The sequence below is a fragment of the Bubalus bubalis genome, chromosome 19 (genome assembly GCF_019923935.1).
Source record: "Bubalus bubalis isolate 160015118507 breed Murrah chromosome 19, NDDB_SH_1, whole genome shotgun sequence".
Lineage (NCBI taxonomy): Eukaryota > Metazoa > Chordata > Mammalia > Artiodactyla > Bovidae > Bubalus > Bubalus bubalis.
Genome location: NC_059175.1, coordinates 48649665 through 48938022, shown reverse-complemented (window position 1 = coordinate 48938022; position 288358 = coordinate 48649665). Strand labels below are relative to the sequence as shown.

Here is a 288358-nt window from a genome sequence, read left to right as displayed (position 1 = left end):
CATGAGTATGTGAAAAGGAAGGCAAGGATAAAATAACAACTAAGATTACAGGACAAATCTAAGCATCATATTTATCATTTTTGTGAATTGATAAAATCATCTTTCAATTAAAAGATTAAACACGAAATTTTAAAATGTCAAAATTCATCTATGTTTTATTTATTTTTTAAAGACCTGAAAAATTATGCAGCTAAGTTGCATTTGCAAAACTTTAATATAGAATTATTTTATAGGCTGATTTTGATACCAAGAAACCAAGTCAAAATATAAGCAAAACACTGAGTATTGGAATAACTAAATATAATACTTACATAAATAACTTTATAATCAACAAAGCTAACTGATTTTCTTTCCAGTTCAGAGAAACCATAAAGAAAATCTGATGATATATTAGGTCACAAAATAAAGGTCAACAAATTTCAAAATCCTTCTTCTTACAAATCATTCTCCCTAAAGACAATGCAATAAAAGCAGTCATCTACAAAAACCAATGCTAAATTATAAACATATCTTCTTATAATGACGAAATGAAAATGAAAGAATCACATCCAAAAAACAGAAAAGCTGTTTTGCCAAAAGATGTACAAAACTTAAAATACAGCAGTTAAGTTTTCTCCTCAGGAAGCTATTTCAAAAATGAAAAAAGTAAATTACCAAGAACTAAAGTATGAATTATATAATTGAAAAAATAGTGCAATTTTTTAAATCTAACATTCACAAAATTTAGGGCAATTAAAATCAAGAAAAATGTGTAGGCATACATTTTAAAAACATACATAATGGAATATAGCTAGATAAATTATAATTTCTTATCAATAAAATGACAAGATATAAGAATCTCCCCAAAACCGTATTGACAAATTTCTTGCAAAAATAAAAAATATGTGACTCACAGAAACCTATACAATAATTGGAGAAGGCAATGGCACCCCACTCCAGTACTCTTGCCTGGAAAATCCCATGAACGGAGGAGTCTGGTAGGCTGCAGACCATGGGGTCACGAAGAGTCGGACACAACTGAGCGACTTCACTTTCACTTTTCCCTTTCATGCATTGGAGAAGGAAATGGCAACCCACTCCAGCGTTCTTGCCTGGAGAATCCTAGGGAAGGGGGAGCCTGGTGGGCCGCCGTCTCTGGGGTCTCACAGAGTCGGACACGACGCTGTTACCACACCATCCCCCGTGCCCCACCCCACCCCCCATCAGGTATCCCATAGCCTTGCTAACGATGCCTGCATGCTTTTCCTGGCCTTTTGCTGGAACACGGCGGCTATATCAACAAGTTCAGTGGGAGTACATTTTCTCATCATAACCATTTCCTGAATTGGGAGTTGCCCCATTGACTGGGATAGTTGCTGCCGTGTCTTAGTTTTCTTTTGTACTGGGGATCAGACAGTATGGAATATTTTGTCCATTTCACTGTCAATCGTCACCATATATTCCTTCTTGCTTTTCTCACTTTCCAAAGAATCCCACCTCTCAGGGTCCCACAGGCTTTGCCACAGTGCCCAAACTTTAATCCAATGCAGATTGTACTCTCCATATGCTTCCCACTCCAGTAGTCTTGAGCTTCCCCAGTAGCTCAGATGGTAAAGAATCTGCCCGCAATTCTGGAGACCTGGGCTCAATCCTTGGCTTGGGAAGATCCACTGGAGGAAGGCATGGCAACCCACTCAAGGATTCTTGCCTGGAGAATCTCTGGACAGAGGAGCCTGGTAGGTTACAGTTTATGGGGTCACAAAGAGTAGGACATGACTGAGCGCCTAAGCACAGTCAAGCCTTGCAAAATGGCAAGCTGGGGTCTCAGACATAATATCCTACTCTGCCATCTTGTTTGCCAACCCCAAAGCTTGCAGAGTAATGGACCATCATACATTCCCCTCTAATCTTAGCTCTTCTTCCGACTTTCTAATTCAGGCTGCGAGCTCTATTTGAGGACCTGTGGCCAGCTGAGTAGCCTGTGGCAGAGGCCAGCCCCTTGCACAGGCCTTTATTTCTTCTCTTTTCCGCAGTGCACAGTTCCTCACACACGGGCATCAAATCAGCCAACATTTTTAGAGCATCCACATAGTCTACAGACATCTATCCTAGGGGCCACGACTCCCCATGTAGAGGTTCATGGACTATTTGGGCTTCCCAGGTGGCTTTAGTGGTAAAGAATCTGCCTGTGAATGCTCGAGACACAAGAGATCCAGGTTTGATCCCTGGGTTGGGAAGATCCCCTGGAGTAGAAAATGGCAACCCACTCCAGTATTCTTGACTGGACAATTCCATGGTCAGAGAAGCCTGGAGGGCTACAGTGCATAGGGCTGCAAAGAGTTGGACATGACTGAGTGACTGAACACCACCGTTGGGATTTCCCCTGTGGATGCCTTTTTCCTAAGACCCATTTCTTTAGTCTCCTGGCTTACTCCACTATTGCTGGTTTGGCACCTGGGTGAAATTCGAAACTAGTCCCTGTACAAGGAGGGCAAGAAGAGACCAAACAAAAAGGTAGAAGAGGCAGACCATTCTCGGTTAATAAGTGGCAGGTTTAATAAGCAAGGGAACTTTACACATGAGACTTGTCTTGGCAGCCACAAGACAAGTAGTTCTCAGCATCTTCCTATCAGAATCTGAAGTTTATACAGAGACCTTAATTGGGTTTGGTCACATATTCAGTCCAGATGGTCTCAACAACACTTCACTCTCTCAGAGCTGTGTCCTTTAAATAGCTCTTAGCATTGGAATGATGGGTGGGAACATACATTCTGGGGTGGGGAATAGGGGAAGAATCTCTGATTATCTAGATCCAGCTTGCAGGTCAACCAACAGTCAAGTCCTCTCCATGACCTTCTCCAACAAGAAGTTTTGGAAATGATGAATACACTGAGGGAATAAGAACTTCAGAAGATCAGATTTAAAGTGAACATGCGCTTGCTGCGTGCTAGGTCAATTAAGTTGTAGTCAACTCTTTGCAACCCTATCAACTGTAGCCCGCTAACCTCCTCTGTCCGATGGATTCTCCAGACAAGAGTAGTGCAGTGGGTCGCAATGCTCTTCTCCAAGGGGATCTTCCTGATCCAGGGATCAAATCCATGTCTCGTGTATCCTACATCAGCAGGCGGGTTCTTTACCACTGCTGCTGCTGCTAAGTCACTTTTGTCGTGTCCGACTCTGTGCGACCCCATAGATGGCAGCCCACCAGGCTCCCCTGTCCCTGGGATTCTAGCAGTACCTAATATGTGCAATTGGTGAGGAAATAAACCAAACACAAAGGAAACAGAATCTAGAGCCCCAAACCAGTATAATATTCGTTCATTAATTTTCTAACTTAAAATGTCAAACTTGTGTTCTTGTTCATAATATGTTATCATCAGTGTGCCAAAAATGGACAATTCCTTTCTTTTATTTTTTTCCACCCTATTCCTGAATCTCCACTGTTATTTCCCTAACTCCAGGAGCACTAAGTCAGTCTCTTCAGTCTTTGCAACCCTATGGACTGTAGCCTGCAAGTCTCCTTCATCCATGGGGATTTTCCAGGAAGAATATTGAAGTGGCCCACCATGTCCCTCTCCAAGGGATCTTCCCATTTAGAAGTTTTACTAAAAAAATGTTGTATGTCTATTTGTATAGGCATTTGAACACATATATTTAGTTGTGTGTTTTAGCCTGTATGTAACGTTTAATTTACATGCATATATTTTTCACTTCTTGATTTTTCTCATTCATCATTATGTATGCTAGTTCAACATATGCTGCTGTGTGTATCTATTTTGTTGTTGACTATATTCCATACTCTATGTCTGATATTTGAATAGGATGAAATCCTAGGTTATTGCTAAATGATCTTGAAACCCCCAAATACATTACAGTTACCAATGTGAAGTGTTTTGAAGTACTTTTGTAATAACTTCTCTTGGATGTATACAATGGAGATTAGACAGATAGATAGAAAATCTAGGTGAATCTTGTGGTATACAAATAACCACTTTCATTGCATACTCCCAGATGACTTTTCAAGGTCAAGCTTATACTCCCATTAGAGACACAAGATGCTTTTTCTTTTTTTAAAAATAATTGTATTTATTTATTTATTTTTGACTTTGAGGGCTTTTCTCTAGTTGCAGTGAGCAAGGCTGCTCTTTAGTTGGGTGTGCAGGCTTCTCACTGTGGTGGCTTCTCCTGTTGTGAAGCATGGACTCTAGGGTGTGCAGGCCTCAGTATTTGTGGCTCTTGGGCTCTAGAGCACAGGCTCAGTAGCTGCAGTTCATGTAGTTACTCCATGACATGTGGGATCCTCCTGGACCAGGTGTCAAATCCAAATCTCCTGCATTGGCAGGCAGGCAGTATCTTCAGCACTGAGATGCAAAGGAAGCCCACAGGATGCTTTCTGTGTTCCAAATCTTCATCAGACTTTTGTGTAACTTAACTTTTTTAGTATTTGGGTCAATGTCATGAGTGTAAAGTTTTCTCTTTTCTCAAATTTGCATTTCTCTGATTACTTCTGAGATTAAGGAGTTTTTATACTCTGTTCATAAATGATGAGACAGCAAACAATTTAAGATCCACTTCTCCATTAATTATGTACAGTTTAAAAATCTGTCAATTAAATCACATGAAACAATAAATGTAAGCTACATGCAAATTGCAGGGAAGATAGAAAGTGAAAACAATAATTGTGTATCCTTTAAGTTTGATATGCTTTACTTATTAATTATCTGGTTCCCCGTCTATGAATTGCCTAATTATATCTGTGGCAATTTTTCTATTTGTTGTCTTGTATTTACCTAATTGAATTTAAATATCCCTTTGGTGATCTAAATTATATGCCTTTGTTGGTAAAAGATGATAATATAAGTAATAAGACAAAATAATAGCTTATATTTTAATGCATATTAATAACTGTATTTGTTTAGATGTTTATATTCCATGCACTATTCTAATCTTATTCCATGCCTGAACTTGATTAATTTCCATAAAAGTACAGTGATCAAAATAACACTGGAACATCAAAAAAATCTGATTCACAAAGACGTTAAGAAATATGCCAATGACAAAAACAGCGACAACAACAAAAATCAGATATGTGCCAATATTTGAAAACAATGACCTATAGTCTGTGCCATTTTGCACTGCCAATTGCACATTCCAATTATTTTAGACATTGTAAAGACGCTTTACATATCATTTAAATTTTTTGACTATCTTGCTTTAATTAACATACTATAGAATTTTACATTGAGTACAGTCACTGGTTTTTATACACTCTGATCATTATATTTTCTTTTTATGAATTATCCTTTTTAGCTTTCTAAAGATCTATTTTCCTGACTCAAGATTGCAGTTATTTGTCAATTTATCATCTGGAATTTCGTATAATTAGCCCCACAATCTTAATTCTTTTTACATTTTTTTATAACAAAATATGGGCCATTTTTTTTCTTGCATTTGGTGTGCCAGATTGTTCTAAATCAAATCCTAAATATTCCACCCCTCCTTACTTATTTCAGGTACCATTATTGCCTTATCTTTCTGGGTACATCTGTTTCTGAGCTTTCTAGTGTGTTCCATCAGTCTTATTTTCCTGAATTTGGGGGAAAAAAAAGAAAAGAAAATGTTTTAAAATATGTGGTTCTGTAGTATATTTGTGTACCTGCTAAGTTGATTTCTGTTCTCATAAGAAATTAATTAGCAATGAACTTTTACTCTTTTAAAATTACAAATGTATAGCGTTTCAAATATACACAGTTAGATTTTTCTCTTGAACATAAACATGTTTACCTATTACTGGAAAAAGTGATTACAAACTTAACAATGCTAAAATTTGTTATTCATGAGCTGATTTATCTCTATTTTTATTTAGACTTTCTTTATGTTACTTATTGACAACTCTTCATAGTCTCTGTGACTTGTTTATGTATTAATTCTTAAAAATACTTTCTTGATTTTTAATTATATAAATATTGCTTTTGGTTTTTATACTAAGTAATATTCTAAATACAAATCATTAAATTTTATAAGTTGATATTATATTTAGCAATTGTGATGAAGTTTCATCAGTATTTAGTTTCAAATTCTGATGTATTTTTAAGACTTTTATAAAAGATAAGTTTTAAGCAAAATTGGGAGGAAGATAATGAAATTTCCCATATAATTTCTGCACCTACATACATATTCTCCTCAATTATCAACATCACTCACCTCAGTGCTAATTTTTACTAAGGATGAACCTACATTGATATATCATTATCATCCAAAAAACATTAGGGTTCACTCTTGGTGTTGTAAAATCTATCCTACATCAACATTCACTGCTTAGATAAATGTACAAGGACATATATCCATCATAATATGAGACAGAGTATTTTCACTGTATTAAATATCTTTTGTGCTCTACCAATTAATTTCCCCACTCCTCCAACCATACTAACCATTGGTCTTTTTAATATCTCCAAACTTTGCCCTTTCCAGTGTTGTACATTTGGTATCAAACCATATGTAGCTTTTTTAGGTATGCTTCTTTCACTAAGTAATATACACAAGATTTCTCCATATTGTTCCAAAACTTCATAGCTCATTTATTTTTAGTGCTGAATAATATTCCATTGTCTGGATATACCACAGTTTATACACTCAACTACTGATGGACATCTTGGTTGCTTCCAAGTTTTGAGAGTTAAAAATAAGGCTGATATGAATATCCAAGTTCATGTTTTTGTATAGACATAATTTGTAACTCCTTTGAATACATATGAAGGAGCTTGACTGCTCAATAGTATGACAAGAGTATGCTTAATTTGTTCAGATGTGTCTTCTGTAAATATTTTCTCAAGTCTTGACTTGTCTTTTGATATTGTCTTTTACAGGTTAGAAATTTTTAATTTTAATGAAGTAAATCTTATTATTTTTTTCGTGGATGGTGTCTTTGATTCTATATCTAAAAAAGAATCGTCAGAACTTCCCTGGTGAGAGCCCTTTAGACAGCAAGGAGATCAAACCAGTTAATCCTAAAGGAAATCACCCCTGAATATTCATTGGGAGGACAGATGCTGAAGCTGAAATTCCAATACTTTGGTCACCTGATTCCTAAAGCCAGTTCATTGGAAAAGACCCTGATATTGGGAAAGACTGAGGGCAGGAGGAGAAGGGGACCACAGAGGATATGATGCTTGGATGGCATCACTGACTCAATGGACATGAGTTTGAGCAAACTCTGGGTTAGAGCAAAGGACAGGGAAGCCTGGCAAAAAGTCGGATACACCTTAGCGACTGAACAATAAGCACCAGCAGTTAAGAATAACTTTCCTAGAGAGCTGGGATGGGAAGGGAGATGGGAGGGAGGTTCAAAAGGGAAGGGATATGGCTGATTCACGTTGAGGTTTGACAGAAAACAATGAAGTTTTATAAAGCAATTATCCTTCAATAAAAAAAATAATAATAAAAGAATACACTTTCCTGCTTGAATGCTCATTGCACTGAGGAGGTTTCCTCTGCTGACGTGCATTCTGCCCATGTCTCAGGGCTGTTCTGCTCTAAAAGAAATGTCCCTCCGCCCTCCTCGCAGCTTCCGCCCTGCGTCTCCCCTGGCAGTAGGCACACGCACCATGAAGAAGAGAGACAAGAAGTCCTTCAAGCGGAGCCTGGCCGAGTAGAAGCTCTTCATCTACAGCCAGACCACCGGAGAGTTCCTGGGGCCCACCGTCAAGAGCTGGGGTTTGATCTTGCTCTTCTATCCAGTCTTTTATGGGTTCCTGGCCTCACTCTTTTCATTCATGATGTGAGCCATGCTTCAGACTCTGAACGAAGATGGTTCCAAAATATCGTGACCAGATTCCTAGTCCAGGACTTGTGGTTTTTCCAAAACCAGTGCCAGCGTTGGATTTTTCATTCAGCCTGTCTGATTTGGAATCCTATCAAGGGTACTTTGATGACCTTAAGAAATTTCTAAAGCCTTATGGCTTAGAAGAACAGAAGAATCTCACAGATTGTACCAATAGAAACTATTTTGAGCAGAAGGGTCCAGAATACACAGCATGTCAGTTTCCTCTTGCCTTACTTGACCATACGGTGGTGTGGATGATCCCACATTTGGCTACCAATCAGGAAACCCTTGTGTTCTTGTGAAAATGAGCAGAATAATTGTATTAAAGCCTCAAGGAGAACCAAGGATAGACTGTATTGCAAAAAGTGAAAGCACAGCAGTTCTATCAACTTATCCTCCCAATGTAAAGATAGATTTAAAGTATTTCCATATTATGGAAAACAAAACAAAACTGCATGGGAGCTACGTGCAGCCACTAGTTGCTGTCCAGCTCAACTTTGGTAGTGATGGTGATGTAAAAAAAGTAATAGTTGAGGGCAAGATTGATGGATCACACGACCTAAAAACCCAGAATGACCATGACAAGCTTTTAGGACAAGTTGCATTCAAGATCACCATGCATGCATAGTAGAAGTTAGGATGTCTCCACAGAGTAAACGTTTTGTTGTCTGTCTTCATTTTGTATCAGCCAGACCTGCCATTCCAGAATTATGAGACCTCCTTGGAGAAAGGTGGAGTGGTACATGACACTGGGATAACATAGAGTGCTCTCAGATAACAGTGGCCCATGTCCTTTGAGGTAACTACCTGTTGCCTCTGCTGCCTTTTGAACCATGTACAGTCACCAGATACGGACTGTGAACACCTGATTCTGAACATGTAGGTTGGGGGTCTTGTCCAATTTTTATGTGGTTTAATTGCCAAGTGTCTAAAACTTAATGTCCCATGCTATGTAAATATTTTATAGATGTAACACTGGTTAACTGTCGTTAGTTTGATGCCAGCAAAGTTTTAGGGGATAAAATGGTGCCTGACCAACATCAAATGATTTTACAGATGCAAGAAATTCAGTATGTAGAAAAGTTCTGTATGTGAGGAGTAAAAGGAAAATAAAAGTGAATTTGGAAAAAAAAAAAAAAAATACACTTTCCAATGCAGGGAACACAGGTTAGATGCCTGGCTGGGGAAGTAAGATCCCACATCCTGTGGAGTAACTAAGCCCCTGCCACAACCAGAGAGAAGCCAGCATGATGCAATGAAAGGTAACAAAAGATCCCACATGTTGCAACTAAGACCTGACACAGCCAAATAAATTAATACTAAAAAAATAAATAAAATTAAAAAGGCATCCCCATACCTAAAATCATGTAGGCTTTCGTTATTATTTCTAGGAGTTTTACAGTTTTGCATTTTACATTTTGGTCTGTGCTCCCTTTTGAGTTAATTTGTGAAGGTTATAAGGTCTTTCTACATTCATTTTTGTCTCGTGTGAATGACCAGTTATTCCAGCACCATTTTTTGCAAAGATGAAAAGACTATCTTTGCTCCATTGCATTGACTTTCCTAGTTTACAAAAATCAGTTCACTATATTTATGTAGATCTACTTCTGGAGTCTCTACTTCGTGACACTTGTGACATATCTGCCTGTTCTTTCATCAGTACTGTACTTAGTCATTCAGTCACGTCTGACTCTTGGCGACCCCACGGACTGTAGCCCACCAGGCTCCTCTGTCCATGGGGATTCCCCAGGCAAGAATAATGGAATGAGTTGCCATGCCCTCCTCCAGGGGGTCTTCCCAATCCAGGGATTGAACCCACGTCTCCCACAGTAGAGGCGGATTCTTTACTGTCTGAGCCACCAGGTGAGCCCATCATGTTAATTACTATAGCTTTATAGTAGGACTTGAAGTATGGTTGCATCTGTCCTACAATTCCATTCTTTTCCTTTGATATAGTATTGGCTATTCAGGGTCTTTTACTTCTCCATGTAAAATTTAGAATCAGTTTATCAGTATCCATAAAATGACTTGCTGCACTTGATGGGTTTATAATGTGGCTGATAAAGTCTAAAAATAATAAAAAAAACTAATTCTCTTCTCTTTCTAACAGATATTATAGCATTCTCTTACACCATTTTTTTCTTGGTTTAAAATATGCATAGGGCTTAACTAGAAACAATAGCAGTAGTGGCAGACATGCTTTTATAATTTTTTTTCAAGTTTAAGAGAAATACATTTAGTAACTCCATGAATTTTGATGATTGTTTTCAGTATGTGTAATATAGGTATCTTAAGGAATTAATAGAATGTTCCTGTCCATTCCTTCTGATCGAATATATTTTTAAAGTCACGAATATGAAATGAAATTTATCGAGATATTTTCTTAATGTATTGAATTATTATCACTTCAATATTTCATGAATGTAACAAAATATATAATGGATTGCAAGTGGTAATAGAACAGTCCAAAATTTTAAAAGTGCACGGAAAGATTTTCCATTATCTATTATCTTCTTTTGTCAGCCCCTCAAACATGCACACTGTATCCTGGGATGACATTTTTTTCTTAAATGCCTTCTATTTCTAAAGAGCTTTCACACAGATTTTTGTGTCAGTTTTCAGATCCACATATTTCTCTGTCATCTCAAGCCTGAAGTATTCCCATTTTGGGGGGAAGCCAGCAACTCATACTGGTTATTTTTTTTTTTTTCCACTCACATGGAAATTTATTATATCATAAATTTGACATTTCATATCTGTGGGATCAGTTCAGTTCAGTTGTTCAGTTGTGTCCCACTCTTTGCGACCCCATGAATCACAGCACACCAGACCTCCCTGTCCATCACCAACTCCTGGAGTTCACTCAGACTCACATCCATCAAGTCAGTGATGCCATCCAGCCATCTCATCCTCTGTCGTCCCCTTCTCCTCCTACCCCCAATCCCTCCCAGCATCAGGGTCTTTTCCAATGAGTCAACTCTTCCCATGAGGTGGCCAAAGTACTGGAGTTTCAGTTTCATCATCAGTCCTTCCAATGAACACCCAGGACTGATCTCCTTTAGGATGGACTGGTTGGATCTCCTTGCAGTCCAAGGGACTCTCAAGAGTCTTCTCCAACATCACAGTTCAAAAGCATCAATTTTTGGTGCTCAGCTTTCTTCACAGTCCAACTCTCACATCCATACATGACCACTGGAAAACCCATAGCCTTGACTAGATGGACCTTTGTTGGCAAAGTAACGTCTCTGCTTTTGAATATGCTATCTAGGTTGGTCATAACTTTCCTTCCAAGGAGTAAGCGTCTTTTAATTTCATGGCTGCAGTCACCATCTGCAGTGATTTTGGAGCCCAAGAAAATAAAATCTCTCAGTGTTTCCATTGTTTCCCCATCTATTTCCCATGAAGTGAATGGGACCAGATGCCATGATCTTAGTTTTCTGAATGTTGAGCTTTACTCTGTGGGATAAATATTAGTCATTCAGAAATTCATGTTGTGTAATAGCTTCTGCATATAAGAAATGAAATTTAGATTTTGATTTTGAATACACAAAAGTTAATTGAAATTACAAAGCTAATAATCATAAATAGAAAAACTCAAAAAGTACTGGAAAATATGTTGAACACACCCAGATTTAACTATATCAATACAAAAAGCAACAGTATAGAACAAAGGACTTACATATTCAAAGGTTTAAAAATCTATATTGGAATAAATCATTTGCAACATATATACTACTGAGAAAGGATTATTATCTAGGCCAAAGGTGAAAAAAGGAAAATATATCATAAGTCATTTATTAGTAAATAAAATAAGTAACATAATTAAATTCCCAATACAGATTATAGAAGTATTTGATAGCCTTTTAAACAATAATGTTTAATCTATTTAAAACAAAGAAATTAACTAAACATACAAGAAAATCAAACATAGAAACCAAAAGAGAAAAGATCATTTTAAATTCATTTGTGATATATCTAAGCAAATTATACAGTAAAACTTATAAGCTTATTTCATTTAAATCAGTGGATTCAATTCAGATGAAAAAAAATAGAAAGACCTGAGACTGTGATACAATACAAGGAAAAATAGAAAAGAGACTATAATGAACTAGGGGATAGCCTAGCCAGTGTTATTGAAAGCAGCAGGAAATAGAAATCTGGAGAGAAGGCAAAGGAATAATTTGTTGAAAGAAATGACTTCTCAGATTCAAAAGGCACAAGAATTCAATAAGATAAATCTTCATGTGGGCATATCTTAGTGAAACTGCAGGTAACTGAATACAATTAGAAGTTTTTAAAAGCTGTTAGATCCTGGTATATCAATATGTAGGCTAGTTGTTGAAGCATTAACATAATCGTAGGGATTGGTGAGGAAAGAAATTGGTTATCTATTGTACTGTATCCAAATCTGTGCTGCCCTGGAGTAGATTATTTTAGGATTGCACACATCATTTTTAAAATTTGTTAGCTCTAGGACTCTGCTGTGTTCTGTTCAGTATGTGTGTGTTCAGCTCTCTGCAGTCCCATGGATTGTAGCCCATTGTCCTACAATCCATGGTTCCTCTCTCCATGAAATTTTCCAGACAAGAATACTGTAGTGGGTTGCCATTTTCTACTCCAAGGGATCTTCTCAATTCAGGGATCAAACCTGCATCAGGTGGATTCTTTACCTGCTGAGCCATTGGGAAAACAATTTCAAAATTAGACTTAAAAATAAAAAGAACAAGAGTGTATAAATTTTAAACCAGTATATGAATGGGTGGGAAACTAAAGAAACATCCAAATTCCAAAGATATCAGGGAGAAAAACGCATAAATGACAGAGTATAGGAAGACACAAATTATGATAGTAGAAATTAGTCCTTAATACACTGAAAAGTATAATCAGTAAAATGGTCTAAATTGCCCCATAGGAGGTAGAGGTATTTTTAAAATATTATACCAGTAAAATTCTAAGTAAAGGGCATTTGTCATTGTTATAATATTATTAGAAAAAAGCAGCTTTAAATTAAAAAAATCTATTAAAAGATAAACTGAAGCATATTAGAATTCCTATGATTTTATTTGGGCAAATATAATTCCAACCAGGCAAAGCAAACTGAAATTGGTTAGGAGACTTCCACAGACAGAAATGAAAGTCTTTTAAAAAGAAGACTAGAAGGCAAAACAAATATTAATAAATTATTTGAGTCACTATTGCTTAAGCAGTTGCCTTATTTAGGAAAGCCTAGTTGGCTGTCTGTACTAGTTGCTCTTAAGTTTTGTTCCCTGGGATTCAAGTGTATTGACTCTAGATTAGATTTTGTTTACATAAACTACCAGTGGATTGAAACCACTTCAGCCTAATGGCATCTTTGCTTAACTGTATTCCTACATATCAGTAATACACAATTAAAATGTGTACTGAAAAATTCCATTTCAAGCAATATTAAGAAATATTTCTAATGTGAACTGAGAAATATGTATGCAGTTCAAGAAGCAACAGTTAGAACAATACATGGAACAATGGACTGGCCCTAAATTGGAAAAGGAGTATGTCCAGGCTGCGTATTGCCATCTTGCTTATTTAACTTATATGCAGAGTACCTGATGTGAAATGCCGAGCTGGATGAAACACAAGCTAGAATCAAGATTGCTGGGAAAAATATCAATAACCTCAGATATGCAGATGACACCACCCTTATGGCAGAAAGCAAAGAGGAACAGAAGAGCCTCTTGAAAGTAAAAGAGGAGAGTGAAAAAGCTTAAAACTCAACATTCAAAAAAACTAAGATCATGGCATCTGGTCCCATCACTTCATGACAAATAGATGGGGAAACAATGGAAACATTGAGAGATTTTATTTTCTTGGGCTCCAAAATCACTGCAAATGGTGACTGCAGCCATAAAATTAAAAGATGCTTGATCCTTGGAAGAAAATCTATGACCAACCTATACAGCATATTAAAAAGCAGAGATATTACTTTGCCGACAAAGATCCATCTAGTCAAAGCTATGATTTTTCCAGTAGTCATGTACGGATGTGAGAGTTGGACCATAAAGTAAGCTGAACACTAAAGAATTGATGCTTTTGAACTGTGATGTTAGAGGTGACTCTTGAGAGTTCCTTGGACTTCAAGGAGATCAAAGCAGTCAATCATAATAGGAAATCAATCCTAAATATTCATTGGAATGACTAATGCTGAAGCTGAAGCTCTAATACTGTGGCCATCTGATGCAAAGCACTGACTCAGTGGAAAAGACCCTGATGCTGGGAAAGATTGAAGGCAGGAGGAGAAGGGGATGACAGAGGATGAGATGGTTGGTTGGCATCTCTGACTCAAAGGACATGAGTTTGAACAAGCTCTAGGAGTTGGTGATGGACAGGGAGTCCTGGCATGCTGCAGTCCATGGGGTTGCAGAGAGTCGGCCATGACTGAGTGACTGAACAGAACTAATGCAAACTTGTTGACAAAATAAGACAGGAACAGGGTGTTAACAATCTTCACAGAGAGAAGAACTATTTTATGTACATGCAGACACTGGCAATCTAGGAGAAGAGATAATATGCAACTAGAATTTACATGCACAGTGAGTCAATAAAATTTATTCCAAAAAAGAAAACTATATCAGTTTAGAAATTAGAAATTTAGATGAGTCAGGTAATGATTGGCTTGTTACATCAAGTTACCAGAAATGGACCTTATTTTCTTTTCACTACTGAATGAAATGGAACTTCAGCAACTTGGAAGAATTATTTAATGCTTTCCAAGCTATGTTCTAGGAAGAAGAGAATTCTAGTAGATGGATTGAAGCAGGGCTAGCCTGATGACAGGGAGCCCTTTTAAGTATATCTTTCTTCTCTATCATTTTCAATTTATTAGACATTAAAATTATTTTCCAGTGAAATGACTTTTGTAATCTATAATCATTCAAGCTGTGTTACTCTTGGAATATGCATTATGACAGTGTTTTCCTTTAGCATATTTATTTCTTTTGTAGCCTATAAACTTCTTCATATATCTTCTTAAAATGGCAATCACCACTAAGAATATTCTTTCATACCTTATTAATATTGCAATAACCATTAAGACTAGGCAACATATATTTCAGTAATATAGCAATAACCCATTAGCTTTTTAATGCTAATAAAATGTATAAACATGTCACTGTAATATACACTGCTAAGCTCATACACATTCATTGGCTGATGACTCTAGTAGTATAGTGGAAAAGGAGATAAGTCAGAGAGAGAAAGGCGTGACCTTTGGAGTCAGGCCCGAACTTAATTCCTGACTCTACAGTTCTGTAATTGAGAACTTTTTTTTTAACTTAGATTTATCGATTAATCTCTTTACCACTGTGGATGGTGATGCCAACCACTCAGTGTGTTGGGAGGACTAAATGAGATGACAGTTACAACATATCATAAGCTCCAAATAAAATGAGTTCCTTTCAAATTTCCCTTAACATTACAGAATATAGTGAGAGGCAATAGAAAGTATGATAGCAAAGCTTCTGCTTCTGTTCGTGTGTGTGTGTGTGTGTGTGTGTGTGTGTGTGTGTGTGTGATGTAGGGAGCAGAAAATTTCTTCAAGCTGGATAATGAAAAATATTAAAATGAGAACTAAAAAAATTAGTTATTCATGTCCAATATATTCAAATAATTGAAAGCATACCAATGATTGACTAAAGGTTTTAGCAGTTCTTATAAGTCTTCATTAATATCCTCATGGGTTAAATGAAGTTCCTGAAAATAAAGTCTGCAAAATGATACAAGTATTGAGAGAAGTTATCATTGTTCATGCCTATATTACTCACATGGTAATATACAATCAATAAAGTATATATCCACTTTCTTGTAACACCTGGTTTTATGGTAAATGTGGTATTTATGAAATCAAGATTGCATGGAGAAATATCAATAACTTCAGATATGCAGATGACACCACCTTTATGGCAGAAAGTGAAGAGGAACTAAAAAGCCTCTTGATAAAAATGAAAGTGGAGAGTGAAAAAGTTGACTTAAAGCTCAACATTCAGAAAACGAAGATCATGGCATCCAGTCCCATCACTTCATGGGAAATAGATGGGGAAACAGTGGAAACAGTGTCAGACTTTATTTTTCTGGGCTCCAAAATCACTGCAGATGGTGACTGCAGCCATGAAATTAAAAGACGCTTACTCCTTGGAAGGAAAGTTATGACCAACCTAGATAGCATATTCAAAAGCAGAGACGTTACTTTGCCAACAAAGGTCCGTCTAGTCAAGGCTATGGTTTTTCCTGTGGTCATGTATGGATGTGAGAGTTGGACTGTGAAGAAGGCTGAGTGCCAAAGAATTGATGCTTTTGAACTGTGGTGTTGGAGAAGACTCTTGAGAGTCCCTTGGACTGCAAGGAGATCCAACCAGTCCATTCTGAAGGAGATCAGCCCTGGGATTTCTTTGGAAGGAATGATGCTGAAGCTGAAATTCCAGTACTTTGGCCACCTCATGCGAAGAGTTGACTCATTGGAAAAGACTCTGATGCTGGGAGGGATCGGTGGCAGGAGGAGAAGGGGACGCCAGAGGATGAGATGGCTGGATGGCATCACTGACTCGAGGGATGTGAGTCTGAGTGAACTCCGGGAGTTGGTGATGGACAGGGAGGTTTGGCGTGCTGTGATTCATAGGGTCACAAAGAGTCAGACACGACTGAGCGACTGAACTGAACTGAACTGAGTCCCTCATCTCAGATGCCACAGTGTGTCGAATTATATGAGCATGGATCAGGCAATTGCTAAGCCCCTAAGTAGTCAACTATTGCAGGCTCGGCAAGTAGGATACACAAAATGTAAATTTGTAAGGATAACCCTTTGGCTTGTCAAGGTCAGACAGAGCCCAAAGCAGTCAGCTTGCAGAAAGTGGCTGGTTGGTCTCTCCTGTTTTAAAGAGGTACTGCTTTCATTTTTGGAGTTTTTATTTATTTCACAGTGATGGTATATACATATACTCTCATATAAACATTTTCCTCAATTAGTTTTAGCCTAATAAATTCAGCAGTGCTAAAAAATAACTTAGTAAAATGTTATTTGAGGTGTGTGTCCATATCAGCACTTCAAGATAAAGAGACTTCAAAAATAAAAGTGCAGTCTTTTGGAAATAAACCGCTTTTAAAGTGTTAGTCTTTCCTGTTTGTTTTTTTTTTTTTTTTTCTCAATATTTTATCTAAACCAAATTATCCATAACATTTTTTTTTTTTTTTTTTTGCACAAAATAGTCCCTGTTAGTGCTTGTTTAGAGAAGGAAATGGCAGCCCACTCCAGTGTTCTTGCCTGGAGAATCCCAGGGACAGGGGAGCCTGGTGGGTTGCCGTCTGTGGGGTCACACAGAGTCGGACACGACTAAAGTGACTTAGCAGCAGCAACAGCAGTGCTTATTTAGTAAAGAACTGTGATCTACAATATAAAATCATGCTGGGATCGTCATATTAAATCACTTTTAAGTATTGCATTTGCTTTCATTCTAAAGGCAACATCTCCAAATTCAAAAAGATAAAAAGGCATATTTAGAAAATTGAATATTATGGGTTTCAATTGAATATAAATGCTATCATATATTTTAGAGTACATATATAGATATTTTTTATGATTGTGTGACATTTATTTTTCAATACATTTATTAAATTATACAGAGTCTACAGAAAAAAAAAAAAAAAAAAACAGCAACATATCATCTTTTTTCCGGTTTCACAAAGTGAGCTCACCATTGTAAACAGAATTCAGACATAAAAACATTTCCAGTCTTCCAGGGACTCTTACTTCCTCATCATGGTCACCCCTTAGCTCAACAAATTCTGTCTTAAACAATATTGTTTAGTCTTGTATGGCTTTTCAACTTCATATAAATGAAATAGTGCATGATGTAGTCCTTTGTGGAGGTTATTTACTCAACATTATGCCTGCGAGATTTATCCAAGTCATTGTGTATAGTCATATGTTATTTATTTGCATCTCTGGTAGGTATTTAGTTATGTAAATAACTACAATTTACTTATCCATTCAGTAGTTATGGACATCTATTAACTTCCTGTTGGAGCAATTAAAAATAAGTTCCTGTGGCAATTAGGTTCAAGTTTTTAGTGAACACATATTTAAATTTGGGGATATAAACCGAGAATTCAGTTCAGTTCAGTCCAGTCACTCAGTCATGTCTGACTCTTTGCCACCCCATGAACCGTAGCACGCCAGGCCTCCCTGTCCATCAGCAACTCCCGGAGTCCACCCAAACCCATGTCCACAGAGTCGGTGATGCCATCCAACCATCTCTCTCGTCCCTTTCTCCTCCTGCCCCCAATCCCTCTCAGCATCAGGGTCTTTTCAAATGAGTCAGGTCATTGCATCAGGTGGCCAAAGTATTGGAGATGCAGCTTCAAAATCAGTCCTACCAATGAATACCCAGGACTGATCTCCTTTAAAATGGACTGGGTGGATCTCCTTGCAGTCCAAGGGACTCTCAAGAGTCTTTTCCAGCACCGCAGTTCAAAATCATCACTTCTTTGGCACTCAGCTTTCTTTATAGTCGAACTCTCACATCCATACATGACCACTGGAAAAACCATAGCCTTGACTAGACGGATCTTTGTGGACAAAATAATGGCTCTGCTTTTCAACATACTGTCTAGGTTGGTCATAACTTTCCTTCCAAGGAGTAAGCATCTTTTAATTTCATGGCTGCAATCATCATCTGCAGTAATTAGAATTACTGAATTGATATATTCAGCTTTATGAGATACTGCCAATGGAGATTTATGAGATTTATAACTATAAAGATTTATCAAGTATTTTTAAAACTCTTCAAAAGAAGTGATTTTTCTCCAGTATATGTTTTGATTTATTTAATGAGTTTTTAAATCTGTATTTCTTTTCACTGTCCTTGATTAGATTTATTTTTCTTCTACTACTTTTATGAGAATAGAATGTTAGCTCACTGATTTTTCATTTCCCCCTCTTTTAATATATGCATTTATAACAATAAGCTTCTAGTTAAGCACTAATTTACTTGCCTCTTCAAAATTTTTTGTGACGCCATGGACTGTAGCCCACCAGGCTCCCCTGTTCACAGAATTCTTCAATCAAGAACACTGGTGTGGGTTGCCATGCCCTCCTCCAGGGGATCTTTCTGACCCAGGGATCTAACCTGGGTCTCCTGCATTGTAGACAGATTCTCTACCACCTGAACCACAAGGGAACATCCAGACTGCTCTTTCACCCTACAATGTACTGTGTGTGTTTCTGCCGGAGCATTTGTTTTTACTGTTTCCTCTCTCTAGAATGCTAGCTGAATCCCATTCCTGCTCAAAATCCAGCCTCTATCAAAGGCCTGAAGGACACCAACTTTTCCCTTCCATAACTGATAATTCTCATCACACACTGCCATGTACTGTGTTTTTTTGTGTCCATTACTTACTCATGCAAGGTACGGGGAGGGAGGAGGGAGGAGGGTTTAGGATGGGGAACATGTGTATAACTGTGGCGGATTCATGTTGATATATGGCAAAACCAATACAATATTGTAAAGTTAAAAAATAAAATTAAATTAAAAAAAAGAATATTTTCTTCCATATATTATGAATAACACTGCATCCAGGAATCTACCATTCATAAAAACACTCAAAAATAAAATACTTTGTAAATGATTTAATTTTTACAAAGTAACAGAAAATGAATCTACATTCCCTTTCAGGCTGTTGTAGGTACACTGACTAAATGTTAAAAAGCAGTATTAACAGGACAGGTGATCTGAGAATGACTTCTCTGCATTTTACTGATGAAAACACTGGCTGGCTGGAATAAAAGGAGCAGTTCTCTGCAAGTGAACTAAAGCTGCCCCACCCAATCCTGGCAGGTGTTTATGGTTCCACCCTAACTCCTAAATTGGGAAGAGAGACTTTTAAACTGGCCTCTTCAGAGCTCAAGAAGCCAGGCCCTGGACTGGAGACCAGAGAGCCCTCTCTCAGAGAGGACGGGTTCTCTACCTGTCCTTCCCAGGACACAAGGCAGAACTACTCCTAGACTTGAACGTGCGTGGGGTCCCTGGATTCTCAGCCTCCCCTCCTCCAACCACCAGTGTATCCTTATCTTGTTACCTTCAGGGTAAGAAATATTGCTACCTTCAACGAAGACATCAGAGCCAGGAGCAGGTTTAAAGATTAGTTGGTAATAGATCATGTTTGGAAATAGATCAACATGTAACATAATGGTAAATGCCACCTTGCTTGGAATTGATTTACAGAAAGATTTAGTGACATATGTTCACACTTAATTCAATCATATAGAACAATTTTTTAAAGGTTGAAACTTTATGAGAGAACTCTCCAAATTTGAAAGTAATTAGTATTTGGTTTGCTGTAATGAATATTAAGCTAATCCAATTTTTAATAAAATAATAGATGATAATAATTATATTCTCTAAGCACAAGCATATTCTATAGTCTTTTTAGACTACTGAGCATTTTTTTTAAAATACCAGAGTACTGGAATTTATTGAGAAAAACATACTAGCAATTTTTAAAAATAACCCACTTTGCTTACTTCTAGTTTGAATCAGAATCTATAATTATCTCACAGACCACTGAGAGTGTTATATGATGGATGTTTTTGTGTATGGGAAGGAATTTGACAAGTTTAAATTCCATACAGTTACCATTCACAAAATGCTTTCAGATTGCTGTGATGGTACTAATCCACAATATTGTTGAGGTGAATATGATCTTTGACATTCATATTTAGGTTTCACATGTTGAAATTGATTTATTAGTCTAAGAGAATTTGGGATTTTTTGTTTTGTTCAATCTCCCTGTCTTGTATTTTTTAAAAATATGGATAAACATTAAATGTATAGTTTATACTGGGTCAGCTCTGGTTGACAAATAGCAAATGTGATTAGTGGACAAGGGAAAACATTTTAATACTTAAAGGAATAAACTCTGCTCAAACGACATCTTTTCTTCAGTAGTATGTATTAACTTTCATTCAAATGTATAACAAATACTCAGTGTTTCATTATTCGTTTCCCAAGTCTTCAATTTTTGACACTTGACTATAATTTTTTCATCCAATTTTGTAAGAGAATGGCAAATAAGTTAGGTTAATACAGTGATTCAAGACAAATGCGAAGTGTGTGTCTTATGAAACTTATATTCTACATGGAGAGACTCACAGAAGCTTCAAGCATGGTGATATATGTGAGTGTGGCACCAAAGTTCTACAGATGGATTCAGATATATAGAGTTAGGCACTTAAAGCAATTGCTTTCAGTCATCTCACTGATAAGCAGTCACAGATGAGATGTGTGCATTTGAGATGAAAGAGCTGGGTGTAAATTTAAATCAAATCCAAGGCCTGACATTTACCTCATTTTGGTTGGAGAGGAAAGGAATATATTTAGGGCTGAGAAACAAATTTAAATACTCAAGATGAGTTGAACAGAGTTAAAAATTCTGTGAGAGAATTTTCACTTAGATTCACTATAGAAAAATAGTTGATGACTGCCTCATATATTTGTAGTTAGTTAAATAAAAGACTTCTTTGATTATGGACTGATGGAAGATTAACATGTGAAGATAAAAGGCAGTTGTTTGATTGCTTAATTATGAAAGACAATCAAGAAGGGGGTCCATGATCATAAAGAACTATGCATAGTGTTATAGGTCTAGTCAATATAAATCACACAACACATAGAGTAGATAGAACACTGTGATAATTAAAAAGAAAAAAAACCTACTGAATCCTACTGAACATAATCTATAGCAAAATATAAGCTTTTGCTTATCATAAACCACTGCAAATTTAGACTTTGCAAAAAAAATGTATTTTTAAATTATGAATGTTCTCCTTTTATATAAAATATCACCACTATCCTTTAATAGGTATGTCAGGAAAAAGCAGACCAATGAAACAAGAAATAATCAGACATACTGATGTAACATTTTAGTTGGCTATTGAGAATCTTGATGGATTTCCCCAAACCCAAAAGTGTGCATTATAAAGTATTACTCCATATTAGTTTCTAAAAATAATTTTAAACAATAAAAAAAATAGGTGGGGTGGAATTCTTTCTTTTTAATCATGCACAACACCTAAGGAAGGACTTACAGGTAATATCCAATTAACTTCTTTCACAGGACAGAAGGCTTTCACGGTCTGGACATTGACCTTAGCGATAAATGTGGCTAAGAGACATAGGAAATGATAATGACCAATACTCAGCACTAGTTTTGACTGTGGACTCTTCCTCAGTTGTTTGTTTGAAATGGAAAATTGGGGAGAATTTTTTATTTAAGATATTAACTGAAACAGTGGAGTCTGCAACAATTCTTGAAAATGATCAGCTTAATTTTAGCTAAGGTTTCCTATAGTAAAGAACACCCCTCACCTAATTAGAAAAATATAGGTTTATCATCTCTGGCCATTGAAAAATACTTTCCCATCAAAAGCAGATACTTTTGAAAAAAAAAAAAAAAATTCTCGTTGACCCAAAATACCTCTTATTTAGAAACAAGGACTTTTCTTACTCAAAGAAGATATTTTTAAAATATTTAATGTAACATTCTTCTAGTCACACACAAAAGGCTATTACTTCTGCTTTCTGTCATCAGGTTTGCAGATCATAAACTCATCCTATATGTGTTCTAATTTTGTCATTCCTCAAAATGAATAATCACAAAAAGAATTTGTCATTATAGATGTAAAGAACTGTGAAGTGAATCTGCCACAGTTTCCCAGATTCTAGCAGGGAACAGGTAATTCCTGGGCCACAAATAAGGGAGTTAATTATTCCCTGAACAATAGGCAGCCTGATTTTATATTTACACTGGCTTCTACTTGCCTCCCAAATCCCATTACAGCAACCTGGAAGTAGGCCCAGTTATACACTGCACTTAGAGTGGATAAGTGGATTTGTACCCAAGCTGAGGAACTCCAAGGTTAAGAAAATCCCCATTTTATGAGAAGGTCCCTAGGGAAGTTGCCCAAACTTTGCCACAGATAGAGCCATTATCTTTATCAGACTCATCAGTAAACACATCTGCATTCTATCCACAAAGGATATTTCTATCTATTTCTATCTTTCAAGGCTCTTTGCTGTACAAACATCCTTGAAAGTAGAGCTGACAATCAAAGCTATCACAGGCCATGTAAACACACCATTGAGAATTGCCTTTGAAATAAGCAAAAATCAAAATATTTGAAAATTAACTAAGAAATAAAGCAGTAGAGAGGACTTCCCGGATAAAAATGTGAAATCAGGTAGAAGAAGAAAGCTAATCCCTCTTCAACACTGCATGTGCCAGTCAACACTGAGTGGTAGTCATTATCTAACTTCTCAGTAGCAGCTTCCTTCCTATGGCTTTTTAAAGTTCTCTTATTTCTGCATTGCCAGAATATGCGAGGGAGTCTTCTGCTCTGTTGATCTTTTATTTAATTCATTAGTCATACTAAAAGTATCAACAGATTCCATTTATCACCATTGAAGTATTTTGTGACTAATACTTGCACACTAAATGGTGTAGATGTTGTAAACCAAAGTAATTCAAGTCGCAATCATTTTTCAAAGGACCCAAATGGCAACTCACTTCAGTATTCTTGCCTGGAGAATTCCATGGACACAGGAGTCTGGTGGTCTACAGTCCATGCGGTTGCAAAAGAGTCAGACAAGACTGAATGACTAACATTTATTTTCCTTAAAAAAAAAAAATCTAATATTTGTGTCTATCTTCCTGTAGAAGATAGACAGAAATATTAGAGAATATACACTGAATAAAAAGAATTCAGATAAAATAGAAGCCATAGAAAATAAGTTCTCATTAAGTCATAAATTATTGCTTTTTGCTTTTTTTTTTTCAGAGAATTTGTCTTTTACAATAATCCAAAATAAGGTTTTTTGTTTCAACTGGAGACATTACCTGTTTCTCTTGGCTTGAGCTTGCTATAGATTTGTAGCCCCAACTAAAATATATGGTCTATTTAACCTTCATCAGCCTTATTGCAACTTTTCCCCATGGTGCCCCAGAATAGATTTTCTAAAATTTACAGCCACTCTGTTCTTGGTGTATTGAAACTGGCACAGTGTACAATATCTCAAACAGTAATTCCTTTTACCTAACAGTACAGACCTAAAGTGAAACAAATCCATTGTCCCAGTCGAGCATGACCTCTTAGGCAGCTCATGACTAATTGAAAGTTCCTGTGGCTTTGTGTTTCTCCCACCATGGCCAGCGATTTGTGACAATATTCTTCTCAGTTTCATTTGTAACTGACTTTATAATAAACAAAAGAAAAATATTTGCTTTTTATGTCTTCAGAGGTTCTGATGGAGATTTTATAATATTTCATTTATATTAACATTTACCACAAGTATAATTTGACCTTAAATAGCCAGCTATCACATTCAGTAAATTCTATGCACCACTCTTGTTTCTCTAAGTGTGTTTGTTTGTTTCCCCTTTGTAGTTAATTGATCTTTATGTTTTCTTGCTCTTTGGTCTCTTGACTCATCAGGAATGTTGAATAGCTAAGTATTTTGTGTTTCAATTTCTGAAAATAAATATTGATATAATTTTTGGTGGATTGATATCTACATTGCTAAAGTAGCTATATTATCTACATAGTATGAATTCACAAAGTAGTAGATCTTGCTTTCTGTTGTCTCAATCTGATTTTAAGGGACTTTACTAATAACCCCTGAAAACCTCTTACAGATATATCAAATGTCTACATCTACACTGTTTTAGATTAAAGACAAAATAGAAAAATAAAGGAACCCAACTTATTAGTCAGTAATTCTACTTGAAAACAATGTCAACAATATAGATGTTTTCCTTTTTGTCTTATTCCCTGTTTTCTGCCTACTTCATTTTGTTTGATTTGTGCATTCTTCCTCAATGATTTCAAAATATCGATTGATTACTTCCAGTACATTAGACAATGTGATACATAGTGAGCATATGATCTGGGCAATAAAGACATGATCCTTTCCTTCTTCTAGCTTACACTACAGTGGAGGGGAAAAAATGACAAAATAAACAAATACAATGCAGGAAAGCATGTTCTAGAGGTTCTATAGCAGTGTACACTAGTTTTCATAAGGTCAGGAAAAAGAAATCTAGACAAAGACCTGAAGACTGAAAAATTCAGTGTCCCGCTCACCTCTCTTTCTCCTTTATCATCACATAATCCTCCTTTTTAATACTATTACCATTGACATAAGGCTATATTTGAGTCTCTACAATGCAATTATGAGTGACAGATTTTATTTTCTTGGGCTCCAAAATCACTGTGGACAGTGACTACAGACATGAAAATTAAAAAAAAAAAAAAAAAGGCTTGCTTCTTGGAAAGTAACCTATGGCAAATCTAGACAGCATATTCAAAACAGAAACTTTGTACTTTGCCTACAAAGATCCATATAGTCAAAGCTATGGCTTTTCCAGTAGTCATGTACAGGTCTGGGAGTTGGACTATAAAGAAACCTGAGTGATGGTTTTGAATTGTAGTGCTGGAGAAGAGTCTTGAGAATCCCTTGGACTGCAGGAGATCAAACCATCAATCCTAGGGAAATCAACCCTAAATATTCATTGTAAAGACTGATGCTGAAGTTCTGATATCTTGATCACCTGATGTGAAGATCTGACTAACTGGAAAAAATCCTAACACTGAGAAAGATTGAGGGTGAAAGGAGAAGGGGGCAACAGAATATGAGATGGTTAGATAGCATCACTGACTCAATGGACGTAAATTTGGGCAAACTCCAGGAGATAGTGAAGGACACGGAAGGCTGATGTGCTATATAGTCCATGGGGTTGCAAAGAATTGGATATGACTTAGTGACTGAACAACAGTGATCATTATTTTATTATTGTTGTTGTTCAGTCACCAAGCCATATTTTAATGCTCACAACCCCATGGACTGCAGCACAATAGACTTCCCTGTCCCTCACCATCCCTCAGAGTTTGCCCAAGTTCATGTGCAATTAATCAGCGATGCCATCTAACCATCTCATCCTCTGTTGCCCTTTTCTCCTTCTGTCTTCAATCTTCCCCAGCATCAGGATCTTTTGGCATGCATCAACTGGTTGCATCAGGTGGCCAAAGTGTTGGAGCCTCAGCTTCAGCATCAGTCCTTCCAAAGAGTATTCAGGGTTTATTTCTTTTAAAATTAACTGATTTGATCTTACTTTCTGAGGGACTCTCAAGAGTCTTCTCCAGCACCACTGTTCGAAAGCATAAATTCTTCAGAGGTCTACCTTGTTTATTGTTCAGCTCTCACATCCATACATGACTATATGAACTTTTGTCAGCAAAGTGATGTCTTCGCTTTTGAAGACACTGTGTAGGTTTGTCATAACTTTCCTGCCAAGAAGCAATCATCTACTAATTTCATGGCTGTGCTGACCATCTGCAGCAATTTTAGAGCCAAAGAAGAGGAAATCTGTCAGTGCTTCCACCTTTTTCTCTTCTATTTACCATGAAGTGATGGGACTGGATAGCATGATCTTAGTTTTCTTTAATATTGAGTTTTAAACTGGCTTTTTCACTTTGCTCCTTCACCCTCATCAAGAGGCTTTCACGTTTCTCTTCATTTTCTGCCATTAGAGTGATATCATCTGCATATCTGAAGTTCTTGATATTTCTCCCAGAAATCTTGATTCCAGCTTGTAATTCATCCAGCCCAGCATTTTGCATGATGTGCTTTGCATATAAGTTAAATAAACAGGGTGAAAATAAACAGCCTTGCCGTACTCATTTCTCAATCCTGAACAAGTCAGTTGTTCCATATAGGGTTGTAACTGTTGCTTCTTGACCTGCATACACGTTTTTCAGTAGGCAGGTAAGATGGTCTGGTATTCCCATTTATTTAAGAGTTTTCCAGTTTGTTATGGTCCACATGGTCAAAGGCTTTAACATAGTCAATGAAACTATGGTAGATTTTTTTTCTGGAATTCTCTTGCTTTCGCTATGATCAAGAAAATGTTGGCAATTTGATCTCTGGTTCCTCTGCCCTTTTTAAACACAGCTTGAACATCTGGAAGTTCTCCATTCATGGAATGTTGAAGCCTAGCTTGGAGGATTTTGAGCATAACCTTACTAGTATGGAAGATGGGTGCAATTGTCTGGTGATTTGAACAATCTTTATTAGTGCTTTTTTTAAGAATTGGAATGAGGGTTGACCTTTTCCAGTCCTATGGCCACTGCTGGGTTTTCCAAATTTCCTGACATACTGAGTGCAGCACTTTAATAGTATCATCTTTCAGGATTTTAAATAACTCTGCTTGAATGCTAGTACCTTCTCTAGCTTTATTGGCAACAGTGTTTCCTAAGGCCCACTACACTTCACATTCTAGGATGTCTGGCTCTAGGTGAGTGATCACACCACGGTGGTTATCTGGGTCATTAAGATATTTTTTTGTACAATTCTGTATATTCTTTCCATCTCCTCTTGATCTCTTCTGCTTCTATACAGACTTTATCATTTTTGTCCTTTATTGTGTCCATCTTTGGATGAAATGTTCCTTTGATATTTCCACTTTTCTTGATGATATCTTTAGTCTTACCCTTTCTGTTGTTTTCCTCTATTAGTTTGCTTTTTTCATTGAAGAAGGCCTTCTTGTCTCTCCCTGCTGTTCTCTGGAATTCTGCGTTTAGTTGTGTGTACCTTTTCCTTTCTCCCTCTAACAACACCTCCCTGGTTTTAGAAAAGGCAGAGGAACCAGAGATCAAATTGCCAACATCCTCTGGATCATCAAAAAAGCAAGAGAGTTCCAGAAAAACATCTATTTCTGCTTTATTGACTATGCCAAAGCCTTTGACTGCGTGGATCACAATCAACTGTGGAAAATTCTGAAAGAGATGGGAATACCAGACCACCTGATCTGCCTCTTGAGATATCTGTATGCAAGTCAGGAAGCAACAGTTAGAACTGGACATGGAGCAACAGATTGGTTCCAAATAGGAAAAGGAGTACGTCAAGGCTGTATATTGTCACCCTGCTTGTTTAACTTATATGCAGAGTACATCATGAGAAACGCTGGACTGGAAGAAACACAAGCTGGAATCAAGATTGCCGGGAGAAAAATCAGTAACCTCAGATATGCAGATGACACCACCCTTATGGCAGAAAGTGAAGAGGACCTGAAAAGCCTCTTGAAGAAACTGAAAATGGAGAGTTAAAAAGTTGGCTTAAAGCTCAACATTCAGAAAACGAAGATCATGGCATCCGCTCCCAACGCTTAACGGGAAATAGATGGGAAAACAGTGGAAAACCGTGTCAGACTTTATTTTTCTGGGCTCCAAAATCAGTTCAGATGGTGATTGCAGCCATGAAATTAAAAGACGCTTACTCCTTGGAAGGAAAGTTATGACCAACCTAGATAGCATATTCAAAACCAGAGACATTACTTTGCCAACAAAGGTCCTTCTAGTCAAGGCTATGGTTTTTCCAGTGGTCATGTATGGATGTGAGAGTTGGACTGTGAAGAAGGCTGAGCACCAAAGAATTGATGCTTTTGAACTGTGGTGTTGGAGAAGACTCTTGAGAGTCCCCTGGACTGCAAGGAGATCCAACCCGTCCATTCTAAAGAAGATCAGCCCTGGGATTTCTTTGGAAGAAATGATGCTGAAGCTGAAACTCCAGTACTTTGGCCACCTCATGCGAAGAGTTGACTCATTGGAAAAGACTCTGATGCTGGGAGGGATTGGGGGCAGGAGGAGAAGGGGACACCAGAGGATGAGATGGCTGGATGGCATCACTGACTCAGTGGACTTGAGTCTGAGTGAACTCCAGAACTTTGTGATGGACAGGGAGGCCTGGCCAGCTGTGATTCATGGGGTCGCAAAGAGTCAGACACGACTGAGCAACTGAACTGAACTGAACTGAACTTTCTCCCTCTCTTTTCATTTCTCTTCTTTCTTCAGTTATTTGTAAAGCCTGCTTAGACAACCAGTTCACCTTCTTGCATTTGTTTTTCTTTGGGAAACAAAAACCATTGTTTTTTTTATTTAGAAATATTTAGTCATGTCTCATTTCATAATCACTGAACTCCTGAGACTTTCAGCAAAACTCAAAGTATACAATTCTTAATCTGTGACTAGTTTTAAAATAGTAATAGAAATTACCTAAATTTTTCTTTTAGAGCATTTTTCAGGGTGGATACTGCAAATATTTAATTCATGTATGCTAATTGGATACAAATACATACAAGCAATTTATAATGTTTCAACTTTAGGGTATTAAAGGAATTCTTTGCCATAAATGTCAATGGAAACTGGCTTTCCATTTGATAACATACTTCATAGTCATGTAATACCTCTCTCTGTATAACCTTATTTATAAGAATAACTTTTCTATTAGGCAAGCACTAGTGACTGAACTGAACTGAACTGAGATGCTTATCATAAAAGTTTTGAAGCTAGAGTTTGAAATAAATTACAAAAAATATCCTTTCCAGAAAAAAAACTATTGATAGTTTGATATTTTACAGTTGTAGTTAGTTTATAATGGATATATATATGCTTATATATGTAAATTTGTGTGTATAGATGAGTATATATATATATATATATATATATATGCCTTCCTAGGTGGCACTACTGGTAAAGAACCCACCTGTCAATTCAGGAGACATAAGAGACACAGGTTCAATCCCCAGGTTGGGAAGATCCTCTGGAAGAGGGCATAGCAACACACTCCATGGAGAAATCAATGGACAGAGGACCCTGGTATACAGTCCATAGGGTCACAGAGAGTCAGACACAACTGAAGCAACTTAGCATGCACAAATATATATGTGTATATATACACACATATAATTTATATATGACATTTATGCAACTTTTCCATAATAAACTTAATAGATGTATAGTATTTCACTTGAGGAATTTTTCTATAAAATTAGTAAATAATTTTGTACACTGCAAAGATTTTATTTCTAACAATTCTCTTTATAAATGTTACTGCATTAAATGTTTTTACATGACTCTTTCATTTTGTTATGATACATTCTTCAGATTGGTTAATGAGATAAAGGAGAAAACTTAAACTATATGATATATCCAAAGGTCTCAGTTTTAAACATTTTATTTTTAATCCTATTTTGCTAACTTTCACTTTCTCTAATCAAATATTTAAACCAATGCAAAGAATTTTGACCAACCTAGATAGCATATTGAAAAGCAGAGCATTACTTTGCTAACAAAGGTTCATCTAGTCAAGGCTATGGTTTTTCCAGTGGTCATGTACGGATGTGAGAGTTGGACTGTGAAGAAAGCCGAGGGCCGAAGAACTGATGCTTTTGAACTGAGGTGTTGGAGAAAACTCTTGAGAGACCATTGGACTGCAAGGAGATCCAACCAGTCCATTCTGAAGGAGATTAGCCCTGGGTGTTCTTTGGAAGGACAGATGCTAAAGCTGAAACTCCAGTACTTTGGCCACTCCATGTGAAGAGTTGACTCATTCGAAAAGGCTCTGATGGTGGGAGGGATTGGGGGCAGGAGGAGAAGGGGACGACAGAGGATGAGATGGTTGGATGGCATCACTGACTCAATGGACATGAGTCTGAGTGAACTCCTGGAGATGGTGATGGACAGGGAGGCATGGCATGCTGCGATGATGGGGTCACAAAGAGTTGGACACGACTGAGCGACTGAACTGAACTGTACTGAACTGAAAGAATTTTTATTTCTGATGAGTTAAAATTGTAGTTGAATTAATCAATCAAGAGTGACACCACCACTTCTTATACAATGTGCTTAGTCACTCAGTCATGTCCAACCCTTTGTGACCCCATAAGCTGTAACCCGTGAGGCTCCTCTATCCATGGGGATTCTCTAGGCAAGAATACTGTAGTGGGTTTCATGCCCTCCTCCAGGGGACCTTCCCAAGCCAGGCATCAAACCCAGGTCTCCCACATTGCAGTTGGATTCTTTACCATCTGATCCACTAGGGAAGCTCAAGAATTCTGGAGTGGGTAGCCTATCCCTTCTTCAGGGGATCTTTCTGACCCAGGAACCAAACTGGTGTCTCCTGCATTGAAGGTGAGTTCTTTACCAGCTAAGCTACCAGGGAAGCCCTTCTTATACAATAAGCTGAAGGAGAAGAGACATCTAATGAGATAATATCTGGTTATGAGATATCTGGTCAGAAATATTAGTCTAAATACTCTGAAACCTACATCCAGTCTAGGACTACATCACTGGATATTTTATCTTAGTTTGGGCTGCCATTACAAAATACCAAAGATTGGATGGATTGCACAACTGAAATTTATTTCTCACAGTTATGGAGTGTGGAAGTCCAAGATCAGGGTACCAGCATGGTTGGGTTCTGATGAGGGCTCTCCTCCTGGCTTGAAGATGCCCACATTCTCCCTGTGTTCTCACATGGCAGAAAAAAAGAAAAAGAGAGAGAGAGATTGAAAACAGCTTTCTGGTCTCTCCTTATTAGGACACAAATCCCATCATGTCTATGCCGCCCTCATGACTGCTCTAAACCTAATTACATGTCCAAATTCCTATCTCCAAAAGCTATCACTTTGGGAATCAGGGCTTCAACATAGGAATTTGGGGAAGGAAGGACACAATTTAGGCCATAGCATCATGCTTCTTCAGATCATCCAGCTGAAAATCAAGTTCCCATCCACCCAGATGCCTCTAGTGGGTAGCTCAAAGGCAGTGACCCTGTGTACACTGCCAACTGCCAACACATATCATGAGCCACCTGCATACCAAGTTGGAAGATTTGACTGTTAAGAATCAAATGTTCAAAGAAAAAGTGTGGAGAAATGGGCAGAGGATTACTTGAAGGTACTGCTCCTTTCTTCATTTTCTCATTTTCCATTTTAAGAATCTGAATGAGAATACCAAGAAGTGTTCTTTTGCCTTTATTCTTCAGATTTATTCAACAATCATTGGAAATGCCAAACTCAATCCTGTATTTGTCTCTGAAGTTGGCAAGAAGACTTGAGTTGAGACATCACCTTTCTATAGCACAAATGACTTGCACTGTATCTGCATCTTATTACCGTATCAGAGTCCTTTAAAATGTATTTTTTAAATGATACAAATGAATGTATTTACAACATGGAAATAGACTCACAGACATAGAAAACAAATTTATGGCTACCAAAGGGGAAAGTGTTAGTCACTCAGTCGTGTCTGACTCTTTGCAACCCCATGGACCAGGCTCCTCTGTTCATGGGATTCTCCAGTTAAAAATAGTGGAATGGGTAGCCATTCCCTTCTCCAGAGGATCTTCCCAACCCAGGGATTGAACTCAAGTCTGCTGTAATGCAAGGAAGGTTCTTTATGGACTGAGCCATCGAAGGGGAAAAAAGGTATAAATTATCAGTTTGGGGGTAAAATATATTCACTCAGATCAGATCAGACCAGATCAGTCACTCAGTTGTGTCCGACTCTTTGCGACCCCATGAATCCCAGCACGCCTGTCCATCACCAACTTCCGGAGTTCACTCAGACTCATGTCCATCAAGTCAGTGATGCCATCCAGCCATCTCATCCTCTGTCATCCCCTACTACTCTTGCCCCCAATCCCTCCCAGCATCAGAGTCTTTTCCAATAAGTCAACTCTTTGCAAGAAGTGGCCAAAGTACTGGAGTTTCAGCTTTAGCATCATTCCTTCCAAAGAAATCCCAGGGCTGATCTCCTTCAGAGGGACTGCTTGGATCTCCTTGCAGTCCAAGGGACTCTCAAGAGTCTTCTCCAACACTACAGTTCAAAAGCATCAATTCTTCGGTGCTCAGCCTTCTTCACAGTCCAATTCTCACATCCATACATGACCACAGGAAAAACCATAGCCTTGACTAGACGAACCTTTGTTGGCAAAGTAATGTCTCTGTTTTTGAATATGTTATCTACGTTGGTCATAACTTTCCTTCCAAGGAGTAAGCGTCTTTTATTTTCATGACTGCAGTCACCATCTGCAGTGATTTTGGAGCCCAGAAAAACAAAGTCTGACACTGATTCCACTGTTTCCCCATCTATTTCCCATGAAGTGGTGGAACTGGAGGCCATGATCTTCGTTTTCTGAATGTTGAGCTTTAAGCCAACTTTTTCACTCTCCACTTTCACTTTCATCAAGAGGCTTTTTAGTTCCTCTTCACTTTCTGCCATAAGGGTGATGTCATCTGCATATCTGAGGTTATTGATATTTCTCCTGGCAATCTTGATTCCAGCTTGTGTTTCTTCCAGTCCAGCGTTTCTCATAATGTACTCTGCATATAAGTTAAATAAGCAGGGTGACAATATACTGCCTTGACGTACTCGTTTTCCTATTTGGAACCAATCTGTTGTTCCATGTCCAGTTCTAACTGTTGCTTCCTGACCTGCATACAGATATCTCAAGAGGCAGATCAGGTGGTCTGGTATTCCCATCTCTTTCAGAATTTTCCACAGCTTATTGTGATGCACACAGTAAAAGGCTTTGGCATACTCAATAAAGCAGAAATAGATGTTTTTCTGGAACTCTCTTGCTTTTTTGATGATCCAGAGGATGTTGGCAATTTGATCTCTGGTTCCTCTGCCTTTTCTAAAACCAGCTTGAACATCAGGAAGTTCACGGTTCACATATTGCTGAAGCCTGGCTTGGAGAATTTTGACCATTACTTTACTAGTGTGTGAGATGAGTGCAATTGTGCTGTAGTTTGAGCATTCTTTGGCATGGCCTTTCTTTGGGATTGGAATGAAAACTGACCTTTTCCAGTCCTGTGGCCACTGCTGAGTTTTCCAAATTTGCTGGCATATTGAGTGCAGCACTTTCACAGCATCATCTTTCAGGATTTGTAATAGCTCAACTGGAATTCTATCACCTCCACTAGCTTTGTTCGTAGTGATGCTTTCTAAGGCCCACTTGACTTCACATTCCAGGATGTCTGGCTATAGATGAGTGATTACACCATCATGATTATCTGGGTCGTGAAGATCTTTTTTGTGCAGTTCTTCTGTGTATTCTTGCCGTCTCTTCTTAATATCTTCTGCTTCTGTTAGGTCCATACCATTACTGTCCTTTATCGAGCCCATCTTTGCATGAAATGTTCCCTTGGTATCTCTGATTTTCTTGAAGAGATCTCTAGTCTTTCCCATTCTGTTGTTTTCCTCTATTTCTTTGCATTGATTGCTGAAGAAGGCTTTCTTATCTCTTCTTGCTATTCTTGGGAACTCTACATTCAGATGTTTATATCTTTCCTTTTCTCCTTTGCTTTTCACTTCTCTTCTTTTCACAGCTATTTGTAAGGCCTCCCCAGATAGCCATTTTGCTTTTCTGCATTTCTTTTCCATGGGGATGGCCTTGATCCCTGTCTCCTGTACAATGTCACGAACCTCATTCCACAGTTCATCAGGCAATCTATCTATGAGATCTAGGCCCTTAAATCTATTTCTCACTTCCACTGTATAATCATAAGGGATTTGATTTAGGTCATACCTGCATGGTCTAGTGGTTTTCCGTACTTTCTTCAATTTAAGTCTGAATTTGGCAATAAGGAATTCATGATATGAGCCACAGTCAGCTCCTGGGCTTGTTTTTGCTGACTGTATAGAGCTTCTCCATCTTTGGCTGCAAAGAATATAGTCAATCTGATTTCAGTGTTGACCATCTGGTGATGTCCATGTATAGAGTCTTCTCTTGTGTTGTTGGAAGAGGGTGTTTGCTATGACTAGTGCATTTTCTTGGGAAAACTCTCTTAGTCTTTGCCCTGCTTCATTCCGTATTCCAAGGCCAAATTTGCCTGTTACTCCAGGTGTTTCTTGACTTCCTACTTTTGCATTCCAGTCCCCTATAATGAAAAGGACATCTTTTTTGGATGTTAGTTCTAAAAGGTCTTGTAGGTCTTCATAGAACCGTTCAACTTCAGCTTCTTCAGCGTTACTGGTTGGGGCATAGACTTGGATTACTGTGATGTTGAATGGTTTGCCTTGGAAATGAACAGAGATCATTCTGTCATTTTTGAGATTGCATCCAAGTACTGCATTTCGGACTCTTTTGTTGACCATGATGGCTACTCCATTTCTTCTGAGGGATTCCTGCCCGCAGTAGTAGATATAATGGTCATCTGAGTTAAATTCACCCATTCCAGTCCATTTTAGTTCACTGCCTAGAATGTCGACATTCACTCTTGCCATCTCTTGTTTGACCACTTCCAATTTGCCTTGATTCATGGACCGGACATTCCAGGTTCCTGTGCAGTATTGCTCTTTACAGCATCGGACTTTACTTCTATCACCAGTCACATCCACAGCTGGGTATTGTTTTTGCTTTGGCTCCATCCCTTCATTCTTTCTGGAGTTATTTCTCCACTGATCTCCAGTAGCATATTGGCACCTACTGATCTGGGGAGTTCCTCTTTCAGTATCCTATCACTTTGCCTTTTCATACTGTTCATGGGGTTCTCAAGGCAAGAATACTGAAGTGGTTTGCCATTCCTGTCTCCAGTGGACCACATTCTGTCGGATCTCTCCACCATGACCTGCCCGTCTTAGGTTGCCCCACGGGCATGGCTTAGTTTCATTGAGTTAGACAAGGCTGTGGTCCTAGTGTGATTAGATTGACTGGTTTTCTGTGAGTATGGTTTCAGTGTGTCTGCCCTCTGATGCCCTCTTGCAACACCCACTGTCTTACTTGGGTTTCTCTTACCATGGGCGTGGGGTATCTCTTCACGGCTACTCCAGCAAAGCGCAGCCACTGCTCCTTACTTTGGACGAGGGGTATCTCCTCACCACTGCCCTTCCTGACCTTCAAGGTGGGATAGCTCCTCTAGGCCCTCCTGCACCCTATATTCACTACTATATATAAATAGAGGCTTCCCAGGTAGCACTAATGGTAAAGAACCCATCTGCCAATGCAGGAGACATAAGAGATGAGGGTTCAATCCCTGGGTTAGAAAGATCCCCTGGATGAAGGCATGACAACCGACTCCAATATTCTTGCTTGGAGAATTGCATGGACAGGGGAGCCTGGCAGGTTATAGTCTATAGGGTCACAAAGAGTCAGACATGATTAGAGCAACTTAGTACAGCACAGCATATATACATAGATAAGCAACAAGGACCTATTGTAGAGTACAAGGAACTATACTCAACATCTTATAATAACTTATAATGAAAAAGAATATAAAAAAAGGAATATATATATATATATTCAAACTGAATCACTTTCCTGTTATACCTGAAACTAACACAACATTGTAAATCAACTATATTTCAATAACAGTTTATTTAAAAATGCATTGCTTCAGCCTTCTACAGGGACTTTTAATATTTGGATTAAGTCAGCTAATCTGAAGAATTTATGGCTTGTTCTCCTCCCTCAAAGAAGTATTTCCTCCAAGCACATTTGTCACACTACCATTCTTAAAGTCTAGCATAGCATATACTTCTAAGCCCAAGTTAAAACACACATACACAGTTGCCAGGGAAATTCAATATTTGTTCTTTTTTTAAAAAATCTATATTGGAGTACAGTTGATTTACAATGCTGTGTTTCACATGTACAGGAAAGTAAATCAGTTATACATCTACATATATCCACTCTTTTTTAAGATCCTTTCATCTTATAGACCATTACAGATAATTGGGTACAGTTCCCTATGCTATACAAAAAATTTTTTAAATTATTTTTTTACCCATTATAGTTCACTTTTTGGTGGTTATATCACTGGTATAATATCTTCCTTTTTTAAACAAAAGTTATAAAAGTAACATGATTAAGAGCATTAGCAATATAAATGTAGTATTTTACTGTTTTCAAACACTTTCATAGGGAATAATATTTTTTGACATTGATATCAGCTCAGTGAGATTTGAAAATAATTGTTCTTATCCTCGTATTATGAATTAAAAAATAGAAGCATATTAAGGACATAGTGTGTCTTTAAGCCCATAAATATTAAAAGAAAAGGTCAGAAATTGAATTAGAGATATTTAAATAAAAGCTTAGAAAAATGATACTCTTGACAGTACTCCATAGGGCTTTCCTTCATTATCAGCAGTTTCATGCATTTATATTTTCACTAATTTATTGAAATTAAAAGAAAATTAGAAATATATTTTCCTGGAGAATCTGAAATAACTCTACACAATCAAACCCCCAAAATGTCTGCATTTCTTTTATAATAGCCATGGAGTCCTTGTATTTTCACAAACCCATTTCCATTTTTTGGAATAACTAGACTTATATAGGCATCTGGTCCCATCACTTCATGGGAAATAGATGGGAAAACAGTGGAAACAGTGTCAGACTTTATTTTTTGGGGCTCCAAAATCACTGCAGATGGTGATTGCAGCCATGAAATTAAAAGATGCTTACTCCTTGGAAGGAAAGTTATGACCAACCTAGATAACATATTCAAAAGCAGAGACATTACTTTGCCAACAAAGGTCCGTGTAGTCAAGGCTATTGTTTTTCCAGTGGTCATGTGTGGATATGAGAGTTGGACTGTGAAGAAAGCTCAGCACCAAAGAATTGATGCTTTTGAACTGTGGTGTTGGAGAAGACGCTTGAGAGTCCCTTGGACTGCAAGGAGATCTAACCAGTCCATTCTGAAGGAGATCAGCCCTGGGATTTCTTTGGAAGGAATGATGCTAAAGCTGAAACTCCAGTACTTTGGCCACGTCATGCGAAGAGTTGACTCATTGGAAAAGACTCTGATGCTGGGAGGGATTGGGGGCAGGAGGAGAAGGGGACGCCAGAGGATGAGATGGCTGGATGGCATCACCAACTCGATGGAGATGATTTTGAGTGAACTCCGGGAGTTGGTGATGGACAGGGAGCCCTGGCGTGCTGTAATTCATGGGGTCGCAAAGAGTCAGACACGGCTGAGAGACTGAAATGAACTGAACTGAGGCTTATATAAAGTAGTTCATTAGTATCTGATTTTTATGCTTATATAATATAATTGCCTCACTGTAATTAGCAGGATGCTTATTTTTGCTTAAAGTTAGACATTTCATTTTTCTTCCTTTTTGACTCTAGGGTCAGAGATACAAAATTAAGAAGAAATTTATATAATTATTCTGTGTGTTTCAAAAGTTCTATAATGTCTAATCAATTTAAGTCATGAAATAGTTTTTTCTCTTTCTTCAAAATCTGTAAATTCAGGAAAATATAAAGCCCTTTCAACATAATTCAATCAGAAAATCATCTTTCATTTCACTCCGCCTAACCTAGTTCTTATTATCAACATTCTTAGCCTATAGTAAAAAATTAATTAAAATTTTATTTTAATTGCCATATTGCTGGCATTTTAAAAAGCAAGATCTATTTTAAACAGTTTTACAACTTTTGTTCCCAACCTCACTTCATTCTTACATTCATTTATCAAATATGCATTCTATTCTACTATATAATTGAATAGGAAGATAAATAGGGCATATCCTTGTTTTGCCTTTCTATATTACAGATTCTAAATGAGCAGGAAAAATAGCCACAGTAGAATATAATAAATGCCATAATAGAGGGGTGTATGTGGTACTTCCATAACACAGAGGATGAAGAGGACACACTCCATCTTCAGATGGATTGGTTGTCAGGGGAGTTTTCCCAGAGAAGGTTGCTTTCAATCAGAATTCTATAGTGTTTGAAACAGTTTGCCAGATGTACCAGACAGGAAATAGGGAAACGGCACAAAAAATCAGATATTTTAAAATGCAAGGATTTTTCATGCAGAGTGAGTAAAACATTATTTAAAGAAAAGGAAAGTAAAGGTTATGGGCCAGGTGGCTTAGCTGGAGAAGAACTTTTAAATGTTAAATATGAAAGGGACATTGAGGTATAGAGGAATTGTGGGCAATGGAGTAGGGCAGAACTTGGCTTGAATCCTGCTTCTAGCCTGTAATAACTGTTTCACCTTGGACAAATTACTTGACAGCTCAAAGACTTGGTTTCCATACTGAAATATGGGCTTAAACTAATATATTCATATACCTTTATGGCTTTTTCAGGTTTAAGTAAAATAATAAAATTTATGTGATAAACACAGTGCCTAATTGTACTCAGTTTTCAATGCTATTGTTACTTGTTTTGCTTTAATATTATTAGGCTTTTTCCATCTTTCCAGCAGCTGTGTAGAGGACTTGCTGGGACAGGAAGATGCTGCAGGCTGTGGAATCTCTTCATAGAATCTCTTCCTATAGTACAGTCATCCACTGTATAGAACAAAGTTAGCAAAATAACAATATTTATAACAAAAAGAGAAACTATCTGAATTGATTTAGTGCCTCATAGCAGGACTTAAATAAATTCAGATAATATTGACTGAGTGGCTGAGCATGCACACACACACACACACACACACACACATATGAAGAGATAGAGCCAGAGAAACATAAAAGCAGAGAAAGACAGACAGAAAGGGACAAACAGAGGACAGAGACAGACAGAGAGGGAGGGAAAGACAGATTTATTTTAAGGAACTGGCTGTCTTGATTGTGGGGGCTAGAAAGTCTGCAATCTGTAGGGTAGCAAGCAGGCTTGAAATGCAGGAAGAATTTCTGTTACAGTTTCTGGCAGAATTCCTTCTCCTTCAGAAAGCCTGTTTTGGCTCCCAAGGCCTTTAACTGATTGGCCTTCACATTATGCAAGATTCTGCTTTATTCAATATCCACTGATTAGAAATGTTGATCACATCTAAAAACATGACTTCACAGCAACATCCAGACTGGTGTTTGACCAAACAACTGGACAGCATAATCTACTCAAGTTGACATGTAAAATTAACCATCACAATAGGGCTGATGAAACCAAAATTATTATGTTTAATTTATAATGTGTGATGCCCAGTCCTGGTGAGACCTGGTGCTGGGAAAGACTGAAAGGCAGGAGGAGAAGAGGGATAGCAGAGGATGAGATGGTTCGATGGCGTTAATGGCTAGATGGACATGAGTCTGAGCAAGCTCCAGGAGTTGGTGATGGACAGGGAAGCCTGGCATGCAAAAGGCCATGGGGTCACAAAGAGCCAAACACTATTAAACGACTGAAATCAACTGAATGATAATATGTGAAATAGCCAAGAGTTTGTGGAAACTTGAATTTGACATTCAAGCCCCAGGATATCTGATTCCATACTCAGCATGAGTTACCCATATGTGGTACCATCTCCTAACAGAAGAAGATATGAAGGAGAGAAAACATGTGTGAGCCATGTCTATATGTGGAAAATGAGGAAGAAGAGGAAACAATGGGAAACAATTGTTTTCTATACTTTATTTTAAATCATTAAGTGGTTGGTAGAGAGAATCTGTTAAGAAATGATTGTGGAGGATGAGGAAATGGTCTATTTTAAGTCAGGTAAGTTTTAGTCTTACAGGACCTTAAGATCAACATGGTACTTCTCTAAGTAAAAATTTTCCATGAAAAAAAAAAATCACCATTGTTCCTTGCCTCCTTCCTTTTCAAATGTCATCCATGCTGCATGAAATGTCTTTCCACATTTATCCACACAACTCCAAATTTTAGATGGGCTAGAGTCTTCTTTGTGAAGCCTTCTGTGAATTTCCGGGCACACATAGTCATGGTTCCCTGTGCTTTTATAGGACATATCTCTGTTAATGCTGGCACTCTCTACAGTGACCTTGAGGTGAGGACCCTTGTCTGATCCAGCTTCAAATACCCAGAAACTAACAAAATACTAGAACTCCATCACCAGGCCATGAATCACTGCTGAATGATTATAGATTAGTCTTCTCATTTTATTTATATCAATATGCCTATGGTTGTTCTGGAGTACAAGATACTATGACAGCTTTATAAATCCTCTTAAATATCCAGCTTTAAATATGAACTAACAGGCGGACTGTCCTGTAAAGTACAATTGACTGTGTAAAATGTTGTTCCTGGACTCAATCATATCTCTCTCTGTTTGGCTAGTCTCAGCATTGACTCCAAATTATGTATCATTCTTATGCTTATATATTTATGTGATTAGATGTGATAGAAAAAAATACCACTGATACATGTCAGTGTTGATTATGGTGTAACTTGAACTAAACCTAAAAACACTTAAAGGGCTAAAAGAAACAGTATGTACCACCTTACTATATCAGCATTTAAAAAGGTTTCAATTTCTCTCATATTGAAACAGGCAAGCAAATTAGCCTTATGTACAATATTTTTGTTTTTCTGGCTTGTAGCCCATGTGCTCCTTCATTGTATTTTGTTTCTTATTTTTGAGTGGGGTGGAGGGGGTCAAGTTATTTCATTGAGGGGTTACAAAATTTCATTATCATATAATTGATGCCAATTCTAATCATTGCAATTTAGTTAATGACGGCAACTTTAGAAGTATATCCTTCTTCCCCTGATGGCTCAAACAGACAGGAAGGTTCTTGAAATTCAGGAGACCCAGGTTCAATTCCTGGGTTGAGAAGAAACCCAGAAAAAGGGGATGGTAATCCACTCCAGTATTCTTGCCTGGAGAATTCCATTAACAGAGGAGCCTGGTAGGCTATAGTTCATGGGATCACAAAGAGTCAGACATGACTGAGCCGCTAACACTTTCTTTTCACTTTAGAAGTCTATACTCTGTTCAAACTATAATGAACCAGAATCTGTTTTGAAGGAAGAGCAAGTCCATATGAAAGCTGATTTTTACATTCACTTCTGAGGCTCTGAAATTCAATCTGCCTGTGCAGCATTGGGCCCCATCACAAGTAGGTCAGACTCTTTCAAGGCACATAGATGTTTAGTAAAATCGTGCCTGGCAGGTTGCATACTTGGCACACACATCAATGACTGAACACAGGTCTCTTCTCTCAGCTAAAGCCAACTTCTTATTCGTGTTTGCATCTGTATATGCTTTGGGGCCAAAAATAAATAGATAAGCATAGACTTTGATTAATGAAGACACATTGGGTGTATAGATAGGATTATGTTTTATATTATCTTAAATTTGACTAATGTCAGCATATAAAATCCAAGAAAGAGAAATAAAATATTCACTAACTTTCATTAAAGAATCAATTCATTTTAAATAAAAATGCACAGATATGTTCATTTATGACAACTTAATTTTTAAAAGTATAAAGAAAAACCTTTTTAGATAGAAGAATGCTTTTGATTTAAAATAGTGGGCAGAGTATTCTAAGGTGATTGAATTAGTTACATTTGACTTAAACTGATGTAGGTGAAATATTTGTGTCTGTATCCTTTTATTCTTTCACTGTTTCCTTGTGTAACATGTGTGGTTGATTTTAAGCCTCTAAATAAACTGAATTGCTAACTTAATAACAATCTGTGAAATAGTAATACAAAATATTTTCTATTCAGATCAAAACCTCATATTTTCTCTGTTATGTTAAATCATTCAATTATGTGGATAAATTACAAATTATAATTAGGTTATTATATCCACTTCTTAAAATGAATGTGCATATTTGGATTAGGAGGTCTTGTTCTTAATCTCCTTTTAGTTTTAACGAGTCAAGACATTTGTATTAACCTCTAGGAGGATGCTCTTAAAGAGTGCCTTCTGGAAGCTTCTAAGAAGCCAGCCCCTTCTCTCTTCTCAGCTGTACCCTTAGGCATTTTATGGTGCTTTACATCCTCTGCTGATACTGGCCTCATTTCTTTCTCTCCTGTATTTTCACAGCATAATTTAACAAGCATTTAGTGAGTGTCCACTAGGTGTCAGACAATCTCCTAATCATTGCAAGAAACTATCTTCACATTTGTGAAAAGAATGAGACAAGGAAGAAGATAGTATGAGAATGAGCTGATTTCTGCTATTTTTTTCTTTGAAAATGTTCAAGTAGCCTACTTCATAAACACTTCCCAACTGGAGCTGACTTCACAATTGATTTAATTATAACACTATTTCTTTAAAAAGTGGTTTTGAGTAACAAAGTAATGCACAACGTAATGATTCTCTTAAAGACTCATTTGTAGACGATGTCACATTGTTCACACAGAAGAAAATATAAAGAAGTTTGTAAATAATCTTGTTTTATTCATTCATAAAACATTGTTGGCATATCCACATAAAGGGAGATTATGGGCACAATTTCTGTGAAAAAAAGGCAAATAAAAATATGATTCCTATCCTCAAGGAATTTATACTGAGGGAAAGTAAATTAACATCACAATCACATTCAGAAATACAAATTGAAATGTGAACTCTACATACTCAATCACGAAAGCCAGAACTTAGGTGACAGTATGCTGCTGCTGCTGCTGCTGCTGCTAAGTCACTTCAGTCGTGTCCGACTCTGTGCGACTCCATAGACGGCAGCCCACCAGACTCCCCTGTCCCCGGGATTCTCCAGGCAAGAACACTGGAGTGGGTTGCCATTTCCTTCTCCAATGCATGAAAGTGAAAAGTGAAAGTGAAGTCGCTCAGTCGTGTCCGACTCCTAGTTACCCCATGGACTGTAGCCCACCAGGCTCCTCCATCCATGAGATTTTCCAGGCAAGAGTACCAGAGTTGGGTGTCATTGCCTTCTCCAGGTGGCAGTATAAAGTTTGATAATCCATTTCTACACTTTTGGAAAATTTTCACATAAAAAAGATAAATAGCATGGACTATAAGATTATGTTTATTTAACTAAGCATATGCAATCTTAAGGAGATCCAACCAGTCCATCCTAAAGGAGATCAGTCCTGGGTGTTCATTGGAAGGACTGATGCTGAGGCTGAAACTCCAATACTTTGGCCAACTCATGCGAAGAGTTGACTCATTGGAAAATACCCTGATTCTGGGAGGGATTGGGGGCAGGAGGAGAAGGGGACGACAGAGAATGAGATGGCTGGATGGCATCACCGACTCGATGGACATGAGTTTGGGTGAACTCTGGGAGTTGGTGATGGACAGAGAGGCCTGGCATGCTGTGATTCATGAGGTTGCAAAGAGTCGGACACGACTGAGTGACTGAACTGAACTGAACTGATGCAATCTTAAAACAAAAATTCAGATTAAAAAAATACTGTTGGGTGTCTTGACAATGTATTATGAAGGAGTTCTATTTTTCTTTCTGCTATGCAATACTGTTTTGAAAATACTTTGGCATGCTCCTAACTGAAAATAAACTGTAAGGTAAAAACAATTACTTTTTAAAATAATTTATAAATTCTATACAGTCCATGAAATTCTCCAGGCCAGAATACTGGAGTGAGTAGCCATTCCCTTCTCCAGGGGATCTTCCCAACCCAAGGATTGAATCCAGGTCTCCTGCATTGCAGGGGGATTCTTTACCAGCTGAGCCACCTGGAAAACCCAATTTATAAATGTTGTCCATTAAAAGAAGGTGAATATTTTTAACTGATACAAAATCCTACACATACGGGAATTTATATTATTTTGAAAAGAAAAATTGAATCTCCAACTTCATATCCAAAGACATCTCTCTGAAGATTTTTGTTATTATATTCGTCCTAAAATCTCCAATTTCCTATCTCCATTCTGTTTAATTCTATTAGTTTACCTTGTTTCTTTAGTCTCATTGTGAAAGTTGTTCCCCATATTCGCTGACTCATTTAATATATTTTATTATTATTATCAGTACTGACTATTTGGAAATCCTACTTCTGTTTTGATTTGCTGTGATTGTCCCGAGGTGCCATATAAAATGGACATTATGTACTGCTACTACTGAGAGGATATGCCCGGGTCATTTCTTTTGGATATGAGCCTTTACCTATCTCCTGGGTGTAATGAGCTCCCAAGAAAGTTTCTCTGTCTCTTAATTCTCAGGGCTGACACTCATTACTCCAGCTCAAGATCAAGGGCCACTACTGCTAGTTCTGAGCAGAAACGGGAGGGACTTAAACAGTCTAGTTCTTCCAAATCTAGTTTTACCATTAGTCACCTTGACAACAAATGTTTCCAAGTCCATTTCTGCATCTTGCATGCATTGACTCAGCTTGGCACACTGATGCTTCTCCTACTACTTTTGAAGCAATTGTCTGTTGTACAAGTTCTGGGAAGTGGAAGTATTGTACACATTTCTTCAGGCTTGAGATCTGAGTCTATTTTCTTAATTCTATTGTTCCCGTCAGTATTTTTGTCAAGAGATATCAATTTTCTTATTGTGCTGAATTTCTATAGATTTATTCTCTTTTTGTGAAATAATCTTTTTGGTCCATACATGAGATGGTAAATGAAAGACAGAGTGTATTTTTTCTCACTTCATTTTTTTGCCCCAATATTTTAACAATCTCTACTTTGCTATTGTCTGTATGTAGGTTTATATTTTTTCAAAACCTTAAATATTGTACTTTTTTATATGATTTTTAACTTTAATACAGAGACTTTATTTGAAAATGTGCTGCTTTCCTTGATTCTTTCTTTCTTTTTCTTAGGAAATGACAGCAACATTCCCCCATTCCTTACACCAAACTGCAAAGTCTTTGTTTTCTCTTTGAAACCTATTCTTTCCATGTTAACTAACCACTGAGATTTTCTCTTTTTAAAGAAAAAAAAAGTATTTATTTATTCATTTGGTCCACTGGGTCTTAGTTTCAGCACATGGGATCTTCCACCGTACGTGGGATCTTTAGTTGCAGCACAAGAGATCTAGTTTCAGGGCCAGAGATTAAACCCAGGTCCCCTGCCTTGGGAGCACAGAGTCTTAGCCACTGAATCACCAGGGAAGTCCACACCTGAGATTCATAATCTGTGTAACTGTTCTTTTCTTCCTGATATGGGTGTGTGAGTGCTCAGTTACTTCAGTCCTATCTGACTTTTTGTGCCCCCATGGACTGTAGCCCACCAGGCTGCTCTGTCCTTGGGATTCTCCAGGTAAGAATACTGGAGTGGATTGCCATTTCCTCCTCCAGAGGATCTTCCTGACCCAGGGAGCAAAACTGTCTCCTGTGTCTCCTGCATTTGCAGGCAGATTCTTTACTGCTGAGCCACAAGGGAAGTCCCTTTTTTCCTGATATTTTTATGTGAAATATTTTCAAATTTTCCCTCTTTATTCCCACTTTCACTTTTGGTTCCACATCCATCATTTCTTGACTGGTCTACTGCATTCACCTTAATGGCCATTGCCTTTTTTAACATGCCAAACTAATCAGCTTATTTCACAGCAAATAAAATTACTTCTAAAGTATAAATCAGATGTTTTCCCAGAAATCCCCAATGGATCTGGAGGATGACCTGTCATCACAGATGGAGCAAAAGATTCTTCATGATTTTCTGCTCATCTCTCTGATTTTTGGAATCCATTAAATTTGGAGTCTTTTTTTTTTTTTTTTTCCCCTCCTCTGGTTCTCGATGCTCTTTCTTGTATCCTGACTGTCTCAATTGAGAAATCTTGTAAAAGAATACCTCTTCTGAAAGATATTTCTAAATATTTTTTGAATACATATTGAATACAGAAACCAAATGCTGAACCAATGGATTCTTGATTCCATTATCTAAAATTTCCCCCTGTTTTTGTTTTTTCAAGTATTTAGCTTCTGGCCTCAGTCTTCCATATGCTTCTCATTAAGCAAAACCAAAAACAAAACCAAAAGACTTCCTCAGCAAAATGTAAGTAGTACACTGGGCTCACCCTTCTTTGAAGCTTTATATTGACCATCAACCTAGAAAAATCACCTTGGTGTTTCATCCCCTTATATAAATACAAATTAACATTAACTTGATGATGTTAGATTGATCCTTGCAAAATTAAAAGCTTAAAACTTTTTTCTTGGTCAGAAAATCAGAGATGGGCAACTGTATGTGATTTAACCTACTATGTACAGTATTATATAATAAATCACATATATGATTATATAAATTACATAAAGTTTCCCAAATCTGACTTTTTTGACCAAGAAAAAATTTTAAACTTCTTATTTTATATGGCTTAATCTAATATCAGCAAGTTAATGTTGGTAAAGAATCCACCTACAATACAGGAGATTCCGGTTCTATTCCTCAGTCGGGAAGATCTACTGAAGGGATAGACTATCCCCTCCAGTATTCTTGGGCTACCTGGTGATTTCAGACAGTAAAGAATTTGCCTGAAATGTGGGAGACCTGGGTTCAATCCCTAGGTTGGAAAGATCCCTTGGAGAAGGCAATGGCTACCTAGTATTCTGGCCTGGAGAATTCCACGGACTGTATAATCCATGAGGTTGCAAAGAGTCAGACATGACTGATTTTCACTTCACATTGTAACATACAGAATAATTTCACTGTCCTAAAGATGGTATGTGCTCTACCTATTCACCTCTCCCTCCCTTATCCCAAGCCCTGGCAATTTTTTATTTTTTTTTACTATCTCAATAGCTTTTGCCTTTTGTCATATATTTAGAATCATATAGTATATAGCCTTTCCAGATTGGCTTCTTTCAATTATAATAAGCATTTCAGGCTTCTCTATGTCTTTATCATGACTTGATAGCTCCTTTCTTTTTAATGCTTCTTAATATTCCATTGTTCAGATGTACCACAATTTCTTTATTCATTTACCTGCTGAAAGACATCTTTGTTGCTTTCAAGCTTTGGCAATTATAAATAAAGCTGTTTTTAAGTTGCATGTGCAGGTTTTTGTATACACTTAAATTTTCAAATCACTTGGATAAATATCAAGAGCATGATTGTAGAATCATATGGTAGTAGTATCACATTTAGTTTTATACGAAAATACCAAACTGTCTTCCAAAGTGGTGGTGCCATTTTGCATTCCCACCAGGCTTTACCACTTCTGATTCCTGAGAGGACTCTTGTCTACCATTCAGATAGAAGGCAGCTCTCATTTATTTAAGAACCCCTCATCATCGCCTTTAAAATTAGAAATTTTGTTCTCCACTTCACCATAAGTCTTGATGTTTTAAAGCATATGTTAAGTAGACCCTTTGCTGTGCTGTGCTTAGTCATTCAGTCATGTCCAACTCTTTACGACCTCATGGACATGGATGTAGCTTGCCAGGCTCCTCTGCCCATGGGGAATCTCCAGGCAAGAATACTGGAAAGGGTTGCCATACCCTCCTCCAGGGAATTTCCCTAACCCAGGGATCAAACCCAGGTCTCCTGCATGGTGGATCTTTACCATCTGAGCCACCAGGGAAGCGCAAGAATACTGAAGTGAATAGCGTATCTCTTCTCCTGGGGTACTTCCCAAGCCAGGAGTTGAACCTAGGTCTCCTGCCTTCAAGGTGGATTCTTTACTAGCTGAGCTACCAGGGAAGTCCTAAGTAGACCCTGTGCTGTGCTAAGTTGCTTCAGTCATGTCCGACTTTTTGCCACCCCAGGGACTGTAGCCCATCAGGCTCCTCTGTCCGTGAGAGTCTCCAGGCAAGAATACTGGAGTGGGTTGCCATTCCCTTCTCCAGGGTAAGTATACCCTAAAAGGGGCCAAATCTAGGAAAGGAAGATGCCCTTCCAAGGGTCACTTTTAAAAAGGTTATAGTATGTGATGGTGACTCACATCAAACGCCAGAGCTGAGTAATTGAGAATGACATGTTTTAGGGCAGAAAAAATGTGATATGGCTGTTGTCTTTTTAGACCCTGCCACATAAGTCTATGGTTACATGAAATGAGCTTAATTACAGATTGCTTAGCGCTTCTACTGTGGGAACCTCGATGTACTTTGGACTGAAGCTCCTGTCTGAGCACCACACTGGGAAAAGAGACTTCCTCCTTTTGACACTGAAGCAGGATTTGGCAGGTTAGGACAGCAGAATGTTCTAACACATGGTGTTTCCTGTCAGACTGGACACAGAGCTGACATAATCAGCAGGGTGGTAAAGATTTTGAGGGAGGAAGGGACCCCTCATCTCAATTTTATCCTTTTAAGACCTATGAACAAAATTCTTCAGGAAATTTGAGAACTTAGTGATGTCCAGAAATTAGCTGATTTATACATAATTCTTAAGGGTTAAGAATTGACAAAAATTACTTAGGAAAGGTAATCGATAGGGGAATAAACACCTCAAAATCAGCAGAAAGCAAATGCCATTGAAATGTGACTAGTAAATATGAAACAGGATCTACCAGTTATAGAAACACTTGTTGTTGTAGTTGTTTAGCCACTAAGTATTGTTCAACCCTGTGGATTGTAGCCCACCAGGCTCCTCTACCCATGGGATTTCCCAGGCAAGAGTACTGGAGTGGGTTGTCATTTCCTTCTTCAGAGGATCTTCCCATCCCAGGGATCAAACTCACATCTCCTGCATTGACAGGTGGATCCTTTACCACTGAGTTACCAGGAAAGCCCCATAGGAATTATTAAAGATCAAATAAAATAATGCATATTATTATACTTTGGAATAACATGTTATATAAGGCAAAATATTATTTATCATAGAAATAAGTATCTTTTAGCTCTTTTGTGAAAAAATTTAAATAACTGCATTCTAATTCTGTTAATATTCTTTATTGGGTAAGGTTGATATGAGAAAAATCCTCAAAATTATTTTATTTAGTATGAAAATACAAATGTACTAATTTCAATTTCGTATTTTCTGTAATATTCTGGTGTTTTTATGCAGAAGGACTTTGTTGGCAAACTAAAGAAGTCAATGAAAGCCATCAAGAGGGCTGAGCTGTTATAATTTTAACTTTTCATGTTGAAAAAATGTTTACCACCAGCTTTTAAAACTGTAGTCACATGTTTAAATGCTTGCCAAACATGTATTGTTTTTCTCATCATTAAACCAAGTGAAGCTGACAGGAATGAGGGTTTCTGCCAAGACGAGACATTTGTGTTTTCTTCCTTAAGATCTAGGTAATAGAGATTAGACACCTTAATTCCATAAACACTATAATTTCTAGGAGATTTTACAAAGAATTGTGACCTTTAGTACATTTTTGTATCATCTGACAGTGTTCAAAATGCTTATATTGCTTTATTTGTAATATAGATTTGTATCATTTATATTTGCTATAAGAGTATTAAGTGATTTTATTCATGTTGCTGATGAGAAAAGACTATCATTAAATATAGGAGTGGCTAAGAACATTGACTCAGGTATTAAACTTTCAGTGTCAAATCTTATTTTGACAAATTTTATCTTAGCGACCTTGGGTAAATTAATAAGAGCTCTCTCACTGAAATATTCTAATGATTTAAAGAGTTGACATCTGTAAATGACTTAGAGTGATACATTTGACATTCAAAATCAATCAATGTAATTAACAGCATTAACAGAATAAAAAATAAGATCAATATTATCTTTAGAAATGCACAGAAATCATCTGACAAAATTCAATACCCAATTGTGAGAAATAGTTTCAGTGACTTAGGTATCAAAGGGAACATCTTTAATATAATAAAAGATGTCCATGAAAACCAGTACCTAACCTAATACTTAGTGTATGGACCACACATTTCCTATGATGGGAACAAGTCAAGGACACCTGCTCTCAGTATTATTCAACATTTTGTTGGAGTTCTTAGCCAATGCAAACAGAAAACAAATAAATTTGTTTAGTAAATATTGAAAGAAGAAATTATTTTGTTTTCAGAAAATTCAATTGCTTTTTGTATAAAAGACTAATCAGGAAAAAATAAGACTAACACATAAATTTAACAACATTGTAAGACCCAAATCAACATGAAAGAATTAATTGTATTTTACTACACTAGAAACAAACTATTGAAAATTAAAGCCATTTTAAAAATAATACTATTCACAGCAACTTCAAATAAAAAATACTTGGAAAAAATATGGCAAGCCTACTACAATGAAAGCTATAAAATAGAACAGAGAGAAATGAAAGATTTGAATAAATGGAGGCATAGATCATGTCATAAATTTAAAGAATTTAAACATATTATGTAAATCCTTCCAAAAATAATATGCAAATTCAAAGTCAACCGTGGAGTAATCCAACAGGTTTTCTTAATAGAAACTGTTAAGTTTATTCTAAAATGAACATAAGAATACAGAAGGGACACAGATAGAATGTGTAAACTACTTGATTTTAATACCACAATTACTATACAGTGTCAGTTTCTCGGTTGTATCCCACTCTTTGCAACCCCATGGACTATGGCCTCCCAGGCACCTCTGTCCATGGGATTCTCTAGGCAAGAATACTAGAGCGGGTGGCCATTCCTTTCTCCAGGGGATCTTCCCAACCCGGGGATCAAACCCGGGTTCCTGCATTGCAGGCAGATTCTTTGCTGTCCAAACTACCAAGGAAGCCCCACGATTACTAGAAATCTATTAAATTAGGAGAATGTAGGGTACATGAAAGATCAATGGGACAGAATAAAGAGTCTAGGAGTAGACATAACCATATATGAGCAATTAAATCTTGATTAAACATTAAGGTAATTAACCAGGGAAAGGCTTTTCCTTTCAAGAAATGTTCTAAAACACCTTGGTGTTTGTACAAGGGAAAATGAGGATTAATATTCTTACCTCAAATGATTCACAAACGTTAAATTGAAATGGATAATCAAATTGAGCATAAATATTCAAACAACAATGTCTTAGAAGAAGATTTAGGATTTTATCTTTGTGACCTCAAGGTCAAGATTTCTTATAAAGGCACTAAAATCATTAAATGTAGAAAGAAATGGATAAATTAGACTTTATCAAATTATACATTTCAACTCCTCAAAATAAATATTGAGAAAATGATAGGGCAAGTCACAATTTTGCAGAAAAGATTCAATAACTGTAAAGCTGTCTAAAAGACAAACAATGTTCAAACTGCAGCACAATTGTGCTCATCTCACACACTAGTAAAGTAATGCTCAAAATTTTCCAAGCCAGGTATCAGCAGTACCTAAACAGTGAACTTCCAGATGTTCAAGCTGGATTTAGAAAAGGCAGAGGAACCAGAGATCAAAGTGTCAACATCCGCTGGATCATCGAAAAACCAAGAGAGTTCCAGAAAAACATCTATTTCTGCCCTATCAACTATGCCAAAGCCTTTGACTGTGTGAATCACAACAAACTGCAGAAAATTCTGAAAGAGATGGGAATACCAGATCACCCAACCAGCTTCTTGAGAAATCTGTATGCAGTTCAGGAAGCAACAGTTAGAACTGGACATGGAACAATAGACAAGTTCCAAATAGGGAAAGGAGTATGTCAAGGCTGTATATTGTCACCCTGCTTATTTAACTCACATGCAGAGTACATCATGAGAAATGCTGGGCTGGATGAAGCACAAACTGGAATCAAGATTGCTGGGAGAAATATCAATTACCTCAGATATGCAGATGACACCACCCATATGGCAGAAAGTGAAGAACTAAAGAGCCTCTTGATGAAAGTGCAAGAGGAGAGTGAAAAAGTTGGCTTAAATCTCAACATTCAGAAAACTAAGACCGTGGCATCTAGTCCTATCACTTCATGGCAAATAGAAGGGGAAATGAAACAGTGAGAGACTTTATTTTCTTCGGCTCCAAAATCACTGCAGATGGTGATTGCAGCCATGAAATTAAAAGACACTTGCTCCTTGGAAGAAAAGCTATGACCAACATAGACAGCATATTAAAAAGTAGAGACATTACTTGGCCAACAAAGGTCTGTCTAGTTAAAGCTATGGTTTTTCCAGTAGTCTTGTACAGATGTGAGAGCTGGTCTATAAAGAAACCTGAGCATCGAAGAATTGATGCTTTTGAACTGTGATGCTGGAGAAGATTCTTGACAGTCCCTTGCACTGCAAGGAATTCCAACTAGTTCATCCTAAAGGAAATCAGTCCTGACTATTCATTGGAAGGACTGATTCTGAAGTTGAAACTCCAATACTTTGGCCACCTGATGTGAAGAACTGACTCATTGGAAAAGACCCTGATGCTGGGAAAGATTGAAGATGGGAGGAGAAGGGGACAACAGAGGATGAGATGGTTGGATGGCATCACTGACTCAATGGACATGAGTTTGAGTAAATTCTGGGAGTTGGTGATGGACAAGGAGGCCTGGTGTGCTGCAGACCATGGGGTCACAAAGAGTCAGACATGATTCAGTGACTGAACTGAACTGAACTGAAAGCTGTCTAAAGAATTGTATTCAGAATATTTATGTATGTGTCTTTATGTTTGTAAGCATATCTAATAATTGAATCATAATAATATTAATTATAAAATTTGCAAACTACTTCTGAATTGGATGAACTAATGCTTTACATACTAGTCTTCAGGGAAATATAAATTAAAGCCACAACAATATGTTATTTCATATTAATTTTATTTACTAAAATTAAATGCTGATAGTATTAAAAGTTAGTATGTGTAGCAAGTCCTCTGGGGTATATGCTGCTACAATCATTTCAGAGCAATTTGGCAGGTTTTTTGTTTGTTTTATTAAAGAAGACCTACACTATGAGCCATCTATCCAAACTTATAGATACATGGCACAACGATTATTCTCAGAATAGTCACCAAAATTTTTCATAGTAGTCAGAAGAGGAAAATTACACTAATATTCATTAATGCTTTAAATCCATTAATAGATACAGAAATTATGGCATTTACTCACTTCATATCCAACAAAACAAGGGACAAACAACTGATGCGTGCAATGACACAGATGAGTTTCAAAATTTTGTGGTAAGTTAAGGAACCTAGTTATAATATAATACACATTGTGTAATTTCATCCATATTAAGTTTTAGACTGGCAGAACTAATTGATGGTGATAGAAATCAGAAAACTGTTTTGCCCTGGAGGACTTGGGAGTATAGATTTACTAAAACAGGATGAGAAACCTAGAGCAATGATGAAAATATTCTATAGGTTAATTGAGGTGAGGATTATACTGTACACATATATGGCAAAACCCTAAAACCTTGATACATAAATTATACATTAAAAAAATAACATACCTCAAAGCAAAATAATGGATTTAATCTATGAATACTGATCTACAACAAAAACTGCTACAAAGAAGTATTATGTGTAAAAATACATACATAATTATCTGTGTAATTATATAGATATATAAAATTACATGTGTGTATATAACAATTTTATAGTATACATATAATGGCATTAAATATCTGTTTAAAACTCTTTAACTGTATCTAAATGTGTGTACATATATAAAGGTGTGTGTGTAACATATATATTTGTTAAGATACACCAATAAACTATAAAAAGATTTCTAAGAATAAGAAAATTCAATACATATTTAAATATATTGTAAAGTCTGGATATTCTCTAATATTTCAATCATATGTTAATTTGAATATCAGTATATTCAACTACATCTTAAAAAGCATGATGTTTACATACTTAAATATTGTAGTCATTATTCTTCCACAGCTAGGTCAGCCCTATCTAATTATATAATTTAAAGCATATTTTTAATATCTTGGTAATTTTGTTTATGCAGATAAGATAGATTGGGTTTTACTTTTAATTTAATATTTTTTAAGAAGTAGTTTATTTATTTATTTATTGCTTTGTATCGTAATAACAGAATGATAGTTTTTTCCTCACTTAAAGGACAATCCTAAAATATTCTTGGTAATTATGGTCTTCAGTTCAGTCGCTCAGTCGTGTCTGACTCTTTGCAACCCCATGAATCGCAGCATGCCAGGCCTCCCTGTCCATCACCAACTCCTGGAGTTCACTCAGACTCACGTCCACTGAGTCAGTGATGCCATCCAGCCATCTCATCCTCTGTTGTCCTCTTCTCCTCCTGCCTTCAATATTTCCCAGCATCAGGGTCTTTTCCAATGAGTCAACTGTTCGCATGAGGTGGCCAAAGAACTGGAGTTTCAGCTTTAGCATCATTCCCTCCAAAGAAATCCCAGGGCTGATCTCCTTCAGAATGGACTGGTTGGATCTCCTTGCAGTCCAAGAGACTCTCAAGAGTCTTCTCCAACACCACAGTTCAAAAGCATCAATTCTTCAGCGCTCAGCCTTCTTTACAGTCCAACTGTCACATCCATACATGACCACAGGAAAAACCATAGCCTTGACTAGCCAGACCTTAGTTGGCAAAGTAATGTCTCTGCTTTTGAATATGCTATTATGGTCTTAAATGTACTTAAAAACTTAGTGGGTAAATATGCCATTGCTTCTTGTTTCTCTTCTTTTGCAAAAATAATCAATGATTGACTAATATTTCCTTTAATCTTCCTATTTTTCTATACTTTTAAAATATTAGACTACCATCTTCTTTTTTTAAGTCTTTATTGAATGTGTTACAATATTTCTTCTGTTCTGTTTGTCTTTTTTTTTTTTTTTTTGGCTTTGAGATGTGGGATCTTAGCTGCCAGACATGGGATCAAACCCACACCCCCTACATTGGAAAGTGAAGTCTTAACCACTGGACTGCCAGGGAAATCCCTTCCCTATAACTTAAATCCAATTTTCTCAAATCATTAAAGTTAGAGTCATGAAATACTTAAGCTAGCATTGACGATTTTGACCAAATGAAAAACAAGCATCTGCTCCCAAGCTCTGTCCTGAACCCATGAGAAGGAGGATTGAAGGATCTGTTCACAATTACAGCTGGACTCTTAAAACTCTGTGGGAATATATGGTGACTTATTTGGAACCCAGCACTGGAGAAATCACTGCCCTGATGAGGGACAGGACAAGAGGCTCACATTAAGATTATAGCAGGTTGGAGAAATACTTGTTTGCAGAAAACCAGCTTAGTGGGCCACAATGAACGTGTGTAAATGAAATGAAAGTGAATTGAAACACAGGTGTATCACATGAGTGGCACTAAGTTTTTAAATGTAAGTTAAACTTTTCAAATTTGTGTGTGTGTTGTTGCTGTTTAGTCACTACGTTGTGTTCGACTGTCTGTGACCCCATGAACTGCAGCACGCCAGGCTCCTCTGTCCTCCACAATCTCCTGGAGTTGGCTCAGATTCATGTCCATTGAGTCAGTGACACTATCTATTTTATCCTCTGCTGTTCCCTTCTCCTTTTGCCTTCAATCTTTCCCAGCATCAGGGTCTTTCTCAGTGAGCCGGCTCTGACCAACAAGCAGCCAAAGCATTGGAGTTTCAACTTCAGTATCAGTCCTTCCAATGAATATTCAGGGTGGATTTTCTTTAGGGACTGATTTGAGCTCCTTGTGTGTGTATCTGTATCTATTTCTAGCTGTATATCTATATGTGGCTCTCTGTGTGTATATAGTTACCATATATTTATTTTCTTGTCTAATGTTAGCTCCCTGAAGACATACCTATTAGTCTGTTTTATTCAGTCCTGACACCTAGAGTCAGATTGTACTTGTGCACAATACAATGTATTATTATTATTCAGTGTTTATTGAATACCTGATATTCAGTAGACATTTAATAAATATTTTAATAAATACAAGTATATGTCACTTTATTAAATACACTATGAAAAATATATTTCCATGATTGTTTGCAATAAAACAAAAGTTTGAAATAATATGTTATAATTTTAACTAAAAGAGAACAAGACAAAGCTTAGAAACTAATCCTTCCATTGGCCCCAGTTGGCTATAATTAGCTGGAATAAAGCAAAACTCCATGAGCATTCAAAATAAAAACATGACATATGAGAAAGACAACCACAGTTAAACACCATGATGAATATAAATCACCATTAAAGATAATCAGAGTTAATGTGTGGGTATATGTGTTAATATGGAAAAGAAAAAGGAAAAAGAACATATTGAAGACATGAAGTAGGAATAAAAAGCAATTTTAGTAATAGAAAGCAAACAGAGCTATTAGGTATAAAGCTATAATTATTGAAATAGAAATCATCTAGTTCAAATTCCTTTTATTCAAAGATAATTTTGGACTAGAAACTGAGATAGGAATTAATTGTTTCATATCTCTGCATGATTTTTTGATTAATATATGAACATTTGAATTTGCATATGACATATTTTGTTTTGCCTTTTTGATGTTTCTGAGATATTCTAGGAATAGCAATTTTATTTAGTTCTAAAGAAACATATTTTTGCTTTACTAAATGATTTCAATTTTAGCCAGTCTTATGTCTCAACAGGTTACAGAAAAAAAAAAAAAAAGAAAAAAAGATGGCATAGAGGGATTTGCCACTTAGAAAAACATTAAAATCCCTGTTAAAAGCTTTATCTTTACTAGTATATTTTAGTTTTAAGCAAAGAAATTCATCTTCATCAGAAAGAATATCAGCTCTTTAGCTGTAAAGAATAAATATACAAGAAAACTTGGACTCTAAAAGATAATAATGTTTGCTTGAATCACATTTTCTCTATGTATTCTCCCCACCAAAATCTTAAGACCAATGAGTGGTAAAGCACACATATGCACACATCTGCCACACCTTCAGATTTACTAAGAAACAGACCATATGATAAAATTTTCATTACTTGTGAGTAGAGACATAAACACTAACATTTCACAGTGCTGCAGCCTGCAGGTAAAGAGAGCAAAGGTAGTTATGCAAGAGAGGAAATCTAAGAGGTTTCTTGAGAAAGCACAAGGGAAAGAGGAAAATTTCAACAAATCATAAACTAAATTACCTTCAGTTAAAGAAATTCCAGTACTAACAGCCAAAATACTGAACACATATCTGGGATTTGATAGTTTTCACAACACCAGTTATAGGAAGGTTGCTTGAAAGAGAAAAGGACCAGAAGTGAGAGAAATGTGGAAACATTTCTCTAGAGAAGATAATAGATCAAGAAGAGGAAAAAGGGAATAAGGGGTGGAGGATTAAGGATTCTAAGAAATTAGGTAAAAACAAAACTCACCAACTGTTTACCTTCCCCTGCTTACATCCAACACTGAAGAGGTCATCACTTGACTAATATAAACTAAACTGGCTTCCCAGATGGCTCAGTGGTAAGGAATCCATTTGCCAAAGCAGGAGACACTGGAGACATGGGTTTAAAACCTGGATGGGGAAGATCTCCTGGGGGAGGAAACGACAGCCCACTCCAGTATTCTTGTCTGAAAAATTACACAGACAAAGAAGCGTGGTGGGCTACAATCGTTGTGGATGCAAAGAGTTGGACACAATTGCACAACTGAGCATGCATACACACATACAAAGTGACAGAAGTGGATGTTTTTGAACTTCAGACCTGTGTAGGGGACTTCCCTGGTGGCTCAATGGTAAAGAAAGCACCTGCCAATGCAGAAGACTTGGATTTGATACCAGATCTGGTAGGACCCCACATGTTGCAGAGCAATGTAAACTAGTGTGCCACAACAATTGAGCCTGTGTTCTAGAGCCTGGGAGCCACAACTTACTGAACCCACCTCATGTGCTGCAACTACCGAGCCCACCTTAAGGCTGTGTGCCCTAGAACCCCTGCTCAGTAATAAGAAAGGCCCCTGCAAGGTGAAGATCATGTACCTCAACTGGAGAGCGGCCATACCTCACTTGAGTAAAGACCTCAAACCAACAAAGAACCAACAAAGACAAAAAAAAAAAAAAAAAAAAAAAAAAAAATTGTAGAATAATGGCTTCCTTAAGGTAAAAACATCTTAATCTTGCATGTTTCTTTACTGGACAAGAAGTTCAGGATGCAAATGGAAATGTGGTTACAAATCAGCTGATCTTCAAATAAGAAGTTATCCCAGATTTTCTAGTTGAGCTCAATGTGATAATCAATTCAGGTCAGTTCAGTCCTCAGTCGGGTCCAACTCTTTGCGACCCCATGAATCACAGCACACCAGGCCTCCCTGTCTATCACAAACTCCCAAAGATCACCCAGACTCACGTCCATCGAGTCAGTGATGCCATCCACATATCTCATCCTCTGTCGTCCCCTTCTCCTCTTGCCCCCAATCCCTCCCAGCATCAGAGTCTTTTCCAATGAGTCAGCTCTTTGCATGAGGTGGCCAAAGTACTGGAGTTTCAGCTTCAGCATCATTCCATCCAAACAAATCCCAGGGCTGATCTCCTTTAGAATGGACTGGCTGGATCTCCTTGAAGTCCAAGGGACTCTCATGAGTTTTCTCCAACACCACAGTTGAAAAGCATCAATTCTTCGGCGCTCAGCCTTCTTTACAGTCCAACTCTCACATCCATACATGACCACAGGAAAAACCATAGCCTTTACTAGACGGAACTTTGTTGGCAAAGTAATGTCTCTGCTTTTGAATATGCTATCTAGGTTGGTCATAACTTTCCTTCCAAGGAGTAAGCATCTTTTAATTTCATGGCTGCAGTCACCATCTGCAGTGATTTTGGAGCCCAAAAAAATAAAGTCTGACACTGTTTCCACTGTTTCCCCATCTATTTCCCATGAAGTGATGGGACTGGATGCCATGATCTTCGTTTTCTGAATGTTGAGCTTTAAGCCAACATTTTCACTCTCCACTTTCACTTTCATCAAGAGGCTTTTTAGTTCCTCTTCACTTTCTGCCATAAGGGTGGTGTCATCTGCATATCTGAGGTTCTTGATATTTCTCCTGGCAATCTTGATTCCACCTTGTGCTTCTTCCAGTCCAGTGTTTCTCATGATGTACTCTGCATATAAGTTAAATAAGCAGGGTGACAATATACAGCCTTGACGTACTCCTTTTCCTATTTGGAACCAGTCTGTTGCTCCATGTCCAGTTCTAACTATTGCTTCCTGACCTGCATACAGATTTCTCAAGAGGCAGATCAGGTGTTCTGGTATTCCCATCTCTTTCAGAATTTTCCACACTTTATTGTGATCCACACAGTCAAAGGCTTTGGCATAGTCAATAAAGCAGAAATAGATGTTTTTTCTGGAACTCTCTTGCTTTTTCGATGATCCAGCAGATGTTGGCAATTTGATCTCTGGTTCCTCTGCCTTTTCTAAAACCAGCTTGAACATCAGGAAGTTCACGGTTCACATATTGCTGAAGCCTGGCTTGGGGAATTTTGAGCATTACTTTACTAGTGTGTGAGATGAGTACAATTGTGCGGTAGTTTGAGCATTCTTTGGCACTGCCTTTCTTTGGGATTGGAATGAAAACTGACCTTTTCCAGTCCTGTGGCCACTGCTGAGTTTTCCAAATTTGCTGGCATATTGAGTGCAGCACTTTCACAGCATCATCTTTCAGGATTTGGAATAGCTCAACTGGAATTGCATCACCTCCACTAGCTTTGTTCGTAGTGATGCTTTCTAAGGCCCACTTGACTTCACATTCCAGGGTGTCTGGCTCTAGGTCAGTGATCATGCCATCGTGATTATCTGGGTTGTGAAGATCTTTTTTGTGCAGTTCTTCTGTGTATTCTTGCCATCTCTTCTTAATATCTTCTGCTTCTGTTAGGTCCATACCATTTCTGTCCTTTATCGAGCCCATCTTTGCATAAAATGTTCCCTTAGTATCTCTAATTTTCTTGAAGAAATTTATATAGTCAGCTTTCTTTATAGTCCAACTCTCACTTCCATACATGACCACTGGAAAAACCATAGCCTTGACTAGACAGACCTTTGTTGGCAAAGTAACGTCTCTGCTTTTTAATGTGCTGTCTAGGTTGGTCATAAATTTCCTACCAAGGAGTAAGTGTCTTTTAATTTCATGGCTGCAGTCACCATCTGCAGTGATTTTGGAGCCCAGAAAAATAAAGTCAGCCACTGTTTCCCCATCTACTTGCCGTGAAGTGATGGGACCAGATGCCATGATCTTAGTTTTCTGAATGTTGAGCTTTCCAGTTGGAGCTAATCCAACTTTTTCACCCTCCTTTCACTTTCATCAAGAGGCTCTTTAGTTCTTCTTCACTGTCTGCCATAAGGGTGGTGTCATCTGCAAATCTGAGGTTATTGATGTTTCTCTCGGCAATCTTGATTCCAGCTTGTACTTCATCCAGCCCAGCATTTCTCATGATGTACTCTGCATGCTAAGTCATTTCAGTCATGTCCGACTCTGTGCGACCCCATAGACGGCAGCCCACCAAGCTCCGCCATCGCTGGGATTCTCCAGGCAAGAACACTGGAGTGGGTTGCCATTTCTTTCTCCAATGCATGAAAGTGAAAAGTGAAAGTGAAGCCGCTCAGTCGTATCCGACTCTTAGCGACCCCATGGACTGCAGCCTACCAGGCTCCTTCCATGGGATTTTCCAGGGAAGAGTACTGGAGTGGGGTGCCACGGGGTGACAACATACAGGTTTGACGTAATCCTTTTCTATTTGGAACCAGTCTGTTGTCCATGTCCAGTTCTAACTGTTGCTTCCTGACTTGCATACAGGTTTTTCAAGAGGCAGGTAAGGTGGTCTGGTATTCCCATCTCTTTCAGAATTTTCCACAGTTTATTGTGATCCACACAGTCAGAGGCTTTGGCATAATCAGTAAAGCAGAAATAGATATTTTTCTGGAACTCTCTTGCTTTTTCAATGATCCAGCAAATGTTAGCAATGGATAATAGAAGAAGGGAAAATCAGAGTAAAATCATGTAATATCAGTAAAATCATGTAATAGAAGAAGGGAAAGTTTCAAAGTAAAATCATGTAATGTCAATAAAATCATGTAATAAAAAGTCAATAAAATCATGTAATGCAAAGACTCAGCCCATCACTGGGGGATTTTAAGATAGAGAAAAGGAACCATAACTAAGGACTGCAAGTGACTTCAGAAGTTTAAAAGGTCAAAGAAATAGATTCTTTCCTGCTGCTGCTGCTAAGTCGCTTCAGTCGTGTCCGACTCTGTGCGACCCTATGGACGGCAGCCCACCAGGCTTCCCCGTCCCTGGGATTCTCCAGGCAAGAACACTGGAGTGGGTTGCCATTTCCTTCTCCAATGCATGAAAGTGAAAAGTGAAAGTGACGTCGCTCAGTTGTGTCTGACTCTTCGCGACCCCATGGACTGCAGCCTACCAGGCTCCTCCGTCCATGGGATTTTCTAGCAAAAGTACTGGAGTGAATGGAGAGAAAGCCATTGCTTTCTCCAGATTCTCCCCTACAGATGGCATTAAGGAACTGAACCTGATGGACACCTTGATTTTAACTTTTTAAGACCAGTATGGATGTAAGAGTTGGACTATAAAGAAGGCTGAGTGAGGAAGAATTGATATTTTAGAATTACATTGCTGGAGAAGACTCTTGAGAGTCCCTTGGACTGCAAGGAGATCAAACCAGTCCATCCTAAAGAAAATCAACCGTGAATATTCATTGGAAGGATTGATGCTGAAACTGAAGCTCCAATACTTTGGTTGCCTGATGGGAAGAGCTGACTCATTGGAAAAGACTCTGATACTGGGAAAGAAATGAGGGCAAGAGGAGAAAGGGGCAACAGAGGATAAGATGTTTGGATGGCATCAGTAACTCAATGGACATGAGTTTCAGCAAACTCTGGGAGATAATGAAAGACAATGAAGGCTGGTTTGTTGCAGTCCATGAAGCTGCAAATAGTCAGACATGACTTTGCCACTGAACAACAACCATCAGATCACTGAAGTACTGAAGTTCTGAACTGCAAGTTAATAAATATTTGCAGTTTTTATGGCACTAAATTTGTGATAATTTGTAACAGTAGCATATCAAAACCCTGTTCCTTATAGTTTGAATTGTCCAACACTTCCTTAGCCTAGGAACCAAGCACTCCACTTGTGACCCTAATAAAATCATGGGCCCATTTCCTGCCCTACTCTCTCTACTTGTTACCTGCGTTGAGCTTCATGTTTCCTCTCAGGGCAGACTCTGTACTTTTTTCCAGGACTTATGAGTAATGGATTTCTCTATTTCACTTCCCATGTTGAACCTAGGCTCACAACCCAACACCTTAGGACTTTACGTTACAAATGTTACCTCAGAACAATTGGTTTTATGAGTAGAGTGGATCCAATCAAGCTTGCTATTACCATGAGGAATGCTCTTTAGCTACACATGCCTTACTGAGGGGCTCTCCCGAGTGGGTAACTCTATCTAGAAAAGGTCCACTTTTACTGGCCTACCTGTGCTATTTTTCACTGCATTGTACTGACTCTACTGAGTTTTATCTCAGATTCCCATTCCAAAATGCAGAAATGCAAACTCTGAAAAAAACAACCAGAATCCTCCTGAACCTCAGAGCACTGATAACTGGAGCTGATTTCAGGTGCTACAGATGTGTTTTCCACCTACAGGAAAGGGAGTAATGTTCCTCCGCAGGTGTTAGACTTTAGGTGTGTTTCCCAAAGGTACACAAGAACCCAACTACCAACTCTTAGGACAATTGGCTAAGTTTTCACAAGGTCCAATGATGTTAGTTAGTGGTCAAGAGAGGAAAGTGGCAACTTCCTCCCTCCTAAGTGTGGGATACTGTATAAATGTGCCAGGCAGTGACCCTAGAAGGAGGAGGGGGAGGTTCTCTTTCCCTTGCTGTTGTGTTTTCAGGCTGTACCAGAACACTGAGCTCTAAATCCTGCCAGGCTCCTCTGTCTATGGAATTCTCCAGGTAAGAATATTGAAATGGGTAACCATTCCCTTCTCCAGGGGATCTTCTCAACCCAAGGATCAAACCCAGATCTCCTATATTGCACACACATTCTTTACTGTCTGAGCTACCAGGAAAGCCCATCAAACTCCTAACCAAATGGGAAATGCCCATAAAAGCAGCCTGGGCACTGCTCAGCACCCAGGCATACCCACATCCCAAAACCCTAATTCTTCACTCTCCAGGTCTAGGTCTGAATGATCCTGATTCCATCACTCTAGGGAAGGCTGACCACATCTCTGTGAGATCTATTGAAACATCCTGGAGAGGGAAGTGACTACCTATTCCCCCACCAGGGGATGTCCACTGCAGATCTTTTCAGGGAGCATCTGTCTTCAGATGCAAAATATTTTAAAAGACCTGGTACAGTAGGAGAGGGGACGGTGGGTAGCTAGGGGGCTGATTGACAGTTGGTAGGATAGTGTTTAATACTAACTCTGAACTGTTACTCACTTCCCCCAAAATGAGGCAATTGTCTGGTTTTCCAAGGACCCCAAAATGTGCTGTGCTGTGCTCAGTCGCTTCAGTCATATTTCTTTGCAACCCTATGGACTGTAACCCACTAGGCTTCTCTGTCCATGGGATTTTCCAGGTAAGAATACCGGAACACATTGCTATGCCCTCTTTCAGGAGGTCTTCCAGACCCAGGGATTGAACCAGTGTCTCCTGAGTCTGCACTGCAAGCAGATTCTTTACTGCTGAGCCACGAGGGAAGCTGACCCCAATATACATAACCTTCTAAAAGACTCCCAGAGCCTGAGGGCCAAATTCTTGAGTGATACTGATGATCTTCAATCCACCCACTCATAAAGGGCCACCCCAAGACCAGGTCAATGAGAATTAAAGCCAAGGGAGCTGCCACCAAGAATCCCAATGTCATCACCAAGTCTTCAAATGAGGAGGGAGAGTCCAAACCAAAGGCACAAGCCCTATAAGAGAGAAAAAAAATCCCTTCCCCTGCTTACTAGGATTTTTATGACTTGCAGGAAGCTCACCCTATCTATTACAGTTATTATATCAAAGGCTCAAAGCTCAAGGAAGAGATTGGATGAAGCGCAACTCTCCTTAGGTTGGTAAGGTCCAGAGTATCTTTTACTCTTTTTGAGAGAGCGACCCAGATGAACCAGATTTCATCTCCAATGATGAGGAGGCCCCAGTCAACTCTGAATCCAAAGAATTCTTATAGAGTTTGTGCCCTTCCCCTTTGTGGGGACTTCCTATGTCATTCTGGAGGCCACGGAGAGAATAGACATGGTACCCTCTGCTGGAGCTAATAGGTGTGCAACCATCATCACTGGATCCTTGCACTAGGCTTTGCTGATCAATTTCCCTCAAAATGCTCCATCTCATCACAAGATCTCCTCAGCCAGGTATGTGCTCATCCCCGTGGGGCCACCGGAATCATAGATTCAAATCAAGGTCTCATTTCTTCTCCCACAGTGCAGTCACTGGGCTCTAGACCACGGACACTTGTGGAACTGCCATCTAACTTACCAAACTTATAGAGAAGCACAGTGCTTTATTCAAATATATGCTCTCCAAGCTTTTAAACCATAAGTGCCCCCCCACAAGTGGATATATTTACCCTAAGCTCTGTTGCTGTTGTTGTTCAGTCGCCCAGTCATCTTTGACTCTTTGCAACCCCATGGACTACAGCAGGCCAAGCCTCTCTCTCCCTCATTATCTCCCGAAGTTTGCCCAAGTTGAAGTTCATTTCATCCTTGATGTGTCTAACCATCTTATCCTCAAATGTCATCTTCTCCCTCTGCCCTCAATCTTTCCCAGCATCAGGGACTTTTCCAATGAGTCAGCTGTTTGCATCAGATGACCGAAATACTGGAATTTCAACTTCAGCATCAGTCCTTCCAACAAGTACTCAGGGTTGATTTCCCTGCTCCAGTATTGCTTAATTTCTCGCCCTGGGGTCTCCACCCCTCAACACACACACTAGTCTTCTCTAAGGACTCCTTTGCTCATGCTTACAGGAAACTCCCACCCCCTTAACATTAAAAAGGACATCATTCATGTCCACTTACCAGAGAAATACTCTATTTACTATTTCAATTTTTCAATGGTCTCTCCACACACTTGTGGCCCAGTTGAGGAATAGATTATAGAATATGACCCTCCTATGTTAGAGAACCCAGGGGGAAAAAACCCAACTAAACTGAGAGTTCAGAATTACAGAAATTTTACTGGCCTAGATGATAGCCCAGTCCCAACCATGAAGCTAAAGCCAATTGTGTGTTTTAAATGCAACAACCTATTGTTTAATTAAAAAGTTCATTTTCTATAAACAACACTTGATAGAAATCTCCTCATTATCATTACTACTCTGAGATATAAAGATTCTATTATTTTATCCTTACCAAGAATAAAAGCTTGGGTTAAAGAGCACCAACCTTAGAACTGAGCCAATTGTGTTTCCCAGCTCCACTGTATAAAAAGAGTAGAAACCTGGACAATTTTATTTAATCCTCACTTGTATTTCCTCATACATAAAATGGAGATGAGAGTAGTACTTACCTTACAGAGACACTGTGACACGTAAAGGTATATGTAAGACTTTGAGCAAACTCTGGAATATTAGGCACACAAATGTTACTTAAAATTATCCTTATCATCATCATCTCTATCATATTAATCATTTCATGTGGGCTAAGTTGACTCAGTCATGTCAGATTCTTGGTGACCCCATGGACTGTAGCCCACCAGGCTCCTTTGTCCATGGGATTCCCCAGGTAAGAAAACTGGATTGGCCTGTCATTTCTTGCTCCAGGGGATCTTCCTGATGCATTGGCAGGCAGGTTCATTACTATTATCATAAATTATACATAACCTTAATATTCTATGTATAAGAACACACATTAAAGATATTCTTAATCATTGATATTTTAGGTCCTTATGTTTACTACTTAAGAGATGCATCACTATATTTTAAATGATTTGGAGAACAACTCTGGCATTTGTCTTTATTTTTCTTACTTTTCAATAAAATTGAAAAAAATACATCAATGATAGCATCAAGGCACAAAAATTAATTGTGTTCAATGTTTTATATTAATAAGGCATTGAGATAAACTTCACAAAGGAATGGAAACCTATTATGATTATCTTTAAATAAATTACTAATTTCAACAAGAATAAACCAGAAATGGAACTTTACTTATTCTATTCTTATCTCAAAGCTTATAAAAGTGTGCATCAAGTTTGCATTTCCTCCCATCATCTAAATGCTGTCTGCTCAGACTATCGCTTTTGGAAGATGATGTAAAAAAGTTTCGATATATAGCTGGCATAATTGTGCATAGCTGCTGTCAAGAATTCCTAGGCAGAGACTGTCATCTTAAAAGGTTACTGTGACATTTCTAGAATATGCTTTTTCAAATATGAATGAAACATGTTGCCTTTTTGGTTGAGGGTAGAGAAGGCATGGAACCTGACATTTTCCACAGTGCCAAAATTAGAAAACAAAAGATTAGAATGCCAAGATTAATCAATCACTCAACAAGTATTAATGTAATACCTATTTAGGTGTCCAATGCATTGGTTGGAACTAGCATTTTATCAGGTTAAAGTGTTTAACCAAATGCAACCTAAAAATTAAGGAGTTGCTTTAATCTAAATTAGAAAGGTCTAGCATAGAGTGTTCCAAATGTTGGCACTACTAAAGTGCCTACTCCCTTTTGAAAAACTATTTTCTTTGCTCAGAGTCATTATGAAGGCAGAGATAAATTCTACCTGTAAAAAGGTTTAACTCTTTGAATAAACAAATATGAAGGTTATGTAGTTAAGATGTATACATATATCATCATTATGTTGTACACTTAAGCTTACACAATGTTATGTATCAATTATATCTCAATAAAGATGGGAAAAGGTAAATAATAATTTCAAATAAATAACTTTGTAGTGCTAAAGTGCTGCTCTTCTAAAAGAAAAGTAGAATATGCCAGAAGTACAATCAATCACTGTTTCACCGTTTTTCACAACGTTTCATTGACATTGACAAAATCATTTAGCAAAGATTTATTATAAGCTATATTAATAGTGGGGATAATGGAAATAAATGTAAACTGTAACACAGTGGCATAGATTTTACATATTGATTAAAAACTCATTTAAAATCCTCTTGATTGTAAAAGGAGAGAGGCAAAGATCATGGCAAGAGTCTTAGGAAAGCTTCTAAATATTTCACATTGTGTAGGAGGTTTGTTCAGATAAATTTGGGAACGAAGTTGCTGTGCCATTCTTCCTGTGGAGTTGTAAATGTCATGTTCCAAACTCAGGATAGTTCCACAGCTGGAAAAGAACTTTGATGGGTTTTCTACCAAAACTCTTTTATTTATTATTAATTCTTTCCTATGAAAATAATTTAATAAAAAAGTCTACTGCACTACTAATTTATGCATATTCTAAAAGAATCCCATCTATAATGGGAAAGAAATAGAAAGTAAGGTTAAACCAAGTAATTTTATTTGCCTTTTTTTGTTTGTTTTTGCTCTTACTAATTTGAGTTGTGAAATGAGCCTTTTCTCCTCTTCTTTTGCTTAGCTTGTTTCCACATCTGAAAATGACTTAGCTAGTTCAGCATGGAAGTAAATACAATATTTGTAATCTTAAAGAAATAAAAATTATTGTGGAAAGTGGATGAAGAGAGTATAATATGTATAAAAAAATGTTTGAGTGGATGAAAAATTATAGAGTTTTGATGGCTTGTTTTATTTGTTTTGAGTTCCTATGTGTTTTTATTTTTGTCTTTAACCATCAGTGTACCTTTAACTCCAAGTATCTTTGTTCATTCACATTAATTCCCTCGGATCATTTTCTTTTTTGTGTGTGAGTTCTTTATTCAAGGTTGTCTCCTGAGTTTGTGCTTGCACGCTCAGTATCTTCAGTCATATCCCACTCTTTGGGGCCCTATTGTAGCCCATCAGGCTCCTCAGTCCATGGGATTCTCCAGGCAAGAATACTGGAGTGGGTTACCATGCCCTCCTCCAGGGGATCTTCCTGACCCAGGGATTGAACCAGCATCTCCTGCATCTCCTGCATTGCAGGCGGATTCTTTACCGATGAGCCATGGAGGAAGCATCCATGCCTAGGTCAGTTTACAGGCTGTTCTCTTTGCATATCAGTAGCTTGGTATATTTTGGCAGTTTCAACAAGTGAGACATTTAAAAGAAATCAAGAAAATACAAATGGAACTCTATGTTAGTAATCACAGCCAGTAGGAAACAAACAAGAAAAGAATATAAGCAGCAGATCAATTCAAACATTGAACGCCAGTGCCTTTTGGCAAAGAAGCAGGATAATGTTCCTCAGGGCTCTGGTCTTCTGTTCTCTGTCATTATAATTTTTCTCAAAACCTTCCCTGATCAACTGTCCCTTTACTTGAGTTTTTTGCAGTCTTAATTTCCTGAAAGTCATGTCCCAGACTCCAGCCACATCAGAACAGAACCTGAAAAGTTAGTCAGTTTCTTCCTCTAGCCCTTAATTTATTTTATGTCAATTCCCACTATTATGGTTTTCAGCACTTTGTAAATATTCCAAACACATTTACCATATAACTTCATTTAAAACATTGTTTTGACTTTCTCAGATTTGTGTGTCCTTCTCTGCTTCTGTCTTTAATTTAATGTGATATTTTGTTTTGGTTGATATAATGAATATCTGGCCTCACCCAGATAAGTAATTGGAAAAGACAGAAGTATCTTAAAAGTCTTTTCAGATAATTGTGAAAAGTCTTCTTTGCTATAATACTATACAAAAAATCAGTAAGAGGTAATTTCTTAAAGGTTAGCTACAATGTTGAATCTGAAATCATATCAAAAGTAAATATATGACATAAAATTTTCATATTAAAATTAAAAAAAAATGAACCTCTAGTTTCCTAGGACAATTAGCCAAGATCATCATGGCTAATCAACATTTATCCTAAAACAATACTCAAGTACTAAGTACTGTGTCAGTCTTGAAGTAAAATGGTTCTTGGTAAATGAACTAAGAGACACCTCCTATAACCTTGAGTAGTTCACTATCTAAAAAGGAGACAGAAATATAATAAGCATAATATGTATACATATACATTTAAAATTTTAATATAATAATGTGTGATAAACAGCACAATATTTATGAATTCTTCCAAATGTTTATTGAATACCTAAACAGACAGATATATTCTGTTTATCGGACAGCACGATGAACAAAGCACAAAATCCATGCTGTCTTGAATTTCACATTCTATTTGAGAGAGACAGAAAATAATCAGAGTAACAAATCAGTCATATAACACATTTAAATGGTGGTAGTGTTAGGGAGAAAACCGTTGCAGTATAAGAGCAATGGGTCAGCCTAGGGAAATTCTATAACTCTAAGTAAGGGTCACAAAGAGTCGGACACGACTGAGCGACTTTGGGCTTCACTTATAGCTCAGGGCTTCACTGATAGCTCAGTGAGTAAATAATCCACCTGCATTGTGGGAGACCTGGGTTCAGTCCCTGAGTTGGGGATCTTCCCAACTGGAATCTTCCCCTGGAGAAGGGAAAGGCTACCCACTCCAGTATCTGGCCTGAAGATTTCCATGGACTGTGGGATCGCAAGGAGTCCCACATGACTGAGGGACTTTCCATTAAGTAAGGTGGACAGGGCAGATCTGAATTAAGATAGCATTTCATAAAGAACCTGAGGAAAGTAAGGACACAGTGGGGGATAGAAGGAATGGTCACACACATGAAGTCAGAGGGGAAGAGCAAAGAGTGAGAGTAAATAACTGGGAGCTGGAGTAAATAAATGGGAGATGAGGTCAATGGTTCTGGTGAGGACTTTAGGACATTATAAGGAGCTTGCCTCTACTCTTGAATAAAATGAGGAAGGAGAGAGTTTAGAACCAGGGAACAATCAAATGGGAAATTCATTTTTAAAAATATTTCTTTGATCTCAGTGCTGATGGTGGAGTGTGAGTGGGAAAAGGTGACAGGAGAGAGAACAGTTAGGCAAGTTAAGTGCTGCTAATAATCAAGAAAGTAGATGTAGATGGTTCAGGTTAGCAATGGAAATGGTGAAAAATGGTGGGATTTTGTGAATGCTTTGAAGATGAAAGGTATCCAACTTCTTGGATGGGGAATTTGCTCAAAAGGTATGGTCCACAACAACTAAAAGTCTTGTTGTTGAATGAAGCATTGGAGTGAAGAAGGAAAGACTCAGCTGTCTCCAGCAGCTAAGCAAAATTAACTAGATGCTACTATCTTAACATTATTTTAAACCTACAGGATGTCGAAGCTTGAGCGCCCTCTCTCTAGGCCAGTCCAGAACTCTTACAGAGCAATAGGAAGGGCTGACAGCCAGGTGAAAAAGGATACCAAGGGCCTATTTTACCTCAAGCTCAGGAACAGAGGGCATTTGTAGTAGGTCTGGAGGGGCAACATGTGAGTCAGGGAGGTTCCCTTCACTGCCACCAGCAACTGCAGCTTGCCTAGTTCTTCAGAGCCACCCAGTGGTGCCCACCCAGGAGCAAGGCCACTGGGTAGGGAGGTACAATACAGGGTAAGCCAGTGCCCACAGGGAGGGCTGTAGCTGGTGAAGGCATGGTGAAGTCATTATTTATAGATTCCTAGAAGATGTGTTGATAAATGAACCTGAATATGTAGACATCCCTAATTCTCAATTCTTAATATTATTTATTTTAGACCATCCTAAACATCTAATTTACTACTAAACACTAATTTCCTATTACAGAGAAACTAAAGAGATTTGGGACTATAAATGAATAATGTTTGGTGCCATCCTAAAATGTTCTAAGAAAGCAAAGGTTTTAGAAATTATCACTGGTATTTATGCTTACCAATCTATAAAATGCTAATATAAAGTTAGTTCTTGGTTGCTAAAGGAAAGTAGGAAGTGTGTTTTCAGTAAAAAAAAAAAAAAAAGCTATGAAAAATACTAAAAAGTTATGCATGATCAGGATTTTCTAAAATTAGATTACAATTAGTTAGATAAATTGATTTTGTTAGGAATGACACAGCCATAAGAAAACTGGTTAGAGCCAATTAGGTCCAAGATGGCGGAGCTAACTTTCACTAGACTTTGAGCCTTGGTATTTATGGCTCAGACGGTAAAGCGTCTGTCTACGATGCGGGAGACCTGGGTTCAATCCCTGGGTTGGGAAGATCCCTTGGAGAAGGAAATGGCAATCCACTCTAGTACTATTGCCTGGAAAATCCCATGGACAGAGGAGCCTGGTAGGCTACAGTCCATGGGGTTACAAAGAGTCGGACACGACTGAGCAACTTCATGTTCAAACATCTAATTGTGCTGTGCTTAGTCACTCAGTCATGTCCGACTCTGCAAGCCCATGGACAGAGGAGCCTGGTGGGCTACAGTCCATTGGGCTTCTCCAGGCAGGAATACTGGAGTGGGCTGCCATGCCCTCCTCCAGGGGATCTTCTCAACCCAGGAATCAAGCCCATGTCTCCCACATTGCAAGCAGATTCTTCACCATCTGAGCCACCAGGGAAGCCCAAACATCTAATTACTCACGGTTTATACGTTTGAGTCTACCAAAAAGTGTCTGGAACTCTTGCAGTTGTGTGACAATATCTACTTATGCAGAGAAAAACTCAGACTAATAGCATGACTTTATCGTTACATAAATTTTCTTAAGATATTTTGTTGAAAATAGAAAAAGGGGAACTGATTAACTTAATCACCATTTCTAATGACCAAAGGTTTGTAAACCATTTTATTTCTGTTATCTGAATATTTAAAACATGAAAAAGGACAACAAAATAATTACTTTTCATCGTGCTTTAAAAAGTTAGTAATAGGTATTTTGTTACAAATTCTGTTTGGGTAACTATTTTACCCCCCCTTCCATTTGCATTAGTAGAGGAATTACATGCATATATAAAAATTACATATGATTGTTAATATTACATCTCTAGTATCTAGAATATTCTGATTTTTATAATAAGTGATCAAAATAATAGATGAATGAAGGAATAGGTGCATAGTTGTCTCAGAAAATCAGCATGTCACTGAGAGACATTTTTCCCCACTGCGCATATAAAAGAAATTGTGGATATAGAATAATCTATATATTGGGCATGCCTTTGGGAGAGCATAGTGTAAGAGAAACTTACAGTCTGAGCCCATCATTATAGGTATACATTTTAGTTTCAGAGTCTCCAAGAAATTATTTATATAACACATCACCTTCATTATCAAAAAATATTAGAGTATCTGATACCAAGGACTGTCTCAATACTTTTGAAAATGCTTTCTGTGCAACACAGATTTTATATTGCCAAAGAAGCCTGTTAATCAATCTTTTTGAAAAAGAATTTTTGTAAGCCTGGTTTGAATGATAGCTCACTGATTCTTAAAATATATAAAAATTGGATGACAAAGTAAATGGCAGAGCAAGTTAATGTCTGAAATTATCTGAATGAGCATAATTATAAATATTCAAATTCTAATTACTGACATCTAATAGTAATAAAAATAACTAATGCTGGAACTCTTTAAACTAATTTTCAATCAGATGAACACTATAGTTTGAACATAAACTAATGCAAAATGCTCATGAGATATACTTTCTTTTATCTTTTCTATTTTTTGCTGATTTTATTTGAATATAGCATTTTCTCTTTAGTTCAGCATATATGATCAAATGTTCTATTTCCCTTAAATTTTGTCTTTCTGACAGTCAACTTTCTGAGTGTGAGAATGAGTTCTTGGAATATAGGAAGCTGACCAACTTAGGCTTTACTATGGTCTGATGTGTCACTTAGCTTTCTAATGTGACTGTAATTTTAATTAAAACACATGGGTTGTTTTTCTTTCATGATTATATTACTATGAAAACTAAAACCTCTGTGGTCAGAGGGATGTACGTCTTTTAGTCTGGAAGCTGGGGGAAAAATATCATTCAAGAAGATTGAAAAAATTAATTCTGCATTAAGGATATGTCAATATTGCCCTCTGACTCACTCCAAAAGCATACCATTTTCACTAATTGGAAAGCACAGAGATCTTTGGTATTGTTTACAATAAACTCGGCAGGGAATGTGACTTCCTAGTGTAGACCCAACAAAGTGCTCCATTTATGAATAAATCATGTTTGGATCTTGAGAAAAGAGACATCAGTTAATGGTAGTTGGCTTCCCTGAATCTCAGAAACTCTGGATAATTAACAGTCAGTACTTCTTTTCCTTTCTATTCAATCATTCATTGACAGAAAAACAGACTTTGTTACAAATATGTAATATGTAATGGATTTCTGGAAACTTTACATAATTACATTGCTGTATCTTAATGGCATACTCAGCATTAGTACTGTCATTACTAGCATTTCAAAGTCACTGTGGGAGGTAAGCATATTTTCCATTAAAAGATTATTTCAGTATGAAATCTGTCTGAACTATTATTGCCCATAAACCTGAATAGCACAAATGTCATACAAAAATAAGAAAACGTTTCATTCTTTCAGATATTATTTTAGTGAGTTAAAAACAAAATGAAATGACTGCATTGCTGGTGTTTGGGGATATTTAGCAGCAAGATGGTCATGTTTTAAATTTTCTTACATGGTAAATGTTTAGGTGATCTGTAAATGACGATCATTTTTAATGTGAAGGGTTTTTCACATATCACAAAATAGCAAGACTGATTGGAAAAATAATTCTTATGTAAATCATATGGATTTGGTTACTCAATAGTGATTATAACGACTTTGTGTTCTTACCTGCATTCAGTGTAATTCTGTACCAAAATATTTAGTCCCTGGAGAATGCTTTCTTCCTAGGGGGGGAAAAAAGAAGCTAGAGACAAGGTAGTTGTAAAAACTGGTTTATTTTTTAAAAATAAATACAAAAATATAAATATAAAACATTAGCAGATAGAATTTGATGAAATGAAATTGCACAAACGTTTGTATACCAGGTTGCATATCACATCTACTAACACCACATGTACATGTTTCTGTTTTTGTTTTTTAATTTAATATACAGAACAGGATATACTTTAAAATTTTTCTTCACCTTTTTAAAAGTTTCATTTGCAAGGGCAGGGCATGTACCTAACAGAAGCGGCTTGTCTGTGAGGTTGTTTAAGGGACGACTATCCTGTTCATGATTCTGAAATTATCTTTTATTTCCTAAGATGAACGACACTAAATTTCCATAGCTTTGGCTCTTGGAAGTGATTAAATAAAATGTCGTATATATTCCATGAGACATCCTACAGGGAAGAATTAATGTAATTACTGAACAAATTAAAAAGGAAATGGGGAAAGAAAATTGTGCTGAGTGGCAGGAAAATTCTCCTGGAATATCAAACATTGTGAAGTGGAGACGGTGTGGGTCAAGTTAACTTCCTCTTGCCGGAGCAGAACAGACATCCTTGGTTAAGCGTCTTTGTCGCTTTCCCCGCCGCCGTACATCTCCGCCAGCTTGTTAAACCGAGGGCCCCATTCTCGGAGGTAATCGTAGTTTTGGTCTCCATCAGTGGTACCTGATTCCAAGGAACTCAGAGACTCGGCGATGGAGTCGTTCCCTTCGTAGGCGTAGGTAGCGAGCGAGTCGTAGGGAGGCGCCGTGGGATCCAGGTCGTGTTCCTTGAGCCTTTCATTGATGAAATCCCGGACGTCCGCGTTATCCGGGGCCGTCGGAGTCCTCCGGGGGATAAATAAGGTTTCTGGAATAATATCTCGCCGCAGCTTTTTTTCCTCAATAGCGGCCGGATTCCTCAAGGTGCCGATATCAAAGGCCTGAGTGTCCTCCTCTCCGCCACCTTCATCATTATAGCTCACGATGTTGTCTCTGATGTCTTCTTTAGATAAGATCAGAGGCTCTTTTTTCCGCTGTCTCTTCAGAGCTGCGAACAGTACTACTATAACTTCAGAAAAGAAAAAAGAAAAAAAAAAAAGATGCGTTAGACATCAGTCTGAAACACTCTATAAATAACAAGGGGAGGTACTATACACCAGTTTAAGTTATTTAGGCTTTTCTGAACAGGTTAGAATTTAGGATTAATTTTGCACTTCCTTAATTTTTGTTGCAGGGTTGGAGGGGGTGATGGTGAGAGGAGAGGGGAATGTTGAAGGATTTACTAGGATGGTTAAAGTTTAAGAACCGTGATTCTGAATTATTTTTAAAGCAATGTGTAAGAGTTTTTGAAATATTGTGACTTGCCTATTTTTCTGAGAACTGTTTAAAGATAGTTCCTGATGGTAGATATCATTTATATTTTGCATTAAATAGTGACATAAGATATTGTATAAAAAAGACCCAAATCAAATTCAGTTTCAAATAAAACAACTGAGAAGGGCAAACATACGCCCATAGTTTTACATTTGTATGCAATATTAAAAAGGCAGCTTCCTTCACAAGATATAAAGTATTCATATCTGTTAAATAGCTTTGATGATGGATTTACATACTTTTTTTTTTCTTTTGCTGTTCCTGGAGCACCTTAAGTACTGGAGGGGGAAAGACCACATTATTTAGACATTATTGGCTTAGAAATTTACCAGATTTTCCATGGAAATATATATGACTCATGAGATTAAAGGAAATGCTGGGTCACATGATGGCAAAGAGTGAATTCAAATTACTACACTGAATTAATTACAAAAATAACATATGAATCTCAACTCACCTGCTTGCTCAGTCTCTCAGTCCTGTCCAAACTTTTCGGCCCCAAGGACTGCAGCACCCCAGGCCTCCCTTTCCATCACCAACTCCCAGAGTTAACTCAAATTCATGTCCATTGAGTTGGTGATGCCATCCTACCATCTCATCCTCTGTCATCCCCTTCTCCTTCTGCCTTCAGTCTTTCCCAGCATCAGGGTCTTTTCAAATGAGTCAGCTCTTCGCATCAGGTGGCCAAAGTATTGGAGTTTCAACTTCAGAATCAGTCCTTCCAATGAATAGTCAGGACTGATTTCCTTTAGGATGGACTAGTTGGAATTCCTTGCAGTGCAAGGGACTGTCAAGAATCTTCTCCAGCACCACAGTTCAAAAGCATCAATTCTTCGATGCTCAGGTTTCTTTATAGACCAGCTCTCACATCTGTACAAGACTACTGGAAAAACCATAACCTTGACCTTTGTTGGCAAAGTAATATCTCTGCTTTTTAATATGCTGTCTAGGTTGGTCACAACGTTTCTTGCAAGGAGCAAGCGTCTTTTAATTTCATGGCTTGCAGTCACCATCTGCAGTGATTTTGGAGCCCCCCCAAATAAAATCTCTCACTGTTTCCATTGCTTCCCCATCTATTTGCCATGAAGTGATGGGACCAGATGCCATGATCTTAGTTTTCTGAATGTTGAGCTTCAATCTAACTTTTTCCACTCTCCTCTTTCACTTTCATCAAGAGGCTCTTTAGTTCTTCTTCACTTTCTGCCATAAGGGTGGTGTCATCTGCATATGTGAGGTTATCAATATTTCTCCTGGCAATCTTAATTCAAGCTTGTACTTCATCCAGCCCAGAGTTTCTCATGATGTACTCTGCATATAAGATAATCAGGGTGACAATATACAGCTTTGACATACTCCTTTCCCGATTTGGAAACAGTCCATTGTTCCATGTCCAGTTTTAACTGTTGCTTCCTGACTTGCATACAGATTTCTCAGGAGGCAGGTCAGGTGGTCTGGTATTCCCATCTCTTTCAGAATTTTCCAGTTTGTTGTGATCCACACAGTCAAAGGCTTTGGCATAGCCAATAAAGTAGAAGTAGATGTTTTCTTGGAACTCTCTTGCTTTTTTGATCCAACGTATGTTGGCAATTTGATCTCTGGTTCCTCTGACTTTTCTAAATCCAGCTTCAAAATCTGGAAGTTCATGGTTCATGTTCTATTGAAGCCTGGCTTGGAGAATTTTGAGCAATAGTTTGCTAGAGTGTGAGATGAATGCAATTGTGTGGTAGTTTGAGCATTCTCTAGCATTGCCTTTCTTTCAGATTGGAATAAAAACTGACCTTTTCCAGTCCTGTGGCCACTGCTGAGTTTTCCAAATTTGCTGGCATATTGAGTGCAGCACTTTCACAGCATCATCTTTCAGGATTTGAAATAGCTCAACTGGAATTCCATCACCTCCACTAGCTTTGTTTTAGTGATGTTTCCTAAGGCCTACTTGATTTCACATTCCAGGATGTCTGGCTCTAGGTGAGTGACCACACCACTGTGATTATCTGGATTGTGAAGATCTTTTTTCCATAGTTTTTCTGTGTATTCTTGCCACCTTTTCTTAATATCTTCTTCTTCTGTTAGGTCCATACCATTTCTGTCCTTTATTGTGCCCATCTTCACATGAAATGTTCCCTTGGTATCTCTAGTTTTCTTGAAGAGATCTCTAGTCTTTCCCATTCTATTGTTTCCTCTATTTCTTTGCATTGATCACCTAAAAAGGCTTTCTTATTTCTCTTTCCTGTTCTTTGGACCTCTGCATTCAAATGGGTATATCTTTCCTTTTCTCCCTTGCCTTTTGCTTGGAGGTCTCAGACAAACCTTGTGCGCACCATGACCCAGAGACCCAGAGACCTCACAAAGACTGAGACAGACCTGTGTTTGAGTGTCTCCCGAGGAGGTATGGGTCAGCAGTGGACTGCTGCAGGGGCAGGGGCTTTAGTTGCAGCATAACTGGCTATGGCATAAGCCCTCTTGAAGGAGGTCACCATTAACCCCACCATAGAGCCACCAGAACTTATACAGGACTTGGGAGACAGAGTCTTGGAGGGCACAAACAGAACCTTGTGCACACCAGGACACAGGACAAAGGAGCAGTGACCCCACAAGAGACTGACCCAGACTTGCCCTTGAGTGTCCAGGAGTCTCTGGCAGAGGTGTGGGTTGGTGGTGGCCTGCTGCAGGGTTGGGGGCACTGAATGTAGCAGTGTCTACATGGGACCCTTTGACGGAGGTCACCATTATCTTCATTACCTCCACCATAGTTTGGCTGGAGGTAAATAACAGGGAGGGAACACAGCTCCACCCATCAATAGAAAATGAATCTCAACTAGATATATCTTAATAATAAGTATAGATCCACAAGTAGAAATGTGTATCACTCACACAGGATATTTCCCTACTCCTGTGGGAAGGTATCAATAATAATATATTTATTACTTTAGTAATCATAATAATGGTAAGAGCATAAAAGGAGAAAGTTAAAATCAATTTCCTGCTGGTTGTGTTAGTTTCCCAACCTCATCAGTATTCCCAAACATTTTGATCATAATCCTTTAAAAATTATGATTTGGAGAAACAGATGTGAATTCAATTAAATGAAGAAAGGAAAGGAAAAGATCTTACCAGGTACATATATAAATATATATATATATATTCTTAACCTCATTAGAACAACATTAAAAGGATATTGGATTTATTACAGGTCTAGAAAGAATGCTCAAACTACCGCACATCTCATCTCATACTCTAGGAAAGAAATGTTCAAAATTCTCCAAGCCAGGCTTCAACAATACATGAACTGTGAACTTCCAGATGTTCAAGCTGATTTTAGAAAAGGCAGAGGAACCAGAGATCAAATTACCAACATCCGCTGGATCACGGAAAAAGCAAGAGAGTTCCAGAAAAACATCTATTTCTGCTTTATTGACTATGCCAAAGCCTTTGACTGTGTGGATCACAATAAACTGTGGAAAATTCTGAAAGAGATGGGAATACCAGACTACCTGACCTGTCTCTTGAGAAACCTATATGCAGGTCAGGAAGCAACAGTTAGAACTGGACATGGAACAACAGACTGGTTCCAAATAGGAAAAGGAGCACGTCAAGGCTGTATATTGTTACCCTGCTTATTTAACTTATATGCAGAGTACATCATGAGAAATGCTGGGCTGGAAGAAGCACAAGCTGGAATCAAGATTGCTGAGAGAAATATCAGTAATCTCAGATATGCAGATGATACCACCCTTACGGCAGACAGTGAAGAGGAACTCAAAAGCCTCTTGATGAAAGTGAAAGAGGAGAGTGAAAAAGTTGGCTTAAAGCTCAACATTCAGGAAATGAAGATCATGGCATCCAGTCCCATCACTTCATGGGAAATAGATGGGGAAACAGTGGAATCAGTGTCAGATTTGTTTTTTTGGGCTCCAAAATCACAGCAGATGGTGATTGCAGCCATGACATTAAAAGACGCTTACTCCTTGGAAGGAAAGTTATGACCAACCTAGATAGCATATTCAAAAGCAGGGACATTACTTTGCCAACAAAGGTCCGTCTAGTCAAGGCTATGGTTTTTCCAGTGGTCATGTATGGATGTGAGAGTTGGACTGTGAAGAAAGCTGAGCACCGAGGAATTGATGCTTTTGAACTGAGGTGTTGGAGAAGACTCTTGAGAGTCCCTTGGACTGCAGGGAGATCCAACCAGTCCATTCTGAAGGAGAGCAGCCCTGGGATTTCTTTGGAAGGAATGATGCTAAAGCTGAAACTCCAGTACTTTGGCCACCTCATGTGAAGAGTTGACTTATTGGAAAAGACTCTGATGCTTGGAGGGATTGGGGGCAGGAGGAGAAGGGGACGACAGAGGATGAAATGGCTAGATGGCATCACCGACTCAATGAACATGAGTTGGCTTGAACTCCGGGTGTTGGTGATGGACAGGGAGGCCTGGTGTGCTGCAATACATGTGTCGCAAAGAGTCAGACATGACTGAGTGACTGAATTGAACTGAACTGAACTGAGACTTAATGAAGTGAAGTGAAGTAAAAGTCGTTCAGTTATGTCCTACTCTTTGCAAATATACAGTCCATAGTATTCTCTAGGCCAGAATACTAGAGTGGGTAGACTTTCCTTTCTCCAGGGGATCTTCCCAACACAGGAATTGAAGCAGGATCTCCTGCATTGCAGGTGGATTCTTTACCAACTGAGCTATCAGGGACTTAATATGTCACCTACAAATTCATATCTTAAAGCCTAAATATATTCCCAATGTGATGGTACATAGAGGTGCAGTCTTTGGGAGGGAGGTAAGTCATGGAGGTAGAATACTCATGAGTGAGTGTGATTAGTGTTCTTATAAAAAGAGATACAAGGACTTCCCCGGTGGTTTAGTGAATGGGAATCTGCCTGCCAATGCAAGGGACATGAATTCAGTTCCTGGTCTGGGAGGATTCCACATACCATGGAGCAATTAGGCGTGTGTACCACAGCTAATGAACCTGGTCTCCCTAGAGCCTATGCTCTGCAACGAGAAGCCACCGCAATGCAAAGCCCAAACACCACAGCTAGAGAGCAGCCTCCACTTCTGCAACTAGAGAAAGTCTCCGTGCAGCAATGAGGGAAGACCCAGTACAATCAAAAATAAGATAAATAAATGAAGTAATTTTAAAAATAAATAAATGAAATTTTAAAACTTAAAAGAACAAATGAGGCACGAGAGAGATGGTTCTGTCTTCCACGTGAGGATATAAGATGAGACAGCCATTCATGAAAGAGGAAGCATGCCCTCACCAAACATAAAATCTTGGACTAGATCTTGAACTTCCCTGTCTCCAGACTGCGAAATTTCTGTGGTTCAAGCTACCAGTCTAAGGCATTCTGGTGTAGCAGCCTGAAGGAAGGCAATTATATTATTATGTAAAGTAGCATTAAGTTACATTTTTCTCTTTTATTAACTTAGAACTGTAAGACTTCTAGCCCTCAAGCTGGTCTACGAGAGCAAACAAGGGGCTTTTTTAAATGCAACAAAAAAGAAAGTTTTAATCCACTGACAACTGTTCTTGACCTTCAAAGTGATTAAAAAATAAATAGGCCACCACCAAGAGAAAGAAACTGTTTATTCTACAAGTTTTTGAGGAAATATGACCTTTTATTTTGGCTAAATTCATAATTTGTGCCCACATATATACTTGCGATCTAATGATTTAAAACCTCAGACAGCTTGTTATCAACTAAATGATCTTATGCAATAAAAAAGTTTCTAATAATGAGGATAATTAAACTTACTAAGACTGGCTTCAAAATCCCAGTTCATTTCACTGGTTCTTAAAATGTCAGGTACAATGTTTTGTGATTAGGGTTACAGGAATACTCACAATAGTTTTAAGATAATGCAATAGAGAGTAAGCAATCTGATTTTTAATTCAAAAGCAGTTATAAAGCAATTTGCTCTGGGTTATAGAATCAACTATTGTTGTTTTAGGGACAAGTGAACCAGATAAAGGGTTTTGTTAACATTAAACAGTAAAGAGGTGTCATAGTGAGGCCTTCATCCAGCTATAATGAGAAAAAAAGTAGAAATATACTTTACTGAAAAACTATGTACACAATGACAACAGTGAGTTGCCTGGCCTTGGCTTAGCCACTCAGAAATCTTGCAAAATGTTTTAAATATCTCCAACTTTCAGTTTCATTATTTAAGAAAGACAGGTCATGACTCTCTGATCAGATGTATTTTAATATAAACAACAGTCCTGGTTAATTGATATCTAACTTACGTTCACGGCGGGGGACGGGGCGGGGGGTGGCGGGGGGGGGGGGGGGGGGGGGGTGGACGGGGGTTTGTTTGGGGGGAAATATTTTAATAGACGGGCTTCCCTGGTGGCTCAGCAGCGAAGAATCTGCCTGCAGCGCGAGAGACAGGGGTTCGACCCCTGGTTTGGGAAGATCCCCTGGAGAAGGAAATGGCAGCCCACTTCAGTATTCTTGCATGGGAAATTCCATGGACAGAGGAGCCTGGCGGGCTACATTCCATAGGGTCACAAAGAGTCAGACACAACTGAGACCATACCACTTTTACTTTCTTCACTACAAAAGCTTTAGAGGTGTTCCATCTTGGTTATTTCCCCCAACCAAGGGGAACTTCAGTTCAGATCAGTCGCTCAGTCGTGTCCGACTCTTCGCGACCCCATGAATCGCAGCACGCCAGGCCTCCCCGTCCATCACCGGACTTAGCAACTAAACAACAACAGCAATTTTAATAGAAACATTTCTTACAGACACAGTGAAGTAAGCCATCTAGGAAATAAGCACACTTTCCCTACCCTTTCTTACCCAGCAGAATGATGATGCAGAGGAGAATGGCGATCAGAGCCCCTGTGCTGAGCCCGGCAGGCAGGAGCAGGGCCTCGGCGCTGCAGGACTGCATGTTGCCTTGGCTGTCGCAGGCACACACTCGGATGGTGAGTGTTCCCGTGCTGCTCTGAATCGGGTAATCGTTGTCCGAAATCACCACGGGCAAGAGATAAGTGCTTATTTCATGTCTATTGAAGCCATTTTTTCTGGTTAAAATTCTGGCAGTATTATCTAAAATAAATTTTAACGTATTAAAATTAGCTGGGGACAATGGATTTGTCTCATCCCGATCACCATGGTTTAACACATAAATATGATAAAAAGGTGTCTTTTTAAAACACAAAATTGTTATCAAATGTATACACGGCATTTGGATATAGATAAAATAAATAAGCTAGTTCGAGGAGTCAAGGCAATATACATAAAATAAATAAGATAGTTTGAGGAATCTAATAGCATGATTACTTATTAAACTTTTAACTAATTCTCACACGTGGTCAAAATGGTGGATTTTTATAAGCGGATTATTTATCAAGACTATAAAGATCGTAGCATATGATTTTTCAGAGTTTTCAAAAACATAACATATTATGCATACCAAAGAAAAAATCATAATAAGTGGTTTTTGTTTACAAATGTATGTGTCCACACACAAAGCACACATTAATCTTAATATTCATGAAGAAAAATATTAGGTAGTAGTACTTTTAGAATCAATATAAAACAGTCAAACACTTTCAAAAGTCCCAATATAAGAAGAACAGTGAGCTAATTACTTATTTTTTTAAACTTAGATTTCCACCCATTAAAATTAACTTAGTGCATAATTTAAATAGCTGGTGGAAGACACTAATGTAAGAGTACCTGACAGACATACTGAAAGAAGTAGGGACTTAATCTAGCCCCTACTACCTAGTACATTGCTACTGATATGTCCTATATCTGATAACTTATCCAGTATCCTCAAATCTGGGTTGTGAGTTAATAATATTTCTTTAGCTTTATATAAAAAATACTGAAAAATAAATATACATGGATGATAATTTCACACTTCGTCCAATGTGCTGGGTCTTGTTTAGCCACCCCACAGGGCTGTTTAAGATGCCAGTGTAGGTAAGGGAATGTTCGGCAATTGCTAAATCAAAGAAGCAGGTTAGCAAAACTGTAAAAGAAGAGGGGTGAAAATATTTTTCCAATATACTGGTTGAACATAAAGTAATCATTTCCAAAATTTTAGCAAGAAGTTAAATCTTACTACATCAGTAGATTACTACATAAGCTAGGAAAGTAGACTAGCAAAACTGATGGGCACAAGCAAATTTAATAAATCAACTGTAACCCTAAAAATTTTGCAATTTTGACTTCTCTTCCAATAGTGTTAGGATACAGCTCTTCCTTTCACAAACCTACACTAAAATAAATCATTTATATGCATGTGAGTATTTTTATAATCTTCTTGCTTAGACTTTTTTAACTTTTCAAAAATTTCAAAATCTTAATTTTACCTACAATAGCTTTGATATGTTAAAGAGTCAACAGAAGTTTTACAATCCACCTGCAATGAGGGAGACCTGGCTTTGATCCCTGGATTAGGAAGGTCCCCTGGAGAAGGCAAAGGCTACACACTCCAGTATCCTGGCCTGGAGAATTCCATGGACTGTACAGTCCATGGGCGTCACAAAGAGTCAAACACGACTGAGTGACTTCCAGTTTAACCATTCTATACAAATCATTTTATTAAGTATTCAGAAAAATCATCATATAATAAAGCCTTTGACCTGTAAATTAGTGGAAAGTGAGGGATTCTTAAGCATGGGATACCAAGTGTAGTATCACAGAGGCAGGAAATGTATTTTTAAAACGATGAAAAATTAAAAGATTTTTAAGATGAGGCTATAGATAAATGCAAGGGTATTTTTTCAAGAAGATCAACTTTAAGGTCATGTCTGTCATTGGAATTTCTTTCAAAATTCACCCATTAATAGAAAGTCGTGAATTTATGCAAGATTAGATCAAATATTCCATCAGACTTTACTGGTATTCTAGTTATGTTCAGGTTTGTATTCATATGGCTTCAGCCTTAGGATCAGGAACTATACCTAATATAGGAAAATGGTACTATTTATCCAAAATTAATTAAGATTAGCCTTAAATTGTTTCCCCAGTAACTGTGAAATGCCGTGATAAGACAGTACTATTTTAAGTCTCTATTCCTTTTTAAAATTGAGAAGTGGCTTGTTGAGATCCAGGGCTCAGTTTAACAAGAATATAATACAAGTTAAAATACAATTAGAAAGAGGTTCAATATTGTCAACTCAGTACAAAGAATGCCACGTCTAAATACTATGTATAAGTTACCAGATTCAGCAAATTAAAATTATGGGTGTTGTTTTTCTGATATTCAGATGTAATTGGGCATTTTGCATTTTATCTACCAATTCTATGTTAATTTTTCCAATCACAATTATTTTAGGAGTCCAAAGGAGTAGAATGGCTTCCCTGATGACTTAGGCAGTAAAGAATCTGGCTGCAATGCAGGAGACCCAGGTTCCCTTCCTGGGTCAGGAAGATCCCTTGGAGAAGGGAATAGGAACCGACTTCAGTATTCTTGCCTGGGGAATCCCATGGACAGAGGAGCCTGGCAGACAAAGTAGTCCATGGGGTCTCAAAGAGTCAAACACGACTGAGTGACTAACACACACAGAGGGATAGAAAACATAGACATTTCAAAAGCTCAGATTTAGTAAACAGATGTTACCAACTGATGCAATCCCTTCAACTGATTTGTGCAAAAATCCTATGATTTTAAAAATGAGTAGTTGCTCAGTGTAAAACTATCCATTATCCTAAACTGCTTTCAGACATTCTGAAAGCCAACCAGATGTACTATAGCAACCTCGCTCTGCCAGTATACATACATGGAAAGTATTGTACATATGCCAATGTAGTTATTAGATTTCTTGCAAGAATATATAATTATATCTATAGCAGGTCTAAAACAAGCATACCTGTTTTGTTTCTGCTTTTTTTTTAAAAAAAAGAATTTAATAAATATGTTTAGTATTTTTGATCACATATAAAATTCATATGTTACATAGGAAAATAGTGTATCTCGTCTTTGCCAACTGTTTTTGCTCTCAGTTCCCTCACAGGCTAATATGGCTGCTTTTTTCTTTTCTTTTCTTTGTCTCTTCTAGGCCTTTTGACTATGGTGAATCTGTTGTTGCTAAATCTCATTGAAGTTTCCACAAGAGTCTCACCAAGACATTCATTTCCCTGTGTGGCTTACTATTTTGTTATAGGAACTGATTATTTCTGGCCTTTCTGAAGTTTGCAAGATCCAATGTTTTCATTAATAACCATATACTGTCTTCTTTCATGTATTTTATTATTTAAAATTCAACAATGTAAACTCTGTTACGTAAGAAATTACCAAAATATCTTATTAAAAATCTAATGAAAACAAACCTTTGCAAACAGATCTATAAATTAATATATTATGTATATGTAGCTGTTAACTTGGAGAAAATTTCTTGTTAAGTCACCTTAAATCATAATGAACCATTACAAAATTTACCTTCGTTGTCTTGTACTGTGAAGTTTGGATTGACAGCAGCTAAACTGAAGAAAAATTTCTGTCCGCCTAAAGGATCATCTTTGTCTACTGCACTTATAGTCTGTATTAGCTGCAGAAGAGAAAAAAATGTACATTTATCAAGCTTCCACGGCTAGAATCTTCTTTATAATATTTAATTTTTAGTATCCAATTTGTCCAACATTTTTTAAAGACATTTTTCTTTAAAAACATTTTTCTTCCTTATAAGCATGCACCTTTATTTCAGTTATTCTATACTTTTATTACACAACAGCAACACTCTCACTCTCTCGATTTTGTTTCTGTCTCTTTTTTCTCACTGTCAATTTCTCCTAAATACTATCCATTTTTTAATTAAAATAATGAGCAATAACATAGTATTCTTTATAGTTTTAAGAATTTAGATATAACATTTGAGATAAATAGGTATTTCATATATGTTTAAACATTTATCTAGAGGAGTTATTTAATGTAGGAAAATTTAGAAAGTTATAATTATAGCTTCCTTCTTCATCAAAAATAAAGTGAAAACTATTCAAAGAATGTGGAAATTTTATAGAATCATTATGCATAACTCTATAAAGGAAAGAAAAACATTATATATTTTAGAGTAATCATTCATTTGCACTCTCAATAGAATTATATATTTTTTAATTCAACATATACATACTATGGAGAATGGTTATTTTATAAGGGTTAGCTCTGATTTATTTTAGGATAAGAGAATATCAGAGACTAGTAACAAAGAAAATATAACACCTTATACAATGATCATATCACTACTTTGAACATATTGTATAATAATTAATATTATACATATATAACAGCTATATATTGTTGCATATATATCAATTTTTCTTCAACTTATATGTATAATAACATTTTATGTGTTTTTGCATGTTTTTCAAGAAGGCTTCAAAGTTGTTAAATATGTCAATGCCTATATAAATGGTCAAATTTATTCTTAAAGGAATATACTTCTTACTGCATTAACTTAATTTAATATTACATGGATATTTGATGGAAATGTTTGTTACTGGTGTTTTGTTGATTAAAAAGGGACTCAATCTCTGGGAGTTGGTGGATGGACAGGAAAGCCTGGTGTGCTGCAGTCCATGGGGTCTCAAAGAGTCGGACATGACTGAGTGAACTGAAATGAAGTTTAAAACTGTAAAATAATTATAAAAATAAATTATTTTAACTATTCCATATTAAATTATTTTTTCTCTTATACTGTTCTATAAAAATAAAAATGGAAGTATTCCCTAATTATTTACTTCAAAGTGATGCAAGAAATATAACTGGACCAAACAAAGAGAAATATTTATCATTTAGAAATAAGTAGCAGAAAAATGGCAACCCACTCCAGTACTCTTGCCTGGAAAATCCCATGGACGGAGGGGCCTGGTGGGCTGCAGTCCATGGGGTTGCTGGAAGTCGGACACGACTGAGCGACTTCACTTTCACTTTTCACTTTCATGCATTGGAGAGGGAAATGGCAACCCACTCCAGTGTTCTTGCCTGGAGAATCCCAGGGATGGGGGAGCCTGGTGGGCTGCCGTCTATGGGGTTGCAGAGAGTCAGACACGACTGAAGCTACTTAGCAGCAGCAGCAGCAGAAAAATAAAACTTGAAATAATTCAAAATATTTCTTTAAAAATATAACATCATTTTATGATTTTTTAGTGGTAATTTAAGATTAAATAAAGCAAGAATTTATGGCTAATGACTTATCCATTTAATAAAAAACAAAAGATGGTACATATATAAAGCAGTTAATACAATCCTTCAGAGTTTGCTCAAACTAATGTTATTGAGTCAATGATATTAAATATTATTAAAATATATTTTATTTACTAAAAGAGTAAGGCATGCCTGAGAGAAAATGGAAGAAAGAGAAATAGCCAGTCCTCTCTTCTGCCCTTTCCCAAGGTCCTCTGACTGTGAAATGGAAAAATTAGGAGTCTGGTTGCCTCATTCAATAATTGTTGTTGTCCAGTCACTAAGTTGTGTCTGACTCTGCGAACTCATGCACTGCAGCACACCAGACCTCTCTGTCTCTCACTATCTCCTGGAGTTTGCCCAAGTTCATGGCCATTGAATCTGTGATGCTATCCAACCATCTCATCCTCTGCTGCCCTCTTCTCCTTTTGCCTTTAATTGTTCAAGCATAAGAAGGGACTATTCATACATGTAAATTACATCCTTTTTCCAGGGGGAAAGTCTTCTACCCTTTAGACGGAGAATAGACAAGAAAAGAGTGTGGTGCGTGCTAAATCACTTCTGTTGTGTCTGACTCTGTGCAGCCCTTTGTACTGTAGCCTGCCAGGTTCCTCTGCCCTTGGGATTCTTCAGGCAAGAATAATGAAGTGGGTTGCCATTTCTTTCTCCCAGGGAATCTTCCCTACCCAGAGATCAGGGACTGAACCCGTGTCTCTTATGTTTCCTTCATTGACAGGTTGGTTCTTTAGCACTAGCACCATCTGGGAAGCCCCAAGAAAGGAGGAGGGGTGGCACTTAGCTTTATTTCTGTTTCATTGGGGCGTCCCAGGTGACGCGGGTGATAAAGAATCCACTTGCCAATGCAAGAGATGTGGATTTGAACCCTGTTTAGGAAAGATCCCCTGGAGTAGGAAGTGGTAACCCACTCCAGTATTCTTACCTGGAAAATTCCATGAACAGAGGAGCCTGGAGGCTACAGTCCATGAGACCGCAAAGAGTCAGACATGACTGAGCAACTTAGCACACAAAACATACTCTCACTATGTCCACACCCCCAAATGAATGGAATTATGTTCCATATTGATTAAATGCTGCTCTTAAAGAGCACATAATTTAGAGAAGTTCTGGGTGGACTGAACTACTATATAAATAACTAAAGCAAATCCAGAAGTCCCCCAAAGCTCCTACTTCCCTGGAAGGAGGGAAGACAGACTTAACAAATTAATTTCAAGAAAGGTTCAGTAAGGAAAGACTTTATCAAATAACTATTTTGATTTTGCCTGCTAGGATGATGTAACCTAGAATTCCATCAGTGAGTTTAGTTCAAGCAAACATGTTTCTGCCTATGAGACCAAAATGACATCTAACAAGCTGGTTTTATTAAAAGTAACTAATATGGGAGGGGTTTGCACATGCAGCCAATTAGACAAAAATTAATAATCATATTCTTCCTGTCAAGTTTGTCAAAATATACGACTTTTTAAAATTAACATCATCTTTGATTTGATTATTTTCCCTCAATATACCAATTTGTTTTTAAAAGTTCAAAGAATATGAAATTACTGAGCTAGATATAGGTTCAAAAAAAGAAAAAAGGCATAAGGAAAATAAACAAACACAATCCCTTATTTTGTGTATTTTGAATACATTTGGGAATGAATATTTATAATGACTCAAATGCTCTGAAAAGATAGCTCTTGAAAATCAAATAGAATAACCATAGAGGGAGCAATGTATGCAGCAGTTTCAAAGTGGGTAATTCATCTCCTACAGAAAAGGCTTCAACTTATATCATGCTGAGCCTGCCAAGCACAGAACTATTTGGAATGGTATTTTTAGGGTGCACACTGTTTCATGAAGAAGTAGGTCGGAAGTAGCTAAGTCCTTTAAATATTCCAAATTAAACATTTCCATAACATTTTCAACTAAAAAAAAAGAATCCAATTGCAGCAATTTTACCATTTCAGACAATAGACAGGCTATTGAATTCCTGTTAGAATCTTCCGAAGGAAGAATTTATTTCACAATATAATTTGCATAAAAATGTAACAATGACATTGATGTTTATAAAGAGCATCAAACGAAGTCTAAACACAATACAGTTTCGTAATGGCTTCTTTTTCTTTAATAAAACACGTTTGATTTCCAATTATTATTTATAACATGCAGCTCCCTTCTGTGAAAACGGCACTCAAACCAATTAAGAGCATTTCTTTCAACCATACAGGCTGGCGCTTTTCAAACAACAGAATGAGCCCACTGAGGAAAAGATTTGAAGAGTTATAAACAAAGCTGGTATAGGAAGAATGTTCTAAAGGATGAAAACCAAGTCATTAAGGACTTTATGTGTTGCTGTAATGATGAAACACAAGTCTAAGCCTTAGGAGCGAGTTCTTTTGCCCTGCTCCAAAATTGTATTTGCATATGTTGGAATAGTGATGGAATGTTTTGATGATCTCAGGTATTTGTGTTTTCCCCAACTTTCATTTCCTGTCTTGCAAGCAGTTATAAATATTTATCTAATGACACATCAGCATTTCTTTCCCCTTTTGTTTATACATTTGTCTTTGTTTTTGAAAGTTAAAAAGTTATTTCCTCTTACACCTTAAGTTTTGCAGCTACTATTTCATATCTGCCTGCAATGCAGGAGACTCAGGTTCGATTCCTGGGTCAGGAAGATCCCCTGGAGACAGGAATGGCTATTCACTCCAGTATTCTTGCCTGGAGAATTCAATGGATAGATAAGCCTGGAGGGCTGCAGTCCATGGTGTCTCAAAGAGTAGGACACAACTGAGTGACTAATACTCACTAACTAACTTGGCTTTGCTATTTGTTTGTTCTAATTATATTTCTGGGACTTTCAATGAATGATTTTATCTCTGCTCATTCTTCTTTTTTTTTTTTTTTTTTTTTTGAAATTTTATTTTATTTTTAAACTTTACATAACTGTATTAGATTTGCCAAATATCAAAATGAATCCGCCACAGGTTTACTCATTCTTCTAAAGATTAGGAAAAGAAAAATATTTGAAGTGCCCGTTAAAAATCTTCCTATGCTTTTAAATCCTATGGGTGCTTACCTGTCCTGGTCTGGCATTTTCACAGACAAAAGTGTCATAGAACACAGCAAATTGTGGGGCATTGTCATTAACATCCAAAATTCTCACAAAAACAGCCACTCGAGTCATCTCTTTGGGATTGTCTGAAAAAGGAGAGGAAAAGTTTGTTTAGGAAGATACATTTGTACACCAGATTTATTTTATATAAGCATCTTGTAGATATTAAGTGCTCATGTTCAAATAAGCATCTACTTAATTCTATTATTGTAATGAACAAATGCAATAAAGAAAATTACTAGAGAGCCTAATTAAGTAGTCATGAATTCAGCTATTATTGGGCTCAAGAGTACTATTAATATTTTGAAAAATCTTTTTAAAAGCACGATCCAGTGTAATTGATTTCATGTAATATTTGTGTCTTCACTCTCCAAATGTACAATATAAGAACAAATATTTATTAAATCTTTATTATAGATCATTAGATTTCTTAATTTATACCTTTTTTTTTTTGGATAAAGAGTAGTATTAGATAAATCAGTAATTCGCCTGAGGTCATCTTCTATGTGGTAGTTGTTAATTACAACCTACCCTTCTGACTACATTTATCACTAAAATATATTTCAACAACTACAGTCAACTATCCTTTTGGAAATTTTACTATATACCTACTATCAAATTGAATGGAAATTTATAACAAAACACAAGATTTTAAATGTTTCATTAATAAAATTGTTAATTGTACCATTTCATCAATATAAGCTCAAATTTGTATAACAATATTAGTTCAATAGTTACATGTAGTATAATAATCCTTATTTTTTTTGCCAAAATCAAGATCATCAAAGTTTTCACATAAAAACATGCATTTTTTGTAAATTTTAAAATGTAATTTTAAAACATGTCTGTTTAGCTTATCCTTGGGTAACAAACTCATATTAATCATAACTGTATTTTCCCCTCTAAGGATTTTTCCAGGAACTTGCACTGATATCCTGAGTGTTTGGGCATCTTAAATTAAGATTATAGTCATCAGCCTTCATGATCTCAAAATCTGTCTCTGGATATAGTCCAAGTTCTTTGTGAACTCTGGCAAAATCAAACTCAAGATCAATATAAAATAAGAAAGGAGTAATTAGCTAAAAAATAAAGCAAAGCAAAAAAAAAGTAGATGAGCTGGGGGATAGTAACCATCTTATTAAATGGCCTCTATCTACATGGGTTATGAATAATGATTTTCCCTTTGTGAAATTTATTTGAATTTCTAATTTTATCTAAATAGTTTTCAGATACAAGGGTTAAAACAATCTTCTCAGGTACAAACACGGAGTACCTCACGACACAAAATAATTTATTTCTCCTTCCTTTTCTTCATATAATTATAATGTAACTAAAATAATGAAATCAGCAGTTTCAAAAAGTAACATCTCAAACTAATTGTTTGGCAGGGAGGCAGACAGTATTCTAAATCCATTTGAAATGGATTTACCTTTCTTTCCTCTTTTCAAGAGAAGATTTAAAACACTTCCCTTCTTTAACACTATTGTTCAGTCCTCCTTCAACCTTCTTAACCCCAAAATATTCAGCTCTCAGGTTCTAATTTCATATTTGCCCATCTACTGCTACATGTTTTCACTTCTTAGTATGTCAGGTGGTTATTAGAGTTTAGACTCTGGAGTCAGGCTTGATTCCCAGGTTCACCATTCATTCAGTGTTTAACTTTGTCCAGTTTACACTCTTTCTCTAATGCCTCAGTTTACTCAACATGAATCAAAATAGAACTTCTGATCTTATGAAGTTATTTGAATAACTAGGTGAGTGAATACAAGAAAATTTCTTATCAAAGTATCAGTTCGTTGGTAAACACTCAACACTAATACACGTTGTTATCAGGGGCTTCCTTGACAGCTCAGTTGGTAAAGAATCTGCCTGCTATGCAAGACACCCCGGGTTGATTCCGGGGTTGGGAAGATCCCCTAGAGAAGGGAACAGCTACAGATTCCAGTATTCTGGCCTGGAGAATTCCATGGATTGTATAGTCCATGGGGTTGCAAAGAGTTGGACACGACTGAGTGACTTTCACTCTCAATACACATTGACTAATGTTATTAAGATTGTCTTCATTATCACTGTCATATGCTCTTAATTTCCTTACATTGTTTAAAAGCTTAATCTATCTTTCTCCATACAAAGCATCTACACAATAAAAATACTTCAACTAGTTTTCTTACAGTTCCTGTGGGTCTCAGGAGGAGTACTTTTGGGGGAAAATGGAGAGAAGAGAAAAAAGAGAAAAATGCTATTTTTTCCACTATTTTTCTACCTCTCTTATTCCTAAACCATTTGCTAATACCCAGAGGCATAGTGATTCACCTATAAATGAATCCTCAACTACCCAGAGTTACTTGTTGCTATGGGGAAGAGTGGGGAGGTATGATTCATATTTTCTAGAATGTGCTCTTTAACCTACTTTTTATAGTTAGTGGACATAAGCAAAATGTTTTCTTTCAATACAAAGTCTTGACATAAAAATAACTCTTTTGTTGGTAGCAATTCACTTTCTAACTGTGCCACAGAAGCCAAGAAAGACAGAAAAGTTTCACATCTAAAAAAACTGCACTGTCAGTCCCTTCCCTAACACAATACAGATTCTCCAGCCTCTTTACACATAACTCAAGGCTCTTCAAATCAAAAGCTAAATCCACAGGGATAAACATGCTTTGTAAAGCATCAGGCCTGGAGTCATCTATTCAAAAAAAAAAAAAAAAAAAAAACAGTGCTTACACTAATCTTTTTACTGGCAGATGTGGCAGCTTATGTATAAATAAAAATATAAAGCCTTCCCAGGAAGCATCATACTGAATAGGAGCTGGCTTATTTTTACCACCTGAGCCTCTCGGCCGTCCGGCAAACTCTAGTGTAGCGAGAACTTGTGAGCAATCTAGGATCTTAAAATCTATGTCCTAAGGTAAAACCATGCCACATAGTCACAGGCTTTTCTATACCTCCAGGAAGAAGAAAATATAAATCGCCATCTAGAAATCCCAGGCTTTAGAAAGAAGTACCTTTTGTACCTCCTTAGGGCAAGAGTTTCCACTAATAAGGAAGCAGGTATGGAAAATGGAGCCCTTAGTCAGAAACTTTGCTCTGCTGTTCTCAGAATGTATTGCAATGCTTATAGTTTAATTCTCAGATATGGTTATAGGAACTCATTGATTTCTACAACCCTGTGTTTTACAATCCCTGATGGTGACCTTAGTTTTAGATTTTATATTCTCCACATGGCATTTAATTTTTTTCCCCAAGAAGAATAAATTACTCCATAGTATAATGCACTAAATGACTGCCTAGAATAGAACTTGCCATATGATATGATACACTGCTAAGGAATGTAGAATTAAACTGTTAGAGGCAGGATCTGGAAAAACATTGATAAGATGTACATTTTTAGGTCATTCTGCACTGTTCTGGATGAATGGCACACTTACCAGTGTTCAAAATCTAGCAAAAACCATGTCCTATATGCTGTTTTCCCTCTCACCCTCATTCCATTTAATAATCGGAACAGTGTGATGGGCCCCTCACTGTGTGTGGTTTGGCAGGTAGGCATTTCCAGCAGTTACTACATAGACTGGTTTTATTTAAGGGCAGAAAGTAGGTTTAGTTCTTAAAACGAAGAACATAATTGACTTAGCTTTTTACAGAATTGTAATTATTTCAACTAGCTTTAGAAGTTAAATTTCTCAAAGTATCTGAAACGGAAAATGCAATTCCTAGCTCATTAGGCTTGAATAAGGGGCTTGACTAGAGCAGAGAGCACAAACAATCGTGATTTTGGAATAATGAGACTGGATCCTGTCAGGCATATTTAACATTGTGATATGGATACAGATACAGAAATAAAATCTTTCCTTAAGAAAACCTCAAAAATTCTTCAGTTCACTCTGAGAGGTACAGCCATTTATATTTCATTATGGAAAAACTGGATCGTTTGGATGGTAGAATTCATCTATATTTCAGAGCCAGATGTAAGAAAAAAATTAAGTCTAGTACTTTCTCTTGCGGCATTAAGTTCATTGCTGAAAATCAGCCTAGCCCAGATCCATCCTTCTGGAGCTTGATATTTCAAATCCAGTGCCCTGCCTTCCAAATCTTGGGATGATTACTTCAAATAACTTGACCTTGATATGTATTTGTGGATTCAGCTTACTTTTTCAGATCTGAAATGTATGGTCTTTTTTTTTAAACCCCATGATTTAGTCCCTCATTAATGCTTCTATGTAAGACAGAGTTGCTGTATTCCATGCACATATCATAATACAGGAATCAGAAACCATGAACACGTTTGCATGTGTGGACAGGGCTTGCTTCAGGGGCAAGTGCAATGGAGCAGGGCCTCACATTCAGAAGGCCCCACTTTTATTTAATGCTCTGCTGTTGCCATCTTAAATTTCTTCATCATATTTTAACATGAGGCCTGAGATTTTCATTTTACAGTGAGCTCTAAAGATTAAGTATCCCAGTCCTGTATATGGGTAAGAACATTTGCAATTGGAGACAAATAAGACTTTGAATGGGCCTCCTAGGTGGTGCTAGAGTTAAGAACCTGTCTGCCAGTGCAAGGAACACAAGAGATGCACGGGCTCTGTTCCTGTGCTGTCAGGATCCCCTGGAGAAGAGCATAGCAACCCACTCCAGTATTCTTGCCTGGAGCGTCCCATGGACAGAGGAGCCTGGTGGGCAACAGTCCATAAGGTCACAGAGAGCTGGACACAGCTGCAGTGACTTAGCATGCACGCATGACTTTGAATGCTGGCTCTGTCTGATACTAGTTGGGTGAACTTTTATAAATTAAGTATAGAATTAAGTATTAGATCTAAAAACAGAATGACTAGTTGCAAATCCCAGTTTTATTACTTCTGGCATTGTGACTTTGGATAAGTTACTAAAATCCCTGGAGTCTTACTTCATACTTTGTTAAATAAGGTCAATACAAATATTAGGAAGAAAAAACTGATTTAAATTTCTTAGAATACCTGTTTAGAGTGCTTAATGTTAGCTATTATTATGGATACCTTTGTTTCTTCACCTGTTAAAAAGAAGTAATCATATCTATCTCTGTGTTTAATGTTAAAAAATGGACTTCCAGCATTTCAGCATAAATTTTAATTCATTGTGTCCATGTGATGAATTTAATGCATTTCCCTTTCTCCCAAAGAGAATATCTTTAGTTTCTAATTCTAGATCATTTTTATTAGTTAATACTAAATGTAGATCTGTGGATGCCCACAGTTATTTCTCAGTATATATAGAAACTATTAAAAAAAATTATAGGTGTTAAGGAGCCTTTCAAACCTTAGATTAAAATTACAATTCATTTGTGCAATGAGATGGAATTATTCTTAATATAAAATAAAACCTAAAATTATGCTAAATATGATACACATAAAATTCATCTTACTGATTTCAGCAGCTATAACAGTAAGATTGTGCCACTGAGATAGTTCACGGTCAAGTGGCTTTGATGTATAAAGGGATCCATTTCCAGAATGTATGTTAAAGATCCTGTCAAGGTCAGTGTGGCGATCCAAGGAAAATCTGAACATAGAAGGCAGAGAAAAATACATGGCAGTATTATTGATGGCTTGCAAGAGAAAATGGTGAAATGCAGAGACACACATATAGTGATATTTAATAATTTTAGGAAAGTGCAAAGTACTGATCCAGAATGCAGACTGTGTCATGGATTTATCATACACACATACATACATACACACACAGACACACATACATACACTTACACACATTGACCCTCTACAATCTCCCCAAAACCTCTTCCTAAGGCTGAATTGACTTTTACTGTGCATTTAAATGTTGGTGTTCTCAATGTTTTATGTTATTAAGTCATTATGTATTGCATATTTAACTGGCCCTGATGTATTTTTTCCACAAAGCTTAGAATGACAAGTTTTACCCTACCAATTGAATTTACCTAATGATTGTTAATCCTATTAGAGAATTATTACATGGGTCAAATACAAAAGATCATTCCCAGAAGCAAAGTTTTGGAGTAAGAATATTGGAGATGTTAGTTTCCTCAGAGTAGTAGGTCATCAATTTATGACAGTGTTCCAAAGTTTCAAAGTTTCAATATAACACCTGGTTTGCCTCAGTTTCTTACCTACATGTGTCACTATAAAATGTATACATTTTAACCAGAAATATTTTGAGTAAAAATATTTGGGATAGGAGATTCTAGATATTTTATCAAATAAAATCTTAGTGTATGTATTTAAAAGACAACTATTCTGCAAATTGATTAAAGGCATAGTGTTGAGTGTTATTCCAAAGCCTAACAACAGGTTTATCCATTAGGATGATGTAGTTGGTATAAATCCCATTATTTTGGAGATTGTCAATCAAGGTTTAAAAGAGTAACTCTCATTGGTGGTTCCTGCCACTTCACACTCCTCGTGGTTTATGAATATCTTGAAATTCTGGAGGTAGCAAGCATAATCCCCCAAGTTATCTTTAATGTTCCCTATTAAAACATTTTAAAAATAAAGCAAGATAGACATGACAAAACTAGGAGTAATATGTTATGGCACATATTTTCCTAAGCCACAATGGTCATTTATTTAATGAAAATGTATGAAATAGTATTTTAAATTACATTTTACAAGAAATAATACAAAATCATTTTGAAAGTGCCATAAACTCTTTTTATTCTTTTCCTGTTCCAAACGTGTATAATGTTTCCAAAAAGCAGTTGAAATATATGATCTTTATGCTGGATTTTGAATAAATTGCATTAGAAAAATAATTTAACATACCAATACAGTTAATGTGATTTTATGTTTGAAGATGGCTTATTTTAGATTTTTATTTTAAGTCTGTTCTAAGTGGAATAGTCTAGTAATTTACAAGTTTCCTTAATAAACCCCATCCGTTTCTAACAACATAACATGAATTTAGTTTTCTATTCAAACTACATGTTTTAGCCATTCACAAATAAAGAAAAATATTGTATCTAAAATAATTCATAAATTACATTTCAAGTTGACAAAATTTTTACACTACTGAAAAGTCCAACATAAATTTTACCTCCTCCTTGGAGTATTCCGTTATTACCTGAAGTAGAAGCTATCTGTCCCCTTCCATCCTAAAGCACCTTGCCATTTACCATATTGTATTAGGAGTTCATCTCACATCTCAAACAGGAAGTCAAACATGAAAACAGCAAGCATCATACTTAGTGTCTAGTACATACTCAATGAATATTACTTCTCACACTGAATCTACTTTCTTAACAAACTGAGAATTTCTTGAGAAACATATTAGTAACTGATATGGTCACCCACAAATATTTGTTGAATACAAGAAATAATGACTCCTTTGGCATTTTGGCAAGTAATAAATATCCTTATTTCTATAGAATTATGGCAGGAAATTGAAGCTTGTAAATCAAATCATATTCTTTGCCAAAGCCATTTTATATGTGTTTTGTATTTTTTTTTTTTTGGTAGTTCAGTTTAGAAAACAATGATAAATTTAAATGATTATGTGAAATTATCTGGAAGATACAGAGAAATCCTAGTTCTTTTCCACAGTTGACGTAATTATTGCTGACTCTTGCACAACATAGGTTTGAATTCTATGGGTCCATTTTTACTATAAATATAAATTAGAGTATGCATTTATTAAAATAAATAAATCTGAGGTTGACTCTTCAGATGCAGAGCCATAGATGCAGAGGGCCAGCTATGAAGTTATACTCAGATTTTTGACTTCACGGGGGCAGGGGATATCTACACCCCTAATTCCCAAGTTGATCAAGGGTCAACTGTATATTTTTAAATTCTCTATTGATAAATTCTATGTATTATCTAACATTTTCACTTTAGAAATCAGTTCCAGAAGACATATTTTAGGTAAATCCTTTTGATTATTGCATTAGCATCAATGATATATGATATGGACAGTGTATAATATGACCAGTATTATCCTATTGTGTGTGTGTGTGTGTGTGTGTGTGTGTGTGCGCGCGCGCGCACATTCAGTAGTGTCCGACTCTTTATGACCCCATAAACTGTAGCCCTTTGGCTCATCTGTCCATGAAATTTTCCAGGCAAGAATACTGGAGTGGGTTTCCGTTTCCTACTCCAGGGGATCTTCCCAACCCAGGGATCAAACCCGGGTCTCTTATGCCTCCTGTATTGGCAGGCAGGTTCTTTACCACTAGTGCCACCTTGGAAGCCCCATGCTGCTGCTGCTGCTGCTGCTGCTGCTGTTGCTAAGTTGCTTCAGTCGTGTCTGACTCTGTGTGATCCCATAGACAGCAGCCCACCAGGCTCTGCCGACCCTGGGATTCTCCAGACAAGAACACTGGAGTGGGTTGCCATTTCCTTCTCCAAGGCATGAAAGTGAAAAGTGAAAGTGAAGTTGCTCAGTCATGTCCGACTCTTAGGGACCCCCTGGACTGCAGCCTACCAGGCTCCTCTCCCCATGGGATTTTCCAGGCAAGAGTACTAGAGAGGGTTATCCATCTCTAAATGCATTGGTTTAGTAAAATTACTTTATTTCTTTGATTATATATACATATATATGTATATATAAATCTCCATGGTATATCAAGATTAACATCCAAAAAATTCAAAAGATTCATGTTCATTTTCTGCCTTGTTAGTATAAATTCAAATATATAACAAAGAACATGGCTAGACTCTGTCATTAACAAGCAATGAAGTCATTAATTCTGTTGCTTAGTAGATATAAATGGATTTTTTTCTCCTGGTCCATAGATTTGCATCCTGATGAAAAATTTAATTAAAAAAGAATCCACAGACATATTTTAACATATAATAACCATTAGTCTATAAGATGGGGCTTCCCAGATGGTGCTAGTGGCAAAAATCTCACCTCTTAATTCAGGAGATGTAACAGATGTGGGTTTGATCCCTGGGTTCGGAAGATACCTGGGAAAAGGAAATAGCAACCCATTCCAGTATTCTTGCTTGGAGAATCCCTTGGACAGAGGAACCTGGCAGGCTACAGTCCATGCAGTCAGAATCTATTTCATTAAGTGGAAATAGATCTTTATATCATCACTTTATAATGTCACTAGATGTAAACTGAACTTTTATTTTTTATTTATTTATTTATTTATTTTTTTTTTTTTTTAGGCAATGGCACCCCACTCCAGTACTCTTGCCTGGAAAATCCCATGGATGGAGGAGCCTGGTAGGCTGTAGTCCATGGGGTCGCTAAGAGTCAGACACGACTGAGCAACTTCCTTTTCACTTTTCACTTTCATGCATTGGAGAAGGAAATGGCAACCCACTCCAGTGTTCTTGCCTGGAGAATCCCAGGGGCGGGGGAGCCTGGTGGGCTTCTGTCTATGGGGTCGCACAGAGTCGGACACGACTGAAGCGACTTAGCAGCAACAGCAACAAACTGAACTTTTAAAAAATATTATTTTTTATTTTAAAAAGGCTCTTTGAAAACTAGAAGCACAGAACACAGGCTGTTAAAGTCAGTTAGGAGCTATGTCAAGGGAAAGCTTGTTATGTATTTAATAGGGAAAAAATAAAAGTGTATATTCAATAAATGTTTACCAAATAAATGACAAAAAATCTTGAAAAAAATCTAAGGAATGCAGCAATTTTAGTGAAGACAAATGTATGGGAGAAAAGACATTTATGAGAAAGTCATGCTGGCAGGTGGGAGCTATACTTGAGTACCATATGCAAGTTTTGGCTGCCAATATGTAACCTGTCATGCTGTATGTGACTATAAGAAAATGTTTAGGTAAAATTATATAAATTATATATATATTATATATATATATATATATATATATATATATATATATGAATGACTGCACTTAAGATATGACAAGACTTGGAGAATTTAAACTTTGAGCTAGAGTCACATGGCACATAAAATCAGATATTCCCAGAATTCTGTTACTGCATAGTTAGGAGTCAGAGAGGTATGTACTTGGAAACTGTACAACCATTTGAACTTCTTGACTGGCCCACATTATAAAAAGAGTAAGCAAAACCAGTCTTCTCAGGATTAAGGAAGCAAATGAAATCTAAAACAACTGATGAACTAACAGCTTAAAGTGAGTAGTCATTTTGATGCTGAATATTGTATATATAGGTACTTGGTACATTTTTAAAAATGAGAGAACAAATGTCAACGAAAACTTTGTCCTTCTCATTTGTATGTATTTATCACATCTTATATGTTTTTAGGGGCCATAAGAAAACAAAGCAAAAGAAAAATTTGAAATGACTCTGATCTTTCTAGAATGTTCTAAATTGTCTGATATAACCAAAAGAACAACGAAAAACTTTCCCCTTTCCCAGTAGGAATAAAGAAGAGTTTCTAAAATCATAGTGCCTTATGACATTGTTATGATTATATTCGTTTTAATTATTAAAACTTCTCTCAACCTCACATTTTATTTAAGAACCTGAAAATAAATAAATCGATTTGGTTACACTGCAAATTTGTAACACTGCAAATTTACAAATAAATCGATTTGGTTACACTGCAAATGCACAGCTGAAAAACATCTCCTTTACCTGAATCAGGCATCAGTCACAACAATAAATACCTTAAAGAGATAGGAAGATGATGCAAGCCAGTTTTCAGTAACTGGCATGATTAAAACTGAAGCAAACTGTGAACCTTATGCCTACCCTGCCCCAGAACATAAACAATTTATTTTAAATACGTGTACTCAGCAAATGTATGCACAATTTCAATGCATTTAGTGCTTTAAATAAAATTTCATCATCTCTCCATTTACTTCAATTCCCTTTCTTTTCATTGTAAGCATAAGCATACTTACCTAACAGGGCTAGAAGTAGAATCTGGGTCTCTTGCCATTACAGTACCAATGATTGTACCCACTTCAATATCTTCATGAACCTCAAACAGATAGGAGGATCTGCTGAAAACAGGGGGTTCATCCACATCTTCAATCGAGATTTTCACAATTGTTGTATCTTTAAAAGGTCCTAGGTAATAAAAACGTGGATCCACATGGGTATTTTCTGCTTCAACCTTCAGAGTATAAAGCCTTCGGCTCTCATAGTCAAGTGGCTGTATTAAGAATAAATAAGTAAATAAATCATCAAATTAGATAGAAGGCAATTGAATCATATGTCCTTTCCAAGTTACAGTATGACTGTTAAAGCCTAATTGAGTTCTGTCAAGTTGTTCGTTAACTGTAAATAATTAAAGTAATAAAAATATAAAATGAAACTACTTTTATATATTGGGTGGAATTCAGTTTTATTTTCATGTACTTGAAATGTAGCACATCAGAACATAGGAAAATGAGAATCTAAATCTTAGAAAAACTGAAATGGAGATTAATATCTATCTTATATGCTGGCAACCCATTATAAAACATGGGTTGGTGGATTGTGTGTGTGTTTGTGTGTATATGTGTGTGTGCTGAGTTGCTGGCTACAGCTAAATTTTTCAAAGCAAAAAATTCAGTAATCTTTTAAAGTATTTGCTGTGATATTTCCATTCTGTTTAACAGGCCCACGGTAGTACCTAAATTTGATGAAAGTTTGAAGACTAATACAAAACCTTTCAGCAGTTATGTGAAACACTGAAAATAACAACCTTAGGTAAAGAGAAAAATTCTGATAGTAATTGGTAATTAGGTTACATTACGAAACAAAAAGAAACTTAAGTATCAAGTTGGCCCCTCCTTTGCTGGTCATTGTCTTTGCCTACCTTGAACTTCGTAATAGAACCTGAGGAGAGTTTTGTGATTAACTAGTGGTTACTTTATGCAAATAGTATGCAGGACATTTTATTAGGACCTAAATTCTACTGGGCCTTACTTTTTCTTATAATGATGGTACTGATGCTGCAATAAAAAACTAGTTACCTTTAAATTGTATCACTGAGCATATGTGAGCAGAAAAGCTTAATTTATGTAGCAGAAGGGAAAATGTGAACAATGAAATTATCTTCCAATCCATGCTGTCTCTTTTCATTAGCAACTCTAATTATTGCTTCATACATCTGGATAGATGGCATGTTACTTTTTATGCCTCCAACTGTGATGATATATTGCTATTATTAGCTATTAGCTATTTTTAAGGAAACAATGTTAATAAGGGGCTTTAATTAATGTGACTCAGAAATACAATCACACATATATTACCTTGCCTTTTAAATTTTGTAAAATCTCAGGTTTCATGTTTTAATTAACAAAAGCACTGGGTCAGAACGTCCAAGGTGATCTTTGGCTTTATGTCCCTCATACTTATGCATTTACACTGGAACATGATAGGGATATTTCTTAATGGACAATGCTTGAGTGGATAACACATAGCAAAATATCTACTTTCTAAACAGATGATTATTTCCACGGCTGTTCTGCACCTTTTTCACAGTGATGATGCCCTCCTGTGTGTCCTTCTCAGTTATAATGTCAAACATATCAGTCCCATCACCATCAATAATTCGGTATTCTACTTCAGCATTTTTCCCAGTGTCAGCATCAGTCGCTTTTACGCTTCCAATGGCTGTGCCAACTGGGGAGGATTCAAGAACTCGAAGATGGATGGTGTCTGTACAGATTACAGAAAAGAAGAGAGAGAGTGAGATTTCCTCGATAGAATATTTAAAGGTAAAATGTGTATGAGAAAATATTATAAATCTTAAACTTTACATTAGATGTTTACTAATAAGTTGAATACATACAATATGTATAATATATAGTTTGGGGACAGAAAAAGTAGAAATATAGGGTGCTTGATCTGTGCTTACTAGTGAAACAACCTATACCAAGAATTCTGGTTTTAAAAAGAGTATGTTGTCTTCTTTTGCATTTGCATAAGTAACTAGAGATTAGCTTTGAGTACAAATATGTACCTGTATGTGTTTATACAATCACCGCAAATCACAGAATATACCACAAATATTTCTATATTGCAGTGAGTGAACATATTTTTAAATTGTTTTTCCTTTCTTGTTTTCAGTTATTTACTACTCAGTTTATTGCAGCTGCAGAGCAGAACATTACAAAATTCCATGCGATCAGCCGTAGTGGGGAGGAACCCCACTTCTGTTTGTGATGGGAGACACAAAGGATAGTCTGTGGGGAATACAAAGATGTGCTTCACAGTGTCAGTGTGAAAACACTAAATTCTGACAAACTCCCTTCCATTCAGAGCAAAACAAGAATTTATCTAAGCCCCTGACTCTAGTCGTGCTTCCAGCATGAACCAGCTCTCCTGCTAAATGAGATTTATGTTTTAGCACCTGATCATAAACTACATGCTTCTGATAGATTAATTGACCCAAAGCACACTTCTGATTAGAGCAGATTCTTGCTCATAAACCTTAAGTAATTCTCCTTCATATACATAATACAGTCCAGACCTCTTAGCTAGTCATACTCTGGCCTGACTATATCTTTCCTAATGTGTCTTTCCTTCTGTAACTTTCAGGAAAGCTTTGTACCAAACTGGACTTTTCAAAGTCTTTCTTGACAAAAATTAATTTCCTACTCTCTATATTTTCACATACTATTTCCCTCACATAAACTTCTTCCCCCATTGTCCTCAAATAATTATAACACAATTTACCAAATCTGAGAAAATGGCTCTCTTATGTGTTGAGTGTTTGAGGGGCTAAAGGCCCTTAAAATTCATATGTTGAACTCCTAAACCCTATTCAGGATCTCAGAATATGACTTTACTAGAATATAACATCTTTACAGAGGTAATTAAGGTTAAATGAGAAGGTTAGGTTGAGCCCTAATCTAACATGACAAGTGTTTAGACACCATCAGGCACAAGAGGAAAGCCCATGTGAAGCCTGGAAGAAGATGGCCATCTACAAGTCAGTGAGAAACTTCAGGAGAAACCACCTTGATCTTGGACTCCCAACTTTAAGAACTGTGAGAAGAGAAATGCCATACAGTCTGTGGTACCTTGCAGGGCAGCCCTAACAAACTAATACAGAGGCCAACAACTTCTCAGTTTGAAAAGTCCTTTCCTAGGAGACACCATTAGGACTCAGTTTCTACCACACCCTAGTTGGTCATTTAATGTGTATTTTTCAATTCTTTTTCTACATTTTTTTCTCTCCATTAATTTCTGGTTACACAACATTGACAGCAACTCTCAATTTAGTCCTTGGTTACTGTCTTGTTGGCTCTCTTTGCCTTTGCTATTTCTACTCCTAGAAACACCTATTCTTGGATAATAAGATGGTTCATCCTCTTTCTTCTTCAGGTGACTACTCAACTATGACCCCTCGGAAGCTTAATATTTTACTGGAAATGACCTTTTTGAGAAGGCATCACTCTTCCTATCACTTACCACTGCTAGGTATTATGTGATTTACTTGTTTATTTGTATGTACCATGAGGATATTAAACAAGACAGGGACGACTTTGCATTTTCTCACCACCATATTTCCATTGTATTTCTTTGAACGTAATAGCCACTGTGTACTTTTTCTTATATTGGATATCTGAGAAACTACCTAACTCATCTGTCAGGTCCTATAATTGGCCAAATCCAATTAAATCTTTTATACTCTGAGTGCACACTGCAGCCATATCACCCCTTTGAAAACAATAACTTGATCAATAGTTATTCAGAGCTTTGAAATTATTTGACAACTCACTTTGTACTTAAAACATAGATAGGCTGGCCCTCCATAGATTCTTATTTCCTGTCATTTTCACCCTTAATTAATAGTCTCCATACACTGGTCTTCTTTAGGTTTTTCAAATATGTTTTTCCTCTTCAATTTAATGCAGTTTTCTTCCTTATGAAAGATTTTCTACACAACTCTTTGCCTGGCAACCTCTGTCTCTTCCTTTGGATACACGTATGTATATGGCTGAGTCCCTTTGATGTCCACCTGAAGCTAGCACAACATTGTTAATCGGCTGACTTCAATATAAAATAAAAAAGCTTAAAAAAATCTAGGTGACTTCAAACAATAAAAATTTATTGTCTTACAGTTTTGAAAGCTAGAATTCTGAAACCAAGGTATCTGGCAGGGCCATTCTCTTCTCCACAGCTCTAGAGAAGATCCCTCTTTGGTTTTTCTAGCTTCTAGTGCTTGCCAGCAATCATTGGCATTCCTTGATTTGTCAATGCATCATTCCAACAACGTGGCCATCTTTTCCCTGTAATTTCACATTGTCTTCCCTCTGTGCATGTCCCTCTGTGTATTCTAATTGCCCCCTTTTTAAGGATACCAGTCATATTGGAAAAGGGCCCCAAACTTACATACCTCCTTTTAACTTGATCACCTCTATAAAGACCCTATTTTCACATAAGGACTTAAAGCTATATTTTTATGGAACATATTTCAACCCATAATAGGATACTCTGATGTGAAGTTAAATGTTATCAGTAATAAAATCCACCAATGTTCTGAGAAGAATAGCTGCAGAAATGCCATATGGAATTATTGTTTGTAAAGTTAAAAAAAAAAAAAAGAAGAAGAGAACCCAAATGTCAAACAGCCTGAAAATAGGTAAATAAACTGTTACATTATCACACATCCTAACATAATATAAAATTGAAAAATATGAGCTATAGTTACATCAAAAATATGGATGAATCTTAGTTGCATTATATTAAGTGGAAAAAGGCAAATTTCAGAAAATTATACACAGTGGGACATTATTTTTATAAAACGTTAACAAGACCTCAACACTATTCTGTTTGGAAAACCATAAATACTACATATGTGTTTTTATGTGTGTGAATAATCTCTCTCAAACACACACACACACAATTTGAGTATCTTGCATGTGAATGCAAGCTATTTTTAAAGTCCTTGTAATGCTTTAAAGTAGTGATACTTATGTTCTCTTATAGTTACTGCATGCTATATGAAAACATAAAACAAACAAGCAAACCCATATACACCATAAATAATTGTCAAATACAGCTTTGTTTAAAAGTGTTATTAGTCTTTACTGGCACTTGATGGAAATAAATATCTTCCATTTAAAATTCAGGGCTTCCCTGGTGGCTCAGTGGTTTTAGAATCCACCTGCAATACAGAAGATGTGGGTTCGATCCCACATACATAATAACACAGAAAGAATCACAAGCAGAGTCAGCAGGAAAAAAAAAACAACAGTGAAAAGCAACAATAACATAAAATTCAAAAGCAAAATCAAGACAAGTAAAACACTTTAGCTGGATCATATCAACAAAACAAATAACGTAGAGTCATCAGGTGGAGCATATTTTTAAAATATACTCATTATGTTTTAAGGAATGAAAGTTATAAGATTTTTACTAGAGAATGAAAAGTGGCTTCCTATACTGATATGAAGCTAGACACAATATCTAGTAGTAGTCAAGGTTGAAGCAGTTAAAAAATAATGGATGGGTTAAACAGAAAATTAAAATCACAAAGGACAGATCTGGTGAGCTAGAGGACAGTGGAAGGAAGTCCACATGATTAAAAATTAATATATAATTGTGAGGTTGGGAAAAATAAAAGACATGGATCAAAATGTCAGTGGACCTTTCAAGGTAACCTCTGATCCTAGAAAGATACTGAGCAATGTCATCAAAATTTGATGATAAAGTTATTTTGAACCTTGAATATTCACTATAGCCACAGTATTAATCAAGTATGATAGCCCAATAAAGATAGTTTTAGACTCAGCAAATTTCTTTCCCTTTGGCCCTTTTAAAATAACCTGATGTAGAATATATTCCAGGAAAACAAGAAGTTAAATCAAGAAACAGGAATACAGAAGATCTAGAGAGCTATGTATCTGAATTAAGAAAATGAAAAAGAACTGTCTGGGATAGCAGACTTTCCTGAACTCCAGAGATGAGCCAGCCCATGCTGAAGGGGGAATACTGATGGACCTAGGTTTATAACTCTGAATGTTGCTAGAATTAAGCTAAGTGCTATCAGGTTTTTTCACTAATAACTTTTGAATAGCACCTCTAAAGTGCAAATCTGTAACATCTCTGAAAATACAACTTTACTAAACAGGATCTTTGTCAATAGTGGAAATAATTCCATGGAAAATAAAATATCTGGCTTATTTTCTCCTAAGACTTTTAAGAGCTGGTGTATGCTTTGGTTTACAGTTTTGAACTAAATATTCAACTTTTACATGTTGAATGTAAAACATGTTTTACATGTTTAATACTTTGTATTACATTTAATAATTATGTTTACATGCATAATACTTTGAAAAGTGCATTTTAAAAATTATAAAGAATTTTTTTAAGACATGGTTAAAAATTTATTAGATATATTTACTGCTTCAGTGAAAATGCTATTGGGATAGAAAGGCAGAGAGGAAGGGTGAAAATGGTGGATATAAAAGAAATTTCATAACAATTAAACTTGGTGAGATAACCAATAGAGAAATTTTGAAATGTGTTATATTAAGGGGAGAATAGATTGAGACGCCACTGAGCTCCATTTTCGAGAATGATGAAAAGAAGTCAAAAGGAAATCTACAAAAATTTTTAAAATAACAAGAAAATATTACTTAATTACAGTTAACCTAGGTGAACTAAAAAGAGTAACAATTTATCGTTTTCTGTGATGATTAGAGCTATGGGGAGGAAGAACAGAATGGGTGGCTTATTTTCTATTTTAAAATTTTATCTATGAGTTTAATACTTTGGAGCAAGTTATTATTATTATGATTATTATAATTGGCAACACCATGTGGCCTGTGGGATTTTAGTTCCCTGCCCAGGGACTGACCCACAACCTTGGCAGTGAAAATGTAATCCTAACCAGTGGACTGCCAGAAAATTCCCTGAAGCAATTTTTTTTTTTTCCAAAAAATTAAATAGAAAATTGTCCTGATGAACTTGGAGATTATCAGGTTATGGTAGAAAGTTTCTGCATCATGGATCTTTTAGCAGGGAGATAGAAAAAAAGAAAAAAAAAGTGTTTTTGTTTGTTTGTTTGTTTCATTAATTTTACCATCTCATAGATTTCACTGGGAGTATTGTTTCTGGGAATTTGTTCTCCCACTTTTTATTTTTAGTTTGGACTTTTTTTGAGATTGCTGTAGTTTTAGGCACCGGCTTAGAGTCTGAAAATCTGTCTGCTTTGAACTTGTCATTAGTATAGTTCTGGTCAAGGATCCAAAACCTTTTATTTCTTTGTTTTATTCTTTCATAGGTGCAGAGACTGTTCCCATCAGGTTATTTCATTTTCATGAGAGTAAGCATTATCCATGTTAATTTTCAGTGCTTTCTGAGGTTTGGTAGGGAAGTGATCATTCTCCATTGATTCATATTATGTTGTTGTTCAGTTGCTTAGTAGAGTCCTACTCTTTGTGACCCCATAGACTGCAGCACGTCGGGCTTCCCTGTCATTTCCTAGCCCCTGAAGTTTGCTCAAACTCATGTCCATTGAGTCGATGATGTCATCCAACCATCTCGTCCTCTGTTGCCTTCTTCTCCTCCTGCCCTCAGTCTCTCCCAACATCAGGGACTCTTTGCAACCCTATGGACTGTATAGCCTGCCAGGCTCCTCTATACATGCACAAAAATATATTTATTTTTTTTGAAACACTAATCAAATTGTTTTCAAGGAGTTCTATTCTTTCCAGAAAAGCAAAGACTAAGATTGAGCTCATTCATTAAAAGACCATAGATTTAGTTCCTCTGTTAAATAATTCAGATAGTCATACAATAAAAAACATATATGTTGTATCCACATATAGAACATATACATTCATAATTGTTATGATTATATGGCTACTTCAGTAATTCATTTATTCAATAAATCTTTATTCAGTGCTCACGATGCATAGTTAGATAACACTTTCTCTGGAATTGTGTTTATGCTAAGAAACCTATTCAAGGATGAGATTTATTGCATCTACTTCAAAGTTTAAAAAGTGCATTTCTATATTTTAAAGGTATGAGAGAGCTATTCATTCATACTCTTAAATTTATTTCCATAACTCATCTGTTGAACACAGGTATGCTAGTTTGTCAAGCAAACTGAAATTGCTTTAATGAAGAGCTTGCAAAGGTGTCTACCATGTAAGGGGAGCAGCAGGAGAGGATCCAGAAAGGAGACAGACTGTACTGCACTCACTGTCAAAGGCAAAGTAGCACCTGCCATCCATCTTACATTTCATGTTTCCTTTAAGGCATCTATTTGCATGCTTCTTATTTTTTACCTTACAGTTGATGAAGCTTTAATTATGTGGTACGCTTTCCTATCAATTCCAATTTATGGTTGTTTCCAATTCATTCCCAGGTGTCAGATTGAATCATTTGCTCCTCTTTTAATGTTTAGGGCAGATAAATATTTCTTCCCGGTGAGTATGTTCTTAGTTTGGTTATTGACTTAAGCACAAAGGCATGAATGCAAGGAGGAGAAAGGCAATTACCATTTCCAAATTGCCTGTGCAAATTTGCATTTAGAAATAAAACCTAAATGGTGATATTGCAAAGAATACTTCTTAGGGACTGGCCAAAAGATAAGGCTACTTAAATAAGTGTATTCTGAGGCTATTATTGACACCCTCACACAACATCTAAATTTTCGTTTATTAATGATTTTAAAGAATTTTGATGCACTTTTTTTTTTAATTTTGATTCAGGACTAAATATTCCAGGTCACTTGTCCTACTAAAATTTAATCAGTAGGACCTCTGCACTTGAGTATGAAAAACACTGCAGATTTGTTTACTAGAATTAGAAATAACTGACAGCTCATATAAGAGACTTAGGAGGAAAGGCAGAAGATGGGCACAGTTATAGCTGTGACAGGGTGACCTCCTCAGGGGCAACAAATTAGATGCCAGAAAATGAATGGGAGAGCAAAGAGGGCAGACACAGGTTTTGAATCGTGGCAACAAATAGCTGCCGTTTGTTGATTAAAAAAAAAAAAAAGTTTCAAAGAGATATAATTTGACTCTTTCCTTTGTTTCCTGCCCTTATTTCTATTCACATTTACATTAAGAACCTCTCTACTTTTCCAGAGTTGTGAGAATAAAGCACCACACATGTGAATCAACAAAATAATTTAACATTAGTTTAATTTTTTTATTTGCTTTGCATATAATCTTGTTGTAACATCTCTACGCCGCATAATAATCTCAAACAATACTTGCTCTAAGAAAAATGACACAATTATGCACGTTTATAAACCATTCTGTTGTATAATGTTTAAAAGATGTTTTCTAATGAGCTTAACAGGAAGAAATTAAAAACAAGATAAAGCTCCTGAGAGGAAACTGCAGAGTAGTTAAGGAAATTATGCAATGCTAAATGGGCATTTAGGAAAAGCAGAGGAGAGCTCAAAGTCACACCAGAGACTGACAAGGGACTGAGGCTTTGGAACTGAAGACACTCAGCAGAGGAAAGGCAGAAACCTAAATCTGTGAACACTGGAGACATGATCACGAACTTAGCTTAAGGCATTTAAGTTAAATTAGAGCAAAACAAGATGCTGCAAAGTGTCTTAGTTTCCTGTTCATGTCATTGAAGAAAGCAATGGGACAAAGCTTTTAGAGACGCTGTCATTGATCCCCAGAGTCTAGGGAATCCATCTTGATTCATTTCTTTGAAATTGTCTCCAAGTTAATTGGCATCAATAGATACATACAACTGCAATGTGTAGGAACATAAAAAGTATATAGAATCGGGAAGGTTAAGATAACCTTAAATGAGTCATTCATAAACATATTGCATTGTACTAGGTATTCAGTCGCTTTGCAATGTGTCTCCCCTGAAATTATAGGCTTACTAAAAACTTTTAACAGCATTTGAGCCTAAACTAATTTGTACAGCTAGCTTTATTTCTATAGATCTTTATCTATACCTACCCAGGGGTATTTTCCAAGTGTGTTCTAGAGGACACCATAACACAGAGGGGCTTTGAATCCCATTTAACAAAATGCTAAATCATTTAGTCTAAGGTAACTTTCTACAGGATTCACTGGAGAGTTCCAGGTGGATTTTTGTATAATTTCCACACACTATGTTTTTCTAGAAAATTATATATTTCAACATATTTGGAAACTGTATATTTCCTCAGTTGTGTGAGTACCTGCTGTGTGCATGCTAAGACACTTCAGTCACGTTCAATCCTGTTTGTCTATGTACTGTAGCCAGGCTTCTCTGGCCATAGGATTCTCCAGGCAAGAACACTGGAGTGGGTTGCATGCCCTCCTCCAGGGGATCTTCCTGACCCAGGAATCTAACCTGCATTTCTTGCATCTCCTGCATTGGTAGGTGAGTTCTTTACCACTTGCGCCACCTCGGAAGCCCATTTCCTCAGTTATGTCACACTAAATGTTGAACTTAGCTGAGATGTCTATTCTCACGTATGTTTCACATGTGTATATAGTTCATGATCTACTAGATATTTAAAAACCCACAGTATATATTATTCACTACGTATTAGGTATTTAAAACCCACCATCTTTTTGCAGGCATCTTAATTTAAAATGTTCGAATCAGATTGAATCCCTGCCTCTCTCTTCACACAAGCTCTTCTGGTAGAAAATGAGACTGTATCTTTTGCTCTCTTTCTCCCTCAAACCTTTTGTCGACCTAATTACTAAATCCTATGGCTCACCCACTTAACTGTATCTCAAATCCCTCCTCTCCTCTGATTCAGTTCAGACACTCATCAACCCTTGCTCTTCCGATCCAAGCAATGTGCTCTGTTGCTGCCAGAATAATTAGACAAAATGAAGAACTGTATGTAGTTGGTGCTTTCTTAAAAAATGCTCCCTTAGATACTACAGGTAGCATTTTATTTTTGTATCAACCCTCTTCATGATGCTTACTTTGCTATATTTCCACTCTCATTTTGCACAGCCTCTGCTACAAATCCTGGGATCTGGCCATACCAAATCACACGCATTTTTCCAAATGTCACCTTTGTTCATTCTGTCCTCCCTAACAGAAATGCTCTCCCTCTCAATGCCTGTCTTCTTTCCTGGAAAATACTTAAATATTTTTCTCTTTTCTGGTCTCCTTACATCTGAAGAGTTGATCATTTTATTATTTGGGTGTTAAATATATTTATAGCATAAATGTTTTGTATCATTCTCCACTTATATTTCTGTAAATAAGCTTACACGCATATGTACCTATATGTGCATGTATATTATATTTATGTAACTTATGTATAACTTACATCTACAGACAAAAGCAAACAAAAGAGTGAGGGAGACAATGTGTGTGAGAGAATCTACAATGCAGTAAAATAAAACTGCATGTATATGTGTGTGAGAAAAAGTGTTATGACTTTATAATCTTTCAAAATGCAAATGATTTATTAATGTTTTGTTTATTTCTCACTATAATATTATTAGTTATTATTTTTTATCATACTTCCTTCCATGTAGTAGTAAGTGTTTAATAAATCAAAGAATGCTTTAATAGCATGACTTCTTTGTAATTCTTCCAAATTATAGGTACTAGGAGCATAGGGAAATCCTACAAATATATGTGGATATTTTTGTGATCACAGTAAAAATCAGAGCCATTATCTAACCTATATAAATAGTAGAACAGTGCTTTTGACTGTAATAATATCCATTTTTTATACATTAAAAAGGGGGGGAAAGAGACATTTTTAATTCCATTCCCTCCTTTCTCAGGCTAAAGCATCTTCCTTGGGACACACCTGACTATTGCTCTACTTGAAATGTGTTTGATAATTTTAAAATATGCAGATCAGCCTGGGGTCTACATTACCTTAGAATCCCCAGTAGAGGAGAAGCTGACTCTATTTACAAAGTGAAAATCCGCACTTATTAAATCACACCTCCCTGGTACCAGGCAGGGATTACGGTAGTCTCACAACTCATTGAAAGTACATGATTAAAATCTCTGTGTGTATCATATAGACATTTCCTTGAAAGACCTTGTCTCATGCAAACTTGTTTATTTACCCACCAAGCAGTAGAAGGATCCAATAAAGCATTCACTTGTGTTTGGTCCTTAGATATTGCAAAAACACCTCAGATATCAGATGATACCAACCTCATGGCAGAAAGCAAAGAGGAACTAAAGAGCCTCTTGATTAAGATGAAAGTTAAAAACCTGGCTTAAAACTCAACATTCAAAATACTAAGATCATGGCATCCAGTCTCATCACTTTATGACAAATAGATGGGAAAAATGGAAATAGCGGGAGATTTCATTTTCTTGGGCTCCAAAATAACTATAGATGGTGATTACAGCCATGAAATTAAAAGACGCTTGCTCCTTGGAAAAAAAGCTATCACCAACCTACACAGTGTATTAAAAAGCAGAGGTATCACTTTGCCAAAAAAGATCCATATAATCAAAGCTATGATTTTTCCAGTAGTCATGTAGAGATGTTAGAGTTGAATCACAAAGTAGGTTGAGCACCAAAAAAATTGACGGTTTCAACCTATGGTGCAGGAGAAGACTCTCAAGTGTCCCTTGTATAGTAAGGAAATCAAACCAATCAATCCTAAAGGAAATCAGTCCTGAATATTCACTGGAATGCTGAAGCTGAAGGTCCAACACTTTGGCCACCTGATGGGAAGAGTCAACTCACTGGAAAAGACCATGATACTGGGAAAGACTGAGAACAGGAGGAGAAGGGGGCAACCGAGGATAAGATGGTTGGATGGCATCATCGACTCAATGGACATGAGTTTGAGCAAACTCTGAGAGATAGGGAAGGACAGGGAAGCCTGCTGTGCTGCAGTCCATGGAGTCGTGAAGATTCAGACATGAGTTAGCAAATGAACAACTGACAAAGGTTTGATTTACCTGGGTTTGTATCAAAATGCATGGACATTTTATGAATTCATTATGTCCCATCTGAAGTTGTTCCCATTTACAGGCAACTAGTGAACCACTGAATTAACTAAAGGAAAGATTCATCAGGGAAGACAAAGAGAATCTTTGTTTTTATTTCTTTTTTTTTTTTTTTTTTTTTTTTTTTTTTTTTTTTTAAACAAAACAAAAATGGCTTGTTTTATTTACAATACTCAATGCATTTTACAAATAACATATTTGCATTCCCTAAGTCTGTTGGAAGGTAATTCCAGTTTGTGCAATGAGTTTATAGGAAAGTCTTAAGACATCTATTAGACATCTCAAGCCTAAATTCTAAAATTTGAAAGACATTTCACACTATATTAAGAGGACTGTTTTTAAGAAAAACTAAACTCTGTAGTTAAATATTGCCCTTCAGTATCTTTAACCCAAGTACAAACTGGATTAGTCTCTGAAATAATACCAATAGATTCAGATGACTTATTTCCACTTCCCATCCAATAAAATGCATGCACAAAGGAAACATGGTCAATTACATTAATGACATTTTATTTCAATACTTGTCTTTTGGACTCTAATATCATTCATTGTTCATCGCTCTCCACTTGTTCCATAAATGTTTATGACATGAAAGCAGTTTCTGGCATCTGAACCAGAGGAATTGTTTTCCAGCATCAACTCAAAAGACATTAAAATCCAGGGAGGAGGGGAAGAGAGGAGAACTGTTGTCCTTTGGAGGCTTGGATTAGACGTTCCCCCAGCCACTAGTAGGGACATAAGTGACCCCTTTAAAACTTTCATCAGGCCTGAAGGGGATCCTTGTTCTGATTAATAAAGCCTCCTAGAGAAACTATTTAAATAAAACTCACCTTCATCCTGACCTGTCTCCCCATACTTAGTGAAAATCCTTCCTGTCCTGGAGCAGGGAGTAATGGGTTAGGACTTCCCCAGACTGGAATCCTACCTCTCTGTACCCTACATTGAGCAAAGAGAATCTTTGATGTGGCGATTTCTTTTTGAATATAATGGTTAGAAGTACAGATTTTTGAGCCATCGAAACTGTTCTTTCTTTTCCAGCTGTAAAACTATGAGAAAGTGATTTAAGTTTCATGTTTTTTTTGAACTAATAAAAGGGGAGATAAATGTTATATTATTATAATTATACAGATATGAAGATTAAGTGAATTAATTTTACATTATCTTGTACAGTGTTTAATCCACATTATAACATTGTACCTATTACTATTATTTTCATACTGTTGCTGTATTTTATTTAAGTGTAGGCAAACCAGACAATCCATATTTATGTTATTTAATGAGCTAAATAAACATAGCCAATAAAGGTCATTCAGTTAAAACAAACAAACATAGCTGTGAAACCTCTTCCAGGCTCTGAGTGATTCTAGAATTGCATGCTATGGTATATGAATTGGCTGTATTTCTGTATAATCTTTAAATATAATTTTATTGAAAAGTGTTAGCATCAAAATACTCAGAAAACTAGTCTCATCAAGTTTATATGTACATCCAATGTCCCATCACCTTAAAAAAAAAAAAAAAACTTTCTTATAAGTGAAAATTCTCGGCTAGTTTTCAGAACCAACAACCAAATGATGAAAAACTGATTTTTGTTACAATTCTCAATGTCATAGCAAAAAAGAGTAAGTAGCAATAAATTTACTCTTTTGAGGGCACTTGGGATAGATCTGTAAGCTTGCATAATAAATATATCACATTGTCACAAATTTGATATTAATTATCTATGAAGAGTTGACTCATTGGAAAAGACCCTGATGCTGGGAGGAATTGGGGGCAGGAGGAGAAGAGGACGACAGAGGATGAGATGGCTGGATGGCATCACTCAATCATACACTTTTGGAGCTTATAAATTCTCTCTCTTCATAAATTCCCAGCTCAACTACTACATAAATGTACTTGATACTGATTCCTGATTTCTACTTGTCCATCTAAGATGTCTGCAAAGAGGTCTGTGTCTTAAATAGACCAGGGGCATAGTTCTAGGATAACTGGATTTCTCTGGAGGCCATATGCATTACTAACTAGAAGATAAAATAATCTCTTTTCTTTTCTCTGTGTTACAATGTGTGGAAAAGCAGTCACATATGAATAACAAGCTGTGGTCTTCTCAAACTATGTTCTAAAGTTTTTTTTTGCTGGATCTCAGTCAGATGTTTAGTTTCTTTTTTATTCTTGAGTGTGTGCTTGCTATATTCTTGAGTGTGTGCTTGCTAAGTCACTTCATTTGTGTCTGACTCTGTGTGACCCTGTGGTCTACAGCCTGCCACACTCCTCTGTCCATGGGATTCTCCAGGCAAGAATACTGGCGTGGGTTTTCTTTTTTTTTTTTTTTGTGGCTATATAGTATTTTTTTTTAATTTTATTTTATTTTTAAACTTTACATAACTGTATTAGTTTTGCCAAATATCAAAATGAATCCGCCACAGGTATACATGTGTTCCCCATCTGAACCCTCCTCCCTCCTCCCTCCCCATTCCATCCCTCTGGGTCGTCCCAGTGCACCAGCCCCAAGCATCCAGTATCGTGCATCGAACCTGGACTGCAACTCGTTTCATACATGATATTTTACATGTTTCAATGCCATTCTCCCAAATCTTCCCACCCTCTCCCTCTCCCACAGAGTCCATAAGACTGTTCTATACATCAGTGTCTCTTTTGCTGTCTCGTACACAGGGTTATTGTTACCATCTTTCTAAATTCCATATATATGCGTTAGTATACTGTATTGGTGTTTTTCTTTCTGGCTTACTTCACTCTGTATAATAGGCTCCAGTTTCATCCACCTCATTAGAACTGATTCAAATGTATTCTTTTTAATGGCTGAGTAATACTCCATTGTGTATATGTACCACAGCTTGCTTAATCCATTCATCTGCTGATGGACATCTAGGTTGCTTCCATGTCCTGGCTATTATAAACAGTGCTGCGATGAACATTGGGGTACACGTGTCTCTTTCCCTTCTGGTTTCCTCAGTGTGTATGCCCAGCAGTGGGATTGCTGGATCATAAGGCAGGTCTATTTCCAGTTTTTTAAGGAATCTCCACACTGTTCTCCATAGTGGCTGTACTAGTTTGCATTCCCACCAACAGTGGAAGAGGGTTCCCTTTTCTCCACACCCTCTCCAGCATTTATTACTTGTAGACTTTTGGATCGCAGCCATTCTGACTGGTGTGAAATGGTACCTCATAGTGGTTTTGATTTGCATTTCTCTGATAATGAGTGATGTTGAGCATCTTTTCATGTGTTTGTTAGCCATCTGTATGTCTTCTTTGGAGAAATGTCTATTTAGTTCTTTGGCCCATTTTTTGATTGGGTCATTTATTTTTCTGGAGTTGAGCTGTAGGAGTTGCTTCTATATTTTTGAGATTAGTTGTTTGTCAGTTGCTTCATTTGCTATTATCTTCTCCCATTCTGAAGGCTGTCTTTTCACCTTGCTAAGAGTTTCCTTTGATGTGCAGAAGCTTTTAAGGTTAATTAGGTCCCATTGGTTTATTTTTGCTTTTATTTCCAATATTCTGGGAGGTGGGTCATAGAGGATCCTGCTGTGATGTATGTCAGAGAGTGTTTTGCCTATGTTCTCCTCTAGGAGTTTTATAGTGGAGTGGGTTTTCATGCTGTCCTCCAGGGGATCTTTCCAACCCAAGGATCACACTCAGATCTCTTTCATCTCCTGCAATTGCAGTTGGGTTTTTTTGACCACTAGCATGACCTGGGAAGCCCCTCCTTGAGTTCTAGTGAAATACTGTCCTATCCAAGTACTAGAGCCAAATCTTCTAGACATCAGCTGGTTGACTAAAACCTTGATCATCCACATAACTGCTTTTGTAAACTCTTTTTCTCTAGGAGTGGACCTTCCTTTCTGATGTCTATTTTTTTGTCATTCTATTTCTATTTTTCTCTTTTTAGAATGTATTTGAGAGAGTCTTATCATACAATATCTTCTTCTGTATTAAGGCAATGAGACTAGCCTTGTCTCTGCAGATCATCTATTCCTTAATCACTGATTCTGATTCAAGAGGAAACAGTATCCTAGCATTTTTCCAGAGGTGCTTTTTAAAAAGACCATTTGGGCACAAATTCCACTGTCCTGGGTGTTTTTGCCAAGCCTACAATGATCAGGTTTCAGTACTTTAATCTCTTCATAGTCCTTTTCCACAAAGCCTATTTTGTTTTCTGATTTTTAGGGAAAGAAGGAAGTACGTGGGGTAAAAGAAACTAAAATACTCAATTGAAAATACCAGGTGGATAGAATACAGGTGATTGAATATAACGTCTGTCTATCCTAGCACAATGAAACATAGTAAAATTCAAGGACCATTGAACGTTTGACTGCCTGAAGAGCAGAAACATTTGCTCTGAAGTCCTCATCCATGGATGTTCTTTTATTCATATGAGATAAGTTCATTCATTTTGCTGAAGTTATAGGTACTTTAGAGGTAAGGCACTTTTATTTTCTTTATGGCCATCAGTGAGTAACAGCACAGCATCAGAGCACAAAACGCAAGATTAGAAACATTGTACATTCTCATGGAGAAGGAATAAGGAAGGGGAGGCAAATCATTATGTACGGAGAAGCAGGAGGCTTGAGACGTGGCTTTGATCCCTGGGTCGGGAAGATCCCCTGGAGGAGGGCATGCAACCCACTCCAGTATTCTTGCCTGGAGAATCACATGGACAGAGGAGCCTAGAGGGCTACAGTCTATGGGGTCCCAAAGAGTCAGACACAACTAAAGCAACTTAGCAGGCATGTACATGGGGAGAAACGATATGTTATGGTTACTACTGAAAACATTTAATATAAGTGACCTTATTTGTTAATTGCAGCATTCTAGGAACTAAAAAGCCTCTTGATGAAAGTGAAAGAGGAGAGTGAAAAAGTTGGCTTAAAGCTCAACATTCAGAAAACTATGATCATGGCATCTGGTCCCATCACTTCATGGGAAATAGATGGGGAAACAGTGCAAACAGTGTCAGACTTTATTTTTCTGGGCTCCAAAATCACTGCAGATGGTGACTGCAGCCATGAAATTAAAAGACGCTTACTCCTTGGAAGGAAAGTTATGACCAACCTAGATAGCATATTCAAAAGCAGAGACATTACTTTGCCAACAAAGGTCCGTCAAGGCTATGGATTTTCCAGTGGTCATGTATGGATGTGAAATCTGGACTGTGAAGAAAGCTGAGTGCCAAAGAATTGATGTTTTTGAACTGTGATGTTGGAGAAGACTCTTGAGAGTCCCTTGGCCTGCAAGGAGATCCAACCAGTTCATTCTAAAGGAGATCAGTCCTGGGTGTTCATTGGAAGGACTGATGCTAAAGCTGAAACTCCAGTACTTTGGCCACCTCGTGTGAAGAGTTGACTCATTGGAAAAGACTGAGGCTGGGAGGGACTGGGGGCAGAAGGAGAAGGCGATGACAGAGGATGAGATAGCTGGATGGCATCACCGATTCAATGGATATGAGTTTGAGTGAACTCCGGGAGTTGGTGATGGACAGGGAGGCCTGGCATGCTGCAGTTCATGGGGTCGCAAAGAGTCAGACATGACTGAGCGACTGAACTGAACTGAAGTACTGTATAAGCAGGAAATGACAATTAGAGAAGCAAAATTATCTAATTGTATGCATTTTCTATTTTCAAAATTATTCAGGCCTCCTTAGAGAGAGGCCTCTCCTATTCATGCTGAAAATAACTAGTCCTTTATTCTTCCTTCTGTTGTTCATGTACTTACCCCATGACCAGACATCATATTGTACTTTGATGTGATCATTTCTTAATTTTCTACACCTTCCACCAGTAGCTCATGTCCTTGGTTAACTGTAGTCCTAAGTCTTGCTTTGAGTATGGAGAAAGGATGCTCTCAAAAATTATCTACTGATTCACCCTTAATCTAGGATTTATTTTTAACTATTACAATATATTCCTTTTCTATTTTATTTTCTTGTTCACCTAAGCTTTTTAAAGTTCAGGCATTATTTCTTTGATCTTCTTTCTGACTCTCTTTTATTCCTCAGTTTACAATCCTACAGCTTCTTTAAATGATTTCTACTAAAAGCAGTTGGGGAAGATCATCCACAATTAACCCCATTATGTAAATTCCAATAGCTGCTACTCAAAACTCATTTTATCTGACTTTGAAGCAGTTGTCACTCTTGTTCTTTTCTATCATTTGTTATTCTGGTTTTCTTGTATCAAGTTATAAAAATAGATAGAAAATAGATAATACAGAAAAGTAAACATTAAAAGCATCACCATAGATAATTCTCACCACCACTTTGAAGCAATCTTTTACCATTTTCTTTTTCTACTTGCACAGAATATGTCCTTTGCTAATTCTGAAGGATATGCAAATACCAGACCACCTGATCTGCCTCTTGAGAAATTTGTATGCAGGTCAGGAAGCAACAGTTAGAACTGGACATGGAACAACAGACTGGTTCCAAATAGGAAAAGGAGTCCATCAAGGCTGTATATTGTCACCCTGTTTATTTAACTTATATGCAGAGTACATCATGAGATACGCTGGACTGGAAGAAACACAAGCTGGAATCAAGATTGCCAGGAGAAATATCAATAACCTCAGATATGCAGATGACATCACCCTTATGGCAGAAATTGAGGAGGAACTAAAAAGCCTCTTGATGATAGTGAAAGTGGAGAGTGAAAAAGTTGGCTTAAAGCTCAACATTCAGAAAACTACGATCATGGCATCCAGTCCCACCACTTAATGAGAAATAGATGGGGAAACAGTGGAAATAGTGTCAGACTTTATTTTTCTGGGCTCCAAAATCACTACAGATGGTGACTGCTACCATGAAATTAAAAGACGCTTTCTCCTTGGAAGGAAAGTTATGACCAACCTAGATAGCATATTCAAAAGCAGAGACATTACTTTGCCAACAAAGGTTTGTCTAGTCAAGGCTATGGTTTTTCCTGTGGTCATGTATGGATGTGAGTTGGACTGTGAAGAAGGCTGAGCACCGAAGAATTGATGCTTTTGAACTGTGGTGTTGGAGAAGACTCTTGAGAGTCCCTTGGACTGCAAGGAGATCCAACCAGTCCATTCTGAAGGAGATCAGCCCTGGGATTTCTTTGGAAGGAATGATGCTAAAGCTGAAACTCCAGTACTTTGGCCACCTCATGTGAAGAGTTGACTTATTGGAAAAGACTCTGATGCTGGGAGGGATTGAGGGCAGGAGGAGAACGGGATGACAGAGGATGAGATGGCTGGATGGCATCACTGACTCGATGGACATGAGTCTCAGTGAACTCCAGGTGTTGGTGATGGACAGGGAGGCCTGGCGTGCTGCGATTCATGGTGTCGCAGAGAGTCGGATATGACTGAGCGACTGATCTGATCTGATCTGATCTGAATACTCTACATTGCTAATTTTGCTAATTTCCAACTTCATAAACTCTCCTTCTTTCCCTGCCTTTATGGCTTGTAGTAGTTCGAAGAAAGGGTTTATATCAAAAGATAAATTCTCTCAAAAATATCTTCCATTGTAAAGGATGCACTCAGTTCTCCTCCCCTCTGTTTGGAAAAGTGCTGCTCCTTTTTTCGCTCATTAAATTCTGTCCCAAGTTCCCTTATCACATGTATCATTTCATATTGAAATATTCTCTCCCCTGTTAGACAGTAAGCCATTTGTAATCAGGATTCAAGATGTTAGAGAACAGTTAACATCCAAAAACACCGGCCTTGGCCAGGTACAATAATAACTGCTTGCACGAGCTGCCTCACAACGGGAGATCCCAATAAGAAATCAGAGTGCTGCTGTGGAAAACTGAGAGAATTTAGGAGGGGCCAAAAGGATGAAGAGACGCCAGCTCCTAAAATGTCTTGTCAACCCCCCAGAAACCCTGAAGCTAAAACTCATCTTTTCTGAGATGCATGCACCACCAGGGCCAAGCAAGATGACTGGCCAGAGACAACCTGGAAAGCTAACCCCATTATCGTAAAACCTGAGACTGTGCCATACAGCAGAGCGGTTCTGGTTCTCCTGGGTTCCTCTTCCCCTGCTGCTCTCCACCTGGGGTTCCTTCCCAATAGACTTTTGCTTCGTCAGTATGTTTGTCTCCTCAGACAATTCATTTCCAAGTGTTAGTCAAGAGCCCACTCTCAGGCCCTGAAAAAAGTCCTCTTTCTGGTAACAAAAACTTATTAACCCTCATATGCTTAATTGCAAGCACCATGCCTATCATCAGAAGGAAAGCAATATATTTTTTTGTCACTAATTGTTTTTAAAATCAAAGTCGCTTGAAACAACCTAGGATTCTGAAATAATTTCAACAGATACATTGTTTTGGTAGTGAAAATGCAATTTACTATCTGGAGAAAAACCCTAAAATCCTTTTGGAACTGTTTTTAGGTGCATCTCAACCTTCTAATCCATTGCTTCTCTTTTAGAACCATGCTAAGGTGCACATGTCTTACCAATGTTCACATGCTTATACCTCTAAAGTACAAGACCACAATGGTAACTTAGGTCACACATGTAGCTGTGTGTGTGTGTGTGTGTGTGTTTTAATTTCAATAATAATTTACTGTTGCCAATGTTTCTGTGAGTGCAGGGCTCGCTGATCTATTCCCCCAGCAACCTTGTTGTTTGGTATGATCCAATCACATTGGTCTTCATTTCTTGACCATCAACTTTCATTCAACATCATTCAACTTCCTAGTCAGAGTTTCCCATCTGCTGTTTCCTTTGCTTGAAAGACTTTCCCACCTGTGTGTGTGTGTGTGTTTGTGTGCTCACTCAGTCATGTCTGACTCTTTGTGACCCCATAGGCTGTAGCTCATCAGGGCTCTCTGTCCATGGGATCTCCTAGGCCAGAATACTGGAGCAGGTTGCTATTTCTTACTTCAGGGGATCCTCCTTACCCAGAGATTGAACCCATCTCTTGCATCTCCTGCATTGACAGGCAAATCCTTTACCACTGTGAACTATTACATTTTGCAGTGTTTGGATGAAATATCACCTCATGAGCAAGATCTTCCCTTATCGTCCCCCTTGGAACACTCATGTTTCTCTTTTTACCTAGAACTAAGTGAATACCTTGTCTGTATAATTGTTTTTGTTTTTTTTTTTTATGTATCATCTGCCTCTCCCATTTTAATGAACGATCATAGGGACAAAAAGCATATATACATATATATATATTTACAATAGTGTTTGGAAAAAGAGCTTCTCAATAAATATTTTTAAATGAAAGAATTTCTGGTTTCACTTGAGATCCTCAAATAATATCAAAGTTTCTCAACCTCACTACTGATGACATTTTGGGTCAGATAATTTTTTGTCAAGTGACCTGTAGGGATGGTTAGCAGCATTTCTAGCTTACATCCAACAGATACCAGTAGTAGTGACCAGTTGAGACAAACAAACATGTTTTAAGATATTGTTAAATATATTTTAGGGGACAAAACTGTCTGATTGAGAATGATTTTTACAGATCCACACAACAAATAAGATAAGCAATGAAGGACACATGGCCCTTCATCTGTTTCTGTTCCTTCCAAATGACTGTTTATCTCCTACAGATGTACCATTGTAGAAAATCTTGAACTTGGATTAACTTGCATGGAAGTTTAAGTTTTAACCCTACTTTTATAATATTAAATAATAATAAAAATAGAGCAGTACTTGTACACATTAACATAATAGAGCACATAAATACATTATTAGCCAGCCACTGAGTCAAGTACTTCATATACTTAAAATTATTTGGTCTTACCACTCCACGGGTTATGCACTGCCATCCAGTTTTACTGAATGGCACTGGAATGGCCCCTTCTATTAAGACGTCATTCAAATGGACCAACGTGAGAAAGCCCGCAAATGAAGAAGACAAAGTTGGGCTCATGAGAATGACTCCATAGTCTGTCCTAAACTGTCTCATATGGCAGACACCAGTTAAGTCACTAGCCCTCATGCAGTTACTGATTGCAAATGTCTGGCTTGAGCTTGATACAGCTGGAAAATACTTGATGAAAGAGGATATTTCAAAGATTCATGTGACAAAAGAATGTAAAACATCTGCATAAGTTTTATATTAATGATATGTTTAAAGGATAATATTGGGTTAAAATATATGATTAAAATTAATATGTTCTGCTTATTTTAATTTTTTAAGTATGGCTGATAGAAATTTTAAAATTACATTTGTGGCACACATTCTTGGTTTACATTCTATTTTTATTAAGCAGTACTAGTTTGTTCTCTTTATTATTTCCACTCTGAACCTCCTTTACTTCTTCTACATATTGGATATGATAATAATAGCAATGTGTGTATACAAGTAACTTGTGAGTGTCAATGATATGCTACATATGAGGGTCTTCATAACCTGTGGAACTCTCGCCAAACATTGGCTATTTAATGAAATGAGATGAGAAATTAAAAACTAGTTTTCTGCATGTTAAGTAACTTAGACTATCAAGTAACATTCTAATTGCCATGACTGAGTGTTCCCAATAGTAAGATATGGTTCCAAATATTCATAGGAGAAAAGATAATTGAGAAAATAAAAATCCATAAATTATATTTCCATTTATAATTTAAAAATAATGAGATAGGATACAGGATGCTCTAAAACTTCTTCTAACATATTATGGTGTACATCTGGAGTTGGGCATGGATTTCAAACCACCTCTGCCATTACTTGTAGTTCATCCTTAATGTCTATAGCATTCATTTTCTAATTTGTAGAATGGAGATACTAACCTCAATGGGTTATGACAAAATAAAGTAGTAACTTGATGTATGGTTAAATGGTGAAATGAAAACGCTATTCAGAAAATATGCTATGCTCTTTCTTTTCATTACTATTATTTTATTATTATTACTATTACTATTATATCCTGGTTTGTGTAATATGCCTACCAGATACCAACCACAAAATCTGACTTAACAAAAGAAAACAACATAACCAGTGAATGAATAAATAAAGGTATTGTAGTAGAAGAAAAATGATACAATGAATTTTACTGGATATTTTCATGTGTTCAAATGTCTATTTTTTCCATTTAATTAGAATCTATTAATTTGTTTATAAAATGCATAAATTTTAAATAGGCTGTGTATTTTTGACACATGTGCATATATGTTCTTGAGAATTGAAACTCTAATAATCCTGGAACTTCCCTGCTGGTCCAGTGTTTAAGAATCCACCTTCCAGTGCAGGTGACATGGGTTCAATCCTTGGTCAGGGGACTAAAATCCTGCATGACACAGGGAAACAAGCCCATGGGCCACAACTAGAGAGAAGCCTGCATGCCAAAACAAAATAGCCTATGTGCTGCAACTAAGACTCGATGCAGCCAAATAAATAATTAACATTAAGAATAAAATGTAAAAAAAAAAAAATGTAATAATCCTTTTAATGGTTGTCTTTTACTCAAAATACTTTTCTCACAAATACTTTTGCTCATTGTGGACTGTGCAGCTAGTTACAGTTTGTTTTTCCAGATTTGTATTCTATTCTCTTGGTAAGAGGCTCATGCTAAAAGGCAGTCAGAAATGTAAAATGTGAAAGTCAAGTTTTAGTGTATAGGCATGTCTTTACAGCTGTTCTGAAAGAACTATAAAGATTTATTCTTGATTTTCTTTTCCCTGCCAATACTAAAATTACCCTGAAGTTGAGGCCTGATAATTGGAAAACAGGATAAGCAGACCCTCTTCTCTCTGTGTTTTGGGTCAAATACCACAATAGCAATGGCTGAAGGACATGTAAATTAAATATCTAACAAAATATCATCAAAAATACATGAGTATAGGATTAGTCCACTCTAGATTATTCTATATGAATTTTATAATCTTTCAACACACACGATTTTAAACAATTTGATTAAAATCATGCACTATTAATAATCAAAGTTAGATAAAACTGGTACAAGAAGAAAGGTGAAATGCTTCTAAAGAGTCAAAACAACACAGTAATTCTTAGCCTATAATTCTTTCTGTATAATGGTCTTTAGTATAAACATATAAATATCACGTAAAGCTATTGCTTTTTACGTTTTAATATCTAAACACAAAGTTACATAAGGCAAAAAAAAAAAAAGCTAAAATTGGGAGATCAATTTAGAAATTTATATGCAGCAAATGTTAAAAATTAAAAACATAAGTCATCCCAAAGCCTCTGTTTTATACCACATTTCCTAACAATGTGAGAATCCACCTTGAAACAAAGGGTCTTTTAGATTAACAGGAAATTGACCAAGTCTTGGCAATGTCCTCTAAGACCCAATATCATCTGCTCTAGCTGCATGTTTTCTAAAAAATTTGTATAAAAGAAAATAAACAAATGTAATTATATGGTCAGATGCTAATGGTTCTTAACCTATTCCTGACCTGTTTTGAGCGTTTGAAGGATTCATTTTAAACCACAAAATAAATCTATAAATAGATCAGAAATACAAACTTTTTTTAATAAGATTGCTATTCCAAACACCTGCAAGCCTAGCATAGTGATAGTAAATGGAAGTTTGATTAGTTTGTAAGTTTCTACCTATGTAGTTCTTTTTGGCTAGGTCTTTTTTTTTTTTTTTTTTTTTTGGCTAAGTCTTTATAATATGAAAAATTAGATATTTTACTGAAAAATTTTATCCTCAAATTAGAATCCTCCTTATTAAATTCTAAGTAGAAATAAACACATTCATTGTGAAAGTATAACTTAGTTTTTTTTTTCTTTGCTAACTGATAGAAATAGTTCTTAGATGATAACCATGGACATAGAACATATAGGTACATATATATATATTTATATATGGAGAGAGTTTGTGATCATAGAGCCCTCTGTCTCTGAAAGAACTATGCTTGAAATGTTTAATTTTTATCTTTTAAAAACAATGAATTCTGAACCTGGGGAACACATATATACCTGTGGCGGATTCATTTTGATATTTGGCAAAACTAATACAATTATGTAAAGTTTAAAAATAAAATAAAATTAAAAAAAACAAAAAAAAACAATGAATTCATCAGAATATACATCTTTTTTCTTCATCCTTGTAGCACGTTTCAATCTGTTTTAAAGGAAATGAATGACAGTTGCTTTTTTTTTTTCTTTTTTCACTCTAAAGCTTTTGCCCTGCAGAAAGGCCGTTAAAGAAAGCTTACTTTGGGGGAAGCGTGGGGGATTGTCATTGACGTCTGTCAGCGTGATGTTGACCGTGGTGGTCCCTGATAAGCCTCCCATCTGGCCGCCCATGTCTTTGGCCTGGATTACCACCTGATATTGCTCCCTATTTTCTCTGTTCATGTTTGGTAAAGCAGTCCTTATGATACCTTGAAGAAAAAAAAAAAGAAAACTTTTATTACAGTCATTAAAATCTCAATTGTTATTTGATTAAGCTCACAAATTGCAAATCCAAAGTAGTGATTTTTGAAAGACAAAAATGTTTTCTTCATTGCTTTTTATTGTCTACAGATTGTAAAAATGATTCTTAGTAAAAATTTTCCAGTTTGTGACATTCTTCTGTTTTCTAAAGAATGTCATATATGCTACCTAGTGCCCTAAACCCGGATGGAAAAATATAAAAGCAGGTATATTCCCATTAGTTTGTGCAGTCATTCAACTTCGAGTTCTTATACCTTTAATTGTGGCATCATCACTCTTCTGTGAGTATAATGTTCAGGTGTTGTTCCTTTTTTTTAAACTTATAACGATAATAGAGATTATTAAATAAATAAACACTGATTCATGATTCCTGACCTGTTTCAGGCTCCACAGAGAAATATGGCTGCCCTTGAAGTATGCTGTAAATGACTCTGGCGCTGTTTCCATAGGAAGGGTCGTCGGCATCTGTAGCTGTGACTTGCACCACAGAAGTACCTGAAGTATCCAAATTCAGCTTAGTTCTGCACAGTACCAGAAGGAGGAGCAAAAGCACTGGTTTTCATGGACGACTTGAATGATTTTTGGCTTTAATAATGACCTCTTAAAGAAACATTTGTGTATAATTTAGATGAAAAAATATAGAGAGAGTTATTATAGGTAAACTTTGAATTCAACTAGGTATTTTATTTAGCCAACAGGTGTATTTCATTCATGTAATAGATAATGCTGACAGTGTATCAGATTATAGTAAAGGCAGACACTTTAGAAATGCTCCGGTTTGATATTTAAATTCACTTTCAGATAATAGATTTGTTTCGTGTAAAGGGCATATCTAAGCACAAAGGAGTAAGTAGGCTTTTCTTTCCCTCTCTCCACTAATTAACCATAAAAATAATTAACATCTGCTCCAGAATACAGTTTTATGAATAGATTAAATTCTAAATTTAGAAACAGTCCAAGATGATCCCAAGTCCCATGAACTATTAAAAGCTATTTAATAAAGTTCAAAATATATAAAAGGGCTTTATATTAAGGTGATTGCCAAAAGTCCTTGGGATTTAGTGAAGTAAATATTAAATAATAATCCCTGAACAATGCTTTTGAGAAAAGCAGTATGACATTTTCTATTATACTTGTTACAAGGAAAATATATCTGATTTACTTCATCAGTTAACTTCTCTTACATTTGAGAAATGAATATATTTTACTAAATCTGAATACGTATCTCTATAAATGTTATCATTGTTTCCTGCTATTTACTTTTCTGTGGTTCTTTATTTAACAAAAACATGAAATCAGTCTTAATTTTCTTTGCCTACCAACAACTTCTATTTATTTATTGAAAAGCAAATTCTATTTTCTTGAATGTTTTACTTCCAGTTTTTTCACACATTCTGTTTCACAGCTTTTGCAACTTAATTTTGTAATTGTGTATCCATTTGTCATTAGCTGTTAATTTTTAACTGGTTTATTTGAATAAGAGATTTATATCAGGAAAGTTTTATATATAATGGCTATAGTGAAATATTTTTAAAAATTTAATATGAAGTATAGTAGAAAATCTAATTAATTTCATTGTTCATGTCATTTAGGTAATACAAACTCTTTAGACAAATTACAATGAGAGTACACATATAAAGACTCCAGATTACATTTATGGTGTTCTAAGTGTACTTACAATATATTTGGAGTCAGAATTTTACACAACTATTCTCCAAATACATGTGACAAACATTTGTGTTTTCATAGTTTTCTACTGAAGTTCAATGGTATTTTCTTGCATTTTTGAGGGAAGTGTCTATTTATTATATTGTAGAAATTTACAAACCCATAGGAGGTGAAAAATGCATTAATCTTTTTTCTGACTCATTTTTTACTCATAAAATTAAGTATGTACTCTTAGGAAATCAAACATGAGTTCAGTTAATTGACCGCAATATTCTAAGAATTTCTTGATATCTATTTTTTATATTTTTTGAATGCTGCCATAAACATTGTAAATGAACTCACCTACAACCGACATTTCAGGAACACTCGCTGTATAAATTTCCTCTGGGAACGTTGGCTCATTGTCATTGATATCATGGATTTTGATCACAAACTCAGACTCTGGTTCTACTGGCCTTAAAGTTCTTCTGTTAATAGCTTGTGCACGTAGAGTATAAAAGGCCTTTTCTTCCCTATCAATTCTTCTTGTGGCATGAATGTCACCTGTTTTTTCATCAATAATAAAAAGAGTACCAGCTCCATCTCCAGATAAAATATATTTGAGGGATCCATCTCCTTTATCTTGGTCTGAATGAAGCTAGGGGAAATAAAAATGAGCATATCCATGATAATGTCTAAAGGTACATAATGCAGAAAGAATTCAAAGAAGGTCTCTCAAGCCCCATCTTTGAATAATGGGGTCAGTTATCTTAGTTCTTGAAATGAGAGCTGAATAAGTATGATCACACTCATCTATATACTTTAAACAATAGGACTAGCCATTTCCATATCGGTGTGATTTTTATTCCAAATGGAAAAAATAATAAAATAAACCAAACACAGCTCCTTTCTTTGCTTAGCTTGGTGTATAACCATTTCTGTAAGCAAATAACTCCTGACAAAGACATAAGTCATCAGTCTTGATATGCTGATGTAAACTCTGCTGCTCTCATCTCTTGCTGTGAATGGAAAATACTTTTACTCTCATATTACACAGAGCATTTATCTCCTGTAAACTTATTATTAATTACTGTATTTCTGTTGGGGAATTCACAATATCTTAAGGATTGTAGGACAGGCAAGTTGCATGACACAGCTCCTACATTAGGAAACTTACCCATTGTTCTTTGATTCATACAAAAAACAGCAGCTGCCCCAAGAAATATTTGTAGAGTTCAGAACAAGAGTATGAATAGATATCTATATAACACCAGTCTAAATATTTGAAAGATATAAATCAAGCTAATAAACAACTAAATAATATATGCTCTATCTAGCTTCCTACCCTGTCAAATCTATCTTCTTAACAAGCGTAAAAAAGTTTTATACAGAAACAATGCAATACAGAGCAACAGCACTAATCTTCCAGAATCTAGTCATCACATCAAAGAGCTTTACATGCATTCATTTGGATTCAGCCCTGTGCACATCCCATTCCAGTCCTAATATTGTCCAGGAGCCCATGTATCATTTGGCAATTGCCCTGGAGAAGGCAATGGCAACCCACTCCAGTACTCTTGCCTGGAAAATCCCATGGGCGGAGGAGCCTGGTAGGCTACAGTCCATGGGGTCGCTAAGAGTCAGACACGACTGAGCGACTTCACTTTCACTTTTCACTCTCATGCATTGGAGAAGGAAATGGCAACCCACTCCAGTGTTTTTGCCTGGAGAATCCCAGGGATGGGGGAGCCTGGTGGGCTGCTGTCTATGGGGTCGCACAGAGTCGGACACAACTGAAGTGACAGCAGCAGCAGCAGCAATTGCCCTGCAGTATCCATGGAGTATTGATTCCAGGATCCCAGTGGATGCCAAATTCTGAAGATTCTTGAATCCTGACATAAAATGGCACAGTGAAGTCCTGTGTGTATTAGTCACTCAGTCATGTCCATTTCTTTGTAACCCCATGGACTGTAGCCCATCATGCTTCCCTGTCCATGGAGTTCTCCAGGCAAGAATACTGCAGTGGGTTGCCATGCCCTCCTCCAGGGGATCTTCCTGACCCAGGGATTGAACCTGGGTCACATTCATTGAAGGCAGATTCTTTACCAACTGAGCCACCAGGGAAGCCCTCAGCCCTCAGTATCTATAGGTTGAGCATCTGTGGATTCTACCACCCATGGATTGTGCACCATTTTTACCACCTGCGATTGGTTGAATCTCCCTGGTGGTTCAGATGGTAAATAATCTGCCTGGAATGCAAGAGACCTGGGTTTCACCCCTGGATTGGGAAGGTCCCCGGGAAAAGGGAATGGCTACCCACTCCAGCAGTCTTGCCTGGAGAATTCTGTGGACAGAGAAATCTGGTAGGATACAGTCCATGAAGTCATAAAAAGTCAGAAATGATTGACACTTTCACTTTTCACAGACACTGAGCTCACAGTTGTGGAGGGGTGACTGTATATTGTTTTTAACAAATTCACACTAGACCGGCCTCAGAATTAAAGCTTCATATAATAATGGGTAAATCTGGCCTTTGGTAGCCTGACCTGGAGAAGGGACTCTTCAGGATCTAGAAGCAATTTAAGGATGTCTGGGGAGGGAATAATGAGTCCCAAGTACTTTGAGCATGGTCTGGAAATGGATGTGCCAGTTTCAGATACGAAAACTCCCTTTCTTGTCACAGAATTCTTTCCCTGAAGGTAGAGACTTAGCCATAAGATAAACAGAGCATGGCTCTGTAAAACACAAGGATTTTAAGTTTTTGTCTAACTGTATCACCCAACCAATAAACATTTTTTTAATGCTATGATCATGGTTTGATTATTTATAGTAAGAGATTACCATTTAAATTTTTTATTTTGCTTTTTATCTGGTAAGAAATAGAAAAACAATGTGTAGATTTTTGAAGTTTTGGTAAAGCATGTACTATTACTTAGACATCATCATGTCCATGTTGTCTTTTTTAAAATTGAAGTGTAGTTTTGGACTTCCCTGATAGCCTAGTTGGTAAAGAATCTGCCTGCAAGGCAGGAAACCCCAGTTCAATTCCTGGCTTGGGAAGATCTCTTGGAGGAGGGAGAGGCTACCCACTCCAGTATTCTTGGGCTTCCCTTGTGGCCCAGCTGGTAACGAATCCGTCTGCAATGTGTGAGACACAGGTTCTATCTCTGAGTTGAAAAAATCACCTGGAGAAGAGACAGGCTACCCACTCCAGTATTCTGGCCTGGAGAATTCCATGGACTGTATAGTCCATGGGGTCGCAAAGAGTCAGACACACTGAGTGACTTTCCCTTTCACTTTCATAGTTGATTTACAATATAGTTAGTTTCAGGTATACAGCAAATTAATTTGGTTATACATTATTTTTTATTGTTTTCTACTATAGGTTATTATGATATTGAATATAGTTTCCTGTATTAGACAGTAAGTCATTGTTGTTTATTTATATATAGTAGTATGTATCTATTAATCCCATATATGTAATTTATTTCTCTCCCTCCTTCATCTTTGGTTACAGTAAGTTTGTTTTTTTTTTCCTATGTCTGTGAGTCTGTTTCTGCTTTGTAAATAAGTTTATTGGTTACACTTTTTTTTTAATACTTGTATAAAATGTAGTCATTAATAAGAATAGGCATACTTACCTGTAGCCTAGAGAAATAAAAATTGGAGACAATATCCTTCAATTATGCAAAATATTATAGAATCAGATATTTACCTAAGTAGGTTTGATTTTTTTTCCTCTTTACTTAAACCAGCAACAATTTTTATCTAATTGCCTGTAGAAATATTATACTGATTATATTCTCTTTAAAGTAGAATATTTTCCCTTATTTGAAAGTTCATTTGCTTTATAGGTGCTTATGTCAAAGAACTTGCCTGTGAAAGTATTTTGAAGTGGACATCAAAATTGTTTAAATTAAACAAATATTTAATTCCTCCCCCCAACTATATTGCATTACTGGTTACTCTTTGGTTTATAAAAGCAGTTTATTTTTCAATTATTTGTAGTAATCATCATTTAGCCATTAAATTTGGATCAAACTTAATTTTCCTAATTTCTGGGTAAAAGCCTCATTATTACAGATAGAACATAAAAAAAGAAAATCTCAAATGGATAGGTACTTTGGAGAAGAAGTTCTAGAAGTCAGGTAACAATTTTTTACTGCATTTTTAGCTATTCATAAACAACAAAGTAAACTTGAGAAATAAGAAATATCTGTGTTTAACAAAACAGCTCTCAGAAGTAACATATGACTGTATTGTCCAGGGGAAAAAAAAGTCATGAGATTGAAGCATTTTAGTAATTGAAAATGCACATAGTTACTGGGAAACTTTCCAATTATATGAATGTGCAATACAGCTTCAATTTTCCAAATGACAGATATAAGCATTGCATATTTCTTGTTCTGTCTGGGAAACAAATAGTTCAAAACAAGATTATTGATATTATCAATCATTTCATCAGATAACTTTATGATGTCTTTTAGACATTTACAGTGTTTACTGTCTATTCATTCAACAATTTTAATTGAGAAATATTTAGCTAGTCTCATAAGAATCAAGTCTTTCTAAAAGGAAATCAACAGTTTCATCCTAGTGCTATGGGGGATTTAAACACAGTAATAGAAATTCACAGACAGTCCCTAAACTAGCTTATGGAAAAGAGTGGAGTTCCTTAAATATACATCACACAAGTCCCGTGGTAAAGAAGGAGTAGAGGTTTAAACCTGGGGATTTTTTTTTCTGCACTTTACAAATTTCATATCTCATAAAGAACACTGGATGAATATAGAACACAGATTCAGAGTGAAGATGGAAATAAGGCAAGATGGGAATCATTAAGACCAGTTCTGCTCTTCTAATCAGTTAGACATACAAAAAAGAAGTTGCTGGTATGGTGAGATTTTAATTTTTGAAAGCTCAGTATTGGAATATGAATCACAGCAGGATTCTTACCTTCACTTATACTACAGAGAGTGAAAATTAAATCTTGTAATTGGACCACATACTGGGGGAGTTTCCGTTGGATTAGAAAATTGAACATGATAGCTGGGAATCAAAGAGATGTCAGTTGGAAGCTGGACTGCTGGTTTCGTGATTCAGAAATGAAAAGACTTCTTCCCTCTCAAATGTAAGAGAAACAAATTAGATCTATGGATTTATAAGTGTTGGTTTTAAGAAACTAGACATAATATATTTCTCTTGAACTCTAAGAACTTGCATAAAAGTAAAGAAAAAAACGTTCTTTTCTCACAGAAGGAAACAATGGAACACTAACACTAGACTAAAAGGACAAAATGACCATATTTGGGGGCTTTGTGTTAGTCTATGTTTATTGAAATATTATTTAAATAGACACATGTGAGAATTGGACAAGTAAAGAGATAAAACAGATACATACTATAAGGCAGAAAGATGCATTTCTACATGTCCTGAGACTTGGCAAGTTGCTTTTTACTCTAGATAAACCTAACGGGAGATGAGAGTTAACTAGTAAAGGGTATGACGATGATGCTGATTTTCTAAAAGTTATAGAAAAGGACCAACGGACAAAGTTCTTTAATTATAGTCCTCGGCCTAAACTATTTTTTAGGCTTCTATTTTTTAAGCTTCTCTTTATTACCGTAATTATTTCTTTTTTGCATTCTCTTCTCTTCTTACCCTGCTGTTGTTTGTCTCCCTCATTTCTTGTGTGTGTGATAGAAATTTTATTTTACATTCCAATTCACTTATTATAATAAGCAAAGATCAGGGAAGATTTAATCTTTTATAATTGTAGTTTTCTCATTACTCTTACATTTTTTGGTTTAGATATTAGTTATCAGTACTTGGATTTATTAAACATTTAATTGAACAAAATCAGTTGTTTGTGTTATTGAGAAGAAAGATTATGGAAAAAGTGCCAAAGAACTTATACCATCTACCTGGAAATAAATTTTATATTGATTTGACCTTGTGCTATTTTAGTATGTGAGATATTAAAGTTTCTTTAAACATAAAAAAAAAATGTCAGATTATTGAAGCTTTAGTTCCTCGGTAACACCTGTTCTCCAGTGTGAAACATTTGTGCCACAAATCTTTAAGAAGAATTTTATGTTAATACTGACCTTTTCTTTCCTTTAGGAAAGCCTATTAAAAATTCACAACCTGCTGTGTTACTTGTAAATTCACAAGTAGATAAAGGACATGGCAAGATACATGACAATTAATGAAAATAGAACAACTGATACTGGGCTGCACATTTATAAGTCATTTTCCTATTATTAAACTTTCTAAATTTGGATGTGGTTATTATAACTCATTTGCTCATATTGATTAGTTTAATAATTAAAACTAAACAATCTATTGAATTTGAATAAATATTTTAGCAACAAATTATTTAATTAAAGGCTAGTAATTTTAAATGTGGCAGATTTCTGATAATTTTAAAACATTTCGTGTAAAGCTTCATGTTCGTTTTAAGGTACTTGTCTAAAACAAAGTTTGTATGCTAAAAGGGGTCTTGTGGTTTATATAGATTAAGACCACCTTTACATTAAGAGGAAGAAACTGAGATCCAATCAATTTTTGTCACATAGGAGTTAATTTAAGATTACACTTCAGGATGAGTACTTTATTGGTGGAAATTTTACTTCTTAATATCAGTCATTTTTATTTTTCAGTTTTTCACATAAATTTGGAAATATAAAAGCAGTCAAAGTATTGGTCTATGAAGTACCGGGAATTTAATTTGTCACCAAAAGGATACTAATAAAAAATTTTTCTCTTGTATTTTTCTCCTTGGCTAGAAGAAAAATTGACCAAGTTTTAAAATGTAAAAAATTGTATCTATCAATCTGCCAGTAAAAGTCTGAGGAATTTATATTGTTAGGTGGGATTCTTCCTCATTCAGAATATTGATACATTTTTGGATATTGGTTATCATTGGTATTTGGTTTGAGAAAATCAGAATTATACTTGCAGAATTATATTATGATTGTATTTATAATGGTTAGACTATTAATAGCTATTGAAGTGGCTTCTCAGGTGCCACAGTGGTAAAGAATCTGCCTGTCAGGAGATGCAAGAGATGAAGGTTAGATACCTGGGTTGGGTCCCTGGGGAAGGAAATGGCAGCCCACTCCAGTATTCTTGCATGGGAAATCCCATGGACAGAGGAACCTAGAAGGCTACAATCATGGGGTTGCAAAGAGTTGGACATGACTGAGCATACACAGATGGACTAGTTATTGAAGGACACATTTTGATAAATGAATCAAAAGGATTATAAGAAGCACTATCTGAATTTAACAATTTCTCCTTTGTGTGTATTCATTAACTTCAAAATATCAGAAACTGTTGAATAGATTTTCTAATATACAGTGATAATTTTATGCCTGCTGTTCTTTCAAACAGCCAATATATCCTATATTTGTTTTTTAAAAAATTCAGCATGTGGCAAATATGCTATGCTATTTTGGTACCATCATCATTAGCATTTTGCTCTAATTGCTCTAGCGACTAACATAATAAAACATTTGATATTATAATATCAAATGGAAGTTAAGGCACTGAATCAAGTAACTTTAAATTTGCATCCAATTAAAAAAGATAATGAAGATGGTCTCAGACCAGAATGCAGCTGAAAGCTTACTACAGCAAATGGGATCTGGCCAGAAATAAATAGGTAGTTACTCATTTTGTTGAAAGTAGGGGAAAAAAGGGTGAGAGAGGTTGCAAATCTTGAGTGTACAAAGTTTACAGAGTAAAATTGAATATTATTTTCCTATTAATGATAGAGAAAAATATACATAATTTTTTATGAATCCCAATGAAACAATTTTTCCTCCAAAAAATAGAAATGGGGATGAGAAATAAAGCTTATCAATGGAATGGATTGCAAAACCAAATACGATAGTTTAAAAATAGCCCACACAGATGACTCAGATTAATAAACACTTTTCTGAACAATTTCTCTCTGGGACCAGAAGCAAGTACAGAGGGTTAAGTGATTGATAGACAATGTTGTTTGAATAATTTAGGATCTGGAAAAAACTTAAGTGGTTGTTATCCAAATTTGACAGAGTCTCTAGAGAGCTCCTTCAAGTGTCCAAACTCCAGGGGTTGCCCACATTCAAAAACCAGAGATTCCTCTTCCCATTTGGTCTTTTGAGAGTTCAGCCTACTGAAAGTTGGCTTTGTGCTTTTGGGCCACCTTAACTGGTAAGTTCAGTTTAGGATTATCTTGCATTTTGGGGGTCTTTCTTAGAAGTTGTTGGGAATTACTCAAGACCCTGCAGCAGGTCGGACTTCTTTGCAGAGAGTCCTATTAAATTCTAGAAGACATCTCCTGCAAGGAATGCTGCCAATTCATGGTCACACAGTGTCTCAACTTATACATTTCTTTCCCAGTACTGTGAAGATACCAAGCTTTCATTGAAGGCATTTATTTAAGTTTTCTGTAAACATACTTTTCTAGGGCATTATCTGCTTCACAATCTTAAATGGTATGCATAACCCACAGTAGACATGTTATTTTCTAATTATGTATTAGTTTTCCTCTCCAAAGAGAGTTATTGGGGAAATACTTCAGAGAAAGTTTATATTCTTTCAGAAGCCTGGCATAGTCTGTCTTACTGTTTTGAAAATCACTAAATTATGCAAAGTATTCCCTTGTGGTGTGAAAATGACATTGAACATTTCACACCATATTTTTCTCCACAACTTGAAGTCTTCTTAAGCATCTTAGACTTGTAATAAAGGAATATATGTAAATAATGTCTAGCCAGGTGACACAAGTGGTAAAGAATCTGCCTACCAGTGCAGGGGACACAAGAGATGCGGGTTGGATCCCTGGGTCAAGAAGATCCACTGGAGTAGGAAATGGCAACTCACTCCAGAATTCTTTTTTTTTTTTTTTAATTTTATTTTATTTTTTAAACTTTACATAATTGTATTAGTTTTGCCAAATATCAAAATGAATCCGCCACAGGTATACATGTGTTCCCCATCCTGAACCCTCCTCCCTCCTCCCTCCCCACACCATCCCTCTGGGTCGTCCCAGTGCACCAGCCCCAAGCATCCCGTATCGTGCATCGAACCTGGACTGGCAACTCGTTTCATACATGATATTTTACATGTTTCAATGCCGTTCTCCCAAATCTTCCCACCCTCTCCCTCTCTCTCAGAGTCCATCAGAATTCTTAACTTGAAAATTTCATGGGCACAGGAGCCTGGAGGGTTACAGTCCATGGAGCCACAAAGAGTCAGATACAACTGAGCGACTGAGCACACACAGTGAGCACAAATACATGTCTAAAAAGATTCAGTTCAGTTCAGTCACTCAGTCGTGTCCAAATCTTTGCGACCCCATGAATCACAGCATGCCAGGCTTCCCTGTCCATCACCAACTCCCAGAGTTCACCCAGACTCACGTCCATTGAGTCAGTGATGCCATCCAGCCATCTCATCCTCTGTCATATGTGCAAAATACTTAAAACCAAGAGATCCATTTTTGATTAATAAGGTCTACAGAAATCAGAGAAGAAATAATGAAGAGTGATCATCTCTTCTTAATGAGTGACACAGGCAGCTGATAATCTTTCCTTCCTCCTCTTAATCAAGAAAGATACAATGATTTGAAGGGAAGGAGAGGGCTAGAGATACGTATTTACAGAAGGAGTTTATTTAAATAATTATTTCTTGAATTGGATTGAACTAAACTAAATTAAAGAGACTAATGAGAATTCTCTGTGTGCCATTTTAGGACTTATAAGTTTTGGAGACTTTGCAACAGAGGCAGTATTTGAAGCTGTTGTATTTGTAAGGCTTATAAAGCTGCTTTTATCTTGAAAATTATAGAGTGATAAGTACATAATTGGATGCCAAAAGGAGAAGGACCAGGCAACTGCCTGCTGTCTCTATGGGCTATGGGCAAGGAGGGGAAAATGAAAAGGGGTTTGGATCTTTACAGTCGTCGCATTTTTTAAAGTACTGACTGAAATGACTAAAATAGAAATCCGAAAAAGGGCTATGAATGCTATTGTAATCCCCCTCCCTCACAAATCCGTTTGTTCATGTCTGTGTGTGTGTGTGTGTGTGTGTGTACATAAAATAGAAAAGCAATGTGATGTGCAGAATCAGGAGTTATGAATATGGCCCTAGCCCACTAAATTAAAACCTTAAATTCTAGGTATTGAAATGTAAAGAAAAGAACAGATGAAAAATGGAAATTGAGAAAAGAATCAAAAAAAGAGCTTTCTAAACCAAAAATACAATATCTGACATTCATAAATCTATAGAGTTTTTATAGCAGATTGGGTTAGTAAAACATAAGATTAATGTTTTGGAAGGTAAAAAGAGATTGTCAGATTAGAGTTAGGTATATAGATAATGCAAACCTGAAATGAAGAAAGAAAAAATCATGAGAAAAAATTAGGATCCTTGGATGCTTGTGAAATAAACTCAAAATGTACAACACACATGAAATTGGATATCTAGGAAAAAAGAAAGGAGAATGAAATGAAATTATATTTGAAGCAAAAAACTGGGTAAGAATTTCTAAAAACTGGTGAAAGATACCAAGAAGCAGATTCAGTAAGATCTGAGAAACTCTAAAAGAGTAAATAAAAGTGTTAGTCGCTAAGTCATGTCTGAATCTTTGCGGCCCCATGGACTGTAGCTGCCAGATTCCTCTTCTGTAGAATTCTCCAGGCAAGAATACTGGAGTGGGTTGCTATTCCCTTCTCCAGGGGATCTTTCCAACCCAGGGACTGAACCCAGGTCTCCTGCATTGCAGGTAGATTCTTTACTGACTGAGCCACCAGGGAAGCTCAAATAAAAGTAAAACTACAAATAATCCCATTATAGTCACATTTTTGAAATTTGATAACATAAAGAAAACTAAAAGTTTTCAGGAGCAAGAAAGATACATTAACTTCAAAGCAGCAAGTATTAGTCTAATTGCCTGTTTCCGAAAAGATATGATGGAAGCCAAAACATGATGGAACAACATCTTACCGAAAATAACGAGCTACCTGATCTACACTGTGCAGAAATAGGCTTCTTAAAGAAAGGTGAAATAAATGTGTTTTTGGACAAAAGCTAAGGGTATTTACCCCAATAGGCATTCAGTTAAAGGAATGTTAAACTGAAGTTTCTACAGAAGAAAACAACATCAAATAAAACTTGTGAAGGGAATGATAACATCAGAACTGCAATTATGTGGTAAATATAAATAACTACTGAATATACAAAACAATCATACTATCTTTGGATACTGGAATAAAGTATATGATGGTAACGTAATAGAAATGAAGAGGGAATAAAAATTCAAAGAATTCTAAGTTTAAACTGGTTTGTGAAAATACATTGAAATGTGCAGTATTAATATACATATTTTCCTATGATTATTATTCCTCAGTTCAAAGTTAGCATAATTTATCTTGATATCTTCCTACCTTCCCTCTGACCCCACCACCTTCACCCACCAAAAACACTTGGCTTTTAAGTCTGGCTATAACTCCTAAAGGAAATGGATGCCAATATAATGGAATATAAAGAAAAATAGAGAATAATAAAGCAAAAAGTGAGCACCAGGATTCCATAAATGTCAATATTTTGCAAATTTATGTTGGATTCTTTTTGCTTTAAGAAAGAAAATAAAATTAAAATAAACTGTAATTCATCAGTTGAAGCCTTCTCTGTTCTTTCATTACTTTCCTCACACCTTCATACATATAATCATCTTGAAGTTTATGTGCATCTTTTCCTTCCATATTTTATATTTTTGAAAAGTGAGTAATAGTACTTATTCCAAACTGAATGTTTAATCTTCATCTTTCCCACAAATCAACTCTTCTCATTTTAGTAAACGGCATGGCCAGGCTTTCAAACTAAAATCCTAGAGGCCATTGATTTATTTCCCCCAATTCTACCCATTTATTCCATAAGCAAATCTTTTTGGACTGAAAATATATCTCCAACTGCTTCTCACAGCCCCCACACCACCATTCCAATACAAGTCACTAAAACCTGTCACTAAATTGTCCACCTAGCCTCCACAGCTCTAGCTCCATCTTTCTATGGTTACCCTCCACCCACTACGAGAGGCATCATTTAAAAATACAAGTCGGTACATGCCATAACTCTGCTCAAAATCCACCCATGGTTTCTCATCACACTTAGAACACAGTCTAAATGCCTTACCATCGTTCACAACATTCATCGTGACGTAGTCCTGGCCTGTCATGCTGGCCTCAACTCTTTCCATTTTTCCCTTTAACTACTTGAAATCACATTGACCTTCCTGTTTCTTGAACATGCTGAGTTTATTCCATCTCCTGTTTTAACACTTGCTATTCCTTTGAATGAGACATACTTTCTCACTTAATTTTCATAGGTGATTTCCTATGAAAAGCTATTTCCTATCAAAAGCTTTGATACCTTTTTTATCCCTCTGTTCCTCTTGTTCTGTCATTTTCTTCTCAATTTGTAACAAATTCTTTATGTACTTGAATATTAATAGCTTCTTGGTTATATAATTGCAAGTTTCTTCTTTTAGTCTGGGAAGTTTCTTTTAACACTGGCAGTAGTTCCTTTTGTCTTAGAGAGTACTTAATTTCAACATACTTAAATTCATCAATAATTTATTTTATAGTTATTCCTTTTTGTATCTTATTCAAGAAATATTTCTTAACCAAAACTCATACTTATGTTTTCATATAATCTCTTTGTTTTTAATATTTTTAAAGCTTTTTCTTTGACATGTAGCTCACTTTTACCATCTGGATATTATGTTGTGTGTGTGTTTGTGTGGTGTTAGGAAGAGATCTATTTTTTTTTTCTAAGGATTTACAATACATATTTATTAAACCATGGATTTTAATTCCAACTCATTAAAAATTTTTCTGTGTGCTTAGTCACTTAGTTGTGTCTGACACTTTGTGACCCCATGGACTGTAGCCCTCCAGGCTCCTCTGTTCATGGGATTCTCCAGGCAAGAATACTGGAATGGGTTGTCATTCCCTTCTCCAGAAAATCTTCCCAACCCAGGGATTGAACCTGGGTCTCCTGCATTGCAGGTATATTCTTTACCATCTTATCCACCAGGGAAGCCCTTCTGTATAAGCACAGATATGCTTTACCATTTTTTTTTAATTTTAACCATTATGTAAACAGCCAAGGCCACACTCATGCTGCATCAGGCTGCTGATGGTGACTACCTCCCAGCTGAAGACCATCATAGAGCAGGGCCCCACCTCACCTCCTCCAGTTACCTGATGCTACAGACTTGCATGGGCTATAGATGCTCATCTTCCTCCTCAAGTACAACGACAACAACCCCCCCACCCCAAGCACGCCAAGCTGGACTTTCTCAGCAACCTGGCCACCAGTCTGATCTTTAGCATCATCCTAGTCAACTTTCCTTCATAGCCTTTGGCATCCAGAAGCCAGTGATGGACGTGGTGCCCCGAATCATTCTGGACCACAGACATCCAGCCCGAGGAGCTGCCTTGCCCCTGAGGCCCACCTCCTCTGACTGTCTTCAAACTGCCAGAACCAGGCAGATCCCTACTGGACTACCTCCCAGGATGAGCCACACATGGCCACCCACGTGGAGCAGCATAGGCCCGCTCCGCACCTTGGCTGTTCCTCCTAGACTGTGAGGCAGTGAGGCTCAGGGGCAGGACTGGAGAGCCCCCAGGAAGTGTTGTAGCCACTCATAGACATGCTGCCGGTCCAAGGATGGGTCTCCAGAGGTCACAGCTGGTCTGTGCCTCAGGACATTTCCAGGAGGACAAAAAACAAAATGTTCTATATAACCAGGGGTATGTTTTTGATCCCTCTATTTTGTTCTATCTGGCACCAATATAATATTATTACTATTAATTGAATATTCACTCAATTTCTGAAGCTTTGCAAATGACTGCTAATATCAGTTTAAATAAGTACCCTTCCTTATCTGTCTTTTAAAAAATTGTCTTGGGGGTTCTTGGTCATTAACCATATGTAGTTTTACATCAGCAGGTTACTTTCTATTAAAAAGCAGAACAGATAATAAAGAACCAAAATCTTGCTAAAAAATTTATTGGTATTCCAGTGAATTTACAGATTAAATTGAAGAAAGTATCACTTTAAACATTAACTCTTCCTAGGCTCAAAAATTGCATGCATCTCCAAAGCCTTAGCTTAATCTTAGAAATAAAAAGCCCAAATGCCTATACCATAACCTAAGTCAATTAAATAAAATTTTCTGGGACCTTCCTATGGGTCCTGAAGTTAATATAGTATACTTCAACTTCTTTAGCTACCTGGGGGCCTATAATTAGCATCCTAATCTCTGACTGCTGATGTTTTAAGTGTTTTAATACCTTACTGAAACTATAAGTGCATATCCACAGTGGTTTCATGTTTCCTGTTGACATATTGCATACTTTGGAAAGATTTAGGTATTTTATAATGACATATTCTATGCAGAAACTCTGAAGCATAAATTATATAAAATATCTGAATAAATCATTCCTCAGCTGGTATATAAGAGAACTCCTTGCCCCCACCATAACAAACCAGGAAAAATGGACCCACGTTAGCCTCAGTGGTAAAGAATCTACCTGACAGTGAAGAAGATGCAAAGGATACGGGTTCGATCCCTGGATGGGGAAAATCCCCTGGAATAGGAAATGGCAACCCATCCCAGTATTCTTGCCTGGAAAATTCCATGGACAGAGTAACCTGGTAAGCTACAGTCCATGGGGTCGCAAAGAGTCGGACATGACTGAGTGACTGAGCATGCACACATGCAGCCCCTCAGAATTTTCCCAGCTTCTTAAATATGCTGAGTGGGGGTGAACTGTACTCAGCTTTTGGAGCTTCACTTATGTCTGCTGTTTATTAAAAACAATCAGCTTAAAATAATATGCCAAGGAGGCATATTTTGGGGTGGTGTATTTTGTTCCTATTCAGTTCCCTTCTAAAACTCAACTTTCATTTCCTTTAAATGAAATGTATATGACACTGACCTTCAAATGTATATATTTAACTCAATCCTCTCCTCTCAACTTCAGCTCTAAATATGCATCTGTCTTCAATGGGATGTCTCATTGACATTTCACATTTAACAGATCCAAAATTACATTCTTGCTTCCCTTCTGTTCCATCAAAATAACAAAAACTAACACACAATTCCATTACTCCCTTAAAGAAAAAAATATATATATATACAGAAATATATCTGCATTTATTAAGGACATATAGCTGCTCTTCAGTATAATTTTATATTTTATTGTGATATCTAGCTCACTTTTTCCATCTGAATTTGTGGAACTCTTTGATCTCTAGTGATCTAAGGGAACCAGTTAAACTAATTCATAAAGCGTTCTGAACTAAATTTCGATGGGTGTAATACTGTTATCCATGAAGGACAGACATGAGATTGAGATATGGGGCATTTAGATGCTCACCCCAAGACTCCTTGATCAACTTTGTCTGTCCCTCTACCCCGAATGAAATAAGTTACATAAATTTTTAGGAGTAATTGGTCACTGCAGCCAATTTTTTTAAGTTTTTATTTTATATTGCAGTATAGCCAATTAACAGTGCTCTGACAGCTTCTGGTGGACAGCAAAGGGACTCAGTTATACATATATGTGTATCCATTCTCCCTCAAACTCCCCTCCTATCCAAGCTGCCACATAATATTCAGCAGAGTTTCCCACAGCCAATGGATTCTTCATTTTGCTGCCCTTGCTAAACCTCCAATGCCCTCATCCCACATGGAGCCGATTTCCTGAGTATCAGAGGTATTAATCCCCTTTGAAGTCTTAAAATTAAAATTATCCATACCCCTCACTTTCAGCTTACCTAATTTTGACAAACCTTTTCCTCTTTACTACCATGAAAATAATGGAATTGCGGCAGGTATTTTAGGACAAACTTCAACCTCTCAGATACACCCTATAACACATTTCTCACGCCAATTAGACCCTGTGGCATCTGGTGTCCAAACATTATTTCCAAAGGGGTTAATCCATGTCACCTATTTGGAACATTTTGGAACTTTATAAGGGTCAGGGGTAATGCTTCTGGTCATTTGTCCAGTTTCTCAACAGATTTTTCCTGAAGTCCTTTTTATGCCTACTGGCATCACTAAACCTTCTATTATTAGGTTAAGAGAACACTGGGAACTTACATGAACATTCTGATGCTAGGCCTAGCTCAATATAAGAACTAACTAGTAACTTGGAGAATGTTGCCAACAGGTGAAAGTGGCACGATTCCCACCTATAGAGAAGCTTTGCCATCCCTTTCAGCTAGGAGACCAGGTGTACATCAAGGTGTTTAGAGGAAAGCATGCACTGTCAGCCAGCTGGGAAGGACCTTATGGGGCACTACTAATCACCTACTCTGTCATTAAAACAAGAAAAATCCCCCTGGATTCATACAAGCCACACCAAAATACAGCTAGGTCATCATGACCAGGACAGCATGGAGAAAATCTCTACAAGCGACCTTAAAGTTAGCTTTTCCAGATCCGGTTCCCAGTCTCCAGAAGCAGATGGTGTTGTGAAGCAGAAAACTTTCCCCTAGATCCAGGGATGAAAAAACTTCACTTTCAGCTATTCCCTGCCTTTAAAGTCTCCCCATACACAAATCAAAAAATAAATACAACATAACAAAGCAAAAGTACCTTTTCTTATTAATGAACACTCCCCCCACCCCCACATTAATGAATCATTTATTAGAAGGCTGGCTAGAGGTTGCTTGTTTCCATCTATTCCCCCTCTACACTTCTATTATGGGCTGTCTTTCAACCTGTATCTTGCTTTTATTATCCTTTTTCAACAGGTCAGGGGCAAACCAAATGTCCCTTTATGTCAGTTTACTGATGCCTGGTCATGTTAAATAATCAATCTGTTATCAACATCTATAGTACAAAAGAACCTGAACTAGCTTTAATTCCTGCCAATGTGAATACATAGTGGATGAAGCATGGAAGATGGGGAAAAACAGGGTGTGCTCTCCATGGCTAGAAGAACAGCAGTCTGCCTCTTTCTAGTGAGTTATCTGGACTCAGAAAAACCTCTACAGATACTCAAGGCTGTTCCTTGCCTTGATAAAGACAATAGGTGAAAACTTTTTCCTTGGTGTTGAAAACAGATCTGCCACTGGACCTTTCCTGGGTGACATATCAGGGCAGCACAACAGCCAAACTCTGTGGCTTAGTTATACAGATGGCATCTTCCAACCCGTAAAGGAGATGAAAAGTGACTCCAATACTACCTTGTATGGCACAGATGTTTGCCAAATCACCAAATGCCAAATCACCATTGTACAACTTGAGGTTTGTCAGCTGCTCCCTTGATTAGACTCTCCAATACCCCAAAACTCTACACAGATGACTTCAAAATATGCACAAAGTTGGCCAGATGATAAAACTAAGCTTTATTGTTGCCAAAGCCAGACTCCAGACCTGTATCAGATATTCCACAATCTGTTCTGCTTTTACTAAGTGAAAGGAGTATGTGAAAAGTAGAGATAATTAGTTAGATACAAACATTACTGCTGCTGCTGCTAAGTCGCTTCAGTCATGGCCGACTCTGTGTGACCCCGTAGATGGCAGCCCACCAGGCTCCCCTGTCCCTGGGATTCTCCAGGCAAGAATACTGGAGCGGGTAGCCATTTCCTTCTCCAATGCATGAAAGTGAAAAGTAAAAGTGAAGTCGCTCAGTCGTGTCGGACTCTTAGTGACCCCATGGATTGCAGCCTACCAGGCTCCTCCATCCATGGGATTTGCCAGGCAAGAGTATTGGAGTGGGGTTCCATTGCCTTATCTGACAAACATTACTAGTAACTGAATTCTCAGGTCTAGGAAATTATAGTTTCTTTTCCGACCTTGCTTTTGAATCACACTATCTTTCAATCATTATAGGGGACTGGAATGCAAAAGTGGGAAGTCAAGAAACACCTGGAGTAACAGGCAAATTTGGCCTTGGAATACAGAATGAAGCAGGGCAAAGGCTAAGAGAGTTTTTCCAAGAAAATGCACTGGTCATAACAAACACCCTCTTCCAACAACACAAGAGAAGACTCTATACATGGACATCACCAGGTGGTCAACACTGAAATCAGATTGATTATATTCTTTGCAGCCAAAGATGGAGAAGCTCTATACAGTCAGCAAAAACAAGACCAGGAGCTGACTGTGGCTCAGACCCTGAACTCCTTATAGCCAAATTCAGACTTAAATTGAAGAAAGTAGGGAAAACTAGACCATTCAGGTATGACCTAAATCAAATCTCTTATGATTATACAGTGGAAGTGAGAAATAGATTTAAGGGCCTAGATCTGATAGATAAAGTGCCTGATGAACTATGGAATGATGTTCCTGACATTGTACAGGAGACAGGGATCAAGATCATCCCCATGGAAAAGAAATGCAAAAAAGCAAAATGGCTGTCTGGGGAGGCCTTACAAATAGCTGTGAAAAGAAGAGAAGCAAAAAGCAAAGGATAAAAGGAAGGATATAAACATCTGAATGCAGAGTTCCAAAGAATAGCAAGAAGAGATAAGAAAGCCTTCTTCAGTGATCAATGCAAAGAAATAGAGGAAAACAACAGAATGGGAAAGACTAGAGATCTCTTCAAGAAAATCAGAGATATTAAAGGAACATTTCATGCAAAGATGGGCTCGATAAAGGACAGAAATGGTATGGACCCAACAGAAGCAGAAGATATTAAGAAGAGATGGCAAGAATACACAGAAGAACTGTACAAAAAAGATCTTCATGACCCAGATAATCATGATGGTGTGATCACTGACCTAGAGCCAGACACCCTGGAATGTGAAGTCAAGTGGGCCTTAGAAAGCATCACTACGAACAAAGCTAGTGGAGGTGATAGAATTCCAGTTGAGCTATTCCAAATCCTGAAAGATGATGCTGTGAAAGTGCTGCACTCAATATGCCAGCAAATTTGGAAAACTCAGCAGTGGCCACAGGACTGGAAAAGGTCAGTTTTCATTCCAATCCCAAAGAAAGGCCATGCCAAAGAATGCTCAAACTACTGCATAATTGCACTCATCTAACAAGCTAGTAAAGTAATGCTCAAAGTTCTCCATGCCAGGCTTCAGCAATATGTGAACCATAAACTTCCTGATGTTCAAGCTGGTTTTAGAAAAGGCAGAGGAACCAGAGATCAAATTGCCAACATCCGCTGGATCATGGAAAAGGCAAGAGAGCTCCATAAAAACATATATTTCTGCTTTATTGACTATGCCAAAGCCTTTGACTGTGTGCATCACAATAAACTGTGGACAATTCTGAAAGAGATGGGAATACCAGAACACCTGATCTGCCTCTTGAGAAATCTGTATGCAGGTCAGGAAGCAACAGTTAGAACTGGACATGGAACAACAGACTGGTTCCAAATAGGAAAAGGAGCACGTCAAGGCTGTATATTGTCACCCTGTTTATTTAACTTATATGCAGAGTACATCATGAGAAACGCTGGACTGGAAGAAACACAAGCTGGAATCAAGATTGCTGGGAGAAATCTCAATAACCTCAGATATGCAGATGACATCACCCTTATGGCAGAAAGTGAAGAGGAACTCAAAAGCCTCTTGATGAAAGTGAAAGAGGAGAGTGAAAAAGTTGGCTTAAAGCTCAACATTCAGAAAACGAAGATCATAGCATCCGGTCCCATCACTTGATGGGAAATAGATGGGGAAACAGTGGAAACAGTGTCAGACTTTATTTTTCTGGGCTCCAAAATCACTGCAGATGGTGACTGCAGCCATGAAATTAAAAGACGCTTTCTCCTTGGAAGGGAAGTTATGACCAACCTAGATAGCATATTCAAAAGCAGAGACTTTACTTTGCCAACAAAGGTTCATCTAGTCAAGGCTATGGTTTTTCCTCTGGTCATGTATGGATGTGAGAGTTGGCCTGTGAAGAAGGCTGAGCACCAAAGAATTGATGCTTTTGAACTGTGGTGTTGGAGAAGACTCTTGAGAGTCCCTTGGACTGCAAGGAGATCCAAGCAGTCCCTTCTGAAGGAGATCAGCCCTGGGTGTTGTTTGGAAGGAATGATGCTAAAGCTGAAACTCCAGTACTTTGGCCACCTCATGCGAAGAGTTGACTCATTGGAAAAGACTCTGATGCTGGGAGGGATTGGGGGCAGGAGGAGAAGTGGACGAGAGAGGATGAGATGGCTGGATGGCATCGCTGACTCAGTGACGTGAGTCTCAGTGAACTCCAGGAGTTGGTGATGGACAGGGAGGCCTGTTGTGCTTCGATTCATGGGGTTGCAAAGAGTCAGACACAACTGAGCGACTGATCTGAAATGATCTGATCTAATCTTTCAATCTGTCTGCCAAAGCAGAAGACACAAGAGACACAGGTTGGATCCCTGGGTCAGGAAAATCCCCTGTGGGAGGAAATGCCAACATGCTCTAGTATTCTTTCCTGGGAAATCCCATGGACAGAGAAGACTGGCAGATTACAGTCCATTGCATCACAGATTGGACACGACTGAGTGACTGAGCACACACACACAATATCTTTATTATGCAGTGACAAGATATGTAAAAGTTCCCCACCTAAGTGATTAGGATGTTCTGAACTCAGATACTTAGTTTCTTTTGCCACCAGAAAACTCTACATTAAATACTAACCAAATTACAAACTTGAGCTCCTTTGTCCATAAAGGTCTATCTCAAAAGTGGTAGAATTGGATGAGAAATTATATAAAAAAAAATCAGCTTCTATATCAACACCCCAAGGTGTTTTCAGTGATGAGGACTTAAGTCCCAAACTTTGGAACTCATGAATTCAAAAATGCAATCTTATACCTTTCTATGGTAACAGAACCAGTGCTCAATATGTGTACCTAAGCACTACTGCAGTGAGTAATAAACAGGTTATCCTCTGTTGAACTCCAAATATTATGGTATGTCCTTAAGAGATATGGGCTTCGCAGACAGCACAGTGGTGAAGAATCTGTCTGCCAATGCAGGAAACTCAGGAGATGCAGATTGGACCCATGTCAGGAGGATCCTCTGAGGTAGGAAATGGCAACCTGCTCCAGTATTCTTGCCTGGGAAGTCCCATGGACAGAGGACCCTGGCAGGCTACCATCCATGGGATCACAAAGAGTCAGACACAACTGAGCACATACTTAATAGATACACTGACTTCCCAGCAAGGAGGAGAGTATACAATCATTGGGGAAAATACTGCTTCTATTAAAGCAAATGAAACAAATACTGTCTAACTTATATCTATTCAAAGAGAAGATTAACACTTCCCATCAGATAAATGAAGCAGAGCCAATTTTATTGGACTGATCTATTCCTAGGATTGGGAGGCTGGGTTAATGGGGTGTGGGGATATATGCTTCAATTTGATCCTTTTTGTTTTTTTTCATTCTCATTCTAATCTAAGTTCTTTTCTCCCTCAGATATTTGCTGATCTCTTACCACTCAGCTACTAAAACAATTTTGTTTTCCACAGTCATCAGCTCAGCCTTATGTATTCAGGACTAAGAAGTCTTTATACACAAATCTTACTACTTCTTCATTAATGTGCTACCCAGAGGCCAGGACCCTTTGTTTCTGCCAGTTCTTGAAAAAGTATTGTTTGTCTAAGAGGTATAAAAGCAGCTTGCTTAAGTCACTTATTTGAACCTCGTATCTTTAGGATTCCGCGGTACATCCAAAATTAAATTTGTTTTTCTCTTGTTAACCTGTTAAATATCAACTTAGTAATTAGGCCAAATAACCTAGGAGAAATATTTTCTTACCTTGAATCTTATTTTCAACCTTTCTTTGTAAATATGATTAAAGTGAAAGTGGAATCGCTCAGTCGTGTCCAACTCTTTGCGACCCCATGGGCTATAGCCTACCAGGTTCCTCTGTCCATGGGATTTTCCAGGCAATAGTCCTGGAGTGGATTGCCATTAGATTCTTAAAAACACAGAGTTGATTTTGGTTCTAATCCTCCAGTCCCACAATGGTTAATTTTCCTTTCCAACACAATGTCTTTGACACCATTCTAATTTCTCCTTTCTTCACAAATATAAATTGTCTAAATTCTTTACTTTCTATACTTTTTTTCCCTTTTATTCAACCATAAAATCTTCCACCACTGCCTTAATTTCCTCTCAAGCTGCAAAGGCTAAATAGGTTTCATCTTTCTGAAGACAATTTCCCAGATCCTTCTTACATGTTTTGAAAGGGACTGTTTGAGCTTCAAAGTTTACTTATATTAAATAGCTGTTAGCCTCTGATTTTTTTTCTTATCACAATCTTTAGTATTATCTTTAATTTAATCTTTAATCTTTTCTATTTTTCATTGTTTTTCACTCTGATTTTGATGTGAAATCCAATACTGAATACACATGCACTTTCTTGTTGGACAAGGAGATCAAGGCTGAGTTCTTTTTTTTCTTGACAATATAGAATACAACACTCTATCATCTTTATACTAGTATCGCTGTTAAGAAATCTGCAGTATTTCTGATACCTGATCTTTGTATAAGACCCATGATTCTGTGTTTCTCTGGGAGCTTGCAGAATCTTTTGTCTGTCCAGATTTCTGAAAATGCATGGTATTGTTCTTTCATGTTTGTACATTTCTATTAGAATTGCAGGATACACACCAGGCTCTTTCATTCTTCAATCCTATACCATTCTGTTTATTCTAGTGAATTTTTTATTGATATTGCTCTCTTCCATTTTTTTTTTTGTTCTCGCCCTCATCATTTTTCCCTTTAATTGTTCTTTAGCTCTGATCTTCCATCTTTTAGTCTTCTTGCTTTACTTTCGATTTGTGTTCTGAATGTTACTCTCCATATCATCTAATGAGATTTTTATATTTGTTATCATATATTTGAATTCCAAGTATGTATTTTTCTTCTCTGTAAATTCATTTATTAAAAAAAAGAAATCATGTATATGTAGCAGGCAGTATTTCCCACAGGTGATTGCAACAATATTTCCATTCTATATTCTCTTCCAAGAACTTACTTCTCCCCTGTCAAGAGGAAATGCCCAAAGCCCTCCTCTTGAATCCCTAACAAGAGGTTGAATCAAGTTCCTCGCCTTTTGAATCTTGTAATAGACAAAATGTAGTCAGGGTGATGATGCATGACTTTTAAGGCTGAGTCAGAAAAAGTGAAGAGACTTCTGCTTTGTGAGCCATAACGCTTGAGCCAGTGAGTCACTGTGTATGCAGTTCTGTTGTCCTGAAGCTACCAGGCACTGAGGAACCCCAACTGGGCATGGAGACCACATGGAAAAACATGAAGTCTGGGAGCCAGACAGCCCCATACCACCCCAGGTACCCTACTCTTCACCTATCATTTGCCTGAAACTTCACAAGACGCTCAAAGCCAGACACACCCAGTCAAGTCCTTCCTAACATCCTGAACTATAGAAGAAAGTGAAAGTGAAAGTGAAGTTGCTCAGTCATTTCCGATGCTTAGTGACCCCATGGACTGCAGCTTACCAGGCTCCTCCGTCCATGGGATTTTCCAAGTGAGTACTGGAGTGGGGTGCCATTGCCTTCTCCAAATCCAGAACTAGACACAGGTAATTGGCCACAAACCCAACAATTGAATTGATATGCCAAATCATAAAACTGCTGTTGCCATGGTAATTAAATTTTCTAGTATTAGGCAGCAATGGCTAGCCAGAAAGGTAATCTATTTTATGAGTGAAAGATGTTAATTAATATGAATTATATATTAATATATAATATATATTATATTATATATAATATATATATATAATATATAATATATTAATATATAATAAGTCTGCATACCTGGAAACTGGTGCTTATTTATGAGCTTTTTCTTTACATATTCTCTAACTTTTCCAAGTTGCTTTTTCTCGCTCTTTTTTTTTTTCTATGATTGATAGTAACAGCTTTCTTCAAATGTCTTGATGGATAATTTAACTAAATATATAATGTCATGTTCCAAATAATTTTTCTCTCAGAAAATTTTAGAAATTGTGACATTTTCCTTTAACACTCAATACTGTTAATGAAAAGTTTACTCAGGACCTGATTTTCATTTAGTTATAGGAAAAAAAAATGATCTGGTTATATGGTATTTACACTGAAGATCTTGTCCGTATAGTTTTAAAATCTCATTATAATAATTCTAGAAATTAAGGTCCTTCACTTTAATGTTTTATGGGGTCTTTTCGGTCTGATCATTGATATTTTTCCTCAGCTTTGTGAAAAAATACTACATTGCCTAATATTTCATTATCTCTACATTTTCTGACCTCTCCTTCTCTCTCTCTGTCCTTTTCTCTCTTCTTTTTCTAGGTTTTCTGTTAGAACCTTATTGACATTCTGGATTAATCCTTGAGAGTTTTATTCAAATAATAAATTTTAAATTTGCTTTGACTATTTACAATTTGAAATACATTTTTTGTTCCAAATAAGTCATTTTATAAAAATGTCTTCCATTTTCCCACTTTCTTAGAAGACAATTTCATTATTCTAAAGTTCTTTACTTTTCTGACTTATTTCTTGTTCCCCTAGAGAGTGATGCTCTATTTATTAAATGAGGTTCTTCTCTTTTCTTTGTGTTGTGGGATTTTCTAAAGTTTTGGTGACATTTTGTTATTCTTTTCCCTCTGTGTAAAAGATTCATTAGAGGCTTAAATGACTTTTCTTCTTCCTTACAAGCTTGACCATGAGGACTACATGCTGTCCAAATGAGACTGTCAGACAGCCAAGCTGTTTGCAAGCTGTGCACGGTGGCAGCTGCTAGGTTGGCTTGCCACACTTCCATAAATTTGGTCACTAAGGACACGATGAGCCCAAATCGACTTAGACAGTTTATTATTGTAAGTAGAGCACACAGCTTAAACTTCATGCTTGTACAGTTCCCCTGGCTTACCAGGTCCCAAGGGCTGATGGCGTATCACAGACCTACTGTGCATATACTGGGTCTGTGTCACAGGAAGTCCCCAAGATTTCTAGCACTACTTTTATTTCCTTGGGATGTCAGCAAATCTGCATCAGGAATGAAAGGCAGAGGTTTTTATCTACGCTCCTGGAATATCACTGGGGAGTGAGCTATTTTCTATTCTGTTCTAGAATGTACTATTCTGTTCGTACAAATTAAGCAAATTGGCTGTTAATATAGGGAAGTGAAGAAACATGAGGGATTTATGGAAAAAAAAAAAAAAAAAAGGTCTTCCAACAAGGATTAAATCTATCTGGAATAAGAAATTTAAAACTGTGCAAATGGGAAACATGTAGGTGAGGAGCTCCCATCTCCACTACTGTACATAAATATTAGGCATCAGTAATGCCCAATTTGAGAGCCATAATCACTTCTGGGAAGATATCTTATTAGATGCCTTGCTTCTGTTTAGTAGAGGTGGGAGGTGGAGGGGTAGGAAGGAGAAGACATCAAGACAGTGGATTATCGAGAAAGAAGTAAACTAATTAACCAATGAGTCCAAATTAAAGTTGAAAGAATAATACTTTAAAATAATACTTCCATCTCAGCTTTCTCCCTAGTGCTCTCATTAATGTGTGGACATTAATGGTGTCCATTCTGGACGTTCTGTTCTGGTGATAAGGTGGGCCTATCATGGTGACGCACTACACTTTTAGTCATTTTTTTCATCTGAAGTCTCATCAGTTTGTTCCTTGTGTTTCTTACATACACATATCATTTCATTTTCTTCTTCTTTATGTGGCAAAGGAAATAACCAAGAGTGATGAGGCTATCATGTTGAAGGAAACTTACCCTAAGAAAATAGTGCATTATACTGAGTCAAATGAAAACTGTAGGCTCCAACTTCTCCACAAATAATTGTGGTTTACTTTATATTATTGAGTAAAGTATAACTGTGAAGGTTGTGTTAAGCTTTTATTTTTTGCTGTAGAATCTCCAAATTTGAAGGATATTTAAAATACAAAACGTAGTTGTTTTATATGATTAGTTCAAGAGGTCTTTCTCATAAGGTTTAATTGAAACTATTATGTTCCATCTTTACTGAAAAATCTCTTAAAGTTCTCTTTAACACTAATGGTTAACAAAATTTTTGATGAATTGTCTATTAAATAGTAATTACTTGAAAGATTTCTAAAAATTTAATGAATAAAAATTATAAGGAATAGATTTAAAATATTAATACAATTTAATAGAATATTTAATACAGCTTTATTAGAGAGCAGCTCATTGGTCTATAACAGAGATCAACATATGAAAGTACATGTGACAATCTGTTATTAATTGAATATTATTTTTATTACTACACATTCATAATTATTGCACATTCACTTGTTTTCTAGAGTTGATCACAAACATATTTTTATATATGCTCTCACATATCTGAAATGATTTAAAACCAAGTTGATAAATTTTTAATCTCAATATTTTTTCATGTTTTTATTTTTAAAATCATAACTATAAGCTATATTTGAAGGTATTCTTCTTTTCAAGTTTGCCTAAATCATTTCCTTTGCCTGAATCCTGTGAAAATGTTAATGCGTAGTTGTGGTGGTGATATGGTGACAGAGTGGATGGCCTTTGGGTGTTAGTACTCTATAGTACAGCTTTGAACACAGATGAGAATGGAGTTATTAAAATCTATTCCTCATGGAAAAAGGAACCTAGAGGGCTAAAGTCCCATGGGGTTGTAAAGAGTCAGCCACGACTGAGCATGCACACAGCAGGAGCATTCCTTTTTTATTTTGCATTTAATATTTTATTTTCTATATTTCAATTTAGATATGCTTTCTATTTACCACTAATATCTTAAAAAAAATTTAAGTTGAAATTTTCTGCTTTTTTGGCATTACTTGTAATTTGATTTTATTGCCACTTACGAAAGGCTCACTATTTGTTCTCTTATTTTTATATATTAAATTATCATTCTTATCTCCACTGTGCTGTTTTCAATTTATAGACATTCTGTTGTTAGTAAAATAGAACTGAATGCTGCTTGAATAAAGGGTTCAATATATATCCATGTAATTTTGTGTTTAATTTCATTTGTGATCTTTTTCACCTTAAAATAAAAGCAACACATCATTAAAATTCCATAGTTTAATTTCATTATTCAGCTAACTTATTTGCTTGCATCCTTTAGTCATTAGTCAAGGGAAAATGTAATGAGATAAATTTACAGAGCTTATTTCTAGTCAGTTAAAAAAAAAGACCTGAGGTTGTCTGTAAAAAAAAAATAATTACTTCAGCTTCTGCAGAAACTAGATGATGTCCCAACTAAACCCTCCCTGATGAATTGGACAATTACTTAAAAACTGTTACAGTCACTAAACAAAATATGATGAATGGAATGGATTGAAGATACAACTAATGATGATTAGCGATTTTCTCAAGCAGGAATTTAACTTGTTTTTAACTCCTATTAGAAATCATTACATAAATTTTATATTTTGCTAAAACTTAACCAACCCTAGAATTCAAGATTATTTTTTTAAAAACAAGAGGGAAAGTATACAAATAAAATACTTTTGTGTCTATTAGACTTGTATGTGATGTTAAGCAAACTAAGCATGGAAAAGGAAAGTGAAAGTTACTCAATCCTGCCAGACACTTTGCAACCTCATGGACTATACAGTCCATGGAATTTTCCAGGCCAGAATACTAGAGTGGGTAGCCTTTCCCTTCTCCAGGGGATCTTCCCAAACCAGGAATCGAACCCAGGTCTCCTGCATTGCTGGCAGATTCTTTATCAGCTGAGGCACAAGAGAAGCCAAGCAAAATAAGCTAGTAAAAGGAAAAACAAGTCAAATTATAAGTTTTAAACTGAAAGCAAAAAATGTACAGTGTAACCAAAGATTGAAAAGAAAAAAAAAAGGAAAGTCGATGACTCTTTGAGACCATATTGGTTACAGACTGCCAAGTGCCTCTGTCCACGGAATTTCCAAGCAAGAATGCTGGAGTGGGCTGCCATTTCCTTCTCCAGGGGATCTTCCTGACCCAGGGATTGAACCTGGGTCTTCTGCTTGGCAGAAGCACTGCTTAAGCACTGAGCTACCAGATTATTTAAATGTTAAAATCTGTAAGATTTTCAGTAAATATGGTTGAGAATTACTTACATTCCTGGACAAATTTTTTTTGTAAATGAAACTGTTTAATACAATGCTAATATATTTTATCTGGATCATCAAAAAAGCAAGAGAGTTCCAGAAAAACATCTATTTCTGCTTTATCGACTATGCCAAAGCCTTTGACTGTGTGGATCACAATAAACTGTGGACAATTCTGAAAGAGATGGGAATACCGGACCATCTGACCTGCCTCTTTAGAAACCTATATGCAGGTCAGAAAGCAACAGTTAGAACTGGTCATGGAACAGCAGACTGGTTCCAAATAGGAAAAGGAGCACATCAAGGCTGTATATTGTCACCCTGCTTATTTAAGTTATATGCAGAATATATCATGAGAAACACTGGGCTGGAAGAAGCACAAGCTGGAATGAAGATTGCCGGGAGAAATATCAAGAACCTCAGATATGCAGATGACACCACCCTTATGGCAGAAAGTGAAGAGGAACTAAAAAGCCTCTTGATGAAAGTGAAAGTGGAGAGTGAAAAAGTAAAGCTCAACATTCAGAAAACGAAGATCATGGCATCAGGTCCCACCACTTCATGGGAAATAGATGGGGAAACAGTGGAAACAGTGTCAGACTTTATTTTTCTGGGCTCCAAAATCACTGCAGATGGTGATTGCAGCCATGAAATTAAAAGACGCTTACTTCCTTGGAAGGAAAGTTATGACCAACCTAGATAGCATATTCAAAAGCAGAGACATTACTTTGCCAATAAAGGTCCGTCTAGTCAAGGCTATGGTTTTTCCAGTGGTCATGTATGGATGTGAGAGTTGGACTGTGAAGAAGGCTGAGTGCTGAAGAATTGAAGCTTTTGAACTGTGGTGTTGGAGAAGACTCTTGAGAGTCCCTTGGACTGCAAGGAGATCCAACCAGTCCATTCTGAAGATCAGCCCTGGGATTTCTTTGGAAGGAATGATGCTAAAGCTGAAACTCCAGTCCTTTGGCCACCTCATGCGAAGAGTTGACCCACTGGAAAAGTCTCTGATGCTGGGAGGGATTGGGGGCGGGAGGAGAAGGGGACAACAGAGGATTGATGGCTGGATGGCATCACTGACTCAATGGACGTGAGTCTGAGTGAACTCCAGGAGTTCGTGATGGACAGGGAGGCCTGGCGTGCTGTGATTCATGAGGTCGCAAAGAGTTGGACACGACTGAGCGACTGAACTGAACTGAACTGAATATATTTTATCATTGTAGGATATTGTTTATAGAAAAATAATGTTCAATTTACATCACTAATTTTGTTTGAAACTTCACTGTTATAAGCTATGGTTGGAATTGTGAATTTTCCACAATGTTCACAACTTCAAATATTCTTCCAAATTATTACTTATATTTAGCAAGTAAGCTCACTGTTACAAAATAATTACAAGAATTTAAGTAAAGTAGTAAAATCTATTGGGGTGAAAATTTTAAAATCATAGTTAGTTGGAAGACTAATTTAGAAAAATATATTTTTATTTTAGATGACCACACTTTATATGGACAACACTATTTAATCCTCCAAAGGAATAGTGTATATTTTAAGAGATATTAAAATCCATGACCCTTCACAGGGTATGCTTCTGAGATTTAACAATGAAAACAAATCAGAGTCAAGAAATAAAAATGTCAGCATAAAATTTAGAATAGAAAAAGGAGCAGAGAAGAAAAGAAATCAAAGAAATATTGTAAGAAGTGATATCCCAATTATTAAAATTTATAGCAGTTTGGTTCAGTAAACTCATGTGCATGATATTAGAATCCAGGTGTTCAATGATAGAGAAGACTTCATTTTTACCCTGTGGGGATCTGTCAATATGAAAGATAACATATATTAGTTATCAAAGTATTTTGCATTTATGTGTTTTAAGATACAGTGTATTGTCTCATGAGCTTAGTTCTACCTCATTCAGCATCTTAGCACTTTATTTATTTATTAGTGGGTTTTTTTTTTTTTTAATCTTATCCTTTAAAAGCAAACATTTTGCTTAAGGTGTGTAGTTGGGAGGGTTTACCTAGTATGAAACATTTGTTTTAACTGGTCTTTTTTAGCAAGATGGTTCTCATAAAAACATATATTTGATTCATAATTTTGTTTTACTAGTGCACACAAATAAACATGCTGTTAGGTATTAATGGAATTATTTTTCTCTTGTTTAGTAGAAATAAACAGGCAAAGAAAGAAAGCTGAGATCATTTGACTCTTCAGGCAATTCATCCTATAAACCTACTTAACCAAGGTGTATACCACATCCAATTTTAGTAATAGCTCTTGGAATTAATTATTTGATTGTGACATTTCTTAGCTACTAATCTGTGTACACAAATATATATCTGGGCACTTAAACTATCTTAATGAATTACCCTTAAAAAAAATGTAGAGCTACAACATGTATAAATTGACCTCAGATCAATATTCAATCAACAAACAACACTTCCTTAAAATATTTCAGTACTGAGTTGATTCACACATGAGTATTTACATTAAGAAATGTGTTTATTGGAAAAGAAAACTCTAAAGGTTTCTGGTTGACTAAAAACCTATCAGGGGCAGGAAAGAGAGTGTGTTCTTAAAATTTTGGGTACAATATTACAAAATATGGATGCATCTGAAAACAAAACAGTAAATTTAACAAACAAAAAACTGGTTGCAAAGTGAGGCTTTGAGACCAAGGTCTGAATTTCCTAAGAAAGAACTATTACAGTCTTGTTTTAAATTGCTGTTCAAAAAATGGAGAATCAAAATTTCCATTTGGAACTGTTTAAAAATGAAAAAAAAAAAAAAAAACACAGTTCATTTTATAGGCCAGATTTCACTTGCTATATTGCTTTTGGCCAGAGAACAAATTAAATTTACAGTCATACATTTATTTCATGCTTTTAAAGTATTTTAACATATGTTTAAACTCACGTTGTAAAGTATGACTTTTTACTATTCTGTTAATTTCATTTGGTTGCTGTTAAAGAGCTTACCAGTTTTCATTGCTTTATCTCCAAATTTATGACCATCTAACTATTTCTGTCTTGCCTTTATGTAACATTTGTGTATGATTTTACTTTAGTAATCTATGATTTCAGCTGCTTAACTAAAGACAAGATTTTCTTTACTTTCTGTTGATTAAATTAAAAACATGATGATGCTTCATTCGGAAATATTTCCAATTCTGTATCTGTGTGTGTTTCAATACTCTTCACATTTCTTTTGGTTTCCATGTTTCCAGCATATTAAACAGGCCAGTAGGAAAGTATGTTGGGAAGAATACCCAACAAGCAACACAGCACATGGTCAACATGTAATTACTACTTATGCTGTCACTTCCATTTTTGGGTATTTCCTTTCGATTCCTCTTGTCATTTTGTAATTAAAACTGCACTGAATTAAATATGCTTTCATTAGAAGTTGATGTGCTTTTTCATTAATGTGTGTCCTAAATTGCAATAATACTAAGCATTTGAAAGGAGCTTGACAGATTTCAAATAATTTGCATATTCATCTCCAAATTTTGATTTCCAAAATTACAACTCACATAAATAGATGTTATTATTTCTTTTAAAAATAGAGTAACTGAGACTCTGGGAGATTAGGTCATATTTTCAAGGAATCGTGGCTGCTAATGTGCCCTGAAGTAGACACTCCAGGGTTCTTTCCTCTATAAATGGTGTCACTATTTTAAGAGTAAAGCAATTTCAGGTTGAAATTTATTGCTGACAGATTTATGTATTCAATAAGAAGTCTACCCACAAAAATAAAATACAATGAAATTGTGTTTTCTCTCTGATGTTTTACATCTATTTACTGATTTGTTATTGCACTAGAGTGAATTAATCCAAGTTTCTTGATAAGATGGGCTTCCCAGGTGGCTCAGATAGTAAAGAATAAGATAGTACCAGATTTGAATTCTAGCTGGAAAATTTATTAGTAACTAGATATAATAACTCACCTCTCAAAGCTTCAGTTTCCTCTTGGTAAATAGGAACAACAATCTTTTGTATTGCAATTGTTTATAAATTACAGTATGTAAGTTGGCTAGCAATAACTGGCATACATTATATCCTCAATAAGTGGTATTAAACTCATAAAAACACATATTATACATAATCTTAGCTAAAAGGTCAAGAAGCTATAATAAACAGAAATTAGTACTATTTTTATTATTTAATGCTTAAACATATTACATATATTTCATTTTTGTAACTATAGTGCTAATATTATGTTTATGGGTTTCCCAGGTGGTGCAAGAGGTAAAGAACCCACCTACCAATGCAGGAGACTTAAGAGACTTGGGTTCAATCCCTGGGTTGGGAAGATCCCCTGGAGGAAGGCATGGCAACCCACTCCAGTATTCTTGCCTGGAGAACCCCATGGACAGAGGAGCCTGGCAGGCTACAGTCCACAGGTTTGCAAAGAGTTAGATATGGCTGAAGGGACTCAGCACACACACACAGAGCACACATTGTATTTATACATATAGTCAAAATATGAATAGAACAGAAAATTCATGTCATTTTAAAGTAAAAAATAAAATCTCAGGAGGATTAAGATAAATTTCTGAAGTGACTATAGTCACTTAAGAAATATGTATTTGATATAAATCTGCATTTGATTTGATGGATCACAAACCTAAGTGTAAATGCAAAACATTTAGGATATAGTATTGGAGAAATTGTAAAGAAGCTTGGGTATGTTAGTTAATAACATTAAGGTACAATATCTAAAGCATGATCCATGAAAGAATACATTAATAAGCTGGACTTCATTAAAATCGAACACTTCTGCTCTGCAAAAGACAATGTAAAGGGAATGAGATGTCAGAATGCAGACTGGAAGAAAAAATTTGCAAAGACATATTTGATAAAATATAATAAGATATCTTAAAATCACCAGTAAAGATGTAAACAACAAATAAGCACATGAAAAGATCCTCTACTTCATATGTTATCAGGGAATGCAAATTAAAATAACTTTGAGATACCACTACACATCTATTTGAATGCCCCAAATCTGGAACACTAACAACAAACTTGCTGGTCAAGATGTAGAGCGATAACAACTCCTCCTCTTTGCTGGTGGGATTGCAAAATAGTGCGGCCACCTGAAAGACAGTTGAAGGTTTCTGACACTACTGCACATACTTTCGCCATGTGATCCAGTAATCATGCTCCTTGGTACTTACCCAAAGGAGCTGCAAAATTATGTCCACACAATACCTGCATGTGGATGTTCATGGAACCTTCATCTGTAACTGTAAAAACTTGGAAGCAACCAAGATATCCTTGCTGGGTTGTTGTTCAATCGCTGTAATATGTCTGACTCTGCGACCCCACGGACTGAAGTACGCCAGGCTTCAATGTCCTTCATCATGTCCCAGAGTTTGCTCAAACTCATGTCCACTGAGTCAGTAATCATTACCTAATCATCTCATCCTCTGCCACCCCCTTCTCTTGCCCTCAGTCTTTCCCAGCATTAGGATCTTTTCCAATGAGTCAGCTGTTTACATTAGGTGGCCATGTATGATGGGAAATTAAAGCAAATTAATACCACAGCATAAAATGACATTAAGATCAATTAATCCCTGACAAATCCTGAAGAAGCTTAAGCTTGAAGCAACAAATCATATTTTAAAGGCATGAAACAATGACGATAATAATTAATTAAAAACAGAGATTCAAAACTTTAGGGAAGGCTAGGCTCATGTTTCTATTTCCATGCATAGAATCTTCCATAGGAATTAAAAAAACAAAACCAAAAAAAATGCAAACATAAAGCACATCTGATTCTTAATGTTGACCAACTGAATATAAATCTTTCTGAGCAGGGCTGGTTGTCATTTTTGTTTACATTTTGTAGATGCATACAATGAAATAGTGTGCAACTGTTAAACAGTTAAATTCAATACTATAATTATGTATTATATATTAAACTTATAATATTATAAATTGTTAAAATACATTGTGTATTAAAAAGACAAACATACAAAAAGAAAAAATAAATGTAATTAGTTTAGCAAAATATCATTCATATGTTTTTAATTCATATTTTTAATACAGTGCCTGACTTCAGGCTCAACTACAAAGCCACAGTCATCAAGACAGTATGGTACTGGCACAAAGACAGAAATACAGATCAATGGAACAAAATAGAAAGCCCAGAAATAAATCCACGCACCTACGGACACCTTATCTTTGACACAGGAGGCAAGAATATACAATGGAGAAAAGACAATCTCTTTAACAAGTGGCGCTGGGAAAACTGGTCAACCACTTGTAAAAGAATGAAACTAGAACACTTTCTAACACCATACACAAAAATAAACTCAAAATGGATTAAAGATCTAAATGTAAGACCAGAAACTATAAAATTTCTAGAGGAGAACATAGGCAAAACACTCTTCGACATAAATCACAGCAGGATCTTCTATGACCCACCTTCCAGAATATTGGAAATAAAAACAAAAATAAATGGGACCTAATTAAAATTAAAAGCTTCTGCACAACAAAGGAAACTATAAGCAAGGTGAAAAGACAGCCTTCAGAATGGGAGAAAATAATAGCAAATGAAGCAACTGACAAACAACTAATCTCAAAAATATACAAGCAACTCCTGCAGCTCATTCCAGAAAAATAAACGACCCAATCAAAAAATGGGCCAAAGAACTAAATAGACATTTCTCCAAAGAAGACATACAGATGGCTAACAAACACATGAAAAGATGCTCAACATCACTTATTATCAGAGAAATGCAAATCAAAACCACTATGAGGTACCATTTCATGCCAGTCAGAATGGCTGCGATCCAAGTCTACAAGCAATAAATGCTGGAGAGGGTGTGGAGAAAAGGGAACCCTCTTACACTGTTGGTGGGAATGCAAACTAGTACAGCCACTATAGAGAACAGTGTGGAGATTCCTTAAAAAACTGGAAATACAACTGCCTTATGACCCAGCAATCCCACTGCTGAGCACACACACTGAGGAAACCAGAAGAGAAAGAGACACGTATACCCCAATGTTCATCACAGCACTGTTTATAATAGTCAGGACATGGAAGCAATCTAGATGCCCATCAGCAGATGAATGGATAAGAAAGCTGTGGTACATATACACAATGGACTATTACTCAGCCATTAAAAAGAATACATTTGAATCAGTTCTAATGAGGTGGATGAAACTGGAGCCTATTATACAGAGTGAAGTAAGCCAGACAGAAAAACACCAATACAGTATACTAACGCATGTATATGTAATTTAGAAAGATGGTAATGATAACCTTGTATATGAGACAGCAAAAGAAACACAGATGTATAGAACAGTCTTTTGGACTCTATGGGAGACGGAGAGGGTGGGATGATTTGGGAGAATGGCATTGAAACATGTATAATATCATATATGAAATGAATCGCCAGTCCAAGTTCTATGCATGATACTGGACGCTTGGGGCTGGTGCACTGAAACGACCCAGAGGGATGGTACGGGGAGGGAGGAGGGAGGAAAGTTCAGGATGGGGAACATGTGTACACCCATGGCGGATTCATGTTGATGTATAGCAAAACCAATACAATATTGTAAAGTAATGAACCTCCAATTAAAATAAATAAATTTATATTAAAAAAAATAAAAATACTATGTATTTTAAAATACATATTAATTTTTATTAGAAAACATGGAATATGTGAATTACACCTCAATAATTTGGAAATAATTTTATTGGAAAGATTTATAGAGAAAGGCAAAATAAGTGGAGCTATTATCTTTTCTTCTTATACTTATGAATGTAGGTTTTCTTATTTTATTAGCATGTTAATATAGAATTACAAAATGCAAGTGTGTCTCAAATTTAACCTCACATACTTATTTTGCTTTTAGTCGAGATGCAACCAGAAACTCAATGGATTAAATGATTTTCCCATAATCATAATAATTATAGAAGAGCATGGGTAAAACATGTCTCATAATACACTCTCCAGAAAAATAGCTGTAAAACTCTTATCCTTAACTGTGTTTTTTTACTTTATTCTTTCATCATAAGCAGCTTCAAAACCTTATTTTCTACTTATTCTACAAAATTCCTGTGGTTAATATCATATAAGATATAAAAATGCATAATGATTTAACTGTAAGATCAAAACAGGAAATTTTCCATTCTCATCATCTCCATTTAATATCATACTGAAGATCTTAACCATCACAAATCATAAATACAAATACAGTTACAGGTGTACTAATTGCAAAAGAAATAAACTTGTTAAAACATTTTAAACACAGAAATATAGAAAGTTGGAACTATAGTATAAAAAAATTATTTTTCTCTTAGCTATTTGAGTGTTAAGTTGTTAACTTATCAACAAGTGAATTCTCTTACACATATCAAAGTTGGTGCACTTGACTTCAGACTTACCTTAAAGGTACAATAAGCTAGATGATAACATAAATAATATACAAATAGATCAATGGAACAGAGTCAATCATTCATAAACAGGCTAATAAATAGGGTCAATTGAGTTTTAACTAAGGCATATGATATTTCAAACAGAAAAGTATTTTCATAAATTATGCTAGAACAACTGGTTCATTACATAGATCTCCATATGGAAAAGAAAAACAATAAAAAACTATATGTCATGTGGTATGATATACACAAAAATGTATAAATGATTGAGATGGAAAATATAAAACTATACATTTACCAGAAGAAAATATGGGGGAAGAATAACCTTATGACCTTAAGGTAATCAGTATTTTGTTAGACTCAGAAAGCACTAACCATAAAGAGAAAAACAAAAAGATAAAAGGGATTTCATTAAAATTAAAAACTTCTTAACATAAAGAAAATGAATGAGACAACCAGAAACTGGCAGAAAATTATTTGCAATAACTATATATCTGATAAAAAAAACTTACATGCAAATATAAACAACTCAAGGCTCAATTATAAAATCTCAACAACCTAATAAAATAGTGGGCAAAAGTAGAAAAGAACTGCACAAAGGGATTATATATATATATGTTATATAATCATTAACCATTTTGTGCAGCCCCAGTAAAGATGGTCAACATTCTTAGTCCTGAAGGAAATGAGATAAATGGAAATAAAGGCCCATACTGCAATTTCACTGCACACTCTACAGAATGGCTCAATTGGCAATGACATTGCCAACACGAATGTCATCCAGAACATTGAACAATAGAACCTCTCTTAGTGCTAAGGGTTTAAAATAGTATATACAATCAGTTCAGAAACTTAGAATTTTTTTCACTAAGTTAACCATATACCTAATCCATGGCCGGAAACTTCACTTCTATGCATTTGCCAAACACATAAACACACACACACACACACACACATGTATACACAAAATGACCCAAACACTGATCAGAAGGTGACTGTATAAACAAGATGTGGCATACTAGTACAAGGAACACCACTCAGCAATAACAAAGAACAGACCACTGATTAGCGTGCAGAAACTCAGAAAATATTATGCTGAGAAAAATCACATCCAAAGGAATATTTGCTTTATAAATTCACTTACATAAAAGTCTAAATGAGGAAATATCAATGTTCTGTTGAAAGAAGTTAGAACAGTGGTTGCCTGTTGTGGGTAGGAGGTTGTCTAAGAAGTAACACAGGAATTTTCCAGGATGACGGATATTTTACATCCTCATGTGATTGCAGCTGCTGCTGCTGCTGCTAAGTCACATCAGTCGTGTCCGACTCTGTGTGACCCTATAGGCTGCAGCCCACCAGGCTCCTCCGTCCCTGGGATTCTCCAGGCAAGAACACTGGAGTGGGTTGCCATTTCCTTCTCCAATGCATGAAAGTGAAAAGTGAAAGTGAAGTCGCTCAGTCGTGTCCAACCCTTTGAGACCCCATGGACTGTAGCCCACCAGGCTCCTCCATCTATGGGATTGTCCAGGCAAGAGTACCGGTAGGTGCATTTGTCAAAATTTGTCAAATCATATTTAAGGTCAGCATGTTTTGCTACAGGTAAGTAAATTATACTTTAAAATTAAAAAATGCTTTTCTTAAGATTTATTGATGAAGTCTAAATATGCCAACAAATATTATCTCCCCATTCCTATAACAATGTAACTATGCATATTTGTTTCTTCCTTTGCTTTTCATCAGTTATGTTAATATAGAACTATATATTCTGAAATTTGTTCTAAGCCAAATACTGCATTTTTAGTGATAATAAAACAGGGAATTAAGTTACTTTCCCATAATCATATAGGGAATTAGTTGTAGAAGATGGATTTCAACTTAGTTCTTGTGATCCACTCTCCCTAAAAATACCTACAAGGTTGTTTGTCTTAACTGTATATTTTTTAATTTTGTGTTTAGCGTGGTGGTAATTTAGTTGCTAAATCTTGTCTGACTCTTGTGATCTCATGGACTGTAGCCTGCCAGGCTCCTCTGTCCATGGGATTCTCCAGGCCAGAATATTTGAGTGGGTTGCCATTTCCTTCTCCAGGAGATCTTCCTGACCCAGGGATCGATCCCGGGTGTTCTGAACTGCAGCAGACTTTTTACCAACTGAGCTACAAGGGAAGTCTCTTGTGTTTAGCATAAGCAATTTCAAAAAACCTTTTTTAAAAGTAGGTGTATTATAAAAATAATATAGAATATAAATCAAAGGTAAAATGTTAATATTTGAGCATAGAGAATATATTCTTAATTGACAATAAAAATAATTCAGAATAAAACAATCTTAATCATTCCAATTAAAAATTGGCAAATAAATTGAATAGACATTTCTCCAAAGAATATATACAAAGAGCCAATAAGTTCATGAGATAATGTTTAACATCACTACATCCTTCTGCTGTGTTGTGTTGTGCTCAGTCGTGTTTGGCTCTGTGCAACCCAATGGACTGTAGACTGCCAGGGCTCTCTGTCCATGAAATTTTTCAGGCAAGAATAGTGGAGTGGGTAGCCATTTCCTACTTCAGGGAATCTTCCTGACCCAGGGATCAAGTCACGTCTCTTGTGTCTCCTGCACTGGCAGGCGGATTCTTTACCAGTGCACCACCTGGGGACTCAGTGGTAAAGAATCTGCCTGCAGTGTAGGAGATGTGGGTTCAATCTCTGGGTCAGGAAAATTCCCTGGAGAAGGAAATAGTAACCCACTTGGGTATTCTTACCTGGGAAATCCTATGAACAGAAGAGCCTACTTACTGGGCTAAGGTCCATGGGATTGCAGAGTCAGACAGGACTTACCAACTAAGCAACAACAAACACCTGGGAGTCCTTAGGGGAATTCAAATCAAAACATCTGAGATCTCATTAGGATGCTTATTATCAACAAAACAAGAAAGAAAACAACAACTGTTGGCACAATGTGGAGAAATTTGAACCACTTTACATTGTTGCTGGGAATATAAATGATGCAGTCCCTGTGGAAACAATATGTTGCTTCCTCAAAAAATTAAATACAGATTTATCATATGATCTAGAAAGTCCACATCTGGTTATATATACAGGAGTACTGACAGCTGAGTGTCAAATATTTATTTCTATAAAATAATTATTCACAATAGTCAAAAGTGGTAACAACCCAAATGTTCATTGACAGATGAATGGATAAATAAAATATGGTATGTACATACAACAGAATATTATTCAACTTACAAAGGAATGGATTACCAAAACATGTTATAATATGATGAACCTTAAAACATTATGTTAAGTGAAATAAGCCAAACACCAAAGGACAAATATTGTGTGACTCATATGAGTTGCCTGGAATAGGCAAATTCACAGGGAGAAAAGAGAATAGTGGTTACTAGGTGTTCAGGTAGGGGGTAAAGGAAAATTATTGTTTCATAGATACAAAGTTTCAGTCCGGGTTGATGGAAATTCTTTGGATGGATACTGATGATGGTTGTTCAATACTATGAATGTTTCTAGGGCCACTGTTCTGCATACTTAAAAATAATTAAGATGGTAAGTTTTGTTATGTATGTTTTACCACAATAATAAAATAAATTATTTTAGAAACTTTTTATTAGTATACTAATTTTAATATAGCTGATGTGTAATGCTGCTTATACTTATGTGAAAAGAAATGTAATAAACATATGCTTCTAAAGTTTTATTGAGGTATTTTGAAAATAACTTTTATTGTCAGAAACACAGCTTTGCCTCAGAACCATTAAGAGAAATTTCTAAAATAATTTGTGCACATTTATATTATTTCAAATGACTCCATCCTTTTCCTAATTTCAATTACTTATTGTTACAAAATTTTAGTAGACTTACTAAATATATTTCAAATTCCTACCTTTTTTTTTTCCAAATTGTTATTCTTTATTGTGGGGATATTGTCATCTGTGTGTGTTTATGTGGGCAGATGTCTGCTTTCTTTGAAATATATTTTTGCCTGAAAAAGATCCAAATTTCGTTGCACTGTGAATCCATTATTTGGAGGGAGGTGGGAGGAGGGTTCAGGATGGGGAACACATGTATACCTGTGGCGGATTCATTTTGCGTATGTTTTTAACAGTGATGGAAGTCTTTGTATTCAATTCGTTTTCACTGAAAACAATAAGGCTAAAAATATTTACGTGGGGTCTGTGTAGAGTCATCAGCCCCAGTTCTGCCTGGAAGAAGGGAATGTTGCTCCAACTGTATGAAATCACCTTCAAGAATTGTCTCAACTTCAGAGAGCCATCTCACCCAAAGTTACATTTGTGAAGGAAGCTCACATCGCTAATCTGATGGAGACAGAGGTGTAAGGGCTGAGCCATTTCAATCCTACATCTGATGGGATATTTAAACTCCAGAGATCCCAAGAGGTAGATTGAGGCTATAGGGCCTGCATCACTTACTAATTCTCTTCATTCTCCTCATTCTCACATCTCTCTTTCACAAGTGTTTATGCCTAAGAAACTCCTCACACATGTTTTGAAAGGTTATCTCATGCAACATGTAAAATATATACTATTGTTGATTGTTACCTGATTACTGCTAAAATTGACACAGAAAAATGTTCTCTGCACTTTTATCTAATCATATCCAAAATTTAAAGACTATCTCTAGAGAATATCTAGAAAATGTCTGCTTGTGATACGTTTTTGCTTTGGAACCATTTAAGTTTTTCCAACAAGGAAAAATACTACTCTTTTGAAAGGTTTGAAATAATATTGACTTTGCCAAAGGAAGTTATGATCTGGGCCAGACTCATGGTAGTGTGAGATGAAGAATTTATTCATAGCTGCTGATTTTGAAATCCTATTAGCTTATTACCTATTTTAATAAAGATTTGTTCCTGATCTAGCCTTTTTCAAAATGTGTTCTGAGAAAAAGAAAAGAAGCAGTGTCCATTAGCTCATTTCATCTCTTAGAGGTTGCAAATTACTGGAAAAGGAATTTTGCATCAGAAAAGACCTAGTTTAAGAGTGTAGGAGGAGAATCACTTTTCAATCTTCTCTCAGTTTATTGTGGCATTCATCATAATTAGCATTTCAGTGGTCAGTTGTGGGTTGCATATATAGGGTAAATATATTAATAATTTATATGCTTCACCACATTTTACAGTGAGATTCATGATGAACCTTGACGTAGAGATGAAGGAAAGATTTAAAGAACTTGGACAAAAAGATGTGAGAAATAACAGAAACAGCTTTAATTAAACTAAAAAAAAATTGATTAATGCTAAAAGCCACAGGGGTCAGCATCAAGAAAGTACTTCAGAGAAAGGAAAGAGTAAACAATGATATGAAAGGAGAATAAATTAAGTCAGAGGCCAGGCAAGCATATTATTCAGCTTTGAGTCAAAGTCAGTATAAGAACAATGAAAAACTTAAGAGGAAATTCCATGAGATCCATAAGAACTGAAGTTAAGACACTGGTTAGAGAACAGAAATAGGAAAGCAAGCAAGCAAGAAATGACTAATGTTTACTGAGTATTTACAGCATGCCAGAAAACACTTAATATATTCCATAAATTAATATATTCAATACTAGCAATATGTTCATGAAAAGAATGTTGCTGCTGAGTGGTAATCTTTAGCAACTAACTCTCTGGAGGAAGGAGGCCTGATTGTTACAGTCTGCCAATTTCCATGCTGTAAATACCACACCATGCTCACTTTAAAATACCACCAAGACATTAACAGGCATGGGATCTAGTAGGCATGAATTAGCTCCAGCATACTACTACTTCTATGTCTATTTAAAAGTGAAAAACATAAATACAAATTATAAATCCAGGCAGACAAGGGTAGACTTTATGTAAAGCTTTTCTGATTCAAAACTACATGATATTTTTACTTAACCAGTCTTTGCTGCTAAGTCACTTCAGTCGTGTCCGACTCTGTGCGACCCCATAGACGGCAGCCCACCAGGCTCCCCCGTCCCTGGGATTCTCCAGGCAGGAACACTGGAGTGGGTTGCCATTTCCTTCTCCAATGCATGAAAGTGAAAAGTGAAAGGCAAGTTGCTCAGTCATGTCTGACTCTTAGCGACCCCATGGACTGCAGCCCACCAGGCTCCTCTGTCCATGGGACTTTCCAGGCAAGAGTACTGGAGTGGGGTGCCATCGCCTTCTCCAGTCTTTAGGAAAAGCAAAATAAAAAACAAAAAATTGTCTAGAATGGGGTGGAGAAATCATATATTCCTAGTACTCTGGCTGGGCTAGAAGTTAAAATTAATTAAAGACTTAAAATCACCTGAGAAACCCAATAAATGGAGTTAGAAGAATAAAGTCCACCACCCTCTGGACATCCAGAATGAAGCCTTTGAAACTTGCCTTACAACTTCTAGTTTAAAAAGAACAATATGTAGAGAGGATTTCCCTCTTCCTCTTCTTTAAAACACATAAAGAAATTTAGGAGATCAAGAAGGAAAAATGCCAGCCTCACGTTTAAAGAAACCAAAAAATGCCCTAAAGTTACCCATATGTGGTGGATTTTTAACTGACAGGAGGAAAAGACACTAAGAAAGAATACTTGGAGCTGAGGATGTAAGAAAATTTTGGCAGAATTCAAGTTGACAAAATATTTGATATTACATGACCAAAAAAAAAAAAAAATCAAGACCCCCTTATTTAGCAAAAAGGAAATGGCTGTATGGACTGATGACAGCAGTAAAGAGGATCAGTTTTGACACACAAATGGCAGTAAAATGAATCAAACAAGAAAGTCATAATTTGTAGGAAACTACGCAAGCATGAGACTGATGAAGGGAAAGAAATTATATTTTGAAAAGTCTGAGAGCCACTAATTTGAGCTGGCTGCAATGAAGTAAAATTAAACAAACGAAAGCCTTGTATCTTATTCACACCACACTCACATTTTGTTCACATCATACTCACATGTACACAGAATTACTGACTTGCACTCTTGTCTCGGCTTCACACATTGCCTGTAAATAACTAGACTAGGACACACATAATAATTGATTAGTAGAAATAGACCAGCTTTAAATCTGCATAATTGTACTGGAATAAGAAAAAAAAGAGCAAAAAATAGGATCAATAGACAAATACAAAAAGTGGTTATTAGGATATTATGATGTAACAAGCATGTACTTTGTTTTGTTTTATGAAAACATATACACAATGGAGTATTACTCAGCCATTAAAAAGAATACATTTGAATCAGTTCTAATGAGGTGGATGAAACTGGAGCTGATTATACAGAGTGAAGTAAGCCAGACAGAAAAATACCAATACAGCATACTAACGCATAAATATGGAATTTAGAAAGATGGTAACAATAACCCTGTATACGAGACAGCAAAAGAGACACTGATGTATAGAACAGTCTTTTGGACTCTGTGGGAGAGGGAGAGGGTGGGATGATTTGGGAGAATGGCATTGAAACATGTATAATATCATATATGAAACGAGTCGCCAGTCCAGGTTCGATGCATGATACTGGATGCTTGGGGCTGGTACACTGGGACGACTCAGAGGGATGGTACGGGGAGGGAGGAAGTAGGAGGGTTCAGGATGGGGGACACATGTATACCTGTGGCGGATTCATGTTGATATATGGCAAAACCAATACAATATTGTAAAGTTAAGAAATAAATAAAATTTAAAAAAAAGAAAACAATTCAAAGTATAAAGCAATTTATGTGAAATTCCAAAATACCATACAGATAATGATTTACATAATAAATTATTTTAAACTACATAAGAATGATGAGCACAACATTCAGGATAGCAGGAATGAATTATTTTTGAAAAAGTAACAGAAAATGAGTTTCATGAAACAAGAGTCCAAATATTGACATAAAAGTTGATATTAGATAATCTAACAACAGAGAAAGGGATTAAAATATAAACAGAATTTATGCAAAAAGAATGAAGAGAACAAAATGGGACAACAATAAAGGAAACAATAAAATAGACAGTAGAACTTGCTATAAAAATAGTAGATAAAAGAGAAGACTATATCTGGAAAGAAAGCAAACTGAGTTAGAAAAAGTAAAAAAGATTCATCAAGAATAAGCTGAAAAACAAAAATCATATGGTCATATCAATATATGCACAAAATCTTTTGACAAAATACAACACCCATTCATGTCAAAAAATTTAAGTACATAAAGAGCAGAGGGGAACTTCAACCTAATAAAGACTATCTACAAAAGCCTACAGTTTACATCATACTTAAAGGTGGAAAACTTGAAGCTTTCCTACTAGGATCAGGGTCAGTGAGATGATGACTCCTCTCACCATGCCTTTCGACATGATACTAGAAGTTTTAGCTAGTGCAGTAAGACAAGAGAAAGCAATACAAGGTGTACATATTGAGGAAAAAAAATAGCATTATTCATAGATGACAAAACCAACTATATAGAAAATCTGAAAGAATTAACAAAATGTTGTTGAAACTTATAAGTGATTATAGCAACGTTGCTATACAAGGTTAACATACAAAAGTCAATAATTTTCCTATACACCAGCAATGCGCAAGTAAAATCTGAAAGTAAGGACACCGATACCATCACATTTGTCGTTGCTGTTGAGTTGTTAAGTCGTGTCTGACTTTTTGGGACTCCAGGGACTGTAGCCTGCCAGGTTCCTCTGTCCAAGAGATTTCTCAGGCAAAAACACTAGAGTGGATTGCCATGTCCTTCTTCAGGGGATCTTCTTGATGCAGGGATCAAGCTCAACATCTCTTGCATTGGCAGGCAGATTCTTTACCTCTGACTGAGACCCCAGGAAAGCCCCAGTATCATTACCAAAATTAAAAACCTGTATATAAATCTCAAAAGGACGTACAAAATCCACAGAATAAAAACTAAAAACATTCTGAAGACTAAAATCAAATAAGAACTAAATAAATGAAGAGAAATTGTATGTTCCTGGATAGAGTCAATAAAATCAAGATATTGGTTCTTCCCAACTTGATCTAGAGATTCAATGCAATCTCAATTAAAATCTCAGTAAGTTATTTTGTGGATAATGACAAATTGATTCCAATGTTTATATAGAAGGGCAAAAGCCTTGGGGCCAAAACAAAACTTAAGGGAAAGAATGAGATTGAAGGACAGACACTATCCAACTTTAAGACTTATTATAAAACTACAGTAATCAAGATAGGGAAGTATTTGTGCAAGAAGAGACAAATAGATCAGTGGAGCGGAATAAAGAGCCCACAAATAGACTTACATATATATTTAACTGGTCAATGATATGGAGCAAAAGCAATACAATAGTCTTTACAACAAATTGGTGTTAGAATAACTGGACATCTACATGCAAATATTAATCCGGACACAGACATATATCCAACACAAAACCAAACTCAAAGTGGACCACAGACCTAATAGCAAAACCATACATCTCCTAGACAATAACATGCGAGAAAACCTCAATGACCTTGGATATGGTGATATATTTTGGATATAATACCATGAAATAAATAAATGACAAGCTGGACTCCATCAAAATTAAAAATGTCTGTTCTGTGAAAGAGAATGGCAACTGAATGAGAAGCCTGACCACAGACCTGAAGGAAATATTTGAGAAAATGACGTTTTTGATAAAGGACCAGAACACATGAAGAACACTTAAACATCAACAGTAAAAGCAAAGAACTCAAGCATAAATAGGTCAAAAATCTTAAGAGACACCTCACTGAAGAAGATACATGGATACGAAATAAATATATGAAATGATTTCCCATATCATATGTTATCTGGAAAATGCAAATCTAAATGACAATGAGATACCACTATCTATTAAGTGGCCAAAATCTAGAACACTGACAATACCCAATTTTGGTGAGGATGTGGAACAACAGGAAGCCTCATATTTTGCTAGTGGGAAAGCAAAATAGTACAGCCAATTTGGAAGATACTTCGTTGATTTCTTACAAAATTAAGCAAACTTTAACCATTTGATCCAACTCAGTATTTCAAGGAAGGAGTTGAAAACTTATGTGCACAGAACATGTACACACGGATGTTCACAAAACACCTACAGGCAGTTCTCCCTATAAATGTCAAATCTCAGAAGCAACCAAGATACCCTTCAGTAGGTGAATGGATAAAACTATGACACATCCAGACAAAGAAATATCATTCAGCACACACAGAAAAAGAGCTATGAAACCATGAAAACACAAGGAAGACCCTTAAATTCATATTACTAAATGAAGTAAGCTAATCTGAAAAGGTTACATACTGTGTGATTCCAACTATATAACATTCTGGAAAAGACAAAACTGGAGAGAGTAAAAGGTTACTGGTTGTCATATTTAGGGGATGAGGAGGGATGAATAAGGAGAGTAGAGTCCCTATGGTTTCATCACAATGAGATGTTATCGTCATATGTTGCCCAAACTCATAGCATGTACAGCATGGAAAGTCAACTACAAAGTAAACTATGGACTTGGAGTGATAACAATTTGTCACTGTAGGTTCATCATTCATAAAAATGCACCACTCTGGTGGGGGATCTTGATAACTGGGAGGGTATGCACATGTCAAGGCAAGAGATATATGTAAAATATGTGCACCATCCTCTCCATCATTTTGTGAACATATAACTGCTCTTATAAAAGGCTTAAAAAAGCAAATTTAAAAAAAAAGAAAATAATTTGACAATAATTTTATAGTGAAGACGCCATTTTAATCCAATAATCATAGAGATCACCAAGAATGGCACAATTTGAAACCTTGCACCCCCTGATAAGAGGCAATGAGAAGAACAGAATCAGTTGCATGATTTCCCGCTAAAGATGCATAACCCAAATCTAATCATGAGAAACCATCAGACACAAACAAATTGAAGAACATTTCACAATTCAGAAGATAAGTGGCTTGTAATCTTCAAAAGTCTCAGGATCATGAAATCAAAGAATCATTGAGAACTATGTCAGAAAACAGAAATAAAAAAAAGAGGTATGACAACTAAAAACCATGTATGATTAACTGCCTCGATTTTCCATAAAGAATGATACTGGAAAAAGTGGCAAACTTTGAATGGGGTCTGAAGTAATGTCTATAATGCACCAGTGTTAATTTCCTGATTTGATGGTATGTTGTGGTTATATAGGAAATAAACACTAAATTACTTGAGTTTGGAATAACATGATTTAGAGAGAAATGAAAAGAATGAAAGAAGCTGCTTCCAAGAAGAGATCAGAACAACAAAGGAAACAACTTAGAAAACAAAAGAAATAAATAATTTAACTCCATAAAAGTAACTGAATAATTTACTTACAGATACACACTCAAATAGTAAAACACAGTTTATACTAGGGAATATATATTTGCAATTCCTAATAAAACTCATAGGAAGAAATCTTCATTTTCAGAAATGGTAGAGAAGTTATTTGGAAAAAATTATCTTAAAAACAATTTGAAATGCTGGAGAGAATATAAACAACAGTTCTTTTAAAGTAATAAAGACAAGGTGATATGACAGAACCACGTATAATGGGAAATAAACACCTTAGGTCACATATGTCTGTAAGTAGAATAGCAAATCCTAAAGCTGCTTTTACTATGTGAATATGTTTATAAGAGAAAACTTGTTTTTCAGGTTTGTTGCACTTCTTGTGTAACAGGTACACAATTCAAGGCCAAAGATGTAGACTCAACATTCAAACATTTAACAGTTAAAACCAGTTGCTCATGCTATGGAATTAGAAAGAAAATTGCCTTACTGTAAGCAAACTTGGAGGAATAGAGGGGAAAAGGGTTAAGTAATTAAAGGTAAAGAAAAAAAAAAAAAAAACTGACCATGACAAGATGACCCTCAACAATATTTTGAGCCAGATTAAATTTTTTTCAGTAAACCAGAGAACCCTAAAGATAAAACTTGAAAGAAGTCAGATAGAAACATGTGAATTATCTTCAAAGAAGAAGGAGGTCAGCTGATTTCTCAGAAACAGCAATCCATTCATAATCCAGGGAGCAGAGAAATGTTACCTGATACGGCTATCACTTTCAAATTCTGTAGCCACAAAAATTAACTTTTTAACACAAAGCCAAAAATACCCTCAGATAAAATCAAGTTGAAGATACCATCACTAGCACATACACTAATGAATATAATTATTTCATAGCAAAAGCAAATGATCTCTCACTGAAAGTCTAATATGTAAGGAGAAATAGTGAAGAAAATGTAAAATGTGTGAATAAATCCAAACAAATAAGGAACATAAAAGTCAAAGACAGTATAAGTCAGGTGGACAGGGGGTGAACAGTGATTAAAATAGTCTGTGGTACTTTTACAATTCAGCCTCCAGGTAACATTATATATTAAAGGAACTCTTAAAGATATTTCACTAGAAAAATACTTAGGAAGGAATATGAGAATCTGGCCAAGGCATAAAAAAAAGTTCATATATATGAAGAAAAGAATGTAAGCACTATTCAAGCTACTCTTTCTTTAGAAAATAAAATTATTTAATTATCAATGTTTCTAAATTATAGCATGCTGCTGCAGCTGCTAAGTCACTTCAGTCATGTACAACTCTGTGCAACCCCATAGACGGCAGCCCACCAGGCTTCCCCATCCCTGGGATTCTCCAAGCAAGAACACTGGAGTGGGTTGCCATTTCCTTCTCCAATGCATGAAAGTGAAAAGTGAAAGTGAAGTCGCTCAGTCGTATCCAACTCTTAGCAACCCCATGGACTGCAGCCTACCAGGCTCCTCTGTCCATGGGATTTTCCAGGCAAGAGTACTGCAGTGGGGTGCCATGGCCTTCTCCAAATTATAGCATAATTTCTTTTAAATTATAGCATACTAGATGACACCACCCTTATGGCAGAAAGTGAAGAGGAACTAAAAAGCCTCTTGATAAAAGTGAAAGAGGAGAGTGAACAAGTTATCTAAAAGCTCAACATTCAGAAAACAAAGATCATGGCATCTGGTCCCATTACTTCATGGCAAATAGATGGGGAAACAGTGGAAACAGTGTCAGACTTTATTTTGGGGGACTCCAAAATCACTGCAGATGGTGACTGCAGCCATGAAATTAAAAGACACTTACTCCACTTACTCCTTGGAAGAAAAGTTATGACCAACCTAGATAGCATATTCAAAAGCAGAGACATTACTTTACCAACAAAGGTTCGTCTAGTCAAGGCTATGGTTTTTCCAGTGGTCATGTATGGATGTAAGAGTTGGACTGTGAAGAAAGTTGAGCGCTGAAGCATTGATGCTTTTGAACTGTGGTGTTGGAGAAGACTCTTGAGAGTCCCTTGGACTGCAAGGAGATCCAACCAGTCTGTTCTAAAGGAGATCAGCCCTGGGATTTCTTGGAAGGAATGATGCTAAAGCTGAAACTCCAGTACTTTGGCCACCTCATGCGAAGAGTTGACTTATTGGAAAAGACTCTGATGCTGGGAGGGATTGGGGGCTGGAGGAGAAGGGGACGACAGATTGATGAGATAGCTGGCTGGCATCACCGACTCGATGGATGTGAGTTTGAGTGAACTCCAGGAGTTGGTGATGGACAGGGAGGCCTGGCATGCTGCAATTCATGGGGTCGCAGAGTCAGACACGACTGAGCGACTGAACTGAACTGAACTGAAACAATATGAGTTTTATATATTTTTTATTGGCTCAGGCGGTAAAGCATCTGTCTACAATGTGGGAGACCAGGGTTCAATCCCTGGGTTGGAAAGATCCCCTGGAGAAGGAAATGGCAATCCACTCCAGTACTGTTGCCTGGAAAATCTCATGGACAGAGGAGCCTGGTAGGCTACAGTCTATGGGGTCACAAAGAGTCGGGTACGACTGAGTGACTTCACTTTCACTCACTAAATTAGTAGCAAATATTAAATGGGTTTTGAAGATTTGAAAAAAAAAAACCTTCTAACATAACAGAACAGTTTTAATTTTCCTCATTGATTATTAAAATGATACTGTATGTTTTCAGCTTGCACAAACCTTTTTATAGTCCCATATGACCATAGAAAAAGAGGACTTTCTGTGCTGTTCCTCTTAAAAAAGCCTCTAACCCTAGCCTCCACATACTTTTGTGTTTGTGTAAAGAAGCAGAGAATAAATATTTTAACTTTGAGGGCTACACACAATTTCTGCACCATATCCTTCTTCTTTTTCCTCTTAAAAAAATATCTAGCCTTAAAAACATATACAAATTCTTTTTAGACCATGAGCTAAGAAGCCTTCTAGATTTACCCCATCAGCCTATATGTCCAAATATTTAACAGATGCCAAAAATGAAATTTAGAAAAAACTAAGTCAAGAAGGAAAGAGAACTTGAGAAGTCCTATAACCATTAAAGAAAATAAGTCAATCGCCCCCATTTCCCTATAATAAAACAATTGTACAGAAGAAATTTCTAAATGAATTCTAGATAACATTCATGAAAGCATTAATACAATTGCATACACAAATTATTTTTATTTTTATTTAATTAATTAATTAATTAATTTACTTTACAATATTGTATTGGTTTTGCCATACATCAACAGGAATCTACCACGGGTGTAACCGTTTTCCCCATCCTGAACCCCCCTCCCACCTCCCTCCCCATACCATCCCTCTGGGTCACCCCAGTGCACCAGCCCCAAGCTTCCTGTATCCTGCATCGAACCTGGACTGGCGATTCGTTTCTTATATGATATTATACATGTTTTAATGCCATTCTCCCACATCATCCCTGCCCCTACAGAGCCCAAAAGACTGTTCTATACATCTATGTCTCTTTTGCTGTCTCACATACAGCGTTGTCGTTACCATCTTTCTAAATTCCATATATATGCGTTAGTATACTGTATTGGTGTTTACACCAAAACACAAATTATTAATACATAAGGTAACAGAAAAAGTGGTAATAAAAAGTGGTCTCATTTTATATGAGTGTTGTAACTTTGATGTCTAGATATAATAGAAACAGTAATTTTACTGAGAGATATCTTGTATGAAAATGAATGATTTTATAAAAGTAGAAATTTTAAACAAAGAAAGAGCAAATGGAATTTGACAATATAAAGCTTTATATCATTACCAGTATGGCCTATTTCCAAATCTTCAAGTTTAGTTCAAATAAGAAAAATAAGGCAATCCTTTGGTAACATACTGAAGGGAAAATAAACAGTTCAACAGATGGATACATATATTTGACAATATTTCATACTCATTTATGATTTAAAAGCAAAGCAAACTAGGATTAAAAGAAAATCCTTTAGTCCGATAAAAATATATTTTAAAACAACCTTAAGAAACTTCACAATTAATGATAACATGCTGAGCACTGTGCTTTTGAACTGTGGTGTTGGGGAAGACTCTTGAGAGTCCCTTGGACTGCAAGGAGATCCAAGCAGTCCATCCTAAAGGAAATCAGTCCTGAATATTCAATGGAAGGACCGATGCTGAAACTGAAACTCCAATACTTGAGCCATCTGCTGTGAAGAGCTGACTCATGTGAAAAGACCCTGGGGCTGGGAAATATTGAGGTCAGGAGGAGAAGGGGATGACAGAGGATGAGATGGTTGGATGGCATCACCAACTCAATGGACATGAGTTTGGGTAAACTCTGGGAGTTGGCGATGGACAGGGAGGCCTGGTGTGCCATCGTCCATGGGTCACAAAGACTCGGACACGACTGAGTGACTGAACTGAACTGTTGAGCACTGTTTCAAATTAAGAACAAAATATAGTCCCTCTCATATCATCTATTCAATATTCTATTGGAGTTTTTTTTCAATGCAGAAAGACAAGTCAAAAAAGAGTTGTTCCTATTTTTTTTTTTGATCCAACTCACACTCTCCCCATCAGATAGTGCTACAAAAAGACTAGAGACTTGCTACAGCAAGACTCTAATGTTCCCTGTGTGTGACTTTTCCAATTTCTCTCTCTCCATTCCCTTTGAGATCCACTATGGTAAGAATTCTGGACCCACATCATTGGAACCATAAAAGTAAGTTCACCTAGAATCTCCATGAAACTAAAGTCAATAGGACTCTCCACGTACTTGACTTAGCAGCTTTTGACTCAGTTAACACATTCTCCTCTCCAAATATGTTCTTTGCCAGTCTTCTAAGACACTCCAACGTCTTAGTTTTCCTCACAGTTCAAAGAATATTCTTTCTTGATTGTATTTGTTATTTTCTGTTCTTTTGTCCCACATCCTCCTCCTTCTCACGCATACATCTTAATGTGGGTTAGCCCTTGAAAGCAGCTTTATTTCCACTTATGACTACATTCAATTTCTTGATATCTTACAGTCCCATCTCTCATCTATATGCTGATGACTTTTAAGAGATCAGTTTAGAAATCTTTCCTGAACTCATATAATCACAAAATTCCATTTATTTTAACATATCCAAAGATGAACTCGAGGTTTTACTCTTAATGCCCTACTACTGCAAATAAAAGCAAGTCAGTTTTCAGTTGCTCAGCCCAAAATGTTTTGAGTCATCTGTAACAATGCTCCCTAACATCTATGCATGAAACTACACCGATTTCTACTGTGCCAACTTTAATGCCAGAAGTCAGACTGATATTTTAACAACTTATTTCATACAATGTCAATCTTCTGCTAAAAATTCTACAATATCATCCCATTTCAACTCAGAGTCAAAGACAAAATACAGTATCTTATGTCTTCGCTTCCTATAGCTGCTGTAAAATCACAAACTTTAGTTACTTAAACCATCACAAATTTATCTTCTTACAGTTCTGGAGGTCAGAAGTCTAAAGCAAGGTGTTAGCAGGGCTCTGCTCATTCTGGAGGCTCCAGATGAGACTGTTTCTTTGCCATCTCCAGCTGTTGGAGGGTTTATGTATTCCTTGGCCCCTGTTCCTTCCTTCCACATTCAAAGCTTGTTACTCTAACCTCTGGTTCCATTGTGACATCCCTTTCCTTTGATTTTAAACCTCTTGTCTTACTCCCCTACAGGGAACCATGGAACTACATGGGGATCACACAGGAAATCCAGGATATAATCTCTCCTATCTCAAGAGCTTCGAGTCTACAGCTACAGGCTGGAGCTACAGCTACAGCTACGAGTCTGCTTGCAATTTAAAATAACATATACACAAATTTTGAGAATCAGGATGTGGATATCTTTGGGTGTCAGAGGATGCTTTGGCTGGATGGCATCACCAAAGCAATTGGCATGAACTTGGGCAAACTCTGGGAGATGGTGAGGGACAGGGAGGCATGGCGTGCTGCAGTCCATGGGGTCATAAAGAATTGGACACAACTGGGTGACTGAACAATAACAAGAGTCTTTGAGGGAATTATTCTGTCTGCCACATTCTGTAGCATCTGTGCATACTGTTAACCTTTCTGTCTTCCCCTTCTGTTGTTACTGTTGTTGTTGCCTCTTTTGCCCCAGGCACACATACCTCCTTGCCTTTCCTTGAATATTCATGGAGAATCTCTTGATTTACAATGTTTGTAGTAACTATTTCATCTTGATGCAAAAAAAAAGAAAGAAAAATGTATTCCATTAATAGCTGTTAGTTACCCCTTTCACTTCCTCCAAATCCTTTGCTTAAATATCACCTTTTTAGTGATGAAGTATTGACTACCATCATCTGATCTGTTCCACCTCTCAATATTTATTACCTTGCTTTCTCTCCTCTTTTCTTTAAAAAAAAAATATTTTCTTTATTTGGCTACACTGGGTCTTTGCTGCAGCATGTGGGATCTCATAGTTGCAGCATGTGAACTCTTAGCTGTGGAATATAGAATCTAGTTCCCTGACCAGGGATTGAACCCAGGCCCCCTGCATTGGGAGCATGGAGTCTTAGTCACTGGACCACCAGAGAAGTACCTCTCTCTTCTTTTCTGATAGCAACTTTTACCATCTAACATACTATAAGACTTCTATATTTATTATATTTATTTTTAATTTCCTGCATTTCCCACACCCCCCCCCCCCAAAAAAAAAAGTGAGCTTCATGACGCAGGATGTGTTGTCTTTTATTCAGAGATGTAACCTGGTAACCTAGAGCGTATCTAAAAATAATAAGTGCTACACACCTATTATGGATTTCAGAATGAAACAACCAATAAGCAAGGAATAGATGACCTGAAGAAAAAAAAGAAAACTACAGGCCAATATTACTGAGGAACATAGATGCAAAAATCCTTAACAAACTTCTAGCAATCAGAATCCAACAACACATTAAAAAGATCATACACCATGACCAAGTGGGCTTTATCCCAGGGATGCAAGGATTCTTCAATATCCGCAAATCAATCAATGTAATACACCACATTAACAAATTGAAAAATAAAAACCATATGATTATCTCAATAGATGCAGAGAAAGCCTTTGACAAAATTCAACATCCATTTATGATAAAAACTCTCCAGAAAGCAGGAATAGAAGGAACATACCTCAACATAATAAAAGCTATATATGACAAACCCACAGCAAACATTATCCTCAATGGTGAAAAACTGAAAGCATTTCCTCTAAAGTCAGGAAAAAGACAAGGGTGTCCACTTTCACCATTACTATTCAACATAGTTTTGGAAGTTTTGGCCACAGCAATCAGAGCAGAAAAAGAAATAAAAGGAATCCAAATTGGAAAAGAAGAAGTAAAGCTCTCACTGTTTGCAGATGACATGATCCTCTACATAGAAAACCCTAAAGACTCCACCAGAAAATTACTAGAACTAATCAGTGACTATAGTAAAGTTGCAGGATATAAAATCAACACACAGAAATCCCTTGCATTCCTATACACTAATAATGAGAAAACAGAAAGAGAAATTAAGGAAACAATTCCATTCACCATTGCAACGGAAAGAATAAAATACTTAGGAATATATCTACCTAAAGAAACTAAAGACCTATATATAGAAAACTATAAAACACTGGTGACAGAAATCAAAGAGGACACTAACAGATGGAGAAATATACCATGTTCATGGATTGGAAGAATCAATATAGTGAAAACGAGTATACTACCCAAAGCAATTTATAGATTCAACGCAATCCCTATCAAGCTACCAATGGTATTCTTCACAGAGCTAGAACAAATAATTTCACAATTTGTATGGAAATACAAAAAACCTCGATTAGCCAAAGCGATCTTGAGAAAGAAGAAGGAACTGGAGGAATCAACCTACCTGACTTCAGGCTCTACTACAAAGCCACAGTTCTCAAGACAGTGTGGTACTGGCACAAAGACAGAAATATAGATCAATGGAACAAAATAGAAAGCCCAGAGATAAATCCACGCACATATGGACACCTTATCTTTGACAAAGGAGGCAAGAATATACAATGGATTAAAGACAATCTCTTTAACAAGTGGTGCTGGGAAATCTGGTCAACCACTCGTAAGAGAATGAAACTAGAACACTTTCTAACACCATACACAAAAATAAACTCAAAATGGTTTAAAGATATAAATGTAAGACCAGAAACTATAAAACTCCTAGAGGAGAACATAGGCAAAACACTCTCTGACATACATCACAGCAGGATCCTCTATGACCCACCTCCCAGAATATTGGAAATAAAAGCAAAAATAAACCAATGGGACCTAATTAACCTTAAAAGCTTCTGCACATCAAAGGAAACTATTAGCAAGGTGAAAAGACAGCCTTCAGAATGGGAGAAGATAATAGCAAATGAAGCAACTGACAAACAACTAATCTCAAAAATATAGAAGCAACTCCTACAGCTCAACTCCAGAAAAATAAATGACCCAATCAAAAAAATGGGCCAAAGAACTAAATAGACATTTCTCCAAAGAAGACATACAGATGGCTAACAAACACATGAAAAGATGCTCAACATCACTCATTATCAGAGAAATGCAAATCAAAACCACTATGAGGTACCATTTCACACCAGTCAGAATGGCTGCGATCCAAAAGTCTACAAGCAATAAATGCTGGAGAGGGTGTGGAGAAAAGGGAACCTCTTACACTGTTGGTGGGAATGCAAACTAGTACAGCCACTATGGAGAACAGTGTGGAGATTCCTTAAAAAACTGGAAATAGACCTGCCTTATGATCCAGCAATCCCACTGCTGGGCATACACACTGAGGAAACCAGAAGGGAAGAGACACATGTACCCCAATGTTCATCGCAGCACTGTTTATAATAGCCAGGACATGGAAGCAACCTAGATGTCCATCAGCAGATGAATGGATAAGAAAGCAGTGGTACATATGCACAATGGAGTATTACTCAGCCATTAAAAAGAATACATTTGAATCAGTTCTAATGAGGTGGATGAAACTGGAGCCTATTATACAGAGTGAAGTAAGTCAGAAAGAAAAACACCAATACAGTATACTAACGCATATATATGGAATTTAGAAAGATGGTAACAATAACCCTGTGTACGAGACAGCAAAAGAGACACTGATGTATAGAACAGTCTTATGGACTCTGTGGAAGAGGGAGAGGGTGGGAAGATTTGGGAGAATGGCATTGAAACATGTAAAATATCATGTATGAAATGAGTCGCCAGTCCAGGTTCAATGCACGATACTGGATGCTTGGGGCTGGTGCACTGGGACTACCCAGAGGGAGGGTAAGGGGAGGGAGGAGGGAGGAGGGTTCAGGATGGGGAACACATGTATACCTGTGGCGGACTCATTTTGATATTTGGCAAAACTAATACAATTATGTAAAATTTAAAATAAAATAAAATTAAAAAAATAAAAGAAATGGTTGATAGAACACTTGAAAAACTTGTTGACACACACACAAAGTTCATTGTTATTCAGGAAAATGCCAATTAAAACATCAGATTTAAAAAGAGAAAAGTCTAAAAATAACAAAATTGAATCTCTACTTAGAATAAAAGAAACCATTGTATACTGACAGTGGGAGTATGCACTGGTTAAAGTCGAGGAAACTAAAATGGCAATACTTGGAAAAATTGAAGCTAGGCACACATTAAGTAAGTAAGTGAAGTCGCTCAGTCATGTCTGACTCTTTGCGACCCCATGGACTGTAGCCTACCAGGCTTCTCTGTCCATGGGATTTTCCAGGCAATAGTACTGGAGTGGATTGCCATTTCCTTCTCCAGTAAAGATCAGCACATTTACTCTTAATCATATACTCTTTCAATGTACATAAGCAAAACAGTGCATGTACAGAAACATTCACAGAAGTACTGTGAGCAAGAACCAAAGTAAGGTGAAGGCACAACACTGTATCTCCATTACTGATAATAATGTAGAAGTAAATCCAAACACAGAGATCCTCTGCACAAAATATGGTTTAATTTCATAACCCCATTTGGGCAAAAGACACAAAAGAATATGTGAACAATGATTACTTTAAATTTCAGAAACATTTAAAACTCACATGTTGTTTATGACTGGCTCAAACTATAAGGAAACACAAGGCATTATTAACCCCAAATGAATGTAATTGCCACTTTTATACAGGAGGAATGATTTTGTTGCTGACACACAGAGGTTCTTAGGGGTCACTAATTTTCCATTTCTTGACTGGAGTTGAGGTCATACATTTATTTGTTAAAGTTTATATGTGTGTTTTATTCAACTTTCAGCATGTATCACATTGAAAGTAAAAAAAAGAATTAAGGGTCAATTAATAAAGAGAACTTACAGGTCAAAAAAAAAAAAACTAGTTTAACAATAGAAAATTTGGTGAAGGATATAAACACTAATTTAAATAAAAAATGCTTTAAACACATGAAGAAATGTTCATTCTCACTTAAAATAAGAGAAGTGTTTTAATTTACAAGATTGAAAAACTATTTCAAATGTTGATAGTACAGAGATTTAAACAATTAAATAGTTACATAGATATGAATTTGAGCAAACTCGGGAGATAGTGAAGGACAGGGAAGCCTGGTGTGTTGCAGTCCATGGGGTCGCAAAGAGCCGGACATGACTTAGCAACTGAACAACAAAAGTTGCTGAAGTACCTTGCTGTTAGCATGATAAATTCAAACAACATAATGGAGAGCAATTTAGCAATCCCTCTGAAAGTTTAAAGTTTCCAAACTTTGCTTCAACATTTCAAGTCTAGTCATATTCCTAAAGCTATACCAGCACTGTGTGAAATAACATATGATTATATCGCTTAATTTTTTTTTAATAATAAAAGTCCTTCAGAAGGAAATGGTAAAATAAATTACAATATATTCACTGGAAATAATACTATAAAGCTACTAAATGCTTTTAAAAATGAAGTGTATCTTTTTGCCCTGAAATGGAATATGGCCTCTCAGGAATGCATACACTCAGTGCATGATTCACAACATTATCCCTCTGCTCCTCTGATCTCAGGATAACCCAACATTTACAAACTAGATTTGGTGCTAAGCTTATGATGTTGTTTTGTACATAGTGGCAGAACTGCTGCTGCTGCTAAGTCACTTCAGTCGTGTTGACTCTGTGTCACCCCATAGACGGCAGCCCACCAGGCTCCCCCGTCCCTGGGATTCTCTAGGCAAGAACATTGGAGTGGGTTGTCATTTCCTTCTTCAATGCATGAAAGTGAAAAGTGAAAGGGAAGTCACTCAGTCGTGTCCGACTCTTAGTGACTCCATGGACTGCAGCCAACCAGGCTCCTCCGTCCATGGGATTTGCCAGGCAAGAGTACTGGAGTGGGGTACCATTGCCTTCTCCAGTGGCAGAACTAGTATCAGGGAAAATTGAAGAATTCAATTTTGTTAGAGTTTTTTGGGGATATTTGGAAGATACAACACTGAAGTGAAGAGTTCACTGAGGGAATTTAAGCTAAACAGCAGTCAAAATAGGAAATGTTCCTTGAGATAAATGCTATCTCAAGAAGTACACATTCTTATAGCTTAATTTCCTATTTGATAAAATAATTTTAATCCTGCACTGAGATTTAATATCTTCATTTAAAATTCTAAATTTAATAACTTTATGTAATCTATAAATGCATAAAGTATAGCTTTAAAAGCGAGGTTAGTGAAAGAATTTTACCAGAGAGAATCTGAAATTTGCATAAAGTGTTTTTGCTTCCTGTGGATTAGAGTTCTAGGGAGAAAACCAAAGGTTTGTATATTATATCCCAGCAATTCATTGTTCCCTTTTATAAACTTAGTTCATTTACCTGCAAACTAATATGTTTTTCTTTAACTTCTATTTATAATTACCAGGAGCCCATGAAATGCAGTTACTCAATTAGCAAAATAGTAATACCACCACCACCAATATTAATAATGATAATAAAATTCAGATTAAATCATATTCTTTGATAAAATGAAAGTAGAATTTTAACTATATTGGATTTCCCTTGTGGCTCAGCTGGTAAAGAATTCGCCTGCAATGTGGGAGACTTGGGTCTGATCCCCAGGTTGGGAAAATCCCCTGGAAAAGGGAAAGGCTACCCACTCCAGTATTCTGGCTTGGAGAAATCCATGGACTATATATTCCATGGGGTTGCAAAAAGTAAGACATAACTATATTCTGTAAATATTTAAGAATTCACTTCAGAAAATTTATTGAAGTGTACTGTCCTTTTCTATTCAGATTTTCATAAGAAGCAACAGAGAATTTGAATATTTGAACATATTCCAAGTATGAGACATTGATGAGCAAGCATAATAACATGCATCCCCTTTTTTCATTTTCTTTACTAAAAAGAACATTATTGTTTAGTACAAAGGGGACAAAAATTTAATTGACAATATAATTGTATATTGTCAAAGAAAGAAAATGAGAGGGCTTTGGTAGAAATTCATAATGCCATAATAATAATTTCCTATGCTTCATGGCCATTATACACTCACCTCTTACTGATTAATTATACTAAGAGATTTTCTACAGAACAAATTTAAGTGAGATTTAAATACATTTTTCATTTACAGAAATTTCTCTCAAACTTTAGCCAAAAGTCTGACTCAATTTTCACATAATCTTCATTAGAAGATTATTATATTTCTTGAAGTTCCATATTTGAAAAATGATGGGTTAAATTGTATATCTAAATTTTTCTTAAATTTAATATTTTAAAATAATAGTTAATGTTTTTAAAAGTTTATTTGGCACAGAGAAATTGAGTCATTTTTAAAAAATTATTACCCATCTATTATTATTATCAAAGTGCTTCTATCTACTTCCAACTGTTACTAATCTTTGTGAATTGATTGGTCTAAAAGCATAGAAATAATATTTTTAGAAAATAAATCCATAATTATCTATTATATAAAACATAACCCAATAAAAATAAATTCAGGGGACACAGCATAGAGACGTAGATTTTAAAAGATGCTGGGAGACAAACTGAAGAAGCAGAAAAAAGAGACAAGAGAGCTTCTGTGTGGATGGGATTATAAAATGGTAAGTCCAAGAGAAGGGTATATAAAAATAAGGCTGGTGGGAAAGAAAAGATGGAAACAGCTTCTCCAGGTTACTAAATCAAGGGTATAAAGATGAGTGGAAAGATAGACTTCCCACAGATCACTAGAGTACGGTAAGGGCAGCGAGCGTGGTAAATTATTTAGGTGATGTGGATGTACTGTTGTTCTGTGAGGGTTATACGGTGATATAGCATGTTATGTAAATAAGTTCATGGAAGAGTTTAGTAATTATATACTGTCACTACTACCAGTAAGAACTTTTAAGTAAAAGAATGATTGAAGTTGTTTTTTTATATATAAGTATCCCATACTTAATTCCATTTATCTTTTTTTTTTAACTTGATATTTGGCATTGGATATTTTATTGGAAAATGCTAACAAGAAGTCTATTTCCCCTTAGTTTAAATGGGAAAAAATAGAATGCTTACACATTAAACCCAAATTCAAAACCAATTTCTTTAAAAAGTAAATAAAACATAGTAAAATCTCTATGTAAGAATAGCATGCTATAACATTAATACATAAAATGCTTAAATCGGTGTTACCTGATCACTTATGAGTTAACATGAATTAGTATGGCTTCCCAAAAAAGCTTACAAAATTTTAGGTACACGTTCTGTTTTATAGCCTCTCTTATCTTTAAACCACCTATGGGTGGTTTTGAACTTCTACCACATATATGTGGAACACAGCTTAAGATCTTCCTCAATTTAACTACTTTGTTAAAATGTTATAGTGAGCTTTGAGGATGTGAGCATAATTTTCCAATGTAACTTCTAGCTGAAATATTGAGAGATATAGACATTGGATGCATTCTGAAAATGAAAAACCAAAGGTGGTCTGCCTGGAAAACAGTATCAGGGTTTTGCAGGACATGTCTCTATTTAAAAATGCTTGAGGATTAGTAGAATCTTTATAAATTCTAATTCAGGTTCATCTTTTTTAATTGTGGTCTTTACCTATATTAACCTCCCTGGTGGCTCAGATGATAAAGTGTCTGCCTGCAATGCAGGAGACCCGTGTTTGACCCCTGGGTTGGGAAGATCCCCTGGAGAATGAAATGGCAACCCACTCCAGTACTCTTGCCTGGAAAATTCCATGGACAGAGGAGCCTTGTAGATTACAGCCCATGAGGATCGCAAAGAGTCAGACAAGACTGAGCAAATTCCCTTTACCTATATTAGGGAAATAACATCTATGTGAAAGTGAAAGTGAAGTAGCTCAAAAGTCCAAATGTCTCATCAGGAAGGTTTCAATTAATCATTTAATCTAAAGGATTTTCTGTTGATGTCTATCAAGTCATCCTGATTTATTTTCTTCCGGGATATTTTCCAACTAAATTCACTCCTTTTATGGTTTTCATTACTGGGGTTCAGATAGAAAATAACTCTATCACAAGACCGTTCCTTCTCCCATCTCAGCACTAAAGCAAGCCTATATGTATGAAACAGCTAAATGTGCGTGTGTGTGTGTTTTATGTAGGTTCTCTTCATTATGTTTGTATTTTAAAAAAAAGAAAAAAATCACCTGGGAACTTTCGGCCTCAGCACAGTTTTTAAAATGTCAAAGGGAGTGCTTCTAACTCTCTAAACTCTGATATAAAGTTCTTCCACAAGTTCACCTGAGAACTTCTTCCTCCATAGGAAGATTGCAGTGGGGAGGTCAGGACAGTTTATTCTACCATAGTTCCAACTAGTCCTTCACTGGTTGCAACTAGGTTTGATTTGATTGTACCCATATTATTAAGGACAAAACACATACAGTCTAATTTGGTGAGCGCAGCTGGTACTTTCTGACTTTGTGAATGTTTAAAGTCAGGTGATTCTCTTATGAATAACACTTTTTTTGTTTTCCAGTTTTTGGAACACCTTTCTTCTAGAAATTTCCAATGATAACTTAATTATAAACTGTTGCACATTAAAAGCCCCTTCCAAAGAAATAAACAAATAAAAATAACTTGCCTCTCCAGGCTCGACATTTAGTAGCATAGATTCATGTAATGCAAATCTCAAATTAAGTCAGGATAACAAAAAGTTATGACACTCTTTTTATCTCAGACAGAGCACAAATCCCAAAAGCCTCAGACAAAATAGTAAGTGCCAAATATTGCTGTATTTCAGGCTTTTGCCGTCTGTGCGGTATCTAAGACAGAAAGGGTCCCATAACTTTCTGTTATCCTGCCAATGCAGGAGATGTAGCAGACACACCAATATTTTATAATAATCTAAAAGGGAAAAGAATCTGAAAAAGAATATATATGTGTGTGTATATATATATGCCCTTTGCTATATACCTGAATTTAACACAACATTGTAAATCAACTATACTTCAATAATAATAATTAAAAAAATCAATCACCAGGAAAAAAAGAATCTATGTGTCAAATGTATTCTACATTTAGAGAATGATGACATCAATGAGACTATCAGGTCTGAATCACTTGGAGGCCCCAAGAATCTCTTTCATGTGTCCAGATGGTATATTTTTACATTAAGTCAAGAAGTTAGACAGTTGTCCTAATTGTTTATTAAAATTATTATGTTTTGACTTCCTAGAGTGAATTATTTTATTGATACTATGCTGACTCAAAATCATATTTATTGTTGCTCAATTATGTTATTAAGTTTTTGGTGTTTGGGGATCTTTCTCATTCTCTTGCTTTTGATTCAAAATATATTTTTAACATGTTTTTCTCAACTTCAGAATAATTATTATATAAACTGAAAAATTTGGACAGTAAATAGAATTAGTAATTCACTTAGAACTGTGTGTTTATTACAGCTCAAAGTAAATTCAAGCATATCTAGCTTAATGTCATTATTTGAATTTTTGGAAGCCTAGAGATTTGAAATTATTTAGAGCAACTGAAACAGGCAATGAAAATCTGTGATAAGCTATATGTAAAAAAAAATTAAACTAATAAAAATAGTTGATAAACACAATATTTCTCAAATCTTAAATTGGGGAATTTAAAAATGTTCATAGGAAGCTGAGATATAAAAGCAGCATAGAGCAAACTAGATACCTGAAGTTCAAGTTTTAAACCCCTTGTTTTGGAAGGTAGAGAAAGGTTAGCAGACACTATCCCATCTTAAAGGTCAATACTGTGATAATTTCACTGAAAAAAAAAAAAACTTATGCGAAATGTATTTTGGTTTAGAATACATTTGATTAAATTATTTAGAGGAAAAGATTTTTTTTTTATCACTGAGAGGTGAACAAAGAAAAGCTTTGAGTTCATCATGGGTTTAGCTAGTTTCTTAATAAAAGCCATGGCAGTAGCAATTCCACCACTGGCTTTCTTCTTTTTTTTCCTCAGTCTTCCTTTATTTCTTCTTATTCTTTTTAATTTTTCTTAATAAATGGGCTTTTAAATGCTTATTCAGTTCACATTTATAATGTAATCATATAAAATTAAAAATATAATGTACATTTGTTGTTGTTTAGTTGCTAAGTTCCCTCCAACTCTTTTGTGATCCCACAGACTGTAGCCCACCAGGCTCCTCTGTACATGGTATTTCCCAGGCAAGAACACTAGAGTAGGTTGCCATTTCTTTCTCCAGTGGATATTCCAGACCCAGGGATTGAACCTGCATCTCCTGCATTAGCAGACAGATTCTTTACCACTGAGGCACCAGGGTAGCCTATAATGTTGTACATTAATATAATATATACATTATATATATATATATAATGTATATATGTATATATATATATATAATGTGTGTGTATATATATATATATAGTATATATATATATATATATTTTTTTTTTTAATTTTTGGGGGCTCCAAAATCACTGCAGATGGTTACTGCAGCCATGAAATTAAAAGACGCTTACTCCTTGGAAGGAAAGTTATGACCAACTCAAAAGCAGAGACATTACTTTGCCAATAAAGGTCCGGCTAGTCAAGGCTATGGTTTTTCCTGTGGTCATGAATAGTTGTGAGAGTTGGACTGTGAAGATGGCTAAGTGCTGAAGGATTGATGCTTTTGAAATGTGGTGTTGGAGAAGACTCTTGAGAATCCCTTGGACTGCAAGGAGATCCAACCAGTCCATTCTGAAGGAGATCAGCCCTGGATTACTTTGGAAGGAATGATGCTAAAGCTGAAACTCCAGTACTTTGGCCACCTCATGCAAAGAGTTGACTCATTGGAAAAGACTCTGATGCTGGAAGGGATTGGGGGCAGGAGGAGAAGGGGACGACAGAGGATGAGATGGCTGGATGGCATCACTGACTCGATGGACGTGAGTTTGATTGAACTCTGGGAGTTGGTGATGGACAGGGAGGCCTGGTGTGCTGCGATTCATGAGGTCGCAAAGAGTCGGATATGACTGAGAGACTAAACTGAACTGAATATATATATAATGTACATTTATAGGCTACCCTGGTGGCTCAGTGGTAAATATATAAATATATATTTATATATAATGCAAAACCACTGATATGATCATACAATAGGTGAGAAAATGAAGGCTAGAAGAAGTTAACTGATTTAACCACTGAGAGAGGAAAATAGTGGCAGTAGCAAGGATATATATGAATGTTTAGACTGGCAGTAACATGTTTTTCCTAAGCTTTTTTCTGCTTTAACCCAATGAGGACTAAGGGGTTCTTTCCCTTGCTTTAATTCTGTAAGCAGTAATGGGTTTTTATCTAAAAAATTATATGCCATCCATTTTTTTACAGGATCGACTGGCTGTTTTACAGGCTTCCCTTGTGACTCAGCTGGTAAAGAATTTGCCTGCAATGCAGGAGACCTGGGTTTGATCCCCTGGAGAAGGGAAAGGCTACCCACTCCAGTGTTTTGACTGGAGAATTCCAGGGAATGCATAGTCCATGGGGTTGCAAAGAGTCAGACACTACTGAGCGACTTTCACTTTCTCATTTGCTCACATTGGCTGCTCGGTATTTAAACGTCCCCCTCTTTATGCATGTGCTTTTCAGTTTTGTCCTCAATTCCCCATTGTAAGTCTCTTCATTGGCTTTACTCAGAGCTCCCACTGTTCCCCACAACAATGGAGTCTCTGTCATTGTCTTCCCATGTGTCTAGTAATTGGGACAATTATAACTTCTACCTCTAAACTAAACTATTCATTGAATCACTTAGCATCAATATCACATATTTACTTTAAACAAAGTAAAAACTAGAACCAGAATTTCTGAAAGGATGAATATGTAATACATTTATTATAAGCAATGTTGGAAAGAATATCTAGGAAATTTCAAAAAAAATTATATCTCATGAAGAGAATATATCTTAGCTTCCTATTATATTCATTAAAATGCACATTTAAAAATATTCTATGTTGCATATTATCTTTTTTGCATACACACATTGATATGTTTATCTCTAAAATAAGATCTTTATATAAGTAATTATGCAATATAAACATTCAATGATAATATACATATATACTATATATATTATATTGTACAAGGCAATATAATATATATATTATATATATATAGACAAGTATATATAATACACATATATACTATAGACAAGGGACATTTAAAGATAGGTATCTCACAGGTTGGGCTTCCCTTGTAGTTCAGTCATTAGAGAATCCACCTAAAATGCAGGAGACCTGGGCTCAACTTCTGGGTCGGGAAGATCCCCTGGAGAAGGAAATGGTCACCCATTCCAGTATTCTTCCCTGGAAAAGCCCATGGATGGAGGAGCCTGGCAGGCTACAGTCTATGGGGTTGCAGGAATCAGACATGACTGAGACTAAGCATACACACTCACAGATCACTACATGAATAAATGATAGAAATACAAAATGGACTTGAAATATAAGCCAAATAACAGATGCTCTGAATATCAGAAGTCAAGTCAGAGTTACAACATCAAATATATTTATTTCTGTTGATCTGGTAGCTCAGGACACAGAAGAAACTGGTGAGCACATTCTTTAAGTTCCTTATGACTCTACTTATTAAAGAGTTTTCTGACTTGCTTTTATAGAGCAGACTATGGAAGTAGCATTTGAGTTGTTTATCAAAATGCATACATCTTTTAAGTATTTACCGGCTTTAATACCCCATAGTAATGTAAATTCTACATTAGTGTTCCCCACCAAAGAGCTAAGTGGTACCAGACCACTCTGAGAATTCAGTTCAATACAACTCAGGTTAATCCAATCAACTATATATTAAAATCTAAGAGAGAGAAAAGGAGATATGAAGTTCTTGATTTCATGTTATTGATATTCTTTGGAGAAAGAACAAATGAAAGCACATAAAGTAGCTTGACTATCATCACAACAGCACATAATGCAATTCAATTTAGCAACATTTATTACTCATTAAGGACTAGATGAAGGAAAATCTATGCAAATAACTGCTATGTCTAGGAAGAACCAAATGAAACCATTTATAGTTTCTATGGATCAAATTTCAGTTATTATATTTTCATGTGGTTGGTTTCATAAACTGAAAGCTGCCTATTGCAGCAACCATAAAATTTGCCTTCACCTTCTGATCTCAGGCATTTGATCAGATGACACCTGTGATAAGTCCACTACTGCTTGCTTTCTGGTAAAATTGCTTGGGTTGCCATTTCTTTTTTTCTCCTTCCAGTCAATATGACATTTAACCTTTAATGCCATCATTCTTATATTGCCAGAGATTTTAAAAGGATTGAAATAACTGGAACATGAAAAAACATACCAAAGTATTTAAAAAAATCAATGAACATATATTTTCTCAAATTCTTTTTCTTAGAAGACAAAAACTTCAAGCATGAATTTAATTATGCGAATGACTCTACTGAAGTTTCAGTTCAGTTCAGTTCAGTTGCTCTTTGCAACCCTATGAATTGCAGCATGCCAGGCCTCCCTGTCCATCACCAACTCCTGGAGTTCACTCAAACTCATGTCCATTGAGTCGGTGATGCCATCCAGCCATCTCATCCTCTGTCGTCCCCTTCTCCTCCTGCCCCCAATCCCTCCCAGCATCAGAGTCTTTTCCAATGAGTCACCTCTTTGCATGAGGTGGCCAAAGTACTGGAGTTTCAGCTTTAGCATCATTCCTTCCAAAGAACACCCAGGACTGATTTCCTTTAGAATGGATTGGTTGGCTCTCCTTGCAGTCCAAGGGACTCTCAAGAGTCTTCTCCAACACCACAGTACAAAAGCATTAGGTTGATGCAATAAATGCTAACACAGTCATGGAGCTATCCTAATTTTATAGTCTTTGCTTGAGCTATAAGAACATTTGATTATATCTGTTTGCCTTTTGTGAGTGTGTTTAACTTTTTTTTCCCTTTAACATAGTTTCATAAACTGTCCATAAAAATAATAACACCATTAAAAGAATTCTTTCTTTAAGAAATTACCTAATTTTGATTAGATTCAGATAGTGTCAAGAAAGAAAACTGAAATTAATACAACCCAGTGTATAAAAGCATTGTTACTTTTGTCACATTTATCCTTCCATTCCTAACCACAGATCATTTTCTTCCCAAACTTTTATAACTGAACAGCATGAAATCTCATTTGATCATATCCTGATTAGAAAACTACTTTTAACTGCTTGTCTTTCCATTTGTTTCTTCCTTACATAAATGTCCCCATGGTAGGACTTTAGAAAAATAAGTAACATTAATATCTGGAATATTATATCTGGAATTATATTATATTATATTATATTATATCTGGAATATTATATCTGGAATTTTCTTAGAAGTAAGTATTTTTTTGGCCTTAGGTCATGTTTCTAATGACATTTGCTTTCTCATTCTGCAAAATATCGAAGAACTTCTAAACACATCTTTTCTTCCTCACTAAAGTCAACAGCAATGAGATATGTGTAATATTCATGCATTGTCAATTTAAGTGACTAGATTGACATAGAGTTTTCTTCCAATCATTGATTTTTAAATACAAATTCTGAAACTGCAATTTTGTTACCTCTAATCCATGAGGTTTTAGGCAGAATTAATTCTAGTAAGTGAACTCTTACATTTATCATTCCATATTCATTACATAGTTTGTATTCCATAATCAAATATCGCTTTAGGAATATCTAAAGATTAAAATTTGTAAGAATGGAAATTTTTATAAACTTCAAGTATTCCTTATGAGACATATATACATACATATATAAAAGAATGTAAATATTTGCAATTTCAATACAGACTTACCTTGCCCACATATTGATAATCAGATCCTGTATATTCCTCCAGTAAGAAAAATTGATTCCACATCCAACCACGCTTTTGACGATGAAGTATTTTGCCATCACTCCTCGGTACACGTGCACCTAAAATTCTTTTCTGAGGCACAGGAGTCCTTCTGAACATTATCTCTGGAGAACAGAAATGTGGCAGGCATACCCAGAGTAGAAATAGTAGCAAAAATTGATATATTGTCATAGTTCACTTCTTGACAATTTCCAACGTGGATGAAGAAAAAGCAGTCTTATTTTATTCGGTTGAATTTTACTGTATTTCAACTGGTTTCCAACATTTCATCAATGTTTTGGACATGTTTCCAAAAGCTTCAAACAAACAAATAAATAAAAAAAAGTCAGTTGACAACATTATGAATGTTACCTGTCACTTTAAATTTAATGTGACAAAGATTAATTAATGATAGCAACCAAAATATGTACCTTCCCTCTCTTACATAAAGTAATTGCTAGTTTTGGAGACATGACTTGTCTAGTAAGATGTCTATAATATAAGAAAAGATGATTGCAAATAATTTCAAACAAATTCCAAAGAAAGGACATATTAAGCCTTTTTTTTTTCCTTTTGGAACTTTACTAGTTTTTAGGAATTATAACCCCTGTATAGAGTGGAGATGTAGTTAATTTTACATATCAACTTTCCCAGAGTAATTTAACATAAATTAAAATTTTGAAAACAAAATAGTTATTTTAATAACTACAGGAAATAGACACTTATAATGCAATGCAATGATATTTAAATAATTTTTTTAAACAGCAGCACAGTTTCTTCAATTTTCATCCACCTCAAAGATAAAAGTAAAGCCAAAATAAAAAAAAAATCTAAGTGTCTTCAGCTGAAGACTTTTCTTCTCTCCTCTCTTAGGTAGATCTGTGAAACAAATAGGGCTTCCTAGAGCAGAAAATAAAAATCACAACTACAGTAAATCAACATGGGACATAATTTACACTATTGTCTATAAGGATTTAATCATGCTGAAAGTTCCAGCTTTGATACATTTGCACAATGTATCACCACAGACTTGCCCCTATGCTAATCTGGAATTCCATGATGCCCCAGCCTTCTCACTGCTCTCCACCTGCAATTATTTTTTCTCAGCAGTGTATCTCTGGTAAATCCTGTGTGTGTGTGTTACTTATTCAGTTATGTCTGACTGTTTGTGAACCAATGGACTGTAGCCCACCAGGCTCCTCTGTCCATGTTATTCTCCAGGCAAGAATACTGGAGTGGACTGCCATTCCTTTAACCAAGGGATCTTCTCAACCCACGGATGGAACCCAAGTCTCCTGCATTTCAGGCAGATTCTTTACTGTTTGTTTTACCATTTGAGCTACCCAGGAATTACTTCCGGTAGTCCCACTGCAATGTAAATCAGATCATGTCACTTCTCTGCACAAAACACTCTGATGGTTTCACACCTCATTTTGATTAAAACCCAGCATCTCATGAAGACCTACAATTGAGTATTCCTTTTCATAACTGCTGGTCTCCTCTCTAACCTCATGCTATACTTCAATCATCAGGTTACTACTCAAAATTGACTCTTTTCCAGCCAAAGTGTCCCTCTTGCTTCAGCCTGCAACATACCTCATATACCCCTCTCTTCAACCAGGACCTCTACATTTTCTCTCCAACTGGAATGTTTTTCCATGTAGTTATCCACATAGGTAGAGCCCCTGTTTCCTTTGGATCTTTCTTGAAACCTCCCCTAATATTTTCTAGATTTCAATATACATGTGTTTTATTTATTTATTTATTGTATTATTTATTATTTATTGTGCACATATTCTGCCTGTCATCATGAAAAAAAAGGAATTTTGCTCTTTTCCTTGCTATTGTTTTCACAGTACCTAGAACAGACTCTTGCACATGGTATATGTTCATTAAACAATCTGATTGAATGAATGCATGAATTATATATTGATTCAAACATCTGAGCATCATTAACTCCTCTATAAAGTTAAGCCCAAATATTTAGGTATGAAAATAATATTTTAAAATCATAATTACTTTTATTCTTTGTTTATATTATTCTTAAGCTATTTTTATTTAAAATTTCCTATTTTCTTTTTATTTTCAGTTGGGTATGCATTTTATTTCAGGATATGATAAAATACAACAAAGTGGTTGGGAAACCAAAAATGTTATAAAAAGTGGTTGGAGGACCAAGAGGATTGAGTTTCATTTCTTTAATATGACAATGTATTCTTAAGTGCTCCAGCATTTACATGTATGGTTTCATTCACAAAGATTTCTAAACAATATGTTTACTTATTTGTGTGTTTGTTTTATTATTCAGATGATTTAAAGGTTAATGCAAATATGCTTCAGAAGTAAGATTAATGATGAAGCAGTATTTCCCCAGAGTGTATTAAATGACTGTGGAACTCCCTACAGCACATGAAGCATTCAACATGACAGATATAACCTGTATTAAAATCTGTCATGTAATGCTATACTTGGGAGAAAGGAAATTATCTGATGCATAAAATGGTTTTACATCACAAAGTACTGACTTTACAGAAACTCAGATTGATTGGATTCTAAGTAATAGGAACATTTACCAAAATGATATTTGACTTTTTAAATGCATCAGAACACGCTAGACAGTATTCTCCAGAAATTTATACTGTTCCTAAGAGTTAGAGGAGAGTTTGCATAATTGAAGGTTTCTTTTATCTTCTATGAAAGCTTTAAAACTTATTGAAGCAAGATTCTCATTTCAACTCTTTTTTTTTTTCAATTTAAAACTATTTGCTAGCACTTGCTTTATTGATTATTTTCTATACAATATAACTTTTACCTATAAGTTTAGAAGCTTAATTATCAATATTTTTAGGAAGCAGGATGAGGACATTGCATTTTTAAAAGTTATTAGTAAACAATTGGAGCTATATATATATATACAGACACCATTTTTCTTTATTATTTTAGTTTATATTATTTCATAAAATATTTTCTGAAGAATATATAGTTAAATGCATTTTAATACTGATTTAAGATGTTTGAGAGTTGGACTGTGAAGAAAGCTGAGCGCCAAAGAGTTCATGCTTTTGAACTGTGGTGTTGGAGAAGACTCGAGAGTCCCTTGGACTGCAAGGAGATCCAACCAGTCCATTCTAAAGAAGATCAGTCCTGGGTGTTCTTTGGAAGGAATGATGCTAAAGCTGAAACTTCCAGTACTTTGGCCACCTCATGCGAAGAGTTGACTCATTGGAAAAGACTCTGATACTGGGAGGGATTTGAGATGGCTGGATGGCATCACCTACTCGATGGACGTGAGTTTGAGTGAACTCCAGGAGTTGGTGATGGACAGGGAGGCCTGGCGTGCTGCAATTCATGGGGTCGCAAAGAGTCAGACATGACTGAGTGACTGAACTGAACTGAAGATAATTAAAATATATTTAAATATATTTTCCATAAATGTATTTGATAAAACCATCTCAAGCAATGACAAGATTAAATAAAAATACATTTAACCATGACTAATTAGATATATGAATTTATTTCATTAATAGATTGGGCTTTTGGTCTCATATCTAAAAATCTCTGCATAACTTTAAGGTCAAAAACATTTTCTCTCATATTTTCTTTTAGAAGTTTTATAGTTTAAGTTCTTGGCATGTATGGTCCAATTTGAATCAAGCTTTGTATATGGCTCAATATATGAATTGCAGTTTGATGTTTTGCTTATGAATATCCAATTTTTCTAGCAGCATTTGCTGAAAAGTGCATCCTTTCTCCACTGAATTGCTTTTGTAACTTTGTCAAAAATCAGTTGTATATCTATGTGTGTTTATATATTTTTGGACTCAAATATATTTGCTGGTTTGTTCATCTTTATACCCATAGAACACTCTCTTGATCACTATAATTTGTAAGTCTGGAAATCAAATAATCTTAGTCCTCCAACTTTAGTCTTTTAATTTTCTTTTTTTGGTTATTATAGAACTTCTTGCATTTTCCATTAAATTTTATAGTTACCTTGCATTTTATATATAAAAATCTGTGGGGATATTAATGGGGATTGCATTGAATCTATAGATAAATTTGAGAAAAATGAACATCATAATGACATCGACTCTCCTGAGTTATGAACACTATACGTATTTTTCAGGCATATTTTGTATATTTCAGTATATAAGCCTTGTCCACCTTTAGTTAAATATAACTCGAGTGTTTTCATTTTTTTCATGCTATCACTTTATCACATTTTTGTTTTTAACCACTTTTTTGAGGTGAGATTGAAATATAAACACCTGAAATATTCATTGTATACAACTTGATGAGTTTGGACATTGTTAAGAGGAAATACAGACACATCTGAGTCTGGCATGAGTATATGATAATTATAGACTTGTATCCAGATATATAAAGAATTCTCAAAATCATCAAAACACACAAAACCCAATAAAAATTGGAAGAAGATTTGAATTGACAAGAAGACAGAGGGCAAAAAATATATTGAAAGATATTCAACATCATTCATCATTTGAGAAATTTAAACTAAAATGACCGATGACTAGCATATGCCAGTGAGGATGTAGAGGAATGAGAACTCTTTTACACCTTTGATGGGATTGTCAAATAAGATAAACTCTTTGAAACACAGTGTAGTAAGTTGAAAAATGGCCCCTCAAAGATGTTTATATCCTAAATTCTAAAATATGGATCTATATATATGCTTCTTTACAGGGTAAGGAAACTTTAGAGATATGATTCACTGAAAATCTTGGGTATTTAGGAGATTATCCTGGATCATTTAGACAAAATCAAGGGTGGCTCAGACAGTAAAGAAACTGCCTGCAATACAGGAGACCTGGGTTCAGTCCTTAGGTTGGGAAGATCCCCTGGAGAAGGGAATGGCAGCCCACTCCAGTATTCTTGCCTGGGAAATCCCATGGACAGAGGAGCTTGTGGGGGCTACAGTCCATGGGGTCACAAAGAGTCACTTTGTGACACAACTGAGTAACTAGCACTTTCATTTTCTTTCAATATGATCACAGGTGTTTCCCAGGTGGTGCAGTGCTAAAGAATCTGCCTGCCAATTCAGGAGATTTATGAGACACAGTTTCAATCCCTAGGTCAGGAAGATCAACTGCAGTAGGAAATGACAACCCGCTCCATTATTCTTGCCTGGAAACATTCCATGGATAGAGGAGCCTAACAGGCTACAGTTCATGCGGTTGTGAGAGTTGAACACAACTGTGGACACGACTGAGCAACTGAACACACACATACAAGGTAATCAGAGGGGGCCTCATAAGAGGGAGGTAGGAGGATCAGTCAGTAAAAGAGATGATCGCAGATGCTGGAGGATAGAGTGTCCCAAGTAAGAGTGCAGTAGCTAAGGATTACAGGCCACCCTGGAAGCTAAAGAAGCCAAAGAATGGATACTATCCTGGAGCATCGCCCTCCCCTCCACCCAGGCAGAAATCTTGATTTTAGACTTTTGACCTCTTGCTGTTGTTCAGCTGCTAAGTTTTGTCCAGCTCTTTTGTGACCCTGTGGACTGTAGCCCACCAATCCCCTCTATCCATGGAATTCTCCAGGCACGAATAATGGAGTGGGTTGCCATTTCCTTCTCCAGGGGATCTCCCCAGTCCAGGGATTAAGTGCATGTCTTCTGCATTGGCAGGCAGATTCTTTACTACTGAGCTACCAGGGCAGCCCTTTTGACCTCTAGAAATCTAATAGATACATCTGTAATATTTTAAGTCATTCCGTTTGTGAGTTGTTACAGTACCAATAAGATAAGCAGATTTAGACATTTATGCAAGTGGAATAAAGGATATTCATCTAACATGTGCATAGGGAAAGGCTAGAGAAAAGTCAATGTCACAGGTGAATGGATAAACTAATTGTGTTATATATAATGGAATGTTACTAAGCAATTAAAAAAGAATGATATTTTAAGTTCATAAGCAAGGAAGGAGCTTAGAAAAATACCACTCCATCCTAAAAACAAAGATAACCTGAACAGACTTAAAAAATTAACAACTCTTCTTGGATTCATAACAATGGAGGGGGACTCAGGGACTACTGCCTCCATGATTGAAGATAGATAAATGAACAGAAGGAAGAGTGGCTTAACTGACCAGAGACTCATGAGGAGAAATCAGCCGGAACCAGTAATGGAGTGGCAAACCTGAACTGTAATTGATAAACTGCTGGAGGTTCAGTGAGGATAATTTGGAAATTTAAAAACTCCAAGGGGAAAGTCCTCAACATGGTGAGATTTACCATCAAGAACACCTCCAAGTTTCCACAGTAAATATCAGAAAAATCCCCTTGTGTTTCCCCAGGGAGAGGGTAAAGGAAATATTTTTACATATGTCAGATCATTCTACTCTTAATAAGGCCAGCCCTCAGGGGAAACTAATCAATAAGAGCCTAACCTGCTGGAGTACTGCCCGTGTGCAAAGTCACTTCAGTAATGACTTTTCGACCCTATGGACTGTAATCCACCATGCTCCTCTGTCCATGGGATTCTCCAAGTGAGAATACTGGAGTGGGTTGGAAGGCCCTGCTCCAGGGGATCTTCTCAACCTAAGGATCGAACCCATGTCTCTTATGTCTCCTGAACTAGCAGGCAAGTTCTGTACCACTAGTACCACCTTACAGAGGGAAGGAGGAAATACATTCTGGCCCACCTAAGGAGAAACAAAACCTTGAGAAACATTTGTGAAGTTCAGTCCAGAGGCACAGAATCACTGAAAGACTAAGAACTAGTCACAAACTATAGACTGCTTCTCCTGCCCCATCCCTAGGCTTCCCTGACAGTTCAACTGGTAAAGAATCTGCCTGCAAAGCAGGAGATGCTGGTTCAATCCCTGGGTCAGGAAGATCTATCACATTGTTGCTCAGTCGTCTCTGACTATTCATGACCCCATGGACTGCAGCATACCAGGCTTCCCTGTTCTCTACTATCCCCCAGAGTTTGCTCAAACCCATGCCCATTCAGTCAGTGATGCCATCCAACCCTCTCATCTGTTGCCCCCTGCTCCTCCTGCCCTCCATCTTTCCCAGCATCAGAGTCTTTTCCAATGAATTGGTTCTTTGCATCATGTGGCCAAAGTATTGGAGTTTCAGCTTCAACATCAGTCCTTCCAAAGAATATTCAGGGTTGATTTCCTCAAAGATTGATTGGTTTGATCTGCTTCCAGTCCAAGGGAGTCTCAAGAGTCTTCTCCAACACCATAGTTCAAAAGCATCAGTTCTTTGGTTCTCTGCCTTCTTTATGGTCCAACTCTCATATCCATACATGACTAGTAGAAAAACCACAGCTTAGACTCTATGAACCATTGTCTTCAAACTGATGTCTCTTCCTTTTATTATGTTGTCTAGGATTGTCATATCTTTTCTTCCAAGGAGCAAGCATGTTTTAATTTCATGGCTGCAGTCACTATCTGCAGTGATTTTGGAGCCCAAGAAACTAAAGTCTGTTACTGTTTCCATTCTTTCCCCATCTGTTTGCAATGAAGTGATGGGACTAGATGCCATAGTCATTTTTTTTTTTTTTTGAATGTTGGGTTCTAAGCCAGCTGTTTCACTCTCCTCTTTTGCCTTCATCAAGAGGCTGTTTAGTTCCTCTTCACTTTCTGCCATAAGGGTGGTGTTATCTGCATATCTGATGTTTTGATGTTTCTCCCCACAATCTTGACTCCAGCTAGTGATTCTGCCAGCCCAACATTTTACATGATATACTCTGCATATAAGTTAAATAAGCAGGGTGACAATACACAGATTTGACCTACTCCTTTCCCAACTTTGAACCAGTCATTTGTTTCACACCCAGTTCTAACTGTTTCTTCTTGACATGCATACAGGTTTCACAGGATGCAGTAAGGTGGTCTGGTATTTCCATCTCTTTTAATAATTTTCCACAGTTTGTTGTGATCTACACAGTCAAAGGCTTTAGCATAGTCAGTGAAGCAGAAGTAGATGCTTCTCTGGAATTCCCTTGCCTTTTTAATGGTCCAACAGATGCTGGCAATTTGATATCTAGTTTCTCTGCCTTTCTAAATCCAACTTGAACATCTGTAATTTCTTGGTTCATGTACTGTCGAAGCCCAGCTTGAAAGACTTTGAGCAATATTTTGCTAGTGTGTGAAATGAGTGCAAATGTACAGTGGTTGGAACTTCCCTTACCATCGCCTTTATTTGGGATTGGAATGAAAACTGACTTTTCCAGTCCTGTGGCCATTGTTGTGGTTTTCAAATTTGCTGACATATTGAGAGCAACATTTTAATAGCATCAAATTTTAGGATTTGAAATAGCTCAGCTGGAATTCTATCACCTCCACTAGCATTACTAAAGCATTATTTACAGCAGCTCCATCTCCTAGTGCATCATATCCTGTTATCAAAAAAAAAAAAATTACAAAGCATGCCAAAAGGCAAAAAAGTGCAAATTGGAGAGATAAGAGCAAGCATCTGAATGAGACATAGCAGGAGTGTTGGGATTATCAAACTAGAAATCTAAAGCAACTTTGATTAATATTCTAAGGACTCTAAAGAACAAAATAAAAGCATGTAAGAACAGATGATCAATATAAGCAGAATCATGGAAATCCTAAGAAAGAACTAAAAATAAACATGAGAGACAAAAAACACTGTAAGTAAAAAGCACATCTGATGGGCTTATTGGTAGATTCAGTTTGGCTGAGGAAAGAATCTCTGAACAAAAGGATGTATCCACAGAATCTTCAAAAAGCTTATACATTTGTCCTTAAACATTCGTTCAGATCCACAGAATGCACAGCACCCAAGAGTGAACACTAAGGACCTTGAGGATAGTTTAGAGTAGGTCCCTCCTCAGTAAAAAAAAATGTTGCATTTTGGAGAGGGATATTGATAATGAGAGAGGACATGCAGTTGTGGAGGCAGTGGGTATATGGGAAGACTCTGCATCTTCTCAATTTTCTTGGAAACACAAAACTACTCCAAAAAAAATCAGCAGTTCATAACACACACAAAATGAAATAGAAGTAGGAAATTATGCAAAACAAACCAGGTTAGTTTGCTTAATGTTAATTCTTCCCAGGTATGTTCTATGTTGCTAGAAACCTACTCATTAACTTTTTCAAAACATTATTCCTTCATTATAAATGCTACAAATAATCATTATTCCAGTTTGCTGTTGTTCGGTTGCTAAGTGGCATCCAACTCTTTGCAACCCCATGCCAGACTCCTCTGTCCTCCACTATCTCCCAGAGTTTGCTCAAATTCATGCCCATTGAGTCAGTGATGCTATCTATCGAACTCATCCTCTTCTGTCCCCTTCTCCTTTTACCTTCAATCTTTCCCAACATCCAAGTCTTTCCTAATGGGTCAGCTCTTCACATATGTTGGCCAAAGGAATGGTCCTTGCAATGAATATTTAGAGTTGATTTCTCAACGCAGGAGATGAAGGTTCAATTCCAGGGTTGGGAAGATTCCCTGGAGAAGGAAATGGACACACACTCCAGTATTATTGCCTGGCAAATCCTAAGGACAAAAGAGCCTGGCAGGCTACAGTCCATGGGGTTGCAAAAAGTCGAACACAGTTTAGGGACTAAACATTCCTCCAGTAACCAGACTCAAAATATAGAATTTTAATAGGTGGCTCAGATAGTAAACAATCTGCCTGCAGTACAGGAGACCCAGTTTCTACCCCTGGGTTGGAAAGATCCTCTGGAGAAGGAAATGACTACCCACTCCAGTATCCTTGCCTGGAGAATCCAATGGACACAGAAGCCTGGTGGGCTATACTCCATGGGGTCTCAAGGAGTCAGACACAACTGATGGAATCACACACACACACACACACACACATACACACACTGATACTTCCATTTAACCAAGTACACCTATTACATGGTCAGTCAATATAGTCCCTTGCTTTTTTTTTTTCCCTCCATGGCTCTAAGTTCTTCCTACCCCACTCCCCCCCTTAATGTGCCACCACACCTACATGACCTTTTAAAACTAACACATACCTAAGAAAAGATGTCCTTTTCATCACAGGGGACTAGAATGCAAAAGTAGAAAGTCAAGAGATACCTGGAGTAACAGGTAAGTTTGGCCTTGGTGTACAAAATGAAGCAGGGCAAAGTCTAACAGAGTTTAGCCAAGAGAAAGCACTGATTATAGTAAAAACCCTCTTCCAATAACACAAGAGAAAACTCTACATTATAGACATCACCAGATGGTCAATACTGAAATCATATTGATTATATTCTTTGCAGCTGAAGATGGAGAAGCTCTATACAGTGAGCAAAAATGTAAAAAAGACCAGGAAGTGACTGTGGCTCAGATCATGAACTCCTTATTGCCAAATTCAGTCTTAAATTGAAGAAAGTAGGGAAAACGACTAGGCCATTCAGGTATGACCTAAATAAAATTCCTTACAATTATAAGTAGGAATGACAAATAGATTCAAGAGATTAGATCTGATAGAGTGCCTGAAGAACTATGGACAGAAGTTTGTTACATTGTACAGGAGGCAGTGATCAAAACCATCCCCAAGAAAAAGAAATGCAAAAAGGCAAAATGGTTCTCTGATGAGACCTTACAAATATCTGAGAAAAGAAGAGAAGTGAAAGGTAAAGGAGAAAAAGAAAGATATATCCATATGAATGTAGAATAGCAAGGAGATATAAGAAAGGCTTCCTAAGTGATCAATGCAAAGAAATAGAGGAAAACAATAGAATGGGAAAGATTAGAGATCTCTTCAAGAAAATTAGAGATACCAAGGGAACATTTCATGCAAAGATGGACACAATAAGGATAGAAATGATATGGACCTAAAGGAGGAAGAAGATATTAAGAAGAGGTGGCAAGAATACACAGAGGAACTATACAAAAGAGATCTTCATGACCCAGATAACCACAATGATGTGAAGCTCACTTAGAGCAAGACATTTTGGAGTGTGAAGTCAAGTGGACCTTAGGAAGCATCACTACAAACAAAGCTAGTGGAGATGATGGAATTCCAGCTGAGCTATCTCAAATCCTAAAAGATGATGCTCTGAAAGTGCTGCACTCAATATGTCAGGAAATTTGGGAAACTCAGTAGTGGCCACAGGACTGGAAAAAGATAGCTTTCATTGCAATTCCAAAGAAAGGCAATGCCAAAGAATGTTCATACTACCGCACAATTACACTCATCTCACACACTAGCAAAGTAATGCTCAAAATTCTCCAAGCTAGGCTCAGTAGTATGTGAACTGAGAACTTCCAGATGTTCAAGCTGGATTTAGAAAAGGCAGAGGAACTAGAGGTCAAATTGTCAAGATCTGTGGATCACTGAAAAAGCAAGAGAATTTCAGAAAAAAACATCTACTTCTCCTTCATTGACTATGCAAAAGCTGTTGACTGTGTGGATCACAACAAACTGTGGAAAATGCTTAAAAGAGATGAGAATACCAGACCATCTTACCTGCCTCCTGAGAAATATGTATGCAGATCAAGAAGCAACAGTTAGAACTGGACATGGAACAACAGACTGGTTTCAAATTGGGAAAGGAGTAGGTCTAGGTCATATATTGTCACTTTGTGTATTTAACTTATAGGCAAATTACCTCATGTGAAATGCTGGACTGGATGAAGCACAAGCTGGAATCAAAATTGCCCGGAGGAATATCAATAACCTCAGATATGCAGATGACACCAACCTTACGGTAGAAAGCAAAGAGGAACTGAAGAGCCTTGTGATGAAGGTAAAAGAGGAAAGTGAAAAAGTTGGCTTAAAACTCAACATTCAAAAAATGAAGATCATAGCATCCGGTCCCATCACTTCATGGCAAATAGATGAGGAAACAATGGAAACAGGGATGGACTTTAGTTTCTTGGGCTCCAAAATCACTGCAGATGGTGACTATAGAAATTAAGTTAAAAGATACTTGCTCCTTGGAAGAAAAGCTATGACAAACCTATACAACATATAAAAAAGCAGAGACAGTACTTTTCAACAAAGTCCTTGGCCAACAAATTTCCATATGGTCAAAGCTATGGTTTTTCTAATAGTCATGTATGGATGTGAGAGTTGGACCATAAAGAATCTGAGCACCAAAGAACCGATGCTTTTGAACTGTGGTGTTGGAGAAGACTCTTAAGAGTCCATTGGACAGCAAGGAGATCAAACCAGTCAATCCTAAAGAAAATCAATTCTGAATATTTATTGAAAGGACTGATGCTAAACCTGAAGCTGTAATACTTTGGCCACCTGATGTGAAGAACTGACTTATTGGAAAAGACCCCAATTCTGGGAAAGTCTGAAGGTAGGAGGAGAAGGGGATGACAGAGAATTAGATAATTGCATGGTCATGAGTTTGAGCAAGTTCTGTGAGTTGGTGATGAGATATATATATATATATGTGTGTGTGTGTGTGTGTGTGTGTGTGATTAAACATTTCTTGAATTAAGTAATTCATATGTTTATAAAATAGCCTTTCTGAATAAGTTGGGCTACTCACAGTAAAAAACTAAAGCTAAATTTAGAGTATAAAAATATTATATAAAGAAGCTACACTTGTTTGAAATTTTAAACAGTTATAATTAGAAGGAATCAATTGGGTTGTGACTGCAGTTGAAATATTGCTTGGTGTTAAAAAAAATGCTAAAAATTAATGAAATTCTATAACTTCACATTTAGTTAACATATTTTATTTTGAAGAACTTCTTGTAAAACTACATTTATTTACTCTCAAAAATAATTTAATACAAATACCACATGAAGTTTAAGATCAATACATTAGCATCCCTTAGCATTGTGCCTTCTCACAATTCTAAACTTTCATGCATAATCATATCTCCCGGGGCTTTTGTTAAATATCCATGATCTCATTCAGCATGTCTTGGGTGAGGCATAGATTTTGCAATTCTAACAACCACCCTGTAATGTCAATACAGCTGAACCACCTGCTTGGAAGTTCATCATGAAAACATTTGACGTTTTCCTATTTAATGCTTTACAGACCTGGTGTGCTGCTTATTACACTGATGGAAAAATAAAAATAACACATAAGATGTTGTATTCCAATTGTAGGAAGATCAGAACATGTTTTCTAAATAATCAATCATTTTTTGGATATGTTTAACTAGAAAAATCTGTTTGATTCAAACCAACACACATTACAGCAATTATTCTCATGGTCATATTACAAACTATGCTTTCCTCTGTATGTACATTTTGATGCATTTGTCCCATTGAATATTATTCCATTTCTGTAATCACAGCCTTTATTATTCTTCTTAAATATTTATTATTACCATTATTTTTTCTATAGAATGTTAATTGTATTACATAGGAAGCCAAGAACAGCAGATCACAAAATAAAATAGGCATTTTGACTTATCTCAATTATTAATTAGGTCTCCATACATAACAGGTGATCAATTAAACTAGAATCCATCCTTAATAAAGGGAATTAGTCATTCTTCGAGTCAGTTGATTATGTTGATTAGAATCTTAATGTTCCAGTTTTTATTCCCTTTAATTTTACCATTTGTAATCATAATAGAAAGTGCTAAATATTATTGAGACCAAACCCAAGCCTCCATGGATGAACAATTTTAATCCTTTTAGAGTTTCATAGCACCAATACAATTTAATGAAATTTCAGCACTGAGAAATAAAGGAACATTTTTCAGGTGTGTTTATACAATTAAAATGAGCCAGCGCATACTAAATACTTCCTTTTTATGCAGCTGATACCATTTTGTGCATCTAGTATGAAGCATTTTGCAAGATAATTGAATCAAAGCATTACACTAAGGACTCAAATAATATGAGTCCATATGCTTGATCATATTTTCCAAGAGTTCATTACATATTACCTACTGTGCTCTAATGTCATAGAAAATACATAATTCTACATTGAATATTTATCACTCTATTTTAAGTATGTATTTGCATATGTATCTCTGTTTAGATTGTAAGTTTAAAGCAGAATCTATGTCTTGCATCCATAGTTGCTAATATGGGGATTGTACAATTGCTGTTTAGTTGTGTCCCTCTCTCTTGTGACCCCATGGACTGCAGCCCATCAGGCTCCTCTGTCCATGGGATTTCCCAGGCAAGAATACTGATGTGGGTTGACATATCCTTCTCCAGGGGATCTTCCTGACCTAGGGATGGAACCTGTGTCTCTTGCATTAGCAGGTGGATTCTTTACCACTGAGCCACCCAGAGAAGCCCAGAGATTCAACAAGTGTTCAGTAAATTTTTTTGAACTGGGTTGAATATTATTGTTTTTCTAAAATATTTCAATGAGAGGGAAATGTGGTTCCTCCACCTAAAAAAGAAAAAAAAATCACAACAACATGTCGAGGACCATTTGTACCATTTTATGCTTATATTCTCTTTATATATAACATCACAGCCCTCACACAAGATATTAGTCAAACAGACAATCGACATATCATTAATGAATGAAAAATAAACTCTAAGATTTGCTAGTCTCAGATAAATTACCAAAAATTGTGAGGATTATTGTCAATACAGACAGAATTCCAAGAAGCTTGATCCCTGCTATTCTTCTCCAATTCAAAATCTTCACAGATTCCCCACTCAAGCAAAATCTTTCCAAATGAATTTTATTCTCCAGGCACATGGCTTGCACATAAACCAGCAATACACTTCTCCAGCTATACATGCTAACATCCTAACAAGATAATTTGCAAAAATAGATATAACCCATATAAATCCTAGGCAATGGCTGGATAAAGCTCATGCTGGGGTAAAGAGAAGCGCTGCCGAGTGAAACATGTAACTTAGTGAGGCCACTTTTCTCTAAGATTCTTGCTAATAAGGTAAAAATAGCACCCAAGAGTTTTTGCTACCTTCTCAGCAGTCTTTTTAACTTCAGCAGCCAGCGTGACAGTCCCAGATGTAACTTGATCCACGAGCAAGTTAGCACTGCTAATACAGCTGTGACATTACACCTGCTGCTTCCTGGAAGTCTTATTCTGCTCTAGTAGGATTTATTTCATTACGTGGCAATTGGTAGCAAGAATGCTCTCAGGGTAACTTGAAGATGTTAGGATAAAAGCCATCTGGTACCCAATTTTCTCTGATCCAGGACTTGAACTGTTTCTACGAAGCAGTGAGTGAAGAGATAGGGAGAGAGAGTTTGGGAGTTTGATTAGGAATTTCTACCCACAATGGGTGTCATTTCTCATTTTCACATTATTAATAGAATGTAAGAAAAAATATCCATAGCTGAAAAAAGAACCCATTAAACATCATTCCCATTCAAATTTGTTTCTATAAAGACCTTCTGTGCATGCACTAATACTGTATAAACAATCACTGCTTACTTCAGCTTACTTTACTATGTGAATGTGTGACATAGGTACTTCACTGAGTATTGCAAAATGAGTTCTTATCGTTAGACTTGAAACTGCAAAAACTATACCTGATACTCATTTGTGAAAATTAGTCAAAATTAGTGCACACATGGAGATACACTATGGATCAATAAAATACAGTTAACATAAAAGTATAGTTATTACATGAGTATAAGCACAGTGATAAAAGATAGATCTTGGTGGCACTGATGAGCTAGATGGTCAGGCTTAAAGAAGCAGTAAATTTTGTCAACAGTACTTTTTAACCCTAAACATGTTTCAATATTTGCACATTACTAGAAAGGCCATTGTAGACAGCCTATATTACCTCTATATGGAGGCCCATTAAATGAAAAGAATTAACTCCAAAATTATGTATCTATAGCTGAAATATACAACTGGCATAGCATTGCATGAGTTATATTTCAACTTCTGAGGACATAAAGAGACTAGTCATCATTTATGTCTATTTTTCATAATGCTTGGCTCAATTCTAAGTAGTAATTTCATCATAGTTCTCAACTGAACCAAAAATATAATATAAGATTTATCTTCTCATACTTATTAAACTTTTTAAAAAGCTATCAGTGCCTAAGTATAGACTCTAGACTAAAGCATACTATTGTTTTTTGTTTTTTTTTTTAATCCTGGTGTAGTATGTGATAGTATGATGAACTCCTCAATGAACAAGTCACAGAATTTCGTGTGCATGTGTTTTTACCCATCTCAGTGGAGTAGGTTTAGAATTTTCATTCTATAAATGAGGCTACTGAGGTTCAGAATTATTCTCTTGGCAGTGTTTATGGAGTATTGTCTCTGTGCCTTATATTTTGCAATATGAAAGTTGTTACATTTCAGTGATAAGCTAGATGGTTCTCAGCATCCAAGAATGAACAGTGTGGATGGGTGAAAGGAACATCTAATCTAAACACAGGTGGTCTGAGACATCTTTTTGGAGGAAATCATGATTTAGCTGACATAGGGAAAAGGAAGCAGGGTGTCACTGTGTGTGTATGTGTGTGCATGTTGTGTGAGCACACATATGCACAAGTTTGCAGATAAGTGCAGGAATTAAACTGAGTTGTGGGAACACAATGGGATGGAATTGTGTTCCAGGAATTAGAAAAATGGGTCATAAGTACATGATGGGTCATGAATAAGGGGAAAATGTGCAAAGCTCAGAGAAAAAAAGAAGACTATGCACTGATAAAAGGAAATGATTTCACTTTCTTTGACACAATTCTAAGATGACTAAATTCAAATCTAAATTTAGGCCCAGGTCTATTACAATGTGAATTCCAAATCTTCTAACCTTTCAGCCACAATTTTCTCCATCATAGCTAGGGCTGTGTTATGACTTCTATGGACAGTTTGCCTTCATGGGCTTTTTTGTTGATAAAATAATATTAGAAAATTTATTTTTCAACAGTATTCATATAAAGACACACATGTTAATATTATTTATTGAAATATTATCTTTGACTTAAAATTCAATATTTCCTCTGACTTAAAAAATACAAACATTTTTTCAAGGTCCCCTTCCCCCAAAATAATGAGGATCCTAAGCTCTGTGCCTACTCTGTGCTTAGTGTGGTTAGTCGCTCAGTCATGTCCAACTTTTTACCAGCCCATGGACTGTAGCCCTCCTATTCTACCTAATAGAGAAATCAACCCTGACCTTAGCAGCAAATATATTATCAAGTACTTTTAAACTGAACTTCAGAGATAATTTTATTCTCTTAGAACTTAAGCTGACGGATAGGGAAACAATTTCAAGAGTAATGTTATGTGATGTGCTCAGTCTCCAAGAGTTAGTGTCATAACCAGAGATATAACTCAGGTCACCAGATTTCCCTTGCACAGTTCTGAAATGTCCTGCATCGTTTAGTAATGAATAGATGTTATTATGATTAAAACTTACACTTTTAATGCTCTATCTAGAAGACATCCTGGCTAGTTTCCAGTGTGCTGAGCACAAGTAAGACAGATCCATTGGGAATGGGAGATTTCTGTCACCGCAGGAGGTGTGGGAACTACAGACCATGGATGTCTTGGGACACATGCAGTAAGCTTCTGGGTGCGTGCACGCATGCTCAGTGGCTTCAGTTGTGTTCAACTGTTTGCGACCCTATGGACTGTAGCCTGCCAGGCTCCTCTGTCCATGGGATTCTCTAGGAAAGAATAATGGAGTGGGTTGCCATGCCTAAAGAATATCTAGTTAAAATGTTACTAAAATATTGTGTGAAGACTTATAAATTCTACAGATTGCTTTTAACTTGAAATACATCATTGACATGTTGAATTTTATGTATAAATTTATTATTCAAGTCCCCTTGAGAACAAAGATTCAACAGATAATTTTTATTTTCTAAGGAATATGTCTCTGGAAAGCAAGTTGGAATTGGTTAAGACTGTAAAGTAGCTATTAAAAAGGGGATTTTTTACATATAACTGATTCACTTTGCTGCACGACAGAAACTAACACAACATTGTAAAGCAACTGTATCCCAATAAAAATTAACAAAAATGACAGAATTTTGAAATTTTCCTTTAAGAGCATGATTACACTCAGAGGTTGATATTCCCTGTCCTCGTTAACTCATATCCAGGTCCTGGCCTTACCACCAATCCCCTCCTAGGTCTCTTGGAACTCCAAATGAAATACAACTTGCAGTCTTTCACATAATAAGTTTTATGATTACCCAGTTTAGAAAATTTTGGTGTCTGCATATGTGTATATGACTTTTTTGGTAGTGGAAACATCAATGGGGAAATTATTACCTGCAATTATTTTTAACCTTTACAGTAGCTTCACTGAATCATTTGATATCCAAATCCAATGGAAAAAAAATCACTATAACAAAAATCCCTATATTTATTGAAGGTACTAAAGCCGGAAGCTTTTAGACATTAAAAGAGGTTATGCACCGGCCCCTGAAACAATTATATACTTGACATACGTTCAGTCACAATCACTGTGGGAACCAGAAGGATTCATCATTTCAATAAGAACTCAGCAGGTAAAGACCAGTGTCAGAAAAAAGGCAGTACATCAGAACTGGACCATTAGGACTCAATCTATAAAATGCCATCTATTCAGTTAATTGCAAAATATCATTTTAAGGCAGAGTGCTACTCAACCTTTCCTAGGTCCCTGGGATAATTGGTATAACCTCTATGTATACTCCATCCACGTGGACATGAAAAATTTGAATTTTTACATGAAGTTACTTATTATATGGCATTATACCCTGATTTTTTTTTAAAAAATTATTATTAATTAGATGATAATTGCTTTACAATAGTGTTAATCTCTGCCATACATCAACATTAATCAGTCATAGGTATACATACGTCCTCTCCCACTTGAACCTCCTTCCCACCCAATCTCACCCCTCTAGGTTGTCACTGAGTACCAGGTTTGAGCTCCCTATGTCATATAGCAGATTCCCACTGGCTTTCTATTTCACATACCCTGACATTTAAATCATTCCTCTAAATAGGTATTCTGCATCTTGAGGAAACACCATTTTCCTACTGTTTTGTGTGTGTGTGTGTGTCTGTGTGTGTGTGTGTCTGTGTGCCATAAATGGCCCGCAATGGACTAAGTTAATCAAACGAAGTATCAATACTATATACCACGCATTTCCTTTTGGAGCCATTTTATTTTCCTGACTTCTACCACCACATGGCTTCCTAGTTAGTGAAAGTGGTAAAGAATCTGCCTGCCAGTGCAGGAAATGCAAGAAACACAGGTTCAATTCCTGGGTTAGGAAGATTCCCTGAGGAAGCAATGGCAACTCTAATATTCTTGCCTGGAAAATTCCATGGACAGAGGAGCCTGGTGGGCTACAGTCCATGGGGCTGACAAAGAGTTGGAAATGACTGAGTGATTTTCACTCACAATGATTATATAACAAGAATGTGTCTCACTGGAGGACATGTTTCTTATTCTTAACAAGAAACTTCAGAATAATCCTGTTATCTTAAGATGTATATGTATATGTATATGTGAGAGTGGGTCTGGTAAGACCTTTCTATTGCTAGTAACCCATTGAAAAAGTATATAAAGCCCCACGCAAACTAGTAAGTGGGTCAGTCTCCACCCCCCTTCTGATGTCTATGTCAGAAGTTTTCTGTATCATTTTTCAGTTCAGTTCAGTCACTCAGTCATGTCCAACTCTTTGCGACCCCATGAATTACAGCATGCCAGGCCCCTCTGTCCATTACCAACTCCCAGAGTTCACTTAAACTCATGTCCATTGGGTCAGTGATGCCATCCAGCCATCTCATACTCTGTCGTCCCTTTCTCCTCCTGCCCCCAATTCCTCCCAGCATCAGAGTCTTTTCCAATGAGTCAACCCTTCACATGTGGTGGCCAAAGTATCATTTTTACACTGTAATAAAACTTTTGCCATACAAAGCTCTGAGTGACTGAAGCTGAGTCCCTGATCTTGAAGCAAAATTCGTTACTTTGGAGATCACAAATCTGACAACATTCACCATAAGCTATCACCATTATGTCCACTACTGTGGGCAAGAACCCCTTGAAGAAATGGAGTAGACCTCATAGTCAGCGAATTAATCTGAAATTCAGTTCTTGAGTGCAATCTCAAAAATGACATAATGATTTTTGCTTGTTTGCAAAGCAAACCATTCAATATCACAGTAATCCAAGTCTATGCCCCAACCACTAATGCTGAAGAAGCAGAAGCTGAATGGCTCTATGAAGACCTCCTAGAAATAACACTAAAAAAATATGCCCTTTTCATCATAGGTGACTGGAATGCAAAGGTAGGAAGTCAAGAGATACCTGGAGTAACAGGCAAGTTTGGCTTTGGAGTACAAAATGAAGCATGGCAAAGGCTACAAGAGTTTAGACAAGAGAATGCACTGCTCAGAGAAACACCCTCTTCCAAAAACATAAGAGATAACTCTACACATGGACATCACCAGATGGTCAATACCAAAATCAGATTGATTATATTCTTTGCAGCCGAAAATGGAGAAGAGCTATACAGTCAGCAAAAACAAGACTGGGGGCTGACTGTGACTCAGATCATGAACTCCTTATTGCAAAATTCAGATTTAAATTGAAGAAAGTAGTGAAAACCCCTAGACCATTGAGGTATGCTGCTGCTGCTCCTGCTAAGTAACTTCAGTCATGTCCGACTCTGCGCAACCCTATAGACAACAGCCCACCAGGCTCCCCCATCCCTGGGATTCTCCAGGCAAGAACACTGGAGTGGGTTGCCATTTCCTTCTCCAATGCATGAAAGTGAAAAGTGAAAGTGAAGTCGCTCAGTCGTGTCTGACTCTTAGCATCCCCATGGACTGCAGCCTACCAGGCTCCTCCATCCATGGGATTTTCCAGGCAAGAGTACTGGAATGTGGTGCCATTGCCTTCTCCACACTGAAGTATGATCTAAATCAAATCACTTATGATTATACAGTGGAAGTGAAAAAGAGATTCAAGGAATTAGATCCAATAGACAGAGTACCTGAAGAACTATGGACAGGGGTTCCTAATATTGCATGGCCAGTGGTAATCAAAGCTTTTCTAAGTGGTCTATTCACATAAATAAAGGAAAACAATAGAATGGGAAAGACCAGAGATCTCTTCAAGAAAATTAAAGATACAAAGGGGATATTTCATGCAAAGATTGGCACAATAAAGGACAGAAATGGTATGGATCTAACAGAAGCAGAGAGATTAAGAAGAGGTGGCAAGAATACACAGAAGAAGTATACAAAAATATCTTAATGACCCAGGGAACCATGATGGTGTGATCACACACCTAGAGCCTGACATCTTGGAGTGGGAAGTCAAGGGGGCCTTAGGAAGCATCACTAAGAACAAAGCTAGTGGAGGTGAGCTATTCCTGCTGAGCTATTTCAAATCTTAAACAATGATGCTATTAAAGTGCTGCACTCAATATGCCAGCACATTTGGAAAACTCAGCAGTGGCCACAAGATTGGAAAAGGTCAGTTTTCATGCCAATCATGAAGAAAGGCAATGCCAAAGAATACTCAAACTACCACACAATTGCACTCATCTCACATGCTAGCAAAGAAATGCTCAAAATTCTCCAAGCCAGGCTTCAACAGTACATGAACTGAAAACTTCCAGATGCTCAAGCTGGATTTAAAAAAAGGAAGAGGAACCAGAAATCAAACTGCCAACATCTGCTGGATCATAGAAAAAGCAAGGAAATTTAGAAAAACATATGCTTCACTGACTACACTAATGTCTTTGGCTATGTGGATAACAGCAAACTGAAACAATTTTTAAAGAGATGGGAATACCAGACCACCCCACCTTCCTCCTCAGAAATCTATATGTAGCTCAAATAAGTAGAACTGGATATGGAACAATGGACTGGTTCCAAAATGGGAAAGGAGTATATCAAGGGCATATTGTCACCCTGCTTATTTAACTTATATACATCATTCAAAATGCCAGGCTGGATGAAGCACAAGCTGGAATTAAGATTGTGAGGAGAAATATCAATAATCTCAGATCTGCAGATGACACCACCCTTATGGTGGAAAGCAAAGAGGAACTAAAGAGTCTCTTGATGAAAGTGAAAGAGGAGAGTGAAAAAGCTGGCTTAGAACTCAACATTCAAAAAATAAAGATCATGGCATCCAGTCCCATCACTTCATGGCAAATAGTATGGGAAACAATGGAAACAGTGACAGACTTTATTTTCTTGGGCTCCAAAATCACTGCAGATGGTGACTCCAGTGATGAAATTAAAAGATGCTTGCTCCTTGGAAGAAAAGCTATGACAGACCCACACAACATATTAAAAAGCAGAGACATTACTTTGCCAACAAAGTCTGTCTAGTCAAAGCTATGTTTTTTTCAATACTCATGTATGGATATGAGAGTTGGACCATAAAGAAAGCTGAGCAGTGAGAATCTGCTTTTGAGCTGTGGTGATTCTTGAGAGTCCCTTGGACTGCCAGGAGATTAAATAATTCAATCCTAAAGGAAATCAATCCCGAAAATTAATTGGAAGGACTGATGCTAAAGCTGAAGCTCCAATACTTTTGACCACCTGATGTGAAGAGCTGACTCATTAGAAAAGACTCTGATGATAGGAAAGATGGAAGGCAAGAGGAGGGTGGGACAACAGATGATGAGATGATTGGATGGCATCACCCACTTGATGGAGGTGGTTTTGAGCAAGCTCCGGAAGTTGGTGATGGACAGTGAAGCTTAGTGTGCTGCAATCCATGGGATCACAAAGAATCGGACATGACTAAGTAACTGAAATGACAGATGTAGAATAAACCAGCCTCGAAATACATATATGGTACATGATCTCATTTACATAACATTATTGAAGAAGTAAAAGTCTAGAGATACATACACCACAGATTAATAATGGTTTCTAGAGCACAGTCATCTCAAATTGACATCAGGAAACTTTTGATGATGATGGCAACATTCTCTATCTATTCTGTTATGGTTGTTGTAAGTCTGTACATATTTGTCAAAATTTATAGAATTTTATATTAAAAAGGATGATTTTTACGGTTTGCAAATTACATCTTGGTACAAATGACCGACAAATGAAAATGTGCTCAACATCACTAAATATCAGGGAAATGCAAATCAAGACCACTATTGAAATCTCACCTCACACCTGTCAAGAGGCCTATTATGTAAAAGGATAAATACTATTATAAATGCCAGTTTTTAAAAAGTATATTCACCTTTATTGCACTTTCCTTTACGGACTATTAAGTATTTTAATAATTAAGCATTTAAGAATGTGCACTTGTATAAATTATTCAGGAGACAAAAAAGTACTGCATAATATGTATACATCTAAATATTCAATTTCTAGAAAAAGTTTATAATTTCTGAAATTTTATTCTTATCAATGGATCCTTTATTTTACTTTGAGAGGCTGGCATTACGAAAAAAAAAAAAAAGTCCTAAATTCTATGCCCCATCTCGTTTCCTGTTATTATTTTACTCTAGCTAGTTATCAGTTGTCAAAACAACTGGTTAAACCTAGCACCTAACAGTGTGCCAAATCTCTTTTGGAAAGAAACCTCCATAATCTGTTCAGGACTTTATTTCCTCAGCTTGACCTGGACACTCACAGTTTCCAAAATGAGGGAGTCAGTGCAATAGTGCATAAAATATGAGGGCTCTGAAAGCCCATGCCTGCTTAGGGGAGTGTGTAATTTAATAAAGTGTTCATTGATGTCAGCACACTGACTCATCACACTTGTGTTGATGTCGAAGCCTGCAGCACAGAGATTCCTACTGCTAATTAGATGACTGAAGCAAGATTATATTTCCCTTGGAGATAGACACAAAGGCGAGAGAGTTATTCTCAAAGGTATTTTCAATTTACACGTATTTGATGGGACAGAACCAAAATAGGAACAGGCACACTGCAGGGGCGGCCAACTAGGGAAATGAACTCGACACAGCTGCATTATTTACAAGAACAAAAGTTATAAAAGTCACCACCAGGCTTCTATTGTTCCTACTTTATTCCCACATAAATTTCTAACATAAATTATGAAGAAGGACTAATATTTTTATGGCTTACGTGCTAAGCTTTTTAACAACTCCTTGTAAATCCTAGAAAAATTCAAGACCTCTGAGTTGAAATCCATATGTTGGACTTTACACTTTGTTATCTCAGGACATCTGTTAGTTTTACCTTTTATGATTATGTTCAAAAAAGTCAAATGAATGATATCTCAAAAGAAGTTGAATTATATATTAGTCACAGAGTTAGGAGAGGCTTTTCACCTAAGATCATACAAATGAAAGCTTTGCTCATACTGAAGCAAAAGCAAATCTCTGTGATAATTTTCATTAAAGGGTTGTAATACTTTAAATATTTTATCTCATAACCTGACCTAAATATTAAAGATTATCTGGTGATAAAAATTATTTACTCAGTATTATTATAAAGATGATTTTATATTTTTAAAGCAAGCCCTCAATTTTTATTCATTTGTTTTGTATTTGATAACATCAAATGGAAACTTTAGTTGCCTGGTAAAGTTTGAATCCTCAGTTTGCTATGAAATACTTTGACAGGAAATGTTATTAGAAGAAAGGAAACTACTAAACATTGTGTATGAGGTAATGTTTTGTATTTTTGTAATACTAACGAGGACGTATTCTTACAAAAGAAAGTAAATTGTAGACAGAATTATCCTGTTTTTAAAAAGGCATTCCTTTTTTTTTTTTTAAATTTTTGGCTGTACCACATGGTAAATATTATTCCCTGATCAGACTTTGAACCTGTGTCCCCTGCATTGAAAATGTGGAGTTTTAACCACTAGACTGACACGGAAATCCCCAGCATGATCCCATTTTAAACCAGGGCTAATGAGAAAAGGTATGGAATAATAATTGATTTGTTAGGAAACTAAGCCATCTCTCTTGACTTTTCTTATTGTCAATACATGTTGCTCTCTAATGTTTTAACTTACTTTTTTATTTTATTTTATTTTTTTTAGCAAACAAGTTCAAAATAGTGCAAATTTTACTATTCTGATCTTTCAGTGAAAAGAAACCATTAACAGTTCTATCATTCTGTTAAACATTTTAATGAACAACTCTTTAATAGTGTATGTTGTAAAAACCAGATACTGTGATAAATAATCAGGATTTAAAAGGTATAATGATACTCTTTTACCTATGTTTAAAATTCATTAGGGAAAATAGAAGAAAATGAATAAGCAGCATTTTTAAAGTTATTAAACTTTGAGCATTTAAAAAATTCCCATTACATGTCCTTGTTACCACACCCCAACTGATTTAACATTACTCTTTGGGCTAGAGATTTCAAGTATCAGGCTCTGAGGGTGTGGAAAGAATAAGATTGTGAATACTTAGCATGGAATTTTAAATTGTATTTTCCTCAGCAAAAACATCAGTATTTGCAAAATAAGTGCCTTGAAAGTCAGTAATTATTGTATTTGCAAAGCTTTCCTAATTACCTCAGTGTGGAGAGAACTAACGATAAAATGTAGGATAATTCCCACATCACTGGAAAGGGAGAGATCACCATAGATTCTGAAAAATGGCTCCCGTGATAAGAAATAGAATGTATAATGGCCAGTGGTCAAATGGTGTCAGTCTCCTGGCCCCTGGCGCCTTCTTCCTTTTCCATGACTAAGTCAACATCCTTGAGGCTTGAAGGAGGAAAAGTTAGAAGCACAGACTGGGTGGTAGAAAAAAAAAAATGAAGAATGTTTCTAGCCTCACAGAGCTCTATATAACTGAGCATATTGTGAGGAAGAAACTCCAGAACTAGTTTTGTTTTGAGACAGTTCTAGAAAACCAACTTTTATATGGGCAATTATCATATGCTAACTATTGAGCAAGGTATTTTCACAAGTGCTAGAAAGTGAAAGTGAAATCGCTCAGTCAGTCCTATCTGACTCTTTGCGATCCCATGGACTGTAGCCTATCAGGCTCCTCCATCCATGGGATTTTCCAGGCAAGAGTACTGGACTGGGTTGCCATTTCCTTCTCCAGGGGATCTTCCCAACCCAGGGATGAAACCTGGGTCTCCCGCATTGTAGGCAGAATGCTTTTACCATCTGAGCCACCAGGGAAGTCTCAATTCATTCTTAAACTACTGTAAATTAATTTCTAATTATACAAATCAGAGAAATAAGGCAAAGAATCTTCAAGATACATGAGTTGGGCTACAGAAAATAGCATCATATTAAATAACTTCTTAAATATAAATTGAATTATATAATCTTAATTTCAATAAACAGTAGTTTTATAGTCCATCTGAAAATATTAACCAGGGTCATCTGTATTTTTGCTTCCATTATGCTAATTGCATTTGATTAAATTTAGAGATAGATATTTAAATATTAATGTTTTTTTCATATTATAAATACGAATGCTTGGCCTCTATTTCAAAAACACTTATGAATAAAACATTACATTTCCTCTGAATGGCAAAGTTAAATAGATCCACCAAATGGAATTAGGATCCCTGAATATAGAGATTATATATTGATTTAATTTATTTCTGGTGAAATCTTCATACTAACATCAATATTTTCTGGCAATATTCTCATTTTCAAGGTTTTATTTTTCCCAGTCTAAACCCCAAAATTTTAAGTGCCTTGTACTTACTTGCACTTAGAAGGTAGGGAAGAAAGATGGGATATGATAAAGAGGTAAAGAAATGTAAATTAAGAGGTGAGATTGAGGGAGGGTGCTGGGCCTTTAATTGATCTCAAGGTACGTTAACTGTTTCTCTGCTGTCACTGAAGGATCAACAATTAGTGTTTAGTAAAAGAAAACAGAAAAAAGTACAAAAAAGCTTCTTCAGAGCCAACACTGACTGCTATCATATCATTTCTACATAGTTTAAATGCTGTTTTTCATCTTAGATTATTTACTGTTCTAATATTTATCCCTAAGATCTAGCATGGATCTTTGAACACATAGTCACTCAACAAATTCTTACAAAACAATTTATATATTTCCCTAATAGAATACTTACAACTAAGTTATATTAAATATTAATCACATTGACTTGATAAAGAAGTTTGAGGGATTAAGTAACATATCTAATGCAATACAGCTAGTAAATAGCAAAACTCAGATTTTAAAAGTCATTCTCTCCTGTTAATTATACTATCTTCTAACAGTAGACTGTTTATTACTTATACAACAGCAAAAACATAAAAGAGAGAATAAACAGGATCATTAGACAAATTGTTAAATTCCTGTCTATTTTCCAGAGTAGATTTTTTAATAGTAGTGGTAGGTACGCATCTAAATGGTTTCCAAAGATCTCTTCCTTTTGGTCTTCACACCCATGTGTAGCTCCTTCCTCTTGAATGTGAGCTGGCCTAGTGACTTGCTTCTCATCAATACAATACAGGAAAAATGACGGGATATTAATTTCAAAAATTGCCTCTTACGTCTTACTAAGAGGTTCTCTCTACTCTCTCCTCTGCTTGCATGTTTGCATGATTAAGTTGCCATGAAGGGAAGAATCATTTGCAAGGAGCTGACACCAGCCTATGGCCAGTAACCATCAAAAACCTGGGACCCTCAGTCCAATAACCAGTAAGGAACTGAATCCTGCCAAGAACTATCTATTCAGTTGCTTATGATTATACAAAAACAGGAAAGAGACAAAGTGTCCTAGTGGCCCACTGGAAGTGACAATGGTTTTCTAAACCCCAATAAATGCTGTAATTATTGTGGTTCTAATTGCAATGTGTGCCATTTTTTAAAAACAAAAATTCTTTGGGTATAAATTCCATTTCTTATGGATTCATCCAGTTAATTCAAAGATGCATTTTTTTTTTCCACATTTCACCATCTTTGAACACAGAAAATCTCTTTCAATTAACACAAAATAACAGTGCTCACACATCTGATGAATTATAATAACTTACAAATGTGTTAATATACATTTTCAATATTCTTTATAGTTCTATAATATTGGTGTAAAAAAAAGGTTCATGAAAACAATGGTATTTAGAAATTAAGAAATCAATTCCTGAAAATATATAGCCCTCAACTTTATACACATATTTCTTATAGCAGTTTAAATAGTAATTTTTTTGCCTTTGTTCAGGTATATTGGTGTGATCCCATTTAATCAATATAGTGAAACTGATGTGACACAAATTGAACTTTGGGAATAATAAGATAGTTTTGTAGTCCATCAAAAACACATGCGGTAATAATATCTTCTGATGGAATACTACTCTTATATGTTTGAGTCTTTTTAAAAGGATGATTGGATTTCTTTATCAAGACTGTGTAGTACCTATTTGCAAAGCCTGAAGACACACCCCTGAGAGATATAACTCACATCTACTGCTCTGAGACAAACTGCAAGTAACTGATGGTGGAACTTGTTGTCATCATCTAGGATAATCCTACAGCTTTTCCATAGAGACAAAATGCTAAAGAGTGCAATTCAGTGATTTTCACTCTACTCTTACTGGAGGTGTCTGTTTCTCAAATCTAAAATGGATAATTGAAGTGCAAATCAGCAGTAGAAAATGTGTGGAGAGTCACTTAGGTATCAACACCAAATCTTTACTACTTGTTTTGTTTGACTATGCAGTTAGTGAAAGCACCTTGAAATAACTCAGGAGAAATGATACATTTGTACTTGCTGCTGTTAATACATCTATGAGCAAGTTTACATAAATGGGTGGTTAGATAAGATTCATTTTCATTGTAGTATGATTCACTTTTATAGCCTTTCTTGCAAAGAGAGAGACTAAATCATCTTTATTTTCTATGTGCTTTCTTTTCTTCAGTTTTCAAAATTTGGTTCATTGTTTTCACTGTATTCTTCTATTGTTTGGTTTGCAAGCATCCTCTTCACTGAAAAAATGGAATTGATAGCTTTAATCTACCACAAAAATGAAAGAAAAATCCTTGGAAATATAGGGGGTAGGTGGTGAAGACATTCTTGGTATTTAGGAATTGGGCAATATTGTTACCTAGGGCATCCTGGTGATTATCTCAAGCTTAAAATAAACTAATTTGGGGGCATATTATTTAATGGTATTCATGAATCAGTCTTTTATGAAGATACAATACACAGCACAGATGAACTTTTTTTCACCATTTTTTTTTTTGGTTTTGTTTTTACATTTGCAGAAGCCTGTGAAATGGGTCAGGGATCAATCTCACCATATTTTCTCTGCTGTTGCCTTTCACAACCTTCTCATTGTTGGGGTCACCATCTGATGAAGCAATAATTCAGTTTTGTTTTTCAGACAATGTAAATAGAGAACCAGGCACATGTGTGCTCAGTAGCTGAGTCATGTCCGACCCTTTGCGATCCTATGGACTGTAGCCAAGCTCCTCTGTCCATGGGATTTCCAGGCAAGAATACTGAAGCAGATTGCCATTTCCTTCTCCAGGGATCTTCCCCATTCAGGGATCAAACCCACATCTCCTGTGTCTCCTGTATTGGCAGGCAGATTCTTTACCATTGAGCCACCTGAAAAGGCTAATGATGTCTATAATAATTCTCTCTGCCTACTAGACTAAAAGGTTGTATATGTGGATGGATCCTGGGAATCTGTTTATACTGAGGTGTAGCACAAAACTTATGTTTACCTTCATTTTCATTTTTTCATTTCGCCACTGGCTGTTTCTGTGAAAATCCAAGGCAGTAGGGCTCATTTTCTATAGTTTTCTCCCTCATTTTCCTGCTGCTGCTGTGGCTAAGTAGCTTCAGTCGTGTCCGACTCTGTGCGACCCCATAGACGGCAGCCCACCAGGCTTCCCCGTCCCTGGGATTCTCCAGGCAAGAACACTGGAGTGGGTTGCCATTTCCTTTTCCAATGCATGAAAGTGAAAAGTGAAAGTGAAGTCGCTCAGTCATGTCTGACTCTTAGCGACCCCATGGACTGCATCCTACTAGGCTCCTCCATCCATGGGATTTTCCAGGCAAGAGTACTGGAGTGGGGTGCCATTGCCTTCTCTGTCCTTTTCCTACTGCCTAGAATAATAGGGAAAGAAGATGTGGTCTTTGGCTTCAACCATCAGGTCACCTTCAACTGTAGGATCAAGTGTCTGCAGGTATTTGCACCTTCTGATGTCACTGGTACATGTGACCACCTCCACAACTCATTAACATTCATTCTTAACTCTGCTTGCTTTCTTTTTAAATTAACTTTATTGAGGACACATTAGACAGAAAATTTCATATATCTAATGCATGCATTTTGATGAGTTTGGACATATGCATACATCTATGAAATCCTCACTGTAAACAAGATAATAAACCTATCCTTCACCTCCAAAAGATTTCTAGAGTCTCCTTGCTTTTCTTGTGTGTATGTGGTTAGAGGATGCTATCTGCCTCCTTAGCAAGTTTTTAAATGCACAACACAGCATTGTTAACTGTAGGCTCTATGTTGTATAGCACATCTTTAGAAGTTATTCATCTTGTATAAATGTAACTTTATACCCATTAAACAGCTCCTCATTTCTTCCTCTGCCACATCTTCTCAGACTAGACAAGTACTCACAATGCATTATCATACAGTTCCTGCCTATTTCTCTATATTCATTTCCCATCTATTCGTACTGACTGGTCTTCTTCTAGTACAGTGGACTCCATTCATTTCACCCAATACTTCAAGTCCATTTTTGTATCAGGATCTTTACGCTTCTTGTTCCCTCTGCACTGAGAGCTCTTCTACTCACATTTCACATACCTCACATTTCACATTTCTCATCTCAACTTAAATATCACCTTCTCAAAAATGTCTGATGATTCTACTTAAAACTAGCCCTGAGACATTTTCCTTCACTTCATATCCTTCATTACTTTTATATTTTTCATTTTCCTTCACTTCATATCCTTCATTACTTTTATATTTTCACAGGGTAATATTATTGTTAATTTGGTCTACTGTTTATGTATTATCTGTCCCTAAGATACATTCTACACAAATACAAGAAACTAATATTTATTATGTTTTGTTTCAGCCACAATGCACAAAGCAGTCTTGGCATGTTTGCAGAACAATGTATGTTAGCAACAAATCAAATAAAACAAAGAAAGGAAGAATAAATTTAATTCTTTTCTAAGGCCTGGGAGCTTCCCTGAAACTTTTTATATTTATCACGGATGGTGCTTTCTGAGACTTCAATCTTTATTTGATTTCTGATTAAATGTGGATTCACTTTCAAATCTACCCATTAGACTGATTCTTTTTATATGGTTTATGTGATAAATTGATTCATTATGTAATTCAACTTAGTGGTCAAGGTTGAGTATGCCATATCTTTTGGAAATTATGGCTTGAAGCAATAAGTGGTTCTTACTGTGATCAGGCATAGCAGATATTCACTACTCAAATGTTTGGCAAATACAGATTATGATTTGACAATAGAGTTTTGTTTTTCTTTTCAGAGAAGGCAATGGCAACCCACTCCAGTACTCTTGCCTGGAAAATCCCATGGATGGAGGAGCCTGGTAGGCTGCAGTCGACGGAGTCGCTAAGAGTCAGACACGACTGAGCAACTTCACTTTCACTTTTCACTTTCATGCATTGGAGAAGGAAATGGCAACCCGCTCCAGTGTTCTTGCCTGGAGAATCCCAGGGACGGAGGAGCCTGGTGGGCTGCCATCTATAGGGTTGCACAGAGTCGGACACTACTGAAGTGACTTAGCAGCATAGAATTTTTAATGTATCTTTTCACATTGCTAAGGTACAAGCATGCTTTCTGTTTTAATTACTCCAGATTATATCCATGACAACTAAACTTTTTAACACAAATGTTGCTTATAATCATCTGTTATACTTTTTCAAAAAAAAGTATATATTCCATTACAATGCATGGACTTAGGCTTTCTTTGGTGAGTTAAAAAAAGAGGGAGGGTCTAGTTTTAGCAATTTTAATAGTTATCCAGGTTGAGTAAAAAGGTGGACTTTAGTTATTTCATTTTTCTGCTGCAAACAATATTTAAATGTTCACTAAGTTACTGAAAGGAGAATGATTTTATGTGTTTTCTGAGGATAATGAGCATCAGAAATTTGTTTCTTCAGCAATACATTTGTATTGTGGTTAGTATTATGGTTAATATTATGGTTAGTATTAAGAGGTCTTTTTTTTTTTTTTTCCATTTTAAGGGAAGAACACTGAATACGTGTTCTACACTTGAGAATGTCTTAAAGATGAAAGATGATAAAACAAAGGAGAAGTACACAATAAATCAATATAAAAACAAGTCTAGCACTGATAAATATCAATGAAGTCACTAGAGTGTAAGAGTTATTACTAAGTTCGAATTGCTTTGGAAAATCTGAACATAACTAATACTTTCCATGTTAATAAAAAAGTATTATATGATCAATTATTATTCTTTGAGAATTTGGTGTGAAACAAAATGAAATTTGTTCTCCAGAATGTTTTGGTAGGCCTTCAGATGCTTTAATTGATTCCAGATAAACAGAAGTATCAAATTTATATATCAAATAGACCACTGGACTAAGGCCAAAATCTTGTGCTTACCCATTTGTATGTCAGCTAAATTTACTCTATGCTATGACCACAGATTACACTGATGCTCAGAGTACATGCATCATTCTTTCCTCTAGTATCTCTCTTATGAGCATGCTTTCTTTCTTTTTCAAGAATGTCTAAGCAAGATAGTGATTTTAGAAAAACCCAAATCTCTCATAGTATGATTCCATTTAATTTAACATCCCCCTTTTTTTTTTTCCTGAGTTTCTTTAAAAAAAAAAAAAACAAACTAGTTTAATTGCAATGTCTTTTTCTTTTTAAATGCCATGCAGTATATATATATATATATATGTATATATATATATACACACACACACACATATATATATGGTTTTCAAGTGTTTACAATGTTGTGTTGGTTTCTGCCATGCCTTTCCATGCTTAGTTGCTCAGTTGTGTCTGACTTTTTGCACCTCCATGGACTGTAGCCCATCAGGCTCCTCTGTCCATGGAATTCTCCAGACAAGAATACTGGAGTGGGTTGCCATTCCCTTCTCCAGGGGATGTTCCCAACCCAGGGATTGAACTGGGGTCTCCTGCATTGCAGGCAGTTTCTTTACTGTCTGAGCCATCAGGGAAGCCCAAACAACAATGCAAATCAGCCATAATTATATGTACATCTGCTCTCTCAATAGTCCCCCTCCCCTCTCCATCCCATCTCTCCAAGGCATCTCATCCTTTTAAAACCCATATCCCTTTTGTGCAAGGCCATTCCTGAAAAGAATGGCAAATCCAGCCCCTTGCAAATGCAAGTTGTGTATGCCTAGAGAACTTATAGCAGTTTTTCAACAACAGCACTGGTAATATTTTGAACTGAATAATTCTTGTTTGTGGGAGGCCATTCTATGGAATGCATCCCTGGCCTCCAAACCCTAAGGCCAGCGGCAATGCCCCCTGCTTAGCTGTGATATCTCTGTATAGTGCAAACATTCTCTGGGGGAGGAGGAGGAAAACCGCCCCCAATTAAGAACCACAAATTGCAAAGTTGCCTAGAATATTTATATTTAGATGGATAATTTAATTAAGCTCTGAAAGCAAACTCTAAGCAAAATGTGCACATTTAAAGGAAAAAGAAGACTGAAATCAGCACCTGGCTAAAGTCCTAAAAAGAAGTAGGCCTTAAGCATATGTTTGCTAATTAATTTGTATGCAATCTTACAAAGGAAGCCAATATTTTTATAGCATATTTTTCTATTTTTCCATTTCTAAGCTATTTTCATAAAAGCATGTACTTCAAAAGGACCTCAGGGTTAATTTAATCCATATCAGTAATTGTACAAATGCAAAATATGAGTCATCAGTCCCCAAAGGCTCATACTAGTACAGCTGATCCAGTCACTCAAAAATCAAGACACCAGTCTCACACTAAAATCCTTGAAACATACTGTATACCCTCAAGCTTACACATAGGATCTCTCCAGAAATACAATGAACCAAAACTCAGAAAAATACTGAAAAGTTTCTTTACACTAAAGTGTGTAGTTGTTAAGGCTTAGTAAGGCTCTATTCTGTTTTAATTGGCAGAGACACAAGCTGCAAAAATTGACAGGAAGTTTTATGTGGGAGAAGGCAAAGTCAAGAATAATTTAGGTTAGGAGGGGTCCAAAAAGTCACTTTCAGTGACTTTCAGTAAGCAACAGCATACAGAATACATTTATTAGAGGTTTTATCCTGACTCAGTCTCTATCTTTATTTTCATCTTGGTTTTCACTGAAATGCATTTACTCAACAAGTGAAAAAGTATTGATTTTTGGTGTTGGTGAATAATGACATTAAAATATCTTTTGTGGTATTTTTGATGACTAAAGTGATCTTGGTTTATTTGATATTTTTCAATACTCACAAATACCTTTCCAAATTCAAAAAGAAACAGTTGATACTAATTTAAAGCATGAAAAATACATACATGCATTTAAGTTGGCTGATAAAATTAGTTGATTATTTGAAATAAAATTAGATCTTCATCACCTAGGAATGTCAACAAAATCCAAATGACTTAAAGAGTAAATATACATGAAAGATTTTGAGAGTAAATCCTAAGACTTTTTATTGCAAAATATTTTTTTCTTTTATTTTGTATACATATGAGATAATGGACATTCCCTAACTTACTGTGATAATCATTTCATGATGTACATCTGAATCATTATGCTGTACATCTAAAATTTACAAAGTACTGTGTCAATTACATTTTAATAAAACTGGAAGAAAAAAGAGTAAAAGGAAAATATTGTTTAATATTTTTCAGATGGCAGAATGAAAATGAAACAAAAGAATAGAGAAACCTCTAGCTATAAATTAAAGGAAGATGGTACAAAGAAATAAAGAAGTAAGCATTGCTAAGTCTTCAATTGCTTCTTCTATTAGGATTATATATCTATACCCTTTGCCATGTACCTCCAAAGGGAAGTTGTTAGGTTAATAACACCCACATTCTCACGCCACTCACTTTCATCTTGGCCACGTAACTTGTTTGGGTGAGTTGCCTTTAAGAACCAGGAGCAAGAAAACTACTAGGATTTTGTCTTGTTTACACAAAAACAACAAAGAAATAACTTAAATATAAGTTTTGGCTATATTTCCAAATATACATTAATTTCATATCAGTAGAAAAAAGATGACTGGTACTTTTTAAGAGACATTTGGAGAAAAGAACATAACACAACTTAGGATCCTAGTGGAATCTAAATCAAAATAAATCAAAAGGTAATTATGAAAATAGCATACCACAAATAAAGTTAAGGGATTTTTAAAAGGTCTTTAAAGAAAAATTTAATACATTAACTGAGGAGACAGTAAATAACTGTAAATGTAATAAGTAATAAATGTAAATGTAATAAATGTAAAAGTTTTAATAATAACAAGCCTATGCATTTTAAAAACAATGCACACTGGGAAAAATACAGCAAAATATATGATAAAGGAGCTCATATCTCTAAGGAACTTTGTAATTCATTCAATGAACTTTGACAAATTAATAAGAAAATAACTAAGGATCACAATGAAAAAATAAGGAAAAAATAAATAGACAATGCCCAATGGAAAGATAAGAATCAGAGTATTATATGTCTGTCATTATTTTTGCTGACAAGTTTATTTCAAATAGCCTTCCAATGTAGACTGAATATCCTGCTTCATAGTTCCTGACTCCCAAGGAAGAATTCCAAACAATAGATTCCTTAGCTTCTTTTACAGTTCAGAAATCCATATGTGAATTCATCTCTACAAACTTGATGCATCAAAATTCTCAGTGATACACACATTGGTAGGAGTGGCTGCAGGCAACAGAACTTCAGGGCAATAGAAGAAACGTCCACTTTATTACAAGGCAAGACACAGCTGATGGCTCAAAACAAAACAAAAAATTGGCTGAAATTAACAATAAAATTTTAATCACCCTATGGTTTGCAGTAGCAAAATAGTTAATTAAATTATGACCTAGAGTAAAATGCCCATTGAGCCACAAAACTTTGAGGGATCAGGTGGCTGTTCTCAGAGAACAATATTAAAGGGCAGAAGGAATGTGTAAACTATGAAGGTGAATTTGTTGTTTCAAGCTATACTGACAGCTTGAAGGAAACAAATAACAAGTATGAATTCCTAAGTCTTAGCTGAAGGCACAGAGAGAAACCATGGGAATTTTATGATTGATAAAATAATCTTGTATCACCTATAACTGTAGACTTAACTCAGAACTCCAAACTCAAAAGTTTAATCCTACCAATTATAAAATTTAAAAGATTGCTGCATACACAGTCTCATTACTACTGCAGTATTCGTGCATGCTAAGTGCTAAGTCACTTCAGTTGTGTCCAACTCTGCAAGTCTATGGACTGTAGCCCACCAGGCTCCTCTATCCATGGGATTTCCCAGGCAAGAATACTGGAGTGGGCTGCCAAGCCTTCCTCCAGGGATCTTCCTGACCCAGGGCTGGAACTCAAGTTTCCTGCATTGGCAGGTGGGCTCCTTACCACTAGCACCACCTGGGATGCCCCTACCACCACAGTAGAGGAAAGCTAATGCACTGATATAGACTAAGAGAGATTCTGAATACTGGAGCAGAAAAATGTGGTAGGATCTAGATGACTCAGTGTCCCCCAAAATCCCAAACGTCTCTGAGTCTTCCCTGTTAGCAGAAACAGCCTTTTTTTCCAAGTCCAAGAAGGCCTCTTTTGCTTAAAATCCAATAACAACCTAATCTGAAATTTCCCTTAACAGGGAAAGCTATTTTTATTATTCCCATCCTCCACCACTTCTAATTATCTCCTGATCTAAATTAGAATCAGAACTCAACATGCCGCAGGGAACCAATTACAAACTAAAATTCTAGAAGAGATGATGAAGCATGAAAACATTGTAATAATTTTGGATTTGTATCAACAGAAATCTAGAAAATATATACAGGAATACATTTTGAATGTACTAAAGCAAAAACTGCAGTACATCATTTTAGAATGCAACATTTATTAATATGGTTGTCTCTCCTAGAAATTTAGAATTGGTGTGCTAACCTCAGCACATAAATAGGTTTGCTTTGTTGCTTAGTTAGCTAATTAAAATATGGACTTAATGAATACTCTGAGATAACCCCAAACTCTTTGACATTTTGTATATTAAAAATGTCATTTAATTACAGAAGTAAGAATGGTAGAGTGGTTTTCTTGTGTGTAATTCACTCAACGATTCCTTAAATCTCTTAAGAGAAGATGGCAAATGCTTTCTATCCTGTGTATTTAGAAATACATGGATGATCGCACATCAATATCTTTTAAAGTATTGTAGAGCTTGTTCTCCTAGCTACAACTGCTGCTAAGAGATTCTGCAGTAAATAGGCTCACTTATTCCATGGCAGAATGAAATTCTTGGGTGTTGAGACCAAATAATATCAATAAACCATCAGATGCAAAATGTAATCTCTGTAATTAAATAGTGGTGCCACAAAAGTGCATTTTTCAATGGCTGGTTGATCATAGAATCTCTAGAACTGAAATATATGTGCAGAATTCTAAAGTTCACATGATTTATATAACAGGAAAACCTTGTGGTTGGTCAGGCAGAAAAAAATGATGCTCGAACTAAAACAAAGATGTATAGCTCTTCAGCCAAATTGTGGACCTGAGTCATTTCAAAGTTTCAGACTCCGGGGAATGATTAACTATTTAAGTACACCTGAGTGATAAACATGGTAACAGCACAAATATCTGCTCCCTAGATTTCTAAATGAGACTGTGGACATTTTCCAGGCTAACTATGAACTAGGGAGACAGAAAAAACTGGACATTTTGAGAATGTTAATAAAAGTTTCAAGTTCGTGATAATATCTTGGTACCTAAAAGATTTTTGGATCCATTAGCTGAAAGTGTTAGTTGCTCAGTCATGTCTGAATCTTTGCAAGCCCATGGACTGTAGCCCACCAGGCTCCTAACTCCATGAGATTTCCCAGGCAAAAATACTGGAATGGGTTGCCATTTCCTTTTCCAGGGGATCTTCCCAACATGGATCGATATGTTAAAGTGGTCTTTTTATCTAAATTTCACTTCATGATCAACTCAGTGAGGCCTCAAACCCAATCCAAGAACAATGGTGACAGTTTCTAGGAATGTTAGTTGGAATAAACATGCTCAAAAACTAGAAGAAAATTTCCAACAGCTAGATGGCATTCATTCTTTTACCATTTTCTTAATCTCATATTTAGATTTTTATATATTACACCACATCAGCTCTTATCTCACAGGCAGAGACTTCACCACATTGAAATCTATAAATTCCTATAATTTCATGTCCTTAGCTCCTGACTGATTCATGCATAGGATTCTGAAAGGATCTTAGCAGTTCTTAGTGATATTTGTGGTTGATAGATCCCAGGGTCTTATCACTGGAGGAATTCAGAACTGTGAGTGGAAGAGACCAGAGCCAGAAGAACGCCTCTCCTTGACTAGCACAGAATCCCTACTCTCGGCAACTGTACAGATGATCTATCTCTGGCCTTCTACTTTACAGATCCAATAGGTTTTTTTAAGAATCTAACTATATTCACTACCTGGAGATTGACTAAAACTTGAAAACAAATCATTTTAACTTCCCGTGACAAGCTCTAGATGTATAACTGGAAAGGAAACAATCTTTGTTAGTTTAGCTCCATATAAAATAAAGTATTTTTTTTTTTAATTTCTGAATGTTTTCCTTTGTTCTCAAAAAATTCCAAAAGTTCTGTTCACAAGAAAGCAATTTTCTCATTAAGCAAAAAGAATGTTGGCCATCTTAACATAATACTTTGAAAAAAAAATCTTAATATCATTTATTACTTGGCAAGTGTGAGATTTTTCTAAATAAATTTCCAGCCACAATGACATTTAATGTTCACTTCAGTGGGATTAATACTTTCTAAGAATTTGCCATTTGAATCCCTGAGGATGTGTTTCAATACAGGTAATATCTACCTCATTAGAAGCAGTAGTATTAAGATTTATTCCCAGGACATTCTGTGAAAGTTTTCAAATTTATTGGTGGACTTATTAGCATTTTGTCCTAGTTTTAACCTGTTATTTGAAGATTTAAAAAATAATTTTAAAAAGGCATAAGTAAGGACTTGAAACTTTGGATATTTGAATATTAAGTTTAAACCACAATTTTTATCCAGCCAGCAGTTTAAATCCTACAAGTTCATTAATAAAATTCATATTTTTAATACACAATGACGACTATTTTAAGTTAAATAACTTAATGCTTATGTTTTCTTCCTAAAACTTACATGCTCACATATAATTTATATTCAATTTCATAAAAGAGAGTGTAATGCACATCTTGCTAAAATGTGCAAATGGGTGCTTAGATATTTTTCTGTGTTCCTGCCCTTCCAATTTAAAGATGTAGGTTAACAAATAAATATTTAAGGATTGGAAAATTAGCATTATTATTTTATATAACTGGTCTCATCAATTCAAAAATAAACTCATGCTTTGAGTTATTTTTAAGTATACTAAAACAAAGAATAACAACTACAAAAATTAAAATTTTTAATTTTTATAATTAAAGAGTAAGACACAACTTAGTGACTGAACAACAACAATAACACACTTTTGACAGAGGCCTTTGAAGTTTGCAAATAACTCAAAATTAAATAATCAAGTAACTATTTTCTCAAATACATATTGAGGATGATTAAGATGATAGGAAATTTATCACTGGCATGACAAAATGCCTCTCAGTTCAGTTCAGTTCAGTCACTCAGTCGTGTCCAACTCTTTGCGACCCCATGAATCGCAGCACGCAAGGCCTCTGTCCATCACCAACTCCCGGAGTTCACTCAGACTCTAAATACTTATAAATATATCATTTAATTTCAGTATAAAATAACCTCTATAAAGGAACAAGAAATCCAATTGAAGAAAAGGGTGTGTTCCTGTAGACACTAAGTTCCAAGACCATGGACAAACATTTGATTTAACTGCTGTAATACTCAAATATTATTTAGATAATTACACAATATAATTGTTCTCCTTTTTGATTCTATGTAGTGGCCAGAACTAGTTAACTGACCACTTGTTTAATAAGTTAGATGATTATCAGTTAGGTGGACCAGTATCCTCTTGAAATTACTACGTCAGAATAAAATTAGGCCAGGGTTTAAAAGATACAGTTAATAAACTTTTAGAATTTTAATGAAAATATAAAGTTAAAAGAACACACTAAAAATTTCCTGCTTATCCACTTAATACATGCACATAAAAACAGTATAGTCATAAGAGTTTTAATAGTGATATTTAAATTATTAATTAAATATCATGTTAATTAAAAGGATTTTAAAACAAGTGGTAAAATTTATGAATAAAAAATCTGGAAAAATAATAATAGTATAAAGTGAAATAAAGGTACAAAGGATATAATCTTTTACTGTCAATGACTTTAACCCCTACCCTCACACACACACTCACACAAATCACTAAAAGTTTTAATATTTTTAAGCATCTGGAATTCTTCTCAGATGAAAATTGAAGACAACTGTAAAAACTATAAATATTTCTCCTTTTATGCCTTTAAAAAGAAAAAATATATATCTTAATATTAGAATTTATATCAGAGTATAAGCAGTTATAATATTGGTAATATTGTATGTTAAAATATGGGATGTGCATTGGTATCTAGAAAGCAAATTATGTTTCAAGTAGAAATACAATTTTATAATATACTTGTATGTGTGATCATAAATACTTTGGAAAAAGGAAAATCTGAAATTTCTTCTCAATAATATGCATGGAGAGGAAATTATACATATCTGGAATGCTTAATAGTTAAAATTTTGTAACAACTTCTAAAAATGTATATGATATTGTCCATTCATTCAAGTATGGTTATGTTAATGACTGTATTTTAAATATAGCAAATGCTGCAACAAAACTTCAAATAACCAAAAACAATGTTTTACTAGACATGCTAGTAAAGCAGCATATTTGCTTCAGAAGTCTCTTTCTAATAAATCAAAATAAACCTTATTCCAAGGCTTATTCTTCTTCTCCTACAAATAACTAGCATCATTAAATTGTATGTGTTTATACGCATCTTTTTCTATTTTTACCAAAATGTGTATATCCAAAAACAACATGTAATTTAATATTGTATTCATTCCACTTAAATAATACCATACTGGGATTACTATTATTATTTTTTTAATCTTTGTTGAGGTTAAATCTTTGTTGAGGAACGGACATTGATGTTTGTTTATTAGCAGTATACTTATAGCAGTAAAATCGGAGAAGGCGATGGCACCCCACTCCAGTACTCTTGCCTGGAAAATCCCATGGACTGAGGAGCCTGGTAGGCTGCAGCCCATGGGGTCGCTAAGAATCGGACAGGACTGAGCGACTTCCCTTTCATTTTACACTTTCATGCATTGGAGAAGGAAATGGCAACCCACTCCAGTGTTCTTGCCTGGAGACTCCCAGGGACGGGGAAGCCTGGTGAGCTGCCGTCTGTGGGGTCGCACAGAGTCGGACACAACTGAAGTGGCTTGGCAGCATAGCAGTAAAATAAATAAAGTATACTAACATGTATTGATACAGACATTTCTTCAAAAATACACTGTAATTTCTTTTCTTTTCAATCTTACCTTACTGTCACAAACATAAAGCCCTTATTTCTCACAGATGCTAGCACTAAATTTTCCCTACTGTATACATAGCAATAGGTTTTCGAATATTCCTGAATTTAGATTTTTTTCCTATTGTCTTTCTGTCAGACAGTTCAAAATGTGGCCTTTAGTTATTTACATCTATTACATTTCAACAAATTTATGTACATTACAAGAAGATTCCACACTCCTATAAGGTATGAATAATCTTTTTTTTTTTTTTAATAATCAAGCCTCCAAATACACAGAGAAATAATAGTATTAAAAAGCAAACGTCTTCATTTTCTCTAAAATGAAGAAGCTTTATTTATGGACCAGTCATGATAAGAAAACACCTTGCATAAAATATAAAATGTATTCTTCTCAAAATTTGACCTTTGGACGAGGGAAAGTCTCTAAAAATGCAGAAGCACATTAACACTGCATTTTATTAAAAATTATATAAATCCAACTATTTTTTAAGGCAAGTAGAAAGGACAGGACAAAAAGTTGTCAAAGTTGGACTTTTCTGACCTTTATATATTATTTAGAATTACTCTCAGTAATCAACTATGAATATGCCAGTTATATATTATCAGAGTTAAGAAACAAAGAAAAAAAATTTTTTTTCTCTCTCATTGCCACAGTTTTGTAAATGGTCCCTGTAGCAGTCAGTATTCATATTAGACATAAAGAATGTTGACAGAAGAGGCACAGAAAAAATATACAAACCCCATAAAGCAACAATCAATTCCACTGTCTGACTAGCTCTAGACAGTTTGCTCTAACTTTTGAAGGCTTATGGAAAACTCTTTTTTAGTTTCTTCCTATGGTCAAGGTCTAGCTGCCAGCATAATATACAAGACATTTGAACCTATCAGCATTTGACTTAATAGTCTGAGGTTGAAACTAGGATATATCTGCCAGCATGCAGCAAATATTGGTAGCTTTGATGAATGCAGTTCAGGAATGAGCCTCCAACATCAGCTGTCTATCCAAGGAAAGTAAGAATGCCATGTCAGGGGAGCAACTCCTTAGGGGGTCCATAAGTGCCCCTGCCACTCACCCCTCACCCAAAAAACTGAAAAGTGTTAGAGCAGTAGAGAGGAGAAAGAAAATCACGGAAATGATATGATCTTCTTGAACTCTCCAGGATTGGTCGCCATCTAGAAGTCCAAACAGAAACTATTTTACGGTTGGTTAGATCTATTTGAGGTTATTCAGTAATGATGATAGTAGGAGAGATAAGAAAGCCTTCCTTAGTGCAAAGAAACAGAGGGAAACAATAGAATGGGAAAGACTAGAGATCTTATCAAGAAAATTAGAGATATCAAGGGAACATTTCATGCAAAGATGGGCTCAATAAATGACAGAAATGATATGGACCTAACAGTAGCAAAAGATATTAAGAAGAGGTGGCAAGAATACACAAAAGAACTATACAAAAAAGATCTTCATGACCCAGATAATTACGATGGTATGATCACTCACCTAGAGCCAGACATCCTGGAATGTGAAGTCAAGTGGGCCTTAGGAAGCAACACTATGAACAAAGCTAGTGGAGGTGATGGAATTCCAGTTGAGCTATTGCAAATCCTGAGAGATGATGCTGTGAAAGTGCTGCACTCAATATGCCAGCAAATCTGAAAAACTCAGCAGTGGCCACAGGACTGGAAAAGATCAGTTTTCATTCCAATCCTAAAGAAAGGCAATGCTAGAGAATGCTCAAACTACAGCACAAGTACACTCATCTCACACGCTAGTCAAGTAATGCTCAAAATTCTCCATGCCAGGCTTCAACAGTACATGAACCATGAACTTGCAGTTGTTCAAGCTGGTTTTAGAAAAGGCAGAGGAACCAGAGATCAAATTGCCAACATCCACTGGATCACTGAAAAAGCAAGAGAGTTCCAGAAAAACATCAATTTCTGCTTTATTGACTATGTTTAACTCTGGGGATCACAACAAACTGTGGAAAATTTTTAAAGAGACAGGAATACCACACCACCTGTGTTCCTCTTGAGAAATCTGTATGTAGCTCAGGAAGCAACAGTTAGAACTGGACATGGAACAACGGACTGGCTCCAAATAGGGAAAGGAGTATATTGTCCTTTATATATATATTGTTAAATATACAAGTCTGTATATTGTCACCCTGCATATTTAACTTACATGAAGAGTACATCATGAGAAATGCTGGGCTGGATGAAGCACAAGCTGAAATCAAGATCGCTGGGAGAACTATCAATAACCTCAGATATGCAGATGACAACACCCTTATGGCAGAAAGTGAAGAGGAACTAAAAAGCCTCTTGATGAAAGTGGAAGAGGAGAGTGAAAAAGTTGGCTTAAAGCTCAACATTCAGAAAACGAAGATCATGGCATCTGGTCCCATCACTTCATAGGAAATAGATGGGGAAACAGTGGAGACAATGGCAGACTTTATTTTGGGGGCTCCAACTCACTGTAGATGGTGACTTCAGCCATGAAATTAAAAGATGCTTACTCCTTGGAAAAAAGCTATGACCAACCTAGACAGCATATAAAACAGCAGAGCCATTACTTTGCCAACAAAGTTCTGTCTAGTCAAGGATATGGTTTTTCCAGTAGTCATGTATGGATGTGAGAGTTGGACTATAAAGAAAACTGAGTGCTGAGGAATTGATGCTTTTGAACTGTGGTGTTGGAGAAGACTCTTAAGAGTACCTTGGACTGCAAGGAGATCCAACCAGTCCATCCTAAAGGAAATCAGTCCTGAATATTCATTGGAAGGATTGATGTTGAAGCTGAAACTCCAATACTTTGGCTACCTGACGTGAAGAACTGACTCATTTGAAAAGATCCTGATGCTGGGAAAGTTTGAAGGTGGGAGGAGAATGGGGCAACAGAGGATGAGATGGTGGATGGCATCACCAACTCAGTGGACATGAGTTTGAGTCAACTCTGGGAGTTGATGGTGGACTGGGCTCCCTGGTGTGCTGCAGTCCATGGGTTCGCAAAGAGTTGGACACAACTGAGCGACTGAACTGACTGACTGAGTCAGGATGAAGACTCCAGAAAATGTTAGCACAACATCAAAATCAGGAGTCAACAGCTGACCTTTGACAAAACATTTCACTTGATTTGGTGAATGTGTGTATGTATGCTCAGTCGCTTCAGTCATGCTCAACACTTTGCGATGCTATGGACTGAAGTCCACCACTCCTCTGTTCATTCTTCTCCAGGCAAGAATACTGGAGGGCCATTCCCTTCTCCAGGGGATCTTCCTGATTCAGGGACTGAACCCCTATCTCCTGCATTGCAGGCAGATATTTTACAGTCTGAGTCACCAGGGAAGCCCCAACTACAGCATAGAGGGATCCAATAAATTAGTCACAAAGACTCCTAATTCTGTTTCAAAGGTAAAGATTAGCCTTACATACATTCTTGAGCCTGAGGGCTGCCATACCCTCCTCCAGGGGTTTGGTGAATGACTGATGACCAAATTTATTCTGCTTCTGAAAGTTGTTGGCAAGAGTGCACAATAGTGGGTTAAAAAAGATCCTCATCATAAGAGGGCTGTGAGAATTTGCCAGGAGGGAGTGGATAGGAGTATGAAGAAAGAAGGAACATTCTCCTAGATAAGCTACATCAGATTCATTATCTCTGTTGATACCAAAGGATGTGTTCTAGACAGGTGCAAAATTTGGAATACATTAGGATGGATGAGAATGTGCAGAATCAGAAATGTGCTTTAGGCAAATAACTCTAGTTTCTGATTAGAGAATGGATTACCATTCCCAATCTTTGCCAGTTTGACAGTGATAATCATGATGAACTTTAAATTTGGCAACATCAACTTTTGGACACAGACTCTGTATAACTCTTCTTCAGGTTCCCAGGTGTTTAAATTTTAGCACGGAAGAGGCATGTATTGGAACTGAGAGCATGGCATCTCTCAATATTCATGAGACATCAAACACTGCTTCCTGTATTTTAATGACAAAACAAACAAACAGGTAGTTGGGGAAAACAAATCCCTCTAGTGTCAGGTTTATATTTTACTTTCATATTTTTCAAATAAAATATTTGCTTCCAATCATTTCATTTTGTAGAACTCAGAAAAAAAAAAAAAAAACAGAAATCATCCAGTTCAATTCTTTGAGTTCAAAAAGAGGATTCTGAGCCAAATAAAGTTAAGCGACTTGCCTATTTGACCTTAGCTCTGGCACATTTGAGGACATAAAAAAATGAGAGATAGCTTCAAAGTGTGCAGTGCTTATAATGTCAAGTGTTTGGAAAAGAAGAAAGAAAATGATATGCCTCTGCCAGAAGTGAGTATTATTTCACCTTTCTTTTGTGTCACACAGGAAGCAGGTACAGGACTGAGAAATGGAGCGACTGGCTCCGGGCAGCATGTGTTCACTCCCAGCCAGCTCCTAGCCAGTGGTTCCTAAAGACGCAGCGAAGGCAGTCACGCACACTCCTGACAGGGGGACTAGTTTTATTTAACAGTTTTGAACAGCTGGAGAGCACAGAGCTAATGACCACTTGAGCATGAAAGTGTCTGATGATTGCATATAAAATATGCCATGCAATGAGGAGCAAAGGTAATAACAATATACAACAGAACAAACGTGCAGTGACAGTTCAAAACGTGTAAATTGCATAACAAATTTTGAAAGAGAACCATCGTTGAGCATGCTTCTAGTAAGGTATTTCTTTCAAATCAGAAATAATTTAAACAATCAGAGAAATGCTCTCTTTTCAATCTCCTCGGAGCTACGTGAATGGAAAATGATGCAAAGTTAGCAACAGAGAATCAGAAAATCCCAAACAGAGAGATTTACAGGTCTGACAGGAGCTTTTCAACAACGTTTAAGCATCATGTGAACAAAAATATTTATGAGAGCAAACAACCCTCTGGTCAGAGTATCTCTTACCTTGCAGAAAAGGAAAGCTATCAACAACAAAGCAAGCAGAAGGCAACGCTGAATTCCAAATGCAATTGCAGGGTAAGCTGTACTTTTAAATAGCCGCATATGTGTTTTTAGAGATTTGTCTCACGGCTCATGTCTTTTTTTTTCCCCTTCACCCAACTGTCAACTATATCAGTGATGAAAATGAAAAATGTATCACTCAAAACTATTTTTTGTTTGCATTTTCTGAATTGTACCTTATCTAGTGAGAATGAAAGTCCTCTTTCATTTTTTTTTTTCTCAGAAATACATTTCTATAAGATTTCTTCACTATCAAAGTACAGGAACAACTAGAAGGAAAAAAAAAAAGGATGTAGAGAGATAACCATACAGCAACCATTTTTTTTTAAAGAACTCACTAGGTGCTCCAAGGTATAGTAAGAGACAGAAACCCAGTCATAAAGAAGCAGCATCCTATTGTAAGAAATAAATCAGTTTTGATCAAATAATACCAGCTTCTCTGCATTGTTTCCTCCACAGCATTTATTATAATCAGCCATATTAAATATGTTTGTTATTCAGGTTTTGATAGTCTGAATCCCATTTTGGAATGTAAAGTCCATAAAATTATAGATTTTAGTTTATTTTTTATATGGAGTTTTTTCCATTGTTTCAATCAATATTTAAATGGATCAATAAAAATATCAAATATTGCTAAGATTACTTAATCAAATAGTGAGAAAACAACATAAGCAATGGGGAAGGAAAACATAAATTGTCGGAGGCATTTAAAGACAGCTATGATGAGGTGACACATTAAGGACCAGTTATGATAGTAACTGGGCTTCCCTGGTGGCTCAGTGGTAAAGAATCTGCCTGCCAATGCAGGAGATATGGGTTTGATCCCAGGGTTGAGAAGATTCCCTGGAGAAGGAGATAGCAACCAACTCCAGTATTCTTGTCTAGGAAATCCCATGGACAGAAGAGCCTGGCCGGCTACAGTCTATGGGGTCACAAACGAGTCGGACACAGTTGAGTTCAGTTCAGTCTCTCAGTCATGTCCGACTCTTTGCAACCCCATGAACTACAGCATGCCAGGCCTTCCTGTTCATCACCAACTCCCAGAGTCCACCCTAATTCATGTCCATTGAGTCAGTGATGCCATTCCAACCATCTCATCCTCTGTCGTCCCCTTCTCCTTCTGCCTTCAATCTTTCCCAGCATCAGGGTCTTTTCAAATGAGTCAGCTCTTTACATCAGGTGGCCAAAATATTGGAGTTTGAGCTTCAACATCAGTCCTTCCAATGAACACCCAGGACTGATCTCCTTTATGATGGACTGGTTGGATCTCCTTTATGATGGACTGGTTGGATCTCCTTGCAGTCCAAAGGACTCTCAAGAGTCTCCTCCAACACCATAGTTCAAAAGTATCAACTCAGCTTTCTTTATAGTCCAACTCTCACATCCATACATGACTACTGGAAAAACCATATCCTTGACTAGCCAGACCTTTGTTGGCAAAGTAATGTCTCTGCTTTTTAATATGCTGTCTAGGTTGGTCATAACTTTTCTCCCAAGGAGTAAACGTCTTTTAATTTCACGGCTGCAGTCACCATCTGCAGTGATTTTGGAACCCCCAAAAATAAAGTCTGCCACTGTCTCCACTGTTTCCCCATCTATTTGCCATGAAGTGATGGGACTGGATGCCATGATCTTAGTTTGCTGAATGTTGAGCTTTAAGCCAACTTTTTCATTCTCCTCTTTCACTTAAGAGTCAGACACAACTTGGCGACTAAATAACACCACCACCATGGTGATAACTGAGGTATGAAGTTCTTATGTCAGTATACAGAATTGTGTTAGTATTTCCACATTATCCACTACAGGAAGGCAAAGTCTAAATCAGTTCATTGTATTCTTTGTTGTATTATCTACATCCAAAAGTTATTTCTTCTTTTTAATAAATAATAATTTTTTAATTTCATTTCTGAGATTTCAGATTTGGAAAGGGACTTAGGAGTCATCTCTTCTAAATGCTCAATTTTTGTTGAAAGCAAAATAAACTCAAGGGTTATTAAGATAAGTGTTAAAGAGTCCTTGATTGATGAAAAGTGCAGAATTAGGACACATACTCTGAAAGGTTTACTCCTTCTATTATGAGCTTCTATGAACCACTTGCTTGAATGTTCTCACATAATGCTGACTGCATTACTTTAAAGAAATACAAAGAAACTAGAAAATGCTCATAGAAAGACAATTGAACTATCATTAAAAAAATGGAACCACTCTGTATAGGAAGACGGCAACAATTAGAATCTTCAATCTGAAAACTCTGACATCTATTAAATCATGAAGAAGGTGGATAGTGCGAATGTCAAGCTCTCTACATACTTCAGTTATACTAGGTCTGAGGGCACTCTTTGAAGTTTAAAAGAGATAAATTTAGGACAAATAATGGAAAGTGCCATACTACTTTATTTATTAGGTGGAGTGCTCATGGAAGTAACACAGGCTGAGAATATAATAGGATCATAAAAGCTTTAGATAAAAAACATACAATAAATCAATTCTAGACTATTCAAGGGAAGTGGCCCAATATGCCATTAATATGGCTTTTATCTTTGCCACAGTACAGGGCTATCCTTGTTCCATAGTTATATTTGAAGTGATTGAGCTTGAACATTTTCACCCTGAAATTAAAGAACCAGTGTCTCAGTAACATGGGCTAAATAGCAAGAGTTGATGGGCAACATGTTCTACAAATAACAAGGACTCAATGGCATTGAAGAAATTAATTTTCTACAGTCAAGGTAAAATTTCCAAATGAGCATTATAAACATGTGATGTGTGTATGTGTATACACACACACACGCGCGCACACACACACACACACACACACATATATATATACACACACATACATATATTCACAAATTTCACAGACGTGAAAATGTACTAAAGGCTATCTCAACCAAAGAGACATTCTAGATTTTGGTACACAAAGAGGTTTGTTTTGAAGCATCTTAGTCTCTTGCAGTTAGGAATCTATCAAGTTTTCTTATACCATGCATTCCATCACATTCTTAAATGTTAAATTTCACGTGCAGAATAAAATCCCTTCATTATGTATTACTTTATCTCAGTAATTTTTTAATGGAAACATTTTCCAAGTTTGAAAGATCACCTCAAATTTATCAAGGGCATTTATGTTGAATCTTGTTCTTGTATCATGATACTTGCTGCTTCACTGATATGATGATTTGTAGAATAATGATACTGGAACATGTATAAACTAAGCATAAGAGCTTATACACATTTTTCATAAAATTATAAATATTTGTGTCTATAATACAACATAAAAAATAAATAACTGTAATAAAAACTCTCAAAACTAATAGCATTCAAATTAATATTATTTTATTATAATATTAATAATATTATTTGTAAAAAAATTAATTTTTGTCCAAAATTATTTCACTTTTACAATAATATTTTCTAATGAAATTACATGTATACAATGAAAATGGTTCTCTATCAACATATGAATCCCTTACCTCTCTTCACAGAAGCAACTGCTGTGACTATTTCCTAGTTTTACTTGAAAAAGTACCTTATGTAATTAAAAAAATACTTTTGGTTCACCAAAACTAAGTGCTTGATAAGTGGATATGGCACCAGAATTAAAACAAAAATTCTTTAGAGATTAATACACATATAGGGAAGTAACCTCTTGGTTCAGTTTTCTTTAGGTGGCAAAATTTTCAAATAAATTTCATATAATTCATTGCAGTATTGTTTGAAGTCCATTTGGCAAAAGGCTATAAGATATAAAATATTTCTACCTGCTTTTTATTAGAAACTTAAAAATGATATGAAAGCAACAATGATCACAACAGAAAACTGGATACTGAAATAACAAAAGTATTTCTTATAAGATAGCTATTCACCTTAAATATATTATTATATGAACTATATTCAATTATCATACAAAATCTCACAGCTTTCAAATTCATATAGCCTGAATCAGGTTTGAGAAAAGCTGGTTCATGTCACAACTTTAACATGATTTTATCAGTTATTTAAAATAAATACATAAAATCTTATGATTAAGCCATGTGAATAATAAATATTACTGAATGCTTTTATCATAATAACTATTCTATTCAGTTACTAAAACTCAGTGACTAGTATCTGCATATACAAGCACTTGCTAATTTTTCATTGTATTATTTTGCTTTATATAGAGATAATTAATAGATTAATGTATGCTATAAAAACAATTTTTAGAGTTTGTTTTTTTTGTAAAAAAATCTTTCATTTTTCATATACTCAATACAATTCATGATAAGTGACAAGTTTTAAAATTAATTTTTGTCCAAAATTATTCCACTTTTACAATAATATTTTCTAATGAAATTACGTGTATACAATGAAAATGGTTCTCTATCAACATATGAATCCCTTACCTCTCTTCACAGAAGCAACTTCTGTGACTATTTCCTAGTTTTACTTGAAAAAGTACCTTACGTAATTAAAAAAACATCATTATATGCCGTATTTCTCCAAGAGGGAGCATTTTAAAAAAATTACTAAATAATGCTAAGAGAATGTTGTAAAAACCCACTAAGAAATTTATGGCTACATTGCAAGGTATGGCTATTTTAAGTAATTAAGTTGTTTTAGTGAACTTTTTCTGGCCTAAAAGGCAAGTTTTTATCATCCAAATATTTTGACAACTGAATTGCACACATTATTAGAACAGTGCTTAAAATGCAGCACATTTGTTGTATCAATATTTTACATCCTAAACCCTACTTATTTTTAGGCTGTGTGCATGCTAAATCACTTCAGTTGTGTCCCACTCTTTGCTACCTGCCAGGCTCTAACTGTTCATGGGATTCTCCAGGCAAGAGTAGTGGAGTGGGATGCCATTCCCTTCTCCAGGGGATCTTCCCAACCCAGGGATCATACTCACATCTACTGCATCTCTTATGTCTCCTGTATTGGCAGGCAACTTCTTTACCACTAATGCCACCTTGAAGTGAAGTGAAGAAGTGAAGTGAAAGTCTCTTAATTGTGTCTGACTCTTTGCAACGCTATGGACTATATAGTTGGTGGAATTCTCCAGGCCAAAATACTGGAGTGGGTAGCCTTTCCCTTCTCCAGAGGATTTTCTCAACTCAGGGATCGAACCCAGGTCTCCCGCATTGCGGGCAGATTCTTTACCTGCTGAGCCACCAGGGAAGCCCAAGAATACTGGAGTAGGTAGCCTATCCCTTCTTCAGCAGATCTTTCTGACCCAGGAATTGAACTGGGGTAAATAATTGGACACAACTGAGTGCCACCTTATCTTATTGAAAAAAATATTTTTGAAGTAATAAAATTAAGTTATTAATAAATAGAAATTTTATAAAAAGTAAAATAGGAGTAGAAATAAAGATGATACATCTCCTTGAAGGAATGCACACATTACTTACATAAATATGGGGTAGAGGTGAAGAATAGAAGAGCAGGGACCATATTTTCAGAGTCTGCACTCTGGGTCTCTCACTAGCTTTGTAATTTGTGAAAGTTATATGAACTTTCTGTGCCTCAGTTCTCTCATTTATAAAATGGAGATCATAAGATTACCTGTTTCCTTTATCATGTGATTTAAAGAAATAATAGATGTAAACCATTCTCTACAGTGTACAGCATTTATTAAGTTCTCAATAAATGACAGTTATCTATATTATGGGTATTATCAATATTTAATCATTTGCTTTAAAACTCTGTAATAACATAACATCTCCTACAAATAATCATTATAGTGAAATCACAATGATAGCTTTAATTATTATATTAAGAGTACATACTGTATACCATATAACACTGTATTGCATATATTATCTCAGTTAACTATAAAAAAAAGGAAGGTAAGGTTATGACATTAATATTGTCTGAGCTTTCATTCTGAAGTAAGGAAATATTTGATTATTCTCATAACCTTGTAATGATAACAAAGTTCTATTTTGTATTTTGCCAATAACTAGTTATGAGACTAAGAACAAGTTTCCTCAGGAAATAAAGCAAAACAAAATGGAGTTTGATATAAATAATCCCATCACGCAAATAAGCTTATATTAAAGGAGAATTTAAACCAAACTATCTGATACATCAAAGATGCTAATTCATTAGCGTGACCATCAGCTTTAGACATCAGAATATTATGAGCAAGCATAGATCAGAGAAAATTACATTTTTATCAGTAGGAGAAAATGTTAGAGAGCAATCAACCTTGAGGAACTATATACGAAGTGGAGGACAATAGCAGACATCAAATGATAACTCACAGCATATATGTATTTGAGAGCACATATGAGAATATTAGCTCAGTGGTAAAGAATCTGCCTGCCAATTCAGGAGATGTGAGTATGATTCTTGGGTTGGGAAGATCCCCTGGAGGAGGAAATGGTAACCCACTCCAGTATTCTTGCCTAGAAAATTCCATGGACAGAGGAGCCTGGCAGGCTACAGTCTATGGTGTTGCAAAGAGTCAGCCATGATTGAGCAACTGAGCACTATTGTTAGGGATGGAGAATGGGCAGAATCAGATATGGTATTATTAGCACAATTATACTGGCACTCTCAGGTTGGCTTTCCTTGGGGAGACAACAGTTTTTGGTTGAGCTAACGGTAAAAGAATATCTTTTTAAATGAGCTTTTAAAAGGGTCTTTTAATGAACTTTTAAATCATATGTAAACTCCTTAACCCAATATATAAGTTTCTTCACAAATATAGTTCTTCAGCATAGACCCACTTTGGTTCTTCAGTGACCAACCATACCCCCATGTTTGTTCCTACCATTGCTCATAGAGGCATAAGTTCTATAATGCCTGCCCTTTACACACACTCTATACATCTTCCAAGCCAAGGTCAAGTAACAATTTCCTCTCCCCCATTACTTCAGCTTTTGGACTTATACTAATGAATCCTAACACTGACTGGTTTAGAGTCATTTTAATGCTTAGATTTCACAGCCTGTGCTATTTTGTTTATCAATAACAATGCTTTTTACTTAGTCTATTATATTCATTTCAGTGTACAACATAAAATGCTGTACATATGTGCTTAAACCAATATGTGACTATGTTGCTACTGCTGCTAAGTCACTTCACTCGCATCCAACTCTGTGCGACCCCAGAGACGGCAGCCCACCAGGCTCCTCCGTCCCTGGGATTCTCCAGGCAAGAATACTGGAGTGGGTTGTCATTTCCTTCTCCAATGCATGCATGCATGCTAAGTCACTTCAGTTGTGTCCGACTCTACATGACCCTATGGACAGCAGCCCACCAGGCTCCTCTGGCCACAGGATTCTCTAGGCAAGAATACTGGAATGGGTTGCCATTTCCTTCTCCAATAAGTGACTATAAAACAAGTCAAAAGGAATGAAATAAGAATCTGCATATTTCAAAATGAGTAATGTCCCCTTTAATGCACCTGCCTTCAAGAATATACTGTAAATGTATTTATGAAAACTTCTTTTTAAAAATTGATTTTAGAATTAGTGTATGGATTCAGACATAAAAAACAGTATAGCAATTTCTAGTTGCAATTAATTTTCTGGTGTGCACATTTAAATCATTCAGCAAAAATTTAAATATATATATGGCCATTCCTCTAATAAGTAGTATGTTGAGCATCTTTTCATGTGCCTTTTGGCAATCTATATGTCTTCTTTGAAGAAATGTCTAGTTAGATCTTCTGTCCTTTATTTTTCCTTTTTTTTTAATTGCATTTTTTTGTTATTGTTGTTTTGATACTGAGTTGTATGAGCTTTTGTATATTTTAGAGATTAATCCCTTGACAGTCACATCATTTGCAAACAATTTCTCTCATTCCATAGGTTGTCTTTTGTTTTCTTTGTTAATTCTACTAAGTGCTTCATGAGTATAGTTACATTTAATACTTTCAGCAGGTTTAAGAAGTAGCCAGTTGATCCCATCCTTCAGGCAAGGAAACTGAGGCTTAGCTAGATTAAATATCTTGGCCAAGATTCTCAAGTAGGACAGAATACATACATCTGCCCAACTCTGGAGTGAGAATTTACCACTAGGTAACAATATCTTTCAAAACGAACTTGTGCAGAAGAATTTTTGAGCTAGTGATCACATACACAGAATGTCACAATTCTAAGGGCTTAGCCTTAAACTCCTCCCTGAAAGAGCCCTTTCTTGCACTCAGACAATGGCATATGCCCACATCTTTAATGTCATAGTGCCCTGTGCTGACACTGTTCCTTGCCAGTACCAGGCTATCCTGTAGCTTCTGTTTTGATTGTCTCTCCTGTAGAGAAGAAGAAAGAAGACAAAAAGTCTGAATATGACTTATTTTCCATCACATCTTGGTTGTAAACATGCTTCCTTCTCCACAATGGAAAACTGTTAAGTATTATTGAATTAACAATTATATGAAAAATAAATTAAGAAAAATATATTTTAGGAAGATCCCTGGAACTGGGAATGGCTGCCCACTCCAGTATTCTTGCCTGGAAAATTCCATGGACAGAGGAGCCTTGTGGGCTACAGTCCATGGGTTTGGAAAGAGTTGGACACAACTGAACAACTGATACTTTGACTTTCAGAGGGGAAAAAAGAGAAGAATGGTTAAGAGGTCTTTGGATATGCAGAAAGTTATGTTTCTTGTTTCATTAATTTCATCTCTTAATAAGCAATTACATAATTTCACCTTTCAAGCCTCCCCTAGGATTAAATTTCCATGTTCCCCTGTCTACATTCCCCTAAAATTTCACCCATCCTACAAGCAAAACACTAATTTACAGTCTACCAGGCTCCTCCATCCATGGAATTCTCCAGGCAAGAATACTGGAGTGGGTTGCCATTTTCTCTTCCAGAAGATCTTCCTGACCGAAGGATTGAATCTGTCTCTCCTGTGTCTCCTGCATTGCAGGTGAATTTTTACAGTTGAGCCACCAAGGAAGTAATTTACAACATATTAACCTTTAAATGTTGCTCTTTCCTACAGTATTTTCATCTCATTGAGGAAGGGATCATATGATTTACAACTGTTTCTCGAAGTTCTTAGCAAACCCTGGAATATGTATTAAGAAATCTAAAATATGGTTGAATTGTGAAGGAAAGATGTAATTTTAACCTCTCCTGTAGTATTGAATTGAAGTTTTAAAAATACCAATTTTATATTTGTTATATGGTTAGAATTAAATAGATTTGTCAAGTAAGTATATTGGGCGTGGAGGAGACAAGATCATTGACAATGAATTTTTAGCTCTAGAACAGTGAAGAAAATTTTAAGAGGTTTAAAAATCATCTCAGGATGATGGTTAATTACGGAAATCTCCCCTATCACTTGAGGCTAAATTATCTTGGGTAAATAGATATGCTATGTTTTAGACTAAAATTGAGAAGGAATTTAGAAATGTGGCTAAAGTGTCTTGGATTACTTCTTGGTTCTTACTCAATAGAGGAAAGTGTTCTATATGTTTCTTTTGATATCTATGATTGTGCATTTACTATTCATTTTGCAAAAAAGACTTTGCCATAACAATAACTGTGCTCAGTTGCTAAGTCATGTCTGACTCTTTGCGACCTCATGGACTGTAGCCAACCAGGCTCCTCTGTCCATGAGATTTTACAGGCAAGAATACTGGAATGAGTTGCCATTTCTTCCTCCAGGGAATCTTCCCAACCTAGAAATCAAATGTGAATGAATATGACATCATCACAAGAATTCTTCTAAACTTTAAACATTTTTAATCTCTTAAATACATCAATTTCAATTTCTGTCTCCCTTTTGAATTGAAATATATACTTTATATATTAATATTTTTAAATTACACAGTGTGAACCATTGCACTGAATGAAAACCCTATCAGTCTTTTGAGAATAAAGCAAATCAACAGCAATATCTCTTCTCTTAGAGTAGAAGCACATTTGTTGACAGAGGGAATGTGGGTTAATGGGAAGCAAAGTAATCTTTGCTTTCAGTCAGACTGTTGGGCTGTGCATGAGAAATGATATGCTCTGACCACTTGTTTTACATTAAGAGGCAGTCTAGCATGTTCAAAATAGAGAAAATGATTTCCTTTATAAAGATGGACAACTCATGGCTTTAATGCAGAACATACAGGTAATATTCACAAGATTTTTGCTATTTTATCAATTTGTCTTCAGTTTCCATTAATCTCCATCCATTTAAAGTTAATCAGTTAATCATCCCAGTGCCCCCAAAGAGAGGCAATTTAAGAGCTGTTCACACTGGAGCCTGTAAATGTGACTAGACTCTTGTCCAGTCTTGGAACTGAAGTCTTACCGAGGTTTTAATGATGATGATGATGATGAACGGGAATCGTTTATGATGGTAACCAAGTATGTCTAGAAAGAGAGACAGATGGAAAGAGAGAGGGAGGGAGAGAGAGGGAGAAACTATAAGCTAAGTCTAAGCTATAGACTTAGCAATAAATTAGAGAACTTCTGCTCATCTACTGCTATGGGTGATCAATTTTTTTTTTAATTTTTGTCCTCAGATAATAAATTACATAGTGAAGAGTAAGACCATGTAATAAATCAATGAAAGCTCTGGATTTAAAACTCTAAAAGTGACTATTCTGAATTTCAAGCAAATAATAGTATTGTTTTATTTCTAAATTCAGGCACTTCCTTATAAAATTATAAGACAAGCAGTAACCATGGGCCCTGCTCTCCTGTGTTAGGTTACAAAAAACCTAGAAAAGATATATTTGGTGAATATGTACATTGCACTATACAAATTATAAATTATCCTAATATTTATGTAAAATGAGAGCAAACAGTTTGCCCCTCTGAATTTTCAGTGAGCCTCCTGAAAAACACATTCAACGACCAGGGGTTATTGGCAGCAGTCCCATGCTTCTCATGCAGGCTGAATATTTATATTTAAGTTTTACAAAATGCAAAAATCACAATAACATAGCCCCTGGTTTCTTTGTGTTGGAAACCAAAGGATGCTGGATGGAATTTTGCTTTGAGAATGTGAAATGTGTAAGGAGTCATTAGAGTCGACTTGCAGCTGCACAGTAAAAATATATTTTAGTTTAAAAATTATATATTGCCTCAAAAGGGTTGGTTAAAATATTTTTGTTAGACTTCTGAAAAACAATATTTTTGTAATTCATGTAGACATGTAAATATGAAGTTGCATCAGCCTAAACAAGAACCATTTGTAATGCTATTGTAAAGCCTGTAATATAAGTTCACAATGTTGATTTCAATGCTCCCAAGTGCAACCTTCAGTTGGACAGAATCTGGACAGGGAACTTTCCCTAATATACTATGAGACAGCCACAAGGTGGCTCCAAACACCTAAGTATGTTTTACCTCTTGTAAGGCAAACAGAATTTTACCAGAAAGAATAAGCAGCAATTTACCCTAAAAATGGGTCAATACTTCAGAAATATAAACTCATTTCAACATTTTGATTAAGTTTTTAGGTAGAATTTATATTATTTTCAAATGCAGTCTTTCAAAACACATTAAATGGCTGAAAACCTTGAAGAATTTGATGGATTTTGAAAGGAAACGATTTAGTCTATATACATGTATGACATTTCATTTCTTAGGTTTTAAAATTAATTTCTGCTATAGTTTTGCACTTCTTTATTCTCACTTGATTCCCAACTAAGTAAAAAGAAATACATATGCAAATTAATAAACTTTTTCTCTTGCATAAAGAATTTTACAACTAAAGGAAAATAATGCCTAATGTTTAGCCCTTGGGTCTAATGTGCATGTCTTTAGAAAATCAAGTAAAATAAAATATATCTTATTATATATTTTGACTAAATGATTTAACTTTATGGCTGATTAATTAGAATGGCTAAATTAAAACATAGCCATTCTAATTAATCAGCCATAAAGTTAAATCATTTAGTCAAATATTATAGGGAAGCCATGACAAAACGATTAAGCGACCACAGCATTAAAGAAGATGATATGGAAACTGTGTCTTTGATTAAGTAGTAAACAAATATGTAAGAAATTTAAATATATAGCTAAGAGAAAAAATGAGAATTATCTTTACTTTGTTCACAAAATTGTATTTGTTGGCTAGGTTTAGTAGTCTCTATTATGACTCACCTAACCTCTACATGTGGGTGGATTAAAGTGCTAAGTTTATTCTTTAAATATGTTAATTTCTAAATTAAACATAATTGATCTTGAATTATAAATAAAACTGAAAAGTAAAAAATGTGACGTAATCCTTGATTTTTAAAATGAACTTTTAAAGAGAGAGGAGCTTATGGACTCACAGAGGTGTATATTTTTTAATCTTAATATCCTGATTTCTTTATGTAATTCCAGAGACTTTTTAATAGCCATATTAAATAGAATCACAAAAAGGCCTAAAAAAGTTATTTTTAATTGATTCTCATATATCCTTAAATGTGAAGAATTAAAAAAAATGAATTATATAAGTAAAATCTGTTAAAATTTTCACATTTTGCAGCAGATGCTGTCTCTATCACAAGGTTTCTTGAACCTAGTCTTTCAGCTTGTAATATAGTCTTTCTGACCCACTGACCTTTCAGCTTGTAATACAGACTGCAGAACTATTCTTGAGATTTATAGGTATCAAAACTTTAATGGGATTATTTCTGCAATGCACTGACTCTGTTCATCATTCTCGTTCTAATTTTCATTACTCTGACCTCAAGAAGGAGAATCTGTGAAAGGAATCATTACTGCAGTATATTCAGAAACGGTTCATGTTTCACCTGAGTGAGTTTATGTGGCTTATGGAACTCACAACACTTAGTGTCCATCTTTCTAATGTTTTCTCCCTCCTCTGTCCCCTTTTTAGGTCCTTCACATCATTTTCAAAACTTGTATCCATTAATTCCCTAGTTCACGCAATTAACTGAATGTGATTCTGAGAAGGTAGGAGCTTAAGTTTTCAGGTTACATTCTCTTGACACTTTCACAATCATTAGGGAATGACAGCATTTTAACAGTAATATATTGAGTCCTTTCCAGTTTCACAATAGATTGTATTAGCCCTTTCCAGTGGGAACAATAGATAAACTGTGTCCTTGGAAATTGTATGGTTCAAACTCCTATTTCATAAACAAACAAAAAATCTGGAATGAGAAATTTATGATACTGGTGGTAGAATTAGTGATGAAATTAGACTTAAAATGCTATGTAGCTTTCACCTGAACATAAACACAAAATTATCATTACATGATACATGTTAAATACAAGTTGCATCACATGCTATGGTTAAAATAAAACATACTCAATGAAAAAGCATAGGTCACATAAATTTACAGATAAGTCATAACAATGCCAATAGAATAATAGGTAATAATAATGCATAGCACTAGAACACCTATTATGTGACAGGAATTGTTAGTACTTTAGAGTTATTGTTTCTTACCATCATGGCAACTGTACTATCACAGAAGTTCAATTATTAATCCCACTTTACAGCTGAAAAACTACCAGGAATATTAAATACAGGGTAAGTGACACAGGGTTTGAACCCAGTTGGGTGCCACCTTTCATGTTTTTATCCATCAAAAGTTTTTGTGAGTATATTTAGGTAAGAGTTACTATATTTATTAAGAAAAGCAATCTCAGTGCTTCTGGCATATAGCCTTATGATTGTGTTATCTCTCTATTAAACAATATTATATGGAACAAACTTTTTGACAGAGTGACCAACTTTGAAACTCAGTGGCTTCTATGTAGTGAATATTTTAATTGCTTGTGGGGGTGTGGAAACTTTTGCTCCTAAGAATTTTTAGCAATATAATTTGAGGATTTACCCGGTTTTCAGATATGCTGGCTTTTCATTTGGGCTTTTTGTTTAGGATTGGAATGTTAGTCTCAAATTTGAGGCCTTGCTGCAAGATGACAATTGGCTATTGTACACATAAAGCTCAAACATGGATCACCAACTACCATGACTGCCCCTAACTGAAGCTCCAACTCAGAACCCACCCTCAGGCCTCCACTGACTGAACCTGAGGTTACACAAAAATGCATCTTTTTTTTTAATTAATTTATTTTTTATTGAAGGATAATTGCTTTACAGAATTTTGCTGTTTTCTGTCAAACCTCAAAAATGTATCTTGGACTAATCTACTTACTCATTTTGATAGTTTCCTGAATGATGTCATGTGGCCTTGAATACAACAATATGGCTTAAAAAAGTAAATGAGATTAGAGCCTCATATTATCATCTGAAAAGTAACTGATACTCATCATTCTTGTATTAATCAAATCTAGAATATAACACTGAATAATGTGAGTAATTATTCAATGAAAGTGAAAGTGTCAGTCACTCGGTCATGTCTGACTCTTTGCAACCCCATGGACTGTACCCTGAGAGGCTCCTCTGTCCCTGGGATTCTCCAGGTAAGAATACTGGAGTGGATTGAGATGCCCTCCTCCAGGGGATCTTCCCTACCCAGGAATCAAACTCAGGTCTCCTAGCATTACAGATGGGGTCTTTACCGTCGGAACCATCAACACAACCCACCTCACTGCAAAAAAGGTTTTGTTTTGTCTTTCTCTCTCCTCAATCTTATATCTCTGGCTGCTGGCACAGTCTGGCTCATGGTAGGCACTTAAAGAATAGTGAACAGAAAAATGAAATAATTAAATAAGATACTGAGAAGTTTATTAGGTAGTTTGCATTAAAGAAAATAAAAATTAAAGAATCTGTGTTAGGTGGAGGAATAGGTAACTGCCCAATGACATTCTGCTAATTTACCACTTTTCCACAGTAATTGACACATTGAGAACATAAATACTGATATTTCTATTATAAATTATATGATATTTATTGTGAACATCTCACATTAAAACCACTTTCCCTCAGGCTCAAAATTTATATTAGATTGAGCCTCTGGGTGTGGCACTGATAGAACTTTCCCCAAAATAAATACAGTTACTTAGAAGCTAAGAAAAAGATTGTTTAGATACCCAGGAGATCATTTAAATTTATTGAGTAAAAGGCAAAATAAAAATGTTATACATGTACAAGAAAGTCATATTTTAAGTATATATGATAGCTTAAAATCAAAACACAGTTAAATTAATGATCGTGAATTTTTCATCATCATAATTTAGTTTATTAACACTATTAACAATAGAACATTTCTCTTAGTAATTTTTTTGGGGGGCAGTGGTTTATATGTGTGCTTCAGTTTGCTTCTAGAGGAGATAAGGCATTTATCATTAACACTTTTTTCATCTTGAATCTGCCTAGAAACTGGTTGGATCCAAGTTTTACCTATAAAATGGTGAATTAAGGTCTTCGCTCTGAGGTCAAGATTGTGGTTGCCATGTCTATAACTTCACATCTCCACTAGACTGGATGTCCAGAAGAGGTCATATACCTAACACTGACATGCTGCTGCTGCGGCTAAGTCGCTTCATTCGTGTCCAACTCTATGTGACCCCATAGACAGCAGCCCACCAGGCTCCCTGGTGTTTGGGATTCTCCAGGCAAGAACACTGGAGTGGGTTGCCATTTCCTTCTCCAATGCATGAAAGTGAAAAGTGAAAGTGAAGTCACTCAGTTGTGCCCAACTCTTAGTGACCCCATGAACTGCAGCCTACCAGGCTCCTCCATCCATGGGATTTTCAAGGCAAGAGTACTGGAGTGGGGTGCCATTGCCTTCTCTGGCATAGCTTTGTCTTAAAAAAGAAAACATGTTTTTTACCTACTTTGTTCAGATACTCAATTATGAAGGACAATCCAACTCTAAGTCTAGCCAAGAAATCATGTTTCTTAACTTAGATATTAGGGACATTTCATTTCCCCAGTAATTTTTTTAGTATTAAAAGTGAATACTTGTATCTGATGTAGAACTATCTAGTTAGTAAATACTGAAAAATTAGAGCATATTTTAAAAGGCAGAAGAGAATCTTAGAAAAACATAGTTCTCTTTAAAATGCATCTATCCAAAAACTTAGTAGGTAGGTTAAAATATAGAAATTCTATAGAAAATCTCCATTCTTCATTCAATCAGGAAAAAATAAATAAAAGGAAAAAAAAAAAGGAAATAGAAAAGGATACTTCTAAGTATTATTTGCCTGGAGCTGGCATTCAATTTTCAACAAATCTCCAAAAGACTAACTGAAGCCTTGTTGAAGGGAGTGGATAAAGCAATAAAGACTTTCCATAGGTACTTATTCATTGGGAAAGGATTTTATTCAAATTTAGGAAGCTAGATGCAGACAGAATAAATGTGTACCTTTCTGGTTTTCACTCTCTGAGACTACACATTAAAAAGTCACTCTGGTACCAAGGCTACAGAACAGGAATCACCTCCAATTTAGAATGCTTCAGAAAGAAGTAAAACAAAATATTATATTTGACTAGGCTGATAGTCAATATGTACTCAATTTGATGAAATAAGTTGATATACACCTGATTTTATCCCAATGGGACCTTTTCTTTGTGTCACTGCAAAGCAAATAAATATCACTGTTAGCATGAAAAGAATATGCAATTCATAGTCTTTATTTTATTAGTATTAGATTGAAACCAGCAAATTTGAGGTCATAAATCTTAACCTCTGGTCTATTTTTAAAAATATTTTTATATTTAAATATTCATATTAAATTATATTTAAATAATTTTAAGAAATAATTAATTAATATACTATACACTCAGATTTGGAGAAGAAAATGGCAACCCACTCCAGTATTCTTGCCTGGAAAATCCATGGACAAAGGAGCCTGGTGGGCTACAGTCCATGGGGCCGTAAAGAGTCAAATGCCACCGAGCAGCACAGTTAGATTTACATGGTATACACAAAACCATTAAAGGCCCTTAGATAGTTCAAATGCTTTCAAGTCAATCTATATACGAGGCTATTAATTTCAACCTGGTGCTAAGAAGTCAAATTATCAAGAAACACTATGGTACTTCATCTAAATTTGACGTCTGATGCAAGAGTTATGGAAACATTCTTTACATTTCCTTTTAAAAGTCCCAGAAGTTACAATGGGTATCAAATGGAGTTGACGTAACCTGATTTTATTAGGAGATAAGTCACAAAAAAGAGGAGAATCAGTCACATTTTTTAAACTTATGATACTAGCATTATGCAAAAATGCACTCAATAGCCTAGCAAATACATTGATAGCCTTTGATCTACTCAAATAACTATGCCAAAATTCAACTTCAATTCTTGTGTTTATATATACCATGTGAACATAGCAGAGAATTACTAGAATAACCCAAGTCAAAACACTTACTTTATTCAGTTTGCTGATTATTTAAATCACCTACATGATCTGCTTAATTTGATCAGTCACTCAGTTGTGTCCAACTCTTTGCAATCCCATGGGCTGGTCCATGGAATTCTCCAGGCTAGAATACTGAAGTGGGTAGCCATTCTCTTCTCCAGGGTATCTTCCCAACCCAGGGATCAAATCCAGGTCTCCCGCATTACAGGCAGATTCTTTACCAGCTGAGCCCAGGGAAGCCCAAGAATATTGGAATGGGTAGCCTATCCCTTCTCCAGCAGATCTTCCCGACCCAGAAACTGAACCAGGGTCTCCTGAACTGCAGGCTGATTCTTTACCAGCTGAGCTACCAGGAAAAACCTTGATTATTGTTATGGTTTTTGTTTCCCAGAATTTCAGCTGGAAAGAAGTAGGAACAATGACAATTCTTTACAATATCTAGAATAGACATTTGCTTATTTTTAAATCAGCTTACATTTTTACATTACACCCTGGTAATATCTTTATTTTGCAACAAAGAAGAACCAACATATCTAATGAATGCAATTGATGTTTAATTTATATCTAAAATCAAGTCTCTTTCAAACTGTTTCAATATCCTCTGTTCCAGTAAATCAACAAAGATTCCCAATCAATAACTGATGCACTAAGTATAATAACTCATGCCTATGCATTCCACATTCTGATACATTAGAGAAGTCACTTCATTAATACATGTTGAATTCCCATACTTTGCTTGCTACTGCAGTAAACTACATTGGTGCCAATTTCAATTCCTTAAACGCCTAGGTGTTATAATGTTTATAAAAATTGCTTCCATTTGAAAGGACACGCTCTAGTCAACTGAACTGTCATATACTTAATGGTATAATGCAAAGGATAATATAATAAATCCAATGTATAATGTGGCAGATGATAGAATACTGACCATAAAAATCACAAGATTTACAGAAATTGTATTTCCAATAGGATAATATAACAACAAAAAAAAAAAGCTCAAGAGAAAACTCATTCAAAGATGTTTGTAATTGTCCTAAATTGAGGAAGGGGAGAAGGCAGGAAGGGAGAAGAAATGGGAGAGGGAGAAGGAGGTGATGGGGGCAGGAATGGAAAAGAGAAATCAGTAGGGCTCTGAAATGCTTTGACACATCCTTTAATACTGAATTTCCTGTTGTGAAGCAATGTTGTTATATTATCCCAGATAGCCTATTGCTTAATCCTGTCCTGAAACTGAAAGTGTTGTTAAACTATATTTCTGCATCATTTAGGGTATGTAGTATCAAGGCTGCTTCCTAAAACAACAAAAGCAGGGGGTGCTTAACACTGAGATCACATGGTTTGATGAAGTGCTTATTCTGCTACTGACAAACTCTCTAAGGATATATTCTCTCTGTTATAAGGGACTGCTATATGAAGGCACTTCAGCCTCCCACAGTCATTATTCTCAAGGAATGTTACACTTTATATCATAAAATGTAATGCTATTTTACTCATTCTTATTCAATTTTCAGCTTTCCCTTTCTTTAAATCCATCACCAGTATGGTGATATTTAACAAATATCTCTTAGTGATATAGAGAAAATCACACGTAAGGCAAGAGAGACATAGGATAAAAGTAAAAAGACTTCGGTGAAAACAAAGCACCTTTATTCTTTAAAAAAAAAAATCAAGTTACTTTTTTTTGTGAGAAGTTGCACTGATAATAAAGAGTTAAGCAAAAGTTATGCTGAAACATAATTTTAACCAATCAATGCTAATATGACATTAAAATAATGCATTCCCAGAAATATATATCTTTTAATGTGATAGATGTGATTTTCTTACAATGTTTGCCTCTTGAGTTACTTGGACAGAGAAGCTATGGCAAAGGCAAAAATGGCCTCATTGGTTTTAGATACCCTTACGAAAGACAGCACAACCGGATTATAGAAAGGCTCGAGGTCTCATACTGAAACATCAAGTGAGGTGAAGCTGCTGTAGGATAAGAATAGAAGAGGAAAGAGGTGACCCCGAGCTGATACCGTTATCTTAGAAAACAGACGCTCCTTGTTGATTGAAATTTTTTCATTCAGATGTGTGATAAAAATATCTGTAATTTTGAGTGTTGAATATTATTAGATGTAAAAGTATGGGCTGTTATACCACTATTCTGTAGACATAATTCAAATGCTTTAATTGGGGGGGTGGGGAAGGCAGACTTTAAAATGTTTAAATTCAGGGCTTTTCTATCTCCCTATTATAGTTATTGTAATTATGAAAAAATAAAATTTTCTTCATGAACTCACTTTGTAAAGAAAAGGAAAATCATTTTTATGCTAACTTGCATTTCTCAATTGTAAATTCATAAGCTATTCTTTGGACTCAGATTTTTTTTCCAAAATATTCATAATAGGGACCACACACTTAATACAAGGCCTAATTGAGACCACCATTGCTCAGTATAAGCCTAACTAGAATAAGGGCACCTTTCTTGCTACTTGGGTTTTAACTTCAGCCTGTTTCAGGCACGACTGTTAAACATAATATGGTGAGTGAAGTCACTTTTTTGAAGCCCTATTCCAGATACGATTTTGGGTTAATCAAAAGTGGAGTTTTCAAAAATAGATTTGGAACCTGGAGACCAAATAGCTGCGTACAATAACTTATGACTGGCATAAATCAGTTGTATATTTCTCTACTTAATACTTTGTTGTTTCAGTATTTTATGAGTACTTCTTAATGTGGCAACAGCATTAGAATATAATTTGCACAGCAGAAAAAAGACTAAATTATGGACAATGCTTTCGAAACCAAAGGGCTAGACTAGAGGTAGTTGGTTTTACAGCCCTGCTTTGTATTAATTGCTTACTATGCAACACTATTACCTATAATAACACTTAAAAATATGGTTCACTTTGCTGCTGATTCAGCATCATTAGGGCGAAGGCTGTTCCTGTGCTGCAGCCTAGCGGAATGATTTGGTATAAAAATGACATATTCCAGGAGCACTGGCTTATCACTTACTGCAAAGTAGGTTAAGAAACATATGAAATAAGTCATATGTCCAGAATCCCCCAGATAATACATACTTTGCCTCCGTCATTTGTTTACATGTGTTATTAAATGAAGATCAAAAAATGGCATTATAGACTCTGAACAGAGTTCACACAGCTAATTAACCTTTTCAGTCTCAAACACTCTCCTTCAAGCAAAAAAAAAGCCTCTTTCCAATACACTAAGTTTCTTAATATTGTGCCAGTATGTATATCTCTCTAGATAGAAAGTCAATTTTCTATCTTTTTTTTTTCCTTTTAGAAAATCTTAGTATAGGTGAAAATATAACAGCATAATACTAAATTTGATACCTGTATAGTACCATTCTTATCAATAAACAGCTGGGTTTTATAAACATCTAGGTCTATCACCTGAAGTATTAATCAGGAATCAAGCAATCTGACCACTGACCTCACACATATACATGCATATGTGATGCCATACAGATTATGTGCTCCTTTCATAAGTCCCTGGGATTTCTCTCTCTCTCTTCTTCCCCCCTTTTCAGGCATCTAAGTGTATGGAATTCTATTCTTTGATTGGAGTCAGAAAAGACATACGCATTCACTAGGGAAGTCAATTTGTTAGCAGCAAGTATTTGAAACCAAAGAAGTATCTGATTTAATGAAAGCAGACATTGACTTATACTTTAAAAACACATAAATTTTTTTTTTAAATGAAAGCAAATGAAAGAAGCATTTCTTTATGTTTTCATGATCATAATGAATCTGTGTTTGTTATGTTCCTAAGCCACAAACACACTCTGCTTAGCTCGGAGCACACTCCAATGCCTTTGCTCCACAGCCCACCCCCACTTCCAATAAATCACTATTTCCTTATGCATTACACATTAAATACAAATGTGCCACCTTTATTATGCTGTAGGGAGAAGGGCAAGAAGATTTGCTATACAACTTGTCATTTACCTCTTTATGATACAGCCCTCTTCCTATTTTCTTCATCACTTTAAAAATGAATCTAGAGCTCTTGTCAGTGACATAATGTTTTCATGAAAGTTCTACTAATTAAAAATCCTCACCATACCAGACCTAAAAAATGAGCACACTCTTGCCAAGTGTTATTCACCACAGAGAAGCTCTTGTAGTTACATTTTAAAGGAGGACCCAGAGGAAGATGCTGCAGAGGGAGAAAGTCTACTAACATATACATTGAGGTTTACCAGTTGTCAGCATCAGAGGGACAGACTATTTTTAATAGAAATCCTTCAAGAAAACAACAACAACAAGAAAAAAAAAGAAAACAAAACATGCATCTCCGAACAGCTGAGAGCAAGACATGTGCAGTTTTGGATAATAGAAGATTTTACTGGAATAAAGAACCACAATTACAGGAAATAGATCTGTTTTTTGGAAGCAAAAGATGAGAGGTCAATTTAAAATTGATGTTTGTCTTTGCACCTGTAGACTCCTCTTTTTAATGATAAGGAGATGGTAGGTTTTTATTGCATTGGCAGGAAAACACTTTTGGACTACTGCTTTTGCCCATACTTACAGTGCTATCAATAGTTACTTGTTGGGGACATGCATTTAGTCTTGCAATGTGCTGCATTAATTTAAAACCACATAAAATATGGATTTTATTGCAGCAGAGACAATAAATGCTGCAACTGCTGACTACATGCATTTCATCTCCCCTCTTCATCTTTCCTCTCTCATACTTCTGACTCAGATACGAAATGCGAATCTAGGAATTATGCCTATTCTATTTCTGATAAATGCCAATCTTTCTTATTTATGTGGATGCTTAGTGACCATTGACAGGTTCAAGGAATCTGTCTTCTGCCTGTCATTTCTCCTTATATTGAACCTACAATGAACTATGACTATAAATAAGTGCAGAGGGGATCCATTCATATGGAATGCAAAGTAATGTTCAATGATAGAGTTCAAAGCAACAATCTTCTCTTCAAGGGATTTTTAACATTAAGATGAACAAGCATGAGAATAACAAATTACCGTCCATAATATATCTTTAGCATTTGATCAGAGTGAATGAATTCACAAACTCTAACAACATGACCCACTGTTGAGCATAAATATGTAATTTATTCAGTTTCACATTACCTCTTCAGCTATTCAAAGCAGTGGTTTCTAGAATACAATATATAGTTTTATGCTTAGTAATTTTTTTTTACATATTAAAGATAAGTATTTGAAAATAACTGCTGAATACAACTTAAAAACAAACATTTTCCCCCAGGGAGAGAAAATAAGAGACCTTAAGGGAGTTAGAAAAAAAAGAGAGAGAGAGAGATGAAATCTTCCTACCTTTTTTTTAATCAGCTTCTGGATAACGGAAGTTGGTTCCAGCCAAAATAACCCTGGAGAAATTGTCACTATATCCCCTTTTTGTTTGTTTTCGGCTGTTATTTCCTATCACTGATTCTACTTCAATCTAACTCAAGCTTTCTCTCAGCATCACTTTTAACTCTGGACGGCAGGGAACCGAAGAAACCGGGGGGCGAGTTCTCTCTGATTGGCTTTCATTCAGTGCTTCTGATTAAGGGGGGGAAAAAAAGAAAAGAAAAGGAAGGAGGGGGGAAAAACCCTTCCTCACTCGGAGAGAAAGGTTCTGCTGATAGAGCTGCAGCACTCGCCATGGGAAGGTTAGAGACTGGGGAAGTGCTGGCTTTTGCTCGCACACAGCGATTTGCAAGTGAATGCGAGGGGAGGGCGCATCCGAGAGGAGGGCTTCGGATGAAAGGCGTCCCCTCCCCCGCAGGGCAGAAAGACTCTCTGTTTCAAGGCTAAAGTAATCAGCCCGATCTAATCCGGCTGTGTCCTTAACACAATCTCAAGAACGGGACTGCTTCTCGCAATTCTTTTTTAATAGATACTTCTTCTTCATCTGACATATATATCCCTGCACCATCCTTAACTCCAGATCGCCGAAATCCATGAAGCGAGTGCCAAGTCAAATTGCAACCAGATCTGAATCGTTACCGGAGTGATTTTGGTTGCGGTTTGAATTATTATTTATTTTTGCTTTCAGTGAACTTTCTTTTCCTTGGTTCTTCAAATACCTTATTTTTTTATCGCTTATGGTCATAGGAGAACATACCTTGCTCGTCGTTTGGGGATGTTCGTGAGCTAGTCTTGTCTGCTTAATCTTACTTGCTTTGCCTTTTGATTTTATAGATAGAATATTTTATTCATGATGTAAATATGCAATTAATGCTATTAAAATATTTAGATTTGGGGCTGGACATCGTCTCCTTTCTTGTTCTTCTTCTTCTTCTTAACTTTTGTTTTCTCAGAAACTTGAGTGTCATGCCCAAACGTGGGGGGAGGAGGGCAGATAATACATTTGGGTGGTTCTGTTTACTTAACCATCTAACTGTTCATCGCTCTATTTATTTATCTCAACATTAGATTGGAATCAACCAAAACCTTACCAAAGGATGTCAGTATAGCTCCACAAAATAATGAGCGTTTTTATATTTTTCTGGCTTCATGTAGATTCCTTTTTAAATAAATAAATTACATTAACATACTATAAAATAATAATATAACATAAAAATAACTGTAAAGCTGAGGGAGGATTATGAAGATAACTTTTTAGAATACATACTACCGCTCAGAAATAGTAAATGATATACTTAAGGACACAGAGCTAACTCGTGACAGAGTAAAAACTAGAATGACAGTACATTTATATTTATACGGACATATTAAACATATAACATATATACTTAAGTGTATTTAGAATTTCAGTTTAGTACTGTTTCTGAGATGTCATACTACTGCCTGGGTACATATTTTATTATTCTAGCATCTGTAGGCCTCTTACATGTGTGTGTAGGGGGGTGCTCAGCCACATCGGACTCTTTGGAACTCTTTGGACTGTGCAGTTCGCCAGGCAACTCTGTCCATGGAATTCTCCAGGTGAGAATTCTGAAGCAGGTTGCCGTTTTCTAATCCAGGGGATCTTCCTGACCCAGGGATTGAACCTGTCTCTTGTATCTTCTGCTTTGGTAGGAGGATTCTTTACCATTGAGTCATCTGGGAAGCCACAGGCCCCTTAGAAAGTTAGCATAATGGGAAAGGAAAGCAACTCAGTCTGGGGGAGAAAGAGGGTATGGGGATACTATTAATAAATAAGATTTCAAAGAAGGTTTAGTATACTACAAGGTTATGATAGGACCAATGTTGCCAGCTAGGACTTCCCCGGTGGCTCAGATGGTAAAGTGTCTATCTACAATGCAGGAGACCTGGGTTCGATCCCTGGGTCGGAAGATCCGCTGGAGAAGGAAATGGCAATCCACTCCAGTACTATTGCCTGGAAAATCCCATGAACAGAGGAGCCTGGTAGGCTATAGTCTATGGGGTCGCAAAGAGTTGGACACGACTGAGCAACTTCATTTAATGTTGCCAGCTGGTTTTTTGAGGTTACCCTGGTGGTTCAGTGGTAAAGAATCTGCCTGTGATGAGAGACTCATGTTTGATCCCTAGGTTGGGAAGATGCTTTGGAGAAGGAAATGGCAACCCACTCCAGTATTCTTTCCTGGGAAATCCCATGGACAGAGGAGCCAGGGAGGGGTGGGGGGTAGCTACAGTCCATGGATTCACAAAAGATTTAGACATAGCTTAGTGACTGAACCACCACCACCAGCTAAACTTAGAGTCAGATAAAAATTCCATTTTTTTCTGTAATATATTTGTGTTAATATGATGTATGTGTTTGTTCAATATAATACTGCCTTTGACATATTAAAATTGGTTGTCAAGAGAAACTATAGAATGTCTTAGTCTATATGTAAATTTTTATAGTGTTTAATTAAATGCAACAGGTCAGGTGCATACGTGATGATGGTCTCTTACTAGATTAACTATTTTTGTATATTTGTTTTTAGTTTCATAATAAATGACTGCATAGTATGAGGAGTTGCTTACATTTTAATTGGTCCAGTTGAGAAAATAACCATTTCATTTATTAATGAAAATACATATTGAAATGATGTATTCCCCAAATAATATTTTTTTGCTTTGTTTTGTTTAAGCAAGATAGAAGTTTATTCTTCTCTTACATAAATTTCTGGGTCGTTATGATTGCTGTGCTCTGTGAAGTCATCAGAAATTTGGGTTACTTTTCTCTTAATGCTCAACTACTCTTTTGAACTCATATATTTGATACAATAGCAATCACACCCACATCTGCTTTCTAGAAAGAGGACTAAAATAAAGAAGGAAAAGATGCCCTCTTCATTGGAATTTTCTATGGTTTCATTTGCTGGAAATGAGAGAGTTGTCCACAAATTGTTTCAAGGGAGGCTTGGAGATACAGTATTTACTCTGGAAAGCTACTTGATCAGCTAAAAGTTACTTATACTATTAGAGAAGATGACAGAATTGGATAAAATAGCAGCAATGCCACCATATCTATGTATCATATGGCAGCATATTTTTAAAGTATTTAGAGAGATAAAGCAAAATTTTGTTTGGTTTAAAAATAAAATTTTGTCATGATGTTACAGAATGGTATCCATTGCAATATGCATTTTACTAACATTTAAGAACTTTGAAGTATGAAACAATGGTGTGTGTGTGAAGTCACTTCAATCATATGAGTCTGACTCTTTGCAACTCTGTGAACAATAATACTGGAGTGGGTTGCCATTTGAAACAATGATATTGCCAGTTATTGCATTTTCCACTTTATGGTCAGGTACTGTATTAGATGGAGAAGGAAATGGCAACCCACTCCAATATTCTTGCCTAGAGAATCCCATGGACAGAGGAGCCTACAGTCCATAGGATCCCAAAGAGTCAGACATGACTGAATGACTTCACTTTCACGTTTCACTGTATTAAATAAATAATAAACAAAACATCCATGTATCCTAAAATTCAGGATGTACAGAAGCAGATATGAGAGAGAAAGAGAGAGAATTTGAACAATGAGTATTTTAAAACTTATCCTGTTTTTTTTTTTTTTTAATGCCCTCTTTGTGCAGGAGAGACTCTTGAGCTATCCTATTGAATAAAAGCTTTAGTAATAAAAATTAAAATAAAGCATAAACAAAACTGGCTAAAAATTAAAACTTCTGATAGTTTTAGTTTTATTAAGCAATATCATTTTCAGTTCCCTTTCTTTGTGTCTTTTTATAAGTGGTTTCACTTGGGATATTGCAAATTTCTCTTTCTTTTGTTTTCTCTGGAAATGGTATGCAACATAGTCCTGTGAATTGGGTAACTCTTCCCTATGGTCACCAACCTTAGGAATGTTACCCCATAGAAAGTCAGGAAAAGGAATAGTAAACTCTGTATAAATGGGACAAATCAGTCAATGCCTCACAAAAGTATCCCTCAATGTGGGGAAAGGCCACATGACCATTATAAGCAAATAAGCTGATGAAAACTTAAAAAAATATATTTTTCCATACTTTTAAAGCTAAATGTTAAATTACACAGAAAATTCCTTACTTCCTTACTATACTCGTAAAATCCTAAGAAAGGGAAGAGCATGCTACCTCCGTTACAATAAGGGACCCTCTGAAGGCTGATCCCTTTCAGCTCAAATGTAAAAGACACAATCTGGTTAAAACCAATTAAATAAAACAACCTTCCATTCCATGTGGAATTGTATGCCTAAAAGTTGTCTCAGTGTTACTAAACAATAAGCATCAATCCTTAAAGTGCCACTTGCTAAACAGCTACATACTTGTTTTTAAACAATAGCTTCTCAGTCACATTTTCCAGGTTTATTTTAATGGTGTTAGAGATTATATCACTTTCCACTATAACAGGAGGTTAATCAAACCTGGTTCTCTCTCTACAGCTATGAAATGAGAATGGAGATTGTCTACACTGCTTCACTCTCCACAAATACATTGACAGAAAAATAATTTGGCGTCGTATGTTTGACATGTTTTTTTCTTATCTCTAACCAATCTGGCTTCTTAGACTTTAGAGGCTGCAAAATTTTAAAGTACAGTGTCCTGCGATGAGTGGTCTAGGGTGATGCATATTCTGTTTACTCAAATGTCCTTAATTATCTTTGAGTTGGAAATTGAAGTGAATAAAGAGAAAAGCAAGGTGAGAGGCATTGATTCAGCCACCGCAGATAATAACTGAAGAAGCATGGTTTTTCAGTCACCCTTCCTGAGGCAGTGTAGGCAGTGGTTTGAACCACACCAATAGATGTGTGGTTTGGGAGCTAGAAGTGCTCTTCATATTCACCTAGTCCTCTCTTTCTATCCATGTTGTAAACTACCATCTATCATTCAAAATGAAATAATAATAAGAATTGTTATTACTATTTTATTTAGTTAGTTTGCCTGAAGCAGGCACTTCACTTCAATGGATTCTGTTATTTGCAACTGAACTGTTACTAACACCCATTGGTAATGATAACCTCTGTTACTACTCTTTAACCATATGTCAACATTTCTTAAATCGTTTAATTTGGGAGTGGGACAAATAAGGTATTACATAGCCAATTATGTTTCTGAAAATGTAATTATTTTGAAAAACAATTAAGAGTTAAGGAAAGAACATCTAATCTTAAATTTATTTTGACCCTCCTAACCCCTTCTGTTTATAAGCCTCTGTGTTCTGTGCTTTAGGTATAAAGATCAGGGCTGGTTTTCTTTCTTAGATAAAATCTGAACTGCATTACTTGACTTTCTTTCAACTATTTTTAGTGAAAAAAATTTTGGTTACATATGAAGAGATTTACAAATAAATTGACTTTTATCATCTTTGCAAGGCAGGAAAAAAATAGATTGAATAATTTTCATGTTGATTTAAAAGTAAATTCTTACTTAATCTGACTGCTTCCAACTCTACCTGAATAAGGATAGTGGCTTATTTTACATTTTGAATCATTGGTAAAGTGGAAGTATCAGGACTGAATTATCCATTGTTTGGTTGTGATTTATATTCATGCCTGAGAAAGCGAATAAAGGAAAAAACTTTCAAATAAAAAAGTGGGAAACAATAAGCAATTCTTATATATTTGCAATTGTATTTAACGAACAAAAATATCTCATTATGTTTAGATTTTATGTTGTGTAGTTAATAAGAGACTAGGTCTGAGTGGTTTAAAACTACATTTTAATAATTAATATTTTCACTTTGAAAAGCCATTCTAAGAATTCTTAGAATCTTTTTAAGAAAATGCATTATTTTAAAATAAATATATGTTATAAAAGCCTAGAAAAGTCACAACTACATGTTTATTTCTTCTTTCAAAATATTTCATTCCTTCTCTTCCTTTCCTTATTATTTGTCAATAAATGTTAGTTTTGTGATATTTCACCCTATGTGTAAGCTATCAAATTAGCTTGTGAGCTTGATGGAAGTTGACAGAAGAACAAGACTCCTGAGTCAGAGACAAAAGGTACAGGGAGCAGCATAGGCAGCTTATCTGTGTCAATTTTCTTTATCCCGCATCTCATTTGGGCAATGCCTAAGACGGGCAGGTGGACGTTGCACAGGCAGTGGGTTGGCATTATAGCTGAGGGACACCAAGTATAGGGAACCCTGCTTTTTATATAAAGCACTGCGAGCAAAACTGCCTGAACTCCAAAGGGAGAGACTGCCTTTATGTTGCTGTACAGCATGCAAATCTCTCTACACTGGTGGGAACATTAACTCATGATTCAAGGGTGTTTCTGTACAAATGTCTTTTAAAGATAAAGAAAAGGGAGTTTATTCCAAAATGTGAAAGAGACATATGGAAAATTGTGTCCAAAATTAGTATTTGTTGATTCAATGAGAAATATCCACTGGAAGCTCACCTGTATGAGCATGTGGTCACCCTAGTCTTTAGGAAATTCATGCACATGACAGGGTATTCTTCCTATAGAATCAACAATGTGGCCTGTAACAAAGACTGTCACTAATCAAACTTTACTCAGCTCCCCTGAACTCTTTTACAACCAGTCCTGCCTTTTGGACTTGTGTTTTCATCTCTGCATTATTCCATTTTAGCAAGAATCCTGCTGAGTCAGCTTAATCAAAATTTCCCCACCCTCATTTCCTGATCACCCTCAATTTTTTATTCAATTCCTCATGCTCCATCATTCCCCAAGTGATGTCTGATTAGTCTTTTCTACCTTCAGTAAGAATCCCACTAGGTCAGTTTAGCCCAAATTCCAGCTTCTCCCTGATGTTTCTTTCCTCTTAGTAATCTTCCATCTCCTGGCCTCATTCTGCTCCTTCTCTATAATTCCCAGTGCTGCTTCTGCTAAGTCACTTCAGTCATGTCCAACTCTGTGCGACCCCATAGACAGCAGCCCACCAGGCTCCCCCATCCCTGGGATTCTCAAGGCAAGAACACTGAAGTGGGTTGCCATTTCCTTCTCCAATTATTCCCACTGAGACATGTTATATTCAGAGTTAAGGCCAACCTTTCTTCTCCACAGCAGACCCCATTGCAGTGGTCCCTACATCCGTCTTGATGGCCCCCTTGAATAAAGACTTCTTTACTGTACTTTATCAAGTATCATTGGATACCTTTTTCTGTTAAAACTTTATAAGATAAATAAGTTGTGGGGTTGTCATGTACAGCATGATAAATATAATGAAGACTGCTATAGATTATATCTGAAAGTCAAGATAATAAATTCTAAGAGTTCTCATCACAGGAGAAAATACTTTTTTTCTCTTTCTTTAATTTTGCATCTGTATGAGATGATGAAGTTTCATTAACCTTAATATGGTAATCATTTTATGATATATGCAAAGCACATCATTATGCCATAATACACCTTAGTCAGTGCTGTATGTCAATTACACATCAATACTGGAGGAAAAGTAGTAATTTTCTTTTCTTTAAATGTCTAGAACAACGGTTCATAAAATGTAGTCTATGGACCAACAATATCATTATCACCTGGAACCTTGTTTTAAAGGCAGATTCTCATTGTCTCAGACCTACCGACTCAGAAACTATGGAGGTGGTCAATACTTCATGTTTTCAAATGTCTTAAAGTGATTCTGAAAGCTGGAATTTGAGAGTCACTGACTTAGAGTTACTATAAAGCAGTCTAGGAAAGAAAAAACCCCAGTTTAAAACTCATGATTTACAAATGAGAGAATTGTTTATGCAATCACTTATTATTTTTAACACATATATATTATATGCAGAAGCACTGCAAAACATTGTGCTATTTATGAGAGTGTGGGGAAGAGCTATAATCATGATCCTGGCTAAATAAGGATTTAACCATCTAATGAGAGAGACAGAAATGAAGACAAGTGATACAGGAAAGTAAATGAAGGGGAAGAAAGGGGGAACTTGGCCAAGTGTATCATGAATGTGGAAGTAGTTCCTCTCGAGGTTTCAAAATATAGTATTACAACTCTGATAAATGTCAGTTTGGGTTTTAATTTCAGCAATCAACATGCTAGGGGGAGGATGGTGGTGAAAATGCGTGGTGATGATGTTCCATTCTGGCAGCATGTTGATTAAACAGAGTCCCACCAGAATTGCCAGGAGAACAAACAGAGGAGGAGGGGTTCTGAACTCTCTCTTACACTCTCCAGTGATGATGGTAGCTTGCTTTGCATACAAATGTCTGTTCTTACTCCAGTCCCTTTTGTGATTACACTCAGCCCTGAGTAATCCTTCTTGTGAAAATATGGAAGAAGAAGAGGGAAAGAAACAAGGAGAGGAACAGGGGAAGGAAGAGGAGTTTCATAAATTCAGATTCCAAAACTAAAGAAAACTGAAAATATCTTCTTCCTTATACAGAGGGCTGGTTTTGTGGGCATGTATCCTGTGTAGTCATGCTTAGAAGAAGCACACACTTGGTTTAATGCCCTGCCAGTACAGTCTTGAGTTCCTTGATAATTTCTGAACAAAAGGTTCCACATTTTCATTTTGCTCTGGGGTCCATGATTTTGCAGCTGAACTACTTATAATTTTAATGCATTATGATGTCATTCATGAACTGAGAAGTTCCCATCATAGGTGAGTGTTTGAACAGTAATCAGTGTTGACATTTAACAGACAAACACATCAATAAATCTATTTGCCACTAGTAAACAAGGACAATAAAGTGTACTTGACTCCTGTTAAGCTGGGCTTGACATTTGCTCTCTAGTGTCAAGTCACCGGCATCAAGCCTCAAAGATATCAGTAGGAAAATTTCATTCCTCCATGTATGCAGTGATTCATTCTCCAGCTACTTATGGAGCTGCTATACGGTGTCATATATTTTCCTTATCACTGGTGATACAGTCAATTGCTCATTCAGTTCTCAACTACACAGAGCTCACTCTCTAGTACAAAAAAGAATCATTGTTTAATCTCACAAATGATTATATTACTGTTCACTGTGATAAGTGTTATGAAAGAAGACACAGTTCTATTGCATCTTATAAGGGTCTTAAATGACAAGGGCTAGAAAGATGGTCAGAGACATTTCCTAGATGAGGGTGAGGCTTGAGGTGAAATTAGAAACATGAGGGGATGTCCTTTACTATACTGACTGTTAGAAGAAAGCATTGTATGTGCTGCCTGGGGACACTTAAAAATCAACCCTTCTAGTGCCGTCTATGGGGTCGCACAGAGTCAGACACGACTGAAGCGACTTAGCAGCATCGGTGCCTAATTGGCCACGTATAAATAATTTCCTTACTGCAGATATATGTAACCACTACAGCGACAAAGGATTCCCAATTTACCAGACGCTTTAAGCATATATGTATCCCTTTTGTTGACCTAAGAACATCATGTTAGGAGTCATTAGGTCAGAATAGTCAGGAAGCCAGAAGGGGGCGCTCTCATGCCCTTGCCGTTTGTTCAGTGGCTAAGTTGTGTCTAACTCTGTGACTCCAGGCACTGCAGCAAACCAGGTTCCTCTGTTCATGGAATTCTCTAGGCAAGAATACTGGAGTGGGTAGTTATTCTCTTCTCCAAGGAATCTTCCTGACTAAGGGATCGAACCAGGACCTTCTGAACTGCAGGCAGATTCTTTACCATCTGAGCCACCAAGGAAGCCAGGAATATAGGTCATTGGAATAGAACAAAACATACTTCAGCTCCTGCAATGTGCCAAAGGAGTACTTTAATCTTTGCCAGCTTTTCAGCCACTTTTCAGCACAAGCAAAACAACACACAAAAACAAAAGCAAAACATCTATTGAACCATATGTTAATTCTTGGGCATCAGATCATATATTATGAAAATCATGGAGGAAAAAATATATATATATCCGTGCTGGGGCAATTCATTCATCTAGAAGGCAATGGCACCCCACTCCAGTACTGCTGCCTGGAAAATCCCATGGACGGAAGAGCCTGGTAGGCTGCAGTCCATGGGGTCACTCAGAGGTGGACACGACTGAGCGACTTCACGTTCACTTTTCACTTTCATGCATTGGAGAAGGAAATGTCAACCCACTCCAGTGTTCTTGCCTGGAGAATCCCAGGGACAGGGGAGCCTGGTAGGCTGCCGTCTCAGGGGTCGCACAGAGTCAGACATGACTGAAGCGACTTAGCAGCAGCAGCAGCAGCAGTGTCTATACCATTGTTTGATTTTATGTGAAGATTTTTTTACTTTTGATACCATGATCCGTGAATCAAAATATCCTTTGGCTGAAAAGTCACCAAGATTTATCAAGTATTTAGATCTTTTTGGCAAAACTAATACAATTTTGTAAAGTTTAAAAATAAAATAAAATTTAAAAAATAAAGGAAAAAAAAGAGAAAAAAAATAAAAAATAAATAAAAATATGGGCCAAATCAAAAAAAATAAAATAAAATAAAAATAAAAACACAATCTCATTCAGCCTATGGTTAGACCAAGAAATGAAATAAATGATTAGAAGAGTTTTATTTTTAGATAAAGATTTATATTTCATAAATCTCTTCATTTAATTGATACAGCAACTATTCAACTAGATACAAGATTTCAAGCTAAGTACATTTGCTTAACATTGTGCATTTCTTATCCTAGCTCAATTAATGCAAATGATTCAACGTCATTGCAAAAAAATACAAAATCAAAAGCAATTTCTAGGTGATTTGTTAAAATTATTAGCAATTCAATTACTGCCTACTTTAAGTATTACATTCAAATTTAAGAAACAAAATAAATCAAAGCATAAGAATGATTACTTGTGAAATTCCTAATTGTTTCTGTAAATACTGCTACAGGAGTGGACATTTTTTATGTGTATTCTATATCCACTTTATTTTTGTTATTTGTCATCATTTTCATAAAGTAAACTGGTCTCTGTGAAGAACAAACAAAATAATCAATATTTAAGAAAAATAAGAGAACGACATCATTTAATAAAATAAGTAGTGCTATACATAGAATTCCAAAACAACAGGAATGATTTAAAAAGCCGAATTATTCGTGACTTTCAGCATGAACTCATATCAAATGGCATCATAATAGCCCTAATGCTTTTAAAGTGTTTGTACATGAGTGAGAATTACAGTATCATAACTACTGCACAATTGCACTCATCTCACACGCTAGTAAAGTAATGCTCAAAGTTCTCCAAGCCAGGCTTCAGCAAAACGTGAACCACGAACTTCCAGATGTTCAAGCTGGTTTTAGAAAATGCAGAGGAACCAGAGATCAAATTGCCAACATCTGCTGGATCATCAAAAAGCAAGAAAGTTCCAGAAAAACATCTATTTCTGCTTTATTGACTATGCCAAAGTCTTTGACTGTGGATCACAATAAACTGTGGAACATTCTGAAAGAGATGGGAATACCAGACCTCCTGACCTGCCTCTTGAGAAACCTATATGCAGGTCAGGAAGCAACAGTTAGAACTGGACATGGAACAACAGACTGGTTCCAAATAGGAAAAGGAGTACGTCAAGGCTGTATACTGTCACCCTGCTTATTGAACTTATATGCAGAGTACATCAAGAGAAATGCTGAGCTGGAGAAGCAAAAGCTGGAATCAAGATTGCCAGGAGAAATATCAATAACCTCAGATATGCAGATGACACCACCCTTATGGCAGAAAGTGAAGAGGAACTCAAAAGCCTCTTGATGAAAGTGAAAGAGGAGAGTGAAAAAGTTGGCTTAAAGCTCAACATTCAGAAAACTAATATCATGGCATCTGGTCCCATCACTTCATGGGAAATAGATGGGGAAACAGTGGGAACAGTGTCAGACTTTATCTTCAGGGGCTCCAAAATAACTGCAGATGGTGAAATTGAAAGACGCTTACTCCTTGGAAGGAAAGTTACGACCAACCTAGATAGCATATTCAAAAGCAGAGACATTACTTTGCCAACAAAGGTCCATCTAGTCAAGGCTATGGTTTTTTCAGTGGTCATGTATGGATGTGAGACTTGGACTGTGAAGAAAGCTAAGCACCAAAGAATTGATGCTTTTGAACTGTGGTGTTGGAAATGACTCTTGAGAGTCCCTTGGACTGCAAGGAGATCCAACCAGTCCATTCTAAAGGAGTTCAGTCATGGGTGTTCTTTGGAAGGACTGAAGCTAAAGCCTAAACTCCAATACTTTGGCCACCTCATGCAAAGAGTTGACTCATTGGAAAAGACTCTGATGCTGGGGAGGATTGGTAGCAGGAGGAGAAGCGGACGACACAGGATGAGATGGCTGGATGGCATCACCGACTCGATGGACGTGAGTTTGAGTGAACTTCAGGAGTTGGTGATGGACAGGGAGGCCTGGCGTGCTGCGATTCATGGGGTCGCAAAGAGTTGGACACTACTGAGTGACTGAACTGGACTGAATCATCAAAGTATGTTTAAACTTTATAATCTTTAATTTTTATTTATCAAAAAGAATTCTTTCCTGTCTTTTAATCCTGCCTTTCTCTCTCTCCCAAACACCTCCCTTCATGTCTTCCAGATCTATTTGATATATTTTTGAATAAGTTCCCGATTGCTGTCATATTAATTAATCTAGACGTTTTCAGCTCCTATATCTTACACTGGGGTTAAGAGAGGACAGTAGTGATGTGAGAAGGTGTGAATTGAGAAGCATAAGCAGGGGCCTAGAAATGGGAGATAACTGCTTTAATCAAAGTCCTAGGATAAGGAGGCTTCCAAACTTGACGTCATCACAGAAGGTCCTGGCTTGGGACAGGTGGTTGTCACCACAAGAGTGGGCTGTTTCTCCTCATTAAACCAAGATATAGGATAAAAGTTAAAATATCCAAGTACCAAGTTAAATATCCATAGGATCAAGTTAAAATAAGGATTTAATCCTAGCATTTAATCTTAACATTCCACATACATTCTTAAATATCTCTGTCTCTATGATCAATATACTCTGTCATTTAGTTAATTCTCTTTTTCTGTGAAGGGAGAAAATTATACATGAATAGAAGCCACTAAAACAATTATACAATTGGTAACCACATACAGATTAGAAAATTTAAATCTTTATTATTTTAGTAGTATTGACACAGCTAGGTGAACCGTATATATGAATGTATTTAAATTTAGCACAATGTACAGTCACATATAAATGGCTATTTGCTGTCATAAAGGGAAATACATTCCAAATATTAATACTAGAGCTTTGAAAATCTTTCCCATAATATTATTACCTTTTATCCTGTGTTCTTCTTAGCTTACAATGTACAGCACAAGTAAGATTATAAATGCCCATTTTTTAAGCCAGTAGAAATAAATATGTAGACTTTTGTTTACATTCAATCTCTCAAAAATATAATGTTGCTTATATGCAATTTCTCAAAAAATAAAATATAATCAAGAGTTAAATGATAAAATCTGAAATAGATTTATAATTACAGCCAAAGGGGAAAAGTTCAGATGGTAATTATTTTAATAAGTGTTAACACTTTTCAATGAGAAGACAGTGAGCTTCTATGCTCGTAGTATGAAATGTTTAGACTTCATTTTTTGTTCTCCAGTGACCCCACCACCTATCCATTTATACTTGAGTATCTTTGGTGTACCATCTAGCTTAGTGGTTAATATGCTATTGTGTGTTTTGTTCTTCTTACATAATGAAAGTGTCATCTGATTGCTGACTTTTAATATGAGATTTGTTCATTTTTCTGTATTTAGCCTACCATTCCTTGAATAGATATGGGAGGAGTGGTGGTTTGCAGGCAGATTGTTATAATGAAATATGTATAATATATATTATTTCACTTTACCTTGGAATTCTGTTCTTAGATTCAAATAAATTACAGATTTCTTGAGTAATATTTCTTAATTTCAAAATCAAATCTTTTATTCCTGCTCATAAATGTCTATGTTAGTTATTCATTGAACGAGTATTTCTTTAATGCCTCCAGTATCCCAGGGACTCTTCTAGGACTTGGAGATAGAGCAGTAAAGAAAATATAGAAAAGTTTATTCTCAATAAAAAAAAATGCATTCAGGTAAGGGAAAACAGAAAGTAAACAAATAAACAAGCATATAATAATGCCAAAAATAGTGATAAGTACTATAGGTAAAAATAAGACACCCAGAAGAATGACACTCAAAGATGCCTACAATTCATTTGAAATCTGTGAATATGTTACATTATAGTAAAAGGCACTCTGCAGATGTGATTAAGTTAAAGATCTTGAGATGCAGAGTTTATCCTGAATGTTTCTGGCAGACAATATAGTTACATGAGCCTTTAAAAGCAGAGACTATTTTTTAGCTCAAAAAGCAGTGTGAAAATAGAATAAGTGAACCAGTGTGATGGTGGTATGAGAAGACGCATAAGCCAAGGAAGGTGGTCAGCCTCTGGAAACCAGAAGACACAGGAAAAGAGATTCTTTCCTAGAGAGTAAGGAACATAACTCTTGCCGATGCCTTGATTTTAGTCTAGTGAGACTCATGTGGAAATGCTGACCTATGGAAAATATGAGAGAATAAATTTCTGTTGTTTAAATCATCAAACCTGAGGTACTTTGTTCTAGGAGTGATAGCAAACTAATACAGGCAATCAAGAGAGACTTTTTGCAGAGAAGGAGTCTTTGATGATGTGATGCTTGAGCAGTGCTGAATGAAGTGAAGCCAGCCATCTGACTACATGTGGGAAGAACTCTCCAGGTGGGAACAGCCAGTGCAAATGCCCAGAGGCAGAAACTTGCTCAGCTGTTTGAGGACTAGCAAGGAGACCATCAGGCCTGAAAAGCAGTAAGTTGAAAGTAAAGAACTCTGTGATGAGATGACCGCTGGCATCAAGGAGTCAGGTTTGCTGGGGCTGGTTACATCCAGGCATTTTATTCTAACTGAGATAGGGAGATTTTGCAGATTTGGGGCAGAGAAAAAACATCATCTGGATTAGATTTTAAAATGAGTCATTTTGATCATTCCATGGAGAACAGACTGTAGGAAAGAAAACAGTAGAACTGGTCAAACTGAGAGACAAATAAAGACTTTGATGATATTCAAGTAGAAGATGACAATATCATGAAGGAACAGCTCTATTTTACATAGACTATAAATATAATATGACTTGCTGATGAATTATATGCTAGTGTTAGGAAAAATAAAAGAGAGATGACTCTGGCTGCAGAATAGAATTGCCATACTGAGATGAGAACTGAGGGAAAAATTGATTTGGGGCTGTTCAAAATATTTCAAAATGTCTGATTTGTTATTTTTACATGACTCTTTTCCATACCTCACATATATTGCATTTATCTGTCTTTTCCTCCGCAGATGAGCATGCATGCATGCACCCTTTCTGCACTGCTCACCTGGAAATTTGTAAGTTCGTGCATTTTCGGCTTACCTTGCCTTCCTAATCACCCTGCAAATCATACATTTTTCATTTGATTAGTTTGCAGTCAAAGCTTTTTTAGACAAAAACTGATTTGAAAGTCTAAATAAAGATGATATTTGAAGGTATATGAAAATTCATTGGGAAAAATGACGGATTTACAAAATTCTTCTCTTTGATTTTGTTAGCCATGGCAATTGGTTCCCAGATGAGAATGAGCACTTTTGTCCTATTAGGTGATAGGTTTCAAACATTAAAAATAATTATTGTTTTCATGGGTTAAAAATGTCAGCATTATATTAATATGTTACAAAAATATTGTACTAGGAGTGGTTGGCATAGATTTGCATGCATGCATGTGGGCATATGTGTTTAGTCTTGTCCAACTCTTTGTGACCGCAAGCGCTGTAGTCCATCAAGCTCTTGTGTCCATGGAATTGTCTAGGCAAGAATACTGGAGTGGGTTGCCATTTCCTTCTCCAGGGGATCATCCTGATCCAGGGATCAAACCTGCGTCTCTTTCATCTCCTGAATTGACAGGTAGGTTTTTTACCAGCTGAGCCATCAGCAAAGGCCTCAGATTTGCAAAGTTACTATTAAATAGTAAATTAACCAGAATAAAGTCACAAGTAATTTGTAGTTAATGAAAACATCTACAAGAATTGTCAATTGTTGAAAAATAGATCTCAATAGTAAACTCTCTCCAGACCCATATAGACGTAGACATGCTGCTAAGTCACTTCAGTCATGTCCGACTCTGTGCGACCCCAGAGATGACAGCCCACCAGGCTCCCCATCCCTGGGATTCTCCAGGCAAGAACACTGGAGTGGGTTGCCATTTCCTTCTCCAGTGCATGAAAGTGAAAAGTGAAAGTGAAGTTGCTCAGTCATGTCCGACTCTGAGTGACCCCATGGACTGCAGCCTACCAGGCTCCTCCATCCATGGGATTTTCCAGGCAAGAGTACTGGAGTGGGGTGCCATTGCCTTCTCCAAGACGTAGACATAGTAGTACCTGATCATGTAGACATAAATTTAAAAATTATACACGAAATAAGATTTATTGTAATGTAACTGAAATGTGAATATTTCTTACTATATTTTAGTAAACTAGTATTTTTAAACATTTACTGGTCAACATAAACACTCATTACCTCGTCAATTGAGAAAATATTTTTAATGACATAAGAAATTATTTTGATTGTATATTTTGTAGATTATCATCAAATATCCTAAGTATTATCTAGAAGTTCTTATAGGAAAGAAAAACAATAATATTCTCCCTACTTGGGCATGTGAGCCTTCTGTAGGCTAATGTGTATTCGTATAAGATTCATTGACCTTTGATGATGTCATGTAGGCATATACATCTGGGCGAATTCTTATAAGTATATAATATGAAGAGCACCATGTAGATGGAAAAAAAGAATATTCTATTAAATAATAAACAGTTTATAGTAAATATTACTATCAGTTGAATCATTACCTAGGTACTGAATTAATAACATAATAATAAAATATGCTCACTAATTTATGTCTAAATATAAAACTATAATTTATACCAAAAAAATAATTAATTCTATTTCACAACAAAACATGGATATTCTACAAAATTCAGAACTTTTAAAACAATAATTCAATAATAGAATTAAATTATCATTATGCTAATTTGTTGAACTCATCTAAAAATATAATAACCCAGAATAGCTTCTATTAACCTTATTGTGTTTTAAAAATTAATGTGAAAAGTGATCAATAGCCATGCGAAGGAGACCACAATTTTACCCATGTTAAGATTATCATTAGTCAACAAGGTTTTTTTCTTTTTTTTTCCTGTAAATAAAATTTAGTGATATCAAAATTAAAATGGTCAGTTTTGCTCTCTATATATTTAATCAATAATTGCTCTGTATAGGTCTTTTTCCACCAAAGTAAATCATGGAGTTACTAATTTTAATTTATTCCATATGTTTGTGACAGGCCTTTTAGTTATAGATTAAATCACTAGTTTTTATATTGGCATCTGTCTATCACTTTAACTCAAAATTTTCCTGATGTCTTTTGAGAAAGGACTAATTGTGCTATTTAAATATTTTCTGGTTCCTGCATGATTACTTTTTCTTCTAATTTTATTCTTTGACTACATTATATGACCTCCTTTGTATCATATTAACTGTTAACTAACTCACTAAATCATAAAATCTTAGGTCGAGTGGGAACCTTGAGAGAGAGCCTCTCCAAAATCATTGTTTGAAAGTTGAATAAGCAGAGTCAGCAAAGTATTACTCCTTGCCTGATATTAAAATGTTGATTTTTAGCAAAATCAAGACCTACCAAATAACCAGATACTTTAGGATTTATTTATTCTTGTGCATGCTACCACAGAATTATTTAAAAGCACACTAAATCACATATCCTTTGGGTCTAAGGCGAAAGCCAACTTGGAGTCATCTGTTTGAAGTATAGGATTAAATCTTCAAGACCATGTGTGTGTGTAAATAATGCACACTTTGTAGATACCTTGAAGTGATACTCATCAACCTCCTTTGTAGACTTTGCAGTTTTATATCTTTTTTTTTTTTAATGAAAGACTGATGTTCTATTTGCACACTTCCATTTACACTCTTACTTCATTCCCCAAATTTACGAAGAAAAAATATTTTCACACTTTCAAGCTCAATTTCCAAGGTTAGGGTACTGCTCCATAGCTGATGGGTGAAATTAATGGGACAGTAGAAATCAAACCAATGACCTTGGCCGTTTTGTTCTGATTTAATGTGACCTCGCCAATTGAAAAACCAGTATTTATGTACTATGCAGAATTATTGTGGCTCTGTAAGCTGTAACTTATTTGACAAAGGTTAAGGTACATGGGTCAATGTATACTAGAAAGTAGTGTTCATCATGATAATTTTCCCCTGAAACAGCATTTTGAAGTATTATTTTTTGTGCAGGGTATTTTCAATTCCCTAAAGAAGTTTTTATCATTAAACATAGAATAATAAGTCCATAAAGAAACAAAAATAATACAAAGTTTTATCTTAAGGTAATGCATCTCCCCCCGGCTCCTCCCCAAAAAAAAGCAAACACACAAGAAACAACAAAAACAAATGAAGAATTTAAGAGGACACTGGCCTTTATTTTTCATATATAAACTGGAATGCAGCCAATGGCGGTTGATTCCAGTTTCTTTACTTTCATGGCTTGCCTAAGAAAACTCACCCAACCTGGGTGAGTTTTCTTAGGCAAGCCATGCAATTATGTAAAGTTTAAAAATAAAATAAAATTTAAAAAGAAAAGAAAAGAAAACTCACCCAAATCTAGGTTCTGAAAGTTTCTAATGTGTTGGACTGAATGAAGACGCTAGAAGCTATAATGAAGACCTGTGGGAGATTATTAGTTCAAATTTGGGGGTTTGTTTTGTTTGTTGTTGTTTTTTTTTTTAATACACACAAAGTTAAGAATTAGAGAGACTTACATGAAACTATTTTTCAGTACATATTCTTATAGCAGACCCATATTTAAGCATAGAGTTATTTTCAGATGTTTGTATACTCAATATTATTATCATAATAAAAGTAATACTCATTTTCTGAAGGGTTAATACTAATAAACTTTTTAAATAATTTGCTTTCAATAAAATTTTAACAAAAGCAATTTGGAAAATGCTCCATATGCATGCCCTCAGGAAAAATTTGTTCTAAGATAATTCCTTCCAAATATTGTTTCATTTATAGAACACTACATGGAAAAGTTCCGCTATAAATTGATCACCATCTGACAACATTTTATATTTTTTCTCTCATTTACATTTTCATTACTGGTCAATTATAAATGTAAAACTGCCAAACAACCACTTACTCAACGACACTTTTAGGGGATTGAAGAGATTATATAAAATAACACAGTATGTAGAAAATGTTGTTATGTAAAGTGATGCTTTGCTGTTTTAAAATACACCAACTTATATACTGGGGGCTGGATCAACAAAAGAACACAATAACTACTTGAAATTCTTGAAAAAAATGCAGTAAACTTTTTTCCCCAAAATATCAAATAACATTTTTAGCAGCTTTTGAAAAAATTCCACTGGATTTTAGTCCTATGTTATGCAAATTTTGATTTAATGTAGACACTGACTGGGTCTATGTAGTAGAATAAGCATGTTTCATTTAAGAAGGTCTATTCTGACTAAAGTATTTATATGTGTCTTTGGTGCTTAATTGATAATGTCTGAACTGAGATATGTTTGTTTGGGAAATAAGGTATCAATCTTGGTATAATTGGAAAGGTAAGTATATTATGCAGAGCTCTGTATTATTTTTCCATGTCTCTTTTTTTCTCTGTCATCTTGGAAACAGTGATAGTGATATAATGGTGGTGATTAGAGTTTAGCAGGTCAGATCGGAACAGGTGAAAAGTTTCACTGTATTATCTTACTTTAGAGAATAGGTACAACAGGTCTCTTCTCAGCTTTTGGGCTTTGTCATGCAGTGGCTTCAAGACATGGAATAGGTGACTTAAACTCCCTCTACTTCTGTTTCCTTATCTATGAAATGGAGGGGAAAAAAATATCCCTATCTCATTCTGTATTATTGCAGCAATGTTACTGCTTTAAAACTACAACAGCTGCTATGGAAAATAGTATGGAGGGTCCTCAAGAAATTAAAAGTAGAACTAGCATATGAGTCAACAATCCCACTTCAGGGTTGTTGAAAAGAAAAAGAATTGAAATCAGGATATCAAAAATATATCAGCAAGCCTACATTCAGTAATCACTATGCACAATAGCTAGGAAGTGGAAATAATCTAAATGTCCATCAAGAGATGAGTGGATAAGGAAAGAAGTGGTACATATGTACAGTGGAATATTATTCTGACTTAAAAAAGAAGAAAATTCTGCAAAATGTGCCACCATAGATGAACCTGGAGGACACTATGTTAAGTGAAATAAACCAGTCATAGAAAGATAAGTACTTATGAGGTATCTAGAATAGCCAAATTCATAAAAGGAGATATAGAACGGTAGTTGCCAGAGGCTAGAGGAGGGAGAAAAGGGGAGTTTCTATTCAACAGGAATAAAGTTGCAGTTACGCAAAATGAGTAAACTCTGGTGATCTGCTATACCAAACTGCACCTACTGTCAACAATAATGTATTACACACTTAAACATTTGAGTGTAGATCTCATGTTATGTGTTCTTACCACAATAAAATAAAACTTAAAACATTGCAAAAGCCTGACAAGATACTTGAAATCATTAGTTTTATGGGAATGAGCCAGGTCATTGCATTGGTGAAAAATAGTGTTGCTTTCATAACATGCTTGTTAATCTTAGTCTTCCTGAAAATCAACTGCTTCATTGGTATATAGCAAAACTTTCTAATATTTTGGCTTACTTTAAAATATCTGTAAGTTCATTTCAATAGTCTTTGAAAATAAGACCTAGTATACTATTTTTTGAAAATACATAATTATTTGCATTAATAGCTTCTGAAAACCAAGGTAATTTTATTTCTGATTTCAAAAATGACTATATGAATATTAGTTATCAGAAAATCAAATATATTTTTTAACACTAAATTGAGTCATCATTAGTATTTTAAAAGGATTTTAGATTTGCTTCATTTGACAGAAGATATAAATATCTAAAATCAGTATTTTGTTTACATAAAATAAAATATTTAATTAAAGGATATAGAAACATAACAGTTTGTTTCTTAGAGTTCTTGGAGAAAAAGCCCTTAAATATCCATGATTAAATTATTT

At 36.2% G+C, this 288358-nt stretch overlaps 1 protein-coding gene and 1 pseudogene across 1 annotated transcript; one reads left to right on the top strand and one right to left on the bottom strand.

Moving 5' to 3' along the window:
- The first annotated feature begins 7586 nt into the window (after positions 1 to 7586).
- Positions 7587 to 8432, top strand: LOC102398957 (annotated as a pseudogene).
- A 65428-nt stretch (positions 8433 to 73860) lies between these two features.
- LOC102399288 (cadherin-10) lies at positions 73861 to 268129 on the bottom strand. Its single transcript, XM_045163648.1, has 12 exons — positions 267216 to 268129; positions 198209 to 198564; positions 129622 to 129916; positions 127987 to 128106; positions 127392 to 127559; positions 102855 to 103042; positions 101296 to 101549; positions 95896 to 96032; positions 90459 to 90580; positions 85640 to 85748; positions 82042 to 82293; positions 73861 to 74923 (listed from the first exon to the last, which is right to left on the bottom strand). Exons 2-12 carry the CDS (start codon positions 198437 to 198439, stop codon positions 74433 to 74435), a joined length of 2367 nt encoding a protein of 788 aa, XP_045019583.1. The 5' UTR covers positions 198440 to 198564; positions 267216 to 268129; the 3' UTR covers positions 73861 to 74432.
- Between the last annotated feature and the right edge of the window lie 20229 nt (positions 268130 to 288358).

Excerpts from the sequence above, each read along its gene's own strand:
- LOC102399288 (XM_045163648.1), bottom strand. The coding sequence starts at position 198,439 with ATGACAATATATCAATTTTTGCTACTATTTCTACTCTGGGTATGCCTG. Across the intron at positions 96,033-101,295 it reads TCTACTTCTAGCCCTGTTAG|ATTTTCCTTGGATCGCCACA; the intron begins GTAAGTATGCTT and ends TTCTATGTTCAG. Across the intron at positions 82,294-85,639 it reads CACAGTACAAGACAACGAAG|ATAATACTGCCAGAATTTTA; the intron begins GTAAATTTTGTA and ends AATTTATTTTAG.